At 40.8% G+C, this 288,358-nt stretch overlaps 2 protein-coding genes across 2 annotated transcripts; both read right to left on the bottom strand.

Annotated features, from left to right (window-relative positions):
- Positions 1 to 83,437: 83,437 nt before the first annotated feature.
- On the bottom strand, positions 83,438 to 100,970 carry LOC134540088 (uncharacterized). The gene is made up of 4 exons (XM_063382604.1): positions 100,943 to 100,970; positions 99,723 to 100,050; positions 99,409 to 99,629; positions 83,438 to 83,742 (listed from the first exon to the last, which is right to left on the bottom strand). The coding sequence occupies exons 1-4, from the start codon at positions 100,968 to 100,970 to the stop codon at positions 83,438 to 83,440; spliced, it is 882 nt and encodes a 293-aa protein (XP_063238674.1).
- Positions 100,971 to 140,026: 39,056 nt separating this feature from the next.
- LOC134527121 (uncharacterized) lies at positions 140,027 to 270,313 on the bottom strand. Its single transcript, XM_063359491.1, has 9 exons — positions 270,125 to 270,313; positions 252,201 to 252,589; positions 250,551 to 250,884; positions 229,159 to 229,368; positions 227,563 to 227,702; positions 218,829 to 218,919; positions 189,928 to 190,108; positions 176,273 to 176,366; positions 140,027 to 140,251 (listed from the first exon to the last, which is right to left on the bottom strand). Exons 1-9 carry the CDS (start codon positions 270,128 to 270,130, stop codon positions 140,197 to 140,199), a joined length of 1,500 nt encoding a protein of 499 aa, XP_063215561.1. The 5' UTR covers positions 270,131 to 270,313; the 3' UTR covers positions 140,027 to 140,196.
- Positions 270,314 to 288,358: the final 18,045 nt, after the last annotated feature.

Genomic DNA, 288,358 nt, shown 5'->3' with positions numbered 1-288,358 from the left:
AAATGTCTGCCGAGTATTGAAAAGAAGGCCGCTTGGCTACTGACTGTATGTGCCTGGCCAACAATTGGATGAATCTGGCCACCTACTGGATGTACCTTGCCACCTACTTGATGTGCGTGTCTGGCCAACCGACTGATGTGCATGGACACCAACCTGACATGAATGGCTTACAACAATACATACCTGGCCACTTAAAAGACATGCCTGGCCAACAACTGGTTGTACCTTGTCACCAATTGGTCATGTTTTCTTGACCAACCGACTGATCAAGCCAGGCCAAATGATTTGACGTTCATGGCTGCTGACTGGACATGCCTGGCCACCATTGTCTGTGTGTGGCCATTGACTGTATGTGCCTGGTTAATCAACTATCATGTGAAACTGCCCTGAAAACACATGCCAATGCATGCAAATGACTCTCTTTACCTTCTAAGAAGACTGTAGAGATCGAGAAATACTAGTAATTCGTTTGATTTTGTACTTGTAGAATTTTTCATAATTTTTTGTTTGTAAAAAATGTGTTCTTTTATTTCTCAAACCTGCCACTTATATGTTATTTTTTTATTAAATAGATAAAAAAATTAACTAAAATGACAGTTTTGCATCGATCTAGTATCGAACCAAGACTGGATTCTAATAAATCAATCAATACATTAATACACAATTTTTTGATGATTTTGGGAAGTCTTCCCGAATTCATAGGTGAATAATTACAGGATTTCAAGATGGTAGCCAATATGGCCGACAAGCTGGCAGATTCCATGGTAATAAATTCTACTGCACAATAGCAGGTAAAAATTAAATAATATGGTGGCAGCAGCCTTTAGCAGATGATGTGTGCACTACGTGATACTAGCACTCCTAGTATCGAGTATTGAAAACAAATGGCGGCAGTGCCCTCTAGGAGACGACATGTGCATTATGTGACACTAGTGCTCGTAGTAGCGAGTATTAATTAATAAATTGTAGCAATGTCCCCTCCCAGGAAATGCTATTATTCCTTCAAATTAAAAAATATATATTACATGTCCGAATATGTGTGTTATTTTAATATGCCTTATTTAATTCTCTGTCTGATAAATGTCACAATGGCGATGTGGTCAAAGGAGTATGTTTTGCAATCCAGAGGTCCGAGCTGTAATGCATTGAATCACGTCGCTCCCAATGTATTTTATATGAAAAATTAAATTTAATAGGTCGATAAGAGTCATGGCATTGGTAGGGAATGGAACATTAACTTTGTGCGTGAGAGAGAGAGAGAGAGAGAGAGCGCACACTGCTGGAGCACTTTAAGAACAAATAGCAGAAACAAATTTTGTGGTATACAAGATGGATACCTCCAGCAGACTACAAGATGGCAGCTATGTTGTCAGAATAGGAAAAAGGATTTGTGATGTCATTCAAAATGGCGGAATTTCATAGATTTGAATATGGCAGCTGTGATGTCAAAATTTAAGATGGCTGACATGAGCCAAGGTCAATATGGTGACCATAATGAAAAGTGCAATATTCGTGAGTGGGCACTAGATTTAAAGATGGTGGAAAACAAAATTGTGGTCAAGGTCAAAGTTAACTGGTGATTGTAATGACAAGTGCAATGTTTGTAAGTGGAGCACTCGATTACTATATAGCAGAAACGAAGTGGTGGTCAAAATATAAAGTCAAGGTCAAATTAAAAGTCAAAATGGTGACCATAACGAAAAGTGCAAACGTGACACAATTCAAAATGGCCCCTGTGATGTCACAATTTAAAATAGTGTTTGGCATCTCAACACATCGACCCAGAACTCAGGGTTTGGACATACCTAAGCACACTACTGATGATGCATTGTAAAAATATTTTATAAATGGCTGGCATATAGGGGAGGGTGGGGCACACTGAAACAGAAATTATGTTTTTCATTACATTAATTTTTTATTGACGACTGTAAGTAACATGTATGTACAGATAATACCAGAGTAGTTTTCTCTTTCACATACTATAGGTACAAAATTTTTAAAATCAATTTGTATAGTACAAAATTTAATTTAAATTATCTTCCACGTTTGTTTCATTGTGCCCCAGGTATGGGGCACAGTGAAACACACCATGGGGCACACTGAAACATACTCTCTCTTTGCAGTGACATTTGACCAGCTAATGCTTTAAACTATTTCATTATGTTGTCCACAAATACTATGTTTTTGAAATAGGATAACATACCAATATTAATAAAACAGAGCTTCACTTGTAATCAAAACAGACAAAATGATTAATATAAAACGCGAATAAATGTACTATCTTCATAATTGACCACAACAATGATTTATTACTAACTTAGTCCATATTAAGTGAAGTAAAATCAATTCCGAAAGTTATATAACCTTGCTGTCGCTTCGTTTTACCACCACAAATTGGTGCAGGGAGAAGCATCTTTATTTGCCTGTAATGCACTGTTGCCACATCTTCAACTTGTGGTTTCATGAATGTGTTGCCTTCTTAGAACTTGCTCTGAAGAAACTCACTTCGTATTCATTGTCACTGTCCTGGTGTTTGGTAACGATTCCTATGTATAACTTCTTTCTTCCTGAAGTGTCCAATTCCACTAAAACATAATCATCTGCTACTGCATCTCGCTCTAATTCTTCGAAAGCATCTGGCTTTAGTGATGATAACATATTCTCTACAAATTCTTTTTCATTGTCTGAATTAACTAGCACCATAGCTTCAGTAGCATCATCGCTAGATTCAGAATCCTCTTTTTTCTCCTTCGCAAATAATTTCCTCTTCGCTATTTTAGGCTTGGCAATGTTTTTTTTTTTTTTCATTATTGCCCGTGCCTTAAGTTCTGGTGTGCTAGTAGCAATAATACTTTTTCCTTTCTTGCGGCCCTTCTTCTCATTTTTCCTTTTACTAGCTTTAGGATAACCACGTACAAGCTCAGGGCTGAAGTTAAATGTTGTCCTCGTGTCTTGGATAGGATGTGATTCAGACGATGCTTCTTCATGTGCATTGATAGAGTGTGGTTCAGACAGGTCTTCAACTGCTTCGATAGGATTTGATTCATTGTAATGCCTACTAGTCGACTGCCCTTGTTCAACTGCTTGGATAAAATGTGATTCTTTATCATGCCTACTAGTCGACGCTCCTTGTCCTTCGATTGTTGGCTGTGGGTCTTGTTCCAGGGGTGCTTCACAAGGTCGGTCAGTAACAAAACTGCAAGCAAAGTCTGCTTCAGTAAATATGTCCCTGTTGTAAGGGAAAATGCCTGTTGTACGAAAAGCGGCAATTATATTTGCTGGCGTCATTGCCTTTTGATGAGCTACACTCACCGCACCAGCAACATTGTAGATGGAGAAGGTTTGGTCAGGGTGTTGCATTAGCCAGTTGTCAACAGCAACATTATAATATGATTTAAATGCTTTGAAAACCCCCACATATAGAGGTTGCAACTTGTTTCTGGAGTGTGGGGAGAATGTGAGCACTGTGACACCACTATTCTTTGCTAACTCTATAACTCCAATAGACAAGTGGCTCTCGTGGTTGTCATAGATTAGGAGTGTTGGAGCTTGTTTCGAGCTTTTAGTGTGCTGTATGAAGTGCTCCATAACTCGAAGAAAGAGTTCGGCAGTCATCCATCCCGAACTATTTGCCAGCCCTAGCGTCCCTGAAGGAGCTTCTTGAATCATGTGTGCTTTGAAGTGAACCCTAGGAAATATCATTGCTGGTGGAACTGTATTCCCTGTTGCAGAAATTACGCAGCATGTTGTCACAGATGTTCCTTTCTCGGCACTGGTACATTTACTGACTTGTTTCAGTCCTTTTCCAGCAATTACTTTAGGAGGTTTCTGGACGGTACTACTAGAAGTCTCATCTGAATTAAACACCCTTGTACCATCTGCAAACTTTGGACAAGTGCTGTAGACATCATGAAGGTTCTTATAGAATATATTTACATTTGATTTTTTTAAAAGAATTGGCGCGTGATAGACTGCACCCTTCTGGAGTTCGAATGCTAAGTCTACTATTTCTTGCCATGAATCCCCTAAACCATTCAATTCCAGCTAATCCCATATCATCCCATTTCGGAGGATGGGGAATCTGGTTAATAACCACCATCTCATAAGCCATCCGTCTGCACTGTTCTACTGAGAGCCCACAAAACATTTTTGAGCAGTTTAAAATGTACAATGTACTCGCCCAAAGTTTTCTCCTGCTCTATTGAAAATACCCGCCTGCATTCTTAATTGGATGGTGTTATGCAAAAAGGAGTTAACCCACAAAAGTGAAAAAAATGAGTTATTGACATAGCTGAGTTGAGAAAATGCCATTCTTTAAGAAGCAAAAATGATTGAAGCAACATTCTGTATTAATGTGCCATCTAGTGGCGCAAGTGTCAACCCACTCTCACGATACTGGCCATTGTGTATTAAGCAAAAACCAGTTAACCCTCTTACTCACGCTTGTGCAGGTGAAGTGTTGTTTGCTGATAAATGAGAATCATTCAACTCATTTACGCAAACGTTACAACACCATTATCGGATAACGGTGGTTGTAGTAATACCTAATACATCGCAGTGTTTAATTGTGTTGTGGTGATAGCTGATTAGTCAAAGGTGAGTACTTTCACAAAACGTACATGTGATGTTCTAGGTTAAGTCTTTATCATAAGCACTTGAAGACGTGAATGCTTAATGACTCAATGTGCATAATGTAGCTTTTCTGCGCTACCAGTAGTGCAATGTTTTATTATAAATTAAAAGTAAACTTTTGGTGTAATAAAAATAGATTGTAAGTGATAGTGGCTTAACTGGTTTTTACCTAATGTCGTATCCACTGTGTTTGTGGTTTAACTCATATTGGCATAATTATATTTACATACGTAATGACACGAGTCCATTTGTAAAACCACTATTGCTGCTTAAACTGAAAAATTGTTGCATAACAAAATCGTCACAAGATACATTCAGTTTACGGTTCTATTAACACCTCCCATCACTGCCTTCAAAAGACATATTTTGGAGTAATATACTACGTTTAACGGTTTACAAAATAATTCTATATTTCAGTCAAACTAAATATATACAGTACTTATAATAGTTTATGAAATAAAACATTTATCATTCTTATGTTGGGAATTCAAAACAACACATCTCCACAATGTAAAAACCTAATACAGGCAGTCCTCTACTTTCACACCTTTAACTTTAAGACTGCCTGTACTATATTACATATGCTATGCTCTCCAGATAAACCTATAAAAGAATAATATATTTACTATTGTGGTATGAACTGAATTGGTTGGTAATAATTGTAAAAATGATTTGTAATGGGAACTGTATTTTTCATTTCAGATGTCAAGGGGACAATACATGGTGGATCAGACTTTACAGCTTCTGGAAACAAGTGAACATCTGAAAGTGAAAATGAGAGATAAAGAACTTATGGTGCCAAAAGGTGGAACGTCAGTGTTAGATGCACAGGGACAACACACTTTAAAAGCTACTAATGAGCAGGTTAAAGGAATAGCAGTTGAGGAGACAGAGGATATGCTGATTATAGGAACTACAGGAAACGACAATGGGATAAACATTAGCAAGGATTTCAGTTCTGATACAGATCAACAGACATCGGACATGGTGGAGCAAGCATTACAGCTTCTGGAAACAAGTGAACATCCGAAAGTGAATGTGAGAGATGGAGAATTTATGGGACCAAACGTTGGACAGTCAGTGTTAGATGCACAGGGACAACATACAGTAGAAATAAATCCAGGTCCTGGTAATGAGCAGGATAAAGAAATAGTGGTTGAGGACATGGAGGATATGGTGATGATAGGAACTATAGGAAAAGACAATGGAGTAAAACACAGCAATAAATTTAGTTCTAATACAGAAGATCTTGAATCTTCAAGTTCTGGTTTTGGTCCAGCTGAATCAGATAGCAGTACCACAGATAATGAATCTCGGCTCTCGGAAGGCCGACCATCACGTGGAAGGAAACGAAAGCATCCCGACCAGTCAAGAAAAGACAGTAAAAAACGATCTAATAAGAACGAAAAACATTTCAATTGTAGAGATCAGGAAATTGCTCCTAAAGAATTTAATACTGCGTTTCACTGTTGTTGCAAAAGAAAATGCACACATATTGTATCTGTGGAAAAATGCAGAAGGGCCTTCAGTCAGTTCTGGAAAGCGGGGTCATTTTCTGGTCGATGTGGTATTATTAAACAAAACGTCAAAGAGGTCGAAAACAAGAAAATATATTTTTGGTAAAACTGAAGTGTGCAAAATGGCATTTCTAAAAACCCTACAAATAAACCAAAACAGTGTTGATGTAGCCTTGCAAAAAAGAAAAAAATATGGACGTTATTTCAGATTTAAGGGGTACAAAGAGTGGTGGTAAGAATAAGCATTCCAAAGAGAAAGTCAAGGAAGTTATACAGCATATTGATTCCTTTCCCAGATATGTTTCTCATTATTGTCGAGCTGACACTGATGCCAAGTTTCTTAATGAGGACTTAAATATGAGTACAATGTATGAATTGTACAAAAGTAAATGTAATGATCCAGTAAGTCTGTCATTATATAAATTCTTATTCTACAGCAAATTTAATTTAAGATTTAAATCACCGAAAAAAGATACATGTCTGATGTGCGATACATACTTGGCACTTAGTAAAACCTATGAAGGTGATGACTTACTTGAGCTGAATAGACTAAATGAAGCCCATTTACAAGCAGCAAAAGATTTAAAATGTGAAATGAACAAAAACTTGAAAGAAGCACAGACCAGTAAAGAAGTCGAAACCTTAACTTTCGACCTGCAGAAAACCCATCCACTCCCAAAGTTGCCAACAAATATTTTATATTACAATCGTCAGCTCAATGTATACAATCTTGGCATTCATGTAGGGAGCACAGAAAAGGAATATTAAATGTATGGTTGGAACATGAAGCTGGTCGTTGGACACAGGAGATAGGATCATGTCTTATGAAATACCTAAAAGAAAACATTCAGCCACCTACAAAGAAACTTATTCTATGGTGTGATTCGTGTGGGGGACAGAATCGTAGCATAAGGCTTGTACTTCTGCTTATCTATACACTACAGAATCATGTATCTTTGGAATCTATCACAATGCGATTCTTGCTGTTGGGCTATAGTTTCCTACCAAACCACTCAGAATTCGGAGATGTGGAATGTGCTCTTAAAATACAACGACTGTATACAGATACTGACTACATGAATGTCATGAAATCCTGTAGAAAAAAGAAAAAGTTCAGTCAACTGAGTGAGAACTGATGACATGTATTCAGTAAGCACTTTGGAAGCTGGCATCACTAATCATAAGATTTATGTAAATAGACAGAAAGTAAGTTAGCTTTCTACCCATGAAATCCATTTGAAGAAAGACGAACTAACTATGCTGTTCATGAAACAAAGCATAGCTCAGGAAGATTCACAAAAAGTAGATATCACGAACAATAAGAAAGGACGAAGGGCATCATTGAAGGATGTACAATTGCATCATTTGTGGCCAAATGGAAAGGAGTTGTCAAAAGAAAAGATTAAGGATTTGAAAGATGTTCTCAAATTAGTTCCAAAAGATACTCAGAGTTTTTATAACTTCTTGAAGAATGTACAACAAGGAAACTTTGTTGATAACATTGAAGGTTTTGGCAATGACATGAGCATTGGTTATGGTGATCATAGTGGGGATGCTGAAATGTCTACGTCTGCAGAGTAATTTCCAAGACTTCCTCATGATATACTTTTGACATGTAGCATATTTTCCTGTTTTGGTTAGGAGTTTTCATTTTCATTAAAATGTTTGCCTATAACAATCTTATGAACATTGGTGACTTTCCTTTGTTAATGTATGTGTTTGAAAGACTACGTAATTATCGTCATTATTACAAGATGTAACATGTATATTTTATTATTATAGTCAGTTATTTAATTTTTTATGGCATGCAAGTGTATTACATTTTAAGTTCTTCAATACATTATTATAATAAAACATGCAGTGGTGGCTTAACATATTTCCATAATTCATGATACCTATAATGATGTTAAGCAAAAACCAGTCAACCCTCTTTTTTTATGCCCTCTGTTTGTGACATATTGACATTCACATTGAAACCATGTGTAAGGTGTTGTACTATGTCCATACTTTGAGATAATGTAGTTAAAAATGTCTAGCCATGTGTTCATGATTTGAGAGATAGCGTTCAACTTTGAACTCAATTTACTCAAATCTACGTGTTGGTGGGTTGACCTGTTTTTGCATAACACCATCCAATTGGGCATGTACTTCATGGCTCCCTTTTCATTATCATGCAATTTTGATTTACGAACATACCTGAAGTGGGTTGGATATTTCACTCCTTTAATTTCTGCCAGCCTTTCTACAGCTCATTCCATTTCGAACAAGTTGAACAGCTTCTTGCATATTGTCCTCGGAAAATGTGCCTATCTTTGTGGTCCTCACATGATGGCGCACCATTTTACTCCTACGAAAATAAATGTTGGGAATTAATCGTCACTCCTACACAAACATGTAAGGTTTTATTTTAATTATGCTTTTAGCATAATTATTTTTGTCTGTTGAAGCTACCATCGAGTAAAATAGCGATGTTTCTGATAATTCAAGTTAATGTAGATACTATCTTCAGCTTGTGTAATGTCAATAAGGCAAAGGATTAGTTCATGTTAACAATTAGTTTTATAGAGGAATTTTTTTTATCTTACATAACATATTTCTAAGTGCTGATTATATGGGGCACACTGAAACGTTTCACTGTACCCCATCCAAGCATGTTTCAGTGTGCCCCATAGGTAGTGAAAGTGGAAACTAGGTAATGACAGAAAAAAAATCACAAGATATAAATTTAACTTATTTGTTTTGTAGACAGTACTTAGAAGATTCCGCTAAAATTAACAGATATTAAATATTTACTCACAATTATTTTTAATAACACACATAATGTAAACATTGTCAAAATTACTTTTACTGCAAAAATATGCTACAGAGAACGAACGAAGTATCCTCCTTATGCAGCCATGTTGAAACTAGTTTCACAGGTACAAGGCAACAACAGTACTTGCCACTAGGAGCATCAGATGTGTTAGTGCCAACTGTCCAAAATTATCGTGTTTGTTTCAGTCTGCCCCATGTTCCACTGTGCCCCACCCTCCCCTACACTAGTGGTGGTTGTAAATAAATATACTAATCAGCCCGGAACAATTTGAATCCAGGCTCGGGAAAAATATCACATGATGCTTTTGCATATTTAATATCGAAAATTAAAGTCTTTTCAGTGAAGTGAAATATGTGTCACAATCTTTTTGGCGTAATTACAGCTTTTTAAAATGTTATTTAACATGTTCAGTAGGCTTTATCGCATAGACATACTACCCAACTATATAATTAAATGCATACCTACATGGATTGTTTGCTATTAGACACTATTCGATAATGTCAGAGAACCATAGAAACTCTCGTTTGGTCTATACAGGATTAGCCCAGGGTATTAAACTGAGTCCACTGCTTTTCCTTTTGTATAAGTAATCAAGATCTCATATATCATATGAGGTATACCGCATATAATGTAACCTAGGCAGATGATGTATTAATATGGACCGTTAGCAAAACTTATCAGAAACCAAAAGAGCTGATCAGTGCTACAATATAAGTTATACAATTATTAATACTTGTACGACATATAACGGACTGGCAAATTCAATACAGAAAAGTAATGTAAGTTTGATATGTGAAAGTATACTAAACACAAAATTCAGCAATCCAGAATACAAGGATCCGCGGTAACAGTTGGGCAGGAAATTAATATCTAGGTGTAATATTAGATCATCGATTGACTGGTAAATGTCATCTTATTTATCTAAAACATAAATGTCAAAAATGCATTGATCTGCCTAAAGCTTTCACTCATTATCATTGGGGAGCAGAGATGAAAATATTAAAATTGTTCTATATAATTATATGCTCCGTACTAGACTCTGGCTTTAAATCTTTCACGATATTTCATATTCAAGGAGTGATGACCTATAAAAACTTCAAAATAATTCCATGCACATTATCGTGGGAGCATTTCCATCCACACCAGTGACATATCTGTAACTCAAATTACAACTTATTGCCGTACATCTACTCATAATTCAAATAATGGATACACCTGCATGGGTACATTGAAGGACCTAACACATTGTAGGTTATCGTAGGGCAGTGGACAAGATAAACTTGAACCTTGCAGAAAAATTAAAAATACATGCCCTAAATATAACTCCTATAGAATGTTCCTGTAGATACTTATTACTATACATCATGTAAGTAGTGTAATAATTAGAGTTCGACATCAGGTGCAGGAGTGAGGAGGCAAATGACATTAACCTCAGTGCCCTGACCTAAATCTTAACCTGAGTGATCTTAACGTCGGTTACTTTGACCTTTTAGCTAGGCACTACACATTTAATACACTCCTGTGTGTTACTGTTTCCATTATGGCCCTCGACATCGAGCGCCCCGACCACAATTTTGAAAAATTTCTCTTGTTCCCTCATTCCATGTATGCTATAAAAAAACAAGTGTATTATCAGGAGACTTCGTAGAGGTAAGTGTCATTATGGAGGCCATTTTTAAATTACTTTCAGATGTCAGTCTCGCATTTTGGACAGAGTGAGTGTAAAAGTACATAAACCGATAGGCTGCTCCCATCTCATGGTCGAAAGTGAAAATGTTTTTACGACTATAGCCACGTCACATATGTTAGATGTCACAGACATAGGCTGAACCCTCTTGCTACGCTCAATGTCTAGGTCAGACCCAGCACCAATCAGTACTCCCCACACAAATTTCGTAAAGCACACATTGAAATACACCCAGAGTAAACTAACATACATGTCCTAGGGGGCAGTTGCTGCTCATCAAGGTGCTCCCACATATCGATGTGGTCGTACGCGAAGACACATTTTATCATGACATGCCGTTCACATTCAGGCTCGTGGTGGTCGTGAAATGCAATGGAGGTAGATTCTTGGCGAGGGAGGCCAAACCACATGATATAAACCTGAATGTGTCCACGAACTGTACAAGAAACATGTTCCCCAGCTGTATTGAGAAAACTATTATCTTTCCCTGTGTGTGCAGAATGACAAAAATGATCTTGCTGCCATAATCCATCTGCTTGATGATGAAATGTTGGTTACACACTAGACCACAAGTTTCCTGGGTCATCGCAGCCACAAGTTGCATATATTACACACTAATACAATTAATTAACTCCCCAGAGAAGTGGTGGTCCCATACTTTGTAGTTAGAGTCCATGAAAGTCTTAGCACAGTAGAAGCACTATTTGCCACTCTGTAGCTGACACTCTTGGCAGTGGTCAGTGCCGCCATATCTATCGAGGTCTCATAAATTGCCTTGACCTTGCTACCGATGTCGACTATTGCCTCCATGAACTTTGCCGCAGCATTAACACCTTGGTAAATGATAAGCTCCTGTGGCAAGTTAAGTGTTAGTGTCACAGGAATGGTACTGATATCTACTTTGAGTAGATACCATAACTGTACAGCTATTGCTTCTGGTAGGCCTCTGTATAGATATTTGACTGATCGGGCTGCTACAAGCTGAATTTGGTCAACATAGCCTCGAAGTCACAGTAGGAAACTATTGTTAGCTTGGCCATGTGATGGTAGTTTTAGAAAACTCAAGGACTGGTGCCGTACTGTCCTTCCCACCGGGATGGAATTCCTCACATATTGGAGTATGTGGTACAAAATAACCCCCTATATTGCTCAAGGTATTCCGGTCCAATCAGACCAGATAAACGATCAATGTCGAGGAAGACCCTGAAGCACTGCTTCTTTATGTATTGTCAGCTGTGCACCCGCTAGCCGTGAAATGTTCGTATTTAGGCAACAGTGGAATGCAGTGCCACTAGTAAGCTGCAGGAGGTCAATGTGTTGCTGCATTTCCAGTTAGCCCACATGGAGGGGTATCACTTTGCATCCATCACCAAAAGAGTAAATGTTGATGGAGACAATTGGGTTGTGTCTCTCAAACAATCGTACATAACTGATATGTGTGTAGAAATCAATCCCAGCAAAGTCGAATTCCCCTGCAAGTGCAGTGTATCTTTCGTTAACACGATTTGGAAACCGTCCTTCCACAAATTAAGCAAGTATGGCCTACTTAAATCATTTCTCACCCAAATTCTAGTGGTTGATATTTGCTGCATATCTACTCACAATGGTCGCCCAAAGCGGTATGTAGGAGGAAGCACACAGCGGGTCGAGGTTACTGACTCTAACCTGGATGTGTTTCACTGAGTGTGGGACCAACCACAGCACTTACAGCCCTGCATATCTTCTGAATTCAGTTCCATACTGCCTCAGAAATACCATCTACACTTGACATCGTACCGACCATGGCCTCTAAGGCCGTGCTCTGCACCGCCAGTACCGGATACCATTTTCGGAGCGCACCCCTAGCCCAGCCGGAATAGGTCAAACGAGCGCCCCGGGCGTGACCTCAATAAACTCGAATAAACTTCAGGACATGAGACCCCGGGGACTCGATTTCATAAAACAATCAATGAATGAGACACTAGAACAATAGTAATTATTCATAAGCATTAAGCAAGTGCGTTGTAGGTAATCCGTGCGAGCACCGCACATACGGAGTGGGAAACGAACCTCATTACCAGTCGCCGTGGCCACTGGGCTTAATTACAGTGCCAGTAAACCTGATCAGGTCAGGTTAGGGGAAATCCAACCTAAACAATTTACACGTAGACAATTTGTCACTATTTTGAAAGTCGCCAACTTGGTGCGATATTTCCAATCATTAAATAATACTGCCGTCAACCGCGGTCTCGTGTTCGAGTCCGGGCGCGAGTTCTAGCGGGGTGGCTGGTCTGGTTAACGTTTTATGTTCCGGGAGGGCGCCAGGCTAGCTCGGTGTCTAACCAATGGGGGTTCGTGGTTCGTTGCCCCAGCGTGGTCCGCTAGAACCGTCGGCGGTCTTGCCTGGGAATTTACGTTAAAGAAGAATGCGTGGGATTGCCGTAGTAGCGACGTGCCTTTATTCAAGGGATTGACGTCACACCATACAATTACTGAGCACAGACATGCCCCTGAGGGCTACTTGTCCGTTGCGGGGTGCAGGCCGGTACATGTTCAATGTTTCGTGGCACTGGTTTCTCGGGTAACAGTATGCAGGCCAAGTACACTTGATGCAAGAGAGGCGCACACAGATGACGTGGCGCAAAGTTACATTAACAAAGTACACTTAATGAAAATTAGGCGCGCACAAATGACGTGGCGCAAAGTTACGTTAACAAGTACACTTAATGAAAATTAGGCGCGCACAAATGACGTGGCGCACAGAGTTTGTGGGTGACTGGAGTCGGCCAGTCCCGTAAGCGATTGTTTCTACGCTGGTGCCGTGCCCACTGGGGTGGTACACGCACCGCCACTAAACTTGGCGAAGTTTTCCTTGCGGGTTTGTGGTCAGCGCGAAGGCGCGTGGCCTTAAGAAAAGTTCTGTGGTTTGCGGGAGACGGCCCGTGCCGTATGCTGAAGAGCGACCCTGCGCACCAGGTGTGGTGCGGGGCGTCTTTACGTTTACGCGGTCGGATTAGGTCCTGAACCGTAAAAAACGGACCGGGCACGCACGGAGAGGTGAATAGAAAAAGGTTTGGTTTATGCTAAATGACTATATTTACCGGACGTTACTTGCGATGAAGACAATGGATGTGTTCTCTCCGTGGGACGTAGGTCCGTCCCGGTCCGCGAGTCGAGTTGAACTGCGGAACTGGCATGGCGTCCGGTGGCGCGTCGGCCCCTGCCGCGCCAAGCTTGACCTCATTACGTTAAAAACTAAATGACTGTGTCTGGAAAAGACTTTAAGGTCGCTAAATTCGTAATTAATTGTTTGAGGGGGAATGGGTGTGGTTCGTCTCTAGTCCACTCGGATTTAGTGTGCTTTATAATAATAATGTCTGGTTTGGCCGTTCGGCTCGGTGGCTCGCTCGACTCGGGTGGGCCACAGCCAGGGGTGCGTTCCGTTAGCGGGAGAGTATACTGGCGGGTGCAGGTCGGGCTTAGGGATGGTCGTCGGTCGGACGACGTCAAACGCCCCCCCCCCCCCTCGAGAAGCCCGACCTTGCGCCGCTTATGGTCCTGCCACGTGGTAGCACCCCTAGCTCCGGCAGCCCTGTCCAGTTGCGGTTCGCGGCTCTGCAGCTGATAGGCTCCGCGTACCGGACCCGGCGATCGTGGCTGACTGGGCCAGCGTGCGCGCCGCCCCGGTTGCCGTCGTGGCAGGCGTGCCGGGGGCGGCATCGTGGCGCCGGTGTGGGGTCAGCGGCTGGTAGGGCCAGCGCACTGACCTGGTGATCGTGGCCGACTGGGCCAGCGTGCGCGCCGCCCCGGTTGCCGTCGTGGCAGGCGTGCCGGGGGCGGCGTCGTGGCGCCGGTGTGGGGTCAGTGGCTGATAGGGCCAGCGCACTGGACCTGGTGATCGTGGCCGACTGGGCCAGCGTGCGCGCCGCCCCGGTTGCTGTCGTGGCAGGCGTGCCGGGGGCGACGTCGTGGCGCCGGTGTGGGGTCAGCGGCTGGTAGGGCCAGCGCACTGGACCTGGTGATCGTGGCCGAATGGGCCAGCGTGCACGCCGCCCCGGTTGCCGTCGTGGCAGGTGTGATGGGGGCGGCGTCGTGGCGCCTGTGGAGGCGGGAGTGTTGCCGCCTTAGGGGTGGCAGCACGTCCGAGCTGGCGGGGGCCGTGGCGGCCGCAGCTGGTACACCCTGTCCCTTGCGGATGGGTCGTCCTGGGTTGGCGGCTCGGAGTGATGGGTGGTGGTGTTTCGCTTTGTGGGTCTCCCGAGGTCGTACTCAGCCAGATACCCCGGGTGTCGCCGGTCTCTTTGGGGTCTCCCCGTCTGTGGGGTTGGTGGCGCGGGTTCTGTTCCGTGCGTTGAGTGTGTCCTTGAGTCTGCCGGCATGTTCGGTTGGTCAGGCCTCAGTTGTTGGTCCCTGACGTCACCCGCTTGCGACCCACTTGCGTAGGGTTGCCTCCTGCGCTCCGGGATACCTGGAGCTTCGCTCGTCTCCGTGTCGTTGGGGTCGAATAGCTGGCGTGGCTCCGGTCCTGGGCGCGGTGCAGGGTTTCCCTCATCGGGTTCGTCTACGAACATCCGGAATGTGGCGTCCGCGAGAGAGGCTGTGTGTCCCCATGCTCCGCGTGTCGGGCTTACTAACTGGTCCGCGTCAAGTTCCTCTGGTTCCACTGCGATTGCCGTCACGTCATCCGGTTGCGGTGTTAAGTCCCCAGTCGTCATTTCGGTGATCGTGGCATGTTCGTATTCTGTCGTTGCCTCATGCGGGACTTCTGGCGCGGGTGATAGTAGGTCTTCTGCGTTCTGTGCGTTCGCCTCTAGTATCGGTGGTGCGTCATCGCGGCCGTCACCTGCGGGTGGTGGACGGTGACCCTCCTCCGGTTCGTCGTGTCCTGGTGGTTCGTCAAAGTTCTGGTCTCCTGGCGGAGGTTCCCCGGGAATCGAGGCGAGGCGTAAGTCGTCGCGGTGGATTTTCCGCACTCGTCTGCCCCCGAGTCGGACCAGGTATGACGTCCTCCCTAGAGGTCTCTGCACGGTGTAGGGCCCCCCCCAGCGGGGTGCCAGCCCGGCGCAGTAGTTGCGAGGTGCTGCGGACAGTGGGTGTACGCGAACGTATACGCGATCACCTGCTCGCACCGCGGGGGGCTCCCGCGCGGTTTTGGGGGTGATTTCCTGCGTATAGTTCGTTTGGCGCTGTCTGGCGGCCTCGTGCATTGCTGTTAGGCGCCGTGCACGCTCCCTCTCTCCTTCCCCGGTGTGTGGGACGCCGTGAGTGGCCCACTCGCCTGGTAGTGGGAGGTTGTTCCCCTGTACCATTTCCGCCGGGGTTCGCCCGGTCGCGGCGTTTACGCGGCGGCGGGTACAAAACAACGCGTCGGCGACGTGCTGGTCCCACTGGGTGTGGTCGTCGCCGAGTCTGAGGCGGAGTTGGACCTTTAAGTCCTGGTTCCTGCGCTCCGTGGGGTTGGCCCGGGGGTGGTAGGCTGGGGTGGTGTGGTGCTGGATGCTCATCCCGTTACACCACTCCTGCCACTGTTTGCCAAGAAATTGGCTGCTGTTGTCCGTCAACGCTGATTGCGGATAGCCCCACCGAGGCAGGAACTCGTGAGTCATGAGGTGGATGATGGTGTTGGCCCTCGCGTTGCTACAGGGGTAGGCTTCCGTCCATCGCGTAAACATGTCGGTCACCACGAGCAAAAATCGCTTGCCTCTGGGTGACCTGGGGTAGGGCCCCATCACGTCTAGCATGATGGTCTGGAATGCCTGTGTTGGTTGGCGGGGTTGTTGTTGTTGTTCGCCGTCCCGTCGGCGTGCTTTACGCACTTGACATACTTCGCATTCGCGCACGTATTCCCTGACGTCCCTCGCCATCCCGGGCCAGTGGTGGTGTTGTGAGACTGCTCTCTGGGTTTGGTCTGTCCCCGGGTGGCCTGCAAGGTCGTGGTCGTGCACGAAGCGGAGTACCGCCTCGCGTGCTTCGGGTGGCACGTATGTCTTCCAGCCTCCCGCGCCCCCTGGGGCACGATTTAGGATGCGGTTAGCTTCGACCCTCCAATTTGCGTGGGGTTCCTCCCTTAGGCGATGTCGCCGTCGGTCGGCCTCGGGCGACTGTTGTTGGGCTGCTAGTACCCGGAGGTCCAGGTCAGCGGCAGTGTTAGGTGGTGTGTCAGCCCCTTCCTCATCCGTGATTATGCGTGTGCACGTGGCTGGTGAGTGGTGCCAGCTGTCCTTCGGGGAGGGGGGTAGCATCTCCTCCCACCCTTCGGCATCTGTTACTTCGTGCTGATCGCTAGGGTGTCTGGATAGCATGTCTGGCAGTTGGTTTTCCTCTCTGGGTACGTGTTCCACTACGAAATCGAACGATTGGAGAAGGAGGGCCCAACGTATCAGTTTCCCCTTACGCCCCTGCATGGTCTGGAGCCAGGTAAGGCAGCGGTTGTCCGTGCGGAGGGTGAATGTCCGCCCTTCGAGGTGGGGACGGTACTTTTTCATGGCCCATATCACGGCTAAGCATTCTTGTTCATTGCTATGATATTTCCGCTCAGCGGACCCGAATTTCGCGCTGGCGTACTCAATGACCTGCTTGTTCCCCTGGTCATCCGTTTGAAATAGTACCGCTCCTACCCCTAGCGCGCTTGCGTCGGTCTGGAGGATCAACGGGCGTTCGGGGTCAATGCATGCTAAAGTATGACACCTGGTGAACGCGCCCTTTACCTGTTCAAATGCCTGTTGGGCCCAGTTGTTCCAGCGGTAGCGGGACTGGGGGGACAGTAAATCTGTGAGTGGTGAAATAACGTGGGAGAAGTTTGGTATGTAGTTCCTTAACCAATTCACCAGGCCGATGAATCGCTGCAATTGTTTCCGTGTGCGCGGGGTCTCTGCCGCTGCGATTTTTTGCAGGTGGGATGGTTGCGGGTGGCTCCCTTCCGCATTAACCATGTGCCCTAGGAACTCTACTTCCCGCGTGCCTAGATGACATTTCGCCGGGTTGGCTGTTAGGTGGTGGGTGGCGAGCCGTTCGAGGACTAGGGCAAGATGGCGACAGTGGTCCTCCCACGTCTCCGAGAAGACGATGACGTCATCTAAATATGCGAGAGCGAACTGGCCAAGGTACCCCTCCAGCACTCGGGTCATCATGGCTTGAAAGGTTGCTGGCGCGCATTTTAGGCCAAACGGCATGGCTCGGAATTGGAAACGTCGGCCATCGGGGACTGTGAATGCCGTTTTCTCCCGGTCTTGCTGCCGTATGGGCACTTGCCAGTACCCCGACTTGAGGTCTAGGGTGCTGAATATCCGGGCTCTACCTAGACTGGCTACAGCGGTCTCGACGCTGATCCGTGGGGGTGGCGAACTGATTGTCACAGCATTTAGTGGGCGGAAATCCACGCAAAAACGTAATGTGCCGTCCTTCTTAGCGGCCAGTACTATGCATGCGTTATATGAGCTGTTGGAGGGCTCTATTACTCCGCTGTGTAGCATCTCCATCACCTGTTCGCGTATTACCCGCTGTTCGCGAAACCAGTACCCGCGAGGTGACTCGTAGATGGGTTGATCGGTGGTGGTGGGGATGGAATGTTCGGCTACCGTGGTGCGCCGTAGGGGCTCGGTGGTCGTGAACACGTCCCGTTGTTCGCGTAAGATCTTGTTCACCGCGGCTTCGTAGTCTGGGGGAACGTTATGACGCAAGTCGGCGAGAGTCACGCATCCATTTGCCGGTGTGGGGGCTCGTCCTATGGCGTAGACTACGAACCTTTCGGACTGACCGACATTCACTTTGGCGGGGCCTAGTTCCAGAACGGCGTCGTGTTTGGCCAACCAGGGCTGACCTAGCACGAGCTCTTCACTTAGGTCACTCACAACGATGGCGGTCACGTTAGTACATAGCTCTCTTAGGCTTACCTGGACGTCAGCGTACCCCACCATTAGGCCGGCGTGCGTGGCGGTGGCCAGGCGTAGCTCACCCCGGTGTGGGCGGAGGGAGCCGGGGGGTACCAGCGAGGGGTGGATGAACACGTGGCTCGCTCCCGTGTCCACGAGTGCAATGGCTGGTGTGTTGTTGACCTCTACCGGTATACGGAGCAAGTTGTCCGGTGGTTGGGTCTGCTGCCCGAGTCTTGGGGTTTTGTGCCCCCCGGGGGTCGTGTTGGTCATCGCGTTTGTTGGGTCGGCGCGGTGGTTCGTTACCAGTGCGTTCGTGTGTGCGGTAGTTCCCGCGGCCGTTGTTGTCGCTGGAAGGTGGGTGGTGGTCACTTGGGGGGTTGGGGGACTCTGTTTCAGTTCCCCCTTGGCCCGTTTCCCGCCGGTTGTGTGTCGCGCGGCCCTTGTTGGCGGCTCTCCCTCTGCGTATTCCCCTTCCGTGGGCACTCATTGTGCCAGTGGTAAGTGCCCCTTGGGCACCCCAGTTGGCAGTGAGGCGGTCGGGGGGCTGTGTTGGCGTCCGCTTGAGGCGCCTCCAGCGCGTAGGGCGGGCGTCGGTCGTCGGGGTGTGAGGGCCTGCGTTGTTGGGGCGGTGGTGCCCCTTGGATGGCTAGTGGGCGCTGGTCGTTCGGCGGGTTGGGGTCCTCCCGGTTTGTCCTGCGCGGGTTTCTCCACCAGGCTCTCTGGAAATTTTGTTCCGTGGCTACTGCCAGTTGGACGTAGTCCTCGACGGTGGTGGCGTGTCCTATGCGTAGGAAGGGCTGGAGTTCGTCTCTGAGGAGTAGTGTGATGGTGGGTAGTGCCCTGGCTGGTTCTACGAGTGGTGATATCCGGTGGAATAGTTGTAGTTTGTGGGCTATGAAATTTTCCACTGGTTCCCCCTCTCGCTGCGTGCTACTATAAAATTGTGAGGTGCATTGTACCAGTGTAGCCCCGGCGTTGAAACGGTGGTTGAGGGCCTCTGCGAACTCGGGCCACTCCATGTCGGCCCGTCCCCATAGTTGCCACCAGGCGAGGGCGGGTCCCCGCAACCATTCGCTGGTCCTCTCAGGCCACTCGTCGACGGTTATCCCGCTGCGTGCCAGGCGCACTTCGCATTGGTGTGTGTATGCTAGGGGGTCTTCGTGGGGTGCTCCGCTAAACTCTGGTAATTTCGCCATGTAGTTCGCTGTCCGCGTCGTGTAGGTACGTGTGGCCTCGGGTTGGGTGATGGCCCCGCCCTCGGCAGCGGTGTTGGTGCAGGTTGCGTGTCCGCACTCCTGGCGCGGTTGTGGTTTCGTATCGGTTGCGGCGGTTATTGGTACAGGTTGTAGTGGTATGGTTAACCCCGTCTCTATTTTTCCCTTCCAGATCTGATCCCAATTCACTTCCCATTGTTCGTGTTTTGGGTCGGTCTCCGGTGGTGTTCTGTTCAGTGATCGGCATTGGCAGGTGTTCTGCCAAGGTAATGGTCCCGTTAGTAGGTCCATTGTTCTCGGCCGTTGGCATTGCGCGCATGTCGCGTGGGCTCCGTGTGACAGCATGGTGCGTGGTTATTGACAGCTGAGCTCTGTTGACGGGCGGGCGCACGTGTTGTCTGTTCGCCAGCGGCGCAGTCTGTGCTGTTAGGCTGTTCCACGCGCGGGCCACGCTGGCCGGCTGGATGGGTGCCCGGACAGTCGCACAAAGCGGACGGGTGGAGGATTGAAAGGGGAGGGGAGCTGTCCGGATTGCCGCGCGAAGCGGAGAGTTGATAGGGGGTGGATGGGTGGGGGTTGAGCGCCCGGATGGCCGCACAAAGCGGAGAGTGAAAAACGAGGGTGGTTAGATGAGAGGGGGGGGAAGAGTACTCTGACCGCCGCGCGAAAGTGAAAGCGGGCGGGTGCGGGAGTGACGGGGGGTTGGGGGTGGTGCTGGGCTGTGATGTTCGCCTGCGTCGCACGCTCTGCTGGAATGTCAGCGCTGGGGGTGGGGGTTGATGGATCCTTTGTCCGCCGCTCTTGGTGCGTCCAAAATGGCAGTTTTCTTGCCGTTTACTCAATTTTCACGTTTTTTGCTTAAAATTTTGCCACACGCAGGGGCGCCATTTGCCGTCAACCGCGGTCTCGTGTTCGAGTCCGGGCGCGAGTTCTAGCGGGGTGGCTGGTCTGGTTAACATTTTATGTTCCGGGAGGGTGCCAGGCTAGCTCGGTGTCTAACAATGGGGGTTCGTGGTTCGTTGCCCCAGCGTGGTCCGCTAGAACCGTCGGCGGTCTTGCCTGGGAATTTACGTTAAAGAAGAATGCGTGGGATTGCCGTAGTAGCGACGTGCCTTTATTCAAGGGATTGACGTCACACCATACAATTACTGAGCACAAACATGCCCCTGAGGGCTACTTGTCCGTTGCGGGGTGCAGGCCGGTACATGTTCAATGTTTCGTGGCACTGGTTTCTCGGGTAACAGTATGCAGGCCAAGTACACTTGATGCAAGAGAGGCGCACACAGATGACGTGGCGCAAAGTTACATTAACAAAGTACACTTAATGAAAATTAGGCGCGCACAAATGACGTGGCGCAAAGTTACGTTAACAAGTACACTTAATGAAAATTAGGCGCGCACAAATGACGTGGCGTACAGAGTTTGTGGGTGACTGTAGTCGGCCAGTCCCGTAAGCGATTGTTTCTACGCTGGTGCCGTGCCCACTGGGGTGGTACACGCACCGCCACTAAACTTGGCGAAGTTTTCCTTGCGGGTTTGTGGTCAGCGCGAAGGCGCGTGGCCTTAAGAAAAGTTCTGTGGTTTGCGGGAGACGGCCCGTGCCGTATGCTGAAGAGCGACCCTGCGCACCAGGTGTGGTGCGGGGCGTCTTTACGTTTACGCGGTCGGATTAGGTCCTGAACCGTAAAAAACGGACCGGGCACGCACGGAGAGGTGAATAGAAAAAGGTTTGGTTTATGCTAAATGACTATATTTACCGGACGTTACTTGCGATGAAGACAATGGATGTGTTCTCTCCGTGGGACGTAGGTCCGTCCCGGTCCGCGAGTCGAGTTGAACTGCGGAACTGGCATGGCGTCCGGTGGCGCGTCGGCCCCTGCCGCGCCAAGCTTGACCTCATTACGTTAAAAACTAAATGACTGCGTCTGGAAGAGACTTTAAGGTCGCAAAATTCGTAATTAATTGTTTGAGGGGGAATGGGTGTGGTTTGTCTCTAGTCCACTCGGATTTAGTGTGCTTTATAATAATAATGTCTGGTTTGGCCGTTCGGCTCGGTGGCTTGCTCGACTCGGGTGAGCCACGGCCAGGGGTGTGTTCCGTTAGCGGGAGAGTATACTGGCGGGTGCAGGTCGGGCTTAGGGATGGTCGTCGGTCGGACGACGTCAATACAAAACAGCTGTTAAACCTTAAGCACCCAATTACCAGGTGCTAGATTTTATTTAAGCTCCTGGAGTGTGTTTTGTTATAATTAAACAAATTAATATAATGTAAGTTTTTGGCGCCGTCTCACAAGAGAAGTGAAAGTTCCCCCCCCCCCTCCATCCACCCCCTTGCGAGGCGGCCATGTTCGACAGTCTCGAACCACTCCGCGCCGGGTCAAGACGTGTTCGTCCGTGAGCAGCCTTCACTTTTGTGCTCACCGATCGCTCCTTCTGTAAGTAATGTAATCATGTAACCTTCTAATTCGCTGCTGCTCATGTCGACTCGGCGTGTATTCCACGGAACCGGGCCTATCCCGACCGTCTTTTTAGTGATTCCGCACCGTGTCGTGGATCACGCCACTTACGTACTGGCCGACTCCAGCCACAGTGTTTTTTTTTAGTTAATTCGCCGCGCATACGCCTGCCGGCTCCAACACCACATAAATGTTACAGTTAATTTAGGGTCACGCTCGTCGAGCCTTCCCAGACTCGTTAACTCTTGGCGCTGGCCGTTTCCAGCAAACATTAATCACGTTCCCTCGAGACTGGCGCGGTAAAATCTAAGGGTTGTTGTAGTGTTGTTTTGTTTTAAAGTGTAAATGTAATACGGCGTAGATACTGCACAGCACATTAGCGCGGTTTGTGTAGCGACTTTGTACCGCGTAGTGATCGTGTAGGGCGTACAAGGTACCCACGCCTACCACCGGAAAGTAGTGAATTAAACACTGTTTAATATAAACTGTGTTGTCTGCCGCCATTCTGCACCCTTCCGTCCTCCACACGGCCGAGCGCCGCAACTCATGATAGGTTTCAAGCCGTGTACCTCGCGGGGCATGCAGGGGCAGAGTACCCACGACCCACCATCAACGGCCTAGTAACGCACTAGCCTGGCGCCCCCGGACATCAGCAGCACCACGATGCCCGTAGCGCCCGTCAGGTACCTCCCAGGCCTTAATCAGAGGTCGGGTGACAGCACACTGTACAGCGAAACATTGGGCGTCTTGTATTCCCGTAGGTCCGTACTAGCATCGAATGGTGTCGGTTTAGTATAATCGCACTGAAATTATACATTGAACTTGATGGCACCTGGAGTCTCTATGACCTGAGTCACTTGTGCAACTATCCTCTCCTCCATTGCCTCCAGATACATGAATATGTCGAGTGATTGTTCAAAGGCATTCCTGGCAGCGATGATAACGCATGTTACCATTGAAGGCACGCACAACTTAAACAAAAACATCAACATTGTCTGGCTCTACAGCCCGAGATGCAGCAGACATGGTTGGAGGTAACACCATGGGTGCCATGGATGTCAAGGGCAGATGTCCATCACCATTCCCACCAACTACTGTGCAACGACATTTGGGTGTTTGTGGCATTGGGGTATATAATATATGTGCTGTCATGTTATCTGTTCCCTAAATTGTTTTGCCACATTCTCAGCACACTGTATGCGCTCAGTTCATGCCTACGAGCATCGAAAGCTCACACGAAATGGCAGTAACAGTACCGACAATGCAGGCTGACAGAACGAGTTCCAGCGCCATTGCAAGTCCGTAAATGACTCTGAAAATTATCCTTACGAGCAAATTTAGTCTTACATTTTTCGCGGGTATGTAAATCTCGGGTCGGGGCACTGTTACACTGCCGCTCGTTTCGCAAAATATTGTCCTGCCGAGCGAATTGTTTACTACAAAAACGATAGCAATTAGCCCCTGCGCTCTTACCCCTGAACTATTGGAAATGTTTGGCGAAGTAGATATCGCTCTCTTGGGAAGTGCCCTGTATGTGAGTCAAGAACTGTCTCTGGGCTGGACGTGAGCCCGAAATGCTATCTCGGATCCGTTGTGCTATAAGCTGTAAAGTTGGCGTCGTCCGGGGTCTCGGGCTCGAGTCCCGGTGTGGCTCCTAGTGGAAAAAGGCGGTTCTTGATCTGTGTTGTCCGGGTGGGCGCCAGACTAGCTCGTTTCTAGTCGTGAATTTGGGGTCGTGGATGTATGTGCCCCTGCGTGGCCCACTAGGGCCGGCGGCGGTGTTGCGTGAGATGATTTTAAATAAGAGACGTGGAGTTGAGGTGGCGGTGTCGTACCTTTTATTCAGAGGAGTGAGTCGTACACGATACAACACTCTACAGAGGTCCCCGGGGGGTTTTACTTGTTATTCCGTGGCGCCGTATTGTTTGTGTTCCGCGTTACGTGGCCTCGGATGCTGTTATGTCTCAGACGTCTCACTGGGTACGCAGGTAACGTAATTTCGTAACACAAAGGCGGGACACAAAATACACTGAATTAAGGGGGCGCGTGCAGGTTACGTGGCACTCGTTACTCGGGTAACGTAAGTTAGCAATACACAAAACAGGATACAATAATACACTGAATTAAGGGGGTGCGCACAAGTTCCGTGGCACTCGTTACTCGGGTAACGTAAGTTAGAAATACACAATACGGGATACAAAAATACACTGAATTAAGGGGGTGCGCACAAGTTCCGTGGCACTCGTTACTCGGGTAACGTAAGTTAGCAATACAAAATACGGGATACAAAAATACACTGAATGAAGGGGGTGCGCGATTGGAGATGGCCAATCCCGTATGCAAATGTCTCGGCGCGGGTGTTGTGCCCACTGTGGTGAAACACGCACCGCAATTAAGTTTGTCCAAGTTCCCTTGCGGGTTTGTGGTCAGCGCCGTGCGCGTGACCTTAAATAAAGTTCTGTACGTTGCGGGAGACGGCCCGTGCCGTATGCTGAAGAGCAGCCCTGCTGACCAAGTGTGGTGCGGGGTGTCCTTAAGTTGATGCGGCCGGATTAGGTCCGGGACCGAAAAAAGGGACCGGGTACTCACGGAGAGGTTAATTAATAAAAGGGGTTTGGTTAATTAGTGACTATATTTACCGGACGTTACTTTCGATGTAGACAAAGGATGTTGCCCCTCCGTGGGACGTAGGTCCGCCCCGGTCCGTGAGCTGCGCTGAACTCCCGAACTGGCATGGCGTCCGAGGGAGGCTCGGCCTCTCTCGCGCCAGGCGTGACCTCATTACGCTAGACTCCAAACAGGTGTGTCTGGAAGAGATTTTATTGTCGCTAAAATCCTCATTTAATGTTTCAGGAGGAATGGGTACGGTTCTTCTCTTGTCTACTCAGGTTTCCGCGGCTTTGTCTTTAATTGCTGTTCGGGTCGCCTGACTCGGGTGGGCCATGGCCAGGGGTGTGTTCCGTTAGCGGGAGCGTATACTGGCGGGTGCAGGTCGGGCTCTGGGGTGGTCGTCGGCCAGACGACGTCAAACGCCCCCCCCCCCCCTGTGAAGCCCGACCTTGCGCCGCTTATGGTCCCGCTAACATGGGGCCACCCCTAGCTCCGGCCGCTCCATCCCGGCGTGGTTCGCGGCTCAGCAGCTGGTTGGCTCCGCGTACTGGACCTGGTGATCAAGGCCGACTGGGCCAACGTGCGGGCCGCCCCGGTTGCCGTCGTGGCAGGCGTGCCGGGGGCGGCGTCGTGGTGCCGGTGTGTGGTCAGCGGCTGGTAGGGCCAGCGCACTGGACCTGGTGATCGTGGCCGACTGGGCCAACGTGCGCGCCGCCCCGGTTGCCGTCGTGGCAGGCGTGCCGGGGGCGGCGTCGCAGCGCCTGTGCGGGGTCTGCGGCTGATAGGGTCAGCGCACTGGTCCTGGTGATCGTGGCCGACTGGGCCAACGTGCGCGCCGCCCCGGTTGCCGTCGTGGCAGACGTGCCGGGGGCGGCGTCGTGGCGCCTGGGGGGGTTCAGCGGCTGATAGGGTCAGCGCACTGGACCTGGTGATCGTGGCCTACTGGGCCAGCGTGCGCGCCGCCCCGGTTGCCGCCGTGGCAGGCGTGCCGGGGGCGGCGTCGCGGCGCCTGTGCGGGTTCAGCGGCTGATAGGGTCAGCGCACTGGATCTGGTGAACGTGGCCGACTGGGCCAACGTGCCCGCCGCCCCGGTTGCCGTCGTGGCAGGCGTACCGGGGGCGGCGTCGTGGCGCCTGGGCGGGGTCAGCGGCTGATAGGGTCAGCGCACTGGACCTGGTGATCGTGGCCGACTGGGCAGACGTGCGCGCCGCCCCGGTTGCCGTCGTGGCAGGCGTGCCGGGGGCAGCGTCGCGGCGCCTGGGGCGGGGTCAGCGGCTGATAGGGTCAGCGCACTGGACCTGGTGATCGTGGCCGACTGGGCCAACGTGCGCGCCGCCCCGGTTGCCGTCGTGGCAGGCGTGCCGGGGGCGGCGTCGTGGCGCCTCCTAGCTCCGGCAACAGCTCCACCCGGGTGGCGCTCGCGGTGGCCGCAGTTGGTAGGGCCCGAGCACCTGCCCCGGGTCGTCCCACGCCGAACATCCGGGGGTCGAGTCGTCGAGGTGGCCTTGCGGCTGACAGGCTCTGCGCCCCGTTCCCAGGTCGTAGTCGGCCAGGCGAACTGGAGGTCTGTGGGCCCGTCGGGGTCGTTCCGCGGGCTCGCTGGCGGGTTCGCTTGTCCCCAGTCGATGTCCCGGTCCGCGGAGGTCCTCCTTCGGCGGCGGTTGACAGTTCGTGGACTGGTACGGAGTCCGTTCCCGTTCGGGTATGGCGGCTGATGCTGAGGCGGCGATCTCCGGGTCGGTCTCTCCGGGTTGCGTGACGATCGGCGTTGGCCCGTCGTCGTTGCACGCATCGGATTGACCTATGCTGTGCGACAGCTCGGCGATCTCCACGGCCTCTTCGTCATCGCCCCGTGGGTAGTATTGCGGTGGGGGGCTCTCGTACACCCCGCTCCCCTCCCAGGGTACCACTGCCGTCTCCGGTGCGTCCTCGTGGACCTCTTCCGGCTCGTCTGGCACGTCGTGGGCGGGGTCGCCCCCTGTGTCCCCTGTGGCCGTGCTAAGTGCGTAATCGTCGAGGTACGTGGGCGGGCGCCGCCACCGCCGTGGTTGTGGCCTCGCCTCGTCGTCTGACGCGGCCTCTGCGGGTGATGTCCCGGGCGTGTCCGCGGGTTCGTCGCGGGGCCTGTTGGACGTGGTGTTCGTGAACACCAGGGTGCGGTATGGGCGCGGTTCGGGTCGGCTCCTAGCGGGGGTCGCTTCCGGCGAGTCGTCCTCTTCCTGGACTGCGTCGCTCTCCGGCGTACGGCGTCCGTTTTCGTCCGGAGTGGGGGGTCCTGCGTCTCCGTCTGGGTTCCTCTCCCCAGGTAGGGCGGTGAGCCGGATGTCGTCCCTGTGCACCTTCTTCAGGCGCCGTCCCTCTGTGCGGACTAAATACGTCGTCCTGCAGAGTCGTCGCCGTACCGTGTATGGCCCGCCCCAGCGCGGGGCCAGTCCCGCGCAATAGTTGCGGGGTGCGGCTGAAAGTGGGTGTAGTCGCGCGAACACCTGATCGCCGACTTGCATGGCGGGTGGAGGATGATCTGTGATTGGGGTGATTCGGTTGGCGTACCTCTCCTGCCTATGTCTTGCCTCGTCGTGCAGAGTCACCCGTCGTTGATCGCGTTCCTCCGTCGTCTCGTCGGGGTGTGGAGTGCCGTGTGTGGCCCATTCTCCCGGTAAGGGCAGGTTGTGGCCCTGTATTATTTCGGCCGGTGTGCGGCCGGTTGCGGCGTTGGTGCGGCGTCGTACACAGAAGAGGGCGTCAGCCACGTGCAGGTCCCACTGCGTGTGGTCCGCCCCCAGCCGGATCCGGAGCTGTGCCTTCAGTTCCTGGTTCCGGCGCTCTGTCGGGTTCGCTCTCGGGTGGTAGGCGGGCGTCGTGTGGTGTTCGATCTGGTGTTCGTCGCACCAGCCCTTCCAATGTCGCCCCAGGAACTGACTGGCGTTGTCCGTCAACACCGACTGGGGGTATCCCCAACGGGACAGGAATTCCCTGGTCAGCAGGCTGATGATGGTAGGTGTGCGCACGTTCCCGCATGGATACGCCTCCGTCTACCGCGTGAAGAGGTCCGTCACGACGAGGAGGAAGCGTTTGCCGCGCGGCGTGCGGGGGTAGGGGCCCATTACGTCTAAGGCTATCGTTTGGAAGGCGGTGGTGGGTTCCCTGGGTCGTTGTTGCTCCTCGCCGTCACGCCGCCTCGCTTTCCTCGCCTGACAGACCTCGCACTCGCGCACGTACGTACGTACGTCGTACGTGACGCGGGGCCAGTGGTAGTGCCGGGTGACTTCTCGTCGTGTCTGATCGGTCCCCGGGTGTCCAGCGAGGTCGTGGTCGTGGAAGAACCGAAGGACCGCTTCTCGGGCTTCCGTCGGGACGTAGGTCCTCCAGTCTTCCTGGTGTCCGGGTGTGTGAGTCTGAATCAGGCCATCTTGCACGCGCCACGCCTCGTGTCTGGCGGTCGCTTGCTGGCGGCGTCTTGCCGCGTCTATTGACGTTTCCTGTGCTCGACGTACCCGGTCCTGGACGTCGGCCACGGTGTTGGGTGGGTCTTCGTCCCCGTCCGCGTCGGCCGTGATTCGCGCGCATGCCGAGTCGTGCGATGCGTGTCCGTGTGGTGTGTCCGGGGGTAGAATCTCCTCCCAGTCGTCCTCGTCCGTCAGCTCTGTTCGGTCGTCGGGTTCCCGCGACAGTAAGTCGGGGAGCTGGTTCTCCGTGCCGGGAACGTGCTCGACGTCGAAGTCGAACGACTGGAGGAATAGCGCCCATCGTATGAGTTTGCCTTTCCGCCCCTGCATCGTACGCAGCCAGGTGAGGCAGCTGTTGTCCGTCCTCAGTGTGAAGCACTTCCCCTCCAGGTGGGGCCGGTACTTTTTCATGGCCCAGACTACGGCTAGGCACTCTTGCTCGTTGCTGTGATACCGGCGTTCGGCCGGTCCGAGCTTCGCGCTAGCGTAGTCGATGACCTCGCGGACCCCGTTCGGGTCCGTGTGAAAAAGCACCGCGCCCACACCGAGTGCGCTGGCGTCGGTCTGAAGGTAGAGGCGGCGTCCGGGGTCTACTCGTGTGAGGGTGTGACAGCGAGTGAAGGCGGCTTTTATTTCTTCGAAGGCGCGTTGCGCGGGTTCGCCCCAATGGTACCGTGCCCGTGGTGACAGGAGGTCGGTCAGTGGTGCGATGGTACGGGAGAAGTCGGGGATGTACCCCCTGAGCCAGTTCACCAGGCCGATAAACCGTTGGAGTTGCTTCCTCGTCCGCGGTGGTGCCGCTTCAGCGATCTTGCGCAAGTGAACGGGTTGGGGTCGGTTGCCAGCCGCGCTTACTAGGTGGCCCAGGAATTCGACCTCCTGGGTCCCGATATGACACTTGTGGTGTGCGGCCGTGAGATGGTGTGTGGCCAAGCGTTCTAGGACCAGCGCCAGGTGTCTGGCGTGGTCCTCCCACGTCTCGGAGAAGACGATCACGTCGTCGAGGTACGCGATCGCAAACCGGCCCAGGTACCCCTCCAACACTCGGGTCATCATTCCCTGGAACGTGGCCGGTGCGCACTTTAGCCCAAAAGGCATGGCGCGAAATTGAAACTTCCGCCCGTCTGGTATCGTGAACGCGGTTTTCCCCCTGTCTTCCGCCCGTATGGGCACTTGCCAATACCCAGCCTTCAGGTCGAGCGTACTGAAGACTTTCGCGCGGCCGAGTCCGGCTACGGCGGCGTCGACGCTGATTTGAGGTGGGGGTGAGCTAATCGTGATCGCGTTTAGCGGCCGAAAATCGACGCAGAAGCGTAGCGAACCGTCTTTCTTTGGGGCTAATACGACGCAAGCATTGTAATGACTGTTGGACGGCTCGACTACCCCGTCGCGAAGCATGTCCGCCACTTGCTCCCGGATGGCCCTCTGCTCCCGGAACCCGTAGCCTCTCGGGGCCTCGTGTACTGGGTTGTCGTGGGTGGTCGGGATGTGGTGTTCGGTGATGGTGGTGCGCTTCAGTGGGTCGGCTACCGCGAAGACGTCCTGCCTTTCTGCCAACACGCGTTCCACTGCTGCTCGGTACTCGTGGGGGACGTTGTGGCGGAACTGGTCTAAGGTTACTTTCTCCCCCTGACTCTCGGGGGTAGTGCCTATGGCGTACACCGTGAGCCGCTCGCGGGTGCCAATGTAAACTCGTCTGGGTTTCATTTCGATCACCGCATCTTGTCTCGCTAACCATGGTTGGCCTAGTACTATCCCTTCGTGTAAGTCCTCTACCACTAGGGCGGTTACCGTGGTGACATCGTCCCGAATGCGTACCTCGAGTTCGGCTTGCCCCACTGTCCTTCCCGGTTGCGTGCTGGTTGCTAACCGTAACTCGGCTTGGTGGGGCTGCAGCGCGCCGGGGGGTACCAGGTGGGGGGCCACAAACACGTGGCTCGCGCCCGTGTCTACCAGGGCCGCCGTGGGTTGTCCGTTGACTTCCACGGGGATGCGGAGTAAGCCGTCGCGGGGACGGACTAGCTGGTTTAGTTGCGGTGTGGCTATTTCCGCGGCGGGTGTGGGTTGGCTCGGTTTGCTCGGAGGCGCGGGTTTTACCACCGTGCCCCCGGGTGGGCGTTTCCCGATGTGTTGGTGACGTGTGGTGTTTGCCGGCGTGGGCAGTCGACATGCCAGTGGCGGGTACCTGCGGGGCAGCCCAACTGGCATCGCGGTAGTGGGGGTTCCTGCTGTGTCGATGACCCATCGGGCCTACCAGGTGGTGGTGCGTCCTCGATGGCTCGTCGCGGGCGGTCGGGTGGGTAGCCCCCTGCTTCCCGGTTCTGGACGCTGGCTATTCTCTGACCCATTGGGCGTCTGGCCAGGTCCCGGTCGGTGTTCAGGGGGTCGTAGTGTCGCAGTCCCCGGATGTTCCGTTCCGTGTCTATGGCTTGTCGGACATAGTCCTCAACTTCCTCTGCGCGGTAACACCGCATGAACGGTTGCAGTTCATTGTGTAGGAGGGTGGTAATTGTTGCGAGCGCGGTGGCTGGCGCGGCGCCGGGTGCTACTCGATTGAACAGTTTCGTTTTCTTGGCCAGAAACTGCTCGACGGGTTCGCCGTCGCGTTGGCGTTCGCCATAGAACTGTGTCGTGCATTGGACCAGTGCGTGTTCCGTGTCAAATCGGCGGTTGAACGACATGGCAAACTCCTCCCAGGGCATGCCGAAGCGTCCCCAGGTGTTCCACCATTGGCGGGCGGTCCCCTTCAGCTGTTCGCTCGCTCGCCCCGACCACTCATCGGTCGGTATTCCGGACCGTGCCAGTCTGACCTCGCAGTGTGTTAGGAAGTCTCTGGGTACTTCGTGCCCTATTCCGCTGAACTCGGGTAGTGCTAACTTCCCTGTGTAGCACGGGTTGCGTGTATGCATCCCCGTGTTTGGTCCGGTGATTGCGCTTGGTGGTGGGATGTATTTGGGTGCCGGATTGGTCCGCGCACTCGTGAGGCCCATAGTCGGTAGTATGCCTCCCAGTGTGACGTTAGCTTGTGCCTCCGTCTTAAGCGGTGCCCATGACCACGGTAATTGGGTGTGCGGCTCGCCGAGTAACGTCTCGCTCCAGGGCTTGCCCCAGGTCTGGTCGGTGACGTTGTCCCGGGTGTTCGCGCATTGGCATGTCCTGTACCATGGCAGTGATCCCGTCAATAGGTCTATTTCCCTTGGTAATAGGCAACGCGTGCACACGAGGTCTGTAGGTGGTGCCTGCATGTTGAGCTGTGTGTTGTACGTTCAAGTTCGCCGTTTGTGACGGGCTGTTTGTAGTCTGGGTGCGTGTTGTAGCGCGCGGGCTTGAATCGGCGGCGGGCAGGTGCCCGGACAGCCGCACAAAGAGGAGGCGAAAACGGTCCGCGCGGAGTGGGGGTATCAGGATGGTTGCCCGAAGCGGAGAGCGTGAAGAGGGGTGACGAGGTGGGGGTAGGTGCCCGGACAGCCGCACAAAGAGGAGGCGAAAACGGTCCGCGCGGGGTGGGGGTGGTGACGTCGCTCCGTTGCTCGCCTCGCCGTGATGACGTGCGGGGGTGGGGGTGGTTGGAGTGTCCTTTGTCCGCTCGCCTCGTCGCGCCGGTCTGTCTGGCCTTCGACCCTTCCTGTGTCCAAAATGGCCGTTTCGTGTCTCCGCTGTCGCCTGTTGGTGAATTTATCTCGAAAATGTCCAGGAGGGAAAAAAAAAAATTTTTCACGTTATTTTCTGCCCCACGCAGCGGGCGCCAAATGCCGTCGTCCGGGGTCTCTGGCTCGAGTCCCGGTGTGGCTCCTAGTGGGAAAAGGCGGTTCTTGATCTGTGTTGTCCGGGTGGGCGCCAGACTAGCTCGTTTCTAGTCGTGAATTTGGGGTCGTGGATGTATGTGCCCCTGCGTGGCCCACTAGGGCCGGCGGCGGTGTTGCGTGAGATGATTTTAAATAAGAGACATGGAGTTGAGGTGGCGGTGTCGTACCTTTTATTCAGAGGAGCGAGTCGTACACGATACAACACTCTACAGAGGTCCCCGGGGGGTTTTACTTGTTATTCCGTGGCGCCGTATTGTTTGTGTTCCGCGTTACGTGGCCTCGGATGCTGTTATGTCTCAGACGTCTCTCTGGGTACGCAGGTAACGTAATTTCGTAACACAAAGGCGGGACACAAAATACACTGAATTAAGGGGGCGCGTGCAGGTTACGTGGCACTCGTTACTCGGGTAACGTAAGTTAGCAATACACAATACGGGATACAAAAATACACTGAATTAAGGGGGTGCGCACAAGTTCCGTGGCACTCGTTACTCGGGTAACGTAAGTTAGAAATACACAATACGGGATACAAAAATACACTGAATTAAGGGGGTGCGCACAAGTTCCGTGGCACTCGTTACTCGGGTAACGTAAGTTAGCAATACAAAATACGGGATACAAAAATACACTGAATGAAGGGGGTGCGCGATTGGAGACGGCCAATCCCGTATGCAAATGTCTCGGCGCGGGTGTTGTGCCCACTGTGGTGAAACACGCACCGCAATTAAGTTTGTCCAAGTTCCCTTGCGGGTTTGTGGTCAGCGCCGTGCGCGTGACCTTAAATAAAGTTCTGTACGTTGCGGGAGACGGCCCGTGCCGTATGCTGAAGAGCAGCCCCGCTGACCAAGTGTGGTGCGGGGTGTCCTTAAGTTGATGCGGCCGGATTAGGTCCGGGACCGAAAAAAGGGACCGGGTACTCACGGAGAGGTTAATTAATAAAAGGGGTTTGGTTAATTAGTGACTATATTTACCGGACGTTACTTTCGATGTAGACAAAGGATGTTGCCCCTCCGTGGGACGTAGGTCTGCCCCGGTCCGTGAGCTGCGCTGAACTCCCGAACTGGCATGGCGTCCGAGGGAGGCTCGGCCTCTCTCGCGCCAGGCGTGACCTCATTACGCTAGACTCCAAACGGGTGTGTCTGGAAGAGATTTTATTGTCGCTAAAATCCTCATTTAATGTTTCAGGAGGAATGGGTACGGTTCTTCTCTTGTCTACTCAGGTTTCCGCGGCTTTGTCTTTAATTGCTGTTCGGGTCGCCTGACTCGGGTGGGCCATGGCCAGGGGTGTGTTCCGTTAGCGGGAGCGTATACTGGCGGGTGCAGGTCGGGCTCTGGGGTGGTCGTCGGCCAGACGACGTCAAAGTGTTTGTGTCTAGTAACTAGCACCATTGCTTACTATTTAAAGTTAATTTATTTAAAAAGAAAGGTCATGAAATATGCACCAGCTGAGATTCTGAAATGAAAAAGTTCGTAAAAACATGTCAAGTTGTATATTCTGGATATACTACATATTTTAAAGTGTAAGAAATAAATATTGAACTGAAAAAAAAAACATGAATACAAACTGGGGGAAAAAACCAAACTATAAGTTCAACTGACCGACTAGAACACAACAGCTGACAAAATTGTTGTGTTAGGTCACAACTGCATACATACCCGGGGGGACGCGGATTTGTGTCGAAAAGAATAGTGACTATTCCGCCTAAGCAATGGCAAAAAACGGATTTGTGTCGAATCGGAATAGTCACTATTCCATACAAGATTTAAATCTCACAAGTTGACACGGACTTGTGCCGACCCGGAATAGTCACTATTTCGGTTCGACACATTTCCGTGTAGTGAAGATTCCGGGTATGGTGGAAGTCGGTTTAGTTGTATGCGGAAAAGTTTCGAATTTTTTTTCGATGGAATTCACGTAGTTTGGTCAAACATGGTCCGATCCGGATTTTATTCGAATATGATTTTTTCAAGTAGTACCTACATAACGACGATAGAGTGCAGTGTTCGCGTGGTTTAGCAACGCCATCTGTCAATTTACTCATAACTAATTGTTGAAGCTCATTGCGAATTATCACTGAGCAGGGTGCGCCAGTATACCCTTTTCCATTTATAATTTTATAATTTATTGTGTATCTCGGTTTCTATTTGCACACATGATTTATTTTATGCCTGTACTTTTTAAGTGCATAAGTTGTCAATTCATACACTGACTATATTTCTTTATTTTCTGTGCAATACAGAATAAATTTTTACTTTTAAATATAAAAATAAATGTCTCTGAAACATCAAAACTGCCAATCTCCTGTTCCACAATACCAGACCAAAAACTTGAATTATAATCGGTTGACACAGCTCGACAGGAGTTCTAGATCACGTACGGCATATATTATGTTGTACATATTTGTAGTGTCCCGCACATGGTGATGTGATAATTATAAAACTGACTTAGTGGTAGACGCGTGAGCCCTGTTTCATTAAATATATTGTAATATATTTACTAACAAGTTGAGTAGAATTCATACAGTAATGCTATTATTGTAACATTGAGCCGATTGCAGGTTCAGCTTTTTTGAATTCTGCAAAAAAAATTATAAAACGTGTTACCACATCATTACTGAAATTTTAACGAATTCAAATGTTAGCTAACTTATGTGAAATTTATGTTGATAGATTTATATTTAAAATTTAAATTAATTTGCCGATTCTCTTGCATCTTATATAGCATAAATATTTTATAATTCAACTTATTTTTAAACAATTTTAAGAAAGATATTTAAATGTATGCAATTTTGATGTTGCCACACATTTATTTAATTAATTTTTTAAGTACGATTTTAAAATAATTGTGTAATTTTGAATTCTGACAATATATATCTACTTTTTGGTTGAAAAACGCAGATTTTAAAACTAATTAGCAAGAGTAGGCAGCAAGTTTTGTTAATCTTTTTCGTTCGTTTCTTGATATTTTAATGAGTTGAAAATAAGGCGGAAAGTCGGTTTTTTAGGAGAAATTTTTATTGTTATTTGTTTGATGCTTACTTAATTACTATCAATTCAAAACATTATTTTTGCAACACGATAAAATTATAGTTAGGTATATGTGTGTTTATAGTTATTTATTTTCTGTCTAATATATAAAGCGAGTTTTTTTTTTTTTACAAAGACCATCGTTGGAAGAGAAGATTTTCTCAATTTTGGGGGACTCGAAAATAGTACAAACAAATAGCCTACTATGTTAATATGATGAAAACATTTGTTTCAGTTGCGGTGTCTAACATTTGGGTTTCTCCTGATGTATAGGCCTATTTGATGGTTTTGTGTGGGGTAGGCTCAATGTGTGTTAACTGCCTTTATCTAAAGTTATTTGCAAAAAAAAAAAAATCTTAAAAAACTCTAATAATTTCGTAAATTCTTAAGCTACAACAAATACAAATACACCATCTCAGAAAAAAAATTGGTTGTCTTTAAGGTCGGTTTACGGACGAGAGTTTAACGTGGCAACGTCATAACAAGACATTGATGAAATGATTGCATACTTTTATAAATAAAATTGAATCATTTTTATTGAATTATCACTATTTTGTATGGATACAAAGAAGGAGTGAAATGAAATCTACAATTTAATTGATAAATTTACTTTCATTTGCACTCATTAATTCAAATATGTTTATTACTTTAGCGAAGAGATTATTTTAACTATAACTTTTATACATGTTTGCTATTTAACTTCTTCCAATCTGTGTTATTCTGTTAAGGATACGACGGTGATAGGAAAAGTAGGAAACGAATGGGAGTGTTTCAAGTTTAATGTGCCTCGAAAAAGTCAAATCGATGGTTGTTCCAATCGAGTGGAAGCGTACAATGAGCGTAAAGGGACACAGCGTAACGGGACACAGCGTAACGGGACAATGTGCGTTATGGGACACTTTTGACGTGACAACATCTAATAAATCGATGAACGCCGGCTGCACGGACAGTATATATATTCAAAGATGAGAGCGAGAGATCGCAGACAGAGATATGACCGTGGCAGCGAGTAGTCTGAAGGGTGGAAGGGGTGCGCTGGCGGGATCACGTGTTCATCCGGTGTTGCCAGTTCTGTGTCCCACTGAGAACAGCCGCGTGCCTAGCTAGGGGCGGACTTTCGGCGAGGCACACCCACTCAGCAGTGTTTCAGCACTATAAGCCCGGGACAGCAGGAATCTGCATTGGGCATCGTATAGAGCAGGGTTTTTTGGAGATGAATTCAGATACTAAATTTATAACGTATTTTTAATATATTTTTTTAGTTATAATTCTACAACCAATGGTCAGTTAAACTGGACTCTATCACATGTCATGTTCAAGGATTACGTGCACTTACACGTCCCGTAACACCGTAACATAAGCCCCGACACTCTGGTGGGTTTTCCTAGAAACACACATTTAATTTTATGAGCAAAACTATTTTTTTTTAATTTAGAATATTTTAACTTCTCCACATAATGTATGCGAATATTATCTATGCTTGTGACCAAATGTTTGAATTATGTTATATTTATATACATCTCGGATATATATGTATATATATATATACATATATATACATACATATATATATATATATATATATATATATATTTATTCGAGTTATAGGGCAGGACTATTTTTGAAATATTGAACAATTTGTAAAATACTGAATAATTTAACAGTAGTCGAGATGAGTCAAGACACAAATATTTCGTAAGAAATAAAACACCATGTACATACATATACTTGCTACACATTGACAATTTAACGAAATGTAAAAAAGAGGACATAATACATTGACGTATTAAAACTTAAGTTTATAAAACAATTGCCAAGTGCAAGTACAATAGGCAAACCAAGAGCCCCGTATCGTTCATGGATATTTGTTCTTAACTTGCAAACTTATAAACTGAAGTAATATATATGTATATCTATATATAGCCTATATATATATTTCCTTTTTGTTTCCTATTACCAAGGAAATAATGATATATCAGCATTTATTTATACATACAGAGATTTTCAATTGAGTAAAATTGTGCTTAATGCATGAAAATAATTATATATATGTGTATATATATGTGTATATATATATATATATATATATATATATATATATATATATATACAAGCTGCAGTGCCCGGCGTTGCCTGGGCTGAACACAGGGTGAATGGGACCTTTTTCGAAATAAGATGTACTATGCCCGGCAGATATCTTGGCGTCTGAGCTCCCTAGTCCTGTCTGCGGGGGAGGGGAGGGCGAAGAGGAAGCGATACCCTATTGTCAAGGTCAGCGGCCAGGTTTGTACTAGCAGAACAGAATAGATTCGGCGCGTGACTTCCTACACTACGTAAGTCTGTATCCACGTCCGTGGGGGCCCCAGGGCGGTAAGGCCTTTTGGCTAAGAGCGCTGGGTTACCAAACCAAAAGTGAGAAATCCTATGAATTGTACTTGTATTACATAAGTGTAACATTGTGTAAAGTTGCAGTGGTTGTGCTCGAATATTTGTACTCATCTGTCAGGAAAAGTAACAAACTATTATCTAAACCTGCAACGTTTTACTTTGTCCCATTAAATATACTTACGGTGTCTGCTAATTATTATGCTAACCAAAATTAATTGAAATGTTAACTCAGTAACTAGCGAAAACCAGACACGATTTATTTTGGGGAACTAAGTCACTTAGTATGTAAAATAAATTTAAAACTATGCTTCTCAATTCATTGTGTTCTCAAAGTTAATTAAAACAAAAGTCTTACAAGAAAAAGCAAACGACCAAAACATTACGCAATTGTAGCTCTCCGCGCGAAAGCTATCTCACAGTTGATGACGCAGGAGCCAGTCTAGCCCTTATCGTTCTCCGGTTTCCGTACCTAAAACGTTCCATTTAGCGCTGGATGTACATTTAAGTAAACATGGAGCTTGTTATGTTATATTTGCTGCTTTAACTTCATGTCAGTCGTTTAGGAAACACCTGACTACCAATGTTTATGGCATTTAAAAAATGCTGGTGTATGTGTGGCTTATATTTTAATGCACCTATAATCGATTATTTATTATAAATGTAAATACAATTTTCATTGTACTTCCACTTTAGAATGCATATTATAACCTTCAAAACCTCATATATATTATATGATTAATTAAATGTTAGTATGAAGTTCTCTTTCCATGATAATTGATTGTATTAGGTGACGAAAAACAAAATTAAGTTAAAATTAATTACTATTATTACTACTCTTATTACTTTCTCTAGGTACTCCCGTTTTCCCCGTTCTGTCATTTCGTCAACGCTTCATACTCATCATTTCTCCACAATAGGCTATTAAGACCTTACTTGTTAATAGCCGCCCAACTCACACACACCCTAACTGCCCAAATATTTTACTCCACTGTACACTACGTAACAGTAACGTAGTAAAGATATATTTCCATTGTTTATTAAATACTTAAAATATCTGTTTTTTCCTGGCGTAGTATGTGGGCCATGGGGTTGTTCTTTGCTGACTTTACAAATCCTGACTATGGACCGTTCACTCACACCCGTGTACTTCGCTGCTCTTGCCGTCTGTCTCTGTAAAGGCTCGAGCAGACATTTATTTTTCGCTTCTTCATCACAAAACTTCATCACGGTTTTTATTATTTCCCGCTCTCCGCTATGTATCACTTTACCGCGCCTGTGCGAGCTGCCACCTTCGCCTTCCATTTTCGGGTATACACTGAAGGGCGATATTTTCCTAACAGCCACTACACGGCTCTCGGCTACGTGTCGCCTGCTTACCCCCTCTTCTTTCTCCGGTCCCGCTGTCCCCGCACCACCGCGCTGAGAGACGCCAAGATAACTGCCGGCCACAGTAGATAGTAATTGTCTTCTTAATTTGAATGTCAAGTGTGCAAAATAATTTATATCACTTTCAGATCCCGACAGACGTTTTGCCAGTGCATAGTTATTTACCTGTATATATCTCAAAATTGGTAGTCTGTATGTAATCTAGACTCTATAAAGCACTATAGAAAAAAGCTGAAAAATAAGAAACATACTAATATTGAAAAGAAAAACCATATCACTGATAGTAGAAACGCAGTTTACATCAACATAGAGACCAAAAGACATGTATATTACTAGAACATCCATTTCAATAAATAAATCAATTTTCGTTTTTTTTTTTACATCATAGTATACAAAAAATAAACAACTACATATAACAGTTATTCGGTATTCACTGTAATCAATATTTTAAAAGGTATGTCTCCACAGAACATAAAATATAAACTTCAAATAAAATTAGAACCTTATATAAAACTCATGAACAGTTACTTCCAAAAATAATTTTTTCTCTCGTTTAACTTAATGTTTTCGATGTTAGAACAAATTTGAACACAACAGAACATTTTATGGCTGATCGTCCAGAGTTTCAAAGAACAAAAATATCTTACTTCAATTATATTTACATTCATTTATCCCTTGCTGTTTCCAGCTCAGTTTTTAACGTCTTGATTGCTGTTTCTCTACCAAGCTTTTTCAGCTTCCAAAATGTAGTCTGGTTCTCTAATGGCTCTGCCTATGCTTTGATTTGGCACCACTACCTCAGGCAGTAAACACCTACGATAAAATCTAGTCAGTTTCGGCAACATTTCTGTTTTCCACATGAGCTTATCTCTTTCTGCTCTTTCTACGTGTAAATTCTGACGAACGCCAGACATTACTATGAAGTAACAATATTCGCGTTTTGTTAAAGTCCTTTGCAGCTGATAAAATTAAAGGTGTGAACGTTTAAGAATTAAACTTCCATCGTCATTCACACGTAGAAAAAAACTTTCTTTTTCTTATTGCAGATTCTTGGAGCCCTTGGTCAACTACAGAAGGCACACACTTGATTTCAACAATCGCATTTTCTTCGACCACAAGTCCGTCGGGGCTAGCACTCAAATATCCGTATTATAGATCAAAAAATAAATCACATTTCTGTACAACTAATCCGGTTTGTGCTTGAAACCTCTGAATGGCAATATGCTCATTGCGACGACCGTATTCCATTGCCAGTGTCGAAAACGGGGGGCTTGTTAAGTAGGTAACTGTTTAAAAAGATTTGAACAGGACGTAGATTCTTTCCGGCGACAAACAACGCCAAAATGACTGGCTTTTAACCGCACACGTCTCATTTTGTGCCATAGCTCACAATCAGCTTGCATTTTTGTTCGTTCTACGATATTATTTCTTTCTTCCAAAGTGACTTGCAGTGATGGGATGCAATCAACATTAATTACATAAGTTGTTTTGTCACAGAAATGATACTCCTAAATATACTAACATTGTGCACCTGTTAGATGTTAGACATGCAATTATAACATGACATTAATAATATACATTTTGATACTATTCATTACTGTTAAATAAAACTGTATGAACGTTAATTATATAACGTTTTTCAGTCACATTGTAGCAAATATAAGACGTGTTTATAATCACAATGGCAGTCCATCGGTGAGTGGGCAAAGGCGTCACCAAAACTCAGAAAATCTAATTTAGTACTACTTTTAACATAAATAGATTCTTACATTAAGTGAATTTTTAATAAAAAATTTGTTTTACGTATACGTCTAAAAAAATATATACACATGGTAAAATTTTAAAATGGAATAACATAAAGAATATTTTACAGAAATATTTCTGGATTGTTTTCTCAGTTTCTGTTTTATTATCTATTGTCGCTGGCAAATAAGTGCCAGCACGTGAACTTGACAGTAAAGATTACAAAAAAATTTATAGACATAAAATTGCATCCTAATAAAAATGGTATTTATAGCTGCATATAAAAATCAAAATTGTCCCGTATGCATCCGCACTTTTACGGTTAACATTGTCACTAGCACACAAGTGTAATGTATCATTAATAAATTTTCAATATATAGGCATATAGAAATTATTTTTAAGCATAAAAGAAAACCTTAAATCCGTTTGAAATGTGTTTAGAGCAAATATATTTTTTTCAACTGTTAATAATGTTAAAAATGAATTTCCAGGACAGTCAGTTTTCAACCTTATTTTAAAAGTTTTACAGTAGGTCACACATAAATGTCTCATATCCGTGTATGCATAATAAATATAACACTCAATGTACATAGGTACCTTTTTTATTTTTAGCATACGTGCCAGAAGCATTTTCATTTTTGCGGATTTCTTTCGCTTTGACAATTTATTGTGGCCGTTTCTTGAGGAATTTTGTGCTGCCCATAATCGCACACTGCGTACCAAGACTTGATAAAACTTCGTTGAATAAGTCACACGTAGTCGAGCGTTTCGAACACTAATACTACACAAGAGAGAATGAGTGACCTCGGTGAGACCTTTGAATATATATACTGTACTGTACAGTCAGTGGCGTCTCGTCAGGGCAAGCAAGGCAAGCAGTGCTTGCCCAGGCAGTTTCCAGACATTGTATTTTTTAAATAAATATTTTATTCAGAATAGTATTTTACTTTGGCTCGTGCAGTTAGGTGTATGTATTTTTTACACTATCTTCTTGGGACCCAATACTGTGCGCTGTGCGCTATAAAAAAAGAACTCGTTGACACAAAAACATGCTGTTTTAGAAGCGTTGCTAGGTTTAGAAGCGCTGGTAGGATCGCTTTCAGCAGGAAGGCTGCCGCAGTAGTTTCCTTTCGGAAGGGGGGTGGCATGGTACAAAGGTTCAGGGAGGGGATTGGCTGGAAATTTTATTTTTTTTTTTTTTTCTAACCTAACTAAAACTAAGTGTATTTTGGAGGGGTCCGGGTTAGGGAGGGACCTAGGTGCGTCTCAGGCCGAAGCCTATACGCCTAGTCATGCTGGGATTAGCCATGCAAGGAGAGGGTCGCATGCATCATGTGCTAGGAGGGGATTGGCCAGCCATGGCAGCGATTGGCGCCATGACTAACTCCCCTCACTCTTAAATCTAGACTATAACTAGAGATAGGTTGGGCCCAGGTAAAACCTGCATAGACACAGGGAAAACCCTGGGCACATTCATGCGGGATGCAAATTGGCATGCATTACGTGTAGGAGTTTACAGGAGACAGAGGATGGTCTGGATGAAGTGTTGGACAGAGTAGAGAAGAGTCTACCATGCGGGGGTTGGGAACTTGGACTCGTAGTCCGCTTTGCTTTTTATCCAGGACTGGATTTAGTGACCAGGGACGCAAGCGCCCCTGGTGGTGAGTGGTTGCACTGACCACTCACTCCGCCGCCAGTCAGCACCTAAAAAACTAAGAAACTAAAACAGAAAAAAGATAAATGACTTACAAACTAGGCATTTCGTTACGAAATATGCAAACACCCAACTCAGGGATGGACGTGCAGTGCTTAAGATAAAACTAAAATAAGAACTAAAAAAAAATATATATATTTTTTTAATTTTTTTTTAATTTTTAATTTTTTTAGATTTTTTATTATTATTTTAGAAATATATATTTTTGATGACTATTACTTAGTATCTAGGGCTTATTACTAATTTACAAATCTCTAATATCTACTACTATACTACTAGTTATATATAGAGGAACTGTCGGTGTATAAAGTTACAGGTGAATTAAGTCAAGACCTATTCGCATTCTGGCATGGTTGAAAGCTTGTAATTCAAAATCCCATGTCTTTCAGAAACACAACCGGCACTGGAGGTGAAGCCTGCCAGGCGGGCCATGCCCATCGTACATAGGGAGTCAGCCCTAACACAACAGGCAGTGAACTCCCGGGAGCCGAACCTACACCTGCGTGCTTCGGACCATTTTGAATAAGCAAATTTTTCGTTAATGTCTATAATTTAAGTTTCAACTCGCGGGAGACTGATTGGCCGATCGCTCAGCCAGCCACAGCACACTACGGAGGTCTGTGAGCCAAGATTGAATTTGGCATTTTATATTTTCCATGCAACTCTGGATCTTGTTCGCCCAGTGATGAAATATATGGGTTTCTGCTTATGGCACATTTATCATAGAATTTTTGCGCAGTTCGGAAATAATAATGTTTTAAAAGTTCGAGTTTGAGCTCTCTGTGCATAGCCCTTACGGGGCAATACACAGGCGCATCTGTCGCAATACGAATACTCTTATTCTGAATTCTCTGTAGCTTGATTAAGTGAGATTCCGCTGCTGTTGCCCACACCGGCGCTGCATACGTGATTATTGGTTTTATTAGTGCGTTATAAATTATTATTCCGTTTTTAACAGAGCTACCTAAACGTCTGCTCATGACGGGGTAGAGGGTCATGAGCCTAGTGAAAGCTGTTTTTCTTTTCGCCTCTATGTGATCGCGCCATAGTAGTTTCCTATCCATGTGTACGCCTAAATATTTAACCACATTTTTGTGAGGAATTTGCTCATTGAAAAGTGTTAGTCGTGGTCTATCTTCAAGTGGCGGGAGATGTTTACGCGTAAAAACTATAGCTTCTGATTTAGTAGGGTTTACCTTAATTCGCCATAGTAGTATATGATAGCCGGTCCGACGGCAGGATGCAGGATGTGGATGGTGCGGATTGTGATTGTCGGTCCGCCATCTTGGATTGTGACGTCACGGCGGCCATCTTGGACGAGCGTAACGGGACACAGCATAACGGGACATAACGTAACGGGACAAGTAGATCACGGCAGCCATCTTGGATCCGCCATCTTGGATCCGCCATCTTGGATCCGCCATTTTGGATGACGTCATTTTGTTTTCTAGAAAATTCCGGCATTGTGTTGTCCGCCATATTGGATGATGACGTCACCGTTGCAATTTCCGTTACGGCCGCCATCTTTAACTTTTTTATTTATTATCCGATTTTAACGAAATTTTTTTTAAAAATTATAAAAAAATTCAATTAATAAAATTTTTATATATTTTTTTTTTAAAATTGTACTTTTTAGACACGGAGTTCGGAGTCCTCGGTTCGAACCTGACGGGTGCAAAAAAAAATTTAAAAATGGCGACCGATCCTTCCCCCTGTGGTGGCTGCTGACAGACTGCCCCCCACCACTTTTTTCAAAGCATATATATCGACAGTGAGCATGACGTCATGTCCGCCATCTTGAAATCTGGACGCCATCTTGAAAATCTTTATTTATTATCCGATTTTAATGAAAAAAATTCCAAAATTCATCAAAAAATTAATGTATTTGAATTCTGTTTGATTATATCGATGTACGTCCTTGGCTCGATTCCCGACGAGAGTAAACGGTCGATCCTTCCTCCATGAAAGCTACCTAGACTGATCTACCACCACCAGTACCAAGGTTTATATCATCAACTGGTATGACATCATGTCCGCCATCTTGTCTTCATCCGCTGGAGTCCACCATCTTGTTTTCGTCTGCTAGAGTGTGCCGATACCATGTAGTATAATTATCTGGTCACCATACTTTTGTCCTCAACTGTTGACATTGATCATTGACCTTGGCCTTTGACCTTGACCTTGAACTTTGACTTTGACCTTGAAATTTGACCTTGACCTTCAACTTTGACCTTGACCTTGAAATTTGACCTTGACCTTGAAATTTGACCTTGACCTTGAAATTTGACCTTGACATTGAAATTTGACCTTGACCTTGAAATTTGACCTTGACATTGAAATTTGACTTTGTCCTCGAAATTTGACTTTGTCCTTGTCGACCATCATGGATCCAACATTTTATGTTCAGTAGATGCTACCAGGAGCTACCACCTGCTGGAGTATGCCATCTTGTGTGTGTGTACTCGTATTATAGAGTACATTTCCATCTGGATAAATTTATTCTAACCCGCTACAGTGCAGTAATCATTTATTACTGTGACACCCGCCATCTTGAAATTTGGACGCCATCTTGAAAATCCGTAATTTTAATGCTAGAGATTCGGGGAAAAGTTCAAAATCCATGAAATAAATTTGTAATCTATATACTGATTGATTGGATCGACTAAGGTCCTTGGTTCGATCACTGACCGATAAAAAAAAACTCTAATATTTTAAAAAGATCCACTAAAGTGACAGGTTTGAGAAAATAAAAAACACCACAAGTTCTATAAAAAAAAATTTATTACATAAATTCAATACACTACTACAAGTACATAAAAAAACACTGACAAATTACTAAAGCCTTTTTGGATTCCTCGATTCAAACAGTCTTCTTATTGTACGGACTAAGCCTTTTACATGTCTTTAAATGTCTATCCGATCAGGTCATCACCGCAGCCAGAGACGGACTGAAGTTCATATCACTTATATTATCTCATTAGACGGTACAACACATGAGTCAAATCAATAACCATGTTCATTATATGTCTCGGAGCATTTTTTATAATGACGATGTAAGCTATCGAGACGCGAAATTAGTTTATTGCACTTATTGCACTGAAATTGTATTCTTTGATCATTATTAGAACAACCGCTTCTTTCATGTCTGCGAGCATTTGAGGTGATAGTAAATGATGCTCCACAGTATTTGCACTGATGCGAAGTACGCTCTTCATTAATTGAAGAATCCATTGCTGATGATGAAACTTCAGCTGATGGTGGAACAGCACATATCGGTTCGCAAGAACAGGTAATTACGCGACTTATGCACCAGAAGAAACAAACTAGGCGATCCTTACACCACCGACGTCAGTAACAAACCGAGCGTCCTGCTGTCTAGGACTCGCTTATATACATGCACCGTATGGAATAATACGATAGTCAAATCAATATCAATTTACTAAAATACTAGAGTCAAAACAACATTAAAAAATAGAAGCACCATCAACAAAAAAGGAAGCAAATTTGGACGCACCTACAAAAAAGGAAAAACAAAAGGAAGCACCGACAACGAAAAGGAAGCACCGCCAACGAAAAGGAAGCACATTTGGAAGCACCGACAACGAAAAGACAGCACCGACATCGAAATGGAAGCACATTTGGAAGCACCGACAACGAAAAGGCAGCACCGACAACGAAAAGGAAGCACATTTGGAAGCACCGACAACGAAAAGACAGCACCGACATCGAAAAGGCAGCACATTTGGAAGCACCGACAACGAAAAGGCAGCACCGACAACGAAAAGGAAGCACATTTGGAAGCACCGACAACGAAAAGACAGCACCGACATCGAAAAGGCAGCACATTTGGAAGCACCGACAACGAAAAGGCAGCACCGACAACGAAAAGGCAGCACCGGCATCGAAAAGGAAGCACATTTGGAAGCACCGACAACGAAAAGGCAGCACCGGCATCGAAAAGGAAGCACATTTGGAAGCACCGACAACGAAAAGGCAGCACCGGCATCGAAAAGGAAGCACATTTGGAAGCACCGACAACGAAAAGGCAGCACCGGCATCGAAAAGGAAGCACATTTGGAAGCACCGACAAAGAAAAGGCAGCACCGACAACGAAAAAGAAGCACATTTGGAAGCACTGACAACGAAAAGACAGCACCGCCATCGAAAAGGAAGCACATTTGGAAGCACTGACAACGAAAAGGTAGCACCGACAACGAAAAGGAAGCACATTTGGAAGTACTGACAACGAAAAGGCAGCACATTTGGAAGCACTGACAACGAAAAGGTAGCACCGACAACAAAAAGGAAGCACATTTGGAAGCACTGACAACGAAAAGGCAGCACCGACAACGAAAAGGAAGCACATTTGGAAGTACTGACAACGAAAAGGCAGCACATTTGGAAGCACTGACAACGAAAAGACAGCACCGACAACGAAAAGGAAGCACATTTGGAAGCACTGACAACGAAAAGGCAGCACCGACAACGAAAAGGAAGCACATTTGGAAGCACTGACAACGAAAAGGCAGCACCGTCAACGAAAAGGAAGCACATTTGGAAGCACTGACAACGAAAAGACAGCACCGACAACGAAAAGGAAGCACATTTGGAAGCACTGACAACGAAAAGGCAGCACCGCCAACGAAAATGCAGCTCATTTGGAAGCACCGACATCGAAAAGGAAGCACCATCAACGAAAAGGCCGCACCATCAACGAAAAGGAAGCACATTTGGAAGCACAAGTTACGAGAACTTAGTCTTAGTTAGAAATCTGAATACAAGAAAAAAAAAAACATTAAATTTTTATAATTGCAATTATTTATTTCTTTACATTATACAAATACAAGTAAAACAAGCCATTATTATATGTAGCCAGCTTTCCTCAGTTCTTTGAGTATGATTGATATTTCTTTGATGCACGAATAGTTTCCTGCACAAAGCGAGTCATGTAGAAGTCTTAGCCGGTCAACCAATATGTTTGGATCGTTCCATGAAGTGTAATCAGTCTCTTCTACCACCATCTTCATTGCTTGATTATTATAAATATTATTTTCTCTGGTGTCTTCCGTTTTAACACCATCCTCAGGGTTACTTTCATCATCTAGCCAGCGATCATCACAAGCTTGATCCGATTTATTTAATATATCACGTTGTTTCCATCGTTTCGGTCTCAGGACACCACCACAGTCTTCGATCTTGCCTGCTTTAGTTGCTTCATCACAGTCTATACCTTTGTCAACAGCCGCAGAGTCGCTGTAGCAATCACCGTAGAAGGCATCATCTTCACCTAGATTACCGTAAGAATTCGATGTCGATGATGTCGAAGCGTCTTCATCGTCTTCATGCTTCCTTTTTAGGAGTCCATCATTTTTACAAAGTAGGAAAGATCTACTTGAATTCGGCTGGAATGTATTCTCACTTTTTACGTTAAAGATTCTTCCATTGTCTTCATTCTTCCATAAATCATAATTGTCCTTCAATTTAAGTTCTTTGTCGAGATCGGAAGAACCGCGATCATAATCTCTCCCAAGACAAGGAAAATTATTGTCGTAATGCAGATCACTCTTCCTTAGTCTAGTAGAGCCATCGTTGTCCTCTAGCTTGTACACAGGCTTGACGTTACAAGTTCTGTCATGTCTTTTTAAGCTCTCTCTCCGCGTAAACGACTTGCTACATCGAACACAACTTATCATATTACGTAGTGGATTTTTATCACAGTCATTCTTCTCGTGTTGTCTTCCATTCTTTCTCAAGATAAATTCTTTGCTGCAAAACTTACACCTGTGTCCTTTCGTTACAGCAACAGTCACCGAATCAGGATTCATATTAGTTACTGAGACTATGGTCAGATGCAAACTGAATTAATTAAATTAGATACATTACTTAAATATAATTTTTAATATTTCATCTGCAAGAATTAAGTTACATCATACAAAAGAAATTGTTACATGTGGTCTCGATTATTAGCATGTGATGTCGCCACGTGTTGTGTTGAGTCATAATTTATTTAGTTGTTTTATGTGGTATGCGGGAAGCTCACTAACGATCGCAAAACAAGGATGGCTTCGCTAGACATCAAGGAGAAGGAAGTTCGTCTTACATGTTAGTGCTCCACGGATGTCTCATGACATATTATTTGACTGAGTAATGGTTGCTTAATTTTTATTCCACCTGGTAAAAAAATTACAAGTGCTGATTTAGTAACAGATATTCTCGAATTAAATGTAACTCTAAATAACACGTCATGACTCATTAGGTAAAAAATCCGTCATGCAGAGAGCGGTTTCTCATAATAGACAGAAACACTTGAAGAAACCACAGGAATAATCAGGAGTTCATGGAGAAATCCATCATAATATTGAAAAAATAATAGGGATCACACGGAGAAAACCATCTCACGTTTCTTTGTTATCATATAAATACAGAAAAAATATTTAATATTAAAATAAATTAATAAAAAAATTTAAATTGAAAACAAATTAAATTGAAAGCAGGAAATAATCAGGAGCACACGGAGAAAACCATCATATTATTGACATGGATAATCAGATGCACTCGGCGAAAACCACCACACGTTTTCTTTGAAATCATAAAATTACAGGGAAATTTTTTTTTAAAAATAAATAAAAAAAATTCAAAAAAGGAAAAAATTACCAAAATACATAAAATTCTGGCTTGTACTAGAACTCTATCTTTGTTACACAATGAGAAGTTCACAAGCTAGCAGAATCTATTTATGTATTTTGGTAATTTTTTCCTTTTTTGAATTTTTTTTATTTATTTTTAAAAAAAATTTTCCCTGTAATTTTATGATTTCAAAGAAAACGTGTGGTGGTTTTCTCCGAGTGCATCTGATTATCCATGTCAATAATATGATGGTTTTCTCCGTGTGCTCCTGATTATTTCCTGCTTTCAATTTAATTTGTTTTCAATTTAAATTTTTTTATTAATTTATTTTAATATTAAATATTTTTTCTGTATTTATATGATAACAAAGAAACGTGAGATGGTTTTCTCCGTGTGCTCCCTATTATTTTTTCAATATTATGATGGATTTCTCCATGAACTCCTGATTATTCCTGTGGTTTCTTCAAGTGTTTCTGTCTATTATGAGAAACCGCTCTCTGCATGACGGATTTTTTACCTAATGAGTCATGACGTGTTATTTAGAGTTACATTTAATTCGAGAATATCTGTTACTAAATCAGCACTTGTAATTTTTTTACCAGGTGGAAATAAAAATTAAGCAACCATTACTCAGTCAAATAATATGTCATGAGACATCCGTGGAGCACTAACATGTAAGACGAACTTCCTTCTCCTTGATGTCTAGCGAAGCCATCCTTGTTTTGCGATCGTTAGTGAGCTTTCCGCATACCACATAAAACAACTAAATAAATTATGACTCAACACAACACGTGGCGACATCACATGCTAATAATCGAGACCACATGTAACAATTTCTTTTGTATGATGTAACTTAATTCTTGCAGATGAAATATTAAAAATTATATTTAAGTAATGTATCTAATTTAATTAATTCAGTTTGCATCTGACCATAGTCTCAGTAACTAATATGAATCCTGATTCGGTGACTGTTGCTGTAACGAAAGGACACAGGTGTAAGTTTTGCAGCAAAGAATTTATCTTGAGAAAGAATGGAAGACAACACGAGAAGAATGACTGTGATAAAAATCCACTACGTAATATGATAAGTTGTGTTCGATGTAGCAAGTCGTTTACGCGGAGAGAGAGCTTAAAAAGACATGACAGAACTTGTAACGTCAAGCCTGTGTACAAGCTAGAGGACAACGATGGCTCTACTAGACTAAGGAAGAGTGATCTGCATTACGACAATAATTTTCCTTGTCTTGGGAGAGATTATGATCGCGGTTCTTCCGATCTCGACAAAGAACTTAAATTGAAGGACAATTATGATTTATGGAAGAATGAAGACAATGGAAGAATCTTTAACGTAAAAAGTGAGAATACATTCCAGCCGAATTCAAGTAGATCTTTCCTACTTTGTAAAAATGATGGACTCCTAAAAAGGAAGCATGAAGACGATGAAGACGCTTCGACATCATCGACATCGAATTCTTACGGTAATCTAGGTGAAGATGATGCCTTCTACGGTGATTGCTACAGCGACTCTGCGGCTGTTGACAAAGGTATAGACTGTGATGAAGCAACTAAAGCAGGCAAGATCGAAGACTGTGGTGGTGTCCTGAGACCGAAACGATGGAAACAACGTGATATATTAAATAAATCGGATCAAGCTTGTGATGATCGCTGGCTAGATGATGAAAGTAACCCTGAGGATGGTGTTAAAACGGAAGACACCAGAGAAAATAATATTTATAATAATCAAGCAATGAAGATGGTGGTAGAAGAGACTGATTACACTTCATGGAACGATCCAAACATATTGGTTGACCGGCTAAGACTTCTACATGACTCGCTTTGTGCAGGAAACTATTCGTGCATCAAAGAAATATCAATCATACTCAAAGAACTGAGGAAAGCTGGCTACATATAATAATGGCTTGTTTTACTTGTATTTGTATAATGTAAAGAAATAAATAATTGCAATTATAAAAATTTAATGTTTTTTTTTTTCTTGTATTCAGATTTCTAACTAAGACTAAGTTCTCGTAACTTGTGCTTCCAAATGTGCTTCCTTTTCGTTGATGGTGCGGCCTTTTCGTTGATGGTGCTTCCTTTTCGATGTCGGTGCTTCCAAATGAGCTGCATTTTCGTTGGCGGTGCTGCCTTTTCGTTGTCAGTGCTTCCAAATGTGCTTCCTTTTCGTTGTCGGTGCTGTCTTTTCGTTGTCAGTGCTTCCAAATGTGCTTCCTTTTCGTTGACGGTGCTGCCTTTTCGTTGTCAGTGCTTCCAAATGTGCTTCCTTTTCGTTGTCGGTGCTGCCTTTTCGTTGTCAGTGCTTCCAAATGTGCTTCCTTTTCGTTGTCGGTGCTGTCTTTTCGTTGTCAGTGCTTCCAAATGTGCTGCCTTTTCGTTGTCAGTACTTCCAAATGTGCTTCCTTTTCGTTGTCGGTGCTGCCTTTTCGTTGTCAGTGCTTCCAAATGTGCTTCCTTTTTGTTGTCGGTGCTACCTTTTCGTTGTCAGTGCTTCCAAATGTGCTGCCTTTTCGTTGTCAGTACTTCCAAATGTGCTTCCTTTTCGTTGTCGGTGCTACCTTTTCGTTGTCAGTGCTTCCAAATGTGCTTCCTTTTCGATGGCGGTGCTGTCTTTTCGTTGTCAGTGCTTCCAAATGTGCTTCTTTTTCGTTGTCGGTGCTGCCTTTTCTTTGTCGGTGCTTCCAAATGTGCTTCCTTTTCGATGCCGGTGCTGCCTTTTCGTTGTCGGTGCTTCCAAATGTGCTTCCTTTTCGATGCCGGTGCTGCCTTTTCGTTGTCGGTGCTTCCAAATGTGCTTCCTTTTCGATGCCGGTGCTGCCTTTTCGTTGTCGGTGCTTCCAAATGTGCTTCCTTTTCGATGCCGGTGCTGCCTTTTCGTTGTCGGTGCTGCCTTTTCGTTGTCGGTGCTTCCAAATGTGCTGCCTTTTCGATGTCGGTGCTGTCTTTTCGTTGTCGGTGCTTCCAAATGTGCTTCCTTTTCGTTGTCGGTGCTGCCTTTTCGTTGTCGGTGCTTCCAAATGTGCTGCCTTTTCGATGTCGGTGCTGTCTTTTCGTTGTCGGTGCTTCCAAATGTGCTTCCTTTTCGTTGTCGGTGCTGCCTTTTCGTTGTCGGTGCTTCCAAATGTGCTTCCATTTCGATGTCGGTGCTGTCTTTTCGTTGTCGGTGCTTCCAAATGTGCTTCCTTTTCGTTGGCGGTGCTTCCTTTTCGTTGTCGGTGCTTCCTTTTGTTTTTCCTTTTTTGTAGGTGCGTCCAAATTTGCTTCCTTTTTTGTTGATGGTGCTTCTATTTTTTAATGTTGTTTTGACTCTAGTATTTTAGTAAATTGATATTGATTTGACTATCGTATTATTCCATACGGTGCATGTATATAAGCGAGTCCTAGACAGCAGGACGCTAGGTTTGTTACTGACATCGGTGGTGTAAGGATCGCCTAGTTTGTTTCTTCTGGTGCATAAGTCGCGTAATTACCTGTTCTTGCGAACCGATATGTGCTGTTCCACCATCAGCTGAAGTTTTATCATCAGCAATGGATTCTTCAATTAATGAAGAGCGTACTTCGCATCAGTGCAAATACTGTGGAGCATCATTTACTATCACCTCAAATGCTCGCAGACATGAAAGAAGCGGTTGTTCTAATAATGATCAAAGAATACAATTTCAGTGCAATAAGTGCAATAAACTAATTTCGCGTCTCGATAGCTTACATCGTCATTATAAAAAATGCTCCGAGACATATAATGAACATGGTTATTGATTTGACTCATGTGTTGTACCGTCTAATGAGATAATATAAGTGATATGAACTTCAGTCCGTCTCTGGCTGCGGTGATGACCTGATCGGATAGACATTTAAAGACATGTAAAAGGCTTAGTCCGTACAATAAGAAGACTGTTTGAATCGAGGAATCCAAAAAGGCTTTAGTAATTTGTCAGTGTTTTTTTATGTACTTGTAGTAGTGTATTGAATTTATGTAATAAATTTTTTTAATAGAACTTGTGGTGTTTTTTATTTTCTCAAACCTGTCACTTTAGTGGATCTTTTTAAAATATTAGAGTTTTTTTTTTATCGGTCAGTGATCGAACCAAGGACCTTAGTCGATCCAATCAATCAGTATATAGATTACAAATTTATTTCATGGATTTTGAACTTTTCCCCGAATCTCTAGCATTAAAATTACGGATTTTCAAGATGGCGTCCAAATTTCAAGATGGCGGGTGTCACAGTAATAAATGATTACTGCACTGTAGCGGGTTAGAATAAATTTATCCAGATGGAAATGTACTCTATAATACGAGTACACACACACAAGATGGCATACTCCAGCAGGTGGTAGCTCCTGGTAGCATCTACTGAACATAAAATGTTGGATCCATGATGGTCGACAAGGACAAAGTCAAATTTCGAGGACAAAGTCAAATTTCAATGTCAAGGTCAAATTTCAAGGTCAAGGTCAAATTTCAATGTCAAGGTCAAATTTCAAGGTCAAGTTCAAATTTCAAGGTCAAGGTCAAATTTCAAGGTCAAGGTCAAAGTTGAAGGTCAAGGTCAAATTTCAAGGTCAAAGTCAAAGTTCAAGGTCAAGGTCAAAGGCCAAGGTCAATGATCAATGTCAACAGTTGAGGACAAAAGTATGGTGACCAGATAATTATACTACATGGTATCGGCACACTCTAGCAGACGAAAACAAGATGGTGGACTCCAGCGGATGAAGACAAGATGGCGGACATGATGTCATACCAGTTGATGATATAAACCTTGGTACTGGTGGTGGTAGATCAGTCTAGGTAGCTTTCATGGAGGAAGGATCGACCGTTTACTCTCGTCGGGAATCGAGCCAAGGACGTACATCGATATAATCAAACAGAATTCAAATACATTAATTTTTTGATGAATTTTGGAATTTTTTTCATTAAAATCGGATAATAAATAAAGATTTTCAAGATGGCGTCCAGATTTCAAGATGGCGGACATGACGTCATGCTCACTGTCGATATATATGCTTTGAAAAAAGTGGTGGGGGGCAGTCTGTCAGCAGCCACCACAGGGGGAAGGATCGGTCGCCATTTTTAAATTTTTTTTTGCACCCGTCAGGTTCGAACCGAGGACTCCGAACTCCGTGTCTAAAAAGTACAATTTTTTAAAAAAAATATATAAAAATTTTATTAATTGAATTTTTTTATAATTTTTAAAAAAAATTTCGTTAAAATCGGATAATAAATAAAAAAGTTAAAGATGGCGGCCGTAACGGAAATTGCAACGGTGACGTCATCATCCAATATGGCGGACAACACAATGCCGGAATTTTCTAGAAAACAAAATGACGTCATCCAAAATGGCGGATCCAAGATGGCGGATCCAAGATGGCGGATCCAAGATGGCTGCCGTGATCTACTTGTCCCGTTACGTTATGTCCCGTTATGCTGTGTCCCGTTACGCTCGTCCAAGATGGCCGCCGTGACGTCACAATCCAAGATGGCGGACCGACAATCACAATCCGCACCATCCACATCCTGCATCCTGCCGTCGGACCGGCTATCATATACTACTCGCCATTTTGTGCACCACTGCTCTATTGAATTTAACGCGGTTTGTAATCTGTCTGCTGCGAGTTCTAGAATACTAGATCTGCTAAACAATACCGTATCGTCCGCGTAGCAGCCAAACTGAACTGATCGGTGTGCGGGCTTAGGCATATCGTGGATATAAATATTGAATAAAACCGGCCCCAAGATGCTGCCTTGTGGGACTCCTGCTTTAATTATTTTTAAATCGGACTGTGCTCCTTCTGTCGTGACTCTAAACGATCTATTTTCTAAATACGAGGCCAGTAATTTAATATAACAATCGGGGAAGCCAGTTTTATATAATTTATAAATTAAGCCTTCATGAAGTACTCTATCAAAGGCTTTTTCTATGTCCAAAAACGCTGCGAGATTATAGCTATTCTGATTGAACGCAGTTATTATTTGTTCTGTCATACGGACCAGTTGATGCGTTGTTGAATGCGCGCTGCGAAAACCAAATTGTTCGTCCGGCAGTACGTCATTTTCTTTAATGTGAGTATTTAGTCGCTGTAGAATTATGCATTCAGCTACTTTTGACAATGTACTCAGCAGACTAATGGGCCTATAATTTTGGGGCAGTGTCTTATCTTTTCCGGATTTATGAAAAACTATCACATTCGCTTCTTTCCACTGCGATGGAAAATACTGTAGTTTAAGTATTCCATTTATTAATTGAGCTAGGTATTCCAAAATTTCATCGGGCAGTTTCTTAAGGACTACTGCCTGAATGCCATCGTTTCCCGGTGCCTTACGTGGTTTCATACGCCTGATAGCCTGTTTAACTTCCTGAGATTGAGTTAAGTAAGGTTTTGAGGTTAAAGGCTGATTAAGTTTAATTGTAAGGTCTCTGTATATTCTGGCATTAAATTGCGGGTCACAGGGTTCGATATTAGGTTGAAAGGCTAATTCAAGGGTATTCGCGAAGGCTTGTGCTTTGTCTGTCGGTGTAAAAGCGAACCCAGTGCGTGTTTTTAGCGGAGGTATTTTATCTATCTTATGAAGGAATCGCTTTGTCATACTCCAGGTGCTACCATCTTGCACCTGTAGCTGAGAGACTTTCGTCTCCCATTGGCTGCTCCTCCATAGAGTTATTTCATCGGAAATTATTTTCTGTAATTCATTAATTCTCGCTTTAATGTCGCGCTGCCTACGTCGAGTATATTCGCGCCTTAATCTATTTTTCTGAGAAATTAAATCCCTAATATACACCGGCAGTTCATCTTGCTTAAATCTAACCACCTTTTCTGGGATGCACGAGTTAATTGCAGTTTGAATTTTAACTGTAAGTTCAGTGACTGCTGATTCGATGTTATCTTTTGTTTTGAAGTTGGCAGCATCGGCTGCAGGCAAATTATCGACTAAATACGTCTGAAAGCCTCTCCAGTCGGCTTTCTTGTAGTCTTTAATTTTTCTCGGAGGACTGATGTCAGTGTCCACGTCATCGAATAGTAGATGTACTGGAAAGTGGTCAGACGACATTTCGTGAAAGACTCTGAGTTCGAATCCCGTTTGAACTCTCTTATTTAATGCAATATCTAAAATATCGGGGTTGTGCCTTAGTACTCCGCTATCGTGAGTGGGCTCTGAGGGAGCATGTACTTGATAATTTTTGTTAGACTCGTGTCTTTGCAGCAGTAGGCCATTGGCTGTATTGCTCCGACAGTTCCAGTCTTTATGTTTGGCATTAATATCGCCGACTGCTAGGAATGTGGGAGCTGAGCCATATAAGATGTCCAGCTCGTTTTCAGTTAGTGACCTGCCCGGTGGTGCATACATCGAAATAAGCACAATTTGTTGTTTATTGACTTTAAAAGTAATTGCCACAGCTTCTAATTTATTAAATTCAGGTAAATGAAATTCACTATGTTGTATACTTCTGTGGATTAGTAGGGCAACCCCTCCACTTCTGGTATCGCGGTCGCGCCTATAAATAGTGTAATTTAAGATAGTTAGACGATCTGTTGGAATTAAGTGTGTTTCGTTTATCGCCGCGATTCTAATATTATGTTTAATTAAATGATCGGTAAATTCGATTATTTTATTTCTAATTCCTCGTGCATTCCAGTAAAGGATGGTACTTAATCTACTGTCTACGGGGGTAGTATTAATGGCAGAACCTAAATTAAGGGTGTGCGGCATTAAAGCTGGCCGCTAATGCTGTCACGAAGCCCGTGGTGGCTTTTATTTTGTCCTCTATTGACTTGGACGGATTACACCAAATAGCCATTAAAATGCACATTGGTTCCAGGACGTGTGCAAGGTTAGGGTCCTGTGTAATGGCATCCGATTGGCCTACGAGCTTCAGAAAGTCGCTCGCGTCCATCGCTGGCTTCTCCGCGGGATTTAGCTGCGGTGAAGCAGTTGGCATTACTGTTGGTGAGTCAGTCTGCAATGGGCTGGCTTGTTGTTGCCCAGGCGCGACTTTCTTGGAATCACTGGGGGGAGTGGTGGAGTTGGGTGGCGCCTTAGTACCTGGCTGATCCATCACTTGACCTTGCGCCCGGCCTTTACCGTTTTTGTGCCCCGAATGGAGTTTCTTCGGGGGCCTCTGGGGCAGGGGCTGGCCTCTAGACCTGGGTGGGTTTGCCAAGACAGGGTACTCCAGTTCATGTCTATCGCTCAACACTGAATATTGATTAGGGCTCTGCCATTGCGGGGGGGGGGGGGGGCGGGGTAGCTCGGGGCTCGCCACGGCTGCCTTGGGGGCTGGGGGCAGTAGCCTGAGGGGCCGGCTTGTTGTGGGGGCGGGCGGACTTGAGCCGCGGCTGTTGCTCGCTTGTTTTCGCGCAATGCGCGTTTGGATTGCAGCTCTCTGTCTTTCCGCTCCTGTTGCGGGAGGTGACGCCAGTTCTCCCTCTTGTAGGCCATGCAGCCTCTGTAATTGGCGCAATGCGGGCCTTCACATCGCGCGCACTTTGCCTTCGTCCTGTCACCTCCCTGGGGGCAAACCTCGGTTTTGTGCCCTTGGCTGCACCATCGGCACACAGGGGAGGCTCTGCAGCCTTTTGCGGGGTGGCCAAACCTCTGACAGTTGCCACATTGGAGGGGGCCTTTGGGGTGTCGATAGTCCTCAACACGAATGCTGAGGCCTCCGAATGACTTCAGGCCGTAAATCCTTTCTGGATTTACGGCCTTCGGGAGCTCTACGACTAACTTATTTATAGGCTGCCTTGTCTGCCTGTTGTACAGAAACCAGAAGTTCTGCACTGGAAGACCCATTGCGGCGAACTCGGCCTGAATGAATTGTTTGTCGGTGCTGCTATGCACTCGACAAAACACAAACTTGTTCGGGATCTCGTCCCGTTGCAGCAGCACAGAGTGTTGCACTCCGGCCTGCTCCAGTGCACGCACTGCCCTGTGGTACTCCTCCACGGTGGCAGTGTGAATCATGAGCTGGTCATGGCCGCGACTGACGCACGACCAGCGCTCCTGCAGTGCTGCATCCAGCACTGTTTTAATGGCCGGGTAGCTGTGGCCAGAATCAACAAATACATACAGGGGTTTCACCTGCATTTTCTTTGCCTGAGAGGCATGGTTTGGCGGGGCAGGGCTCGAACCTGCGGGCGTGTTGGCGGCCGTTTGATTGGCCGAGTTGTTTGCCCTTCTGACGGGCTGCTTGCGAAGTCGCTCGGCCTGCTGCCTGGCGATCGCGGGGTTCGTTAGTGGGGGGCGCAGTCTTTCGTCCTTTCCTCCCGTTTTTTGTTTTTTTGAGACGACTGTTGTAAAGCCGTCGTCGCTAGACATTTCTTGTTCGTCGTCGCTCGGCAGGGGCACATCGATGCACTCCTGCATCGCCTGCTCGTCACTTAACTGGTCAGTCATGTCGCTAGTTACACCCTACAACGCACTAACACCCACTGACCACGCACCCGGTATTAAGCCGGGTTGTGGCTAGGCTATAGGGTTAGCTACAACCCGGGTTGTTTTGCACGCTTACACTTCTTAGAAAAAACCTGGGAATACCACCTGGCCTGTGCGCGAGTAAACAGGCTGTTCCTGGAATCTCGCAGCTCCGCTTGACGCGTCCGTCCTCGGCCAAGGCTCGAAGCGAACTCTTGGCTGGAAAAATACGCGGTAGAAGCTACGAAGGTAACGCTTTCTTGCCGAACTGGAGCGAACATGGTCGAAGCAGACGGTGGAATTTTTCCGCCGACTGCTTCGGCTATGTCCGGTACAGTTCGGCACGGCAGGTGGCGATGTCGCGTTTCAGTCGGCGGTCGTCTCTCGGGGCGCGCGCATCTCTCCCGCGGGCTGTTGGCTGGCAGTGCGTGGGGGATTTGTGGGCGTACGATGATACTACACTCCCACTTAGTATATAAGTAATGTAGAGTAGGTATTTTACTATCAGAATAATGTAAGTCAATCATTATTTTTCAAAAATAATGTATTTTAAAAAAAATGTCAATTTTTCTACCTGTGGAATAGTCAATGTTCAGTTAAGAAAACTACTTAAATAGCACCATTTTGTACCTTGAAATCCATATTTTCCTGGCGGAGGGCCCCCAGACACCCCCCCCCCCAACCTCATCATGTTTTGGTGTGAACGGAGTTATTGCTTCCCCTCATGTAAACCTCACGCCTCGCCACTGTGTACAGTATATATATTCAAAGGTGAGACGCTGGCGTCACACACCTTTCCCCATCCCTTCCCAACATGATCGGTAGCCAAGGGCGCAGCTAGCCACGGACCTCGACGCCATAAAATCTTTTTCTTAAAAAAAAAGTCTAATTGACAGAATGTGAGTGTCGCTAGATTTTTTTATCTACACGGCTCTACCAAAAATATCAAAGTTTGAAACAAATGTAATCGTTTGTGCGTCTTCAGAAACATTTGAATTTTCAGGAGCAGCCTAAATCTAAAGATAGCAAAAACTATTCTGTGTTATTTTTAAAACTGGCTATTAAAATAAAATTTTATCAAGTCTGTGTAGATATTCAGATAGGAATTTGAGATCTCTTGTCATAATAAATGTGAAGTTAAAAAAATTAATAAGCACTTGGTTTAGACAGGATTGTTTCGAAGAAGCCTCGGTGTGCATAACAGTGTGACATAAAATCCTCCTAAATTATATATAAAAAACGACCACAGAAAAAACTATTTAAAGTAATGTACAAATTTAATTTGTGAAGACGAACTGCGTAAGCACAATTTTTATTATTTTTAATGCATGACCATCATGCTATCAGTTTTTGTTTTTATTTGCTGTCCTGTAAAGAGTTAAACACTAACCACTGAAGTTGTAAATGCAGAACTGTCACTACCCCGCGAGCAAGGCGTGTCCGTCTCCCTGGCTCACAGTCGCGAGGGGTGGGTGACCTTCCAGGAAGGAGCTGGCAACACGGCAGCCTGTCTCCGCCACCTCGCGCGTCATCCTCTCCCCCCTGCCACCCCTCGTCTACAACCATGTGCTGGGCCAACACCCTCTGGATACAAGCGGGCTGATTACGAACACCATCGACGACTAGCGTTATTCTTCACGCGGTAACGAAACACGTATCGCATTTGGTGATTACGACCCACCATGCGATATGCGTTTCGTTATTTTCCACGGTAACGCTAACCTGCGATACGAATCCATGACGTCAGAGGACAAGCAACAATTGAACAATTAATATGTTCGTCGAACAGACTATTTTGTAAGTGAATCATGAATACTTAGTGTTACTGAGAACAAAATAATCTTTTTTAATGCACTAATTTCTTAAATAAAGTATTTAAAGCTTTTTTGCTGCCTTTTTCGTAGAAGTTTAAATTAAAAATGCAGTTAAAGATTTCGCATCGTCATTGTGGCTAACTGCGTCTTGCCATGTAAACATAAACATCGAACGAGAAGCATGTTTAAACTTCAATAGAATGAAAATGAGGCCACTCTACAGGTTACAAAATTAAAGGAACAACTAATTACCACGAACCCGTGTCTGTTTTTATTTTACCTATTATTGATATGATATGAAGAATGGAATTTAACAAATATTTAGTCAAGTTTGGTGTGCTTGTGTAAAATCATAACCTTATACTTCAAAGTTATACATATATGTGGTTATTAGCATACCTAATAAAAACAACACTTTTTAACATATTTCCAGCGGTGAGCTTTCTAGTTTATGTAATCTAATCAGTTAAAATTTTATAAATATATTTTAATACTCATGAGCTTTCGTGGATTTTATATACAAGTGTTTTGAAACAATGTTTCCAAGATTATAGTACCATTCGTAAATAAAAATAATTTTGCTAATATTTATATCATAGGTCACTCAAACATTTTTTACTCCCTTCGTACACTTGGTAAAGTTTAATTACAGTAAATTATTTAAATTTGTGGTTTTCTTGATTAGAGTGCACATGCCGCTATTAAAGAGGACACTGTGTTGAATATTTGTGTTCTCAGTTAAAATAAGCCTTAGAGTGGCACTGGTAAAGTTACTGCTGCCCAACAGAAATCATGGTGTGGTTTATTAAGAGCCACATAGAGTTTGCAGCCAATTTTTCTTCAAATAATGAATGTGAAGCTTGCATGTATCTGTGGATTTAACTGGCAAAGAGGCTTAACAAACGTTTAGGGACATTAAAAACCATTACCATTGGCAAAATATTAGTTTTCTTATTATTTTTTTCTTTAGTGAATATAGCGTTACAATTTTTATGTAAGCAGCAGCCTTCAATTACAATGGAGAAGATATGGGCTACTTTTTGTATTTTCATTTTTTGAAGTCTGTTTTAAACTCTTCAGTGTGTTAGGTTGCATATTCTAAGGATAAAATTAGGCCCATAATGTTTCAATTTAAAAAGATTGACATTTTAAACAGTTATTATGGAACAGTTCTTGAAAATTTTCAGTGTAAGAACAGTATTTTTTTTATAATCTGAGGATATGAAAGTTCATTGCTATGTTTTTTTAATTGCTGTTTAATTTAATCTCACCAATGACTTAAACAAGTGAAACTAAGTACTGAGTAATTAGAGTAAGTACTGAATAAGTACTGAGTAAACAACTTTGTTTTCAAGATGGCATTCAAGTTGGTTAATGATCCAACATGTATGTAAATTATTAATATGCTGCAATTATTTTAAAAACTGTCTTGAAATATTCAATAATTTTAATTCTCCGCCCCCCCTTTTTCCCATTAAGATAAATTAATAGATTACTTTTTCTCAGCAAGTTTAGAAATTGATGGTTTAATATGTAAAATAATATTCAGTTTGAACAATTTCTGATGTACATGCATACCAATTATTTAATCCATTTTTTTTTAAATTCAGTAATGGATCAACATGATATATGCTGTAATAAAAAGAGCAGCTTAAGCAATAGCTGCTAAGATAACAGCTGGCAATATTATCCAAGTTATATTTCTGAGCAGCCTTGACCAGAGAATCATCCAAATCTTCGGTACAGCATCATCATTGGGAATGATGTAGATTCTAGAAGGTGGTTTTGTCCCTCAACCTCTGGTAGACATTATATTGTGGTAGTCATGCATTTTGTTTATCCTATACTTTTCCAAATATTTATTTGAAAATTAAATATATATTTTTTTCAATACTGGTATGCTTCCAATTTGGTTTGAGATTGGTGTAGTGGGTTTAAAATAAGAGTGGTGAAAATTAAGTAGTTAAGATACCTGAAAGTTGACAGAGAGAAATTGGAGGTGTGCTACATTTAAAATGAAACACAAAAAAATGACTTGCATGAACATGGAAGTGTTAATAGTTCATATTAAAAAAAATTAAAATTGAAGTTGTTCTACTCAGAAGTGTATGCAGAATTTTGTTATGAGGGAGGAAGGGGGATGGGGAGGAGGAAAGTGGTATAGAAGCACTTAGCCTGCTGTTGGCTTTATTTTTTTTTTTTGGGGGGGGGGGGAATATTGATTTTTCTTTTAGGATTTTGGGGGAGGCATATATTCCTCTTGCCCCTACATATACCCCTGGTAGGTTCATTATTAAAACAAGACCTCTTACAATCCTTGTGTTTTCATAAGATAGCCAAGAAACCTAAGAGTTTTTTTATGCATATTTGTTATAATAGCCATCAGTCACAATCAGTTACATATTAATTTACTGTATTAGTCTTTTATTTAAGTTAAATTTTACTTAATATAGTTAAATAAGCTGTTCAAAGGCTTCATCACATATTTTAAGAAACATTTGATTTGATCTCTAAATACTAGCTCAAAAATTGCTTATTTTAATATTCACACACATCTAAGCACAGATTTAATGGTTATTGGTTATTCTGATGATAAATAGAAAGATAAGAACAGTGAGTGATGATAACAATTCATAAGATGCAGAGTGTTGACTGGGGAGGTGCAAGGAATGGAGCTGTACCAAACTTTATCGCAAGATGAATCATACTAAGTCAATATTTGTTCCTGAATTATCTAACTAAATGCAATGTGTGCCATTTAATTTGTTTGTACTTGTCTCGGTCTCAATAAACATACCTACATTGATTCTAAACTTACAATAATAAAAATTAGTTCAAAATATTTTTTTTATATTCATCCACATGAAACAATGTCTATACTGTATACAAATGGGCTCACTGGCAACAACTAGCATTTGTACCTGCTGGAACTTGCATTGATAGTCAGCTAGCCTAATGAAATTCTTCCATGTTATATCTTGTTTACACAAAAAAAAAAAAGTAAAGAATGGTTATATACAAGCATTGTGAAATCTTTGACTGGAAAAACCTTGATAATACTTTTAGTCAGCATACTTTATAGAATGTGTGCTTTGTTATTAACACCTCCTTTATTATAACTCTGCCTCTATAATACCTAGTGTAACCTATACAATTCATACTGGTAATGATTAAAAGTACAATTTAAAAATAATAAAAAAAAAGAGCAGCATTCAAGAAAGATAGCTTGCAGCTGATAAACAACATTCAAGAAAGACAGCTGGCAGCTGATGAGAAGCATTGGGAATATGTGCTTCTGAAATGGTAACAAGCAATTTTATTAAAAATGCATCAAAGAACTTAAAGAAAAGTTAAAAGGCATGCTGGAAGCATGTGCTAAAATTGCCAATTATGAGAAAATATTGTGTTAAGAAATCATTTTTTGTATCCTTACAGACATGTGCATTGATTTTTTTTATTGGACAGGCTATTAATAGTTAATATTAATAATTGTTTAATTATAACCATCCATGGAAATAATTGAGCTATTAAATAATACACTCTTTGTAAATATTTTTCGTTTAAAACAAAAACAAAGTCTGAAATTGCAAAATTTTTAAATAAAAAACCTGTAAACATGAAGATTTACTTTAAATAACAACCTATCATTAAATGATTCATAGTATCTATTTTTTACACACAAAAAAAAAACAATGGTTCAAAAAAGCCACTGCCAACTCTCTCAGGACAATGAGATCTGCTGAAACCAGAAAACAAAAATTTAACATGTGTTTAATATAATATCCAAGTTATACTCAAAAGTAACATGGAAATGAGTGAACACTATTTTCATTTCACAATTTCTTTAATAAATGCAACAAACTTGATAACAAAGTATTTATTAAATTGCATAGCTTGTTTCTTCATGTTTCTAAGGTTTTCCAACTGCTATGAGGGTGCAATCTGGCAATTCGAAGGGATTTTGATGGTTTCTTAACAATCTTCTCTGCCTTCTCCTCCAGTTCGATATTTAGCAGAAAGGCAGCAAAGGCCATTGTGTAGAACCTGAAATATTTTCAAACATTAACTAAATTAGTGTAATATAGTTTGGTAGGCTACTAATTGTTAACAAGAGGGCCTGATTAATAGAAATAATTTTTAATATGGTATTATTGAGCTAATATTCCTCGATGTAATGCATAACTGCATTCATTTTTCTTTAATTTCTAAAAACAATTTTAACTTTTTTACTTCTTTTCCAACAATTCTCCATGAGTGTGTTGTAATTCTTCAAGCAGTTAAACTAGAAATATGCCATTTTAATAGCTTGTTAGGTTAGGTAAATCAAAAAATTTAATACATGAGAATGATTGGTTGGCTTAAGTAAACTACATTAAAAATACTGTGTGATTTTGTGAACTGTTTCTTAAGTTATGTTACCAACAAAAATAATAGGTATAAACTGTAGTGTGGTTGGTTAGGTTAGAGTTAGCTGTGTTACAATATATAATTCTTAAAAACTGTTAAAATGAGTTCACAGTATATTTAATATAACTACCATAACCTAATAAACTGTCTACACTACTTTCAAGTACTGTATTTGTAGTTAACCTAATCAAACCAGCCATTCCCACCATTAAGTTAGATGAATTAAAAATAACAAAAAAATAGTGTGGATCTGTGTGAATGGTTAGTTAAGATAGGTTAGTTACATTAATTGTACTACAAAATATGTGTGGATGGTTGGTTAGGTGAGGTAAGCTTAATTTTCTATTAGTAAAACAATGTTACAGTATTGATAGCCTATGTTAATTATTGGAATCAATGTCTGAAAACTAATAAATAAATTTAAAAAAAAACATATGGAAAAGTAGCTTTTCACCAGATTTACCTCATTATACAATATTTAAAATGCAGCTAACCTAACCAAATGTAGACATGAATAGATTTGCAGTATTTGAAGTGTAGCTAACCACACATAACCAACAATTTAAACAGTAAACAACTTGAAATATCTCAACAGAAATAAGTATCAAGGTTAATAATAGGAACTCAAAATTACCGTTTTCATAAACTTATTTTTATAATAAAGCCTCGCCTCCCCTACATAAAAGCTCGAAATGTTATTTAATAGAATCATCCTGCTTAAGGAGGGGAATTCCTAAATAAATTATTCATCAAGTTATTTGTTTTATGATCAGCCCCACTTGTTAACAATTACCTATGTTAACACACTTAGGTAATAGAGCCAATATGTAAATGAATGAGCACAAATTAAAAATTTCTTGCACAAATGAACACACAAGGAGGCCGGAAATAGCTTTCTGAAACTAAATAGAGAAATATACCATTTACTGTCTGAAGTCTACAAGCGCACAGATTAAACAAAAATGCATGTTGAGCCGTTCGTAGGCAACGGTTGAGCAAATACTCAAACACAAAATATGCATAAGAAGCCTATTTGAACTATTTATAGCTATGTTATGTTCATAATGTGCGTGTAAATAATATCGCTCTTTAGGTTAGGATTAATTTGATAAGCTATGACACGGCATTTATTTATTCTTCTTACCTACTTTGATCGTATTTAAACCACTTCATAATTATTCCACACAAACTATGCATTGAAAACAATGATTTCATGGTACAATTAATAAACATAAATAGCATGTTAAAAATAATGTTCGCGTGTTAAATATACACACGCTAACCTAAAACAATTGTTTTCGTTTAACTTCATCGCTTTACATCGTACTCGACTATATTTAAAACAATAATGTGCGATTATAATGCCGTTTTTAGGACGGAAGGACATTATTTTTAAGTGTAATTATATCACTTACCTCACAATCGCTTCGTATCACCACTTGAAATGCCCGTGATATATAACGTAGCTCCGGTGCGATAAATATCACTTGAAAAGTGTGCTCGTAATCAAAGTTTGCGATATATACCGCCACAACGTCATCAATATTCGAAGTTTAACGAAACACGATGTGTTCGTAATCACGTTGCTGGTTCCTGCGATATTCTTCGCAAACCTTCGTTATTTATCGCAACTTATAACGCAAAGTGTGTGCTCGTAATCAGCCCGAAGGCCGGCTTTCGAAACGGAGGGAGGCGTGTGACGTCAGAAGGAGTGGTCCTAGCCTGCCCCGGCCGGCAAGGGTCGAGCCTAGCGCGCGCACGTGTTCCTTCCCTTCTGTAGCTTGCCAGAGGTCAGTTTTTGAACAGATTTCGTGCTGAGCGGTCAGTTCACATGCTGGTTCACTGCTTTGTTACTCGATGTCGGATTTTGCTGCAATTCGAACCGAGCTATCACTTAACATTCCGTATAGTCGTTGTGTCGGGATGTGGGTTTCTTATGTGATTTGGAACTGAGAGATCAGTTAACATGCCGTATCGCTGTTGTGTTACCGAATGTAACGAACTATAAAACAAAAGCATTTATAACCAAAGAGAAAAAATAAATATAATACAGTAAAGCAAAGGCCTATTAGAATTATATTTGAAATTTCCTGCAAGAAGCATTAAATTTACAAGTCACTAATACTCACGCTATATATAAACATGTATGTATACTTACATACATACATATACATCCACTTTCAAATTTATAATGCTATTGATATTTAAACTACCATATGTCATATCTTCTGTATGGGCCTTTTTGTAGATAAACATGAGAATTCTGATGCATAGTGTAAGAGAAAACGATTTTTTATTTGTTTGTTAACTTTACAAATTAATACAGGTTAACATAAATTGCATTTAAATTTACATTTTTCCGGTAACTCTGATAACTAAAGCTCATTTTGGTTCAAAATTAATATGTCTATTTATTCGTGAGACCATGAACTAATTACGTTGGTACATAATTTTTAGTTATAGCTTTATAAACATTACTAAAAGTTTCGTAGTATTATTTTTTCGTATTATTTTGAAACAAAATTAACGAATATTAATTCTCATTACTAAAATTATATGCCCAGAAATTGTTTTGATTTCCTAATAACATTGGATTTAAGTGGTTTCAAATGCATAAAACTATCGCTAACTCTCAAATTTAACTTGCTCTTTCCCCACAATGCCAGTAAAATAAACGAGCATGCTTAGTCAATGATACCACTGTTTGGTATCAAATAAAAATTTATAGTATTTTATACTTACTGATTAATAGGTTTCTCGGATGTATATTTTAATTGCGTGGTTTAATACTGAATAATCTTATAAAACACTATTCAAACGTCAGAAAATTACTTACACTTCCTCTTTATATTGGCAGAAAAATGTTTACTGTTAAACTTCATAATAAACGTAGGATAAGAAAGATTGCTAAATAACTATATTTTCTATGTAAACGCAATTAACTGACCCTGAAAACTTAATAAAGGTCAAACCTACACCAATAAATGAAAAATATTATACACTATAAACCAAATTTGTATTTGCTCAACTGGACTTGTTGAAATGAATGCATTGTTTCAAATAATTATTTTCTTTATTTTAAGGTGTGCGAGTTGCATTTCTAGTCAGACTACATACTGAAGAAAACAAGCTGTTATGATTCTAGAACTGGCAAACATCTGACTGCTCCACTGGCACACCCAAGATTATGTAATGATGCCGTTCCAGAAATATTTCCCAACTGCCCTTCTTATTTGTCAGCACCTAGTCATAGTCGAGAAAGCCCTGAAATAAAAATAATTTTTTGCAACAGGAGTTAGCACATGTTCAATTAAACTCAAATTTTTGTTATTTCATTTTTTTAACAGTCTGTCCACCTGGAATTTGAAAACATACATTTTAATTATTTCCCTGTAACTTGAAATTCTCAATTTGTGTATTCCATTACACCTCATGCCCATAAGATTATTTTAGGAACCCAGGAAGAAATAATTTTGCCTCATTTTTACACAAAAAAATTGCCCGTTCAACAATAATAACAAATAAAATTTTAATTTCTTGAAACACTACAAAGTAAGTATCAGTTACATACGAGAGAAGAGTACTTTTTCTCTGGTTGACTAAATTCACTTGAAACCGTATTATGACTACAAAGTGCACTTGTTTTTACGGTCATTATAGCCTTTTATCGTCGGATGAAGATGATGTTTAAATTTAACCATTAAAACCAATTACTGCTAAAATATAAGTACTAATCACTATATACTCTGCTGGTATTGTAACAATATACTGTGAATGATGTTCAAAGTTTGTTCTGTAACAGCAAAACTGTCTTCAGCAATTATGAAATGTAATAAAGTTACGTCTTGTTATAATATCGTTTATTATGTGTAGGTATGTTTTTATGTTATGTAGCTATATTCAGGCATAAACTGAAAGTCCATTTGGATCTTTTTTCGTAACCTAACTAAAACTAAGCGTATTTGTTTGGGAGGCGTCTGGGTTAGGTAAGACTATAAGTGCGTTCTAAAATAATTCCAGTGGTAATTATTTTGCTTTATAAACATATTGTCAACATAAGTTTAAAAACAGCCAAAACAGTTTATGTATAATAAATGGAATGACAGAATTTTTTTTAATTACTTCAGCAGAGTTCGTTTGTTTCGATGAGCTTAGTCAAACTGAACTAGCTTCTTGACAAGCAACCTAAAATTCATTGAAATAAAGAAAATATAGTTTGCTTCGGTGGCCTGCTGTCGTGATAAAACAGTCTATAACTGTATTTATTAACGAAACTAGCACTGCTGTGAGTATAAACGTTTTTACAAAACATCCAAAGTATATTTTAAAAGCGCACGTTAGAAAATGTAATAAATAAAAAAAATGACTATGTCTATAAACTTTAAGTCAATTTCTTAAAACCGTATTATAACACTCTGATACGTTTTTGTAATGGTTATCTTAGCCACGCATTTTCATTCTTAAAAATATCATTTTTAATAACATTATACGATTAAATTTTAAATGATTGACGAATACGCTTTAATGAAATGTGTCTAATACCATATTAGACAAGCTAAGATTATGTGTGTCGAAGATTTCCTCTTCGAGAAATTACTGATTTTGTACTCCGGATTTAAATCGCATGACTTAACTAGTTAAATTTTAATCCACAATTACTTTTAAGTAATGTTATATGTGATGTCCATACAGTGAGACAGAATTATAAGAATATAAAAGTAATAAAATAACAGCGAAAAGCAGCTAAAACGCTGTGAAACAGGCACGCCGTGGAGCGGAGTGAGGGACCACTCTTGATGACGTCACGCGCTTGAAAGCAGGCCTTGTGTCCAGAGGGTGTTGGCTGGGCCTCTCGGCCTCAATGTTTCCATTACAAATAACCATGCTGTCAGGGGCGCAACAACAGGGGGGAGAAGGGCTATTTGCCCCCTCCCCCTCTGAAATCTTGAAGTGGGGGCAAATGGGGGCAAAGAAAGTGCTGTGTAATCAATTTTTAGATGATAAAAGTAGTATATAATAGGGCATCCTGCGCCAGGCGTCAGGCTGTGGTGCCTGTGGTGCCGACCGCCATTTTGGATTTGTGACGTCACGGCAGCAAAAATTCCTCAAAATTCCTCAAAAATGACTCAAAATGACTCAAAATTTCCCGTTTTAAGAAAAAAATTTCCCTTTTTCAAAGGAAAAATTCCCGTTTCGAGGGAAAATTTCCCATTTTAGTCCTCAAAAATCCCAGCGGCTAAAATTCCTAAAACTGGCTTAAAACTCCTAAAAGATAGCCGCTTATAAGCCATTTCTAGGAATAAGGATACCATGACCGCCATATTGAATTATGTCGTCACCATTGCAATTTTCGTTACGGTCGCCATCTTGAAAATCTTTATTTATTATCCGATTTTAATGAAAAAAAAATTCAAAATTCATCAAAAAATCAACTTATTTGAATTATGTTTGATTATATCGATGTACGTCCTTGGTTCGATTCCCAGCGAGAGTAAACGGTCGATCCTTCCTCCATGAAAGCTACCTAGACTGATCTACCACCAACAATACCAAGGTATATATCGTCAACCGGTATGACGTCATGTCCGACATCTTGTCTTCATCCGCTGGAGACCACCATATTGTTTTCGTCTGCTACAGTGTGCCGATACCATGTTAGTATAATTATCTGGTCACCATACTTTTGTCCTTAACTGTTGACATTGAACATTGACCTTAGCCTTTGACCTTGACCTAGAAATTTGACCTTGACCTAGAAATTTGACCTTGATCTTGAAATTTGACCTTGACCTTGAAATTTGACCTTGACCTTGAAATTTGACCTTGTTCTTGTCGAACATCATGGATCCAACATTGTATGTTCAGTACATGCTACCAGGAGCTACCGCCTGCTAGTGGTCTTAGACACCATCTTGTTTTCGTCTGCTGGAGGACACCATCTTGTGTGTACTCGTCTTACCATCTGGATGATTTTATTCTAACCTGCTACAGTGCAGTAATCATTTATTACCGAGGTGCCCCCGCCATCTTGAAATTCGGCCGCCATCTTGAAATCATGTAATAATGTGGCTAGAAAAGCGGGAAAATCCAAAATTCATCAAAAAATCACTCATTAACTTACATATCGATTCGATCCGCTCCAGTCCTTGGTTCGATAATCGATCGATGCAATAATGTTTAATTTTATGTAAAAAATAATAACTTCAATAAACCATGTTCATCGTTCTTAAAGAGACTTTAAATCCTCTACTACATTCATCCTATCAGACATCAAGACCAACATATTGGTAATTCATAATTTTAATGCTAGAGATTCGGGAAAAAGTTAAAAATTCATTAAATAAATTTGTAATCTATATACTGATTGATTAGATCGACTAAGGTCCTTGGTTCGATCCCTGGCCGATACAAAACCACTTTAATTTTAAAAAAGTACCAGAAAAGTGTAAGGTTCGAGAAATAAAACACCACAAAGTCTTTTACAAACATAATATTCATTACACAATTTATATCCTACTACAGAATCACTTGCGAAAGCCAGCAATCTTATAAACATTTAGCCTTGCATAGACGTGCAACGACTACTTCTTAGCTCCAACAGCTCCAATTGCTCCAACAGCTCCAACAGCTCCAACAGCTCCAAATGCTCCAAACGGCCTCCAAATGCTTGTCAGCTCCAAATGGCTCCAACAGCTCCAAATGCTCCAAATGGCTCCAACAGCTCCAAATGGCTCCAAATGCTCCAAACGGCCTCCAAATGCTTGACAGCTCCAATTGACTCCAACAGCTCCAAATGCTCCAAATGCTCCAAATGGCTCCATCAGCTCCAAATGTTCAATATTCATTGTCTCCAATATTCGTTGGCTACAATTTTCGTAGGCTCCAATATTCGTTGGCTCCAATATTCGTTGTTTCCAATATTCATTGGCTCCAATTTTTGTTGGCTCCAATATTCTTTGACTCCAATATTCGTTGGCTCCAATAATCATTGGCTCCAATATTCATGGGCACCAATATCAATTGGCTCCAATTGCTCCAAATGCTCCAACAGGCTCCAAAAGTATCCATCATTCTTTTGGCTCCAACAGTCTTTTGGCTCCAATATTCGTTGGCACCAATATTCATTGGCTCCATTATTCATTGACTCCAATATTCATTGGCTCCAATATTCATTGACTCCAATATTCATTGACTCCAATATCCATTGACTCCAATATTCATTGGCTCCAATAGTCATTGGTTCCAATAGACAATGGCTCCAATAGACATTGACTCCAATAGTCATTGACTCCAATATTCATTGGCTCCAACAGTCTTTTGGCTCCAAAAGTCATTGGCTCCAATAGTATTTTGGCTCCAAAAGACATTGGCTTCTAAAGTCATAGGCTCCAACTGCTTTTTGTCTCATCAGCGCCAAATATATTTGACTATAATGCTACGAGGTCCCAAGACATCATGTCTACGCGACTACGAACCATGTGGTTACAAGACTACGTGACTACGTGACTACGAATCTTCACGTTTACGAGTCTGTGAGGCTACAGAGCTACGAAGCTTCTAGTACACAAGTTTACGTGACTGCGAGGATAGAGGTCTACAAGTCTGCATGAGTACTTGTCTACGAAGCTACTCGTCTACAAGGCTCCAGTTGCCGCATCTGTCTTCGAAGGAATTTTCTCTTTTGCTCCAACTGCTCCATCAGCATTATGTTATAAGATTACAAGGCTGCTTGCTTACGTAGCTTCAAGTCTACGAGACTACGACCCATGAGGTTACGAGACTATGCGATAACATGTCTTCAAGGTTACGTGATCGCGAGGCTATAGGACTACGAAGCTTCCAGAACGCATGGTCACGAGACTGCATGACTGATTGACCGCGTGGCTACGAAACGTCATGTCTCTAACTGACTACAATAGCACTGTTCAGTGGTGAGAGTTAATTTATCTCATGCAAAGGTACTTGGTGCAAGTAGTTCAGCTTTTCAACACCAGATGACTTCACGTGTTGCTTGCAGGTAAATAATATTTATTTCCTTTATGCGGGATGCGGGATACTCACTATCAATCGCATAAGAAGGATGGCTTCGATAGTCTCCAAGGAGAAGGAAGTTCATCGTTCCTGCTAGTGCTTCTCAGATTTCTCACGGCCCGCCATCTTGGAATGCAGCGTCACGGCGGACATCTTGGATGGGTGTGACCTTGAACTTTGACCGAAACCGCAGGATTGATCGCAAGCATACGGATTAACCATTAAATATTGATAAGAATAATCAGGAGCACACGGAGAAATCCACCATAATATTTACAATAATAATCGGAAGCACACGGAGAAAACCACCACAAGTTTTCTTTGATATCATAAAAATACAGAAAAAATATTTAATAAATAACAAATAAATTAATAAAAAATTTAAAATCGCAAAACAAAATACAAAAAATACATAAACAGATTGTTGAGCAAAGATATAGTTCTAGTACAAGCCAGAATCTGTTTATGTATTTTTTGTATTTTGTTTTGCGATTTTAAATTTTTTATTAATTTATTTGTTATTTATTAAATATTTTTTCTGTATTTTTATGATATCAAAGAAAACTTGTGGTGGTTTTCTCCGTGTGCTTCCGATTATTCTTGACAATATTATGGTGGTTTTCTCCGTGTGCTTCCGATTATTATTGTAAATATTATGGTGGATTTCTCCGTGTGCTCCTGATTATTCTTATCAATATTTAATGGTTAATCCGTATGCTTGCGATCAATCCTGCGGTTTCGGTCAAAGTTCAAGGTCACACCCATCCAAGATGTCCGCCGTGACGCTGCATTCCAAGATGGCGGGCCGTGAGAAATCTGAGAAGCACTAGCAGGAACGATGAACTTCCTTCTCCTTGGAGACTATCGAAGCCATCCTTCTTATGCGATTGATAGTGAGTATCCCGCATCCCGCATAAAGGAAATAAATATTATTTACCTGCAAGCAACACGTGAAGTCATCTGGTGTTGAAAAGCTGAACTACTTGCACCAAGTACCTTTGCATGAGATAAATTAACTCTCACCACTGAACAGTGCTATTGTAGTCAGTTAGAGACATGACGTTTCGTAGCCACGCGGTCAATCAGTCATGCAGTCTCGTGACCATGCGTTCTGGAAGCTTCGTAGTCCTATAGCCTCGCGATCACGTAACCTTGAAGACATGTTATCGCATAGTCTCGTAACCTCATGGGTCGTAGTCTCGTAGACTTGAAGCTACGTAAGCAAGCAGCCTTGTAATCTTATAACATAATGCTGATGGAGCAGTTGGAGCAAAAGAGAAAATTCCTTCGAAGACAGATGCGGCAACTGGAGCCTTGTAGACGAGTAGCTTCGTAGACAAGTACTCATGCAGACTTGTAGACCTCTATCCTCGCAGTCACGTAAACTTGTGTACTAGAAGCTTCGTAGCTCTGTAGCCTCACAGACTCGTAAACGTGAAGATTCGTAGTCACGTAGTCACGTAGTCTTGTAACCACATGGTTCGTAGTCGCGTAGACATGATGTCTTGGGACCTCGTAGCATTATAGTCAAATATATTTGGCGCTGATGAGACAAAAAGCAGTTGGAGCCTATGACTTTAGAAGCCAATGTCTTTTGGAGCCAAAATACTGTTGGAGCCAATGACTTTTGGAGCCAAAAGACTGTTGGAGCCAATGAATATTGGAGTCAATGACTATTGGAGTCAATGTCTATTGGAGCCATTGTCTATTGGAACCAATGACTATTGGAGCCAATGAATATTGGAGTCAATGGATATTGGAGTCAATGAATATTGGAGTCAATGAATATTGGAGCCAATGAATATTGGAGTCAATGAATAATGGAGCCAATGAATATTGGTGCCAACGAATATTGGAGCCAAAAGACTGTTGGAGCCAAAAGAATGATGGATACTTTTGGAGCCTGTTGGAGCATTTGGAGCAATTGGAGCCAATTGATATTGGTGCCCATGAATATTGGAGCCAATGATTATTGGAGCCAACGAATATTGGAGTCAACGAATATTGGAGCCAACAAAAATTGGAGCCAATGAATATTGGAAACAACGAATATTGGAGCCAACGAATATTGGAGCCTACGAAAATTGTAGCCAACGAATATTGGAGACAATGAATATTGAACATTTGGAGCTGATGGAGCCATTTGGAGCATTTGGAGCATTTGGAGCTGTTGGAGTCAATTGGAGCTGTCAAGCATTTGGAGGCCGTTTGGAGCATTTGGAGCCATTTGGAGCTGTTGGAGCCATTTGGAGCATTTGGAGCTGTTGGAGCCATTTGGAGCTGACAAGCATTTGGAGGCCGTTTGGAGCATTTGGAGCTGTTGGAGCTGTTGGAGCTGTTGGAGCAATTGGAGCTGTTGGAGCTAAGAAGTAGTCGTTGCACGTCTATGCAAGGCTAAATGTTTATAAGATTGCTGGCTTTCGCAAGTGATTCTGTAGTAGGATATAAATTGTGTAATGAATATTATGTTTGTAAAAGACTTTGTGGTGTTTTATTTCTCGAACCTTACACTTTTCTGGTACTTTTTTAAAATTAAAGTGGTTTTGTATCGGCCAGGGATCGAACCAAGGATCTTAGTCGATCTAATCAATCAGTATATAGATTACAAATTTATTTAATGAATTTTGAACTTTTTCCCGAATCTCTAGCATTAAAATTATGAATTACCAATATGTTGGTCTTGATGTCTGATAGGATGAATGTAGTAGAGGATTTAAAGTCTCTTTAAGAACGATGAACATGGTTTATTGAAGTTATTATTTTTTTACATAAAATTAAACATTATTGCATCGATCGATTATCGAACCAAGGACTGGAGCGGATCGAATCGATATGTAAGTTAATGAGTGATTTTTTGATGAATTTTGGATTTTCCCGCTTTTCTAGCCACATTATTACATGATTTCAAGATGGCGGCCGAATTTCAAGATGGCGGGGGCACCTCGGTAATAAATGATTACTGCACTGTAGCAGGTTAGAATAAAATCATCCAGATGGTAAGACGAGTACACACAAGATGGTGTCCTCCAGCAGACGAAAACAAGATGGTGTCTAAGACCACTAGCAGGCGGTAGCTCCTGGTAGCATGTACTGAACATACAATGTTGGATCCATGATGGTCGACAAGAACAAGGTCAAATTTCAAGGTCAATGTCAAATTTCAAGGTCAAAATCAAATTTCAAGTTCAAGGTCAAATTTCAAGGTCAAGGTCAAATTACAAGGTCAAGGTCAAATTTCAATGTCAAGGTCAAATTTCAAGATCAAGGTCAAATTTCAAGATCAAGGTCATATTTCAAGGTCAAGGTCAAATTTCAAGGCCAAGGTCAAATTTTTAGGTCAAGGTCTAATTTAAAGGACAAGGTCAAAGGCTAAGGTCAATGTTCAATGTCAACAGTTGAGGACAAAAGTATGGTGACCAGTTAATTACACTAACATGGTATCGGCACACTGTAGCAGACGAAAACAAGATGGTGGTCTCCAGCGGATGAAGACAAGATGTCGGACATGACGTCATACCGGTTGACGATATATACCTTGGTATTGTTGGTGGTAGATCAGTCTAGGTAGCTTTCATGGAGGAAGGATCGACCGTTTACTCTCGCCGGGAATCGAACCAAGGACGTACATCGTTATAATCAAACAGAATTCAAATAAGTTGATTTTTTGATGAATTATGAATTTTTTTTCATTAAAATCGGATAATAAATAAAGATTTTCAAGATGGCGACCGTAACGAAAATTGCAACGGTGACGACATAATCCAAGATGGCGGTCATGGTATCCTTATTCCTAGAAATGGCTTATAAGCGGCTATCTCTTAGGAGTTTTAAGCCAGTTTTAGGAATTTTCAGCCGCTGGGATTTTTGAGGACTAAAACGGGAAATTTTCCCTCGAAACGGGAATATTTCCCTCGAAAACGGGAATTTTTTTCTTAAAACGTGAAATTTTGAGTCTTTTAGAGTCATTTTTGAGGAATTTTGAGGAATTTTTGCCGCCATGATGTCACAAATCCAAGATGGCGGTCGGCACCACAGGCACCACAGCCTGACGCCTGGCGCAGGATGCCCTTTTATATACTACTAATAAAACTGCTTAAATAGCACCATTTTCCACCTTTAAATAAAAAAAATTCCGGGGGAGGACCCCCCCCGACCCCCCCCCCCCCCACTGCTTCAATAGTGGTGATAGATGATTCTTTATAAAAAGGTATATTGCACACCCTTTGGAAATTTAGTTGTTGCGCCCCTGCATGAATTGTCTTTGTTTTTAGAGATAGAGTATCAGTCCCGTTGACTTTTTTTTAAAGAATTCAACTCAGTCAAGGGTGCAGTACAGCTGTTTAAGCGATTTAATTAATAGCCTGAAAACTATGATACTTTGAATATTATATCACATGATATCACCATCTTAAAATAAAAAATTAAAACTTTTGAAGCCATAGCACTGTTAAAGGTCTTCAAAATCTACAACAATGTTTTTGTTTGACGCTATTATCACAAAAATTGTGGAAATCGCGCAATAATTTGTTTTGCATGTAAATGCCTATCCCGCGGCCGGAGTGAATTTGGTTGAAGCCCGGCCTTACTCGCGGACAATATATCACCCTGGGTTCAGCCTGGCAAACGTTGGGTACTGCAGCTAGTATTATATATAAACCATATGGACATGAATTATATTATATTTAAACTCCATTTAAAAATAGTTACAGGTAAAGGTGTATGTGACTGCGTACAGTGAAGTTTGCGTAAGAATTGGCGTGTAGTTTATTTTTAAAAGTTGTAATGTGTTCACATTTCCCGTAATAGACGCTTGGGCACGAGTTTTAGGCCCTTGACAACGTTAATTTGACCGCTGGGCGGAAGGATACTAAACAAGATAAATAATATGATAGCACAGTGGTAGAGTCGACTATGCTTAATAACATACCGAAAGTTTGCCGCTGTAGACCTTGTGCGTATCACCGAAAATTTGCAGTTAAGCCCTAGATGACAGCGACTGACAGCAGTTCATTAAAATGCTTTCCATTTACGCACTCTTTACCGTAGACTCTCGATAGCTTTATGAAAATAATCTTAAAACACTTCTACACACATTTATAATGAATAAAGTTCTAAGTGTTAATATAAAAGGTAAGAAAAAAATTGTTTCATTAATGAAATAAGTTTTTTTACATCAGTCAAGGAAATAAAAATATTATTCACTTAAAAATAAAGGGTTTTACGAAAATATTTCTTGAACAAAAGTTGTATAATTCTTAAGCTTAACAGCAACATATCTCTTAAAGGTCTAGCTTAATTTATTGGATCACTAGAGCCTTCCGAGCGTATCAATGTCGTCTACGCACTGCGACAGAGCCACATCCGCAAGCGCTGGGGCCACTTCCACTCCCACGAAATAGAAGAGTTTTAATCTTTGTAAAATTTGCTCCAAACTGAAATTTGAAACAGTAGTAACATACACGTTTTCTAGCAACATGTGAAATGTTTACCTCCGCAAACCTTGCGCGTAACACCGAAAACATGTAATTAAGTACTAAATAATACTTTATTGGCAATTTAACAATATAGCACTCCTTAAACGTAATTACTATAGTAGACATTCATAATAGCAAACCAAAACTAACTCAAAACATTAATCTCTATGATTAAATTTAAAAACCTTCCACTACGTTTGACCAAATATGCTATGTATTCAATAATATTAGGAGAGAGGTGTTATGCAAAAAAAATGGCACAAATGGAAATACGCATGAAAAGCCCGATGTGAAAACATTAAATAAAAGTAGTTGCAAAGTTCTTAAGCTTTACATTAGTTTATTTGTTGAGAGTCTGGTACAATTTGTCTGACCGCCGAAGCGATCCGAGCCGCGTAGTGTGTACTACTGCGAGGTTGCCGAAGTTGGCTCGGGTCGGGACGAATTTCGCTGTTTAGAAACAAAGGTTTTTAATACATGGAAAATTATCCCAAAGATGAAACTTTGTACAGTTGTAGAATGACCGTTTCTTAGTAACATGTAAAAGTTTTACCGATGTAACCCCTGTGATCACACCAATAACGAGCATTTAAGTCCTAAATGATAATTTCCCAAACGATCCACAAATTTGTGTTTCGTAAATAATTTAATAACTCCATAAATACTTTTTTTAAGTAGGCTCTCAGTATACAGCAAACTTGGTTTTTCTTCAAACGCCATACTGCTACGGTAATAGGAATATGAAATCACTACAGACAAGATTTTGTTCCGTTTACTGTGGTGAAACCAGAGCTAACCGAGAAATGACCGAGCGTCCCGGAAAGTTGTGATATTTGACGATATTTGACGATATTGCGCGAGTAGCACACCCGTACGTGACTACAGAGAATGACTAGTTTCCTTAACCGTTAGGATTTCTGGGACGAACACCCTCTCACAGCTAGGGTCATAAAATACGGTCAAACTCTTGCAAAAACATCCACCACCGCTCTTTGCCACTAGCAATCCAACGACGTCAGCTAGGCGCAGCACTCAAATACATTAACTTATAAAAAAAAACTAAATATGTAATGCTACCTATACATTTTACAACACAACTCGGGTTTTATTTATTTTCTGAAAAAAAAAAGTAATACCTATTATTATAGGAATTATGTTATAAAAACAAAAAAAAAAGAAACTCAGAGTACATTTACAATGTATCGTTTTATTAAATTTTTATGTAGTAAACTGATTTTAAAGAAGTAAATATATAATTTTTAATATTTTCGAATACAGGCTACATTAAAATTTTGCATTGTTCTGATCGAAAATAAAACGATATATCAGAAATAAAAAAATAAAAAAAATAGTTGCTACAAAAATATTTTTTAATAATAAAATTGTTTTAACAGAATAAATCCATGCATATATAAAACCAGAGGTCCTCTAGAGTTTTTCATTTACAAGTTCCAAGCAGAAATCGTTTATTGTTAATTTTATTGTATCAAAAAAATTCATATAAGAAAAAAATGCATAATCTCAATACATGTAACACAAATACACTCTATCATATGAATTAGCTATGTTTAAAGTAATCCCTAAGTAAGACCAAGTTGAATGAGTGTCGCAGTACGCAGTGTGTCGCAATGCCGCGCCGGCGCGGCGGTGGCCGTGAGAGATCAGTACGGCCGCAGTACACTGCAACGCTCGGGCCGCTTTAATAAGCTTACTAATTACGTTAGACTCTTTATAAATATACTGTCTTAAAGCTAAAGGTATAACCATACACATTTATTTGGACATTTTTCGCATTGGGCTCTTCAAATTGGTGTATATCGTATTTTTATCTGGGTGGCAAAGATAAAAAAAAAGTCATGAATTAATCGCTTAATATCATATCTTTAATATTAATAATTTATGCTTTTTACAACATTAATTGCTGCATTAGAGTATCAAGATTATTTTGGTAATCTTATGGACAGTCTAAATTAAAAACTGTACAAATGGGTAGCATTTTAATGGACTGATGTAAGTCGCTGTCATCTAGGACTTAAATGCAAATTTTCGGTGATACGCACAAGATATACAGCGGTAAACTTTCGGTATGTTATTTTATTAAGCATAGTCAACTCTACCTACTTGCAGCTGGCTTTTTGTAAAATGATGTACAATAATCATTATTGAGAGAACAATATAAGCATTACGTGTTCTTCCGCCTGTATCAGCAGCAGTGTTGCACTGATTGTACAAAATTTATTTTACTCTTCAGAAAACTAATGGCAGTCTTGAAATTTTCTGCAAATTTGCAGCAAAACCAATTTGATAGTATAATAATTTCAATCAGACTTACTACAAGCATATGAAAGCACACTTGTTATAAGCTTGTTGCAAGCACTTCACTACTAGCTTGCTGCATAGCAAGCATCTCATGACATCTAGTGGCAAGCCACTGACAGCTTGGCATGGTAAGTTTGCTGCAAGCTGGTCATGGCAAACCAGCTGCGAGCTTGTCAAGGCAATAAGCCTGCTGCAAGCTTGTCATGGCAAACCAGCTGCAAGCTTGTCAAGGCAAGCCTGCTGCAAGCTTGTCACGGCAAACCAGCTGCAAGCTTGTCACGGCAAACCAGCTGCAAGCTTTTCATGGCAAACCAGCAGCAAACATGTCATGGCAAACCAGCTGCAAGCTTGTCACGGCAAGCCTGCTGCAAGCTTGTCGCGGCAAGCCAGCTGCAAGCTTGTAGCGGCAAGCCTGCTGCAAGCTTGTCATGGCAAACCTAATGCAAGCTTGTCACGGCAAACCAGCTGCAAGCTTGTCATGGCAAACCTAATGCAAGCTTGTCACGGCAAACCAGCTGCAAGCTTGTCATGGCAAACCAGCTGCAAGCTTGTCATGGCAAACCAGCACCAAAAATGTAATGGCAAACCAGCTACAAGCTTGTCGCGGCAAGCTTGCTGCAAGCTTGTCACGATAAGCCAGCTACAATTTTGTCAAGGCAAGCCTGCTGCAAGCTTGTCATGGCAACCAGCTGCAAGCTTGTCGCGGCAAGCCTGCTGCAAGCTTGATTCAATCACATTATGGCAAGCTTGCTGCAAGCTTATCATGGCAGGCTTGCTGCTACAAGCTTGTCAAGTGTAAACTAGTTAGCTTGAATCAAGCTTGATTCAAGCTAACACACTTGCCATGGCAAGCTTGATTCAAGCTTGTAGGCTTGTTATGACTCATGGCAAGCTTGATTCAAGCTCGATTCAAGTCTATTTTACTATCTGGGTAGTTAGTGGCTTGACCTCATCATCACCTCTAATTCTAACAAAGTTGTGTGCCATGGGTATCTCCCTGCACCGGGTCTATCACGCCACAATTTATTTACCATGCTTTTCCATTCGCGCACCTAAGTTTCTAGCTACAGAAATATCAAAATTTTTTCAAACTGATTTGCTTAACAAAGTGGTCTAGTTATTCTTATAAACCCGGCGTGTGGTGCGTCCTCCGTCTGCACAGATGACACCGGCATCTTGTTATTGATGGCTCGAGGGGATACTTGCTTTCAGAAAATATAAGGGAGCTATTAAACGCGACGATGAAGTGTCAAATACAGTTTTTGAATCCTAGCATGTTCTAAGAAACAGTTGTATCCAAGATGTACGCAAGGCTAAATTGCTTACACCAGCCGGCTCACGGCTCAAATAAGGCGTGATTTAAGAAATAATGTTAATGCAAACAAAGCTCCAACTGCGAAAAATGTATTAACTCTAACGATTGCAATTCTCATTTCCTAATAAATTTCATTCCTGTGGCACCTGACATCCAAAATAAGGCTAAAAAAGTCATGTTCATAATTCAGAAAGTCAGTTGTAAAAAACATAATGATACGGTTCTTTTTAAGGCCCGTTCTACAATGGCACGGAAACGGAGACGGATCACGTAAACGGAGACGGATCTCACGGAACAGAGTTTCCATAATGGCACGCAGATGGAGACGGACCCGCACGGATTAGCTCGGCAATGCTGAGCTCTTCCGTTTACGTTGCTCCGTGCGACCAATAGACGCCGAGTATTTGGATTTGGTGGTAGTCATGTTTGTTTATGTTAGGGTTACCAACTATTTCACCCTGACCATAAGGGACACTGAACCCCGCCTAATAGAGCCCCGGGGGGGGGGGGGGGGGGAGATATGCAAATTGGTGCTATTTTTAGCAGTTTTTGTATCTGAAAATAAATTATTTATTGGTTGGTTATATTATTGGTTGAAATATTAAAATTTGTTGTATTGGCCTAATAATTTTTTGAGTGATGAATTTAATACATAAAGATATGATAATAAAGATAACTTTATCCGTTTTCAACTCAACACAATATCAACATAAACATAACAGACTAAGCGCGGATGAGTGATGCCACCTGTCGGCGTCAACATGAACTATTTGGTGGCCAGTGAACTGCGGAGTAAACGGAGCCTCGCAATGTCGCAATACATATAACAGGTGGTGCGGCGCAGGCGGAAAAATACTTTTTCAATTTTATGCAGGTGTGTGAATTGAACTTTAAACATGATACGGGAAATATCACGTCCCGTCCTGCCTACGTACGGGATAATTCTTTTAGTCACAGAATACGGGAAATCCCGTACAATACGGGACGGTTGGCAACCCTAGTTTATGTTCTAAATACGTTAACATTTGTTTGAAAAACTAACATTTTTAGTGTTCTTTATTAATTTGTCGTTAATTTTATATATTTTCAAATTCTGCCCGTAATTAGATTTTAAAAAATAATAATTTTTTATTATTATTTATTAATCTTGAAATGCACTCTCAGGCCCGTTCTACAATGGCACGGAAACGGAGACATCGAAAACGTAAACGGAGAAGGATCTCCCTGACATTTCATTGTCGCATCTGCTGCTTCCACAATGCACGGAAACGTTACAAATGGCAACCAATGAAAGTGCATTTCAAAATTAAAAAAATATTAATTTAACTAAAAAAAAATATATATATATGTTTTAAAATATAAGTACGGGTACAGGGACTATTTTAGATTTTTGTATACAACATGTACAGAACCATGATTTAAATAAAGTACAGTCAATATTTAAGCCCAATTTCTTTGCTGTAAGCGTACTTTTTGGATTTAATAATAGTTCAAATTTATATCCAGATTTGCTGATGTATAATTTGTCGCAGCCTCGTCTCTGGTGAAGCTGTGGAAACGGGGTGGACGTCGCTCGGTCGTTCAGTTGTTGTTGTTTGCCCGGCGCCAGCTCTTTGGTAGAGCAGCCTCACACTCTGAGGCGGGAGTGGACCGTTCGGCCCAGTGCAGCTGACCGAGGACGTGCTGACAATGAGGTGTAAAGGTGGGGGTGAAAACCCCCGGGGTTGCAGTGCGCCTAGGCGTCACTGCCGAAGAGTTCCTGCAGGCGGGCCGCCAGTCGGGCCGAGATGGGTTGCGGCCGCGGGTCCTGCGGCTGGCTCCCGGTGGTGCCGGTCGTCAAGGCCTTGCGTGGGGGTGGTGAGGGTAGGGTGAGGGGAATGAGGCGGGGGTAGGATGTCTTGATAGGAGAGAGTAACTCAGGGGGGTGAGGGAAGAGTTGCTCGGCAGTTGGGAATTGCTCTGGGGAGTAGGGGACAGGGGAGAACTGGTAGGAATGGAGGGGGCTGTAGGCAGGACTTGGTTCCCCCTGGCCTGTTGCTGCTGTGAAGTAGCCCCGCAGGTAGGTTGCCTGAGGCTCCCAGAGTAGTATAGGATAGGGCATCCGAGGACTGGGTTCTGGGTGAGGTGCCGAGGTGCCGACCGCCATCTTGGATTTGTGACGTCACGGCGGCAAAAATTCCTCAAAAATGCCTCAAAATGACTCAAAATTTCCCGTTTTAAGAAAAAATTTCCCGTTTCCGAGGGAAAAATTCCCGTTTCGAGGGAAAATTTCCCGTTTTATTCCTCAAAAATCCCAACGGCTAGAAATGTCCTGATAGAGGCTTAAGCATCCTTAACTCAAGCCTCAGTTAAGCCTCTATCAGGATGTGACCTTGACCTTTGACCTTGACCCCGGCGGCCATCTTGGATCCGCCATTTTGGATGACGTCATTTCGTTTTCTAGAAAATTCCGGCATTGTGTTATCCGACATATTGGACGATGACGTCACCGTTGCAATTTTCGTTACGGCCGCCATCTTTAACTTTTTTATTTATTATCCGATTTCAATGAAAAATTTTTTAAAATTTATTAAAAAATCCATTTAATAAAATTTTAATAAAAAAATATTTAAAAAATATACTTTTACGACACGGAGTTCGGAGTCCTCGGTTCGAACCCGGTGAGGCCAAAAAAAATTAAAAATGGCGACCGATCCTCCTCCCGTGGTGACTTTTGGCAGACTGACTCCCACCACTTTTCTTAAAGCATATATATCGTCACCTAGTATGACGTCATGTCCGCCATCTTGTCTTCGATGCTCTAAGCCATCATCATCATTGTATCGTCGACGAGAGTGCGCTGACACCATGTTAGTTTAGTTCGTATCCGCTAGAGTGCAGTAATAATTTATTACTGTGACACCCGCCATCTTGAAATATGGCCGCCATCTTGAAAATCCGTAATTATTTAGCTAGAAATTCGGGAAAAGTTCCAAAATTCATTAAATAAATCACTCATTAACATACATATTGATTCGATCCGCTCCAGTCCTTGGTTCGATCCCTGAATGATGCAAAACATTTAATTTTATATAAAAAATAATAATTTCAATAAACCATGTTCAAAATTCTTAAAGAGACTTTAAATCCTCTACTACCATCATCCTATCAGACACCAAGACCACCATATTGGAAATTCGTAATTGTAATGCTAGAGATTCGGGAAAAAGTTCAAAATTCATTAAATAAATTTGTAATCTATATACTGATTGATTAGATCGACTAAGGTCCTTGACACGATCCCTGGCCGATACAAAACAACTTTAATTTTAAAAAAGTACCAGAAAAGTGTAAGGTTCGAGAAATAAAACACCTCAAAGTCTTTTACAAACATAATATTTATTACACAATTTCTATCCTACTACAGAATCACTTGCGAAAGCCAACAACAATCTTATAAACATTTAGCCCTGCATAGACGTGCAACGACTACTTCTTAGCTCCAAATGGCTCCCAAAGCTCCAACAGCCTCCAAATGCTTAACACAGCTCCAAATGGCTCCAAATGCTCCAACAGCTCCAAAAAAAGGCTCCAAATGCTCCAATAGCCTCCAAATGCTTAACACAGCTCCTAATGGCTCCAAATGCTCCAAACGGCCTCCAAATGCTTGACAGCCTCCAAATGCTTAACACAGCTCTAAATGGCTCCAAATGCTCCAAACGGCCTCCAAATGCTTGACAGCTCCAAATGTCTCCAGCAGCTCCAAATGCTCCAACAGCTCCAAAAAAAAGGCTCCAAATGCTCCAACAGCCTCCAAATGCTTAACACAGCTCCAAATGGCTCCAAATGCTTGACAGCTCCAAATGCATAACACAGCTCCAAATGGCTCCAAATGCTCCAAACGGCCTCCAAATGCTTGACAGCTCCAAATGTCTCCAGCAGCTCCAAATGCTCCAACAGCTCTAAAAAAAGGCTCCAAAAGCTCCAACAGCCTCCAAATGCTTAACACAGTTCCAAATGGCTCCAAATGCTCCAAACGGCCTCCAAATGCTTGACAGCTCCAAATGTTTCCAGCAGCTCCAAATGCTCCAAATGCTTGACAGCTCCAAATGCTTCAAAAGGCTCCAAATGCTCCAAACGGCCTCCAAATGGCTCCAACAGCTCCAACAGCCTCCAAATGCTTGACAGCTCCAAATGTTTCCAGCAGCTCCAAATGCTCCAAATGGCTCCAACAGCCTCCAAATGCTTAACACAGCTCTAAATGGCTCCAACAGCTCCAAAAGACTCCAAATGCTTCAAAAGGCTCCAATTGCTCCAAGAGCTCCATCTTCAATTGGTTCCAACTGATTCCTATTACTTTTATCGAACTTGGCATGATTACTAACATGTCTTTATCAGTATACATTTTGACTGGCAGTGGTAACGTTTTTTTACACCTTTAAGTTATAAGTTTTATTTAGAAATCAGATTTCGATAAATGATAGCTTCCATCTGGAAAGAAAATATATTAATTTATCTTCAAGTTTATACACATACATTTAATTTAATCCATTATTGTATGTAGCCAGCTTCCCTCAGTTCTTTGAGTATGAAGGATATTTCTTTAATGTTCGAATAGTTTCCTGCACAAAGCGATCCATGTAGTAGTCGTAGCCTGTTAACCAATATGTTAGGATCTTCCCATGAGGTATAATCAATCTCTTCTGCTGCCTTCATCATCCTTGCATGTTTATAATAAATATTATCTCTGGTGTTTATCGTTTTAACACCAACCACAAGATCACTTTCGTCATCTTGCCAGTGATTATCACAAGCTTGATCAGGATAATTTATTTTATTACGCCGTTTCCATCGTTTTGGTCTCAAACCACCATCACAGTCTTCGCTCTTGCATGCTTTTGGTGCTTCAGTACAGTACTCAATCATGTCAGCCTCAGATGTGTCACCACAATCTTCAATCATGTCAGCACCACAAACTTGATCAGGATAATTTATTTTATTACGTCGTTTCCATCGTTTTGGTCTCAGACTGCCATCACAGTCTTCGATCTTGCCTGCTTTAGGTGTTTCAGTACAGTACTCAATCATGTCAGCCTCAGATGTGTCACCACAATCTTCAATCATGCCAGCCTCAGATGATTCATCAAAGTCTTCGACCTTGTAAGCTTCAGGTGGTTCTCCATCTTTCACATTTTCATGGAGACGACTAGATATTGGAGTAAATATATTTTCATTTCTAATGTGGTTACAACTTCCTTCGTTTGTTTTAAATTTTAAATTATTATCTTGATCTAGATCAGTAATTTTAGCATTAGCTTTTTCGCCTTCGTTCCTCTTCCGCGATGTTGTAGCCCAGTCTTCGTTATCTTTATTCATCTTAATTGTACAGGTCTTGTAATGTCTATCCAAGTAATATCTTCTACCAAAGGATTTCTGACACTGACTGCAATGAAATGGTTTTTGACAAGGACCCAAATTACACTCGCTTCTCTCATGTCGTTTAGCATTCTTTCTCAAGGTAAACACCTTGCTACAGTATCTACAGTGATGACGTTTTGATACAGCAACAAATCCCGTTTCAGGATTCATATTAGTTATTGAGACTAATGCCAGATGCAAACTAAGAGTTTTAAATTAGATATATTACTTAAATAGAATTTTTTAATTATTTCATCAGCGAGAATTAATTTATCTCATTCAAAGGTACTTGTTGCAAGTAGTTCTGCTTTTCAACAACAGATGTCGCCACATGTTACTTGCAGGTAAATAATATTTAGTTCTTTTATGCGGGATGCGGGATGCTCACTAACGATCGCAAAAGAAGGATGGCTTCGCTAGACTCCAAGGAGAAGGAAGTTCGTCCATCCTGTTAGTGCTTCTTAGATTTCTCAGAGATTATTTGACTGAGTAATGATATTTTTTTTAAATTTCCACCTGATAAAAATATTACAAGTGCTGATTTATTGGCAGAATTTCAATAATTAAATGCGACCTTGAATAAAAAATGACATGACTCATTAAGTAAAAAATTCTTCATGCAGAGATCAATTCCTCATCAGTAACCAGAAGCACTCGGAGAAAACCATCAGATGTCTAGTCAGGAATAATCAGAAGCACCCAGAGAAAACCATCAAAATATTGTCAAGAATAATCAGGAGCACACGGAGAAAACTACCATAATATTGTCAAGAATAAACGGGAGCACACGGAGAAATCCACCATAATATTGACAAGAATAATCAGGAGCACACGGAGAAAACCACCGCAAGTTTTCTTTGATATCATAAAATTTCAGGAAAAAAATAATACTAAAAATAAAAATAAATTAATAAAAAATTAAAAAAAATAAAATAAAAAAAATACATAAAATTCTGGCTTGTACTAGAACTCTATCTTTGTTCAACAATGAGAAGTTCACAAGCTAGCAGAATATATTTATGTATTTTTTTTATTTTATTTTTTTTAAATTTTTTTTTAATTTATTTTTATTTTTAGTATTATTTTTTTCCTGAAATTTTATGATATCAAAGAAAACTTGCGGTGGTTTTCTCCGTGTGCTCCTGATTATTCTTGTCAATATTATGGTGGATTTCTCCGTGTGCTCCCGTTTATTCTTGACAATAGTATGGTAGTTTTCTCCGTGTGCTCCTGATTATTCTTGACAATATTTTGATGGTTTTCTCTGGGTGCTTCTGATTATTCCTGACTAGACATCTGATGGTTTTCTCCGAGTGCTTCTGGTTACTGATGAGGAATTGATCTCTGCATGAAGAATTTTTTACTTAATGAGTCATGTCATTTTTTATTCAAGGTCGCATTTAATTATTGAAATTCTGCCAATAAATCAGCACTTGTAATATTTTTATCAGGTGGAAATTTAAAAAAAAATATCATTACTCAGTCAAATAATCTCTGAGAAATCTAAGAAGCACTAACAGGATGGACGAACTTCCTTCTCCTTGGAGTCTAGCGAAGCCATCCTTCTTTTGCGATCGTTAGTGAGCATCCCGCATCCCGCATAAAAGAACTAAATATTATTTACCTGCAAGTAACATGTGGCGACATCTGTTGTTGAAAAGCAGAACTACTTGCAACAAGTACCTTTGAATGAGATAAATTAATTCTCGCTGATGAAATAATTAAAAAATTCTATTTAAGTAATATATCTAATTTAAAACTCTTAGTTTGCATCTGGCATTAGTCTCAATAACTAATATGAATCCTGAAACGGGATTTGTTGCTGTATCAAAACGTCATCACTGTAGATACTGTAGCAAGGTGTTTACCTTGAGAAAGAATGCTAAACGACATGAGAGAAGCGAGTGTAATTTGGGTCCTTGTCAAAAACCATTTCATTGCAGTCAGTGTCAGAAATCCTTTGGTAGAAGATATTACTTGGATAGACATTACAAGACCTGTACAATTAAGATGAATAAAGATAACGAAGACTGGGCTACAACATCGCGGAAGAGGAACGAAGGCGAAAAAGCTAATGCTAAAATTACTGATCTAGATCAAGATAATAATTTAAAATTTAAAACAAACGAAGGAAGTTGTAACCACATTAGAAATGAAAATATATTTACTCCAATATCTAGTCGTCTCCATGAAAATGTGAAAGATGGAGAACCACCTGAAGCTTACAAGGTCGAAGACTTTGATGAATCATCTGAGGCTGGCATGATTGAAGATTGTGGTGACACATCTGAGGCTGACATGATTGAGTACTGTACTGAAACACCTAAAGCAGGCAAGATCGAAGACTGTGATGGCAGTCTGAGACCAAAACGATGGAAACGACGTAATAAAATAAATTATCCTGATCAAGTTTGTGGTGCTGACATGATTGAAGATTGTGGTGACACATCTGAGGCTGACATGATTGAGTACTGTACTGAAGCACCAAAAGCATGCAAGAGCGAAGACTGTGATGGTGGTTTGAGACCAAAACGATGGAAACGGCGTAATAAAATAAATTATCCTGATCAAGCTTGTGATAATCACTGGCAAGATGACGAAAGTGATCTTGTGGTTGGTATTAAAACGATAAACACCAGAGATAATATTTATTATAAACATGCAAGGATGATGAAGGCAGCAGAAGAGATTGATTATACCTCATGGGAAGATCCTAACATATTGGTTAACAGGCTACGACTACTACATGGATCGCTTTGTACAGGAAACTATTCGAACATTAAAGAAATATCCTTCATACTCAAAGAACTGAGGGAAGCTGGCTACATACAATAATGGATTAAATTAAATGTATGTGTATAAACTTGAAGATAAATTAATATATTTTCTTTCCAGATGGAAGCTATCATTTATCGAAATCTGATTTCTAAATAAAACTTATAACTTAAAGGTGTAAAAAAACGTTACCACTGCCAGTCAAAATGTATACTGATAAAGACATGTTAGTAATCATGCCAAGTTCGATAAAAGTAATAGGAATCAGTTGGAACCAATTGAAGATGGAGCTCTTGGAGCAATTGGAGCCTTTTGAAGCATTTGGAGTCTTTTGGAGCTGTTGGAGCCATTTAGAGCTGTGTTAAGCATTTGGAGGCTGTTGGAGCCATTTGGAGCATTTGGAGCTGCTGGAAACATTTGGAGCTGTCAAGCATTTGGAGGCTGTTGGAGCTGTTGGAGCCATTTGGAGGCCGTTTGGAGCATTTGGAGCCATTTGGAACTGTGTTAAGCATTTGGAGGCTGTTGGAGCTTTTGGAGCCTTTTTTTAGAGCTGTTGGAGCATTTGGAGCTGCTGGAGACATTTGGAGCTGTCAAGCATTTGGAGGCCGTTTGGAGCATTTGGAGCCATTTGGAGCTGTGTTATGCATTTGGAGCTGTCAAGCATTTGGAGCCATTTGGAGCTGTGTTAAGCATTTGGAGGCTGTTGGAGCATTTGGAGCCTTTTTTTGGAGCTGTTGGAGCATTTGGAGCTGCTGGAGACATTTGGAGCTGTCAAGCATTTGGAGGCCGTTTGGAGCATTTGGAGCCATTTAGAGCTGTGTTAAGCATTTGGAGGCTGTCAAGCATTTGGAGGCCGTTTGGAGCATTTGGAGTCATTTGGAGCTGTGTTAAGCATTTGGAAGCTATTGGAGCATTTGGAGCCTTTTTTTGGAGCTGTTGGAGGATTTGGAGCCATTTGGAGCTGTGTTAAGCATTTGGAGGCTGTTGGAGCTTTGGGAGCCATTTGGAGCTAAGAAGTAGTCGTTGCACGTCTATGCAGGGCTAAATGTTTATAAGATTGTTGTTGGCTTTCGCAAGTGATTCTGTAGTAGGATAGAAATTGTGTAATAAATATTATGTTTGTAAAAGACTTTGAGGTGTTTTATTTCTCGAACCTTACACTTTTCTGGTACTTTTTTAAAATTAAAGTTGTTTTGTATCGGCCAGGGATCGTGTCAAGGACCTTAGTCGATCTAATCAATCAGTATATAGATTACAAATTTATTTAATGAATTTTGAACTTTTTCCCGAATCTCTAGCATTACAATTACGAATTTCCAATATGGTGGTCTTGGTGTCTGATAGGATGATGGTAGTAGAGGATTTAAAGTCTCTTTAAGAATTTTGAACATGGTTTATTGAAATTATTATTTTTTATATAAAATTAAATGTTTTGCATCATTCAGGGATCGAACCAAGGACTGGAGCGGATCGAATCAATATGTATGTTAATGAGTGATTTATTTAATGAATTTTGGAACTTTTCCCGAATTTCTAGCTAAATAATTACGGATTTTCAAGATGGCGGCCATATTTCAAGATGGCGGGTGTCACAGTAATAAATTATTACTGCACTCTAGCGGATACGAACTAAACTAACATGGTGTCAGCGCACTCTCGTCGACGATACAATGATGATGATGGCTTCCAGCATCGAAGACAAGATGGCGGACATGACGTCATACTAGGTGACGATATATATGCTTTAAGAAAAGTGGTGGGAGTCAGTCTGCCAAAAGTCACCACGGGAGGAGGATCGGTCGCCATTTTTAATTTTTTTTGGCCTCACCGGGTTCGAACCGAGGACTCCGAACTCCGTGTCGTAAAAGTATATTTTTTAAATATTTTTTATTAAAATTTTATTAAATGGATTTTTTAATAAATTTTAAACATTTTTTCATTGTAATCGGATAATAAATAAAAAAGTTAAAGATGGCGGCCGTAACGAAAATTGCAACGGTGACGTCATCGTCCAATATGTCGGATAACACAATGCCGGAATTTTCTAGAAAACGAAATGACGTCATCCAAAATGGCGGATCCAAGATGGCCGCCGGGGTCAAGGTCAAAGGTCAAGGTCACATCCTGATAGAGGCTTAACTGAGGCTTGAGTTAAGGATGCTTAAGCCTCTATCAGGACATTTCTAGCCGTTGGGATTTTTGAGGAATAAAACGGGAAATTTTCCCTCGAAACGGGAATTTTTCCCTCGGAAACAGGAAATTTTTTCTTAAAACGGGAAATTTTGAGTCATTTTGAGGCATTTTTGAGGAATTTTTGCCGCCGTGACGTCACAAATCCAAGATGGCGGTCGGCACCTCGGCACCTCACCCAGAACCCAGTCCTCGGATGCCCTATCCTATACTACTTCCCAGGTAGGCTGGGTGGAGCCTGATGGCGGTACCTCGGAGAGAGTAGACTTCCGCCGGGTGCGGCGGCAGCCGGAACGCTTCCTCATTCAACTCAGGGGGTAGGAGGAGGGATGTGCCCGCGGTCTCGCAAGGAGTCGCTAGCAGAGAGGTTGGATGTAGGAGAGAGGGATGCCCGCGGTCTCACTAAGAGTCGCTAGCAGAGGATTGCCCGCGGTCTCACAAGGAGTCGCTAGCGGATGGGTGGGCGGAGAGAGGTAGAATGAGAGAGAGAGAGAGAAAGAAAGAAGCCCGCGGTCTCACTAATGTCGCTAGCTGAGGAAGGCAAGCCAATAATACCACTTTTGCTTGCGATAATATTTATTCTCCCAGATTGGCTGGGAGAGAGGAGAGCTCTCTAGGCCGTTACCTCATATGCTCGGCCGAGAGCGTGTGACAGCGATACCAGGAACTATTATGTTCCCATAACTCGCTATGTGGTTGCCAATATAAATATTGCGACCCCGTCACTTTGTTCGAATCATTGGAAACGACGGCGGGGCGCGAAGTGTGCGATTTTAAGATTAAAGGTGGCTCACGGTCCAGAAAGAAGTAAAATAGCTGTCGCTTGTTGCTTGGCTCTATTTTTATTAGTGTAGATGTCAGGCGGGGGGAGGTCACCCTTTCCCCTCAGTTAGTTGGCTAACTGATGCATGAGAGTGTCGTGATGTCTGTATTTAGAGGCGTGTGGAGTGTGCGCAAAAATGGCCTAATTAATCTCGTTGTGTGAGTGTAGTGTATAGTTCCAAGGCCGCACATACCCGGCTGACCAAGCAGGCATATCATCGTGTAGAGTGAGTCTGGTGAAGGAGAGAGCGCATAGAATTAGTAAACACTGCGATGATGCCTGCAATTTTTTTTTTTTTAATTTTTTTGGGGAAAACAACTAGCATGAACTATAGCCCCGCATGGGCTAATGAAGACCTAAAAGAACGAATGTATAATAATTTTAATTAAATTCGTGAAACGATTAAATGTAAAGTTTCCGTGAGTTGCTGCTTCGGGTCACGCTCAGGAGTGGACATAGCTTCATGTCGCCTGTCGCCAGCAAAAGGCAGTCGGTCAGTTAGAGAAATTGCCCAATCCTTCATCACAAGTCCCTGGCCACAACTCCTACGCTTAAGTTCTAACGGTGATGTACAGTTGACCGGGCTATACTGATAATAAATTTACACGGTAATATAGGGCCCCGCTGGGCCGCATTTCGGCTGTGTATACTCGTTTCGGTGCAGTGTGTACTGGGATGTATGTGGCCTTGGCTTAGGCAAGTCGCGGTTTTTTAAATTGTCGCTGGACAGCTGGGTCGTAGTCGGGGATAGTATGTATAAAAACATTAGGATGTGCCGGGAGTTGACCATAAAAAGACCTATTTTGGCGTTTTATATAGTCCGAGACATATTCTACTTTAAGGAGCTGGTGTACTTCTAGATTGCTAGTATACCAGGCGCAATCTGATATTACTCTTAGGAATCTATTTTGTGTTATTTGAAGCTTTTTTTATGTGCGACTTGGCTGCATAGCCATATATTTCGCAAGCATAAAGAAGTTGAGGGCGAACTATTTGTAGGTATAGTTGAAGTTTTTTCTTTCTGGGGAATTGAGGGGCCTTAAACATTGGGTATAGGGATCTTAAAGTGCCGATTGCAATCCATGAAACTTTATTAACCTGGTGTTTCCAGGTGAGACTTGAGTCGAGAGTTAGGCCTAAATATCTTACAGATTTTTCGTAGGGAATTTCTTGATTAAAGATTTTAAGTGCGCGATCAGGAGCTGTACATTTTTAGTTAAAATTATTGTGGTTGACTTGGCTCCATTAAAATTAATGGCTTGTTAGCCCGCACAATTTATACACGTTTCGTCTACAATCATTTGTGTTAAAGTTTTACATATTTCTATCTCTTTTGATCTTTTGCATTTTACAATAGTATTTACACGTCTACAAAACATACTTACAATATATCCTTAATAATCTACATAAATATTTACAATAATAACATATATAAAATAACTATAATACCTTGTCTCTTTATATTTACAACTGCCATCTAGTGACGAGTGGGGGCACTACCAGGGTCATGGCTGGAGTGTTGCGCCGCGGACAGGATTGTGACCCGGGTTTTTTGTTTAATAAAGAGGAGGTACGACGTCAAATTATATTTTAATATTATCATGTATAGCAGGTTTTCTTAACATTAACTGTCAATTTATTATTTATGAACCAATTATTATTTCATCTATAGGTATGTGACTTTTTTTGTATTTAAATTACGTGGAAATAAACCTGATACTAAGATTCTGTTAATGGCATTTATAATCCTACTATGAAAACGTTAATTTTGATGTTCTCTGCGACCCTTGCGAAACTCCGTGGATAGTATTTCAACTTCAAGTCAAACTCATAGCTTTTAGCTTCACTGCCAGGTGGCAGCATTGCTCAAACAGGATAAGCCTGCAGTCTACCGTCTTTTATATGAACTAGTTTTAAAATATCAGATTCGACAGAATTCCGGATCGGTATGGTTCTGGCGTACAGGTTAGTCACTGGAATTTCACCTAAAATATTTCGACACTTTTCCGTGTGCTATTTGTAGATGCTAATAACAAACAGAATAGTCACTACACCGTTTCGACACAATTCCGTCATTCCTACGATTGTGCGGAATATATACTATTCCGTGTCGGTAAAAATCCGGGCCACCTTTCAGAATTTATTTCGTAGACGGAATAGTCACTATTCCGTTCGATGAAAATCCGTCCTTTTACTTAGGGAATCCGGAATAGTCACTACGCCGGGTCGAAACGATGCAGTCGCCCCCATACCCGGGAAACTAAGCAACTTCCTCAATAACTTCAAAGAAGAATGTCTTCATGACGTGCCTTACATAACTCTTAAGGCATCCTAATACACCCAGCATTTAAATAAATTGCAACATTTATAAAAGCGAAACGAATTGTGTATTAGTAAAAATGATTCCAGACAGGATTATTATCTCATGAAATATGTAGCTATAAGGTTAACAACAACATAAATGATTATTGTGTGCAAACAGGTTATGTGAGTATGGTCTTAGGTGGGACTAGTCGGGTGCGCGACATAATCAAAATTGGGCGTTGCCTCTAGAAGCGTGTCTGCCAATATTTCAGCAAATATTGTAGTAGAACAATATAGGATAAAAATGGGAGACACATTATGCAGAGTATTCTAGCGGCAGGGCATGATCCTACGCCGTTAGCACAAATATGATAAGGGTATTTTGGCCATATAGAATGTACGTTTGTTCCAAGTTTTCTTTAGTTATGGTTATTTATTATGGTTGGAAAAGTTCCTGCTATGTTTGGTTACAACAATTACGACATAGCTAACTGCTCGAAGTAATTTTTTGAAGTTAAAATTCCTTAGGTGCGTTGGTGTCGAAGTCGTCTACGCTTTGTGGCATTAACCTATACATATTCGCTTATACGAACACTGGGAACATATGAAACTTAGCGGTGCCAAATAAATCTCTGTGGCAGCAAACATTTTCTGGAAAACATTTTATCAAACTTAAAGTGTGACTCAAGGAGATAGTCGTAACTTAAAAAATAAATTATAATTTTGGGACTATACAGTGAATACATACATAAAATTTTTCCTATATTCGCGATGGATGTATTTAGCACAGTGGCATTATTCATAATAGATGCACAAAAATACTTGGGGTCAAATCTCATCCATTTCAATTTTTAATCTTACAATTCCTATAGGACTCATTATTACATTTTAAAATCATAGGTTGTTAAAGAAAATTACTTGTTTAAGTAAGTGTTGTAATAACCTTAAATGCACAGCTCAGTACATTGGTAGGCATATAACATTTATTTTTTCTTACAATTAAAATAAATCTTATAAACATAATCGAAATGATTGTGTACACTGAAATATGTATATAAATATATACACAAATATAAAGAAGAATTTATGTTTGTTCGCATGTTTTTTTATACAAATGTATAGTTTTATTCCGAACTTTATGAAATGTTACAAACTCGACCTTCAAAATAAGTAAAATATTACTGTGTACATAAGATTCCTAAAAGCAATCCCAATTTCTCTTTCATAAAGCATAAAATGTGGTACTTCCTGGTCAAATTTTGAACAATTGCCATTTTAAAAAATAAATACATTACTCTTCATCTAATTTTGAAAAAAAGTGTGCCAAAAGTACTCAAAAATATAATTATTCGGAATTTTTTTCTTCATTCTGATGAGCACCTATTCTAGGACATAAACTGTTTCATCATGTTTAACGGAATTATTTATGAAATAAAATATTTACAAAAATTCAGTTATAAAGTTAATTATGTTTCATTGTTAAGGGCTGGTTTTATGACCTCCGACTAAAGTTCCAGCTAAAATTTAACCACAGGCTAGCTCTTATTTCGGTTTTATGACTACCTGTAGTTAACGTCTACCTTCCCGTTAAAGTTCCGGCTAACTTAGCGGGTGGATGAATCATTCGCTAGCTGCTTAACCGGAGGCTAAGCAACAGAAAATAAAATGGCGATGTACCAGGCGAGGTTAGTTGTTGATAGTGATGATTACTATTTGAGGAATTCTATTGAATATTTGCAGGATGCGATGGAATAATTTATTACTAAATATAAAATGCTTCGCCGTATTCGTCAAAGTTTTATTAAAAATTACACGACATGAAAGTGTAGTCACACTTTTCCATTCTCGTCGAGTCGTGTATTATTATTTTACTTTAATTGATCACGAAGTACATAAACATATGCAATTTATATAAACTTAAATGTTCCTGCGTAATAATATGTGTAAATAAGTTAATTTTAAAATTGCAAAACAGGGGTGTTATTACCTATAAAATGTGTGTTTTCGTGGAAGTTGGATCTGTGAATTTTTATTCGTAATACAGTGGACATATGCTGGGAATGAAATGCACTTCATACGACTTCAGACGTGGTTCTAATTCAATGAATAAAATTGAATGTGAAAATAAATGTTACCCAATTATCCCTTCCCTATCTTACAAACCTTTATGTACTTATTATCTACCTGCCACGCAAGTGCAAAACGAAAACAGCACTGGAATTATTCTGTTTCCGGTATCCAAGTTTATCCCTTGATCCTATCGGCATGACCCTTTATATGTTGGTCTTGTTTTACATTAGACTTGCTGTTTTAATTTAGAATGTTGAAAAATCCTGTACATAACTCAAAATACCTAACATATCACAATACAAACAAATTATGTCAGGTCTTGTAAAAATGTATTTCTTTCGTATACATTTTACAATCATAATTATTTCCCCAGTGAATATGTCTAGGATCTCTCGACTGCCGTCACCCGACCTCTGTGAAAGGCCCGGGGGGTACCTGACGGGCGCTACGGGCGTCGCGGTGCTCTTGTTGTCTGGAAGGGCGCCAGGCTAGCGGGCTGCTAGGCCGTTGGTGTTGGGTCGTGGGTACTCTGCCCCCGCGTGCCCCGCCAGGTACAAGGCTTGAATCTACCCTGAATGGCTCTCCCTTGACTGTGAAGGCCGCTCGGCCGTGTGGAGGACGGGAGACTCCGGAAAATTAGTGTACACGAGTTGGTGAGAATTACCTTTAATCTAGTCCCGCTACAAAACACTCTCACCAACACTTGGCGACGTCTAGCCGTTACACAATTAACACAGAAAAAACATAACACTACGCGACACTAATGGTTACCGCGGCAGTCTCGCGGGACGCGGGTCGATGCTCGCTGGAGACGGCCAGCGCCGAACATTAACGGGTGCAGGGGAGGCTCTATGAACGGGCTCCTAAATTCGGCGAAACACTTACGTGTGTGCAGCCGGCAGGCATATGCACGGCATCTTTAAGTAAAAACACTTTCGCTGGAGTCGGCCAATACCGTACGTTCTGTGCTACGATACGTATCGCGGTATCACACTGAAGACGGTCGGGATAGGCCCGGCTCCGCAAAATACGCGCCGAGTTGACGTGGGCAGCGGTGAATTAACAAAAGGTTTTTAAATTTAAAGATTTAGTACAGAATAAAAAACAATCAATGAAAGAAACTTGGATGCTGCCCACGGACACACGTCTGTTCCCGGCCTGGAGTGGTTCGAGACTGCCGAACATGGCCACCTCGCAAGGAAGAGAAACTTTCTCTTCTTTGTGAGTCGGCATCAAAAAACTTATATTAATTGAATTTACTCTATGACAAGTTCAAACATGTTCCAGGTGCCCAATTAAAATGTAGCACCTGGTAATTGGGTGCTTAAGGCTTAACAATGATTTAATGAATTTAATTATTTAAATTGTGACATCAAGTTGGCGACTGTAAATTTACTAACATATTGTCCCACTGTGAATTGTTTTAGAGGGATTTCTCCTATTCTTACTTGATCATAGTCACGGGCATTTTAATTAAGGCCAATGGCCACGGTGACAGTTAATGAGGTTTGTTGTCTATTGGGGTCACGCCCGAGGCGCTCGCCTGACTCAATCCGGCTGGGCAATGGGGCGCGCTCCGAAAACGGGATACGGTACTGGCGGTGCGGAGCACGGGCTTAAAGGCCATGGTCGGTACGACGTCAAATGCCCCCCCCAGTGGAAGCCCGTCTCCGCCCCGTGTTCCCGCTCCCGCGGTACAACGACCCCCTAGCTCAGCCAGCACACTTCGACACGCGATCCCATAGCGCGTGGCGCCTTAGCGCTGGCGGCGCGTGAGGTGCTGGCGCAGGCGGACGCCGCCTCGGTCGCTGCGTGGGCAGCTGGGCCGGGAGGCGGCACCGCGGCGCATGAGGTGCTGGCGCAGGCGGACGCCGCCTCGGTTGCTGCGTGGGCAGCTGGGCCGGGAGGCGGCGCCGCGGCGCATGGTGTGTCGGCGCAGGCGGACGCCGCCTCGGTCGCTGCATGGGCAGCTGGGCCAGAAGGCGGCGCCGCGGCGCATGAGGTGCTGGCGCAGGCGGACGCCGCCTCGGTCGCAGTGTGGACAGCTGGGCCGGGAGGCGGCGCTGCGGCGCATGGAGTGTCGGCGCAGGCGGACACCGCCTCGTTCGCTGCGTGGGCAGCTGGGCCGGGAGGCGGTGCCGCAGCACGTGATGGGTGGGGCGGTGTGACGAGACTGCCCAGGACGTACTCGGCCAGGTGGGCGGGGGGTTGGCGCTCCCGTCGGGGGCGCTCTCGCGGGCTCCTCCCCGCGGGGCTCGTCGGGCCTTGCCGTCCGTAGGGCTGGCGCTCCCGCTCGGGTATAAGCGCTGGGCTGGGTGAGCTCCGCCCCAGGGTGGTGTTCAGGACGAACTCCTGCAGCCTTGCTGGTCTGCGTCATGTCCGACGGGGACGTCCAGCCCCCTCCTCGCGTGGTTGTGTGACGGTGACGCGGAAAGTTGCGTCGGCAAGGGAGGCCGCGTGCCCCCAACCACCTCTGGTCGGGCTCGGGGGCGATTCCTCTTCGTCCTCGTCTGGGTCGGATATAATGGGTTCGGGGTCAGGGGTCGCTCTGGCGGGGTCTTCGGAGTCGTCCCCCGCGACTTCTGTCACCCGGCACCTGGCGTGGCGGGGCCGGCCTCGTCTCCGCCGGCGCGGCGTGGTGTGAGTCTCCGTAGGTTCCTCATGCCGCGGGGGCAGCTCGCTCTCGGGGGCCTCCCCTTGTGGCGCGGTTTCTGCTGGACAGGGTGCCTCGCCGGGGTCGTGGGGTGCGTCCGCGTCCAGTTCCCCGTCGTTGAGGTACTCGGGCTCGTCTGGAGCGGTGTCCTCGGCTTCCTCTCGCTGTTGCTCCAGTCCTCCAGGAGGGAGTGCATCAAGGGGGATGTCTGGTCCGTCTGCCGTGTCCCCATGTTCGGGTTCGCTCGGGAGTGGTTCCCCGGGGGTCGCCGCCACTCGCAGGTGGTCCCGGTGGATCTTCTGCACGCGGCGGTCGCCCAAGTCCACCATGTAGGACGTCGCCCCCAGGCGCTGCGTCACGGTGTAGGGCCCCTCCCAGCGGGGAGCGAGTCCAGCGCAGTAATTGCGCGGCGCTGCCGACAGTGGGTACGCTCGGGCGTACACCCGATCGCCAGCCCGCAGTTGTGCCGGGGGTCGCGCTGTCTGGGGCGTGATTCCCTGACTGTAGCGGGCTTGTCTTGAGCGTGCCGCATCGTGCTCCTGGGTTCGTCGTCCGTCGCGCTCGTCCGGTTACTCTCCTGGGTACGGTACGCCGTGTGTTGCCAGCTCGCCAGGAAGCGGCAGGTTACGCCCCTGGATCATCTCGGCGGGGGTCATCCCAGTGGCCGCGTTCACGCGCCGCCGGACGCAGAACAGTGCGTTGGCGACGTGGCGGTCCCACTGGTTGTGGTCCTCCCCTAGGCGCAGCCGCAGTTGAGTTTTCAGATCCTGATTCCTGCGCTCGGTCGGATTGGCCCTGGGGTGGTATGAGGGTGTGGTGGATGATGTGTGCCTCTTGGCACCACCCTCTCCACTGGGTCCCCAGGAACTGGCTGCCGTTGTCCGTCAAGACGGACTCCGGGTAGCCGAACCGAGTGAGGAACTCGCGCGTCAGGACTTCGATGATGGTGGCCGCCCGTGCGTTGCCGCAGGGGTAGGCTTCTGTCCAGCGGGTGAACATGTCGGTCACGACCATTAGGAAGAGCTTACCCCGTGCCGAGCGGGGGTACGGCCCCATTACGTCCAGCGCGAGCGTCTGGAACGGTGTTGACGGCTGGCGAGGCTGCTGTTGCTGCGTGCTGTCGTCTCTGTGGGCCTTGCGGCGCTGGCAGATCTCGCACTCCCGGACGTAGACCCGGACATCCCGGTTCACCCCCGGCCAGTGGTAGTACCGGCAGACGGCTCGCCGGGTCTGGTCAGAGCCTGGGTGTCCGGCGAGGTCATGATCGTGGTAGAATCGCAGTGTTGCCTCGCGCGCTTCGGGTGGGACGTAGGTCTTCCACTCGTCCTCTTCCCCCAGCGGTCTGTTCATGACCCGGTCGTCCCGGAGCTGCAGGCGGGGTGGTCTCCTCCGCGCGCTGTCTCGCGGCGCTGGTCGGCGTCTGGCGAGCGGCGCTGGGCCATGAGGACGCGCTGCTCCAGGTCGGCCTCGGTACTGGGAGGGTCTTCGGTCCCTTCTACGCCGAGCGTGAGGCGGGTGCAGGTAGGGTGTCCATCGGCAGTCGTGCTGGTGTGGGGTGGAGGCAGGATTTCGTCCCACTCCTCCTCGTCCAGCACCTCCTGTCTGCCATCTGGCTCGCGCGAGAGCAGGTCGGGAGCTGATTTTCCGCGCCTGGCACGTGCTCGACCGTAAAGTCGAACGACTGTAGGAGCAGCGCCTAGCGGATCAGCTTCCCCTTCCTCCCCTGCATGGTGTGGAGCCAGGTGAGGCAGCGGTTGTTGGTGCGGAGGGTGAAATGCCTGCCCTCCAGGTGTGGACGGTATTTCTTCACAGCCCACACCACCGCCATGCACTCCTGTTCGTTGCTGTGGTACCGCCTCTCCGCCGCGCCGAACTTCGCGCTGGCGTAGTCCACCACCTGCCGTTCTCCGTGGTCGTTCACCTGGTACAGCACGGTTCCGGTTCCCAGGGCGCTTGCGTCCGTCTGGAGGACGAGTGGGTGCTCGGGGTCGATGCGGGCCAGTGTGTGGCACCGGGTGAACGCGCTCTTGACGGCCTCGAATGCCGTCTGGGCGGGCGAGCCTCAGTGGTAGCGGACTTGGGGTGACAACAGGTCCATAGAGGCGCGATGACTTGTGAAAAATTCGGAATATAGTTACGGAGCCAGTTCAGCAGCCCGATGAAGCGCTGCAGTTGCTTCCGGGTGCGTGGGACTTCCGCCATCGCGATCTGCTGGAGGTGACCTAGTTGGGGGCGGTTTCCCTCCGCGTTGACCAGTGGCCCAGGAAGTCGACCTCGGCGGCTCCGAGATGGCATTTGGCTGGGTTGGCCGTCAGGTGGTTTGTGGCCAACCGCTCCATCACCAAGGCCAGATGGCGGCAGTGGTCCTCCCAGGTGTCTGAGTACACTATGATGTCGTCCAGGTATGCTAGGGCGAACTGCCCGATGTAGCCCTCCAGCACACGGGTCATCATGCACTGGAAGGTGGACGGGGCGCACTTTAGGCCGAACGGCATGGCTCTGAACTGGAACCTCCATCCGCCTGGCACCGTGTACGCCGTCTTCTCCCGGCCCCCGCATCGTATGGGCACTTGCCAGTACCCGGACTTCAGGTCCAAGGTGCTGAAGACCTGGGCCCTTCCCAAGCCGGCTACGGCGGCCTCGACGCTAATCTGGGGGGGCAGGGCGCTGACGGTCACGGCATTTAACGGCCGGAAGTCCACACAGAATCGGCTTGTCCCGTCTTTCTTGTTGGCCAGCACAATGCACGCATTGTACCGGTCGCTCCGCTCGCCAAGTTGGCGGCGCCTCGATGGCTCGTAGTCCTCGGTGTTGGTGTGAGGGTGAGTCCCGTAGTGCGGTGTTCCGCCGGGCTTTTGGTGGGCCGTCACCCCCTCGGGTGCTCGTGGTCGGGCCGCGCTTGCAGGCTCTCTGGAAGTTGCGTTCTGTCTCGCGTGCTTCCTGCACGTACTCCGCTACACAGCCGGTGTGGCAGCGATGCAGAAAGGGTACCTCACTAAGCCCGTGATGATGGGCAGTGCCCCAGACAGGGGGGTGCCGGGCGAGATGCGGCGAAACAATTGGAGTTTAGTGGCGATGAACGCCTCCACCGCCTCGCTGTCCTTCTGCCGAGCTTCATAGAATGAGGCGGAACACTCGACGAGGGGCTATCCTGTGTCGAACCAGTGTCGGAACGTGTCCGTGAACTCGCCCCATGGCATGGCAAACCGGCCCCACATGCTCCACCAGCTCCGAGCGGTCCCTCGCAGCTGCTCGCTGACCCGCTCGGCCCACTCCGATTGGTGCGTCCGGCACCTGGTCAGGCGCGCCTCGCACTGCGTCAGGAATTTCCCTGGGTCCTCGTGCGGGGCTCCGGCGAACTCTGGCAGAGTCACTCTGCGGGGCGGCAGGGCTCATGCCAGGTCTTCCAGGCCGGGCCACATGCACTTGGCCTCGGTGATGTCCAGCGCGTGCGTCGCACGGCCAGGGTGCGAGCTCCAGTCGCTGGCGTGGGTGGTTGGGGGGGCGGTGATGGCAGGGGTGGTATGGCTCGGTAGGGGTGTGTGGTCCACCGGTGGTGTTCGCGCCTGTAATTCCGTCTCTGTGCTGTCGTGCCACGGTTCTATGAGCGCTTCGATCTTGATTGCCGGCAAGTTGTAATCCGGTGCGCATTTACATGTCTGTAGAGGGTTCGCTTTCCCCGTTACCAGGTCCCTGCCCTGTGGCCAGTAGCAGACTCGACAGGTGTTCATCTTGAGTCTGTCTGCCATTGCGTCGCGCGGCGCGTCGTTGTTGAAAGTCGCTTCGTGCGCGCACGTGACTCTGTTTACAAACAGACTCCCGGAGAATGACGATAAGGTGAGGGGGGTTGGCGCGCGCGCTGATTCGGGCCGCTGGCCGAGAGGCGCCCGGACAGCCGCACAAAAGGGAGAGCCGAGACTGGCCACTGCAAAGGGGGGATGCGGATAGCCGTGTGTAGCGGCGGCACAGAGCGCCCGGACAGCCGCACAAAGAGGAGAGCGCGAGGATGTGTAGGTGGATGGGGGGGGGGGTGGTGTGCGGGCGAGGATGTTCGCTGAAGGCCCAAAGGGGAGGGGTGGGGGTGAAAGTGAAAGTTGGCTGGGGTCGGCGCGGGCGGTGACGCGCTCTTCCGGGTGGTCCCTTTGTCGCTGCCCCTCTGTGTGCCAAATTCCACTGCACGCATCCAAAATGGCCGTCTTCTGTCCTGTTTGTCTGATTTTGTGTGTTTTTTGTGATGTTTGGCTTTAGTTATGCCCAACGCAAGGGCGCCATTTGCCGTCACCCGACCTATGTTAAAGGCCCGGGGGGTACCTGACGGGCGCTACGGGCGTCGCGGTGCTCTTGTTGTCCGGAGGGGCGCCAGGCTAGCGGGCTGCTAGGCCGTTGGTGTTGGGTCCTGGGTACTCTGCTCCCGCGTGCCCCGCCAGGTACGCGGCTTGAATCTACGCTGAATGCCTCTCCCTTGACTGTGAAGGCCGCTCGGCCATGTGGAGGACGGGAGACTCCGGAAAATTAGTGTACACGAGTTGGTGAGAATTACCTTTAATCTAGTCCCGCTACAAAACACTCTCACCAACACTTGGCGACGTCTAGCCGTTACACAATTAACACAGAAAAAACATAACACTACGCGACACTAATGTTACCGCGGCATTCTCGCGGGACGCGGGTCGATGCTCGCTGGAGACGGCCAGCGCTGAACATTAACGGGTGCAGGGAGGGCTCTGTGAGCGGGCTCCTAAATTCGGCGAAACACTTACGTGTGTGCAGCCGGCAGGCATATGCACGGCGTCTTTAAGTAAAAACACTTTCGCTGGAGTCAGCCAGTACGGTACGTTCTGTGCTACGATACGTATCGCGGTATCACACTGAAGACGGTCGGGATAGGCCCGGCTCCGCAAAATACGCGCCGAGTAGACGTGGGCAGCGGTGAATTAACAAAAGGTTTTAAATTTAAAGATTTAGTACAGATGAAAAAACAATCAATGAAAGAAACTTGGATGCTGCCCACGGACAAACGTCTGTTCCCGGCGCGGAGTGGTTCGAGACTGCCGAACATGGCCGCCTGGCAAGGAAGAGAAACTTTCTGAGTCGGCGTCAAAAAACTTATATTAATTGAATTTACTCTATGACAAGTTAAAACATGTTCCAGGTGCCCAATTAAAATGTAGCACCTGGTAATTGGGTGCTTAAGGCTTAACAATGATTTAATGTATTTAATTATTTAAATTGTGACATCAAGTTGGCGACTGTAAATTTACTAACATATTGTCCCACTGTGAATTGTTTTAGAGGGATTTCTCCTATTCTTACTTGATCATAGTCACGGGCATTTTAATTAAGGCCAATGGCCGCGGTGACAGTTAATGAGGTTTTTTGTCTATTGGGGTCACACCCGAGGCGCTCGCTTGACTCAATCCGGCTGGGCAAGGGGCGCGCTCCGAAAACGGGATACGGTACTGGCGGTGCGGAGCACGGGCTTAAAGGCCATGGTCGGTACGACGTCACGACCTACTAAATCAAAACAGCAAGCATCCTATACCACAAACTAATTCCATTAGTATCGGAATAATTTGGATACGTATTACAAAACTATTAGTACAAAAATGAAACTTACACCAGTTGATGTCGTACCGACCGAAGGCCAAAAGCCCGGCCTCAGTCCGCAGTACTAGCTCCTGCTGGCGGAACACACCCCTCGCCAATTCTTCACCCAGATGAGACGATGGGCATAACCTTGGCGCATGGAGGGAGTGTTCCCCCCTCCGCACACCAACCCCTGAGGAGTTCTGATCAGCTCGCGGCCCGGAGCAGACGTGCGCGTACCATGGGGAGCCTTCAAGTTTTGTCTCTCTGATTCTTCACAACTGGTAACTATAGTCATCACCAAATACCTTTTTCAATGCAACTCCCTAAACGACTCCGGGTCGTTTTTTTTTCTATGGTGCAGGGATTAACCCGGCTGTCGCTACTTTCCAAGTCAAGCCACCGAGTCTAGGGGACACGCTGGGGCCGATTAACCCACTCACGGTTAGACGACAGAGCTAGCCTGGCGCCCTCCCGGAAAACACCCCAATTTTCACGTAAAGCTCCTTAGACTCGCCGCGGGAATCACACCCGAAATGCCGGCTGATGGCCAATGGCGCCCCTGCGTCTGGCAAATAGTGCAAAATAAATCAGCAAGAGAAACACCCGTCAAGCGAAACTGGACAGAAAACAAACCAGGAAAAATCTCAAAACATAATTCTTCAGCCATTCCCAACTTGGACGACAAAGCGGGCACGAAACGGCCATTTTGCGGGCGAGAACGGATCAGGTTCAGACAGACAGTGCGTCGAGGCGAGAGGACATAGGAGCTTCTCCCCACCCCTCCGCAGCAACCTGCTTCACGACCTTCGCGACGCGGGAGCGCGACGCCACAGCCCAACATGCCCTCCCCACAACTACCGTTTTCACCTCCGCTTTGTGCGGCTGTCCGGGCGCTCTCGGCCGTCGCTTCGCACGCCCATCCGCATCCCCTCCTTTGCCGCGTCCATCCTTGACCTCCGCTTTGTGCGGCTGTCCGGGCGCTCCTGGCCGCCTCTGCGCACGGCTATCCGCACTCCCCCTCCTCCACCCCGCACGTTCGGTCCTCCACTTTTTGCGGCAGTCCGGGCGCTCTCGGCCCCTACCTTCACACGGGTGTCCGCACCACCCCCTTCTCCCGAGCCACTGGAGCGGCGCGCGCAACCAATCCGCCCTCCCAATCGCGATCTCCGCTTTGTGTGGCTGTCCGGATGCCTAGCCCGCAGACCCGCTAAGGCGCGCGCGGAAAGTCAACGATAACAGCTGTCCAAAGCCCCAAGAGTCGCAACACAACTATGTTTCACCAAACATCCATCAGGACATGCGCACACTGCAAGCAACCGAGAACCACCGACTTGCTGACAGGCTCACTGCCTTGGCAAAGAACATGCCAATGCGCAGCGCAAACCAATACCACGTCACCAAACAACCATCGAACCAAGAATAGTGGAACATAGACTAGGAGAAGATTTGGAAGGAAAAATTAGAGACAGGGTATACAATACCATCACAACTCACACTGACAGTGCCAGTCACCGGGAACAAGCCAAACACATGTTACGGCATGCCCCCACACCAAACCACAGCACAACCGATTGGGCACGACATTGCAACGCGACCCACCAACATGAGCATGGAGTCGGTGCGAATCGCCCCATACTCATCGAGGTTACCCGAATTCAGTGGTGCACCTCATGAGGACCCTCGCGCATACCTCCACCAGTGCGAAATCCGACTCACGCGAAGCGGAACCCCAATCGACGAGTGGCCCGAGCGGACCAGCGAACAGCTGCGGGGAAGCGCCCTGACCTGGTGGCGCCTATGGGGCCGCTTCGATATGGAGTGGAGGGAGTTCACGGAGGCCTTCAGCCAACGGTTCGATGCAGGCGCGACAATGGTGCAATGCACCGTGCAATTATACGGGAACACACAGCGAGATGGCGAACCTGTTGAGAACTTCGTGGCACCCAAGCTACAGCTCTTCAAGCGCATAACACCACTCGCAGAGCCCACCAGAGCACTCCCCACCATCACCGTACTGTTGAGGGACGATATCCAGCTGTTCATGCACGTCACCCACGTAAACACCATCATGGAATTTGTGCAACTCGCTGTAGCGACAGAGCAAAATGTTCAGAGGATATAGGGAAGGAGCGCACGTGGCCCCGAGCGAGAACGGAGCAGCCCACCCAACCGCCGACACCTGCTAGCAATCCAGGCAACACCACCCCAACCACAACAGAGGGGCCCCAACCTCAGGGAGCCGAGAACGCTACGCACCGATGGCCTGACGTGGCCGGAAGCCAGCGGGAGTTATCAACCGCCGCAGTGCAGGTTAGGATGCTCCCAGGGCATGTACCACTGGCACAGCGACTGTCCTAGGGGGGCAAACGTCCGGCACACTACACAACCCGCCAACTGGCTATCCACCACCTCGCACTTCCAACAGCCGATGGGAAACGAGTAATGGGGGGACACAGATGGAGCCCCCCGCCCGCAATACCGACACACGAACCAGGTGATGCCATGACCCCGGCAAACCCACCGACGACAAGGGTAGCACGACGTGAACCACTCACCACGACACTCACAACAGGATGCGATGACCCCAGCGCCACACCACGCTCAACTGCCGAGTGCATCCACCATGCCAACATACGCCACATCAGCACCGGTGACAACAACAATGAGCCACGACAAGCGCTGCCCACCACAACACCTCACTACCGAAGACCACCAGGTATGCCAACTACGTCAGAACCCACCACGACACTCACGACAGGACCCGGCGACCCCAGCACCACACCATGCTCAACTGCCGTGTGCACCCACCGCGCCGACATACACCACGCCCAACAGCCTGGCCATGGCGGACCAATCCAGTTACAACAACCCCCTAGGATGGGACAACTCGTACAACCCAGCGACCACCACCTGTACCGCGTGCCCATCGAGGTGAATGGACGCCCGACCCTCGCCCTCATCGACACAGGGGTGAGCCAGGTGTTCATCCACCCCTCGCTGGTACCTCCCGGCACCTTCCGCCCACACCAGGGCGAGCTCCGGCTGGCAACCACTACCCACGCCGGCCGGATGATGGTACACGCGGATGTTAAGGTAAGCCTTCGAGAGCTAACTACACCAGTGACCGCTGTTGTTGTGGGGGACTTGGGGGAAGAGCTTGTGTTAGGGCAACACTGGCTGGCAGAACACGATGCCGTGTTGGAGATGGGGCCAGCTAAAATCAATGTTGGGCGAACTGAGAGGTTCGCTGTGTATGTGGTGGGTCGAACACCTAGACCATCAGGCCCGACCGTAACCCTAGACTACCTCCACCACGATGTACCACCAGAGTTCCGTAGCACCATCAACAAAGTCCTGCACGAACGACGAGGTGTGTTCGCGACCGCCGAGCCCTTACGGTGCACTACTGTAGCCGAGCACTCCATCCCGACCACCACCGACCAACCCATCTATGAAACACCCCGGGGTTATCGGTACAAGGAGCAGTGGATCATACAGGAGCAGGTCACTGAAATGCTGCACAGTGGGGTGATTGAACCCTCCAACAGCCCCTACAACACATGTATCGTTCTGGCCCCCGAAAGGAACGGTAGCCTGCGTTATTTTACTGATTTTTGCCCCCTCAATGCCGTAACCATCAGCGCACCACCCCCGCAGATCAGCGTCGAGACAGCGGTATCCGGCCTTGGGAAGGCCCGCGTGTTCAGCACGCTAGATCTGAAGTCGGGGTACTGGCAAGTACCAATCAAACACCAAGACCGGGAGAAAACTGCCTTTACCGTCCCTGATGGCAGGCGATTCCAGTACAGGGCCATGCCTTTCGGGCTCAAGAGTGCATCAGCGACATTCCAAGCAATGATGACGCAGGTGCTAGAAGGGTACCTCAGCCAGTTTGCCCTCGCGTATCTAGACGACGTTATCATCTTCTCGGAGACATGGGAGGACCACTGCCGCCACCTAGCACTCGTGCTCGAGAGACTCGCTACCCACCACCTGACCACGAACCCCGCTAAATGCCACCTGGGTACAGAGGAGGTGGAATTCCTGGGGCACCGCGTCAATGCGGAGGGGAGCCAGTCTCAGAGTGGCCATCTCCAGGAGATCGCGACCGCGGAGCCCCCATGTACGAGGAAACAGCGCCAAAGGTTTATCGGTCTGATCAATTGGCTGAGGGTATACATACCTGATTTCTCCCGGGTAATCGCACCCCTCACCGACCTGCTGTCACCGCAAAGGTGCTACCACTGGGGCAGCGATGCGCAACACGTGTTCGAGGAGGTGAAGAGCACGTTCACTCGCTGCCACACCCTTGCTCATATTGACCTTGAACTCCCACTCATTCTGCAGACAGATGCCAGCGCCTTAGGGGTAGGCGCCGTCCTGTTTCAAGTTGACCACCTAGGAGACAAGCATGTAGTGGAGTACGCCAGCGCAAAGTTCGGGCCTGCTGAGCGCTGATACTACAGCAATGAGCAGGAGTGTTTGGCGGTGATCTGGGCAGTAAAAAAGTACCTGCCACATCTCGAGGGCCGGACCTTTACTCTCCGTACCGACAACCGCTGCCTCACCTGGCTCCAGACAATGCAGGGCAGAAAAGGGAAACTCATACGGTGAGCATTACTCCTCCAGTCCTTCGACTTTGTGGTGGAGCACGTGCCAGGGCGAGAAAACCAGCTGCCAGATGCCCTGTCGCAGCAACCGAGCGACCAACATGAGGTCATCGACATGGAGGAGTGGGAGGACATGCTGCCACCCGGTCCCAACACCGAACACCTCTCGCCACTAAACACCTGTTTACAGATCATGACCGACGCCAACCAAACCGACCCACCACCTGACACCGCAACTGACGTCGACCAACGTGTCATGACCGCTCAACGTCAATTAACCGAAATGACCCGACGACGACAACAAGCCAGAGACGACCTACACCCGACGTGGAGAGACCAGGACGGCCGGATCATGCACCGAGCGCTTGGAGAGGCTGGGTCGTGGAAGACCTACGTGCCTCCCGAGGCGTGCGAAGCCATCTTGAGGTTCTACCACAACCACGACCTGGCAGGACACCCCATTATGGACCAGACACGACACACGTTCTTCCAACACTACCATTGGCCCGGCGTGGTGCGGGATGTAAGGGAGTACGTCCGGGAGTGCGAGGTCTGCCAGGTCCGCAAGGCACGCCGACGCGACGGGGAGCAGCAACAGCACCCATGACAACCGACCCACGCCCTCCAGACCATCGCACTCGACCTGATGGGGCCATACCCCAGGTCGCCCAGAGGGAAGAGGTTCATACTCGTCGTGACGGATATGTTCACAAGGTGGACTGAGGCATATCCATGCAGCATTGCCAGGGCATCCACCATCATCCACCTCATGACACAGGAGTTCCTGCCTCAGTAGGGCTACCCACAGTCGGCCTTGACCAATAATGGCAGCCAGTTCATCGGCAATCCATGGCTGGACTGGTGCGCGTGGGTGCATATCCAGCACCACACCACCCCAGCTTACCATCCCAGAGCCAACCCCACCGAGCGCAGGAACCAGGACTTGAAGATCCAACTCCAACTCCGACTAACTGACGACCACTCGAAGTGGGACCAACATTTCGCCGATGCCCTGTTCTGCATTCGCCATCATGTGAATGCAGCCACCGGCCACATGCCTTCCGAGATGGTGCAAGGAAGTAACCTGCACCTCCCAAGCGAATGGGCCACCCACGGGATGCCACACGACGGAGAAGGGTTGGAGGAACGCGACCAGCGCAGGACAGACATGTATGAACATGCACGACGACGACAAACGACCTACTCGCAGAATATCACTCCGAAGACCATGCGAGAGCCACCCCTAGTCCGAGCGGGAGACCAAGTCTACGCCCGGGTCCACCCGCTGTCAGCAGCCCTCCGCAACTACTGCGCTGGATTGACACCGCGCTGGAGCGGGCCTTACAAAATCCAGAGACGCGTGGGCAGGACCGCATATCTGGTCGGTCTCGGGGGCGGCGCATCCGGAAGATCCACCGCGACGATCTACGACTGGCCACGACACCGGGTGAGCTGATGCTGGAATAACCCGACCACGACGAGACACACGACGACATGCACGACGACGAACAACCGGTAGCAGATGAGCCCGAACCGGCTACCGGAGAGCATGACCACGACATCCGAACCAGGACACCAGAAGAGGTCCTCGATGACCTGAAAACACCAAGTGACACACAAGATCCCACGCACGAGACGACAACATCACGCCAACCGGGACAGATGACCCGCCACGGACAGGTGACCATCACCGACATCTCACTGAGTGACCTGGAAGGCCTATTGGGAGACACCGCCACTGTTGTCGACGAACCCGATGACGTGGTGCTCGTCGCCGACAGACAACCACTACAACTCTGTGCGGCTGGGCCAGTGATCGCCCACGCATCAGAGGAGGAGGCGGCAACCCTACCTAAGGGCACAACACCCATCGTGAAGGAACCCGAAGACGAAGCAAGAGAAACCCCGGGTATATCCGAACGAAGGAGGCAACCTTACTCTAGCGGGCCATCCAACAACCACGACGCGAACAACCGCCTTACAACCCCGATGGAAGACCACAACAACACCACCACGACCACCACTCGTACGCCTCACAACCCACCAAGAGTGCCCGACGAACTGCCCACACGCCAAGTGACGAGACCCGCCAGGGACAGGCGGCCCCCGGGGTACCTGGCCGAGTACGACCTCGGGAGGGCCCAGAGGGGCCACCGCGGCCCCCGCAACCCCGAGGGCACGACGGAGGAAACTCGACCACCGGTGGACACACACTACCACCTGCGACCGCCCAGAGCCCCAACCGCCTGGACATGCTGTGAAAACTAGGCCACCACACCACACCACCACACGACCACAACACTGCACACCACCACCTCATCACGCCTCCATGCGGCCCCACCAGCCGCAGCCACCAGCTCCAGAGCGCCGGCCTCACCAGCCGCAGCCACCCCAGGCGCCAGGAGGGGAGTCAACGACATGCTAGGGGTGCAAACCGCCGCAGAGCCTGATCGCGTGCAAGGCTGGGCTTCTTCAGGGGGGGGGGGGGCATTTGACATTGTACCGACCGAAGTTCATTAGCCCGGCCTCAGCCCTCAGTACTAGCTCCTGCTGGCAGAACGCACCCCTCACCAAGTCTTCACCCAGATGAGACGAGCGGCGTAACCTTGGCGCATGGAGGGAATGTCCCCCCCCTCCGCACGCCAACCCCTGAGGAGTTCTGATCAGCTGGCGGCCCGGAGTGGACGTGCGTGTACCGTGGGGAGCCTTCAAGTTTTGTCTCTCTGATTCTTCACGACTGGTAACTATAGTCATCACCAAATACCTTTTTCAATGCAACTCCCCACGCGACTCCGGGTCGTTTTTTTTCTACGGTGCAGGGATTAACCCGGCTGTCGCTACTTTCCAAGTCAAGCCACCGAGTCTAGGGGACACGCTGGGGCCGATTAACCCACTCACGGTTAGACGACAGAGCTAGCCTGGCGCCCTCCCGGAAAACACCCCAATTTTCACGTACAGCTCCTTAGACTCGCCGCGGGAATCGCACCCGAAATCCCGGCTGATGGCACAGTGAAATGAAAATCGACAAGTATTTTCCCGAAACAGGGTCTATATTATTTGATTATGAAAGAAATTTATGAAAGAAATAAGTGGTCTCTTGCCAAAATGTCATCCATATTAATTTGTTTGTATAAAATTTCTTCGTTAGTTTTGGCTTAATATATAACCTAACAATATCATGAGTTTCAATGTAAGAGTAAAGTTGAAAACAAACAGTTTTGAGTCGTAAATTGTAATTTTATGGTTTAATACAAAGCAGGTTTGACGTCGAAGTAGTTTTTGGTTGATTTAATTATATCTGTTGCAAGATAAAATTCGCGGCATATTTCTTTACTGCAGCTGTAAACATTCCGAATCACAATACAAACAAACAGCTGACTATTATTCTACCAGAAAAAAAACTGTCTTTCAACAAAAGTTACCAAATTCTGGTTTATTTCATTACCAACACACCCATTATTACACCACATGCTTCGTCAGGTTCCGGTTAGCCAACCGCAGGCTAAGTATGGGTCATAATACACCAATCGTTCATTAACCGGAGGCTAGCCTAACCTGAGGGCTAGCTAACCTGAAGATTTAGCCGGAGGTCATAATACCGGCCCTAAAAGTTGTATGATCATTGCCCTTTTGTCATGTTTAAAGTTAGGTCATTTTTCACAATCTTTAAGACAATATAATTTTTAGATTGCGAAAACTTGTTTCTATTATCAATACAATGTTTTTACACAAATGTATGGAGTATGAATTCATTACTCTGCGGCAACAATATTTCAAACGACGAGAGAAAATCTGTGCCGATATCGTCCATTGTAATACAAGAGAATTGGTTTTTCGCGGGCGTTCTTCAGCCAAGCCGCTAGGTTCGCTGCAGTCAGGTGTTGCAGCGTTCGCCATGTTAAAAGTCCTGAGTTTTCTATATTGTTCTACTAAAAGATTTGTTTCCAGACTTGGAAGCTTCCTCCACCCCCTCCAGGTAATCAGCACTGCACATGCCGGTTCCCCCCCTTTCCCTGGCAGGTCGACGGCACTCAGGCTGCGCGACACGAGATGTAGCTGCAAAGTTTCCTTAGCACCCTGCTGTAGGGTGCAAATCAATTATGTTAAATGAAAGGAAGCTAGTCCAACATTACAGAATACCGATGGAGATTATGTACCTACTGTAAATAGTTCATGTGTAAAAGATAAGGAACAAGTAAAACTATTAAAGTTAAAATATACCACAAATATTAAGTTTTTAACATTAGTTGTGTAATAAACAGTTTTTAGTTTTTATAATTGGATAAAGGCATTCCTCTCATAATAAAAAGTATTGAAAGATGTAAACAACAGCCGTAATGTTGCAAGTATTTAGCAACACCTATACGTCCTTTAAATGACTACTACTGTGACAGCTTGTCAGAAAATGGCTACAAATTACTACTGTGGCAGAACATAACCTATAAATCTGTTTCCACAGGTTTGAAACTAGTTATTGAAACGAATTTTGAAGTATTACCTCAAGAAGACTGAAGACGGAGCTGTTGAAGACAATCAAAAGAATTGAGTGACAGTTCGGCGAGCAGACGTATGCACTAGTCATCGTCATGTGAGCTAGTGTACTCGTCACTTCAGTGGGCATAGTATTTAAGCAGCCCAAAAAAAAAAAATGGTTACGAAAACAGGCGCAGCCTCGCTCAAGACCAAATATGGGCACTCAAGAGCACTGACATAACAAAACATGTTATTAACAACACTGCAACAAAATAAAGTATAATTATACTCGGATCAAAAAGCTTTAGGTACCGGTAGTCAAATAAAAACCTAGGAGATAATTACAATACAATTTTATTACACCGAAACACATTCGCGTGGGTAAATCTACATAACCTCTTATAAATATATAAATGTTTTACAGAACATATACAGTTAGTCAAATATGATTACATATTTCTATGTGGCAAACAACAAACATCTACGACCACTGAGACATTTGAAACTGTACACATTGCTAAATATATTTATGTTACAAGCACCAAGTTATTTATTCCAAATATGTATTTACATATTAAAAATTGGTATAATTTTATACGACCCAAGTTAAACATGCAAATAGTTATTTTAAAACATATGTTGTTAATGTTGCAAACAATTATAAATATATATTTAAAGTAATATATTTATTCTTTTGACAAAAATTCTAACAGTAATGAATGTACAACCACTCGGGAGATCTCAAGTGTTCTTTCATTGGAATCGCAGAGATTTGGTGGTGAATATTCTTAGCTTTGACATCTTGACTCACCACACCCAGATGACTGAGATCGGCTTGGTAGATGATGCTGGTGATGTGGAAACCATCTGGACACAGTTTCATGAACACTGGACAGGTGAACTCTGGACAGGTGATTTCTAAAAGCACTCCGGCGAGTAAATGGCCGGTAGGTTGGACGCTTGTACGCAGACATCTTCAAGCATTTCATATAAGACTGTACATTTTCTTAACCTATGTACTTACAGTACACTGTCTGAATCCAGGACATTCAATAACTTCTATAGGCATGTCTTATGGTCCCGGGTTTAGTGCCTGTTTTGAGTGAAACAAGCCATCACAACTTCCGGAAAAAAATATTTTAAAGCTCCGTCCGCCCATAAATTATACTCTACAGAGCTAAATTCTGGCGTCACAGACTGATATAGGTTATGTGGATGGAAGCTGGACATTCTTGCTTCGCTGTACGATGCTCACCCCCACACACAGCTCAGAGCACACTGATGGTTCTAGGTGCACCTCTTATGTTATCCTGTCGTCCCCTGAGTCTGAAGTAGGTATTCTTAAATATTGGAGTAAACAGTTTGTGAATTATGGTTGAAACCTAGTCACACAGTTGTGCCGACTTGAATACAGTGCAACACGTCCGCTTGTTGTTCCATAGTACTTTTGGAACATATATATGTATTTCACAACTGACACTACCTGTTAGGCCTTGTAAGTTGGTACTAAGGCTTGAAGCAATGCAGGTTAGACTGTAGATAACTGCATGAAGCTCACCATACTTGAATACTATCTTCTTCGATTGTATGGTGAACTCAGCCTTCACACTGTTCCATCCAATTGATGACCATGTCGGGTTTGGTGATGCTTGCCCTGGACACACACATATGGTTTCAGTCTCAGCTGCAGCCTTATGTGCTTCTAGGATTGTGGGGAATTTACTGTCAGGCTTTAGATGATAACAACACAATCGACCTTACTACAGGCTTGTTCATGTGTATCCGGATTGTCTTCCTAACAGTTCGATGTCCAATGTTGGTTAAAGTTACAAACCTCCAGCTGGGACTGTCCATTAGGTGATGTGTAGAACACTCGTCTGTAACCTGGAGTCACTTCCTTGTATTTTGCAGCCGTATCAAAAGTCATTTCAATTTGTGAATAACCTTATGACCATAGTACATGACATATGCGAGTTAATTTGCTTCCGTAGTGCTGCTGTACTCGGTTTTATACTATCATGCCATATTCCAATATGGCTGCTGGTCTAGAAATATTTGTTAACTCTTCTGCTGTTTCATCCTTTTTATCAACTTCTGGTGTCCCTCCATAGTGGTCTATCATTCACGCATACAGCAGTATCGCGCTGTGTTTCGAGCTGACTGGTAGTGGAGAGTGCTTTTCGCGAGTATATATTTTATTCAATGTTTTTAATGACAGACAGCCATACAGTGCTTGTACAGCCACTATTTACACACTTTTACGACAATGTTTAGTAAGCCATTTTCTCTGCTCTACTCCTGCGACCATTACAGGACCGGTTAGGCGCCTGCGGGCTGATTACGAACACCATCGACGACTAGCATTATTCTTCACGCGGTAACGAAACACGTATCGCATTTGGTGATTACGACCCACCTTGCGATATGCGTTTCGTTATTTTCCACGGTAACGCTAACCTGCGATACGAATCCATGACGTCAGAGGACAAGCAACAATTGAACAATTAATATGTTCGTCGAACAGACTATTTTGTAAGTGAATCATGAATACTTAATGTTACTGGGAACAAAGTAATCTTTTTTAAGGCACTAATTTCTTAAATAAAGTCTTTAAAGCTTTTTTGCTTCCTTTTTCGTAGAAGTTTAAATTAAAAATTCAGTTAAAGATTTCGCGTCGTCATTGTGGCTAACTGCGTCGTGCCATGTAAACATAAACATCGAACGAGAAGCATGTTTAAACTTCAATAGAATGAAAATGAGGCCACTTTACAGGTTAAAAAATTAAAGGAACAACTAATTACCACGAACCCGTGTCTGTTTTTATTTTACCTATTATTGATATGATATGAAGAATGGAATTTAAAAAATATTTAGTCAAGTTTGGTGTGCTTGTGTAAAAACATAACCTTATACTTCAAAGTTATACATATATGTGGTTAATGATATATTTCAGTGGTTATTAGCATACCTAATAAAAACAACACTTTTTAACATATTTCCAGCGGTGAGCTTTCTAGTTTATGTAATCTAATCAGTTAAAATGTTATAAATATATTTTAATACTCATGTGCTTTCGTGGATTTTATATACAAGTGTTTTGAAACAATGTTTCCAAGATGATAGTACCATTCATAAGTAAAAATAATTTTGCTAATATTTATATCATAGGTCACTCAAACATTTTTTACTCCCTTCGTACACTTGGTAAAGTTTAATTACAGTAAATTATTTAAATTTGTGGTTTTCTTGATTAGAGTGCACATGCCGCTATTAAACAGGACACTGTGTTGAATATTTGTGTTCTCAGTTAAAATAAGCCTTAGAGTGGCACTGATAAAGTTACTGCTGCCCAACAGAAATCATGGTGTGGTTTATTAAGAGCCACAGAGAGTTTTTAGCCAATTTTTCTTCAAATAATGAAAGTGAAGTTTGCATGTATCTGTGGATTTAACTGGCAAAGAGGCTTAACAAACATTTAGGGACATTAAAAACCATTGAACATTGGCAAAATATTAGTTTTCTTATTTTTTTTCTTTAGTGAATATAGCGTTACAATTTTTATGTAAGCAGCAGCCTTCAATTACAATGGAGAAGATATGGGCTACTCTTTGTATTTTCATTTTTTGAAGTCTGTTTTAAACTCTTCAGTGTGTTGGGTTGCATATTCTAAGGATAAAATTAGGCTCATAATGTTTCAATTTAAAAAGATTTACATTTTAAACAGTTATTATGGAACAGTTCTTGAAAATTTTCAGTGTAAGAACAGTTTTTTTTTTTAATAATCTGAGGATATAAAAGTTCATTGCTATGTTTTTTTTAATTGCTGTTTAATTTAATCTCACCAATGACTTAAACAAGTGAAACTAAGTACTGAGTAATTAGAGTAAGTACTGAATAAGTACTGAGTAAACAACTTTGTTTTCAAGATGGCATTCAAGTTGGTTAATAATCCAACATGTATGTAAATTATTAATATGCTGCAATTATTTTAAAACTGTCTTGAAATATTCAATAATTGTAATTCTCCCCCCCCTTTTTTCCATTAAGATAAATTAATAGATTCCTTTTTCTCAGCAAATTTAGAAATTAATGGTTTAATATGTAAAATAATATTCAGTTTGAACAATTTCTGATGTACATGCATACCAATTATTTAATCCATTTTTTTAAATTCAGTAATGGATCAACATGATATATGCTGCAATAAAAAGAGCAGCTTAAGCAATAGCTGCTAAGATAACAGCTGGCAATATTATCCAAGTTATATTTCTGAGCAGCCTTGACCAAAGAATTATCCAAATCTTCGGTACAGCATCATCATTGGGAATGATGTAGATTCTAGAAGGTGGTTTTGTCCCTCAACCTCTGGTAGACATTATATTGTGGTAGTCATGCATTTTGTTTATCCTATACTTTTCCAAATATTTATTTGAAAATTAAATATATATTTTTTTTCAATACTGGTATGCTTCCAATTTTGTTGTTTTAGATTGGTGTAGTGGGTTTAAAATAAGAGTGGTGAAAATTAAGTAGTTAAGATACCTTAAAGTTGACAGAGAGAAATTGGAGGTGTACTACATTTAAAATGAAACAAAAAAAATGACTTGCATGAACATGGAAGTGTTAATAGTTCATATTTAAAAAAAAAAAATTAAAGTTGTTCTACTCAGAAGTGTATGCAGAATTTTGTTATGAGGGAGGAAGGGGGATGGGGAGGAGGAAAGTGGTAAAGAAGCACTTAGCCTGCTGTTGGCTTTATTTTTTTTGGGGTGGTGGGGGGGGGGGGGGGAATATAGATTTTTCTTTTAGGATTTTGGGGGAGGCATATATTTTTCTTGCCTCTGCATATACCCCTGGTAGGTTCATTATTAAAACAAGACCGCTTACAATCCTTGTGTTTTCATAAGATAGCCAAGAAACCTAAGAGTTTTTTTATGCATATTTGTTATAATGGCCATCAGTCACAATCAGTTACATATTAATTTACTGTATTAGTCTTTTATTTAAGTTAAATTTCACTTAATATAGTAAAATTAGCTGTTCAAAGGCTTCATAAAATATTTTAAGAAACATTTGATTTGATCTCTAAATACTAGCTCAAAAATTGCTTCTGGTTAAACTTTTATAAAAATTGCTTATTTTAATATTCACACACATCTAAGCACAGATTTAATGGTTATTGGTTATTCTGATGATAAATAGAAATATAAGAACAGTGAGTGATGATAACAATTCATAAGATGCAGAGTGATGACTGGGGAGGTGCAAGGAATGGAGCTGTACCAAACTTTATCGCAAGATGAATCATACTAAGTCAATATTTGTTCCTGAATTATCTAGCTAAATGCAATGTGTGTCATTTAATTTGTTTGTACTTGTCTCAGTCTCAATAAACATAACTACATTGATTCTAAACTTACAATAATAAAAATTAGTTCAAAATATTTTTTTTTATATTCGTCCACATGAAACAAAGTCTATACTGTATACAAATGGGCTCACTGGCAACAACAAGCAGTTGTACCTGCTGGAACTTGCATTGATAGTCAGCTAGTCTAATGAAATTCTTCCATGTTATATCTTGTTTACACAAAAAAAAAGTAAAGAATGGTTATATACAAGCACTGTGAAATCTTTGACTGGAAAAACCTTGATAATACTTTTAGTCAGCATACTTTATAGAATGTGTACTTTGTTATTAGCACCTCCTTTATTATAACTCTGCCTCTATGATACCTAGTGTAACCTATACAATTCATACTGGTAATGATCAATAGTACAATTTAAAAATAATAAAAAAAAGGATCAGTTGAGCAGCATTCAAGAAAGATAGCTGGCAGCTGATAAACAACATTCAAGAAAGACAGCTGGCAGCTGATGAGAAGCATTGGGAATATGTGCTTCTGAAATGGCAACCAGCAATTTGATTAAAAAGGCATCAAAGAACTTAAAGAAAAGTTAAAAGGCATGCTGGAGGCATGTGCTAAAATTGCCAATTATGAGAAAATATTGTGTTAAGAAATCATTTTTTTTGTATACAAGATTCCTTACAGACATGTGCATTGGTTTTTTTTTATTCGACAGGCTATTAATAGTTAATATAAATAATTGTTTAATTATAACAATCCATGGGAAAAAATTGAGATATTAAATAATACACTCTTTGTAAATATTTTTCGTTTAAAACCAAAACAAAGTCTGAAATTGCAAAATTTTAAATTAAACTTGTAAACATGAAGCAGCACACAAGCAATCTCCCATGTATAAGATTTACTTGAAATAACAACCTATCATTGAATGATTCATAGTATCTATTTTTTTACACACAAAAAAAAACAATGGTTCAAAAAAGCAACTGCCAACTCTCTCAGGACAATGAGATCATCTGCTGAAACCAGAAAACAAAAAGTTAACATGTGTTTAGTGTAATATACAAGTTATACTCAAAAGTAACATGGAAATGAGTGAACACTTATTTTCACAATTTATTTAATAAATGCAACAAACTTGATAACAAAGTACTTATTAAATTGCATAGCTCGTTTCTTCATGTTTCTTCATTTTCTAAGGTTTTCCAACTGCTATGAGGGTGCAATCTGGCAATTCGAAGGGATTTTGGTGGTTTCTTAACAATCTTCTCTGCCTTCTCCTCCAGTTCGATGGCTAGCAGAAAGGCAGCAAAGGCCATTGTGTAGAACCTGAAATATTTTCAAACATTAACTAAATTAGTGGAATATAGTTTGGTAGGCTACTAATTGTTAACAAGAGGGCCTGATTAATAAAAATAATTTTTAAGATGATATTATTGAGCTAATATTCCTCGATGTAACGCATAACTGCATTCATTTTTCTTTTTTTTTTTTTAAAAAAACAATTTTAACTTTTTGACTTCTTTTCCAACAATTCTCCATGAGTGTGTTGTAATTCTTCAAGCAGTTAAACTAGAAATATGCCGTTTTAATAGCTTGTTAGGTTAGATAAATCAAAAAATTTAATACATGAGAATGATTGGTTGGCTTAAGTAAGCTACATTAAAAATACTGTGTGATTTTGTGAACTGTTTCTTAAGTTATGTTACCAACAAAAATAATAGGTATAAACTGTAGTGTGGTTGGTTAGGTTAGAGTTAGCTGTGTTACAATATATAATTCTTAAAAACTGTTAAAATGAGTTCACAGTATATTTAATATAACTACCATAACCTAATAAACTGTCTACACTACTTTCAAGTATTTGTAGTTAACCTAATCAAACCAGCCATTCCCATCATTAAGTTTGTTAGATGAATTAAAAATAACAAAAAAAATAGTGTGGATCTGTGTGAATGGTTATTTAAGTTAGGTTAGTTACATTAATTGTACTACAAAATATGTGTGGATGGTTGGTTAGGTGAGGTAAGCTTAATTTTCTATTAGTAAAACAATGTTACAGTATTGATAGCCTATGTTAATTATTGGAATTAATGTCTGAAAACTAATAACTAATTTTAAAAAACATGGACAAGTAGCTTTTCACCATATTTACATCATTATACAATATTTAAAATGTAGCTAACCTAACCAACTGTAGACATGAATAGGTTTGCAGTATTTGAAGTGTAGCTAACCACACATAACCAACAATTTAAACAGTAAACAACTTGAAATATCTCAACAGAAATAAGTATCAAGGTTAATAATAGGAACTCAAAATTACCGTTTTCATAAACTTATTTTTATAATAAAGCCTCGCCTCCCCTACATAAAAGCTCGAAATGTTATTTAATAGAATCATCCTTTTTAAGGAGGGGAATTCATAAATAAATTATTCATCAAGTTATTTGTTTTATGATCAGCCCCACTTGTTAACAATTACCAAAGTTAACACACTTAGGTAATAGAGCCAATATGTAAATGAATGAGCACAAATGAAAAATGTCTTGCACAATTGAACACACAAGGAGGCCGGAAATAGCTTTCTGAAACTAAATAGAGAAATATACAATTTACTGTCTGAAGTCTACAAGCGCACAGATTAAACAAAAATGCATGTTGAGCAAATACCCAAACACAAAATATACATAAGCAGCCTATTTGAAATATTTATAGCTAGGTTGAGTTCATAATGTGCGTGTAAATAATATCGCTCTTTAGGTTAGGATTAATTTGATAAGCTATGACAGCATTTATTAATATTCTTTTTACCTACTTTGATCGTATTTAAACCACTTCATAATTATTCCACACAAACTATGCATTGAAAACAATGATTTCATGGTACAATTAATAAACAGAAATAGCATGTTAAGAATAATGTTCGCGTGTTAAATATACACACGCTAACCTAAAACAATTGTTTACGTTTAACTTCATCGCTTTACATCGTACTCGACTATATTTAAAATAATAATGTGCGATTATAGTGACGTTTTTAGGACGGGAGGACATTATTTTTAAGAGTAATTATATCACCTCACATTCGCTTCGTATCACCACTTGAAATGCTCGTGATATATAACGTAGCTCCGGTGCGATAAATATCACTTGAAAAGTGTGCTCGTAATCAAAGTTTGCGATATATACCGCCACAACGTCATCAATATTCGAAGTTTAACGAAACAGGATGTGTTCGTAATCACGTTGCTGGTTCCTGCGATATTCTTCGCAAACCTTCGTTATTTATCGCAACTTATAACGCAAAGTGTGTGCTCGTAATCAGCCCGCTGGCTACGATGGTGATCACCGAAGAATAGGGAAAAGGCTATGTTCCCATTGTAAACAATGGTAATGCTTGGTAAACCAAGTATAGTCGCCGCACGGTAAGTTCGTACTTTTGGGAAGAACTGTTGAAAAATGGAACTAAGAATATTTGGTTTACTATTGTGCAATTTGTTTGACAAATAAATAAACAAAATAGGACGACATAATTTATCAAGCTATTACGTTTCCGTACGTGTATATGAATACTGAAATAATTTGTATTTGTTAATTTTATATGTAAGTTTTTAAACACGCGTGGCAACGATATTTATCGGTATGTTGGCTACACACTTGAAGAAATAGTTCCTTAGTATGTAATTTTGAACAGCTGAAATAACGATAAATATTGCTGAAAATGTTTCACATATGTTTACTTCCAGATCCTGGAGTAATATTGTTTAATATATACGAAAGTTAAGTTATTTTGTTTACAGATGACGTTGCAAGCTGTTGCGGATGAATCACCTACGTAACTGTGTGTCGGCCCGAGCCATGTTGAACGCTTGTTTTTGTTTGCTCAAAACGACTTCTGATTTTCCGAAAACATCCCGTGTATTTGTGTACTAATTAATTTTCTAATTTTAAAGGGTTGTCTTAATTGTAACTTGTAGTGAACTATTGCTTTTACAGTGTAACTTTGTGTTAGTTATTACGGTTTGTTAGGTTATTAAAATGAATGTAAAGAAGGAGACAGCACGATATTATCAACGTGGCACGAAGAGTTACGATGTTAATAAATACAGGTCAACTGGAACAGGGTGATGTCGCAGAAATGACAGCATTTCTTCTAGATCTGGGCGTCACGACCGTGAAAAAGTGAGTGACTAATTAACACGTTATGAAAGTATGTGCGTGAAAACGTTCCGTTAGGTTGGGGCGTGTTTGTAAAATAGTGTAAAAGTACCTTCCTCGCAGCTTTCTTGTTTTGAATGTCGGGCAAATTACAAACAGACACGTTCTTATATTTTCGTTTATATATTAGGTAATGTCCCACAAGCAAAACATATTAAATGTAAGGGCATGTACACAGATACTAACCTAACATAACCTATCCTCAACCAACATAATGTAACCTAACCCAACCCAAATGAGGTTTATTTACATGAAATTAGGTTTGGTAAATTTTGGTTAGGTTAGGAAACATAATTGTCAATAATTAGAATGCATTTTAAAAAACTTGAGTAGAAATTCAACTCTACGTAGGTTGTTGTCATGACTTTTTGTTAACACCTGTAACCATAAAAAAATACAGCATTTGAATATATGCTCAGGGTAAATGTGCTAATGTATGCTTTTTAATTACAGGTGTTTTGGATAACGTGTTTAGTGATATGCAATTTCTCTGCTGTGTTTATATGTGATTCTTAAACATTAGTTTCATTACAGGATATAACATAATATTGATGGTAGTGATAATTTATTGCTGAGTTTCGATTTATTTAATATATTTATTTTATTACAGATTCTTAAGTTAAGTTTTTTATGGCAACAATTTATTTTCTGCATTGTACATACTTAAGTGATATAGTTTTTATATGAGACAAACCACATAGACACATAAAAATACACACTTACAGAAATGTTTAATGTATAACTTAGAATTTGAATTTAAAATTTATTCTGCTTGATAGAAAATAATGCCTCTAATTACAAAACACATGTTGGTTAGCCATAACCTTTAACCGATACTTGACTCGGTTCGTAGTGCCAGAAAAGTGTTACTAACTTGGGTAAATATGTAGTTGGGCGGTATTTGCGAAAAAAAAATGTTAAAAATCCAAAAATACCTTTATTTTATGCTCTTCAACGTCCTCTTTTCATTAAAAGCGGCGGAGATAAGAAATTCCAAATACTTTAGGAGATATAGAATTTTTTAATTTTGTAATACAGGACCTGTGGAACCATTCGAGCGACGCCATTTTTGTTATTTTGCTGTGTGTTCGTGAATACGCGAATCGTCAATGCGTAATTAATAAAATGGTTGATTAGGTCAGGTCAGTTACATTACTAATACTTTCAAACTAAGCCGACATTAAAAATAATGTGAATTAATTTTAATTATTCTTTAGTTTTAAATTATTTATAATGTAACTGACCTTACCTAACAAACCCGTAACAAAGGATGCACAGTAATAACTCACGTATTTTTTTGTTACTTATTACTTGCGCAACAATATCAAAATAACAAATAAGACTTTAAAATTAGAAACGTTAAAAACTCACCTAAGTTGGAGGCGGTAATTAAACACCGTTTTAAACAATAAATGAACTAAATAATCACGTATTGGTTCGTTTGAATTCTGGCCTATCACAAACAATCACGTGACATCATTATCCAATTAAAAAAAGTAGATACTCGTACGTAAACAAGAAACAATGATAATCGCCACATTAGTGCACTGGTATTGTGATGAAATTTAAAAATTCGATATCTTCTAACGTATTTGGAATTTCTTACCTCCGCCGCTTTTAATGAAAAGAGGAAGTTGAAGAGCATACAATAAAGGTATTTTCGGATTTTTAACATTTTTTTTCGCAAATACCGCCCAACTACATATTTAACCTAACTTGTTATTTTCTATTCACAAATGACCTCTCGATGTAATGGCAGTGATGTGCCTGGCACTCACGGCTTTAGGAAAATAACAGTTTACATAACTACCTCATACTGAATAATTTCTTAAAGTTGAATTCTTCATAAATGATACTGACATAATTTTCATGCTTTCAACCATAGCACTTTGTGATATAGTAATCTCGAAGCAGCAAAATTTCTTTTGTAAAACTTAACATCAATTTTTATGGATATTATGTGAAGACACAGCACCACGCTGGGTTTAAACTCTAAACTATAAAAATTTGCTTAGATTTTTTTATATTTAATATTTGAATTATTAAACATGGTGTTATGACATTTTCTACTGACATTTAACCAATTATAAAAATTGCAGTGTAATTTTATTATCCATTAATTACATCCCTATTTGACAGTTACCCAAACAAAACATTGCCATGTGGTAGTCACATGGTTTTCCACATGGCAATGTTATTGTTGATATTTGGCGGAAGGATACATAGTCACCTTGAAAATAGATCCCAGCTTGAAGCAGGGCTTCCTAAAAGTATGAACTTACCGTGCGGCGACTATAGTATTAGTTCGCTGGTGTTTTATTTAAAGATTACACCAGTCATATGGTGGTCGAAACATCTTAGTGATCACATATCCATCATCCTCCACTAAGCTGATTTTCTTGAGAATGAAGTTATTTTGTTCTAAGAAGCCCTGGCGATTTGAATATAACATGACTTACCAAAGGAGACTGAGGGATCTTACTTAGTTTCGCAGGTATTGTAACGCTCATGTCGCACGGGTTGTAAGAAACTATATGGTCATGTAGAAATAAAGTATATATATATGTGTTAGTGCTGGTATGTTTCTAGTGGCTGTCACTTCGATACGACAATCGATGATGCCACCACTGGTTTTATCGCTTTGTTTACCAACCTCAAATACATAAAGTAGTGCATTCTAATTGAACTCGATATGATGCAGCAGGGTACATTGTTGCCTTTCGTAAAAGTCTTCTTGAAAGTCTGCATGCATCTGATAGGTGAACAAATAGTGTCCATTGGTAAAATCGGCACTGAAATTCGTATTCTGAGTTTTAAAAAAAACTTTATGTTTTTTATGCTACAGTGATCAAATAGGATCTGTCTGCACCCACATTATTTTGTTGTCTCGTTTGAAAGGCTACGATGAAGTAACATGGTCGTGCAGTGGTGAAAGTAGCCTTTACACTCCAATTAAAACTGTGGGTCTATGGAAGGCTAGTATATATTTCAAGGCTCCAGATGTACTCTCTGTGATATTGAGACAGATATATGTGGCATCAACCACTCGAATGTAGTCGAGGTCAATGTCACTGGTTATGGTTGGTTCGATGTGTCCGTAATATCATTAGTTATTGTTTTTATCAACAGTAGGTATGTCTAATTATTGCTTCGCACTAACAATAATATGCTTGTAATTTTTCGAAAAGCCGTGTAGTTGTTTTAGGTGCACATATACTTCGAACTGATCGTTAGTTGAGGTTATAGGTAATTTGTAGTCCTCTGACCAACCCAACCCGCCATGTTACTCAAAGCTTCTTCGTTAAGTGTGAGCGATAGTTAGTTTTTCATAGTTGCTGTTACACCAACATCTCTCGTTTCATCGAACTGTAACCCATTCATTTCATAGGCAATTCGAGTCATGTGTAGTATTCCATTGAAGACAATTTTAGCATGTTATGGCGCTTGCCCATTTACTTTGGTAAATGTACCATATATTCTCAAGTAACTCTTGAAGAATAGTCAGTAATTATCTTGGTTTTGAATTGTATTCTTACTTCTGATGTCAACTGGTATGGACTGTTGATGTATGGAATATAAGTTGTGGATTTCTATCTTGACTATTTCGTTTTCGAATTCAAGCGGTTGCACTATGTTGAGGATTAGGGCATCCATCTCCTTCAAGAAATTAATTTTTTTGGATGATAACATTTTGATTCTTTGCACTCGACTGGTCCTGTGTCGAGCCCTCACTGCGACTTTAAAAAAAATTTTCCCTTCTGTACTTCATTCCCAATGTTTTCTTTAAATGAAAAAAAGCTATTTCTTCGTTTTTATAGTTAATTAGGCGGCCATCTTGATCAATCACACGAATAGTAAGCCCGTGTATGCGTTTGATGATTATCGAAACGTAAATGAGAAGTTTTGGCAGTTCTGTCAGCTTATATCCTGGTGGTACTTGCAGTGAGAATTCATGAATGGTACTGTTTGCTTTACCCTTAGGTAGCTGTATCCTATGACTTTAGCCATAACTGTTACAATATTCATCGGAAATATTTTTATAGGTTTTTTCGATTCATGTACACAACCCGTTTCGAGGATCTTGGCATGGAACCCTAACATGTAATCTAAGGTGTCCCTGGCTGTGAACTATGTTACCACTGATCGTTAACATACATTGCAATGTGTTGGGATTACCTTGTAGTATGAAGGAGACATCTTCTGGCAGTTTCTGTTTCTTCTAGGTTGGACACTTCGTACATACCTACAGGCAGTGCTATTTCATGTCTGTTTCTCGGTTTTATTGCTTGCATCAACATTGGGTATCGCATGATATGTTTGGAAATCAATTTAGGTCATGGACCATGTTCCATCGGTTAGTTCGAGGGGAGGAGTGTGTAATGAATGCAGCTCGGAGCTACGTCCAGTCATTATAATTTTTATATATTTTTTATAAACAAGGTAGCTTTCACTGTACTGCAATATACTTCTCGACTTGACGTCGTACCGACCATGGCCTTTAAGCCCGTGCTCCGCACCGCCATTACCGTATCCCATTTTCGGAGCGCGCCCCTCGCCCAGCCGGATTGAGTCAGGCGAGCGCCTCGGGCGTGACCCCAATAGACATAATGAAATTTAAAGGTACGGAACCCCGGAGGCTCGAACCCATAATTCAATTAAGGGAAAAGCTATTAGTACGAAATTACTAATTACCCGACATGTAATAAGTGCGTCGTAGCCACTCCGGGCGAGTACACCACGCACGGAGCAGACAACAAACCTCATTAACAGTCACCGCGGCCACTGGCCTTAATTAAAATGCCTGTGACTATGATCAAGTAAGAATAGGAGAAATCCCTCTTAAACAATTCACAGTGGGACAATATGTTAGTAAATTTACAGTCGCCAACTTGATGTCACAATTTAAATAATTAAAAACATAAAAACCATTGTTAAGCCTTAAGCACCCAATTACCAGGTGCTACATTTTAATTGGGCACCTGGAACATGTTTTAACTGGTAATAGAGTAAATTCAATTAATATAAGTTTTTTGACGCCGACTCACAAAGAAGAGAAAGTTTCTCTTCCTTGCGAGGCGGCCATGTTCGGCAGTCTCCAACCACTCCGCGCCGGGAACAGACGTGTGTCCGTGGGCAGCATCCAAGTTTTCTTTCGTTGATTATTTTATTCTATACTAAATTTTTAAATTTAAAACCTCTTATTAATTCATCGCTGCCCACGTCGACTCGGCGCGTATTTTACGGAACGGGGCCTATCCCGACCGTCTTCATCGTGATACCGCGACGTATCGTATCACAGAACGTACAGTACTGGCCGACTCCAGCGAAAGTGTTTATACTTAAGGATGCTGTGCATATGCCTGCCGGCTGCACACACGTAAGTGTTTCGCCGAATTTAGGAGCCCGCTCATAGAGCCCCCCCCTGCACCCGTTAACTTTCGGCGCTGGCCGTCTCCAGCGAGCATCGGCCCACGGCCCGCGAGACTGCCGCGGTAACCATTGTCACGTAGTGTTGTGTTTAGTGTTGGTGAGAATTTTTGTAGCGGGAATGAACCGCGGAGCGGACTTGTAGAGTGTACTGTGTACCCACATGGACCCCCGGTGAAACTCCCAAATTAAATGTATTCTCGCCAACTCGTATATCATTTTCCGTAATCTCCCGTCCTCCACACAGCCGAGCGGCCTTCACAGTCAAGGTAGAACCATTCAGGTTACATCCAAGCCGTGTACCTGGCGGGGCACGCGGGGGCAGAGTACCCACGACCCCACACCAACGGCCTAGCAGCCCGCTAGCCTGGCGCCCCTCCGGACAACAAGAGCATCGCGACGCCCGTAGCGCCCGTCAGGTACCCCCCGGGCCTTTCACAGAGGTCGGGTGATGGCAGACTGTGCAGTTCAGCCTAGTACTTTCGTCTTTTATATACCGCAACTAGGAACCTGATGCATAAATGGCCACAGTTTCATAAATTTAATCTTTGTTTTTCATAGTTGTAAGTTATTTTACAACCCCTCAAATAATGTCTCACTACTGGCAGAGCTTCTAAGTCTCCAAAACTCTCATAGTACTGAGCTGTACGAACGAACTTGGCGTATGATACCATGTGCTTTCCAGGTCCATTAGATGGATATAATTAATAATACCACCCTCATTATGGTGTGGTTTTCTGGGTAATTCGTGCTTCATATACACATTTATAAAATGGGGTACTTGTAATTGTTTTACAACTTTAATTATATCCATGGTTGTTAGACTGCGATTAGGAAGGTTGTTTAACAATTCCTGCTGCTTTCTCTGCTCTTCTTTTTAATCTTTGGCTGCCTACCCACACCACCATGCGAGATGATCGCAGGAAGAGCCCCTCCCCATTTGTTTTTCATTTCTCATGCCAGTCCTTCCATTTCAGAATTGTGGGGATTGATATCAGCCAAGTGTTTGGCTTGTGCTTTGGCTGTGTTTACAGATGTAGACAGCTGCCGCTCCACCTATTTATGTGCCAAATGCTGCTAAAGCAAGGAAAACCATTTCTTTTTCCTCTTGTTGGTTTACTTCTTCTCTGACCTGTACTGTGTACCAGCACCGATCTCACCCTTTACTCTCATTATTTTATTTACACTCCCGGCTGCGACTTTTCCCCCGATTTGAGATCCTGGATCCTTTGCTATTTGTGCGTTTGTGTGCTAGTATACCATCGGCTATGTGCCTGTCACTTAGATTATTGCTTTGAGAATAGCTAGTATTGTACTACTTGCACATTTTGTCAAAATAATTCATGCCTTCGTCGCCAGGTGGCTAGTTTCATTCCCGGACCTCAGTATTGATATCCTGGCAGGTGTAACTAATAGAAGCTTGTTAGTAACATAATTGATTATACCTCTGCCTTTTTGTACCTTTCTTCTTGCTCGAGTCATAACAACGAACTGGTTGCCTCCTTTATAGGTATGCATGTTTTATATGTTTACATTTAGTTTCATGGCGCTCGTGCTATAGAGTGAGTCGCTACCTGTTCGCGTTTTGTTCGATGACAAAGCTGGTGCTCACGAAATATGGCACAGGACTTTATTACCATCTACCATACGATGCTAGCAACTAGGATATTTGAATGGAGGGATTTTGTACCCGATGAACATGAAAATTATCTTCTATAAACTTTGTATCGGACATAATCAGTCTTGCTTTAAATTTGTTGTGGTTTCACAAATAAAAAATTAAAAACATACTTATTAAAACCTTATTTCGCGTTGATAATTTTATACATTATATAGGATAAGAAATGTGCATAAACAGGTAATCCGAATGTGAGGAACAGTTCACAGGTCACATCACATCAATGTTCTTTTTTTTTTTTTATTGAAAGACAAGGGCAGGTAGGTTGTGGATTATTACTTGTGTATTTTCGTTTCACATTATTTATTAGTTAGATGTCATGTAAAAGAAATTGACGTGAATACGCAATGTAAGTCATAAACTATTTAATGTAAACTATCAAATTATGTTATCCTTTAGTTTGTTTTGTATTAAAAATCTCCACATTTTAATTTCTTTGAAAAATCATTTAGTTAGATTACAACAATCACATAATTTCAATTTCTTCGTTTTGATTAAAACCGAGTCAAACCCAAACCACTTTAACTGTGCGAACGCTAGTAAATTTTCAATGTAAATTTTAATAAAAGTGAAGTATTTCCCACTATGTCTGTTTCACATAGGTTACATTTGTTTGGTGTTTCAAACAAATCTAGGTATTGACCATTAAATGAGCTTAATAAATCAACTAATAATGATTGATTTGTGATTAGCTAGAATGGAGATACACGAGTATTTTTTACAATATTAAAATGTGTGCCGTGTATTAGGGATTTAGGCACGTTTTATTTAAAATTTTGTAATCTTAAATATTTTTGGAAATATTTTTTTTCTCTCTCATCCTATTTTCTTTACGGCCAGGCCCTCAGCCTCTGTTCTCAGAGGCGAGCTGATTTTCTTTCCCAGCCTCATGCTAGCTTAGCATTCTGGCTAATATTTCTCCCGCCTTCAGGCACGTCGGGGGCCGGTAACTTTATTTCTTCGCGGGTCTTCTTTTGCCTACAGCAGCTTGTGAAGCAGTGCTGAGCCCTGCTAAGCCTGTCACGAATCGGTATAAGGTTCACTAGCAGCAAGACACGACAGGAGGATCCCGTGGGCCTTGTGTCCCACAGACCATGCGTTTTTTGAAGCCATCCCCCTCCTGCTCACCCACCACTTTCTTCTCAGAAATGTGGCTAGGAGCGACGACCGCACGGGGACGTTAACCGGAGTTAAGGCCATCTCAGGCTTGACAGCCGCAGTTACGATCCTGGATTTTAGCGAATCCTAGCGACGGCTGTGGTAACTAACGCCACTCGTGGGCATCGGCGGCGCCGACACTACCGCGCTCGCGCGGAGTTAACGACAACCTTTCCCCTCCTTATGTCTCAGGCCGCTAGGTGGCACCGCTGGTTACTCCATTACCCCCTAGCTTGACACTCTCGTCGGTCACTAGTCGATTTATTAGTACTTCTTCTCGCCACCAAAAGATAGCGCCTCAGTCGCGCAGTCACTCCAGTAAGATCTATTTTTTTTATGCCGGACACCTTCGGGTGGGCTCGGTAATTTTCGGTTCAGAGCCTACCCCCCCTCCCATTCTCTAGAGATCCCGCGCTTATGATATTCTGGTGATATCCCGCTCTGAACTTACTTCGGTGCGCGCCTCCTGACTGACTGGTACCGTTTGTAACTGCGATCTTCGGCGAATCATCGACATCGCATCGTTTATTATGTAGTCTTCTCAGACTTGAGGGATGGAGTCCCTAGCTAAAATTATTAACCAGTCAGTAGTTTAGTTTAAAGTAGAGAAACTTAGTATTTTTTATATAAATTATTTTTTAATTAATCTTGATGACTTCCGTGGCTACCGCGAATCGTGGTTCGAGTTTGCGGAGACGAGACGCCCTCTCCTGAGCGCCAGGACCAACACCCTGTTTTGACAGGGTTCCAAGTTTGGGGCAGCCAAAATCCTCTGCCAGGACCCACTGGAGTCGGTTCCTGAGCAGAATCCAACATCTTTAGGCCTACTACCTCCATCACCGTCTACAGCCCCGGGTGATACCCGCATAATTCTATCTTTTTATTCACGAACTCAAAAATAGTGTAACCCAAGTAAGACAGCGGACAGTAAAAAGCAGTTCGAGGAGAAGTAGTTTATATTATGTTTTGCAAGGACTATATGTACAACCTTTAAAGTTACCAATGTCGATTTCATTCATGTTTTTAAGTATTGTTATTTTGTTAAACGTTCAGGGCCGGCCCGATAGTCAATAAGTTCAAAAAAATATATAATATAATAAGTGTAATGGTGAGGAATTTAAATAAGATCACTTATCAATAAAAAACCGATGTAACTAAGGAAAAGTCAATCTATAAAAAAAGAAAGAACAATGATTAATAAAATAAGGAAGTCTATAGACGTAACAGTTGTTTTTATTTATTTAATATATAATAACGATCCTTTTACTCCCAAGTATTCGTAGGGAGTCTCTAAATTTTCTTTGTTTGCTCCTAGTGTCGCCTCTGTTGTTGACTTTTATAGTTATATATTGAGGGCCTCAGTTATCAAAGTTTCCAAATCTTTTTACCTTATTATTTAATTATTCTTTAAGACACTTGGGGTATTACAAATGTCAATAGCTAATGGTCGCTGTCAAAAAAAGTCATTATCTTAAATAGAGTGCGTTTATTTACCAAACAGAGAATATACTTTGTAAGTGGATCAGTGTAATAAAAACAAGTTCATACTTTTGTTTTGTACAAAAATTAAAAATAAAAATAAAAACGTAGTGGAAAAAACTAAACCATACCACCACCTCAGTAAGAATTAACTTTTTTTCAAAAAAACTAACGTAGATAAACCTGTTTAAAATACAGTGAATACTACCTTTATTTACCTGTATTCATAAACAAATTTTCTTTATACCCAAAAATATTAAAATTTTAATCTAAAAAAAAGGAATAAACTTAGATATTCTAAAAATTAGTACGATTAAAAAAATATATTTTGATACTGAAAACATATTCGGCCATCGTACAGGTGTGAAAGCAACGCGGTACTCATTTAAACATGAGGTGTTAAAGACTTCCTTCAGTGGAATTATTGTTTGTTTGAAAGCTTTCAACAAATGTTTCTGGTAAATTAATTTAGTCCTGACATTTGACAGTCAATAATTCCTTTACGTTTTATACACGATCCTATTTTTATATATTTCACACATGCTAACACAACACTTACATTTTCGAACGAGTCACTGATTTGTGAACCTCTCTCTACATGTGTCAGTGAGTGCATATGTATCAGTCGTTTAAGTTTAACAATGTAAAATTATACAATTGTTAATGTTCAAAAAGAGCACCTAATAACAAATTGATTTCACTTTAAGTATAAAATACCTCAGTATAAATAATTATGTTTGCAATGCAGTATTCTAAAATTGTTGGTAATAATTTATATTTAATTTTATTACCAAAACATGTTGCAATGCAACAGTGTCCCTTGTGTTCAAAAGTTAAAATAAAAATTCTACATAGCACAAACAGAATACATTTTATGAAAATGGTTTTCTCCTTTTAGATGTCTCAAATGGATTTTGAGGAGTGTAAACTAAAAGCTTTTGGAACTTCCAAATAGTTCATTAATACATTATGTAATGTGTGCTGATCATTTTAATACCAAAAATTCGAAAATTTACTGAAGAACTCTTTGAACTATTTTGCAATTCCGAATATGCACAATCCTAGTATAGAATAAAACTTTGAAAATCAAGAAACAATCAAGATTACTGAATGTGACGACGCCACACACAAACTAGCTCTCTCAAAGGTCATAAGTCATAAATTGTCTGAATGATTTCGAAATACGTTATAAAGGTATTTTCTACACTTTATAGAAATCGGTTTATTTATTTTATTCACGCTTAACATTTTCATCAGTTTAAATTATGGTTCGCTTATTTTATGCGATTGTGTGTGATTTGAAAAGTATTTTGCTTTGTCTATGATTATGATTTTATCTTTGGTCATAAACCTTAAATTTTATTTTAATTCATTTTCTCTGCATTTGTAAAGAATAGGAGTTTTTATTACTTAATTTCTGGACAAACAGTTCATGTATTGTCAAAATTTAGAGAATCGCGTTGTTATTAACAAGATAGAGAAAAATGTTCTTTTAGAATGTTCGTCAGTAAGCACGTTTTTAAGTTAGATTCTCCAAAAATCTACTACAAGAAATATGACGATATTAAATAATTCAAGCTGGATTGCTGAAAATTGGAGAAGATTTTATAGATATTTGCAAGGAATTAAGTGGATTTATATAAAATTATTTACGAAGAATTACCAGATATTATCAACGAGACCTGAACCATTAGCTGCGGATATCGACGTGTATAAAAGAACTTACCAGGAATATATAATTTTGAGGATAATCTCAAATTGACCTGCTAAAGAATAATCGACAAATTCAATGAAGATTTGATTCCCGAGTCTACTTCTGTCCTGCCCAACCACGACTGACTGAAGGAAGGTGGAAGAACGTTTCAACGCGACGATGGAGTATCCAGAGAAGGACGATCCGTGAGCCAGTCCGACGACCAGCCCCAGGAGACCGTTCGAGAGGAGTGCGCGAAGGACTGCTTCTACCAGTAACGAGATTGATGGAGGTCGCTGTCCGTTGATCGCGCTGTGCAGTGGTCACCGAGGATTGCCTATTTTCCCTGGTGTGGTTTGCTGAAACCGAGGTTGGTTTGTCCCAGTCCCGTCCCGTCGCTGTATAAACTTTCGTCGTTACGTTCGAGATTTCTATCCACGCTAATCAACAATTATTCATTCAAAGAGACTTAAAGAATTGAATGTTTAACTAAAAATTGTAACTCCTATTCTGCATATATATTAATTTGGCTAATTTAAATTATCGTATATTATACCGGGATCCCAGTATTACATAGTTTTAGACGTAGTACATGATTGGAATTCATTTTGGAGTTAGTAACTATTTAGTAAGATGTTTATTCTGGTGTAGTATGTTTTCACTGAAACCCAGAGGTTTGCTCACCGACTGATTACTAAACGGCACACAATCATATATAATTAATTTTAGCTTGTTGTAACTTTCAACATGAACTAAACTTAAAAGTAGAGATAATTTTTAATTTATTTTAATCTGAAGTAACTGATTTACATCTTTGCCTAAATATTAATTTTACAAACTTTATTACGACTTTGTATTTAAATTGATGAGTAACTAAAATCCCTGAAAGAATTCCAATTATCTTAGATTAGCAAATCATTTACTTATATTATAGTGTGACTTATTAATTCTGTGAATCAAATATGTTGTATGATTGTTATGTCAACGATACAACAACACTTTGATAATACACTACCATATGTTACAGAGATCACATACTTTTTTTTACCACAGATAAAATAGTTACACAAAGAAATATTTTCAGTTTGGATTCTAGTAAGGTTAATTTACACTATTCAATTCATTCATTTTGGCAGAACACCACAGATGTTAGGAAATATACAATAAATAATTAATAATTTCTGTTTGACTCATTAGTGGGTTCCGTCCAACGTCATACTTATTTTAGTGACACGGAAATAGCAGCATCACTTAGTAGTAATGGTAGGACTAATGATCTTACCACACTGCCAAATACTGATGATACATTAAAGAAAATACGACTTAAGGCCAAGCTTCCTAAGAAAGTATTCTTGCTTAAAAGTAGTATATACATGTTCATCTGGAAACAGGTTCCAGGTTGTGGATGGTTGGATGGGTTCAATGACCAACCGCCTGACGGCATGGCAGCCATCTTGGTTGAACTTTACCTTGATATTTGACCTTAACCTTATACCTTGACCTTGATCTCAGTCGCCATCTTAAATTCTGCCATCTTGAAATCGAACGTCCCATTCCCCGAACATTGCAATTTTCGGTACGGCCGCTACATTAACACCGAGCGCCACAATCCCCTAACGTTGAACTTTTTGTTACCGCCAGCATCTTGAATTCTATTGTCACGCCCGCCATCTTGTATCTGACATCACAGCCCCTTTTTTCGATACTGACGAAACAGCTCCTGCTTTGTTGTCTGCTGGAGGCAGCCATCTTGGAACATGTCACGACCACCACCTTGGTTTTTTATGTTCTGCTGGAGGCTGCCATCTTGGATACCTACATCGTTGTTTCTGTTGTTTGTTACTAGTGAGTGCCAGCATAACACTGCCGTATGCACATTACCTGCGAATGCTGTTGTGGTCCTTATAGACATATTAATTTTTTTTATACAAAATACATTGGAACCGAGGTGATTCGGACCATGCCAGCTCGGACCTCAGGGTTGGAAAAATACGCCTTTGACCGCACGGCCATCAAGACATTTGCCTGCTGGAGTGCGCTGCCGTTATCACTATTAGTTAAATTTTATCCTCTAGAGTGCAGTATTATTTGTTACCTTTAAATTCATCATCTTATCGGCTATATTAGCTGCCATTATGAATTCTTTAATTATTAAAACAGTAATAACGGAAAAAATTACAAAATTCATCACTCATTAATTTAGTGATTGATTCAAATGATAACAGATCTTAGTTCTATCCTTGATCAGTACAAATAAAGATAATTTTATTAAAATTTTCATAAAAGTGACATGTTCGAGAAAAACCAACAAAATTACAAATATAAATTGTTATATAATTTCTACTCTACTACAAGAATAACAACAAATCACTAGTTTTTCTCGATTTATGCATCTGCTACCCACGAATTAAAGCGAGGTGGGAAGCCCCACCACTTGACGTAGGATCGTCCATTTCTTCGTTTTATAATCTTCTCCACCAAGTAGCCTACGTATCGGGATGCATCGTAGGCTGAATCTCTTCGGCATAGAAGCCGCCACGAATAGGCTTGTGGTCCAGCTCTTCGAGGTATTATGTCCTAGGCTCTGATTCGCGAACGTGGGTCACACCGAAACGTTTGGGACTCCAATTCGCAGTGAAACCTTTTTCGAAGACGCTTTCTGCTATGAGATTCGCACAATGTTACCGATGTTAGCTTTAGGCTTTCGTGGATCTTTCTTCTTCGTGTTGGAAATACTTTTTGAAGGAGGTGATCGTCCTTCACGTCTTAAGGATTCATTTTTGTGGTAGAATGCACCGTGGAATTGTATTCGCTTACTAGTTTCGGCAATACACCCAACATTTTTTAATTTCCGTTAAACACTGTAAGATTATGCAGTGTACATTTTAGCAGGGTAGGCCTACACAGCTAAAATGTGTTAAAAAAAATTCCGTTGCTCAACGTGTGATAAGGTGTTAACAGAAAATATAAAGGTAAGTCTAAAGAGGAAAGCCTTTAAATATTATACGAACTACATCTGTAAAAAAATTTCAACCACCTAACGCCGAAGAAAGACATTGAACTTTAGCACCCAGCATTCTCATATAAGTCAGGAGCTTTAAGCTAGAATATCTTTTGAAAATATTACGAAACATATTATTTTAAAAAATTCACCTGAATAATGAAGATTTTTATAAAAGAAGGTACCATTTCTACCTTAAATCGTGGTGTGACACTTGTGACAACAAAGAACTTCTATTGCGCTGTCGTATATTTAATCAAGTAATGTATCTTCAGACAAGAACGTTATACCAAACGAAAAATAAGCAGCATGAAAAAAACTCCAACCCTTCGGTAATTCAAAACGTCGCAGGGCACATCCCGGCCAACAGCCCGCAGGAGAGATGCGCGCGCCCCGAGAGACGACCGCCGACAAATACTGCGCCATTTTTTTCCTAACCTAAATTAAAGCTATGCGTGTGCGGGAGAGGTCTGGGTAGGGAAGACTCAAAGTGCGTCTCAGGCCAAGCCTATACGCTCTAATCATGTAGGTTGTTAACCATGCAGGAGAGGTAGCATGCATCATGTGCTAGGAGGGGATTGACCAGCCATGGCTGCGATTGGTGCCATGACTAACACCCCTCACTGATTATTCTAGACTAAAACTAGATAAGTTGGGCCCAGGAAAAACCTGCATAGACACAGGGAAAACCCTGGGCTCATTCATGCGGGATACAAAAATCATGGTGACCTTCGAGCATATATATATATATATATAATATATGATCGAAGAGTGCGACTATATATATGATCGAAGCGTGCGACCTTGAGACTAGAGATGCTACAGTGCTCTTGCGTGAGAGCTTGGAACCACGAGTACCTTCTTTTTGAAAGATGATCTGTCTAGCGGGGAAACTTGTAACTACATCAGTTTTGGATCCGAAAATTGGCCCGTTCAGAACCGAATATATTTGCTATACGACTGCCTAAAGCACTTATATGATTCTGCTGATGTCACATTAGAAATGCTGTTTATATTTTTAACACTTTATTAAGTGGCAGAATAGTATTTTTTTGACAAAGTTCTGTTATGAAGCTAGTATGGTGACAAGGGTATAGCTAGCTCAAAATGGTAAAAGGAAAAAAGAAAAGGGAGTTTTTTTTAATTTTACCTCTTTTAAGTTGTTGATAAAATTTTCCCTATTCAGCTACGTACTATAATACTTCTCACATACGACACAGTGTCTCTATTTTGTAGTTATTTTCTTTCACTGTGTTGAAATACTGACAACCAATCTGTTTATACATATTTTTTCTTCAGAAATTTGTTTATATATTGTTTTTCCGTTCTACTTCTCTTTCCACTTCGGAAAGGGGGAATCTTTCGGTCACCCCCCTTCTCTTTTTGAAGTATGAAGTAAATGTCATCTAAAAAATTTGGTGCTACAGTAGCAACATTTTATTAGATTATACATGTGAAAACAAAAATCAAACGTATTTACGGACAAATTTGTGAGATATGGTAACTAAAATAAAACGAAGCCAACAGATATTTTAAAGAATTGTGTGTGGTCCAAGAAAGTGAAGTCTTCCTCAAATTTATATATCACTCTTGAAATAAACTGGAAAGAGTGAACGCATGGCTATGGTCTTCCACATACCTGCAACAGAGACAGGAAGCACAACATTAAATCATTTCACATTGTGCCATGTCTGCAAGTATTTTTGTAATGTTCTTATGTTGCAGCTTATCTTGCCCAAGAAGTTCTTTAAATATTTCAAATGGGGCAAAGACTTGTAAAAAATTAGGTAGTAGACACTGGTTCAAATGTTATGCAAGGATCAAAACATAGGAGACTAGTGAGTTTATTGTTCTTAGTACATAGTAAGATGACTAAAATATTTGCAGTGCAAAGGATTCTCCTTTGTTAACAACAGCACATGGTCAGGGCCGCGGAGAGAGACTAGAGGCCTGGGGTCAAATAATTTGGTCGGGATCCGTCCCAATATTTTTTTGTACGAATTATGAAACACCACAGTATACAAAAATTTGAAGACTGCACTCGATGCCATGACCATAACTGTATACATGATCTGAACACATTGCGTTACTTTTAAGCTTTCAAGTTAATTATATCTGCAATGGGCATTTAATTTTCGTCGTGCTATCAGGGTAAACTCAGGCATCGAGAAATCTTGGAACCCAGCCAGGCCTCCCACGTGCCCGGGCATCTTGAACACCCATCCTCCTTCTTCAATTTTTCTCGACGCTCCTGCATATGAATCGGTTGAAGGGGTTAGGGGAGGTAATAACAGTGTGATTATTTTAGAAAAAGTTACAAATTAACACCTTTTTAAAAAGGAATGTAAGGAATATTCGTAAGTAGTATGTAAATGAGGCTCCGGGCCAGTGGCGGCTGGTGCCTTTTGAAAATGGAGGTTCACAGCATTAGGCTCTTTTTATAAAGAATCACCGAACACCCCCCCCCCTCCCTTTTGAAGCGGGTGGTCCGGACGTGATCAAAAAGGCATACCGCAGAATAATATGTTGTGAAATAAAACCTCTCCTTTACTTGATTAGTAATCACATCACATACTTCCTTGGTTGCAACAGTTCTATTTACATGAACATCTTCCACTTTCTTTTTTTAGAATGCTGCTCTGGCACCGACATTTCAGTTCGCATTCTCACTTTATCCATATTCTCTCTTTCTTTCTCAAATGAAAGTCGAAAACTGTCAACATGTTTCCTGACTTTATCGGCATCGATGCTCCTTTTTTGTAGCTGATTAAACAAAATGTCTACGTGCGGCATTATATTGTGAAAAACTGTCAGCCAAAATACAAACACTGGATCATTCAACATACGCCGAATAGCTCCCGACTGATTGATTGTTGTTGACTGCTTGCATGACGACTCAATTTTTTTCATGCATTCAATTAGTTGTTTTCTGTACTCGTACACCGTGTTAACAGCAAGACTCTTAAAATTCCATCTTGTAGAAGAAGCACGAGGAATTATCCTGCCAACAACGCCATCAAGAACAGTAATTCTCTGTGTGAGTGGCTAAATAAGTTCGTTATATTACTCAAATTGGAAAAGAATACATGGACTTGTTGGTTTTGGCTTGTAGATTGTGCCACAATTAAATTCAACTGATGCGCAGAACAATGAACGTAATGCGCATATATATAATTTTTTTGAATAATGGCCTGAACACCATTGTGATGCCCACTCATTACACTAGCCCCGTCATAACTCTGTGATATCAATTTCTCGGGTTTGTCAACAATACTTTCCAAAACAATGCGAATACATTCTGCGATTGACGCAGCATCATGTCCTGGAGGATTTACAAACTGCCAGAATCGTTATACTGCTTGCCCGTTAGGTAACACATAGCAAAAAACTATAACCAATTGGAATAAAGATGATATGTCTGTCGTTTCGTCTGCAATCATTGAAACAAAACTTGCACATGAAATTAATTTTTTGATGTATTCTTGGCAGACTTTAAGCATACAATCTAGCAAATCGTTTTGGATTTCTTTACAAGTTCCTTTGAAAACAGTTGCAATTGCAAGGTGTTCTTTCAAAGATTTGTCTAACTCTGCTGAAAGTTAATTAACCCTCTAAAAATTCCAGGATTAGCAGATTCTTGTGTCTCGTCGTGTCCTCGCAGCGCGAGTTCAAACGCCCCGCAAATGTTTATACAATCTATAATTTTAGACAAGACATAACGATTTTTTGTAACTTGCTCGTTATGTTGTTTAATGTTCAAGCGGTAGGCACACTCAAGTTGTTGGTGAATGTCTAATTTCCCCAAAAGATGAAACTCCCGAACGGAATTCAAATGTGTTTCTGCACTCTCATGCTTCTTTATTTTTTGACTTAAGTGAGACAAATCTGAGACGCCAAAACTTACAGAACTAGATTCACCACTTCTTTTCGCGAAGAGCAGGCAGGGAAAACAATAGAGCCGGTTGGTTTCTTCGCATCCACAGATCCACGAGTTTTTCTCGTAAATGTCCTGCTTAAATTCTCTCCTGAACTCCCTATTTATTGACTTAGTCACTTGCACTATAGTAAGTTTAGGCATTGGCCTGCCTGCTTGTTTTATTTAGATTTTCCTTTCCAATGACAAATTAGAGAAAAACAGTGTTTTTATGCCGAGACTGTTAACTTACTCAAGGCCATAACGAGTAACTTAACTTAGTAGTTAAAACAAACTTTTTAAACGTCGCACTAAACGCACTAAAGTAGAACAATAACACATGGCAAACAGCGCCGTCATCATTCTCGAAGAGCGAGAAAAAATGGGAGAAACAGGACAAGAAATGTCGCGCCGCGCACAGGATAGTGTTGCGCACGACTGGACTGTGCTCCTAGGCTGGCTTATGGGGAGCTACCCCCACCACGTCGCTCCGAGCCAAGCGACGCGCCGTCGCACAGTGGGAGATTTGCCCGAAAACGTGGTCAAAATGTAAATCGCGAACTTAAAATCCCGACGAAACTGGCGATGTGGTAGTAATGTTAGATCATCCCTGCATGGGAAACCGGATATGGCAATGAGAAATTCCCATATCCTGAGGTTTCACGGAAAATGACAAGTGAGGGTAGAGTGAGTTGGGTGTACCTAACTATGTTGAAGATAATTCCATGCTGTACTAAAGTGAATGTCGCGGCCGTAAAAATTGATATTTTTAAGTTCTGAAAAATGGATGCAATTCCTGGAGATATGGCGTCTATATCGCTGCCTTATGTTGTTATATATAAAGCTGTAATGTTTTTTGCTTTATTTTCTAAAGCTACTTTGTGAACATAATGAAAATTTAGTTTTATCATATTACATCGAGGATTTTAGTTGGGTATGCCACATTATGCACCTTTCTTTCGAAATAGAGTGTTTAGTTTATTGTTTTAGTAATACGAATTTACAATAACTAGCTGCTAATATGTGCTACCCTTTGTGTAAGATATTTTTTCCTTCATTGCTGCACTGGTGGCGACTCCCTGAGGCTATGGCGGGTCTAAGCCGACCCATCATTGTCGACAATGTGCATAGCCCGTTCAATACCAGATGCCTTTTTTCTTATTTTTTCATAAGTTTCACTAATTGTCAGTTCATTCTCGACATCGTCATCGATGTATGTTAAAGTCTGGAGAAGTTTACTAGTGGTGGTCTAGCCTTTCAGAAATCTTTGATGAAAACCACATGTAGTGTTGGTATAGTGCGATTTTTTATTGATACGGAATTTTTTACTACTGGTAAGAAACAAATTTAAAGTCCTTCAAAGTTGTTCACTAAGAAGGACAATTCTTTTAGATTTTCCAGCTGTAAAATAACCATTTAATGATGGGTGGGTACACACAAACCCATAAGGAATTTATTAAGTTTATGTCTTGTGTTGTTTTACAATTCAATTTTTGTTATCTAATGAGATGAAGAAACTTCCTAAATTAGTTCACGAGACTGTATGGAATGATGGGATGGAAGAAATGGCAACAATTGAGAAATTTGAGCGAAGTTTAACAGCCTAGGTCTTCAGTGCCAGTGACCATGATTTGGGGTAGAATCGAAGCATGAATGGAATACAACAGTGAAATGGGAAGCACTCCGAGAAAACTAGCTTTTCTAGGGCCAAGTCAGTTACATTTCCCCCTTAAGAAATTCCGGATCGACCATAACCAAGAATGAATCCCGCGAATAAGACATTATTCCTAAGGGTCTACTGTTGCGAACGCAAATTAGCACTGAACAAAGAACTTGTAAACGAATTCACCAAAAACAGCACAATGTAATGAACAATTTTTGACATCTTAATTATGGTAGAATTTTGTTGACTATTTCTTTGGTATTTTATTTTTTCACTATAACAGAATGGCATAAAAATATCAGTGCATTTTATTACACTATTGTAATTATATTCAACAAAATGGTATTAATAATTTGTGAATATTATGTTTTTAATATTCCAAATTGTTTTTCATCTATGTTACTCTATTCATACAAAAAATAATCCAAGAAAGGACTCCATTACTGCAAACCAATTTCCCTCTTTCCCTGATCTGAACATTTTTACCCGCCCAATGATTTTAATAAGTGCCATTGCATTTCAGTCAGGCAAAATTTTCATTTTAGGATCAGGAGAAGAAGAACTGGCATATACTAGGAGGGAGCTATTCTTAATGCTGAAGGGCTTTTTAACTTCAGATATAAGAACTAGTCTGGAACACCTACAGAAAGTGTTGTCTGAGAAACGGGGTTGCATTATAACAATACCTGCGAGTGCAAGGCCTGCTTTGTCCACGTTTTTTTCTAAGCTAAACACTAAATGTAAAGAATATTCAAGAAACATTGACTATTTTCTGAATAAAAATCAAGCATGGCTCAGCAAGAACATTTGTATTCCGGTAAGTAATCCCAGTTCTGGAGAGTCGGCAAAGAAACGTGGATGCCCTTCCGTGAAATTTTGTTCAAGTAGTGAACGAACGAAACGAAGGAGAACAGAGCAACTACGTACAAATGTAGACATGTCGATGTTGTCTTATGCCACTCAGATGAGCCTTCGTTCATCTGGTAATATAGATACTGCCAACATAGTAAAAGACATAACCACAACTACCCCAACAAGAGCTTCGAAATATCGGAAGCGTTATATAGTATGCAAGTCAAGAAGACAATATCTGCAGATGAGGCTTTGTCTATAATAACTGAAGCTAAATTGAGTAGGCATCAGTACAGTGTAATTAGATCAACAGCGCGAAAACACAACTGCAAATTGTATCCCAGTTATGAAGCAGTAAGGGAAGCGAAATCGAGGTGTTGTGCACCGCGTACGAGTATCACAGTTACTGAGAAAAGTGCAGAAGTGAAGTTTCAAAGTCTGTTAGATCACACCTGTCAACGTATTTTACTAGTCAAAGAAGAAGTGATACAAAGTTTACATCCCGACGATGTGCGTGCATTAAGTTTAATTTGTAAATGGGAATGTGATGGGAGCTCGGAACACAATGAGTACAAGCAAAGATTCAACAACGATTCTGATTCGGATGAAAATGTGTTCTTAACATCTTTTGTACCATTGCAACTTGTTTCTTCTGAACTGAAATCTCGGGACGAAATTGTTATATGGAAGAATCCGAGGCCTTCATCTCCCAGGTTTTGTAGGCCAATCAGACTGCAGATTCTCCATGAAAACACTGAATGCATTATAAGAGAAAAAAAACTATATCGAGCAGCAAATTGAATCACTTGTTCCACTGACTGTAACAATAAATGGGAATGAGATATCTGTTACATACAAAATGTTATTTACAATGATGAGCAATTTTCAATAAAATTACAAACATTTAATATGCATATTATAGACTACAAATTATATGTATTTTTTGTTATTTTAGCCTCTATAAGATGAATCGCCATTAACTAATTGATTTTAACATTAAATTCGTAATCAGCGACCTCGAAAACCCCTATAATGAAGTTTGTATGAAAAAACATTGGTTTTTGTATTTTTGACCACATTTTCGGGCAAATCTCCCACTGTGCGTCGCCCGCCTAGCAACCATCGCACGTGCGATCCCAGCAAGCTGCGCTTACTCTATAGCGGCGGTTTTGGAAAATATTGCTAATGGTTATAAGACTAAATGGGTTGTATTTATTTATTATTCGATGTGTATGATATTTAAGTATTACAGTAGGCGCCTATTTAAATGAGGCGAGGGGGTTCACGTGCGAGTGTGCTCTAATGCAATAACCGCCACTGCTCCGGGCACAGGGTTCAGGGTGTGGATTGTGTGGATTGTGATTGTCGGTCCGCCATCTTGGATTGTGACGTCACGGTGGCCATCTTGGATGACCGTGACCTTGAACTTGACCTTGAACTTTGACCTTCAAAATTAGCCAAAATTAGCCAAAATTAAGCCAAAATTTCCCCAAAATTCCTCAAAATTCACCAAAATTTCCATTTTTGTGGAAAACATTCCGCCAAAAAATCTCAAAAATTAGGATTTCGAAAAACCTCAAAAGTTATTTTGCCTTAGAAAAAACACATGGTCCATATAGAGGCTTAAGCATCCATGTCTACAGCCTCCGATAAGCCACTGACGTCATCATGGATTATGTCATTTTGGATTATGACGTCACCGTTGCAATTTATGTTACGGCCGCCATCTTGAAAATCTTTATTTATTATCCGATTTTAATGAAAAAAAATTTAAATTTATAAAAAAATTCAATTAATAAAATTTTATTAAAAAAACAAAAAAAAACATACATTTACGGCATGGAGCTAGGAGTCCTCGGTTCGAACCCGGTAAGGCCAAAAAAAAAATAAAAATGGCGAATGATCCCTCCCTCATGGTGGCTTCAGGCAGACTGACCCCCACCACTTATGTCAAAGTATATATATCATCAGGTAGTATGATTCCATGTCCGCCATCTTGAAAATCCGTAATTTTAATGATAGAGATTCGGAAAAAAATCTAAAATTCATCAAATAAATTGACAATAAATGTACTGATTGATTCAATTGATTCATGTCCGTGGTTCGATCCCTGGGCGATGCAAAAAAATGTAATTTTATGAAAAAATATCAATTTCAATAAATAATGATCAAAGTCCTAAAAGAAGCATAGTTTCCAAATCAAAAATCATCCTATAGGCCATTACAGCCACCATCTTGGATATTTGTATGTATTGACCTAGACATTCGGGAAAGATTCCAAAATTCATCTTAAAAAATCACACATTACTTTACATATTAAATCGATACTTGGTTAGATCTATGGACAAAAAAAATTAATTTAAATACCAGAAAAGTGTCAGGTTCGAGAAATAAAACACCGCAAGTTCTTTTACAAACAATTTTTATTACATAATTTCTATTCTACTACAGGATCACTTGCGAAAGCTAGCACTCTTATAATCATTTAGCCCTGCATAGGCACGAAATGACTAATTCTTAGCTCAAATCGTTTTATACTAGACAGAGACCAACCAGATCCTTTACAGACATAGACCTCCTCTTCTTGATAGAGTTTCTGGATACCGTGTTTAACAGTTTGCTTCACATCGTTAGAACTGTAAATTACTGCAGCCGATGCCTTGAATGCACACTTCTTCACTTTATCATCGAACGGATATAGCTTTCCATATATACAGTCCAACCACAAGTTATATTTCAAAGGTACGTTTGTTGCTACATCATCAGTAAGCTGAATAATTATGTTCTGTCTGATATCGTCAAGAAAATTACAAATGTCTTTCTACTCACTAAACGTATTTAGATAATAGTAGTCTTTCAATGTTCCACGAAATGCAGACTGCGCCAAGTAGAAACCATTATCATCACATGTAGAGCACTGATCACAGTCTTAGGTTTAGTTCCATGTCCAGATGCCATAGCAATCGGTTGCTGCGCATCTGTTTTTTTGCTTGTACGCTTTCGAGTCGCCAATCTAAAGCGAGGAGTCGAAATTTCTGCAGGTAGTTCAGCAGTAGACGCACGGACTTCACCTTTACAGTTTTTCGCATGTCGGCGCAAATTATCAATTCGAGTAAACCATTTATGGCACTTATCACAGCTAAACTTCATGCGAGAAGGATTCTTCGTACATTTACTCCTCTCATGTCTCCGTACATCATGAGCAAATGCAAACGTCATATCGCAGTAGCCACAAGGATACCGCGGTGATGAAGACGAGCCTTTCAGACTCGATCCAGATACTGACGTTACTGCAGTTGTACCATTTCCAGGCATACTCTTATGCACATCAATCATTCGCTGTTGTATAGAAACCTTTACTTTCTGCCGCGCAACAGGTCCTTTGCATGTCTCCAAGTGTTGCTGCAAATTAGCATTTCTTGTAAATTGCTTGCGACATATTTCACAAACAAACATTTTTCGATAACGGTTCTTAGCACATTCTCTCTTCTCGTGTCGTCGAGCATTGCTGTTGTTTGAGAAAATCTTGTCGCAGTAACGGCATCGATGTTCGTTGTTTGTTGTCGAATCACCAGACATTGAAGTCTCCATCGAGGTCGTAACGGCGTTCATCATGGTTTCCTGCGCAGCCAGCTCTGTAGTCATTAAGCTCTCTTCTGCTGGTGGTACCGCGACTGTTGAAATCTCCTCCAATGTTTACGTCGTCGTTGCCAACGGGATATGCTCCACCACCGTCGTCGCTGACGTCAAGGTTGCCATAGACGATGGTACAACCTCCATCGAGTTCAACGTTAAAGTCGGTAAAGATGCCATCGAGTTCACAGGAACAGGTAATCACGCGACTTATGCACCAGAATATACAAACTAGGTGATCCTTACACCATCGACGACAGTAACAATCTGAGCGAACTGCTGTCTAGGACTCGCTTATATACATGCATCGGATGGAATAATACGCTAATCAAATCACGAACCATTTAATATAATACTAGAGTCCAAAAAAAAAAAAGAGAAGCCCATTCAACGAAAAAGGTAGCACATTTTGGAAGCACCATCAACAAAAAGGCAGCACATTTTGGAGGCACAATTAAAAAAAAGGCAGCACATTATGGAAGCACCATAAACTAAAAGGCAACACATTTTGGAAGCACCATCAACTAAAAGGAAGCACATTCTACAAAACGAAAGCTCATTTAACGAAAAGGAGGTACATTCTCACGTACATTCAACTCGGTAGGATGCGATCGCCAATGTTAAGTTGTTAGGATATAATGTCTTCATCAGTATATGAATCCATCAGTTTTTAGTTCCATGTATATCATTGGCTCCATCAGTCATTGACTCCAACAGTCTTTTGGCTCCAAAAGTCATTGGCTCCAACAGTCATTGGCTCCAACTGCCTTTTGCTTCAACAGCTCCAATGATATTTGGCTAGAATGCTACGAGTCTAAGAGACTATGAGGGTACAAGGCTACGTGTCTTCAAGTTTACGAAACTGCGAGGCTACAGAGCTACGAAGCTTCTAGAACACAAGTTTACGAGACTGCGAGGATACAGGACTACAAGTCTACATGAGTACTTGACTACGGAGCTACAAGTCTACTTGGCTCCAATTGCGACATCTATCTTCGGCTGAATTTTCTCTTTGGCTCTAACTGCTCCAGCAGCATTATGTTATAACATTACAAGGCTACTTTGTTACATAGCAACAAGTCTGCAAGGCTCCAATTGCCGCATCTGTCTTCGAAGGAATTTTCTATTTTGCTCCAAATGCTCCAACAGCATTAAGTTATAAGATTACAAGGCTACTTGATTATGTAGCTACAAGTCTACGAGGCTCCAAGGCATCATGACTACGCGACTACGAGTCATGTGGTTACGAGACTATGCGATTGCAAGTCTACATGGTTATGTGATCGCGAGGCTACAAGATTACGAAGCTTCCAGAACACAATTGCAATGATGACGTCAGAGGCTTATTGGAGGCTGTAGATATGGATGCTTAAACCTCTTTTAGGATTTTGTGTTATTTCTAAGTCTTTTGAGGTGTTTTGAAATCCTAATTTATGAATTTTTGTGTAAGAAAACGAGTATTTTCCCCTCAAAATGGGAATATTTTTGGAATTTTGAGTAATTTTGAGTCACTTTTGAGGAATGTTTGAGTCTAAGATGGCCACCATGACGTCAGAATCAAAGATGGCGGACCGGCTCCCGGCTCCAGCACCTGGCGTCTGGCGCAGGACCGTCATTTACATACTACTCCAATCTATACATAAATATAAGTATATTATTACTAGGTAACTGCCTATCGTAATATGCTTCGACCATGCCACGCATTGCCACACTGCAGACCGCCTCCCTACGCAGATGGAGTATGTTTAGCCTGTTAACCAGGGACTCTGCGCAGAATGGTATCTAGCTAGGTGCATTACTTATTGTAACATTCTTATTCTAATATGCCACGCATTGCCACACTGAGACCGCCTCCCTACGTAGATGGAGTATGACTTGTCTGTTAACCAGGGACTCTGCGCAGCGTGGTATCTATGCTAGTAACAATGCTTACTCTAATGTGTGTGTTCTAAATTACCATGCTACGACGAACTGCCAGCAATACGAGTGTTATGGGCGGAATTCTCTCGCCAGGCAGCTCGGCTGTGATTGGCCGGCTGCTCGGCCAATCTCGCGCCACTACGGTGGGCGGTGCGCGAGAAACGATTTTGGACGTTTGTATTTCTGTGTCACGTCTGGATCATAATTCCCGAGCGAAGAAACATGTGGGTTCGAACTATTTACGCACTTTTCATAAAAGGTTTGTGTGGTTCTAATGTAAAAATCTTGCAAAGTTTCCGACTCGGTTGCACGATGCAAAGCTTCTACAGGACAGCATACTACTGGAGCGTCTGTAGCGATTCGAATACACTTATTCTGAATTCGCTGTATTTTAAGTAAGTGTGTAGGGGCTGCTGTTGCCCAGACAGGGGCGGCATAGGTGATGATAGGGCTAATGAGATCTTTGTAGAGCAGTAGGCAGGTTTTAACCTTGCTGCCACGTCGCCTACTCATAACTGGGTATAGTGAGCTTATTCTAGTCTGTGCTTGCGCTCGCTTGGTGTCTATGTGGTGGCGCCAGAGTAGTTTTCTATCCATGTGGACGCGTAGGTATTTAACTACGTCTTTGTGGGGAATGTTTTCGTTGAACAAACTAATGTGTGGCCTGTTGTCAACGGGTGTAATGCGTTTGCGAGTAAACACAATAGCTTCGGACTTAGTTGTATTAACTTTGATTCGCCAGGTCGTGCACCAGTGTTGGAACTCGGTGAGCGCGACTTGTAATCTGTTTGTAGCTAGCTGGATGTTGTGAGACCTGCTATACGGCATAGTAGCCCAGCTTCACTAGGCGGTGTGCGGTAAGTGGCATGTCACTGACATATAGATTAAAGAGTACAGGGCCTAATATACTTCCCTGTGGTACACCTGCTCTTTTTTGTTTTAGGTCTGATAGAGCTCCTTCAGTAAACACTCTAAACATTCTGTCTGCTAAGTATGACGCGACTAGCTTGATATAGCAGTCCGGGAATCCTGTTTGGTAGAGTTTGTAGATTAGCCCCGCACGAAATACTCTGTCGAAGGCTTTTTCTACGTCTATAAACGTAGCAACTACGTAGTCTTGTACGTTAAATGCGCTTGTAATTTCTTCTGTTAGGCGCACTAGCTGATGCACTGTCGAATGCGTACTGCGAAAGCCGAACGGTTCTTTTGGCAGTTTGTTATTATTTAAATGTGTCGGTTAAGTCGGTGTAGTATAATACTCTTCACGACTTTAGACACAGTACTAGGTAGACCGATTGGCAGGTAGTTCTGGGGCAGCGTTTTGTTTTTACCCGGTTTGTGGAAGACTATAACTTTAGCTTCTTTCCACTGGGAGGGAAAAAATATTTAGCCTAAATGTTGCATTTATGCATTCCGCTAGATATTCGAGTGTTTCATTCGGGAGTTGTTTGAGAACAACAGCCTGTATGCCGTCGTTCCCGGGAGCTTTTCGCGGCTTAATTTTTTTGATACCTCGCTTTATTTCTTGCGCCTGAGTTAGCATAGGCGCAAAGACTGTAGGCAGTCACAATTTAACGCGGAGTTCATGGTAAATGTGTTGGCGAATGCTTGGGCCTTGTGCCGGGGTTGGAAAGCTACGCCATTGTTTGTTTCAAGGTGCGGGATTTTATCCGATTTGTTTAAAATTCGCTTCGTTTTTGTCCAGGCGCTTCCGTCCTGGGTTTCAAGTCTCGCGATTTTTGTTTCCCACTGGCTACTTCGCCAGAGTGAAATTTCGTCGGATATGACTGTTTGTAACTCGTTTATTCGGCGTTTCGTCTGTTGTGTACGGCGCCGTGTGTATTCACACCGCAGTCGATTTTTTTTGTGAAATCAAGCTGCGGATGTACTTTGGCAGCTCGTCGTGCGCTAGCCTAACCTCCTTTTATGGGATGCACTGGCTGATACCATCCTGGATTTTCTCAGTTAAATTTTAGTATCACGGAATTTTAGCTATCGCCATTTTCAATGTTAATTTCGGCCGCGTCAGGGAGATTTATTGTTAAGTAATTTTTAAAGCGTTGCCAGTCCACATTTCTATAGTCCTTGATTTTACGTGGTGGGTTTGAGTCTATGTTTGCATCATCGAAGATCAAATGGACTGGGGAATGGTCCGATGACATGTCGTGTACAACCTCGAGTTCGAATCCCGTGTTGACACGCTTGTTAAGGGCGAAATCTAAAATATCGGGCAAGTTATTTAGTCTACAGAAGTCATGTGTGGGCTCGGAAGGAGTATTTACATGATAGTCTCTGTTAAGTTTGTGAGTATAGAGTAGCCTGTCGTTCGCTGTAGTGCGCCTGCAGTTCCACTCTAAGTGCTTGGCATTTATGTCGCCTACAGCGAGGAAGCTCGGGGCCGCCCCATACAGGGCGTCCAGATCCGCCACACTGAGGGACCTACCAGGGACAGCGTACATAGAGATCAGTTAAATCTGTTGGCGGTTTATGGTTAAATTAATTCCAATTGCCTCTAGATTTTGAAAATCAGGGAGCTGTCAATCAGAGTGTTTGACACTGTTATGGACTGCAAGGGCTACTTCGCCGCCTCTAGCATCTCGGTCGCGCCTATAAATGAAATAATTAAGAATAGTCAGTCTGTCGGTCGGTGTTAAATATGTTTCGTTTATGGCAACTATTTTTATTTTACATTTATTCAGATGGTTTATTAATTCCGGTAACTTAAGACTACTGGCCAGGGGTGTGACGCAACTCGGGACCAGATTAGTCGCTGTTATGGATGGTGTCGGCAAGCGCGCATATACAATCCATGGTGGCACGGATTTTGTCAGCTATGGGTTTAGCTGGGTTTAGCCAAATTACCAGTAGCTGGCACAGAGGGCCGATGGCAATCTGCAAGGGGCGTTGCCCCTAATGGCTTCATTTGCCTGCAGGGCTTCTTGAATGTCCACGAGAGCTGGTGTCTGGGCGCTAGTGGATGGTGTCGGTTGGGCAGTCGGCAGCGCAGGTGCTGTGTCAACTGCCATGGTGGCCTCAGGTGCGGCCTGCGGCTGGGTGGGCGGGGTTAGGGCAAGCCTGGTTGCAACCAGCTTGTCCTGGGCAGGCTTGTTGGGGCCTGTCCTGGGTGGGGCGTGAGGGCTTGCCTTGGCCATTCTTGTGGCCCGTGCGGTTCTTCTTGAACCCCCTCCTCTTCTGCCATGGGTTGTTGGCTAATACTGGGTCGTCCAGCTCATTGTGGCTGGGCTCCCAGCGCTGCTGAAGAGGCGTGAACCGGCTCCCGCTGGCCTGTGCCAGGTACTGGCTGAAGCTCGGTGGCGGAGGGCCCCAGGGGTTGGGTCTCGGGGGTCCGTGGTGGCCCTGTGGGGCTCGCTGCTGGGGCGGTGGCTGTTCTGCTGCTCGCCTGTTGTCGCGCAAGTCACGGCAAGACTGCTGCTCCCGTTTCTTGCGCTCTTGAGGGGGAATGTGTCTGCGGTTCTCCTTCTTGTAGGCACTGCACCCTTTGTAATTGACGCAGTGCTGTTCGTTGCAGTGATCACATTTCTTGTGCTCCTGCTGGCCTCCGTGCGGGCAGTCTGTGGCACTGTGTGGGCCGCTGCACCATCTGCAGACTACTGCCGCACAGCATCCCTTGCCAAAATTATTAAAAAGCTGGCATTTGCTGCATTGGGAGGGTCCCTTAGGTCTTCGGTAATCATCCACGCGGATCCGCATTCCAGAAAATTCGCGCAGCGACTGGATCCTTTCGCTGTCCCACGATTGCGACACCTCGATGACGAGAGCATCGCACTTAACTCGCTTTTGCCTGTTTTCCAGGAACCAGTGGTTCTGGACAGGCATATTCATTGCTGCGAACTCCTCCTGGAGAAAGTCCGACGGAGTGTGGCGATGCACGCCACGCAAAACGAATTTCTTGGGAACTTCGTGTTGTTGCAGAAGCACTGAGCGTTCTGCCCCAATGGTCTGAAGAGCCTTAGTCGCGCGCTGGTAGTCTTGGATACTGGCGGTGTGCACCATTATCTCGTCCCTGCCGCGGTTGACGCACGAGAAACGCTCTGTCAGTGCGTGTTTCAGCGCATGCTACACACACGGATACTGATGTTCCTGGTCAAGGAACACGAAGAATGGCTTGACGCTAGGGGCCTTGGTAGCTGCCGCAGTCGGCTGCAATGAGGGGAGGTGGGTGGCTGGAGGGGGGGGGGTGCCCGTCTGCTCGGCGGAGGTAGAGGCCGCCATCTCGTGGTGTGACCTCTTCGCTTTCTTTGTGGCGACTGTCTTCCAGTAGCCTTGATTGTATTTCTCCTGAAGAGAGAACGCAGTTTCGTCCATGTCAGTCATGTTTGTTCACGTCACTGCCTTACACTCGCGAGCACCCACTGACCGTCCCCCGGGGCTAAGTTAGCCGGGTTCAGGCTAGGCTACAGGGGATCTAACTCCCCGGGTGTCTCAGAGCTCGTCGGTCGTTAATAATACCGTTACTTACTAGCTGCCTGCACACACTGGATGCACAGGCTACCTTTCTGTATCGCAGCTGGGTAGCACTGATAAGTGCTACACACATCTTAGATTTAAGATCTCGAAGAGTGGCTCCGGGACACGTCCGTCCTCCTCCGAAGCGCAGCTGGAACTCTCCTCTTCAATAATGACTTGGTTACAGAACCTTATATCGTCTGGGGTATTTATTTTTGTAGTTGGAACAAACATTTACATAAACTTTTCAGGTGCAATTATTAAAATTATATGCATTTTAATTTTACATTTAAGATTGACCGTTTACTTTTTAACTGCGTATGTTTTTAATACATACTTTTCTTTTACATTTGTTTTTAATATGATTTATGAATATGTCTTTGAAGTGAAGATGTCAACTAGACAGCTGAAAGAGTAATAGTTCTAAAAAACAACGGGAGAAATTATGACTTATCTTTTTTAATTTTGTTTGGTATGAAGAATTTTGTCTCTTGTCTCTACTGTTTAGATCTATATTGAACTTAAATGGACAAATCTGTTTTCACAGTTAAAATATATTTTGTACTTGAAGTCGTACTCTTCTATACATATATCGTACAAAATAAACTTAATTTTAACAAACATAGTAAGTAAGACCACTAATAATTGTAGTGAAAGAATTCTCAATTTAAATAGGCTATATCCACCTCAGCATAGACAACTGGTTGGGCGAGAAAGGAAAAAATAACTTTTTCTCTGTTTGGCCGCAAATCTTTTCTATCTGTTCAAATAAACCAGTTGCTGAAACATTAAACATTTTCTGTATATTATAAATTGAAAATAAGAAAAAGGGAGGTATAAATCAAGTAGGCCCATATCACGTAATTTATTTTGTCTCTTTGTGATCGTAACGGGAGGCCACTTTTTTTTATGCCAGTCAGGTGCAGTTATACGCGCAAGGAGGGTGAGGGTAGCTGTGCATCTCATCTGTCGCTGTATATTATATACCCGAAAACATGTATAGCCTGTCAGGGTAGCCGAGTCTTATTCCTTAGGTTTGTGGCTAAATTTTTGTTACTCTTTCAAATGCTGAGCAAAAAAAAAAGTGCTTATAACTCAGTACACGTGATATATGTGAACCACTTTTGGCAATTCAAACCTCGACTGGTAAGTATATCGTAAGTAGTAAAATGGCAGAGAGAGAGAGAGAGAGAAAGTAAGACAATTTTATGAAAATAACTATGCGTGGGTTTCTTTTTCAAGTATTTAATAATCCTAACCTTGCTTAAATTTAAGAGTATTTTGATTTAAAAAAATTTATTAATGAACATGAGATACAATTTTTATTCGCTTAAAAATAACTGTTTAGGATATCAATAATTATTGATGAACTAATAATAATTAATTATTAATAAATATTACTCACTTTTGAAACTCACACCATAAAGAAAAACTGTGCATGTTAGTGTTTCTTCAAATAATTCTTCTATTTGGAAAACGCCAATTCTCTGAATGAAATATGAAATTCATAACAGGTAGCATGCATGAAATTCAGGGACTGTCTGAAAAGCGCCCTCTACGCTGCTGCTCGAACAAGGAGGTACGCGAGCGTGCTGGTAGCAAATATACAATTCAAGGCATTCACAGCTGACTGTATAGGATACCTATATATATATATATTTTTTTTTTCTGAAATAAGAGTATGCACACACTCTCTGTCTTATTCTTTATTAATCTATTTCGCTCATTTCTATTTTTTATTTTTACGGACGACGAATCATCGCACTATGAGGAGAACATAACTGAACCCAGAAACGTATATATTATAGTGCTCTCTCCATATCACTTTGACCAAGTACCTATTCTTCGGCATTTTCGCGTCAAAAACGTTTAACAACAATGTTTCACGTAAATTTTGCATTCAATTTGGCCTTTGAAATTATACTCTCATCGTGCCAAAAGAAGTTTAACTTCTAAAATAGATATTTTGACTAAACAATATGTTAAAAATAAATTACATAGAATATGTGCGCTAAAGTGCTAATATATTTTAACGTTATGACTGATTATGACCCCATAAATCGCATAAGTGTTTAACGATAATATGTCCCGGGAAAATCGCAAAAAATTAAGATTTTTATAGTGTTATAGCTGTACCCTGCCACGCTTCGCGGTGGCACATTGTGGTTGCAAGGATGAGAAATAATGGACAAAACAAAGCATACGTTTCACAGAAGTTTAATTTTGCAATACTTGAGAAAAACAATATTTTTTTTTCCATTGTCTGCGTAAATATAAAGACTATCTGGTTTGCTGACACGGGAACACGCAACATACAGTTGTCCATGCGAGAAGCAATCAGCATCTAAATCTAAACCACATAACTCTAGAGATTGCACTTGAGCTTTATTGACTGTGAATGCGAACGCCAATTGAATTGGAAATTGCAATCTTTTCAATTAAAATGGTGTATCAGTAGGGATCATGGGAATTCGAGGGATGAGGACATCTTCACCTTTGAAAAGCCCCATGAAATCGTTGCTTCCACTACATTGTTTATTAATTTTTTAACCGCGATTCGCGTGCCGTTGCAGAAATTTGGCTGATTAATACTACGCACCATGATAATTGGCACACATATTTTAAATTTTAATATAAGTTATGTGGTGGCATACCTGGTAGATCAAATGAGTACAAAAATTCCGTTTGATAATTAACTACTTTATCTGATACCACAACGGTGTCTATCAACTTTATGTAATTTCCTCACTTTGAAAGCTAGATTGAATAACATTATTAATTTGATAGACATCTTTATTCTTCGCGTTCAGGATAGCTCGTTTACTGAGCCAATCATTATTCCCATAGTAAAATTGAATATCAGGAAAATATTTTTCGATCAGTTCTTATTTGGATATTACCAAATTACAAAAATTACCAGGAAATTATATTTGTCTTGACTTCTCATAGACTGAAGCTGCCCGTTTCCAATGTCCGGTAACTGTCGTGAGAATACCTCGGCTGATTGACCGTTCTGCTGCTGGACACGAATATCCGTAGTCAACTGCAATGTACGTACGTGTCGCCACAATGTTGAATATTTCAGGCAATTTTATTTCGTCCGATTGTGTCGATCGAGAAATTACAGGCAATGTTTGAATAAACTCTCCTGCGAGCAATATCAATGCATTCCCGATTGTTTAATCATCTCCACGAAAATCTCGCAACGATCGATATAGAGCTTCAAGCGATATTTTATGTGCCATCGTTCATTTATCCCAAACAATGAGCTTACATTCTTGTAATACTTTTCCCATACTGGATGCTATGGAAATAATTCATGTGGGAGTCTCGATGATATGCATGTTTAATGGCAACTTCAGAGTTGAATGAGCAGCCCTTCCACCTTGTAACAATGTCACAACTATTCCAGACGAAGCGAAAGCTAAGGCTATGTCATTTTTTGTTCGAACCATTGCCAGAATCAATCTGATAAGAAATGTTTTCCCAGTCCTCCTGGCGCATCCACCATTTATCATTTGCATTATGTGATCATAAATGTCCTTCTGTTCACGCGTTCATTTGGAATGTTTGATTGGACATATGACTGTAGATCACCTGTGTTGTAACTCTGTTCACGGCGCAAATCCACATCGAATTGAAGAAGTCGCAATTCGGGTGGGTTTTGGCATTCCCAATTGTCTAATAACTTTATTTGCAGTAGCTAAGCCCTTGTATTAATAATTATCAATGTTTCGCCTTCTGTAAATTCCATGGACAAATTGGCATTTCCTAGGCATACTCTATGCAAAATGTCCTCAGCCATTTGCGATCGATATCTTTCACATAACTCTGTGGGAGGTGAAGAAAAACAAGCGGTCAATATAATTGCGAATTATGCGTGAATTTGGTTTGTATGTGCCCTGTTGCATGCGTCATTAATACATATATCCCACCTGTCGTTTTCTAATAAATTCAGAGCTTGACACGCACTGCGAAAAGTGGCATGTGTGACGCCGTAAACAATTTTAAATTTCTCGAAAGATCTAGGACCAGGCACATTTACCAACAACAGGCGAAAGAAAAAAAAACAACATTTATCTTGATTAGGATGCACTGTATAAAGTCTTCTAATTGTATTTTCTCTGAAAATATCAGGTTGACCGTCGACTGGCTTCCCTCGTCTGCGTCGTACGAATGCTCTTTTAGTTACATTCCATGTGAAATAAGAGGGCACTTCTGAGTACCTACACCAGAGTTCTGGCGAAAGCGTCTTCCTGACATAAGGTGAAGAAATCAGTCAGAGTTGTACCAGGTGGATTAAGGTTTCTTTTCTGCACATTTGCATCTGTGAAATAAACATGCTGTCCATTAACTAAAGGTACTGATAAGTGAACCACAGCTGGGTGGCATTTATGAATGGGAAACGAAAAAATTCGCCATGCAGCTTCATTGCTGCTTATGTATCTTCTAGCCTGATATTGTGCTATTTCATCGATAACTCGTACTGTATTTCAGTCACTATTTTCTTGTTGCGCACCAAAAACTGCCATATCGCTGCCTTTGTTCACATACTTACAAATGTATTTAATCGATTTGACAGAATTACATTATTCTACGTTTATGAGCGTTTTTAATGTTTTTGACAACAGAGGCGAATATGGGACCACCCAACGGTTGTCTACATCAATATCACCATTTGGCATGTGTATAGTTGCCGAATTCCCGCCATCTTCAGTTTACTGTCTACTATATCGAGGGTATCCATCGTCTTCTGATACTGTGTTGGCTGTGAATGCTCGAGTATATTGCTTAGGCCATTTCCCATCTACCATGCATGGTGAATTCGGATTTAGTGTATTGCATGGTCTGTGTATCATGTTTTGACGTGACAACGTCTAATAAATAGATGGACGCCGGCTGCACGCACGAAATGTGTCCCGTAACGCACATTGTCCCACTACGGATGTCCCACTACGGATGTGTCCTGTTATGCTCATTGTACGCATGCGTGGCATCTCTCTTGCACTCGATTGGAACAACCATCGATTTGACTTTTCAATCATATTTTCTTCGTTTGAATTATTAATATTATGTAATTTAACGTTTGTCCACTGATTTTCAGCACACTTGGTAGGACGGTTATTTAAAAGTAATGTTGAATATTCAAATGCGTTTTTAACGAACAATGGTGTTTTACAGTTACATATATTAATAATTCAAATTACACCCGGGATCTTTTGCACAATGTTTAAAAAAAATATTGTAACACATTATAAATAAGTTTGGTGTATTTGGGATGCGTATGTTGTAAAATCGTGTTATAAAAACGAAATAATATTATTCCCCAACCGTGAACAAAAGTTTTATAAATATATATACAACATCTGAAATTATTGTTTCTAATATGGCCTCGTGGCCATGCGGTTAGCATCGCTGACTATCAATCCAAAGGTTGACGGACCGAATCCCCGCCACCGCTATACTTTCATTTTTGTACTTGTAAAAATTAATACGGCGCATGCGACACTACAAAAGTAATAAACATATTTGAATTAATGAGTACAAATAAAAATAAATTTATCAATTAAATTGTAGATTTCATTTCACTCCTTCTTTGTGTCCATACAAAATAGTGATAATTCAATAAAAATGATTAAATTTTATTCATAAAAGTATGCAGAGGTAGATTTTATCATACAAAAGATAGAAAAATTAAAAAAAATACTTCCTCAAAGAATAACATATTTTTAACGAACAAAGGTGTTTTACAGTTACACATAATAATTCAAATTACACCCGGGATCTTTTGCACAATGTTTTAAAAAAAATATTGTAACACATTAAAAATAAGTTTGGTGTATTTGGGATGCGTATTTATTATAAAATCGTGTTATAAAAACGAAATAATATTATTCCCCTACCGTGCTACTATCTACGGTGACGGACGCGAACCGAATGAAACGCGATATCTATCCGCTATTGCGGGAACCAGATATGGCGAGTGCAATAATAGTAGGTTATGTTACAATTGACTAAAGAATTATGGTGATTCATATAATTAATGATAGATATTTGATTACAGTTTATTTATATGAAAACTTGTTCATAATTATATTTAAACTTTATAGCCAAACACCAGTTGTTAAAATTAATTACAAGTCATCTAGACGTAAACTGTTTCGTCGACTGTTTATAATGTGAAGTGAAAAGTTAATGTGGTTTTCATTGCTTATTACAACAATTTCGGCAATAAAGGTTAATTGTTATTGCATTTTAAAAATCTGAATACTAGTATAATTTCAAGTATTTATTCTTTTATTATTAAAAAAAGTAGCATCTGTCGGCGAGTGCAGTAATAATAGGTTATATTAGATATTTGATTATAGTTTATATATATGGAAACTTGTTCATAATTATATTAAAACTGTATAGCCAAACGCCAGTTTTTTAAATTAATTACAAGTCATCTACACGTGAACTGTTTCGTCGACTGTTTATAAAGTGAAGTGAAAAAAATATGGTTTTCATTACTTATTACAACAAGAATTTCGGCAATAAAGGTTAATTATTCTTGCATTTTAAAAATCTGATTACTAGTATAATTTCTAGTATTTTTTCCTTTATTATGAAAATAAAAATGATTCAATTTTATTCATAAAAGCATGCAATCATTTAATCAATGTTTTGTTATGACGTTGTCACGTTAAGCTATCGTCCGTAAACCGACTTTACTAACAACCAATTTTTTAATAATAAAAGAATAAATACTTGAAATTATACTAGTAATCAGATTTTTAAAATGCAAGAATAATAAACCTTTATTGCCGAAATTGTTTTTGATAAAAAACTGCATGTAAATCCTTATCGACCTCAGCCCGTGAAATATCAGCGCATATCACATCGTCGATTTCGTCTGAAGTTATTTATCGTAAAGCCAGATTAGTATATGGGCATGAGGCAATCCTCTCTTTTGCCATTCTACTTCATACATCCACCAACGCACAGATCCAAATACTAAATTTTTCACAATGAAACCATTAGCACTTAAGCTTTTGTCTGAAAACACATGCTGTGATGTCATGCCTATCCACGGGTGATAGACTAAGAAGTGTGCCGGAAATTAGGTATTTCGGCACTTTTTTTTTATTTTATCATAATTTTAAAATTATTTTTAGAAATAAATTTATTTTCCATAAGTCGACTGTACCGCGACTCGCCCCTAGTCGACCTTAGTGCGTGCAAACTCCGACAGAGCGAAGTCTTTTACGATAGTTCACTTCGGTTCGGACGACGAGAGTTGCCGAAGGTTTCCGACGCCCCTCCACCCTCCAGGGCGAGGTCCTTGTTTGAATTAGCGACGCGGCGCGGATGTGAGGGGACTCTTGCTCTGCACTCTGGAACGACCGCGTCGGTAGTCCGCTGATCGCGTTTCGGGCTCCATCCAGTTAAATCAAAGCTGACGCCGAGCAACAGTACTAAGATGTAGCCTGATCAGAAAAGGGATTTTTCCCTATTTACCTTTTGGTTTTTTATTTTCGTCATCTCAGCATAGCCTCTACGTAGTTATCCAAGTTTCTCCGCGAACCAAAGTTCCGGTCTGGTGCCGCATTTTTTTTTCTTTTAACCGCGACGTCGGCCGCGCATCGCCCTCCATCTTCCTACCAGGCAACATGGCTGTGCCTAACAACTACTACCCTGTTTTGGTAAGTTCTCTCTTCGATCCTTTGAACTTTGTATCTCTAGCGGTCGTTTTCTGACCCGACCTTGTTCTGTCTGTGGTGCAGATCTAATTTTTTTTGGTTTGGTCTGTCCACAGACAAGGTCCTAGTCCCCCCCCCCCCCCCTTCCAAAGAGAAAGAAACCATCATGGGGAACTAAGGTAGCCCGGCGACCTCCAATTTTGAATTGGTTGTTTCGCCAGTGGAAGCCCTCACTCCCAGCCTTTTCGCCATCAGCTACGAACCGCCAGAAAATCTTCAGTTCGTGAGAGCGAGTGCCAGTGAAAGTTTTTTTTTGTTAATTTCCAAATGTAATTTCAGATATCAGATTCGAACCAGTTTAACAGTTTTGGTCTCTTGAGCCATCTCGAAATTGTATATGTGAAATGGTTTTAATTAACCAATGATAAGTTAATATGGTGATTACAGATTATTGTAAAATGTTAAAACTTTACGGTTTCTTTAAGAATGATGGGTTGGAAAAATAATTTTCTATTCGCGGCCCGGGTCGGCAAATGATTAGGTAAATTGAGCTCTCTTTAATAATGGTTAAATGATAGAAGTGTTTTCTCTTTATAGCTTGTAACAGAAAATCTTGAAAACAAACCTTGATCTTAAATAAATGGATGTCTATAAACGTAACTGTTTGTTTTTATTACTTAAGGCAATAACGATCCACACTATGCTCCCAGGTCTTGAAAGGGAGTTTACAAATTTTCGTTGGACCCACCCCGTGTCCGCCTCTGATGTTTAAATTTTGTTCTTAATTATTTCTTTTCTGCCCGCCAGTTCCAAGGCCTGTTTTGTCGACATCTTGTCAATATTAATAACAAGGACACGAGGGACGTTTCAATTGGTAGCAGAGCGTGGTTTGGTCTATAGGCATACCTGAATAGGCATACGTAGAAAAAAAGAAAAAAAGAATTTTTTTTGAAAAGGTTTAAATTTTTTTTGGTACTTATACCTGTTTTGTATGATATATTGTAAGCTGGAGCTGGCACCAAACAAGTTTCTTGTCCTTCTTTAAATGTTTTAAATTAATTTTTCTCGTAGTTTTTCACGTGCGGTGAACGTCGTAACATCAAACGCCCACGCAAGCTTGCGCGAGGTCCCGCGCGACGCCGGGCGAGCAAGCGCCTGCCTTATCCCTTGTAACTCTACTGGCGGTCGATGCCTGTTTCCCCCCCCCCCCCCCTTCCCTCACCATCAACGGTCCCTGCAGACGCCCAGGGCCGCGTTAGCTTATTCGTACCCTCTTCAGGGGTACCCAAAGTCCCTCTCCCCGGACCCTTTCGTCTCTTTAGCGCAAGGCGATCGCCCGCGACATGATTTTAAATTTTATGCCTTGAGAGTAAATTTTCACGTGAGCCACTGTTTAGTTCACGTTTTTTTCTGATAGCCAGGTGGTTGCTGCCATGTTGTTACATCCCCTCCTCGTTCCACGCCATGCGGACTGTGTCGCCCACCGGCGTCTTATCTTCTAGGGCTGACCAAAGCTGACGTCTCTGTAGTGACGCCGGGTTTTGTTTATCTCCGCCCGCCGTAGTTTCTTTACGACGGAGAATTATCTAAATTATCGTTTACTACTGTTGTCTCACAGAAGTTAACTAAAGGATTTAAATTTAAGGATTAAGTTTAGTGTTAAACAAAGAACTATACGTTATGAGTATCTTTTTTTATCTGGTACCAATGTCCTTACTAGTTAACACGCAAGTAATAGTTAAACATAGATTTTAAATATACCTACGTTTCAAGGGCTTCCCTCCCCATCATAATAATTATTTCAACCTATACTTAAAGACAGTTGATTTATAAAAATTCCACTTCTTACATTGTTAAAGTAGTAATACTTGAATACATAATATAGTAATAAAATAATAATATAATCAAGCGTATTAAAAAAAAGTTTTTCTCCGAAATTAAGCACCTACGAGGTGACTAGCCTCATTTTATATCTATACTAATCACCGAGAGTGGTGAAATCCTTTTCAACCTCCAACGAGAGGTCCCCTAAATTAATTTGTGTATGTTTAAGCATCATGTTTATAGGCTAGCACACTATAGGTAATTTAAGATACTTTAATTATTAATTTTACATACGTAAGTTCAGTCTTTAGCAAACTGATTAACGTAAATAGTTTTAATTTTTGTTCAATTTTTTTTTTACTCTGTAATATTTTTCTGATGCCTGTTGAATTTTCATGAATTTTGTCCGGCGATTTTTTTATCTAGTGAATTTTTGATTACATTCAATTTTTTTAATAAATAATAATGATAATAATAATAATAATAATAATAATAATAATCTGTAAAGTAAGCAGGAATAATTTTTTGTAGTAATTTTGTTTAACTGACTTTTGATTTAACAAAGTTTATATATTTTTTTATTTTCCTTGTACGTAAATGTGATGTACAGCGACGTATATAAAGTCTAAGCACAGAAGCTGTCACATCTAGACATTTTTTATTTTATCTTTTGCATTCGACCCCCAAAGTCGTATTTGTTCTACACTGTTAATGATCACATTGTTTATTTAAGTAAGAGCTACGTGACTTCCAGACGGCAAACTGGTTTCTTTTATATGTGTTTTCAAAAGTAGGACTTAGGTCAAGCTAGCCACAGTGCAGCACAAAAATCAGTCCTCTGAGCCAACGAGCCAAGACTGGGTCCTCTGGGTGAAATATCCCATGACCACTGGAGTGAACCCTGGGTCAAATCCCCAGCACTCTACTTTGGACGACCTGTCCAACCCTCCCTTACTGGCAGTGTGAAATCTATCAGCAGTCATGGAAGGTCGAACCGCTCAATTGTAATTCACCCCCTTTTAGATTTTTTTAAATATATTTTTATTGCGATTTATATATATATTTTTAGATAATTTAAATTCGAGTGCGAAGCGTAGTTAATTTATTTTTTTGTTTGCAGAAAACTTTTAAATAATATATATTGAATTAATAATATTAAAAACATCAGAGTTGTTGAGACTGAAATCCCTAAAAGCTAAATATACAAGGCAGTCATCACTCTATAAGATTAAATATTTAAAACGTACATTATATTTCTTACTCATTACATTAACTTTAATTAAAGGTATAATCCAAGCTATAATTAATAATATTCCTAAATTCATTCAAAGTATTTTTACCCTTTTCAAATTTATTAATGTGGTTGATCGTTTCGGGTCTCGAACCCAGTATAGCTTGGGGAAAAAAAAAACCTCGTAGGTCTCTCTGCTCCGGCCTGTTGGTCTGATCAACCATCAGTGCACGGACATACGGAGCCTACGTTAGCTAAGATCCCTAGATTCCGGGACCGAGGTGTTGCTTCGCTTTTAGCAAGCATCAAGTCTTCTCCATAGCCTGATTGAGCAGGGCTGAGTCCCAATGCCTTCGGATTCTTGTGGAAAGATGTTTTGTACAGGGGTTTTAATTCCCGTTCTAGTTTTAAGTTACAAGGAGTGTATAGTCTCCATTTTATACTGAGTGCAAGGACGCAGGTACCTTTTTCGCCTCAGTGGCCTTATGGCCTCCCTCACAGTGCCCAACAGATGGAATCTACAGCTTGTCCAATCATCTAGATCAACCACGTCTAAATTTCACGTCATTAATTTAGTACCTACTAAAGTTTAAATTATTAACAGAATTTCAAGTTCACAGAGCCATGTTTTATATCATGGTACCCTACGAGGTCCAAATACCTCGCAAGGCTGACTTTGAGACGCGACAGCGCCGTGCGCGCGCGATAAAAGTTAGTAGTAGGATACAGGCGAACCTGGTTACTCGCCTAACTATAAGTGTTGTTTTTGTCTATGCTCCGCATTAAGCGGGGGAGTATGTGCCGGAAATTAGGTATTTCGGCACGTTTTTTTAATTTTATCATAATTTTAAAATTATTTTTAGAAATAAATTTATTTTCCATAAGTCGACTGTACCGCGACTCGCCCCTAGTCGACCTTAGTGCGTGCAAACTCCGACAGAGGGAAGTCTTTTACGATAGTTCACTTCGGGTCGGACGACGAGAGTTGCCGAAGGTTTCCGACGCCCCTCCACCCTCCAGGGCGAGGTCCTTGTTTGAATTAGCGACGCGGCGCGGATGTGAGGGGACTCTTGCTCTGCACTCTGGAACGACCGCGTCGGTAGTCCGCTGATCGCGTTTCGGGCTCCATCCAGTTAAATCAAAGCTGACGTTGAGCAACAGTACTAAGATGTAGTCTGATCAGAAAAGGGATGTTTCCCTATTTACCTTTTGGTTTTTTATTTTCGTCATCTCAGCATAGCCTCTACGTAGTTATCCAAGTTTCTCCGCGAACCAAAGTTCCGGTCTGGTGCCGCATTTTTTTTTCTTTTAACCGCGACGTCGGCCGCGCATCGCCCTCCATCTTCCTACCAGGCAACATGGCTGTGCCTAACAACTACTACCCTGTTTTGGTAAGTTCTCTCTTCGATCCTTTGAACTTTGTATCTCTAGCGGTCGTTTTCTGACCCGACCTTGTTCTGTCTGTGGTGCAGATCTAATTTTTTTTGGTTTGGTCTGTCCACAGACAAGGTCCTAGTCCCCCCCTCCCGATCCAAAGAGAAAGAAACCATCATGGGGAACTAAGGTAGCCCGGCGACCTCCAATTTTGAATTGGTTGTTTCGCCAGTGGAAGCCCTCACTCCCAGCCTTTTCGCCATCAGCTACGAACCGCCAGAAAATCTTCAGTTCGTGAGAGCGAGTGCCAGTGAAAGTTTCTTTTGTTAATTTCCAAATGTAATTTCAGATATCAGATTCGAACCAGTTTAACAGTTTTGGTCTCTTGAGCCATCTCGAAATTGTATATGTGAAATGGTTTTAATTAACCAATGATAAGCTAATATGGTGATTACAGATTATTGTAAAATGTTAAAACTTTACGGTTTCTTTAAGAATGATGGGTTGGAAAAATAATTTTCTATTCGCGGCCCGGGTCGGCAAATGATTAGGTAAATTGAGCTCTCTTTAATAATGGTTAAATGATAGAAGTGTTTTCTCTTTATAGCTTGTAACAGAAAATCTTGAAAACAAACCTTGATCTTAAATAAATGGATGTCTATAAACGTAACTGTTTGTTTTTATTACTTAAGGCAATAAGATCCACACTATGCTCCCAGGTCTTGAAAGGGAGTTTACAAATTTTCGTTGGACCCACCCCGTGTCCGCCTCTGATGTTTAAATTTTGTTCTTAATTATTTCTTTTCTGCCCGCCAGTTCCAAGGCCTGTTTTGTCGACATCTTGTCAATATTAATAACAAGGACACGAGGGACGTTTCAGAAGTAACAGCTGCTGTATCTCGTCCCAAGCTGAATTGCATGTGAAGGTAATAAATAAGTTGGACGCCTGTAATGGCGAAAATATGCCATTGCATCTTGAGCACATTCCTGCATGTGAGGTGGAACGCCTATGTATGAAGATGGCAAAATAGTTAGATTTCCAACGTTGGTTGTATTACCGTCATTCACAACTGCATCTCGCAAATGAATTTATTCTTCGGAGCAAGGTTTGGTCTGATTCAAAGGAAGGAACAGCAAACGTTCCGTTTCAATTTTTGCATTTATATCCACAATGTACTGGTGAAAGAACTGACGGCATTTCAAAATATAATTCTCCTCGTTTCTCCGAATCATTAAGCAAAAGGCGTAAAAGATCATTGCGCTGCCCTTTTTATTGATATCTGCACCATTCATTGGGTTTATCATTTTCAAATTGGAATAATATCATTCGGAACCATCCCGGTAGATAACTGGATATTACAAAGCTTCGTAAAAACGGTGAAATTCTTCAACGTTTATCAATTGATTGTTTCTTAGATGGAGAACAAGATCTCTAGGTTGGAACTGATCTCCAACTAAGACAATTTCTACTTCGTCTATATTTGGAGCATTATATTTCCGGACATGTTCTCCTGCGGGCGTTTTGTCAGCGTGAATGACGATCTTGTGGGTATAGGATGGCATCATATCCATTGCGTTTTGAACAAACGCACCTAATTGTTCTTTTCGTGAAGGAGCTCCTGTAGTTGCGAAATGATGGATCTTCTTAGCAAGGTATGTATTCCACAATGTGCATCGACTTCATCTCTATTATCACTGATGACATGCATTTGAAGGAATTTTTGGCAACCACCTGAGAACGGGAGCAGGGAGCCAACTTTGTGATATATTTGTGCTTTGATTTTAAAAGTTGGCATGAATTGAGCTGTCACTATTTCCGCACCAAACTATGTCATTTAGAAGCAAGAGTTATATTTCCTGATGTTCTATAGGAAATGCTTCGATTCAGCGGTGGATCCAGCAAGTAGAGTTTTCAACGGTTCTGGTGGTGCTTCAAGTTGAGGCAATTTGATTTTTCTGGCAGTGCAACACATCTTTTGTTTCATTATTGAACTTTAGAGCATGGCAGTAGGTACAGATATGACTTATCTGGCCAATGACAACGTGCAGACTTGAAATATAATCAACAGCTGGATTTTACCCAAATGCAAGACGATTGTATTGTAGATTCAGATCTGCTGTTCTTTGGGTACGTGATTCGTTTATCCTCGACGCCTCGCGTTCATTCCCCTCAGAACGAACCAAATACGTTGCTGTAGAACGCGACTGCCGTGCTCGCAATCATGCATCCTCAAGCCTGGTTGCTGGTCTCTCTGCTAGTTCCGTTTAAAGTTTAATAAAGAAAATTTTTTATTTTGGAAAGGTCCATAAAATTTAATTAAACTTTTTTCACCTAATTCTCGTGGTTTTTATAGCTTAAGCTCGACAACGATGAGACACAGGACAAAACTTATTGGCAAGTAGCAAAAATTTTGATACAAAGTACACAAAGCTTAAACTGTACTTGAATTTGGGCGAACAGCACAGTGGAATCCCAATGCGACCACAAAAAAGCACTTCTTTCAAAACGTTGCCTGGTGTAGGGACAAAAAAATATTTTAATAATGATTTTGCAATTCCAAGAGTGGAAAAACGTTTAGTAATATTTTTTTCTGCCCATCCCTCATCGTATTAACAACTCTATGTCGACAACAATGAGACACAGGACAGCCAGTATTGAAAGGTTGTTAAAGGTTAATAGTATTAGTTAAATACATAAATTTAAAATATAAGTAACTTATATATGTTAAATAATAGTATTGTTAAATAATAATTATAAAAAATTAATATTTTTTCTGTCAATTTCTCACACAAAACATAACCTCTCCTTACGATTTGTGGGTACTTTTTTTTGTCAATAATTATAATAAAGATTCTGCAATTCTCAGAAGACAAAAACTTTTATTAATATTTTTTTCTGGCCGTCCGTCATCGTTTTTACAACTCCATGTCGACAACTAAGAGACACATGACAGACAGTATTGAAGTGTTATTTAAAATAATAGTGTTAGTTAAATAGATGAATTAAAATAAATAAGTAAAATATTCGTTAAATAAAATAGTTAAATAATAATTATAAAAAAAATATTATTTTTCAGGTCCATATATCATACAAAACTAGCCTCTACTTACGATTTGTGGATACGTTTTTTGTCAATAAACACTGTAATTGTAAACAGGTTATGTTTCACACGTGACAGTGGTTCTCGTTAGTTAGTTTAGAGTCTGTCCTTTTGCTTCCGGCAGATGGAGCGGTTGCTGGTACACAGCTGACCGTTAAAAAAAACTGTTTTCTCGCGGTTGCGGTTATGTTACTGACGCGAAAAATAGATAAAAACCATCTTTGAAGCGGGTTGTATATCGTGTCAAAATTTGAGCTCAATTGATGCAGAACTTTTGAGTTTTTGAAGCGCACACAAAGCAACTTAACATATATATATATATCTTTATATATATATTTCTTGTGTGCGTGTGTATGTCACTGAACTCCTCCTAGACGGCTGGACCGATTTTGATGAAATTTTGTCTGTGAGTTCACGGGGATTCGAGGATGGTTTAGATTCACAATAGGATATTTTATCTCGATTCTGAGTTAAGAAAAACTAAAAAAAAAACACGCTTTAAAAGCAAAAATTGCAACGCATTATTAGAAGCCATTAAGTTTTGCTATTGTAAGGAACTAAGTAGAGAGTAAGAAAAAAATAAAGATCCTGACAGTTTATAGCGTCGCCATATTTGTTTCAATTTTCAATACCTTTTTTGTATATTACAATTTAAATTGCAGAAAAAAAATCATGTTTCATAGCCACACAAATAGTGAGGATGGTTTAGATTCACAATTGGATATTTTATCTCGATTCTGAGTTAATAAAAACTAAAAAAAACACGCTTTAAAAGCAAAAATTGCAACGCATTATTAGAAGCCATTAAGTTTTGCTATTGTAAGGAACTAAGTAGAGAGTAAGAAAAAAATAAAGATCCTGACAGTTTATAGTGTCGCCATATTTGTTTCAATTTTCAATACCCTTTTTGTATATTACAATTTAAATTGCAGAAAAAAAATCATGTTTCATAGCCACACAAATAGTGAGTGTGTGTCATTTCTCTATGTCCACGAGGTCTCACCGCGTCAATTTTCTCCTTGGAGCGAACCCGTCCGCTTAATTAAATAAACAGCTTTTATCGTTGAATGATTTCATGATTTATTTAATGAAAATCTGCTCTCATAAAAAAATTAGTTAGATAGACATTCAATAGGTGTCTTTCTCTCACACTCTCTCTCTCTCTGAAATGTATGTAGCTTGCTCGCGGGTCAGTAATGCAGACAATCTTTACATTCTAGCTCGAGACGGAAAAAACAGTAAATGTGGTTTACAAAGACATTTTATGAAGTGTCTTCCCGTCATTACATTTGAAAGTAGAAACATATTTACTCAAAATTTAGGTAGTAACATATTTTGATTGCAAAGACTGAAATAGAGGTGAGAAAAATTATCATTTGTGAACATAAGAAAACTACTACAACTGTATCAACTGTTATGTTATAATGTTTAAATTTCTAAATGGTGCAAGATAATACAAAATTCCATGCGGAAAAAGTCGTGGGCAGCAGATACGTATAGTTATAGGTGTGGGGCTATGCATGCTGATTTTTCATATACTGCATGGATGCGAACATGTAAGAATAATCTATCTATCTTACTATAATAAAACAGTACTTTTTCTGTCTGTCTGTTTGTACGCGATTTTGATAAAATTTTGTGTGTGAGTTCACGGGGATTCGAGGATGGTTTAGATTCACAATTGGATATTTTATCTCGATTCTGAGTTAAGAAAAACTAAAAATACACGATTTAAAAGCAAAAAACTAAGCATTGTTGATAATTAGCCTCCATGGAAACGGGCTTTTGCATTGTTGTTGCCTTCTGCGTAACCATGGGAAAGGTTTTTGGTAACGGCAGTGGCGTGCCCAAGAGGAGGGGTATGTATAATGAGAAGATACAAAATGTCCAGCGTATAAATACTTACCGCCATATCCATATCTCACAAAAAGTACATTTGGGCAGGACAATGTCTGTCGGGTCCGCTAGAAAGATATATAGAGAGATAGAGATATAAATAGAAAGATAGAGAGAGTTATAGAGATATACATAGAGAGATAGAGAATTAGAGAGATAAAGAGAGATGCTTAGTATACGTTTAAAAAATTACAAAAAAAAAATTGATTGAGGCATTGCAACGCATGCCGGGCATTATCTAGTATATATATATATATATATATATATATATATATATATATATATATATATATTTTACGTCGACCCAAGTGTCTCCCCGGCTCCTTCAGGCCGTTATGCCTCGTCAGCATCCTCTCTTGCTTTAAGTGAAGTGCAGTGTGGTGGTTACGATCAGGGACGCACCCGCGTGCGCCCTGGAACGTCCTTAACCAAATACGTGTTTTGTAAATAATTCCTTTTATCCCAATTACCGTGTTAGTGTATTTCCTGTTGTCAATTACGTTTTGTATAATACTTTGTAATAATTCTTAACTTGTGTTTACGTATTTTAAAGTACTTTATAATGTGTCGTAATTCTTAAATAATTTTGCATTTAAATATTCTTGTATATATTTTGCAGTGCCGATGTTATCATGTAGAACCGCAAGCCTGGCCCGCACGCGATTCGCGCGTCTCCCACGCTGCGCCGGCCCGTTTCCCCTTCCACCCATCCTCAGGCCTCGCGGGCGGGCGGCGGAGTGTCAGCAAATACTGTAGAGGAGAATACAGGACAGCTCTATACTAATAGCACAGCCGCGCGGGCGAAGAGCGTCAGCGCTGCTACCTAGCGGCTCGGCGTGATAACAGTACCCACGGCCATGCATTCCAAGCCTAAAATGTATTATATTCAACTCGTCATTGCACCTAGACTAATCAACAGATTCCTTTGAAAAAAATTGTGTTGACCCTCGTATTCTTTGCGGCCATGCAGATGTAAATTTATTTGCTGAAAAGTTAGTTGCTTTCGATGTAAAAAATAGTTAATAATGAACAGCATATTTTCAAGGAAAATTGAAGTAAAAATTTTCAAAGCATTCTATTGCTAATCATTGTTCATTTAGGGAATTATCTAATGAATTAATTAAATTATCCAAATTTTTTAGCCACTAAATACTATTGATTTGCTATCGTTCAACAGCCTATTGGTTAAAATAAGTTTTTTTATGAATATGTGCAATATAATGAGTACAGTTGTTCATATATATAGTGTATAATACGTATATAATAATTATATGTACAGTTAACAGAGATTTGAGCACGATATTATGAAATTAAATAGAGCTGTAGCAAACTGTATGTATGTATTCGTTACTGAGTCACGGGTGCGCCGTCTATATACGAGTAACGAAACGTTATTATACACACGGCTGCATTTCGTTACTCGCATTTTTCGTATGTTTCACGCATGCGCGCGCATATTCGATGAATTTACGTTACAAAGAACGATGTTTGTTTATTAAGTAAAGTATAATTTGGAAATTCGTCCAAGTTTTTTTACTGTTTATTAAAGGTATTGTGTGTGTAGACAAAGTTTGAGATAGGAACAAAAACAACGTAAGAAAGTATTTTTTACAAATAAGAAATATGTATGTTTTTGTTTTTTATTATCGCGAATTTTCACGGTTTTTTTATTATCTTAAAAGAGATAATATAATAAAGCCGCTCTAATGAGATTTAATTGTTTCTTGGTTAACAAAAACGGTTAATTATCAAATATTGTTAATGATTTATATTCTATTTATTATTATTTACGCGACGTCATACTGTACGCGTACGCAATACGACTCGATTTGTTGCTGCAACATAACATAGCATGTTATGCGGTATCAGAAGTAACGAGTAACGATACGATAGTAACGAGTACTAATTGTTATAGTAACGAATACATACGGGTACGCTTTTTTCGTTACTTTTACACCTCTAAAATTAAATAACATGGACATTTAAATAATATTGAAAATTAAAGGGAAATGAAAAAATACATAATTTCAGTATGACATAAATATGTAGAAGTACATAGCGTTTGACACAATGTAAATAAACAATATAATCCTTAAATTAGAACTTACAATTGCACCATCTTAAGCTACCATAAATATTAAATATGTATTAATACCGCGTTACTTTAAAATAATAATATTTAAATAAATGCATTATTACAATGGTACCAGAGCTAGAACACTTCCATTGTAAATGAAAAAGGCAAATGATATACAAAAGACGAATATGCTTGTAAAATTTTATCCAGCTGTACCTAAATAGGTAGCAAGAAGTTTATTTTCCCCGATCATACCTTATAACCACTGCTATGCTAGATATTCCATACAATTTACATGTGCATGACTTTTTTGCTTTTTTTGTTTTCTTTACTCCGGGTTCTCCCACATTCATCGTAAAACAAATATTTTAATGTCATAATCAATTGTTTTATAAAAGAGGTGTGTACGATGCTATTGCGATGAAATACATTATCTGAAAAGGAATTGTGTGAAAATAAGAAGAAAAAAACAATGCATAAAATCACTATAATATCAACAAACCAAGAAATAAGGCATATTTAGTTAACAATGAAAGCGGGAAGTGGGAAATATTACAACTCACGATAGTATGTTTTTCTAAAAGAAATATTTTGACTTGGGGAAAATTTTTACGTTCAATAAGGCAATAGAATTTTAAAAAAAATATTTAATAATAATTCCTTTCAATTCTGACGGTTACTCTTTGTAATTCAGCGAGTTTAGTTTAGAGGTTTTCGTATGGCGCGGCCGTGGTCGCGGCAGCTAGGGCTAGTCATCACGCCGAGCCGCGAGAGCGCAGCACCGTCGGTTTCTCGCGAAAACGAGCGAGCTGTCCTGTATTCTCCCTCTACTGTATTTGGTGTCAGTCAGTCGCCTGCAAGCAGCCGCACGGAGCAGACCTGCATCGCTCCGCTCCGGGAGAAGTAGCGCGTTACGGAGTCCGGGTCGCAGCGTGGATGAAACGTCCGTCATCCGACGTGGTCGTCCAGGCTGTGACAGGATTTCCAGTGGTAAATCTCGTTAACAAGATCGCGTTTTCTTCACTTCGCAATTCGCTCCGCTCGAGACGCACGCTGTGCACATCTGAACTTTCATAACCATACGTTTCGTCACGGGACAGCCTCCGCAGTCACATCGAGTCGCGTTCAAGTTGTTACCAGTGTATTTCCGGGAGTCCGGGTCGCGGCGAGGGAGGACGCTCGTCCCGCAACACGCCGGCCAGGCTGCGATAGGGCTTTCAACGGAATAAAGGAGCTCGTGAAAACGGACAGCAACATCTTCTTTTTGCAACCTTCTACATTTACTTCTACCTGTACAAATCTCCCTCCCGGTCCCATGTTTCACGGTCCCGGCCACGTTGGCCTGAACTCCACTTTCTCTCCGACTGGAGCTACGCGGGCAAATCAGGGTGAGTCTCAGGACAATTCGCAGCAGGGACTTAGGGACAGCAGGCCGAGGGACGTCTATATATATAGATGAACACAAAGATGAGAGGTTGCCACCGAAAGACGCCGTCTTGAATTCAATAGTTTTTATATATATCTATATTTTTTTTATTTATAAAATCTTGTTTCGTTAAAGCGTATTATTTAATTTAGTCGATTGCCTGAAATAATAAAGTTACTGTTTATTTACTATGTTTAGTTAGATTTTTCTGCAGCCATTGATTTTTATGTAATTCATCTTTGAGTACGACTACAACTGTAATAATACTTTCAATATACACTATCTTATGGACTTTGGATAAGTTTAATGCGTGATCTATTCTAAAACAAAGAAGAATTTTAAATGTTAAACATTAAAGAATTTGTATGCCATATAAAATATTAAAACCAATTTGGCATTATTTTGGTTCATGACAACACAATATGGCCGCCCGGAGATACTTTGGTGTCGTGCGCTGCTAATTTTCACCAACTGTCGGGTTAATTTAAATTTTTCCGTCGTCACGAAATATTTTAACAAATGTTTTACCAAAGTCGAGGAAAATTATTATTATATTCGACATTAAAGACTTACCAAAACTTATTGCGCCCCTAATACTTACTTGTAAAGTTCCAGCAGCCCCTTTATTTCTCGTTGAATGTGCTTCAGGTGAACTTTCTGGAGTTGTTTCAGAGTCGTGATGTATTTTGGTTCATCTGTGGAAACATCAGGAACCGTTATAAATTACCTGTGTGTGTGATGGAAAATTTAGAGTAACAGCTTTGTGTCTGCCTTTCTTTGTTAACCATGTTAAAACCATCTTGCAAATTTGTCAACCCAAAATATATTCATGACATAAATTTGTATTTAAATATAGACATATATTTTGTACAAATAGCAATATTATTTTATGCGGACAAAATTTTAATTTGTTTTTATTTTTATATTTTTTAGACTGATATTATGCTATATACATTATGTGATTGATGCAATTAACATACTTGGATTGTGCAGAAAGTGGAGTTAGTTATTTGGTATCGCAGAATTTTTCTTTGGTATTTAAGATTTATCTTTTGAATAACTGATTCCAATTTTTTTGTGGTGAGTACACTCTTAGCTTTAATAAAATAAAATATTAAGTATAAGAAACTCAAATACAAACTTTAAAATAATAATCTTCAAATAACTTACCATTTTAAAATAAATATAACACAAGTATAAATTTACAAAAATTATTTACAACAAGATAAATAAAATTAGTAGTACGTTTTGGGGCTACTGGAACAGGGTTCAGGGTGTGATGCTTGATGCCGGGTCAATAACCGACCTCTTTGACGCCACGGCGGCCATCTTGGACTCAAAAATTCCTCAAAATTCCTCAAAAATGACTCAAAATGACTCAAAAAATCCCGTTTCGAGGGAAAATTTTCCGTTTAAGTCCAGGAAAATACCTGTGGATCAAAAAGTCTTAAAAGCGGCTTAAATGTCCTTATCTCAAGCAGCCATTAAGCTGCTATCAGGTCTAGATCTTGAAAATTAGGATTCAATGGCAGCCATTTTGAATTATGACGTTACCGTTGCAATTATCGTTACGTCCGCCATCTTGAAAGTCCGTAATTTTTATGTTATAAAAACGGGAAAATTAAAAAAAAACATTAAAACAATTATTTAATCGAATTGAATAATATAAATTAAATAAAATATTACTTAAAAACCACTGTTGCACTTATCGTTACAGTCGCCATATTGGATCCTATTAATGATGCATGTTTCGATACGTCCCACCATCTTGGTTGAGTAAGATGCCATCCTTACACTTTACGTTACGACCGCCATCTTGAAAATCCGTAATTTTAATGCTACAGAAACGAGACAAATTACAAACTTCATCAAAAAATTTACTTATTAGAAAACTGATTGATTAGTTCGATTCCTGTCCTTCGTTCGAAACCGCTAAGAGAAAAAAAAGAACAAATCATTCCATCACAGAAGCCACCTACAGACTGATCTACCGACACCAATACCAAGGTATATATAGTCAACTGGTATGATGACATTTCCGCCATCTTGTCTTCATCCGCTGGAGACCACCATCTTGTCTTCGTCTGCTAGAGTGTGCGGATAGCATGTTAGTATAATTTTCTATTCACCATACCTTTGTCCTCAACTGTTGGCATTGAACTTTGACCTTGACCTTGAAATTTGATCTTGACCTTGAAATTTAACCTTTACTTTGAAATTTGACCTTGACCTTGAAATTTGACCTTGACCTGGAAATTTGACTTTTACCTTGACGACCATCATGGATCTGGCATTTTGCGTTCAGTACATGCTACCAGGAGATACCACCTGCTAGAGGTCATTGAAACCATCTTGTTTTCGTCTGCTGGAGGACACCATCTTGTGCATGTACTCATCTTATAGAGTGCATTACCATCAAACTGGTCTAAGTTTTACCCGCTAGAGTGCAGTAATCATTTATTATTACTGAGTATTATTACTGAGCCATCTTGAAATTTGGGCGCCATCTTGGAATCGTGTAATTATTTAGCTAGAAATTCGGGATAAAATCCAAAATTCATCAAAAAATTTACTCATTAAAGTAATGAATAATTAGATCGGCTAAGGTCCTTGGTACGGTCCTGGATGATGCAAAAAAATTAAATAGAACAACAATTTAACATAATAGTGACAGGTTCCAGAATTAAAACACCACAAGTTCTTTCACAAACATAATATTTATTACATAATATATATTTTACTACATGAATATTTTCGAAAGCCAGCAATATTATAAACATTTAGGTCCGCATAGGCATGAAATGACTAATACCTAGCTACACATGGTTTGTACTAGACAGAGACCAACCAGATCCTTTACAGACATAGTCCTCCTCTTCTTAAAAGAGTTTCTGGATACCGTGTTTAACAGTTTGCTTCACATCATTAGAACTGTAAATTACTGCAGCCGATGTCTTGAATGCACACTTCTTCACTTTATCATCGAACGGATATGGCTTTCCATATATACAGTCCTACCACAAGTTATACTTCAAAGGTCCGTTTGTTGCTACATCATCAGTAATCTGATTGACTATGTACTGTCTGATATCATCAAGAAAATTACAAATGTCCTTTGACTCACTAAACGTATTTAGACAATAGTAGTCCTTCAACGTTCCACGAAATACAGACTGCACCAAGTAGAAGGCATTATCGTTTACTTCTAATGCACCGAACACAGTCTTAGGTTTATATTCATGTTAGATGTCATAGCAATCGGTTGCTGCATATCTGTTTTTTTGCTTGTACGCTCTCGAGTCACCAATCTAAAGCGAGGAGTCGAACTTTCTACAGGTAGTTCAACAGGAGGCGCACGGACTTCACCTTTACAGTTTTTCGCATGTCGGCGCAAACTGTCAATTCGAGTAAACCATTTAGGACACTCATCAGATCGAAACTGCATGCGAGAAGGATTATTCTTACATTTTCTCCGCTCATGTCTTCGTGCATCATGGTAAAATGCGAACGACGTATCACAGTAGCTGCAAGGATACTGTAGTGATTAAGACGAGCCTTTCAGACCTGAGCCTGAAACTGACGTTGCAACAGTTGTACCATTTCCAGACATACTCTTATGAACATCAATGCATCGTTGTTGTATAGAAACCTTTACTTTCTGCCGCACAGCAGGACCTTTACATGTCTTCATGTGCGTTTTCATATTATCTTTTCTGGCAAACTGCTTATGACATTTCTCACAAACAATCATATTACGATATAGGTTCTTGGTACATTCGCTCTTCTCGTGTCTTCGAGCATTTCTGTTGTTTGAGAAAATCTTGACGCAGTAACAGCACCGATGTTCGTTAGTTGTTGTCAAACCAGCAACCATTGAAGTCTTCATCGAGGTCGAAACGGCGTTCGTCGAGTTTTCCTGTACAGCCAGCACTACCGGCATTAAGGTCTCTTCTGCTGGTGGTACCGTGACTGTTGAAGTCTCCTCCAGAGTTGAAGTCGTCGTTGCCAATGGGATCTTCTCCACCACCGTCGTCGCTGACGTCATGGTTCCCGTAGTCGATGGTACAACCTCCATCGAGTTCGTCGTTAAAGTCGGTAAAGATGCCATTGAGTTCGCAAGAACAGGTAATTGACACAACTTATGCATCTGATGAATCAAACTAGGTGATCCTTACACCGTCGTCGACGGTAACAAACTGAGCGACCTGCTGTCTAGGACTCGCTTATATACATGCACCGGATGGAATAATACGCTAGTCAAATCAAGAACAATTTACTATACTACTAGAGTCAAAACAACATTAATAATAGAAGTACCCTACCATCATCAAAAAGGCAACACATTTTGGACGCACCATCAACAAAAAGGCAACGCACTTGGAAGCAAATTTAAATGCCAGCACATTTTGGACGCACCATCAGTAATAAAAGGAAGCACATTTTTCAAAACGAAAGCACATTTAACAAAAAGGAGGTACATTCTCACTTACTTTCAACTCGGTAGGATGCGATCGTCAATGTTAAGTTAGGATATAATATCTCCATCAGTCTATGAATCCATCAGTTTGTAGTTCCATAAGTCATTGGCTCTAATATTCATTGGCTCCAATATTCATTGGCTCCAATATTCATTGGCTCCAATATTCATTGGCTGCAATATTCATTGGCTCCAATATTCATTGGCTCCAATATTCATTGGCTCCAACAGTCTTTTGGCTCCGAAAGTCATTGGCTCCAAAAGTCATTGGCTCCAAAATTTATTGGCTCCTACAGTCATTGGCTCCAAATTCCTTTTGTTTCAACAGCGCCAATGATATTTGGCTAGAATGCTACGAGTCTAAGAGACTATGAGGCCACAAGGCTACGTGTCTAAAAGGATATAGCTGGTTACATGTTATACATGGCTGCGAGACTGCATGGCTAAAAGACAGCGTGGCTACGAAACTACATGCCTATGAAGCTTCACCACCGTCGTCGCTGACATCATGGTTCCTGTAGTATGAAAAAATTTACAAAAATTCATAAAATTCTGGCTTGTACTAGAACTCTATCTTTGCTCAACAATTACTTTAGAATTTCAAAAGCTAGCAGAATCTATTTATGTATTTTTGTAATTTTTTTTACATTTAAAATTTGTTATTATTTATTTTTATTAAATATTTTTTCCCTGTAATTTTATGATATCAAAGAAAACGTGTGGTGGTTTTCTCTGAGTGCTTCTGATTATCCTTGTCAATATTATGGTGGTTTTCTCCGTGTGCTCTCGATTATTCTTGTTAATATTTTGATGGTTTTCTCCAAATGCTTCTGATTATTCCTGGCTAGACATCTTATGGTTTTCTCCGAGTGCTCCTGATTATTTGTGAAAAATCGATCTCAGCATGAAGGATTTTTTACTTAATGAAACGTGTCATTTTATTTAGAGTTACATTTAATAAGTGAAATTCTGCTAATAAATTGACACTCACAATATATTTTTATTAGGTGCAATCAAAAAAACAAAACAACCATTACTTAGTCAAATAATATGCTTTGAGACAAACTGCATTGAACTTGGTGGCTAAGACAGGTAATTTTATTCAGATACTCAGTCAAATAATATACCATGAGACATCTGTGAAGCACAAACATGCAAGACGAACTTCCTTCTCCTTGGTGTCTAGCGAAGCCATCCTTATATTGCGATCGTTAGTGAGCATCCCGCATCCCGCATAAAAGAAATAAATAATATTTACCTGTAAGCAACATGTGGTGTCATCTGTTGACAATAATCGACACTACTTTAAACAGGTTATTTTGCATGAGATAAATTAACTTTCACCACTGAATTGTGCTATTTTAGTCAGTTAGAGTCATGTAGTTTCGTAGCCACGCAGTCTTTTAGCCATGCAACTCGTAACCATGTGATCGGGAAGCTTCATAGTCCTATAGCCTAGCGATCACATAACCTTGAAGACTCGCAATCGCGTAGTCTCGTAACCTCATGGCTCGTAGTCTCGCAGTCATGATGCATTGGAGCCTCGTAGACTTGAAGCTATGTAAACAAGTAGCATTGTAATCTTATAACATAATGTTGTTTGAGCAGTTGGAGCAAAAGAGAAAATTCCGTCGAAGACAGATGCGACAATTAGAGCCTTGTAGACGTGTAGCTTCGTAGTCAAGTACTCATGCATACTTGTAGTCCTGTATCCTCGCAGTCACGTAACCTTGTGTTCTAGAAGCTTCGTTTCTGTGTAGCCTCGCAGTCTCGTAAACTTGAAGATTCGTAGTCATGTAGTCTCGTGACCTCATGGCTCGTAGTCGCGTAGTAATGATGTCTTGGGACCTCGTAGAATTGAAGCTATGTAGCCAAGTAGCCTCGTAGACTTGTAGCTACATAAACAAGTAGTCATGTAATCTTATAACATAATGCTGCTGGAGTAGTTTGAGCTTTATGCAGTCGAAGGTAGTTGGTGGAGTCTTGTAGACTCGTAGAATTGAAGCTTAGTATCGAAGTGGTCTTGTAGCCATGTCGTCTTGCAGTCATTTGGAGCCGAGAAGACTTGGATCCTTGTAGCTTCATAGACATGTAGTTTCGTAGCCACGCGGTCTTTAAGCAATGCAGTCTCGCAGCAATGTATAACTCGTAACCAGCTATATCCTTTTAGACTCGTAGCCTTGTGGCCTCATAGTCTCTTAGACTCGTAGCATTCTAGCCAAATATCATTGGCGCTGTTGAAACAAAAGGCATTTTGAGCCAAATACTGTAGGAGGCAATGACTTTTGGAGCCGAAAGACTGTTGGAGTCAATGAATGATGGAACCAATGACTATTGGAGCCAATGAATATTGGAGCCAATGACTTATGGAACTACAAACTGATGGATTCATAGACTGATGGAGACATTATATCCTAACTTAACATTGACGATCGCATCCTACCGAGTTGAATGTAAGTGAGAATGTACCTCCTTTTCGTTAAATGTGCTTTTGTTTTGAAAAATGTGCTTCCTTTTTTTTATTGATGGTGCGTCCCAAATGTGCTGGCATTTAATTGTGCTTCCAAGTGCGTTGCCTTTTTGTTGATGGTGCTTCCAAAATATTTGCCTTTTTGATGATGGTACTTCTATTTTTAATGTCATTTTGACTCTAGTATTATAGTAAATTGTTCTTGATTTGACTAGCGTATTATTCCATCCGGTGCATGTATATAAGCGAGTCCTAGACAGCAGGTCGCTCAGTTTGTTACTGTCGACGACGGTGTAAGGATCACCTAGTTTGTTTCATCTGATGCATAAGTCGTGTCAATTACCTGTTCTTGCGAACTCGATGGCATCTTTACCGACTTTAACGACAAACTCGATGGAGGTTGTACCATCGACTACGGGAACCATGACGTCAGCGACGACGGTGGTGGAGAAGATCCCATTGGCAACGACGACTTCAACTCTGGAGGAGACTTCAACAGTCACGGTACCACCAGCAGAAGAGACCTTAATGCCGGTAGTGCTGGCTGTACAGGAAACTTCGACGAACGCCGTTTCGACCTCGATGGAGACTTCAATGGTTGCTGATTTGACAACAACTAACGAACATCGGTGCTGTTACTGCGACAAGATTTTCTCAAACAACAGCAATGCTCGACGACACGAGAAGAGCGAATGTACCAAGAACTTATATCGTAAGATGATTGTTTGTGAGAAATGCCATAAGCAGTTTGCCAGAAAAGATAATATGAAAACGCACATGAAGACATGTAAAGGTCCTGCTGTGCGGCAGAAAGTAAAGGTTTCTATACAACAACGATGCATTGATGTTCATAAGAGTATGTCTGGAAATGGTACAACTGTTGCAACGTCAGTTTCAGGCTCAGGTCTGAAAGGCTCGTCTTAATCACTACAGTATCCTTGCAGCTACTGTGATACGTCGTTCGCATTTTACCATGATGCACGAAGACATGAGCGGAGAAAATGTAAGAATAATCCTTCTCGCATGCAGTTTCGATCTGATGAGTGTCCTAAATGGTTTACTCGAATTGACAGTTTGCGCCGACATGCGAAAAACTGTAAAGGTGAAGTCCGTGCGCCTCCTGTTGAACTACCTGTAGAAAGTTCGACTCCTCGCTTTAGATTGGTGACTCGAGAGCGTACAAGCAAAAAAAAACAGATATGCAGCAACCTATTGCTATGACGTCTAACATGAAAATAAACCTAAGACTGTGTTCGGTGCATTAGAAGTAAACGATAATGGCTTCTACTTGGCGCAGTCTGCATTTCGTGGAACGTTGAAAGACTACTATTGTTTTAAATACGTAGTGAGTCAAAGGACATTTGTAATTTTCTTGATGATATCAGACAGTACATAGTCAATCAGATTACTGATGATGTAGCAACAAACGGACCTTTGAAGTATAACTTGTGGTAGGACTGTATATATGGAAAGCCATATCCGTTCGATGATAAAGTGAAGAAGTGTGCATTCAAGACATCGGCTGCAGTAATTTACAGTTCTAACGATGTGAAGCAAACTGTTAAACACGGTATCCAGAAACTCTGTTAAGAAGAGGAGGACTATGTCTGTAAAGGATCTGGTTGGTCTCTGTCTAGTATAAACCGTGTGTAGCTAAGAATTAGTCATTTCACGCCTATGCGGACCTAAATTTTATAATATTGCTGGCTTTCGCAAGTGTTCGTGTAGTGAAATATAAATTATTTAATAAATATTATGTTTGTGAAAGAACTTGTGGTGTTTTATTTCTCGAACCTGTCACTATTATGTTAAATTGTTGTTCTATTTAATTTTTTGCATCATCCAGGACCGTTCCAAGGACCTTAGTCGATCTAATTATTCATTACTTTAATGAGTAAATTTTTTGATGAATTTTGGATTTTATCCCGAATTTCTAGCTAAATAATTACACGATTCCAAGATGGCGCCCAAATTTCAAGATGGCTCAGTAATAATACTCAGTAATAATAAATTATTACTGCACTCTAGCGGGTAAAACTTAGACAAGTTTGATGGTAATGCACTCTATAAGATGAGTACACGCACAAGATGGTGTCCTCCAGCAGACGAAAACAAGATGGTTTCAATGACCTCTAGCAGGTGGTAGCTCCTGGTAGCATGTACTGAACGCAAAATGCCGGATCCATGATGGTCGTCAAGGTAAAAGTCAAATTTCAAGGTCAAGGTCAAATTTCAAGTTCAAGATCAAATTTTAAGGTCAAGGTCAAAGTTCAATGCCAACAGTTGAGGACAAAGGTATGGTGAATAGAAAATTATACTAACATGCTATCCGCACACTCTAGCAGACGAAGACAAGATGGTGGTCTCCAGCGGATGAAGACAATATGACGGAAATGTCATCATACCAGTTGACTATATATACCTTGGTATTGGTGTCGGTAGATCAGTCTGTAGGTGGCTTCTGTGAAGGAAGGATTAGTTTTTTTTGCTCTTAGCGGTTTCGAACCAAGGACAGGAATCGAACTAATCAATCAGTTTTCTAATAAGTAAATTTTTTGATGAAGTTTGTAATTTGTCTCGTTTCTGTAGCATTAAAATTACGGATTTTCAAGATGGCGGTCGTAACGTAAAGTGTAAGGATGGCATCTTACTCAACCAAGATGGTGGGACGTATCGAAACATGCAACATTAATAGGATCCAATATGGCGACTGTAACGATAAGTGCAACAGTGGTTCTTAAGTAATATTTTATTTAATTTTTATTATTCAATTCGATTAAATAATTTTTTTAATGTTTTTTAAAATTTTCCCGTTTTTATAACATAAAAATTACGGATTTTCAAGATGGCGGACGTAACGATAATTGCAACGGTGACGTCATAATTCAAAATGGCTGCCATTGCATTCTAATTTTCAAGATCTAGACCTTATGGCAGCTTAACGGCGGCTTGAGTTTAGTACATTTAAGCTGCTTTTAGGACTTTTTGATCCACAGGTATTATCCTGGACTTAAACGGGAAATTTTCCCTCGAAACGGGAATTTTTCCCTCGAAACGGGAATTTTTGAGGAATTTTGAGTAATTTTTGAGGAATTTTGAGGAATTTTTGATTCCAAGATGGCCGCCGTGACGTCAAAGATGTCAGTCATTGACCCGGCACTAAGCACCACACCCTGATCCCTGTCCCAGTAGCCCCCAATACATACTACTAAAATTTAATCACTAAATTTTGTAGCCCCCAAATGCATGCTAAAATATCTGCAATGTGAATGTTCATTTCTGGTTTTCAGTTTTTATTTTAACTGTCAAATGCTTGAATAACCAAGCCATATTGTCGAAAACCAATGTGAAATAGCTAACTATTGCCTGTTTCAATCTCAATGACACCTGTAACTAACCCATTGCTGACATATATAATCTAAAATCTATCACTTGAACCTCCTCCAGAAACAGCTCACAGCATTTCAAGAAATTATCGCAGGAGCATATTATTATATATTAAATACATAGTTATTTTAATGAGTCAGCTGCAGTACATATTTAAATATCTGTGAATGAACTAAGTTGATTTTAATAGATACGGTTTTATTAAATTCAAGAACGCACTATATTTAAGAAAGTGCTATATATAAAATAATATTTTATTCGAGGTAACCTTGTATAATAAATTAATAGTGTGAATATTTTTTTTATAAAATACACTGTTGCACTCTATGTTGAATAGAAACCTTTTTAATATTGTTTTAACAATAAATATGTATTTTCAGTAAAAAAAAAAAAAAAAAACATTAAAACCAGCAGCTATCACAAGGGGAGTGGGGATAGAGGTGAATAACTCCCCCCCCCCCCCTTTTCACTAGATATCAAATATTTTGCTTTATTTCGGTGCAGTCAGTATGTTGCTTTAGTGATGCATGGTGAGCAGTTACAACACCTGCAACTTTAAAATACACAGAAAGCGCATTTTGAGAATGATAACACTGGCCAACAATGAATATGTTTCGGGCTTAAAAATACCCAATTATTAAGTATTTTCACGCCCTGAGTTCAAAAATCACCTCGAAAATGACCAACTAGCTCTTTTTTTTTTCAAGATACAGTAACATGTCACTTTTTACATTCTCAACATTCACATTGTTGAGAAATTTAGTTTTTGTATGTTGGTACACCTGTTAACTGACAAAACCAAACGTACAGCTATTTTGAGGTTATATACGTGATTTCTGTTCTTCAGATAGTGCTTGATGTGGTTTCTGTTGTTTTCTTATTCGAATTTAATGTTTTGGAGTGATATTTAAGTGTACTAAACCAAAATGCCACGAAGTTGTGTGAATTCAGTGAATAACTTTTGTTATATTTGTGGTGAAGTAACATTTTCGTCACAGAAACGCAATCTTACTCTTGCTGTTAAGATTGCTTATCAGCATTATTTTGGAGTTACGGTAGGTGACCAAGATAAGTCGTGGGCTCCACATATATGTTGTAACTCTTGTTCAGTTACTTTAAGAGAATGGCTGAAAAATAAAAAAAAACCATCAATGCCTTTTGCTGTGCCCATGGTTTGGTGGGAGCCTACAAACCACATAAATGACTGCTATTTCTGCTTGACTCCACCAATAAAGTCGGGATTGTCAACAAAGAAAAAAAGAACAGTTCAATACCCAAATATTCCTTCGGCTATTCGACCAATTCCACATTAAGATGGTTTACCAATACCTACCCCACCCCACAGTTATGAACTTGAAGTGGAAAATGAATATAGTGCAGAAGAACTCAGCCAGCCTAGCACATCTCACGACCCTGATTTTAAGGAAACAGATGATAAACCGCACAGACTGAGTCAAGCGGAATTAAGTGATCTCATTCGAGACCTTGATTTGTCAAAGGATAAGGCAGAACTTCTAGGCTCAAGACTACAGCAGTGGAATCCTCTTCAGCATGATGTCAGGGTATCACAGTATAGACAGCGTTCGAAGGATCTCCTTCCTTTTTTTGAAAAGAAAAACAACCTTGTAGTATGCTGCGACATTAATGGCTTGATGAAATGTTTGAATTTGAACCATGATCCTACTGAATGGAGGCTATTCATAGATTCGTCGAAGCTTAGTTTGAAAGCTGTATTACTTCACAACGGTAACCGTCTTCCTTCTATTCGTGTTGGACATGCAGTTCACATGATAGAGACTTATGAAAACATGAAAGCCCTCCTCCACTCAATCAAATATGCTGAACACAAGTGGAAAATCCGTGGTGATCTAAAGGTCATCGCTATACTTTTAGGAATGCAACTGGGGTATACTAAATACTGCTGCTTTTTATGTATGTGGGACAGTAGGGATAGGAAATCACCTTACATTCAAACAGACTGGCCTGCAAGAAATCTTGGCCCTAGTGAAAAAAAAGGTTGTTGTTGTGCCTCTCGTCGACCCGAAAGATATATTTCTTCCACCACTACATATAAAACTCGGTTTGATGAAAAATTTTGTCAAAGGCATGAACAAAAAAGGAGAGGCCTTTAGATATTTGAGGGAAAAATTTGCTTTCTTAAGTGATGCAAAAGTTAACGAAGGTGTTTTTGTTGGGCCACAAATTCGGGAGCTTGTGAAGGATCCTGCGTTTGACAGAGTTTTGGAGGGGAAAGAAAAGGAAGCTTGGAATGCGTTCAAGGGAGTTATTAAAGGTTTTTGGGGAACAAAAGAGAAGATAACTATGTTCAGTTGGTGAGGATACATCTACAAAAATATCATGAACTTGGATGCAACATGTCTCTCAAAATTCATTTTCTCCACTCTCATCTAGACTTTTTCCCTCCTAGTTGTGGTGCGGTCAGTAATGAACACGGTGAGAGATTCCATGAGGATATTTCTGTTATGGAACAAAGATATCAGGGCCGTTGGAATGAATAAATGCTTGCAGATTACTGTTGGTGCGTGTGTAGGGATGCTCCAGAACTCACCTACAAGAGACAGGCCAAAAGAAAAATGAAATCCACATGATGGTAATAATATCCAACCTGCCAAGTTTCTGACATTAATTTTCAACTCTTAAAAATATTTAACTACTATTTAATAAATCCAAATTAATTTATAATGTTGATAAACTTATGGTTTAAAATTTACAGTTTTGCCACAATTTGTTAACGTTATATATTTTGACCCATGGTGTACCACAGAAACTAGAGCTAATAAAATCTTTTCATTGTCATTTTCGTTTTTTTCAACCCAAAATTAGTAATATTTGACTCATGAGGTGAAGGAAACATAACAAAAATATTTTTTTGTTGGCCAGTGTAATGTGACAGCCTAAACCCTAGTTTAGGTGAGATCTTTTAACTCAAAAATTCTAAAATAATACTTCATGTTCTTTTAAATCTCCTCCACCTCCACCCCAACATTAAAAAAAATTATTCGCTAAGGTGAAAACCATAATCTTAATCAGAATAATGGGATATGTGCTGCTCTCCTTTTAACTGTTCCTATAGCGCCTTTAATACAGTATGCAGTGTATATTTAATTGGGAATTTTCACCTCTATCTTTCCAATGCACAATTTTCTGCCATTAGCGCGGTCCTTTTTTCGTTGTGTTCTATTGCCAGATAACTACCATCGAGCACAATATTTTTAGACACAATTGTTTAGTGTAATAACATAGTTTTTTCCAAATGTTTCAGAAACACTATATATTCGCAAAGTAAAATTTGGAATGCGAATTTTCGGAATACATTTTCCTGTTATATTTTTTCAAGAGCATCATCTGATAAAACTATTTTTTTATAATAAATCGTTAATAAAAGATGCCATCATAGTTATTACTTTTTGTTTGTAATTTTTTTAATAACTTCAAAATTAAAATGTTTTGCTCTTTAAAGCATAGCAAATACTTTAATGGAATGCCTAATTATTTATAGTGACCGACTGCTACAAATAATTTCTCTTATGAAATAATAATTAAATTTTAGCATTTAATTATTTTTTAGAAGAATGGTCATAACTGTGATAGACATTATTTTATTGTCTTAGATATATCAATATATAAGATTTAAAAAAAAATATTTAAACTCATTATAATTAAAGATAGTATACACAAAATATTTTTAATTTCAATAATATGGTTGGTATGAATCTCTGTACCGCAGTGTTGAGTGTGAGACTATAGAATGCTGCAGCAGTTCGACAAGGTAGAAGCGGTGCCGTGCGGACGTCTCAAGGGAGTTGTTCCAGAACTTGGAGGGAGCTGTCCATAGTTGCCGACGCACTAGATTACACCTCTCGACCTAGCTGCAGCCCCGGGGTCCAGGTCGCAGACTCACCTGGGATAATGACGCAGCCCTGGCAGGCCGGCGCATCCAGGGTCACCAGCTTGTCGGTGAGGGTTCGGGTCAGCTTCATGCACAGCCCCGGGTCTAGGTTGGTGCTAGAGCTGCTGCTCATCGCATCGATGAGCTGCCTCACGTCCAGCTGCACGTAGCTCGAGCTCCGCGAGGCCGACCCCTGCCGCAGTCGCGAGCAAACCAGCTCACTGCCCTGTATTGTATTAGCACCTCGCCTTCTTGTTTTTTTTCTTTCATCTTTTTGCTTTAATTCTAAATTTTAACTATTTATCCCAATTATGGGCATGTCAAGACATAAATCATATCTCCCAGAACTTATACAACTTGTTGCAACCGCATATTAACAAAAAGGCCCTCGTATTTAAGCGTCGCAAGGAAATAATTAATTAACGTGGGTGACTATAACTATCCATTTAATTTTACCTGTTTACAAGTGTTGGTTTTAACAGGAGTAGTATAGGAATGTTCCTCCGGAAACAGGATTCAGGTTGTGGATTGTGTGGATTGTGATTGTCGGCCCGCCATCTTGGATTGTGATGTCACGGCGGCCATCTTGGATGACCTTGACCTTTGACCTTGACCCCGGCAGCCATTTTGGATCCGCCATCTTGGATGCAGCGTAACGGGACACGCCGTAACGGGACACAGCGTAACAGGACAAGTAGGTCTCGGTCGCCATCTTTAAAATCCGCCATTTTTAAATCGAGCACCCCACTCATGATGAAATTTTCGTCTCTGTCGTCATATTGATTTTTTCTGTTCCACTGGAGGCCACCATCTTGGATACCGTCGACTCTGTTTCTGTTGTTTGTTCCTAGATAGCGCCAGCGTCGCTCTTGATTTTTTTTCTGTTCCACTGGAGGCCGCCATCTTGGATACCGTTGACTTTGTTTCTGTTGTTTGTTCCTAGATAGTGCCAGCGTCGCTCTGTCTCAACACATAAGGTCGATGTTCCATTACCTACCAGAGCTAGTATGGTCCTTATCGACATATCAAATTTATTTTTTTAAACAAAATACATTGGAAGCGCTGTGATTCGAACCAGCGCAGCTCTGATCTCTAGGTTGGAAAACATACGCCTTTAACCGCTTGGCTATCGAGACATTTACCAGACTGATAATAAAATAAGGTATATAAAAAAATATTATGCATATCGGGACTTGATTTTTTTTTTTAATTTTAAGTAATAATAGCACTACATGTTCGAGACAGATCCGCCATCTTGTAATAAGTCGTAACTGTTGCAATTATCGTTACGCCCGCAATCATTAAAATCCGCAATTTTTATGTTAGAAAATCAGGAAAAATTTTAAAAATCATTAAAAAAATTATTTAATTGAATAAATAATAAAAATTTAAAAACCACTGTTGCAGTTATCGTTACGGCCGCCATCTTGGATTATATAAATGTTGCATATTTCGTTACACCCGCCATATGGTTGAGTACTATGTCATCGTTACACTTTATGTTGCGTCCGTCATATTGGATCCTATTAATGTTGCAATTACCATTATGGTCGACATTTTGAAATTTAGTCGTCATCTTGGAAATCCGTAATTTTTATGTTAGAAAATCGGGAAAAATCCCAATATTCGTCAAAAAAATAACTTATTAGAATTCTGATTGATTATATCGATTCCCGTCCTTGGTTCGAAACCGTTAAGAGCATACAACCGATCCTTCCTACACGGAAGCTACCTGGACCGACCTCACACCACCAATACCAAGGTATACATCGTCAACTGGTATGACATCATGTCCGCCATCTTGGCTTAGTCCGCTGGAGACCGTCATCTTGTTTTCGTCTGCTAGAGTGTGCAGGCATCATGTTAGTATAATTTTATGTTCACCATACCTTTAACCTCGACTGTAGGCATTGAACTTTGTCATTGACCTTGTACTTTGACCTTGACCTTGAACTTTGACCTTGACCTTGAACTTTGACCTTGACCTTCAAATTTAACCTTGACCTTGACATTTGACCCTAACCTTTAAAATTGTCCTTGACCTTGATCTTTGACTTTGACCTTGACGACCATCATGGATCCGACAGTTTATGTTTAGTACATGCTACCAGGAGTACCTACCACCTGCTAGTGGTCATTGCCACCATCTCTTTTTTGTCTGATGGAGGACACCATCTTGTGTGTACTCGTCTTTCCATTCTAACCCGCTGCAGTGCAGTAATAATTTATTATTACCGAGGTTCCCCCGCCATCTTGAAATTCGGTCGCCATCTTGAAATCATGTAATTATTTAGCTAGAAAAGCGGGAAAAAATTCCAATAGTCACCGAAAAAATAAACTATTAATTTACAAATTGATTAGAGCAGTTCCTGTCCACGGTTCGATTCTTGAACAGTGACAGTTGTAACTAAATATTAAATAAATTTTAGATTCTGTTTTCCATTACCTTTCGCGGAGTTTATTAATCATTCACTCTACGAAAATCAGCTCAAGACAATATACCGGACGAACGAATTAAATACAGCGTCGCAATGCTTTACATGAAAGTCTAGTTTTTTGATATTTAGATTATCCTTTAAAATGTTCATGTACAAAGTCATCCATACATATAGCCCAAGTGTCTCAGGACCATGAGATCGAGTCATGAACAGTCAGTCATATAGTCCATGAACACAGTACACACAGGAAAACGGAATGTACACACAGTACACACAGGAAACGGGTCGTACACACAGGAAAACGGAATGTACACACAGTACACACCGAAACGGAATGTACACACAGGAAAACGGAATTTACACGCAGGAAAACGAAATGTACACACAGTACACACAGTACACACAGGAAAACGGAATTTACACGCAGGAAAACGAAATGTACACACAGTACACACAGGAAATCGAAATGTACACACAGTACACACAATACACACAGGAAAACTGAATGTACACACAGTACACACAGGAAACGTGACGTACGCACAGGAAAACGGAACGTACACACAGGAAAACGAAATGTACAAACAGGAAAACGAAATGTACACACAGGAAAACGAAATGTACAAACAGGAAAACGAAATGTACAAACAGGAAAACGAAATGTACAAAAAGGAAAACGAAATGTACACACAGGAAAACGAAATGTACACACAGGAAAACGAAAAGTACACACAGGAAAACGAAATGTACAAACAGGAAAACGAAATGTACAAACAGGAAAACGAAATGTACACACAGGAAAACGAAATGTATACACAGGAAAACGGAATGTACACACAGGAAATCGGAATGTACACACAGGAAACGGAATGATCACACATACAGTAGCGGAAACACAGGCTTATTTGGAAATCAGAATACAAGAAATAAATCATACTTTTTTAAAATATAAATAATTCATTTTAATTTTCATTAGTACACACATGTCAGTTAATCAAATGATTATTGTATGTAGCCAGCGTTCCGAAGTTCTTTAAGTATGGTCGATACTTCCACGATATGCGAGTAGTTCCCTCTACGAACAGATGCCACCATCAGTCTTAGCCAGTCAACCAATATGTTTGGATCTTTCCATGATGTGGAATCAATCTCTTCTGCCACCATCTTCATTGCTTGTTTATTATAAATATTATGATCTCTGGTGTCTTCCGTTTTAACACCAACCTCAGGGTTACTTTCATCATCTATCCAGCGATCATCACAAGCTTGATCAGATTTATTATAACACGACGTTTCCATTGCTTCGGTCTCAGGACACCAACACATTCTTCGATCTTGTCAGCTTTAGGTTCTGCATCACAGTCTATGTCTTTGTAAACAGCCTCAGAGTCACTGTAGCAATCACCGTAGAAGGAATCGTCTTCACCCAGATTACTGCAAGAACTCGATATCGTTGATGTCGAAGGGTCTTCAGCGCCTGTATGCTTCCTTTTCAGGAGTCCACAATTTATACAAAGTATGGAGGATCTGCTAAATATAGGCTTGAATGTATTCTCACTTTTCACGGTGTTGATACCTTCATTAGTTTCAGTCTTCCCGATACCATCAACATCATTCAATATTTGTTTCTCGTCACGATCGGCGTGCTACAGCTTCCATCTTTTCTATATTAATAATATTATTTGTCTTAAAATCTCCGCGTCCATGTCACTATCACAGATGTAAATCATCATCATAGCTGTCAACAATATTATCATGAGCTGCATCAATATCACTCATTTTATGATATCGTTTCCACATTTCAGTTGTCAGTGATTAACCACAATCTATGATCTTGTGAGCTCCATTCTCATTTTCTTTAAAAGCCTAAGTGTCCAGTTTTATTATTTAATCTGTCAACCCATCATCACAAACTCAATTAAATCATCTTAGTATATAGAAGAAAAAAATCATCAAAGTTCCTTTCATATAATCATAGGAACCGCATCATCCTTTCCACCTATAGTGTAGTTTCTTGAGCCCAAGAGTCTTTCATTATATATACCATGCAGTGTTCTTCAAGAGATGTAGTATACTAACAGTTCTACATACAAATCCATCCTATCAATAATTTGTTTACACATAAAAAAACCTTCACGCTATTTTTTCGTGTTTTACTAAATTATCTCTTCGTCTAAAATAATTACCACACATAGTAATTTCTACAAAGGACACTTTGTCCAAGACATTTTAACCATCATCTGTCTGAAAACAACCATGTCCCATCTATATCACAAAGTAAACGAGGGTTAGTGGAGATAGGTCAAACAAGTGCTAGTCACTCATAGGGTAAGAACCATGTGTTCGATACCTATCTCAGTCAATGTAGCATCTATGTATTTTTCTTACCTCATGTAGAAAAATATCTTACAATGTATACGAATTTAAACTTATTCATGTACGACCAGGCAAAGAATTTAAATTCAAGCACGTCAACCGCAAAATAAAAATTCTCAAGGATAGAGACAGAGACTACACGATCGAGACACGCATACCGTCGCCCACAAATGTACATTGACCCCTCGCGCGGGAGTTGCAAGCTAGCAGAATGCTGCGACAGTCATATGTTTGCTCGAGACATGCATACATCACGTCGCTAGCCTTCCAACCCATTTCACGTAAAACTCCAGTGAAATCGTAATCCAGCATACGTAAATTACTTGCTGGAACCACTTCAAAGTATACATCACTGAACCAGAGCAGAAAATTAGCTTACACATGTATAACTCGCTACCAACAAAAAAAAATTTGTAGCACATATACGAGAGGAGTCGAACCCTACGTACCGTACTGTGAAAGTCGATACTCCGATAATTATAAGCGGCAAAATATTTTAAATCAAGACCCCGGCTAGTATATATTATTTTTTTCATGTTTTAAAAATTCATGTTAGTAATCAGCAACGAAGGAGTGAGTAACTTGGACGAAGAATCGTTTACCAAGTATCCGGAATCTTACTGATACAACCCATCCAGTGCACCAGCTTACTCCGAAGTATGCGCAATTGATTAACATTATTAAATTTTTTAATATCACGTCCGTAGTGTACACCAATATAAGACAGGTTACGATTTAAGACCATAAATTTCCCACAAGTCTGTTAGTTTTATTTCGGGGAGTAATAAATTATTTCTCAGAAAAAATAAATCAAGTTCCTATCAGATTTTCTCTAATGTTACGGTATTACCTGTACCTGCACATTACCAAAACATCTCCCATAAAAAATCTTAAGAATGCAGATAGCATACTCAGACAAAAATAATTTTAACAAAAAAAACAGTCTTCAGCATTATTAATAAAAAAATAATACACACAAACAAGACAAAACGCGCATTACAAATTCGACCTAAATTTCGTGTCAAATTTAGTTTATTACATTAAGATAAACGTTGTAGGTTAGGGAAAAATATATACAAAATTCTTTAATTCTATAATTTATTTAAAATTGAACATTTATACACAATAAAATCTGACTTGGTATATATATCGTATACATTTCTCAGTTCATGCGACATTCATTTTTATTAAAATAAATTATTATAGTTCGTTTTTAGAGTGACAAAATAAAAATAATTCATACAGATCTCGAGACATCAGTTCAGGAGTGTAACACATTAGAGGGCCAGAAATTATGCTAGAAACCCGTCTTTACAAAATTTATAATGTTTTTTCAAGTAAAATTTTCGTGTAACCTGTATTCCGCACTTCTCACACAGAAATTTTACACGGTCAAGATTTCTTCTGCAGCCATGCTTTTCATGGATGCGTGTACTTCGTAGTCGTTTAAGTCGTTTACCACAGTAGCAGCACTGATACAGATATTCATCGCAATTACCATCACTTCCCCGCTGTACAACCTGCAAATGAACTTTGCTTTTACAATGCCTAATCAAATTACTTTTGTTTGTGAAATGTACACCACACGGGTCACACGGAAATGTCACACGATCAGCGTTTCTTCTACAGACATGATTTTCATGTCTTCTTGCATGTTGTCGGTATTTAAAACTTTTGTCACAGTACGTACACAGATGTCTTGTCGTTAGACCTTGAGTCACCGACGGCTCGGAAAGTATCTTACTTTCAATGCACACTGCTGTTGTAGACGACGAAGTCCCGTATGTTGCATGAGCTGGAGATTTCCCAGTCGACATTGACAGATCATCTGTACTGGATGCCAAAGAATCTGAAGTATACACGACTGATGCAGAAGCTGGGAATTGCTCACAAAATGTTTTATTTACGAAATGCGGTGTATTTGCAGGTATCGGAGTCTCCTCTGCGTTCGATAATGAACACATTGAAGTCTCTTGGAGTGAAGAGACAGTAGATACAGCCATATATCGGGATCTCTGGAGATAGTAGCTTCGTTACCATCGGAATCTCTGGAGCTTCCCTCATCGTTGTCATAGGGATCTGCTTCGTCATCATCGCCTCCGTCGTCAGGGACCCCGGTGAAGACGTGAGACCCTCCGTCAAGATCTCTGCAGTCGTTGACCCCGCCACCATTGGTATTTGTACCGATTTCAACGTTTCTACCATTGAGTTCGGATACACATCAATATTCATATACCAGACTTATATGCAGCCAAAGACTCGCTTAAATAACAGTGTCCGCTTGTATAATACACAAGGCAATACATCATCCATTGTTATTACTTAAAAAAAATTAGGAATTTCAAGGAATAAGAATTTAAATTATATATTCAATCAACTAATCACACATCATACATACAAGGTTCATTTAGACCTACAAAAGGAGCAAGAGTCTGTAATCAATGGAACTTTCAGAATCCAAACAAAATTTAAACTACTCAAATGTAAATTTTATTATGTACTTACAGCTACACATAACCTCCAACTGACTACAAATTTCTACAACACATGACTAAATTATTTTATCCGATACCAGGCTAGGTCCAAAGTCAATTATTTTTTGTACCTCTCATCTACAGTTCAGGGGAGCTTCAGTGCTGATATAGCTACAGCCAAGACATGCTCAGTACCACACATCTTCAAAATCCTAACCCTTCAAAGTCGATCCTTGTTAAGCCTTACGACAAAAGTCTCCGAAACAAGAGACCTACTCTATAATTTTACTAGACATTTTTAAGCTTTTCATAGCACACATCGATAAATATCGTCGTAAATAACCCAAAATATTATCAGACCACTTGCATTCGATTTATGCACATACAGTAGGTCACCAGCGTATTCATCAACACATGACCATTCTACATTAAGCTCCCCACTTACTTCCATCAGTCTACTAGGCTCCACGCAGCACACATAAACTAAAAGAAGTCAATTAACAACCTATTATTTATTTACATTCGAATATTTAACAGCATACCGTCGACTAGTAAAATAATCCTGTCAGTGAACATGTTAGCAAAGTCTACATTTATATAGAACCAGGAATCCATTGAACATTCAGAACCTAGCTACACATACTCAGTGCTGGATGCAAGTTAATTCTACACTTATTTATCATCACTGTCACTCATATTACATCATAGGCACTTGAATCAACACTCATTTTACATAGTCGACACTCAATGCAACCATCCACTTTCCATAATCTAATCTCATTTCGGCACTCATTTTCCAACATCGACATTCAATTCAACACTCACTTTCCATCATGGACACTCAATTCAACACTCACTTTCCATCATCAGCACTCAGTTTCCATCATCGACACTCAATTCAACACTCATTTTCCATAGTCGACACTCAATTCGACACTCATTTTCCTTAATCGACACTCAATTCATCACTCATTTTACATAATGGACACTCGATTTCCATCATCGTCACCCAATTCGACACTCATTTTCCATCATCGACACTCAATTCAACACTCATTTTCCAACAACTACACTCAATTCAACACTCATTTTCCATCATAGACACTCAATTCGACACTCAATTTCCATCATCGACACTCAATTCGACACTCATTTTCCATCGATGACACTCAATTCAACACTCATTTTCCGTCATCGATACTTAATTCTACATACTCCTTCCTTCTTCGACACTCATTTTCCTTCATCTACATACAGTAAAATGGTAACTTTACACACACACACACACACACACACACAGATATATATAAATATATTCGTACTCAACTCAATTCTTTAAAGTAGCATACACATGAACTTTATTAGGGCATGAATAACGACACATTTTAATAACAATTTTTAAAATTATATTTATATCAAAAATACAAAAGCATAAAAATTCATCAGTCAATAAACATTACTAACTTATTATATATATATCCTGAAATTCTAAGTTCAAGAATAGTCCACGTTTCTTTGATAACTGATACAATTTCGTCATTTTGCGAAACAAGTAAAAGTCGCAACCTGTTCACCAACACGTTCGGGTCTTTCAACGATATATAATCAATTTCACTTGATGACACCATCTTCTTCGAATGTTTGCTGAACATATTCTGAAAATCGTTGTAATAATGATTATGATAATTTGTATCATCATCATCATCGATGCTGTCCACATCTTTATCAAACACACTGACATCTTCATCTTGCATATCCCAGTATTTCGAATTTTTTGACATTGGAGTACCATCATTGGCAACAAGCTTACTTGCTAATTTTCCAAAAAAAATATTCCAAAGTCCGTGGAAGTCTACTATAAGACGCCTTGTCACTTTTTCTGGAGATGTTACTTTCATTATCTTCTACCTTACTTATATCTCCAACACCATTTAAGCTATATCCTTTCTCAAGACCTGGAGAGATTTTAACACAATCGCTTTTAAGACTAGGTCGATCAATTTCATTGTAAGACATACTGTCCCAGAGCATATCGTCTCCATCTTCGTACTTTATCTCCTGAACGAGCTTGGCTTTACAAGTTTTATAGTGTCTTTTTAAATTCTCTCTTCGTTTCATCCGCCTACCACACTTGTCACAACTTAGTATTTGACGGAATGGACTTTTAACACAATCGGTCTTTTCATGTCTACGAGCATTATAGCTTTTATCAAAGTTTTTGCTACAGTATGTACAATGTCCTTCAGATCGAGATCGATATTTGAGTATCGTACCTTCACTAGACTGTATGTACTCCATAATGGTTGAATAGCCACTAAAAGTATTATTTAGGTACTTCGTATTTTTATGTATGAACATTCATCAATTATTTACGAAAAAAGATTTTTTTTTTCTCTCATTTTGACTAAAAAACTCATGTTCCACGTAGTTTTACTACCCACCTTCAAATTTTCTCATATGTTATGTTGTAAAAGCATCCAAAGTTGGTTGTAGGTTACGGAATTCTCACTCACGATCTCTTGAAAAAGGTGTGCCTCCCTAGATCTCAAGAGGAAGAACATTGACCTTATTTAAAAATTAGTGAATAATATCATGGCCTAGCAAGAATCACAAGATAATCTATTCACATATTAGCAACCATCATGTATCAGTTGTCTGTATATGCAGTCTCTGTTGTCTGTATAAGTAGTCAATGTTTTGTGTGGGATGCGGGATGCTCCCTAACGATCGCAACAGAAGGAGGGCTTCGCTAGAACTCAAGGGGAAGGGAAATCTTCGTGTGTGATAGCTTTTTCCATTTGTTTCAAGGCATAGTAATCGTCTGATTAATGAACTTTGGTTTTTGTGTGATTTCCACCTGTTAAAATTATTTTTTATGTGTTGATTTGATAATATGACTTCGGAAATTTATACGAAACTCTGAATAAAATTACCTGTCTTAGACACCAAGGACAATACAGTTTGTCTTTCATGTTAATGCTTCTCAGATGTCTCAAAGCATATTATTTGTCTGAGTAAAGTTATTATTTTTTTAAATCCACCTGATAACAATATTGTAAGTGCTGATTTATTGACAGAATTTCACTGATTAAATGTAACTCTGAATAGAAATAACATGACTCAGTAAGTAAAAAATTCTTCATGCAGAGATAGATCTCTCACAAATAATCAGGAGCACTCGGCGAAAACCATCAGATGTCTAGCCAGGAATAATCAGAAACACTTGGAGAAAGCCATCAATATAATATCAAGATTAATCAGAAGCACTCGGAGAAATCCATCTGATGTCTTGTTAGGTATTATCAGAAGCACACGGAGAAAACAACCATAATATTGTCAAGAATAATCGGAAGCTCACGGAGAAAACCACCAGGGAGGATGTCGTTTATAAACATCATAAATTACCAATTTTTTTAAAAAAGTCCAAATTTAATCCTGCTTAAGCAAAGAGTTAACAAGCGGGCTTGTGCTAGAACTCTCATGTTGCTTAAGCAAAGAGTTCACAAGCCCGCTTGTGAACTCTTTGCTTAAGCAACATGAGAGTTCTAGCACAAGTCTGCTTGTGAACTCTTTGCTTAAGCAACATGAGAGTTCTAGCACAAGCCCGCTTGTTAACTCTTTGCTTAAGCAGGATTAAATTTGGACTTTTTTAAAAAAATTGGTAATTTATGATGTTTATAAACGACATCCTCCCTGGTGGTTTTCTCCGTGAGCTTCCGATTATTCTTGACAATATTATGGTTGTTTTCTCCGTGTGCTTCTGATAATACCTAAAAAGACATCAGATGGATTTCTCCGAGTGCTTCTGATTAATCTTGATATTATATTGATGGCTTTCTCCAAGTGTTTCTGATTATTCCTGGCTAGACATCTGATGGTTTTCGCCGAGTGCTCCTGATTATTTGTGAGAGATCTATCTCTGCATGAAGAATTTTTTACTTACTGAGTCATGTTATTTCTATTCAGAGTTACATTTAATCAGTGAAATTCTGTCAATAAATCAGCACTTACAATATTGTTATCAGGTGGATTTAAAAAAATAATAACTTTACTCAGACAAATAATATGCTTTGAGACATCTGAGAAGCATTAACATGAAAGACAAACTGTATTGTCCTTGGTGTCTAAGACAGGTAATTTTATTCAGAGTTTCGTATAAATTTCCGAAGTCATATTATCAAATCAACACATAAAAAATAATTTTAACAGGTGGAAATCACACAAAAACCAAAGTTCATTAATCAGACGATTACTATGCCTTGAAACAAATGGAAAAAGCTATCACACACGAAGATTTCCCTTCCCCTTGAGTTCTAGCGAAGCCCTCCTTCTGTTGCGATCGTTAGGGAGCATCCCGCATCCCACACAAAACATTGACTACTTATACAGACAACAGAGACTGCATATACAGACAACTGATACATGATGGTTGCTAATATGTGAATAGATTATCTTGTGATTCTTGCTAGGCCATGATATTATTCACTAATTTTTAAATAAGGTCAATGTTCTTCCTCTTGAGATCTAGGGAGGCACACCTTTTTCAAGAGATCGTGAGTGAGAATTCCGTAACCTACAACCAACTTTGGATGCTTTTACAACATAACATATGAGAAAATTTGAAGGTGGGTAGTAAAACTACGTGGAACATGAGTTTTTTAGTCAAAATGAGAGAAAAAAAAAATCTTTTTTCGTAAATAATTGATGAATGTTCATACATAAAAATACGAAGTACCTAAATAATACTTTTAGTGGCTATTCAACCATTATGGAGTACATACAGTCTAGTGAAGGTACGATACTCAAATATCGATCTCGATCTGAAGGACATTGTACATACTGTAGCAAAAACTTTGATAAAAGCTATAATGCTCGTAGACATGAAAAGACCGATTGTGTTAAAAGTCCATTCCGTCAAATACTAAGTTGTGACAAGTGTGGTAGGCGGATGAAACGAAGAGAGAATTTAAAAAGACACTATAAAACTTGTAAAGCCAAGCTCGTTCAGGAGATAAAGTACGAAGATGGAGACGATATGCTCTGGGACAGTATGTCTTACAATGAAATTGATCGACCTAGTCTTAAAAGCGATTGTGTTAAAATCTCTCCAGGTCTTGAGAAAGGATATAGCTTAAATGGTGTTGGAGATATAAGTAAGGTAGAAGATAATGAAAGTAACATCTCCAGAAAAAGTGACAAGGCGTCTTATAGTAGACTTCCACGGACTTTGGAATATTTTTTTTGGAAAATTAGCAAGTAAGCTTGTTGCCAATGATGGTACTCCAATGTCAAAAAATTCGAAATACTGGGATATGCAAGATGAAGATGTCAGTGTGTTTGATAAAGATGTGAACAGCATCGATGATGATGATGATACAAATTATCATAATCATTATTACAACGATTTTCAGAATATGTTCAGCAAACATTCGAAGAAGATGATGTCATCAAGTGAAATTGATTATATATCGTTGAAAGACCCGAACGTGTTGGTGAACAGGTTGCGACTTTTACTTGTTTCGCAAAATGACGAAATTGTATCAGTTATCAAAGAAACGTGGACTATTCTTGAACTTAGAATTTCAGGATATATATATAATAAGTTAGTAATGTTTATTGACTGATGAATTTTTATGCTTTTGTATTTTTGATATAAATATAATTTTAAAAATTGTTATTAAAATGTGTCGTTATTCATGCCCTAATAAAGTTCATGTGTATGCTACTTTAAAGAATTGAGTTGAGTACGAATATATTTATATATATCTGTGTGTGTGTGTGTGTGTGTGTGTGTAAAGTTACCATTTTACTGTATGTAGATGAAGGAAAATGAGTGTCGAAGAAGGAAGGAGTATGTAGAATTAAGTATCGATGACGGAAAATGAGTGTTGAATTGAGTGTCATCGATGGAAAATGAGTGTCGAATTGAGTGTCGATGATGGAAATTGAGTGTCGAATTGAGTGTCTATGATGGAAAATGAGTGTTGAATTGAGTGTAGTTGTTGGAAAATGAGTGTTGAATTGAGTGTCGATGATGGAAAATGAGTGTCGAATTGGGTGACGATGATGGAAATCGAGTGTCCATTATGTAAAATGAGTGATGAATTGAGTGTCGATTAAGGAAAATGAGTGTCGAATTGAGTGTCGACTATGGAAAATGAGTGTTGAATTGAGTGTCGATGATGGAAACTGAGTGCTGATGATGGAAAGTGAGTGTTGAATTGAGTGTCCATGATGGAAAGTGAGTGTTGAATTGAATGTCGATGTTGGAAAATGAGTGCCGAAATGAGATTAGATTATGGAAAGTGGATGGTTGCATTGAGTGTCGACTATGTAAAATGAGTGTTGATTCAAGTGCCTATGATGTAATATGAGTGACAGTGATGATAAATAAGTGTAGAATTAACTTGCATCCAGCACTGAGTATGTGTAGCTAGGTTCTGAATGTTCAATGGATTCCTGGTTCTATATAAATGTAGACTTTGCTAACATGTTCACTGACAGGATTATTTTACTAGTCGACGGTATGCTGTTAAATATTCGAATGTAAATAAATAATAGGTTGTTAATTGACTTCTTTTAGTTTATGTGTGCTGCGTGGAGCCTAGTAGACTGATGGAAGTAAGTGGGGAGCTTAATGTAGAATGGTCATGTGTTAATGAATACGCTGGTGACCTACTGTATGTGCATAAATCGAATGCAAGTGGTCTGATAATATTTTGGGTTATTTACGACGATATTTATCGATGTGTGCTATGAAAAGCTTAAAAATGTCTAGTAAAATTATAGAGTAGGTCTCTTGTTTCGGAGACTTTTGTCGTAAGGCTTAACAAGGATCGACTTTGAAGGGTTAGGATTTTGAAGATGTGTGGTACTGAGCATGTCTTGGCTGTAGCTATATCAGCACTGAAGCTCCCCTGAACTGTAGATGAGAGGTACAAAAAATAATTGACTTTGGACCTAGCCTGGTATCGGATAAAATAATTTAGTCATGTGTTGTAGAAATTTGTAGTCAGTTGGAGGTTATGTGTAGCTGTAAGTACATAATAAAATTTACATTTGAGTAGTTTAAATTTTGTTTGGATTCTGAAAGTTCCATTGATTACAGACTCTTGCTCCTTTTGTAGGTCTAAATGAACCTTGTATGTATGATGTGTGATTAGTTGATTGAATATATAATTTAAATTCTTATTCCTTGAAATTCCTAATTTTTTTAAAGTAATAACAATGGATGATGTATTGCCTTGTGTATTATACAAGCGGACACTGTTATTTAAGCGAGTCTTTGGCTGCATATAAGTCTGGTATATGAATATTGATGTGTATCCGAACTCAATGGTAGAAACGTTGAAATCGGTACAAATACCAATGGTGGCGGGGTCAACGACTGCAGAGATCTTGACGGAGGGTCTCACGTCTTCACCGGGGTCCCTGACGACGGAGGCGATGATGACGAAGCAGATCCCTATGACAACGATGAGGGAAACACCAGAGATTCCGATGGTAACGAAACTACCATCTCCAGAGATCCCGATATATGGCTGTATCTACTGTCTCTTCACTCCAAGAGACTTCAATGTGTTCATTATCGAACGCAGAGGAGACTCCGATACCTGCAAATACACCGCATTTCGTAAATAAAACATTTTGTGAGCAATTCCCAGCTTCTGCATTAGTCGTGTATACTTCAGATTCTTTGGCATCCAGTACAGATGATCTGTCAATGTCGACTGGGAAATCTCCAGCTCATGCAACATACGGGACTTCGTCGTCTACAACAGCAGTGTGCATTGAAAGTAAGATACTTTCCGAGCCGTCGGTGACTCAAGGTCTAACGACAAGACATCTGTGTACGTACTGTGACAAAAGTTTTAAATACTGACAACATGCAAGAAGACATGAAAATCATGTCTGTAGAAGAAACGCTGATCGTGTGACATTTCCGTGTGATCCGTGTGGTGTACATTTCACAAACAAAAGTAATTTGATTAGGCATTGTAAAAGCAAAGTTCATTTGCAGGTTGTACAGCGGGTAAGTGATGGTAATTGCGATGAATATCTGTATCAGTGCTGCTACTGTGGTAAACGATTTGAACGACTACGAAGTACACGCATCCATGAAAAGCATGGCTGCAGAAGAAATCTTGACCGTGTAAAATTTCTGTGTGAGAAGTGCGGAATACAGGTTACACGAAAATTTTACTTGAAAAAACATTATAAATTTTGTAAAGACGGGTTTCTAGCATAATTTCTGGCCCTCTAATGTGTTACACTCCTGAACTGATGTATCGAGATCTGTATGAATTATTTTTATTTTGTCACTCTAAAAACGAACTATAATAATTTATTTTAATAAAAATGAATGTCGCATGAAATGAGAAATGTATACGATATATATACCAAGTCAGATTTTATTGTGTATAAATGTTCAATTTTAAATAAATTATAGAATTAAAGAATTTTTTATATATTTTTCCCTAACCTACATCGTTTATCTTAATGTAATAAACTAAATTTGACACGAAATTTAGGTCGAATTTGTAATGCGCGTTTTGTCTTGTTTGTGTGTATTATTTTTTTATTAATAATGCTGAAGACTGTTTTTTTTGTTAAAATTATTTTTGTCTGAGTATGCCATCTGCATTCTTAAGATTTTTTATGGGAGATGTTTTGGTAATGAGCAGGTAAAGGTAATACCGTAACATTAGAGAAAATCTGATAGGAACTTGATTTATTTTTTCTGAGAAATAATTTATTACTCCCCGAAATAAAACTAACAGACTTGTGGGAAATTTATGGTCTTAAATCGTAACCTGTCTTATATTGGTGTACACTACGGACGTGATATTAAAAAATTGAAAAATGTTAATCAATTGCGCATACTTCGGAGTAAGCTGGTGCACTGGATGGGTTGTATCAGTAAGATTCCGGATACTTGGTAAACGATTCTTCGTCCAAGTTACTCACTCCTTCGTTGCTGATTACTAACATGAATTTTTAAAACATGAAAAAAATAATATATACTGGCCGGGGTCTTGATTTAAAATATTTTGCCGCTTATAACTATCGGAGTATCGACTTTCACAGTATGGTACGTAGGGTTCGACTCCTCTCGTATATGTGCTACAAATTTTTTTTTGTTGGTAGCGAGTTATACATGTGTAAGCTAATTTTCTGCTCTGGTTCAGTGATGTATACTTTGAAGTGGTTCCAGCAATTAATTTACGTATGCTGGATTACGATTTCACTGGAGTTTTACGTGAAATGGGTTGGAAGGCTAGCGACGTGATGTATGCATGTCTCGAGCAAACATATGACTGTCGCAGCATTCTGCTAGCTTGCAACTTCCGCGCGAGGGGTCAATGTACATTTGTGGGCGACGGTATGCGTGTCTCGATCGTGTAGTCTCTGTCTCTATCCTTGAGAATTTTTATTTTGCGGTTGACGTGCTTGAATTTAAATTCTTTGCCTGGTCGTACATGAATAAGTTTAAATTCGTATGCATTGTAAGATATTTTTCTACATGAGGTAAGAAAAATACATAAATGCTACATTGACTGAGATAGGTATCGAACACATGGTTCTTACCCTATGAGTGACTAGCACTTGTTTGACCTATCTCCACTAACCCTCGTTTACTTTGTGATATAGATGGGACATGGTTGTTTTCAGACAGATGATGGTTAAAATGTCTTGGACAAAGTGTCCTTTGTAGAAATTACTATGTGTGGTAATTATTTTAGACGAAGAGATAATTTAGTAAAACACGAAAAAATAGCGTGAAGGTTTTTTTATGTGTAAACAAATTATTGATAGGATGGATTTGTATGTAGAACTGTTAGTATACCACATCTCTTGAAGAACACTGCATGGTATATATAATGAAAGACTCATGGGCTCAAGAAACTACACTATAGGTGGAAAGGATGATGCGGTTCCTATGATTAAATGAAAGGAACTTTGATGATTTTTTTCTTCTATATACTAAGATGATTTAATTGAGTTTGTGATGATGGGTTGACAGATTAAATAATAAAACTGGACACTTAGGCTTTTAAAGAAAATGAGAATGGAGCTCACAAGATCATAGATTGTGGTTAATCACTGACAACTGAAATGTGGAAACGATATCATAAAATGAGTGATATTGATGCAGCTCATGATAATATTGATGACAGCTATGATGATGATTTACATCTGTGATAGTGACATGGACGCGGAGATTTTAAGACAAATAATATTATTAATATAGAAAAGATGGAAGCCGTAGCACGCCGATCGTGACGAGAAACAAATATTGAATGATGTTGATGGTATCGGGAAGACTGAAACTAATGAAGGTATCAACACCGTGAAAAGTGAGAATACATTCAAGCCTATATTTAGCAGATCCTCCATACTTTGTATAAATTGTGGACTCCTGAAAAGGAAGCATACAGGCGCTGAAGACCCTTCGACATCAACGATATCGAGTTCTTGCAGTAATCTGGGTGAAGACGATTCCTTCTACGGTGATTGCTACAGTGACTCTGAGGCTGTTTACAAAGACATAGACTGTGATGCAGAACCTAAAGCTGACAAGATCGAAGAATGTGTTGGTGTCCTGAGACCGAAGCGATGGAAACGTCGTGTTATAATAAATCTGATCAAGCTTGTGATGATCGCTGGATAGATGATGAAAGTAACCCTGAGGTTGGTGTTAAAACGGAAGACACCAGAGATCATAATATTTATAATAAACAAGCAATGAAGATGGTGGCAGAAGAGATTGATTCCACATCATGGAAAGATCCAAACATATTGGTTGACTGGCTAAGACTGATGGTGGCATCTGTTCGTAGAGGGAACTACTCGCATATCGTGGAAGTATCGACCATACTTAAAGAACTTCGGAACGCTGGCTACATACAATAATCATTTGATTAACTGACATGTGTGTACTAATGAAAATTAAAATGAATTATTTATATTTTAAAAAAGTATGATTTATTTCTTGTATTCTGATTTCCAAATAAGCCTGTGTTTCCGCTACTGTATGTGTGATCATTCCGTTTCCTGTGTGTACATTCCGATTTCCTGTGTGTACATTCCGTTTTCCTGTGTATACATTTCGTTTTCCTGTGTGTACATTTCGTTTTCCTGTTTGTACATTTCGTTTTCCTGTTTGTACATTTCGTTTTCCTGTGTGTACTTTTCGTTTTCCTGTGTGTACATTTCGTTTTCCTGTGTGTACATTTCGTTTTCCTTTTTGTACATTTCGTTTTCCTGTTTGTACATTTCGTTTTCCTGTTTGTACATTTCGTTTTCCTGTGTGTACATTTCGTTTTCCTGTTTGTACATTTCGTTTTCCTGTGTGTACGTTCCGTTTTCCTGTGCGTACGTCACGTTTCCTGTGTGTACTGTGTGTACATTCAGTTTTCCTGTGTGTATTGTGTGTACTGTGTGTACATTTCGATTTCCTGTGTGTACTGTGTGTACATTTCGTTTTCCTGCGTGTAAATTCCGTTTTCCTGTGTGTACTGTGTGTACTGTGTGTACATTTCGTTTTCCTGCGTGTAAATTCCGTTTTCCTGTGTGTACATTCCGTTTCGGTGTGTACTGTGTGTACATTCCGTTTTCCTGTGTGTACGACCCGTTTCCTGTGTGTACTGTGTGTACATTCCGTTTTCCTGTGTGTACTGTGTTCATGGACTATATGACTGACTGTTCATGACTCGATCTCATGGTCCTGAGACACTTGGGCTATATGTATGGATGACTTTGTACATGAACATTTTAAAGGATAATCTAAATATCAAAAAACTAGACTTTCATGTAAAGCATTGCGACGCTGTATTTAATTCGTTCGTCCGGTATATTGTCTTGAGCTGATTTTCGTAGAGTGAATGATTAATAAACTCCGCGAAAGGTAATGGAAAACAGAATCTAAAATTTATTTAATATTTAGTTACAACTGTCACTGTTCAAGAATCGAACCGTGGACAGGAACTGCTCTAATCAATTTGTAAATTAATAGTTTATTTTTTCGGTGACTATTGGAATTTTTTCCCGCTTTTCTAGCTAAATAATTACATGATTTCAAGATGGCGACCGAATTTCAAGATGGCGGGGGAACCTCGGTAATAATAAATTATTACTGCACTGCAGCGGGTTAGAATGGAAAGACGAGTACACACAAGATGGTGTCCTCCATCAGACAAAAAAGAGATGGTGGCAATGACCACTAGCAGGTGGTAGGTACTCCTGGTAGCATGTACTAAACATAAACTGTCGGATCCATGATGGTCGTCAAGGTCAAAGTCAAAGATCAAGGTCAAGGACAATTTTAAAGGTTAGGGTCAAATGTCAAGGTCAAGGTTAAATTTGAAGGTCAAGGTCAAAGTTCAAGGTCAAGGTCAAAGTTCAAGGTCAAGGTCAAAGTACAAGGTCAATGACAAAGTTCAATGCCTACAGTCGAGGTTAAAGGTATGGTGAACATAAAATTATACTAACATGATGCCTGCACACTCTAGCAGACGAAAACAAGATGACGGTCTCCAGCGGACTAAGCCAAGATGGCGGACATGATGTCATACCAGCTGACGATGTATACCTTGGTATTGGTGGTGTGAGGTCGGTCCAGGTAGCTTCCGTGTAGTAAGGATCGGTTGTATGCTCTTAACGGTTTCGAACCAAGGACGGGAATCGATATAATCAATCAGAATTCTAATAAGTTATTTTTTTGACGAATATTGGGATTTTTCCCGATTTTCTAACATAAAAATTACGGATTTCCAAGATGACGACTAAATTTCAAAATGTCGACCATAACGGTAATTGCAACATTAATAGGATCCAATATGACGAACGCAACATAAAGTGTAACGATGACATAGTACTCCACCAAGATGTTGGGTGTAACGAAATATGCAACATTTATATAATCCAAGATGGCGGCCGTAACGATAACTGCAACAGTGGTTTTTAAATTTTTATTATTTATTTGATTAAATAATTTTTTTAATGATTTTTAAAATTTTTCCCGATTTTCTAACATAAAAATTGCGGATTTTAATGATTGCGGGCGTAACGTTAATCGCAACAGTTACGACTTATTACAAGATGGCGGATCTGTCTCGAACATGTAGTGCTATTATTACTTAAAATTAAAAAAAAAATCAAGTCCCGATATGCATAATATTTTTTATATACCTTATTTTATTCTCAGTCTGGTAAATGTCTCGATAGCTGAGCGGTTAAAGGCGTATGTTTTCCAACCTAAAGATCAGAGCTGCGCTGGTTCGAATCACAGCGCTTCCAATGTATTTTGCATAAAAAAATAAATTTGATATGTCGATAAGGACGATACTAGCTCTGGTAGGTAATGGAACATCGACCTTATGTGTTGAGACAGAGCAACGCTGGCGCTATCTAGGAAAAAACAACATTAACAAAGTCGACGGTATCCAAGATGGCGGCCTCCAGTGGAACAGAAAAAAAAAATCAAGAGCGCTGCTGGCGCTATCTAGGAACAAACAACAGAAACAAAGTCAACGGTATCCAAGATGGCGGCCTCCAGTGGAACAGAAAAAAAATCAAGAGCGACGCTGGCGCTATCTAGGAACAAACAACAGAAACAGAGTCGACGGTACCCAAGATGGCGGCCTCCAGTGAAACAGAAAAAATCAATATGACGACAGAGACGAAAATTTCATCATGAGTGGGGTGCTCGATTTAAAAATGGTGGATTTTAAAGATGGCGACCGAGACCTACTTGTCCCGTTACGCTGTGTCCCGTTACGGCGTGTCCCGTTACGCTGCATCCAAGATGGCGGATCCAAAATGGCTTCCGGGGTCAAGGTCAAGGTCAAAGGTCAAGGTCAAGGTCATCCAAGATGGCCGCCGTGACGTCACAATCCAAGATGGCGGGCCGACAATCACAATCCACACAATCCACAACCTGAATCCTGTTTCCGGAGGAACATTCCTATACTACTAACAAGTAGCCAAAGCTAAGTCCTATGCCATGTAAAACCAAAACATTTATCCCGGAAGCTTTAATGTATGTGGTATCAAAATATTTGCAATTGCAAAATGGTGAGGCTTAATCCCTCTTAAACTAGAAAACACGTACCTCATTATCAGTAAACTAAATTTTGTGTACGTCCAGTACAACGCATCCTGTGAGTAGTATGTAAATGGCGGACCTGGGACAGGGTTCAGGGTGTGGAGCTGTGTGTATAGGTTTTTTTTTAGGTGGAGCCGGGTCAATGACTGATTGCTCTGACGTCACGGCGGCCATCTTGGACTCAAAAATTCCTCAAAATTCCTCAAAAATGACTCAAAATTTCTCGTTTTTAGACAAAATTTCTCGTTATCTTTCTCAAAAATTCAAAAATTAGGATTTCGAAAAACCTCAAAAGTCTTTTTCCTTAGAAAGAACACGTATTCCTAAAAGAGGCTTAAGTATCCATGCCTACAGCCTCCGATAAGCTTCTGACGTCATTTAGAATTATGACGTTACGACTGCCATCTTGAAAATCTTTATTTATTATACGATTTTAATGAAAATATTTTAAAATTTATAAAAAAATCAATTAAAAAATTAAAAAAAATTTAAAAACATACTTTTTCGACATGGAACTCGGAGTCCTCGGTTCGAAACCGGTGAGGTCAAAAACAAAATGGCGTCCAATCCTTCTCTCATGGTGGCTCCAGGCAGACTGACCCCCACCAATTTTTTTTCATAGCATATATCATCAGTTAGTATGACATCATGTCCTCCATCTTGAAAATCCGTAATTTTAAAGCTAGAAATACAGGTAAATATTTAAAAATGATTAAAAAACTAATCAAACCAATTAACTAATAAAAATTTAATAAAATATTACATAAAACCCACTGTTGCACTTATCGCTACGGTCACCATCTTGGATTTTATAAACGTTGCATGTTTCGTTACGCCCGCCATCTTGGTTGAGTAGGATGTCATCGTTACACTTTACGTTACGACCACCATATTGGAACCTATTTAAGTTGTATGTTTTGTTACGGCTGCCATCTTGAAAATTTCAATGCTAGAAATTCCGAAAAAATTCCAAAAATATTTTAAAAAATTACCTAGGTACTTGAAATATTTAGTTACTTAATTCTTTTTGGTCCTCGTTTAGATTTACGGCGAGAGTAAACCAGTAATTTATTAATATATTTAAAAAAATCTCAATAAAAAGTAATAAAAACATCTTACACCACACTCGAATTTTTGAATTGTCACCACGGTATCAATTATCGTTACGGACGCCACCTTGAAAATCTTTATTTATTACCCGATTTTAATGAAAAAAGTTTAAAATTCATCAAAAAAATAACTTATCAGAATACTAATTGATTAGATATATTATCGTCCTTGGTTCGATCCCTGGACGATGCAAAACACCTTAAATTTATGTAAAAAATTATTTCAATAAATAATGATTAAAATCCTTAAAGAAGCATAGTTTCCAAATCAATCATAATCCTATAAGCCATTACGACCACCATCTTGGATATATGTATTTATTGACCTATAAATTCGGGAAAGATTCCAAAATTCACCGAAAAAATCCCACATTACTTTAATTATTGAATCGATACTTGGTTCAATCTATGGACGAAGCTAAAAATAAATTTAATTTAAACACCAAAAGTGTCTGGTTCAAGAAATAAAACACCGCAAGTTCTTTTACAAACATAATATTTATAACATAATTTCTATTCTACTACAGGATCACGTGCGAAAGCTAGCAATCTTATAAACATTTAGCCCTGCATAGGCGCGAAATGACTAATTCTTAGCTCCTATCGGTTTATACTAGACAGAGACCAACCAGAACCCTTACGGACATAGTCCTCCTCTTATTGACAGAGTTTCTGGATAACGTGTTTAACAGTTTCCTTCACATCGTCAGAACTGTAAATTACTGCAGCTGATGTCTTGAATGCACACTTCTTAACTCTTTCATCGAACGGATATGGCTTTCCATATATATAGTCCAACCACAAGTTATATTTCAAAGTTCCGTTTGTTGCTACGTCATCAGTAAGCTGATTGATTACCTATGTTCTGTCTGATATCGTCAAGAAAATTACAAATGTATTTCGACTCACTAAGCGTATTTAAATAATAGTAGTCTTTCAATGTTCCACGAGATGCAGACTACGCCAAGTAGAAGCCATTATCATTCACCTGTAGAGCACCGATCACTGCCTTAGGTTTAGTTCCATGTCCAGTTGCCATAGCAATCAGTTGCTGCGCATCTGTTTTTTTGCTTGTACGTTTTCGAGTCTTCAATCTAAAGCGAGGAGTCAAAATTTCTGTAGGTAGTTCAGCAGTAGGCACACGGACTTCACCTTTACAGTTTTTCACATGTCGACGTGATACGTCCCTCGTGCCCTGAAAGTATATTATTTTAATTTAATAAAAAGGCCTAGGAAACAGCTGAGCAAAATTATAAGGAAAAAAACTAGTATTGCCAGAGGTGGCACGAGGTGGAGAACAAGGCAATTTTATACTCCCTGCACACAGGCAACTTGGGAGCTAGTGGATCGTTTAAATATATATAGGTAAAAGATAAATAAATAAACACTACCTAAGTAGATTGGTCTATAGGTTTCCTGGTTTATTTAAAAAGGTAAATTAAATCTGTTTTTCCTTTGTTTTGGTTTCACAATAAAATGGTATTAATAAGTTACAAAAAGGAGGGCCAGCCCGATGTTATGAAAACACGTTATATTATACTGTTAACAACAAAACAAGCACAGAAAAACAATTTAAAATATGTCCTTCCTGACGTATTATATCAGGTTAGGTTCATCCACTCATTACTGTAACAATTTCACATATTCTAATTTGATAATTACTCTATGGCATTGCTCGCTGGTATTCATTAAGGAAAGTTCTTTCGTTGGTGGTAGGGAGAAGTTTTATTTTAAATATCACCTGGGGCTTCAAAGTTGCACGTCAGGCTGGGAGGAAGCTCTTCTTAGAGAGAAATGAAGCTGGAGGTCCTGGACAACATGTTGGATGCAATTTCGGCTCCAAAATGTTGGACCCTGTCTGAAACACAAGTCAAATTCCAATGAATTAGACCTGCTTCCAGACAGTCAAACACAGTCGGCGCGAAAAGGCCAACAAATGGGAATTCGGGGAGGAAAAATAGATCGAAGTAACTCACCAAACAGGGTGTAGCTCCTGGGCTCAGGAAATGTCTCGTGCCAATATCCGAAAGGCGCCGACCGAGAATTGCGCGGATGACGCGGCAGAAATCATCATTTAGTAAGATAAAAAAATATTAATAAACTTTCAACAAAACAAGACTTGTTTTCTAATTACTACGACTGACTGGCTACTACTGAATTTGAACCTGGGATCACATCCCTTAGCACAGCTGACTACATTCCTTATTCAAACGAGTTCGTTGTTGCCGCGAAAAAGCCTCTTAACAGAGGTGACGCCGAGATGACGCGGTAAGTAGCCGAAGTCAGACTGCCGGCGATGACGGACAAAGTTCCTAATTAAAACGGGCGCTCGGACCTAGGGAAAAGAGGGGGAAGGTTCGGCTCTGGACCGAAAACTTCCGGAGGAGACCGAGGTGGTCGTAACCATGACTTCAGTTGTTTGCGCCGAAGGGTGACTGCTGTCTCTACCGGCAGGCACAGAAAGCAACATACAATCAATTTTTACAGGACGCGAGGAGGAAGCATAGGGCCTTATGGAGCAGCCGGTACTGCACTCTCGCGGCCTAAAGGGGTCAGAAGGGGAGGTTAGCATGATAGCCAACAGGTGTCGCGGGCGTCAGCTCCACTCGCTGACGACCAGAGCAGATGTTACTGTTTCTGCTGCTAGATGTCGTGGGTGGTCCATCTTTGCACATATTTTTTCTATGGCAAATCGTCTTTGAAGTCGGCCACCGCCTGGCAGGTTCAGGTCAGGTCAATGGTCCTGGGCATAATTCTGAGAACTAGGATGGTGGACTGGGAGGGGGAGATTGGACAAAAATCGCAACGGAGCTGGGAACGAGCGTCCACAGGATCCTCGTTCGTGCCGAGACTAGCTAGTCTCAGTGGGTCTCTAAGAAATAGAGCTTGCAGGCCAGAAGCTGCTCTATGCAATTCTATTCATGTAGGGAATTAATATTACAAACCCGGGACGTGACTGCAAGCGGGAGAAATGTCAAACGGGCTGCCAACGACGTCTTAGACTTTCAAAAGATCAGATTGGTCCCTGAGAAAAGGTGCCTCGGTCCACTGGCACAAATTTTAACTAAGTAGAGTACACCAGCCTAACAAAGTGTAAATCACCCTTTTGTAACAAAATAAAATAGAAAATAAAATTTCCAAAAATAATTTAAAATTATAATTACAATTTAAAAAAAAAGTGCCGAAATACCTTAATTTCCGGCACAGATGCAAATTATCAATTCGAGTAAATCATTCATGACAGTCATCACAGCGAAACTTCATGCGAGAAGGATTCTTTGAATATTTACTCCTCTCATATCTCCGTACATCATGAGCATATGCGAACGACATATCACATAGCTGCAAGGATACCGGGGTGATGTAGACAAGCCTTTCAGACCCGATCCAGATTCTAATGTTGCCGCAGTTGCACCATCTCCAGGTATACTCTTATGAACATCAATTCATCGTTGTTGTATAGAAACCATTACTTTCTGCCAAACAGCAGGACCTTTGCATATCTTTATGTGCGTTTTCATAAATTATCTTGTCTTACAATATGCTTGTGACTATTCTCACAGCCAAACATTATACGAGGAGGGTTCTTAGCACATTCTCTCTTCTTGTGCCGACGAGCATTGCTGTTGTTTGAGAAATCTTGTCGCAGTAACAGCACCGATGTTCGTTACTTGTTGACGAATCACCACCCATTGAAGTCTTCATCGATGGCGGACCAGCGTTCGCCGAATTTTCCTGTGCAGCCAGCACTACCGGAATTAAAGTCTCTTATGCTGGTGGTACCACGACTGTTGAAGTCTCCTCCAATGTTTACATCGTCGTAGCCAACGGGATATGCTGCTTCTTCGTCGTCGCTGACGTTAGGGTTCCCGTGGACGATGGTACAACCTCCATCGAGTTCGACGTTAAAGCCAGTGAAGATGCCATCGAGTTCACAAAAACAGGTAATTACGCGACTTATGCACCAGAAGAAACAAACTAGGTGATCCTTACATCTACGACGTCAGTAACAAACTGAGTGACTTGCTCTCTAGGACTCGTTTATATACATGCACAGGTTGGAATAATACGCTAGTCAAATCAAAACCATTTACTATAATACTATAGTCAAAATAACATTAAAAATAGAAGCCCACTCAACTGCCTACGAGTCTACAAATCTCCAACTACTCCAGAAGCATTATGTTATAAGATTACAAGAATAATTGTTTATGTAGCTACAAGTCTACGAGGCTACTTGGCTACGTAGCTACAAGTATACGAGGCTCCAAGACATCATGACTACGCGACTACGAGCCATGAGGTTACGAGACTACATTACTACGAGTCTTCAAGTTTACGAGACTGCGAGGCTACAGAGCTACGAAGCTTCTAGAACACAAGTTTACGAGACTGCGAGGATACAGGACTACAAGTCTACATGAGTACTTGACTACGAAGCTATAAGTCTACATGGCTCCAATTGCAGCATCTGTCTTCGGCTTAATTTTCTGTTTGGATCCAAATGCTCCAGCAGTATTATGTTATAACATTACAAGGCTACTTGGTTACGTAACTACAAGTCTACAAGGTTCCAATTGCAATATCTGTCTTAGACAGAATTTTCTCTTTTTCTCCAACTGCTCCAACAGCATTATGTTATAAGATTACAAGGCAACTTGATTACGTATCTACAAGTCTACGAGGCTCCAAGGCATCATGACTACATGACTACGAGTCATGTGGTTATGTGACTATGCGATTGCAAGTCTATATGGTTACGTGATCACGAGGCTACAAGACTACGAAGCTTCCAGAACACAAGGTTACGTGATTACGAGGTTACAGGACTACAAAGCTTCCCGAACACACGGTTACATGATTTCAAGGCTACTTGGTTACGTAGCTACAAGTCTACGAGGCTCCAAGGCATCATGACTACGAAGCTTCCAGAACACAAGGTTACGTGACTGCGTGGCTACAGGACTACGAAGCTTCCAGGACACAAGGCTACATGGCTACGAGACTACATGACTCTAACTGACTACAATAGCACCATTCAGTGGCGAGAGTTAATTTATCACATGCAAAATAACCTGTTTAAAGTAGTGTCGATTATTGTCAACAGATGACAACACATGTTGCTTACAGGTAAATTTTATTTAGTTATTTTATGTGGGATGCGGGATGCTCACTAACGATCGCAAAAGAAGGAGGGTTTTGCTAGACATCAAGGAGAAGTAAGTTTGTCTTGGGATATCATTTTTATTTTCCACATACTTTTGTGACTTTTACTACTTCAAATTATTTCAATGAAATTATTTTGCAACAGCGACAAAATTCGCCGTGATTGTAGAACTTAATTCAATTAATTATAAAATATAATAAAGATGCTCAGTTTTCCAAAGAAACATTTTCTCTAATAATTATTTACAATAATAATGTTGTTCAGCTATTACTTCAAAGGCATATATATATATATATATATATATATATATATATATATATATATATATATATATATATATACCAGCCGAATGCAGAATCATTCTTTATATTGTTATTGCCCCATATATCTGGGCACGACAGGGAGTTTAAGGGGTCTTTAATGTACTGTAGAACTTGGTTATAGCATATAATTTTCCAAAGAGATGGGATTTTTCAACTTCATATGAGTGAAAACTTTATAAAAAATAAAGTAGTGTTGAATGTAATGTTTTGAGACCAACGATAGGAATATCACGCTGATGGCCATAAAAATGTAATGGTAGGAAATATTATAGCATGTCTCAGGGAATTTTCTCCAATAACACAATTTTTTTTAATCTGGTAAAAAAAATTCCTTTTCGCAACTGCATATAATTGAACTCAAACACAGAGTGGGTTGAACACAACCACTTTGCAGTAAATCATAAGATTTTTTAAAAAAAGTGTAAGAGTACTACTTTTCTCACTGAAAGTGGTTTCCGTATGTTACAATCCCTTCCTTTTACCAAACAATTATATGACTCATGGCAATGCATTGAGCTTCAATGATAGTTCTTTCGAGATTCAATTACATGCATTCTAAATTTTCGTGCTCGTGTTGGATGGATTTTAACCTATGGCCCTTGCTACAGTAGAGTTAATATAACTGATGATATCTCCGTTCTTTACTACGCGGAAATTTTATAGTAAGGTTTGGGATGGGAGACATGGATGTTTTGCATAGGACTGCAGCGAGGGGCGTGGTCCCTGGTCGATGTTAAACCAACAGCATATTTAATACTAAACTTACTCTAGCCCTTTCTTAAATACTGTACACACACAACTGATCTGAGATTGAAAATTGAGATAGGGTACTTTGTGTTCATACAATTAAGTTTTTCGCGTGCAACAATGTGTCCATAATTAAGAGATATATTGTGAACATGCACATTGCACATATTACCTTGTCTTCCTGTCCAAAACTTAAAATCTGGTCAGCAATAGTGTCCACAAACGAACCAATGCTCTGTAAGTCTCCAGCTTCGCTGTCAGTCCTGTGAAGTAAATGGATAATACAGCATTCTTTTACACAGAGCAGAAACTGTCCAACAGCTGGTGTAATGTTGATGCCGACCCTCTGTATTCCCTCAGGTCTACTAACACCATTTATCGGTGTTCATCTGTGCCACCGATGTTTGTGAAACATCAAGTGCTAACGGGACAAAGTGCATCGAGGGAATGTATCTGGGCGTATATGACAATGAATCAAAGAACAATCGAGAAGTTTCAAGGACGATTAGTCAACCCGCTTTCAGCAGTGACTTCAGAGACATCAGCAGTGTGTTCTCAACTCTAGACAGGGATGGCTGCATCTGTGTTCCCACGATGCACATTGTCTATATGCTAGGTAACAACAATCCAGCTCGTGTTTGCGTCTTCTTTGTTCAGTTAGCTGCTTCCTGGGGGCCATCTCTCAGGGTATTCTCATCAGGCATCGACTCTGCTGCCTACGCCACTGTCACTGGTAATGTCAGGTTTCTAAGGGCATTCGCTCCCTCATGTTCACTGTGGGTTAGCGGACGGCTCCTAGCCTATTATATACTAGCCGGCACCGTTAATGAGTCATCCCAAACACTTCAGTCACTACAGTCTAGCAAGACAGTAGTACACTTAAATATGTGTCGAGCATGGCGGTCCTGTAGTGAGATGATAATTTTTTGTATTTTTGATGACAAGTAGTATTTATGATATTTTATTAATATATGTATAGCCTTTAAAACATAAAAAATACATTTAATAGCTATATTTTGAAATACATGATTATTTATGTCTTAATTAAGCACAATTAAATTTTTTTTAACTTGGTGGTAAGTAAGAGAACTTTAAATCTGGAATAACATATTAAGCTAAGTCTCAAGTCTCTCTACCGATTAACTGCTATCATGTTCAAATAGTGCGAACTAAATATCATTGAGTTTAACTCTCAATATATTTTTCTTTTATGATTATAATATTAAATCATGACCCATTTATGTTTGCTGATAATGAATGCACAGATGTACTATATGAAGTAAAAACATTGGAACTGAATTAAGTACTTAGATAAGTTTATATCCAATGCATTTACTGCATTACGTTCATAGTCTAAGAGCCCGTGGGCGGCTACCTATATGTATTTGACCAGACTTGAGTTTTTGTACATAGAAGCCCTTATACCTACCATACATGAGGTGGGGACTCACTATGCCTAAAGTGGTGGACGTGACGCGACGCTCAGGTAAGACAGATATCAATATTTGGTGAATTTTAAATCCATTTGACCACGTCTGCCGCTTTAAAATTTGAAAATATATTACTATTACTATCAGAAAATAACAATGGCAGACCATTATCGCGCGGTTAACATTAAAGCAGACAATTTTGAAAATGCTGAAAAAAATAAAATTTTGAAAGTAATTGACCAGATCTGCCATTGATATATTTTATTCCTTATACTCTTAAGAACTTATATTTATCACGGCAGACGTCTACATGGCGGACACAGATCAACAGATAAAAAAGTCTTAGCTATTATCCGGCCAGGTGGATATGTATTAAGTTCGCTGTTTTAAATTAATATAACTTAATTGTGATTTACTTTATCACTGTGTTTATATAAATTAATATAGTTTTGTAATCTATATACTGAACTTCATAAGTTAGATGATGAAAATGTAGATTTATTACGAAAAATCATAGATATTAAGGTATTCAGCTAATAACAAAAATAATTCAAATCATTATAGTTCATCATCATCATAGTTTGATAGTATATTTCACAAGAAAGAACACTTTGTTTTTTTGTCAAAGTTTCGTTATAAATATCTGTATCTGGCTTAAAGTTTGATAAAATATATTTTTCAAATATATTTTTTGCTGAAGTACGTAATGGCTCATTCTTAGACCGATATTGTTTCTTTTTTTATTACAAAAAAAAAAACACAATTTCAGGTTAGCTGCAGCCACGGTATCAGAAGACTGAACAGTTGATGATTCTGCAGGATTCTCCAATGACTGATCTACTTCAGCTTCGATATCTTTTTCTACGACTTCTGTCTCAAGAACGTTCACATCTTCTACAAGGGAATCATTTATTATTATTTCATCAACTATAGAGCTATTAGTTGATGTCGATGGTTGTTCAATCGTTGACGAAGAAGTACTAGATTGTTATGAAATTTTTTTGGGGACATCTGTAGAATTTTTTTTTTTCAGAGCTGTAAACGCCTTGTAACAAGAACTATGATAAACACAATCGAAAATTTCGTTCGGTAAAATAATATCTTTATATTTTAGGTTATGAATTTTCCTTAACCTTAAAATATTTCGACATTTTGCCATAGTCTCTTCCGAAAACATAAGTAATTTCTCAGTTTTTATCGTAGAACAAAAAAAAAAAACAGATTTCACTTTTTCGTTTTCACCCGACATAATGTTAATAATATTATATAAATAATGGACAAATTAGTAAAATAAAATAAAGCAACACTACGTAAATATTTTAATACATTCACGAAACACGAGGTATCTGTATGAACTTTCACAAGTATACTGAAAACATCTGACAAAAACCGTTACGTTGGAATTATAACAGGGACCTTTCAGGCACAGACCCTACAACTATAAGGGAACATACTATTGGCTAGAATGAGTACAATAGATATACCAACGAGAAAGAAGAGAGATAGCTATATGAAATCTATGTATACCCCTCTACCGGATAATAGCTAAGACTTTTTTATCTGTTGATCTGTGTCCGCCATGTAGACGTCTGCCGTAATAAATATAAGTTCTTAAGAGTATAAGGAATAAAATATATCAATGGCAGATCTGGTCAATTACTTTCAAAATTTTATTTTTTTCAGCATTTTCAAAATTGTCTGCTTTAATGTTAACCGTGCGATAATGGTCTGCCATTGTTATTTTCTGATAGTAATAGTAATATATTTTCAAATTTGAAAGCGGCAGACGTGGTCAAATGGATTTAAAATTCACCAAATATTGATACCTGTCTTACCTGAGCGCCCGTCGCGTCCACCACTTTAGGCTTAGTGAGTCCCCACCTCATGTATGGTAGGTATAAGGGCTTCTATGTACAAAAACTCAAGTCTGGTCAAATACATATAGGTAGCCGCCCACGGGCTCTTAGACTATCACTATTTTTATTTACAATAATGCCATAAGATTTTGTGCCAGAATTGTTCATTACTTTATCCAGTAGATTCTTTTGCATCGTATATATAGTCTGATGGAATTAATAATTAATGTCTCACTCTTTTATTTTGAAATGTAAAGGTATAAATGTAAGTATTTTTATATGTCACTTATTCAAAGGCTCAAAAATACAAGACATTTGATATTATGGGGGGATCCAAACCACTCACAACACCAAATAGGTAGTCTTAACAGAGCTTTTTTTTGGCTGGGTTTGAAACCACCATCACCCTTATCACGAGAATGTAATGCAATTTTATGCACCGTGAACCTCAAGGAGCTACGAATTGTCAGCCGATGGCTTGCTGTGACGCAGTTGCAGTAACTTTATGCCACACCCCATTCATACTGCAATACCAAGAACATTGAGGAAATTATGCTTTGACCATAACTGTTGATGGTTGACAAATATAAATTAGAATTGATATATTTAAACCTAGTCATTTAGATATAATAAAGCCCCTCAAAACTATTTACACTATGCAAATACTATACTGCAACCAATGTGGTAGGTGTCCCGAAAACATGGCACAGACCATCGGCTGGTCAACAAGTGACTTCATGCAGTATCCATGTAGTAATTCATTCATGCAAACGCTCCCATCCCTCCCCCAACTAAGGTGATTCAAAAAAACATATGATTAAAGCACTTAAAAATATCGTAAAAATTTTATATAACATTTTTGTTTTGATTTTGTAAATTATTTATGTATGAATACTAATTGTGAAAGAAACTTAAAAAATAAAACCAAGCCTGAACTTTGATATGCTATTTAAAATGTCATATGGTAAGTTATGCAGTTTTGTATTCCTTATAAATTGGTTTTATATAGTTATAACCCTGTCTCAGCAAGTACTGTCGATACAGTTTCACATTCTCACTTTCCCAAACACAAATATGTATTCACAATATAATTATGTAACATTTCTTAAATACTAAATGAAAGTGGATATCACTAAAAAAAATACACATCGCACTTTGCCAAAAAATATACTAGTTAAAACTTATTTTGCGTATGAAGGTACTCAAAAATCTTCTTGTCTTCTTGTAATGAATGCACAAGTTGTCTTATTTAATGTTTTCTTTTCTTTGTATATAAACACTTTGTACCATCTTGTAATTTTTTGCCGACCTAACAGCAACTCCACTGCTTCCTGCTGCCATTACATCCTGACCAAAGCCCAGTCCCTATCAACCGCCGCACGCGGTAGGACGCAGCAAGTGCACCTCGAGTACTTCATCAATGGTAAACCTAATGTTTAATGTCTTTTAATAATAAAAAACATAAAAATAGTATATGATTGGGGCTCTGGAGACACGGAGTCTGGACGTGGTGGTGGTTGCTTCTGCTGCCTTGGAACCTACATCTCCGATGACGTCACGGCGGCATCTTGAATGATGACGTCACTGTTACAATTTTTACGCCGCCATCTTTGATTGTGATGTCACGGTGACAATATTGGATGACCTAGACCTTTGACATTACCTTTGACATTGACCTTGAACTAGGACCTTGAACTTGGACCTCAAACTTGAAATTTAACCTTGATCTTGAACTTTACCTTGAACTTGAACTTTTATCTTGAGTGTTGACCTTGACCTTCGACATTGACCTTCGACCTTGAATTTCGCCATCTTGCCATCGATTGCCACAATCCATGAATGTTTCAATTTTCGTTACGACTTCCATATTGAATTATAATTACATGTCCGGCATCTTGGATCTGATAACTCAGTCACTTTTTTTTTAGATTAAGACGGCACAACCACCATCTTGTCGTCTGCTGGAGGCCGCCACCTTGTATACCGACATCTTTGTTTCTGCTGTTTGTTCCTAGAGACCACCAGAATCGCTCTGCCTCAAGCACATAAGACCGATGTTCCATTACCTGCTAATGTTGTTGTCGTCCTCATCGACATATTAAAATTTTTTTTTTACAAAATACGTTGCAACACTGTGATTCGAACCATGACAGCTCAAATCTCTGGGTTAGAAAACATATGCCTTTGACCGCACGGCCATCGAGACATTTACCAAACCAGGCATTAATAAAGGCATGTAAAAATAAACACAAATTCGGACTTGTAATTTGCTTGAATTTGAAGGAATAATAGAATAATATGTTCGAGACCAAACCACCATATTTAATTTTTTCAATACTTGCTACCAGTTAACACACTTCGCCTGCCAGAGGGCTTCGCCGCCGTCTTGTTTTCAGTCATCTATACTTGGAGCGCTAGCATACACAAGTGCATTGCCGCCATATTAGTTTATTTTTGCCCACTAGAGTACAGTAATAAATTATTATTGTGGGGACCACCATCTAATAAGTCATCATAACTGCCATCTTGAAATTTTATAATTATTAAGCTAAAATGCGTAAACAAATTCCCAATTTAATAAAAACGTTACTTGATAATTTAAGCAGTGAACCGATCGATATCCATCCTTGGTTAGATCCTTACTCAATACAAAAAGGTAATTTAATTAAAATTACCAAAAAAATGTGAGGTTCAAGAAAAAATAAATAAATAAAAATAAAAAATTACTACAGAAAAATTTCAAGTACAAAACAACAAGCCAATTACAACCGTTTCTCAATGTCTACAGTCGTCTTAGAAGGCGAAGCGAGTCCTTTGCGTGCCTTGACATGTGTTTTGAGGACATCTTCACATGGCAGTCGATTAACCAGACACATCCAGTCTGCAACTAGCCACGTCTTGATGTAAGCTATTCATTTCAAGATGGTAACCCGGCACATAAGTCGGTTGGTCAGACACGCACGACCATTCGGTTGGAAGGTCTATAACATCCAGTTGGTAGCCAAGCGCATCCTGTAGGTGGTCAGACACATCCAATCAGTAGCCAAGAGGCATTTTTCGTCTAAACTTGGAAATTTTAAACAGAACATGTACAAAATCATGCAAATAGATCAAGCGTCTCGAACCAAGAGGTGCTATTCGCCGAAACACGACAAACATTTGAAACAGGCCATGTTCAATGTCAGGTGTGTAAACCAGTCGTCTCCAAACCACGAGGCCAACCATGACTTGAGTACAGACTTGTCGATGAACAATCGTCAAAAAGGATGAACATTAAAAAAGAAAGCCCATTTGTAAGCACAATCAAGAAAGGAAGCACATTTTTACGGAAATTCAACATGGTAGGATACGATCTCATCACAGGGATATGATCTCATCGCAGTGATACGATCTCGTCACATTGATACAATCTCGCCTCAAGGATATGATATTATCATTAGGATACATTAAACAAAGATGTCGGTATACAAGATGGCGGCCTCCAGCAGACGACAACAAGATGGTGGTTGTGCCATCGTAATATTAAAAAAGGATCTGAGTCCTCAGATCCAAGATGGCGGACATATAATTAGAATTCAATATGGAAGTCGTAACGAAAATTGAAACATTCATGGATTGTGGCAATCGATGGCAAGATGGCGAAATTCAAGGTCGAAGGTCAATGTCGAAGGTCAAGGTCAACACTCAAGATAAAAGTTCAAGTTCAAGGTAAAGTTCAAGATCAAGGTTAAAGTTCAAGTTTGAGGTCCAAGTTCAAGGTCCTAGTTCAAGGTCAATGTCAAAGGTAATGTCAAAGGTCTAGGTCAACCAATATTGTCACCGTGACATCACAATTAAAGATGGCGGCGTAAAAATTGCAACAGTGACGTCATCATTCAAGATGCCGCCGTGACGTCATCGGAGATGTAGGTTCCAAGGCAGCAGAAGCCACCACCACCACGTCCAGACTCCGTGTCTCCAGACCCCCATTCATATACAACTATTAAATTTTGGTTATACATGAGCAAATACATTGAAATAATTTACTTTTTTTTTAATTTTGTTGATTACAAATATAATATGAATTAATAACTCTTAACGGTTTATTGTTAGTTTAGTATTTCGAAAGCAAAGTAAAAATATAGTCATCATATTTCAAAAAAAAAAAAAATTAATGCTTGAACAGTTCTCAGGCTGGGCTATTGAGAGAAACTTACTGCTGGGGGGGAAAATAATTTTATTGGGGCTCCTCCCCAATACCTCACAATTAAAATCAAATATAGTGGCTGTAAACGTTACCTGATGTACCTGTAAATGTGACCTGAGGCCTTATTATCGACTCTGTCGTAATAATTCGGCTAGTAGAATGAACGATTCAACAGAGAATTGCTAAATTCTGTTCTCGAACACTCGCTAGATCGGAATGATGTTACAAACTGTCGAAATTTTTCCACTACCTCCTTTGCTGCCGAAATCTCAGATCCTCTAGAGAGTGTGGAGCTTATCGATCTTGGGAATTTCGAGTTCCTGAAAATATATTCTCAATTGTGGTTCCAAAATACTTTAAAATCGTGTGAACTGTAGGTTAGGTTAAGTTACCTACATTTGAAATACTTGAAATCGTGTTGATAATTGGTTATGTTAAATTAGTTGCATTACAAACACTTTAAAGTTGTTTGAATGGTTGGTTGGATTAGTTTCGCGAAATTTAATGCAATTTTACGTGACAAGAAAGGAATATAAACTAAAACTACCATTATTTTTTTTCCTTTGCCACAAACTATCTGCACAGTTTATTTTTTTTACCAAATTAAGGATCAAATTTTTTATTTCAAAAACATAATTTTCTTCTTAAAAGTCAATGGAATTTGCCATTTTTCGGGCGTAACCATACAGCTAATTATTAATTTTTTTCATACATTTTACATTTTTACACATAGCTTCTACATACACCAACAAGATAATAGAAAGTAAGAGAATGAAAGAAATTAACACAACTTTCGTGAGCAATACGCTTTCTTTTTATAGCGATCCTTCTGCCAGTGAAGTAAACACTAAAAACAACGATGCCACAACTTCCAAAGAGACTTTTCGTTTACCTGGCATTGTTGGTTCTGATGTCCACTATATAAGTTTATATAATAGTAATTTGAACTCTCTACCGGAATGAAACTATCGGCTTATTCCTTTAGAGAAATTATTCCAACATAAATATTAGGTCCCCTGCAATTATAGTACAACTTGTAAGGTTTTTAATGCATTATTTTATCAATAGACAAGGGTAAACTCATGAATTAAAAATATCTCGAGACTCAACAGGGCCCTGGGGAATTTATTCCCCTCCCCTAACTTGTTAATTGTCTCTTTAATTTTTTTTACTATAACTAGTCAACATTAATATCAATACTTTTTTGACATTCTAATTTAATCGACACCAATCTATAACTAAATGGTATTGTTTCTCAAGTGGAATACAAGCTCATGCACTGAATTCAAATTGGAATTTCTGCTATGTCTGGTAGCAACTTGATATCTTAGTGTTAGGTGAAACTATCAGAGTGCCTTGGCATTTTTGAGTTTTTTATGACCATGAAGTCAGTGGTTAGTCTCATACAGACATACTCTTATACAAGTAACTTACACCAACTCTTGCTGTTGTGTTCCCTCTTGCTCCAAGATGTGATCATGTGCAAGGTCCCCCTTGTCAAGGTCTTTGGGCAACCCATGCTTTACTTCTGACTCTGTTCTGTTCACGTCTGATTTCCTCGGTGACTTGGGTTCCTGCAGTAAAACTCAACATTTAAAATCTGCTTCTTCACGATCATAGTGAACCAGAATTCATTAATAGGTGAAACAAACAACTCAAAAAAACAACGTTTTTGTGACAGTTTTTACTAGCATTACTTAAATAAAATGACTGGGTCCCCTCTGTTTGGAAGTGGAATGTTAATCAGAAGAGATAGAGACTGAAAAATGCCTTCTTGATTTCAACAGCTTTAAGGTTTCGATTTTCTATCATTTGATACTCTTAATTCAAACTTCATTCAAGTATATTATTAAATACAAATTAAAGGAATTCCTGATGTTGAGTTAAATGTAAAAATGTAATTTATCACAGTCAAAATTACTTCGATTTCGAGAAATAACCACGCATAAAGAAATATTTTGTGTCATATTTAAATAAACAGAATATATAAAAATAATAAAATAACACAAAAAGATCCTGCTTTAAAAAGGAAATTAGCCTGAAGATAGCACCATCAAATTTTGTCTCTTCTTGTACTTGAAAGTTATTGCTTTACACACGGGTGTACTGTTATTGAAATTCTGTTCAGATGTCGTGGAAAAATCATTTCTTTTTAAATATTTATTTACTAGCGCTATCAACAGAGGTTATTGCCCTTGTGGAATTTCTTTGGCTAAAATTAACACACATTAATTCAATTGTGGACCGATTTCGCACAAGATATGTGCACAGTAGTGTGCATAGAAGTGTGCATGTAATATAATAGGCATGCAGCACTCCCTTGGCGCTATATCCACAAACAGCAAATATTATAACTGACTTAAACCATAAAAATATATATTTCAAAACTATTTAGGAAGTATATGTCAAACAGCATCTTACAGCTGATATTTATTTAAGTAATTCGTGAGCAAACATGACACTAGCAAACAACAGTCTTCTCTAGACGCTACGTTAGAGATATCACACACCTAGTCGTGTGAAGCTTTCCGCAGCTGATCTGTTTCATCTCGGGACGGGTTAAGGAGCTGCGGGGTCGGAAGATGTCTGCGGAAAGTTATCTTTAAAGGTTGTATTTTGGTGGGGGAACGCCATTATAGGAATGTGTTAAAACTTTTTTTGCAACAACATAAACCAGATTTATCAATAATGTGCAAAAGTTAAAACAAATTTGTGGGTTTAATCATTTTAATGGCCTGCTGAAGAAAAATTTCTACAATTGAAATATGCAGTTAACTTTGAGTTTATTTCATTATTTATAACTTATAAGTTTGAGTTCTTGCTTTATGAAACGGAGAAAATCGTGAAATAACTAATTTACATAGTAAAATTCCATTACACTTTTTCTCAATTTTAATTATTATTACATGTTTTATAAAATATTGAATTCATTTTTTGTTATTATAAAATACTTGAAATCTTTGCGTATAATATTATAATAAGTTTATTTAATATTTGGCCATGCATACTATTGTGTGAATGAATACATACTCTCTTGCTACGTCTAGGTCTGGGCAGCCACTGCGCAATGAGAGCGGGATTGGAGCGTCTTATCGCACGTTTGGAGTGTTTCAGAATCCTGCTTGGAATCAAAGGCATCATTTCATCGACAGACACATTGCTGGCGATACTATGTGCCAACTGTTGAGAGTCCTCATTTTCTGCCGCTTCAGCCGAATATTTCAAATAGTCGCAGCGGCCCTGTAAATCAGTGTATGCAACTCACTGCAGAAAAATTCTGAATTATTATCATACTCAATACAGTAAAATAAATAACAAACAGTATATTAGTCACTGGCGACACTGCTCGAGCGGCCAAGCTTGCGCCTGGGAGCCTGTAATACAAGCGTACACACACCAGGCTGGGAACTCACAATACAACTGGTGTGGTGGTAATCACACTGTCGAGCAAACATCGTTGACGATGGAAGAACTGATGGTTATTGCTACCTCAAATATTATAGTTTCGCTGATAAAATGAAAGAATAAAGGTTAAACATTCACATTAAATATAGATGCTAAACCGTCGGTGCTCACCCGGCTCGCACAGGCTCTTATGACCCATTGCTGTTCCTTCAGGGCATGTGCGTGGAGGGATGGGGGTGGCCAATTGGTCGAGTGCAGCAAAGTGCAGCGAAGTGAACGACCCCCGCTCCGACGTATCGATAGCCGCCCGCGCAGCTATCGACTAGTGTGTAAATGTATCCTTCCGCTAGTTACTTATGTGTAGGGTAAGGTAATGTGTTATCGTAATATAGTTATTATCGTGACAAATATTCAGGCAGCCACCGTGCATTTACCTGCCCACCGAACGTTGTGGTGTTTTCAGCCGATAGATAGCACAAGCAATCTCTGTAACTGAAATATAAACTGCAACAATGGAACACTTTGGAAAGTTATGAAACAACAGTTTAAAAGCAAAAGTGTTTATGTGGCATTTCTACAGCTCCCAACTATAAGTTGTGAGAATTTTACTAGTTTCAAATAATTTCATTCCATTTAAAACATGCATGATAAAACATTAGCATTTTCGACAAAAATTAGTGGTTTTGAGAGCATTTTCAAGTTAAATATATCAAAAACTCTTTCTTTAGTCATATATTTGTATATATTGTAAACTATAGTTACCCTAGTTTAAAAACAGTATAGCTAAAATGTTTGCTTTGTACACAATTATACTATTAAAAAAATATTTTAAACTAGCTGTATCCTGTCACATTTCACGGTGGCACATTGTGGTTGCATGGATGAGAAATAAGGGACAAAACAAAGCATACATAGAAGTATAATTTTGCAATACTTGAGAGTATACAATATTTCTTGTTTTTCCATTGTCTGAATAGATATAAAGGCTATCTGGTTTGCTTACACGGGAACACGCAACATACAGTTGTCCATGCGAGAAGCAATCAGCATCTAAATCTAAACCACATAACTCTAGAGATTGACCTTGAGCTTTATTGATTGTGAATGCGAACGCCAATTGAATTGGAAATTGCAATCTTTTCAATTAAAGTGGTGTATCAGTAGGGATCATGGGAATTCGAAAGATGAGGACATCTTCACCTTTGAAAAGCCCCATGAAATCGTTGCTTCCACTACATTGTTTATTAATTTTTTAACCGCTATTCGCGTGCCGTTGCAGAAATTTGGCTGATTAATATTACGCACCATGATAATTGGCACACATATTTTAAATTTTAATATATGTGGTGGCATCCCTGGTAGATCAAATGAGTTCAAAAGTTCCGTTTGATGATTAACTACTTTATCTGCTACCACAACTGTGTCTATAGACTTATATGTAATTTACTCACTTTGAAAGCTAGATTGAATAACATTATTAATTTGATAGACATCTTTATTATTCGAGTCCAGGATAGCTCGTTCACTGAGCCAATCATTATTCCCATAGTAAAATTGAATATTAGGAAAATATTTTTCGATCAGTTATTATTTGGATGTTACCAAATTACAAAAATTATCAGGAAATTATATTTGTCTTGACTTCTCATCGACTGGAAGCTGTCCGTTCCCAATGTCCAGTAACTGTCGTGAGAATACCTCGGCTGATTGACCATTCTACTGCTTGACACGCATATCCGTAGTCAACTGCTATGTAAGTACGTGTGTCGCCACAATGTTGAATATTTCAGGCAATCATTTATTTCGTCCGATTGTGTCGATCGAGAAATTACAGGCAATGTTTGACTAAAATCTTTTGCGAGCAATATCAATGCATTCCCGAATGGTTAATCATCTCCACGAAAATCTCGTAACGATCGATATAGAGCTTCAAGCGATATTTTATGTCCCATCGTTCATTTATCCCAAACAATGAGCTTACATTCTTGTAATACTTTTCCCATACTGGATGCTATGTAAATATTTCATGTGGGAGTCTCGATGATATGCATGTTTAATGGCAACTTCAGAGTTGAATGAGCAGCCCTTCCACCTTGTAACAATGTCACAACTATTCCAGACGAAGCGAAAGCTAAGGCTATGTCATTTTTTGATCGAACCATTGCCAGAATCAATCTGATAAGGAATGTTTTCCCAGTCCTCCTGGCGCATCCACCATTTATCATTTGCATTATGTGATCATAAATGTCCTTCTGTTCACGCGTTCATTTGGAATGTTTGATTGGACATATGACTAGATCACCTGTGTTGTAACTCTGTTCACGGCGCAAATCCACATCGAATTGAAGAAGTCGCAATTCGGGTGGGTTTTGGCATTCCCAATTGTCTAATAACTTTATTTGCAGTAGCTAAGCCCTTGTATTAATAATTATCAATGTTTCGCCTTCTGTAAATTCCATGGACATATTGGCATTTCCTAGGCATACTCTATGCAAAATATCCTCAGCCATTTGCGATCGATATCTTTCACATAACTCTGTGGGAGGTGAAGAAAAACAAGCGGTCAATATAATTGCGAATTATGCGCGAATTTGGTTTGTATGTGCCCTGTTGCATGCGTCATTAATACATATATCCCACCTGCCATTTTCTAATAAATTCAGAGCTTGACACGCACTGCGAAAAGTGGCATGTGTGACGCCGTAAACAATTTTAAATTTCTCGAAAGATCACCAGGCACATTTACCAACAACAGGCGAAGGAAAAAAATCATTTATCTTGTGTAATAAGAGGGCACCTCTGAGTACATCAGAGTTCTGGCGAAAGCATCTTCCTGCCATAAGGTGAAGAAAGCAGTCAGAGTTGTACCAGGCGGATTAAGGGGTCTTTGCTGCACATTTTCATCTGTGAAATAAACATGCTGTCCATTATCTAAATGTACTGATAAGTGAACCACAGATGGATGGCGTTCATGCATGGGAAATGAAAAAATTCGCCATTCAACCTCATTGCTGCGTATGTATCTTCCAGCCCGGTATTGTGCAATTTCATCGATAACTCGTACTGTATTTCTGTCACTATTTTCTGGTTGCACACCAAAAACTGCCATATCGCTGTCTTTATTCACATACTTACATATGTATTTAATCGATTTGACAGAATTACAATATTCTTAGTGCATGTGCCCTTTGAATGTTTTGACAACAGAGGCGAACATGGGATTACCCAAAGGTTGTCTACATCAATATCACCACTTACAATGTGTATAGTTGCCGAATTTCCGCCATCTTCAGTTTATTGTCTACTATATCGAGGATATCTATCGTCTTCTGATACTGTGTTGGCTGTGAATGTTCGAGTATATTGCTTAGGCCTTTTCCCGTCTAATATGCAAGGTGAATTCGGATTTAGTGTACCGCATGGTCTGTGTATCATGATTTTGATAACAACTGCATGTAAATCCTTATAGACATCACCCTGTGGAATATCAGCGCATATCACATCGTCGATTTCATCGGAAGGTATTTTATCGTAGCACCAGATTAGTATATGCCCATGAGGCATTCCTCTCATTTGCCATTCTACATCATACATCCAGCAGCGCAGCGATCCGAACACTAAATGTTTCACAATGAATCCATTAGCAATTTGCTTTTGTCTGAAAACACATGCTGTGATGTCATGCCTATCCACGGGTGATTGACCAAGAAGTAAGAGCTGCTGTATCTCGTCCCAAGCTGAATTTCATGGGAAGGTGATAAATAAGTCTGGACGCCTGTAATTACGAACATATGCAATTGCATCTTGAGCATATTCCTGCATGTGAGGTGGACTGCCTATGTATGAAGATGGCAAAATAGTTAGCTTTCCAACGTTGGTTGTATTACCGTCATTCACAACTGCATCTCGCAAATGAATGTATTCTTCGGAGCAAGGTTTGGTCTGATTCAAACGAAGGAACGGCAAATGTTCAGTTTCAATTTTTGTATTTATATCCACAATTTACTGGTGAAAGAACTGACGGCATTTCAAAATATAATTCTCCTCGTTTCTCCTAATCATTAAGCAATATGCATAAAATATCATTGCGCTGCACTTTTTATTGATATCTGCACCATTCACTGGGTTTATCAATTTCAAATTGGAATGATATCCATCGGCACCATTACAGTAGATAACTGGATATTGCAAAGCATCGTAAAAACGGTGAGATTCTTCAACGTTTATCAATTGATTGTTTCTTCGATGGAGAACAATATCTCTAGGTTGGAACTGATCTCCAACTATGACAATTGCTACTTCTTCTATATTTGGAGTATTATATCTCCGGACATGTTCTCCTGCGGGCGTTTTGTCAGCGTGAATGACGATCTTGTGGGTATAGGATGGCATCATATCCATTGCCGTTTTGAACAAACACACCTAATTGTTCTTTTCGTGAAGGAGCTCCTGATGTTGCGAAATGATGGATCTTCTTAGCGAGGTATGTATTCCACAATGTGCATCGACTTCATCTCTATTATCAATGATGAAATACATTTGAAGGAATTTTTGGCAACTACCTGAGAACGGGAGCAGGGAGCCAACTTTGTGATATATTTGTGCTTTGGTTTTAAAAGTTGGCATGAATTGAGTAGTCACAATTTCCGCACCAAACTATGTCATTTGGAAGCCAGAGTTATATTTCCTGATGTTTTATAGGAAATGCTTCGATTCAGCGATGGATCCAGCAAGTAGAGTTTTCAGCGGTTCTGGTGGTGCTTCAAGTTGAGGCAATTTGATTTTTCTGCCAGTGCAACACACCTTTTGTTTCATTATTGAACTTTATAGCATGGCAGTAGGTACAGATATGACTGATTTGGCCAATGACAACGTGCGGACTTGGACTATAATCAACAGCTGGATTATACCGGAATGCAAGACGATTGTATTGTAGATTCAGATCAGCTTTTCTTTGGGTACGTGTTTCAGTTATCATTGACGCCTCGCGTTCATTCAGTTGAGAACGAACCAAATCTGTTGCTGCAGAACGTGACTTCCGTGCTCGCAATCGTGCATCCTCAAGCCTGGCTGCTCGTTTCTCTGCTGGTTCCGTGTTGGTGCTTAGTCAGTTCGTCTCTCTTACGGATGCCCGCTCTTCCTCAGTCATATTCTAAAGCCGCCTTCTCGATCCTTCTGTGTGGCGCTTGCGATGTCCCAAATTCGTTTTTCTGCGAGGTATTATTTCGGTTTTCACTGGAATAGAAAGAAGGGATCAGATTATAACCTCTTATGGCTCTCACATCTCTAGGTTTAAAACAATGAGAGAGAGGACAAAAAGTTGAATTGAAAAAAATTTAAATAATTATTTGAACATTTTTCACCTATCTCTCATATTTTTTATAGCTGCAACTCAACCAGGATGAGACAATGGACAAAACTTATTTGCAAGTTGCAAAAATTTCGATACAAAGTACACATAGCTTAAACTGTGCATTACATTTTGGTGAACAGCACAGTGAAATTCCAATACGACCACGGAAAAGCACTTCAATCAAGATGTTGCCTGTTGTAGGGACAAAAAAACTATAATAAAGAATCTGCAGTTCTAAGAAGGCAAAAACTTTTATTAACATTTTTTCTGGCCGTCCGTCATCGTTTTTACAAAAGAGATGAATTGAAATAAATAAGTAAAATATTTGTTAAATAATATAGTTAAATAATAATTATAAAAAAATAATATTTTTTGTCTATCTCTCATACCTAACACAACCTCTACTTACGATTTGTGGATACGTTTTTTGTCAATAAACACTGTAATTGGGAACAGATAATGTTTCACATGTGACTGTGGTTCTCGTTAGCTAGTATAGAGTGTTCCCCTCGCTTCCGGTAGATATCGCGGTTGCTGGTAGACAGCTGACTTAAAAAACCTGTTTTCTCTCTGTTGCGGGTATTTTACTGACGCGAAAAATAGATAAAAATCATCTTTGAAGCGGGTTGTATATAATGTCAATTTTGAGCTCAATCGATGCAGAACTTTTGAGTTTTTGAAGCGTACGCATATCATTTTTATATATATACATACATATATAATTACAACATTCCCTTACCTTTTTTTTCAAATTCTCATTCTCACCTATTCAAAGCTTTGCAAAACGTAATTAGCTGCAAACGTGACTTACTGGTGTATAATAATATGTATGAATATGCCACTTTTTCTGTCTATGCTGTACGTATGTGCTGTCAATTTCCCTAGGTGTGTAGTATACCTGATGAAAATAGTATTGTAGTGAATTGGGCGCCGTTGTTATACTAAACCAAGGTCTATTATAGGAGTTGCGGGGAATTGAATAATTACATAAAAATATGAATTATTATACTAATAGTTAAGTGTAATGATCAGAAGGTATGTGTCTTGCAATCGAAATACAACACAGTTTAATAAACAAAGAAAATATACACAACGATAACAAATGCACTTAACAATACTAACTCTAAACAAATAAATACACAACACAATAACACTTCAATTGCAATAATCCGTGATTAACTGTTTTGTTATGAGTAGGGATATATTTTGCCGGTTGATAGTGACAAAATTCTGAATTGATATTGTTTATTGTGGCTTTCCTGGTTATGTTTAACTGGTTAAAAATTCCGGATATATGTAGGCACAGATTTATAGTCAAAACAAAAGTTCGTTAAATTAAAAATATCCTTTACCAAAAGTTCGTGTATGAGAGACAATTTAGTGGTCAAATTCTTCCAATTACGTAAATTACCGTAACTCAGTTTTGGTAAAATATACGTGAAATAAATAGTATTTCTTCAAAAAATAATGTTTTTACCTCGGCTATAGCTCAGGGTTTGCAAGAGTTCTGCATTAGGACCACTGAGTAGAATTACACTGTAATAACGCTGAAATAATAATTTTAATTTGCAATAATGTTCAATCATATGTTTAAAATGTCCAAAATAAGGGTGACTGACTTTGAAATAATTATAATATTCAAACTTACAATCGCGTCAAAGTCCGCACTAGGAACGCTACCCAGCTCAAAATGGCTACTTTTTGCTTAGAGCATAAGCCTCAATTTAATTTGTAGATAACTTATCTCTTTGCCGCCGGATCTCGTTGCAAACGCTCATGGTCGTAGTTACAACAATACAAATTAGTTTCAAGACACTGAATTTACAGTATTTTACAAGATTATGTAAAATATAGCAATTTATATAAGGCCGGCGTCGGGATAGGCCCTGACGAAGAGACGCCTTTTCTTACTTTCTTTTTTTACATGACATAATTCACGGATGCATTTCCGCCCACGGCGGTATGCTATTATGCAAGATAGCCTGCGGCTGTAAACACTTCAGCCAAGAACAGGTAAAATAATGTAGGTGATTAACAATCACATGTAAACAAAGTGTAAAACTATTAAACATAAAATATCTGTGGTGAGAAAAATACAAGAGGTAACAGAAGTGAAGTAACAACAATTATATAAATATTAAATCAGGTTAGGTTTGATGGTATTATGGTCAGTTCAATGTTTATAGATACTAAGCTGTAGCATCACAATTCCGTAGTTTGATGGTCACAGTATCTTATATAGAAGTGTTAAACAACATCGTAACATTAATAATAATAAAGAAGACATAAATAATAATAACACAATTAATACATATTTTATATGTTTCTGTACGCGGTACCATGTAACCGTACATTACATTGAAATATATAATTTTTTTTCAGTTTTATTTTGAAGTATGGCTCCCCTAAGGAGAGACAAAAGAATTTGGGAATGAAACAACTTGGTATCAAAGGCCAGAAATCTACTGAAAAGACATAAACCAAATGTTGTCGCCAGTATGAATATAAAACTTTAATTGCTGCTGCAAGTAAAGCAAGGGAGGAGCAAAAGACTACTTTCTATAAAGCTTCCAAAGGATTTGGGGGCCCTTAGCCAATTGTGAATTATTTTCTGGCCCAAAATGATGATCTGCTGCATTCTCATACATCTAAATTGAGGCATCCTTTTACCCCGACTGCTGAAGTAGAGCAACATATTTACTGCTATTTAATTGAGATGCAGGAATTAGGGTTCTGTCTTACAGTTTTCTAAGTAAGAAAATTTTCATATGACTTAGCCAAAGCCACTTGAATTCAGAAAAAGGAGCTGCTAGCAAATGTTGGTGGTCTCGATTTAAGAAGCATTCAAAAAAGCTGGAGCGCAAACCCTTAAATATAAGGCTTTTTCAAAAGATGCTTATGCGCCCTCTAAATTAACAGACACAATACTGGAGGTGGAATAATCTTCATCTCAAGAACTTATCATGTCTTATCCACCTCCAAAACAAGTCTCTGTTCAGGAAAGAGTTGACAGGCTTCTGAAGACCCCGAAAACTCAGAGAACAAGCCCAGCAGGGAATAGGAAAGGTGATTCTCCAGCAAAATGTCAAATACCATCTGAAGAGCCAGTAGCTGGGCCCTAAACAACAAATAAAGACAATGATATTGAATACTGGGTGTGTGGACATGGCCTTTGGAAAGTACTCTGCAGATGTCCACATATTTAGAGATGCTGCTTGGATTGTGTTCTTTTTGTGTCGCCCTATACCATTTAAAATGTCAGAATGGTTTCTCTGATGATCATGTATATATGTGTGATAATTGTGCAGAAGAGGAATCAGTCTGTAAAAGTGATTATTCTGGTCAATCTTGAGAAGTGGTAGGGGAAGGTCGGGTAATACCGGACAGCGGGTGATACCGGACAGTACCAGTTTCCAGAGGTGCGCGCTAGGGGCAGCACCAGTCGGTCGTTTGTCTCGTAGGTCTCTGTGAAGGACACGCAGTGTCGCCATTATGAGTTCGTGCGTTGTCTGCTTGTTGAGTAGTGCTACGTTTTATTGATTTTAGGCCAAGATCTTCTGCACGAAGATAACTTTGCCGGGTTGTTACAACATAACAAGTAAGATATTTATAAGTTTAAGTATAGTAACTTGTGTACTAACCATTTATATATTACCATACAGTGTAACATCTGTGTGCGACAAATACTAAATATTTTATGACGTAATTTCGATGGCATGTCCGTCGGGTAATATCGGACAACCTGCTGGAGGGTTATATCGGACGGTTGCGGGTGGTATCGGACACAATGGTAGAGTAATTTCCCGTCTATTCTGATTCAAGTATTCTTTCTATTTGCAGAAAATGGAGAAAAGAAGGGGAAGGTGGAAAGAAGAAGATATGAAATTAGCAGTAGAGCATGTTATAAATAAAGAAATGAGCATTAGAGAAGCAAGTGAACAATTTTCTGTTCCGAAGAGTACACTAGGTGATCGACTCATTAAACTTGGTTCGGGAAATGAGGCAATTATGAAACCACACATGGGTACTTTCAGTAATACATTCAGTGATGCACACGAGGAGCAGTTATACAACCATGTTAAAGCTTTAGATAGACAACTCATGCCATTAACTCGAGATGAATTTCTTAAATTATCTTTTGACTTGGCAGAACACCTAAATATTGATCATCGCTTCAATAAGCAAAAAGAGAGGGCTGGAAAAGACTTCTATTATGAGTTCATGAAGAGGCACCCCGATTTGAGCCTAAGGTCTGCAGAATCCACAAGTTTGCAGCGAGCTGCAGGGTTTAATAAAGAACAAGTTGATCGGTTTTATGAAAAGCTGACTGAATTAATGGACAAATATTCATTTAGTCCATCGCGGATCTTTAATGCAGATGAAACTGGGGTATCCTGTGTTCACAACAATCAACTGAAAGTCATGACAATAAAGGGAAAGAAACAAGTGGGGAAATTAACATCAGGCGAAAGAGGAAGAAATGTAACTGTTCTCTTATGCATCAATGCTTCTGGAGACATGTTTGTTCCCCCACTCTTTGTTTTCCCCAGAGTTCGCATCGATAAGGATCTCACTAAAGATGCTCCTGTTGGAAGTGTGTTTGACGGACAACAAAGTGGTTGGATAACCAAAGATGGATTCCTAAAATGGTTCAAATTATTTGTTGAACGAGTTGTGCCAAGTGAAAAGAACCCTACACTGTTAATTGTTGATGGTCATTCAAGTCACAAGGACTTAGAAGTGATTCTGTTTGCTCGTTCCCACCACGTCCATATCCTGAGTTTACCACCTCATACAACTCACAAAATGCAACCACTGGACAGAGTAGTTATGAAGCCATTTAAGAATGCTTTCAATGAAGCATGTTCTTTGTGGATGCGAAAATATCCAAAGCTGAAAATTGCTCTCAAGGACATAGCTGGACTGGTTAACTATGCATTAGCAAAAGTCTGCAGAATGGAACTCGCTCAATCAGCATTCATGTGCACTGGAATTTACCCACTCAACCGTAGCATATTCACAGACTTGGATTTCCATACTAGTTTGAATGACTTACCAATCACTGTTCAAGAAGAATCTCCACCGTGTGTTCGAAGACAGAGTTCACCAGAGCCTTCAACTTCAGATCAAGCAGTAGGTCTAACAACACAGCAAATGTCAACTCCATCATGCTCCAGAATGGAAGGTTCTGAAAGCACTGTACTGCACACTTCAGCCTTCAATGTAGTAGAACAAATTTCTCCACTTCCTAGCAGTGCAGTTGCCAAGTTGGCCTCACGAAAACGACGGGGAGACAGAAGTGAAGTTCTAACATCTAGCCCATACAAAAATGAGCTTGAAGCAAAAAGATGCAAGTTGAATGTGAATCAAAAGTCGCAAACCACTAAGAAACTAAAAGGGAAACATCTCAGAAAAACATCAATGCATAGAACACCCCAACCAAAAGTTCCATGTGCAACAAACGAAGAGACTACTGACTGTATCATTTGCGGTGAAAATTTCAGTGAGGATTGGATACAATGTACCATATGTAAAGGATGGGCACATGAAAACTGTGCTGACCTTGAAGGGGATGCTGTATTTTATAAGTGTGATGTTTGTAAGAAAACCTAAATGTTATTTACAGGCGGTATTTTGTAAAAATCTGAAGGGGAAATGACTGTCCGATATAACCCTCCAGTTTACTGAAACTTCCAAATACCACTGTTTGTTCAAATGTAAAATACTAATATTTCTAAATGTTTTGGCCCATTTTCTTTATTAGGCATTATAAATAATTAAAGTACAATTCCAGAGACATATGTACATTTCATTTTTTGCAGTAAGTTATATTTTTATTAAAAGAAAACCTAAGGTGTCCGGTACTGCCCGACCTTCCCCTATACAATTTAATCACTTTTTTTGTCACGATATTAACTACCTACAATCACAATATTAACTACCGTATCATGGAATTACCTGTCTGTGTTGTAGTGTTTTAAATCCTTTTTCATTATTACTCCAATCACCATAAAAAAGTGTTATTAGCTGTAGACTGTTAAAAAAGGATCAAATATTGGTCTCCATTACAGAACGTTTTATTTATCTTCATAATCATTGTAATAAATATTTTTGTAAAAAACATCACGATATTAGCTTACCCTATTTAATAAAAAAACTGATTATAAGACATTTTAAAATCATGGTTAAATGTATTATAAGAAAGTGACCTCTGTTCATCTTATGATTAGCCTACGTCTTTAAACCTAGCCTGACTTGTCTCCCGATCTCTCCGCACTTCTGGGGCCCCATCAGTCGTCTCTCACCCAGCAAAGAGGCCGGACGCGTCACGTTGGGGCCTCTCGCTGAGCCTCGGAAGTGTGATGTCTCAGCCAGCGCCGCCTCTAACCACCAGTCATCGCCTATTACTCTTGTAAGCGTATCAACCTCAACACCGGCTCCGCGATCAAAACCTCCACCACCAACATTGTTTATCGTGTATTACGTACTTGTTCCTCAATCGTTCTCCTGACCACGAGGTGTGGTGTAGTAGCTAAATCTCGGACTTTGCGGCGGGGTGTGTAGTGCCCACGAGGCGGTCCAACTACAGGGGTCCTATGGCTAGGCATCACGCTGGAGACGGTGGTCTATCGAGTGGATTGTTATGTCCAACTTTGTTCGTGTACCTTTTATGTAACTGTTTTGATATGAAACTATTTAAAATCACACCGAAACATACGGGTACCAGAACAGTAATGTGTGAAGGGGGGGGGGGGGGGGTACTTAATGAAAAGGCTATATTGTCTTGCATTAATAATTAATTATTGGTATTAGAGACATAAGCACAGTGTCATTATTAATGAACATACTAAAGGAATTTACGAATTTATTACCAAGATCTCATCCCTACTTGTATTCAACTACTTCCGAATATATATTTATATCATTTTTATAACATTCGAGGAAATATGTGCTTGTTATTATATATTTACATATATAAATCAATTGCCGCATGTATGAAAGATAACCACTTGAGACCTGCTTAACCATTATGGTTGCTTTTTTTTTTGAGTTCGTAGTTGTCGAGACAAGATTTGTTTGAAAAAGTTTTTGAAAATCCACAGGAAAATTCTGAAAACTTCGTTCAGTTTGAGAGTTCTGCTGACACAGGTTTTCATAACAATAGCAAATTTCACATTAAATATTTCAGTGTTTAATAGGGGTTATATATTTGGTACATTCAAAACCGTCAAATGTTTTTATAACATAACCTTAAAAATCATAAAATATTACAGTAACTTATTTTATCAGTGGTTTTCATATCTATGGTAAATTCAAAACCGTAACAAGTTTTAATAGCACAAAATAACCGTTAAAATTATCAAATTTGAATATTCAATTGATTTCAGTTCGTAGTTTATTAGGGGAACTGTGCCTAATACCGCACCGCTTCCTAATTCCTCACCCCATGGTATCTCGGCCGGTATGTGCTGCAACATAGCGGCAATAAGCACAACTTGTTGCTGCGTGCAAAGTATCGTATTGGTGGGAGAGTATAAGCGTCCTCACAAAGATTTGCGTGTGCTAGGAGAGAATGAATTTTTTACTGTGAGCTATATATTTGTAAGGGGCCACTTCTTCGATTTGTTTCAACAACAAAGATATGTGTTTTTTACAATTTGACTGTATAAATAGCGTGTCATAATACCAAAGTGTTGCTAGTAAGAGTGGTTATTTTAATTGAAGTTACGTTTTTTGTAACAATGGCCGCCTTTTGTTTTGCTTGCATTTGCCGAATACCGCACATTGAAGTAGTCCTAATATCGCATGGTGCGATATTAGGAATATCTTAAAATTTCTATGACTAGCAGCTTAATACAATACAATGCAACCTACATTACATTATTATCTAGTCAGATATTATACATTATTGTATGTGGCATGTTACTTACATAGTATATAAAACAAAATATGTCATAAGTAGAAAAATACCTAACTATTGAAATTACTTTTGCGTAGTTTGAAAATAGCAAGCGATACATTGGTTAAAGCAAACACAGTTTAAAATTGTCACATGCACACACATGCAAGCACGCTGCCTGTAATGCTATCTGAGTGAATGATTTGTGATGTGTAGCTTACAGTTTTGTTTTGGGGAATGTCATGCATATGCATTTAAGAATTTATTTCAAAAGAATTTTGTATATTTGGCATTTTTCTTTACAGATGGCGCCAAAAAAGCGCAAACAGTGGTCACAAGAAAACATGAGAGATGCTATATTAACAGTTAGAGGAAAAGAAATGGGATTGTCACGAGCATCGAAACTGTTTGATGTTCCTAAATTTACATTGAAAGACAAAGTTAATAGTCGTGAGGAAGATGTAGATAAACTAGTTGCTACAAAACTTGGAAGGAAGCCAGCACTTGATGATGAAATAGAGGAGGCATTGGTAAGGTACGCATTGGAAATGGAGGCTAGGTTTTATGGCTTAACAGCTAAAGACATTAAACGAATGTCTTTTGAACTGGCAGAAAATAATGGTAAATGCCATATTTTTTCTAAGGGAGAATAAGCAGTGGGATGGAAATGGCTACGTTCATTCATGAAGAGAAATTCACAACTTAGCCTCAGAAAACCCCAAGCAACATCACTGGGAAGAATAAGAGGGTTCACACAAGAAAATGTCAAGCTATTTTTTGACATCTTTGAGCCATTTATGGATGTTATTAAACATTCCCCAAATAATCTCTACAACTGTGATGAAACAGGTCTCACTGTCGTGCAGCACAAAGTTAGTAGGGTGGTTTCAGTAGAGGGGAAACGTCAGGTCGGAGCAGTATCTTCTGCCGAAAGAGGTTTCTTGGTGACTAGTTACGTGTATGAATGCCTCGGGTCACTATGTCCCACCACTTATAGTCTTTCCTAGAGTCAACATGAAACCAGAACTGCTTGATGGCACTCCAAATGATTCTATAGCTGTGTGTCATAAATCTGGTTGGATACAAATGGACAGTTTCCTTCAGTGGTTCCAACATCAGTTCTTGGCCATTGTGAAGCCTAAAAAAGAAGTTCCTGTCATATTCCCATACCAGAAATCTTCAACTTCTGGAGCTTGCTCGTGAAAATGGTGTGCACATTGTGTTTTTCCCCCCCTCCCCCCACTGCACACACAAAATGCAGCCCCTTGATGCTGCATTTATGTTGCCCCTGAAAACTTACTATGCTCAAGCAATGTAAACTTGGCTCAAGCAAAATGAAGGCAGAGTGGTAACTCACTATCAAGTTGGAAGACTTCTGGGAGAAGCTTACAACAAGGCAGTTACTGTTGCAACAGCTACAACTGGTTTCAAGAAAACTGGTTTGTTCCCCTGCAACCGCAACATTTTCGGTCAACATGAGTTTGTTAGCGAGCTTAACAGTAGCCCTCTATACAACGATAAAGTAAACAAACCTCATACGACACAGCTCTACAAAACAAAGGAAATCGGTCGTTAGGCATATCAACAGCAAGTAGGCCTATCCAACAAGAGCTTCATAAAAGTCCTAGTGACATCTGTTCATCATCTCAGCCAAGCACAATCATGGCGTCAGGGATTCTAGTAGGTCCTGCTGACATTTCACCTGTGCCTTCTCTGAAATCCAACCAAACAAAACCATCAAGAGGGAGAGGTCGACCAACCTGCCCTGCTGCCGCACTGACAAGTTCGCTTTACAAAAACAAGCGATCCGATTATGTGAAAAACATATCTATAAAGGGTAGGACAAAACAGCTACAGATGGGCTACAAGAAGAATACTGCACGAGGGAAAAAAGAAGTTGTGAGATAGGTAAACCTCTAAGCAAGAAGGAATCTGTTATGGACAAGAGCAACAAACAAAAGAAACGGAAGACGAAGATATCACTGTCTTCAGAATCAAGTAAAGAAGAGATGGCTGAACCTCTGACAGTTTCCACAGATGAAGAAAATAGTGACGATGAAGATTGTGTGTGTCCTTACTGCAACCAGTTGTATTCACAAGACAGGCAGATGGAAAAATGGGTTCTCTGTACAAAGTGTCACATTTGGTGCCATGAAGAGTGTTCAGGAACAGATGATTACACTTCATTCATATGTGATTTTTGTTTAGAAGGGTAATGCTACAAATATTTTGAAGATTTACGAGACTCGTATTGATTTCATTGTTCTAGTTTGAAAATGCACATTTAAAATTTAGTTTTAATTAGAAACTCTTCTTTTACAATATACTAGTATAAGAACGATGTAAACTGAACCATGTGTTAGTTATTCTTTTTAATGGAAGATGTGCCAGATATATTAGTTTAAAAAAAATGGTGTCCCAAATATCGCACACTAGTGCGATATTAGGAACACTGTTTTTCAAATGACGAAAGTGCATCAAATTCCTTTCTTTGTAATAAATTGCAAAATAATAAAAATTAAATCATGTCCAACATAACATGTTTTGCAGTAATAACCCTAATGTGCTAAACAGCTGTTACTTATTTTTTTAGGAAATTTGTCTCCACATAAATTAGCATTTTCAAAATGGGTGCGATATTAGGCACAGTTCCCCTAATATAAATGCCGCCAGTGAGGCATCGAAATATCGGTCGGTTTATGCGCAATGCAAGCCAACTACACGATCGTAGAATAAACGAGACTGACGAAGAGTGAGGACACAATTTGAAAGAGAATCAAATAAGAATTTCTCAGGTGCGATCCATTATTACTCCAGAACAAAGGATACATTCGAGTTCGACTCGCTCAGTTGGAGCCTACAAACAAAATAATTTGGAACGGCGACAAAACAGAGTCCCAAGCGTGACGTTATGACATAAACATTTTGTATTCAGATATGGTCCAACAGTCAATTACGCCGCGATGTATCGGGCGTCTTCGGAACACAGTTTGTCAAAATTACAATGCTTTGAGATTTCTACATTAAACATGTGCGAGTGGAAAGGTAAAATTACCACGATTAATACACACCACCAGAGCCACTGGAATCATTGGTTCCTGCCCAAGAACCTTAATCGAATCATTTCTTGCAGTATATACAAAAGTAAAACAATTCCTATCAAATGACATCGTTTGGAGCGAACATTATCGAAGAACGAGGTGTCAACCCAACTTTTAAGGTAAATTATTTTTTGACTGCATCACACATCACATAAACAAACACATCACAACGTTTTGCCGAGGCATTATTTGTTTTATATTTTACAGATTCAAGGACAAATTCACCAGCGTGCAGGAGCATTGTTGCCATCGGTGAATGAATTTCTTCAGATTTATTTCCTTGGAAATTCTAATGATGAAATCAATCATCGTTTTGCCATAAGTCATGCCCTAAATCGAGAGATTATTTTGCAACTGAAAGAATTATTGCATGAACACAATCAATTGGTCAAATTATTCAAGTTTGCACTAGAAATGATGGCTTCAGAAAATCACAAATTATTGATCAAAGTAGATAAAAGACCAGCAGGAAAACATGAAAGACACTTCAATGCACCGACGCAAAATAAAGTTACCATTGTGGTTGATGGCGAGAATTTGGTGTCTCGCGACATTGTGATTCGACGGCGTGACTGCGAAACCCATCGTTCGTATGATGCATTACAATACCCGCTGATATTTTTCCGAGGAGAGGATGGATACAATTTTTTGAAATTTTTTTGGTATGTATGTATAAAATTGATAAACTCCGACACCGTTTAACCTATCGCCATGAAAGTTGTCACATCGAAGCGTTTTTCCATGGAGAAAGTTGTTTTTTGCTATCCATTCTTTTGTAACTTGCTGCTACATGGCGCTGCAGTGTATTAATTTATACACCGTTCAACCGATCTCCACAAAAATTAGTATACATAGATATTTGAACGTGGAGAATATTTTTGCAATATCCAGTTTGCAATAACTCGCCAATAGATAGCGCTGCAGCTTATCGACTTCTAAACCATTCAACCAAACAAAACCAAACAAAAAATCGTAGGTCATAGACATACAAACAGTATTTGTGTGTCATTTCTCTATATTCACCACACTGTCATATAGTACTATCCATTTTGCTTTAACTCGCAGATAATATATCACCCTGTGTTCAGCCCAGACAACGCCAGATAGTGCAGCTAGTCCACGAATAAATAACTAAATTATTTAGAACACCTCAGATATGTTAGTAATGAAATTGACAACTACCGACAATTATTAAGGTCAGCAAATTTTGGATTGTCAAACCGGAAGGAGAAATGAACTAATAGTAAATAACAGCCAGGTATCTCATGGTACGTCTGTTACATTTTAATAAGTTAATTTTTGAAACATTTAATTCATGTTCCTTGAGGTATAGCAATCATGTTGAAGTAAATTCCATAAAATAGATAATATATAATGGTACTCATTAATTATCATATCTGACCAGTTACAGTAAAGATTAAATTTAAAACAGGACTTAAAAACTTCCTTGCTTAATATCCTTACACTATATTTTTTTGTAAGTAAGAGAATCCGAGAATTTAAAAATGTTCCTAAAGATTATACAGAAATCACATTTCTTTAGGACATAACTTCTGCGCGCTAGCCGATATGAGGGCTTCATCTGCGGGGATCTCCCGTATCGAGAAAACGCCACAGTCAATAACCATACCGATCAGTGATAGTAAACAATGAAATTTTTATGAATAAACTGGAGAAGCAAAAGGAATAGAACAATCTAGAAATTTAAGGTTTAGGTTTGAGAGTCAAGTTCCACTTACCACTGTTGAAAAAATCCAGAAGCTACTTCCCAGGTGGGCCGAGAAAGCACTGTATCTAAGGAAACAAGGTGAAAGACAGAACTACAGAAAATGACTGTAAAATACTTACTACATGTTGATATGGAATAAAGTAAATCGGGAAATCAGCTACGCTTTATTTTTCTCAGGACTATATGCCTTGATCTCTTCAAAGAGACTTCCGAACTCCTCCGCCCACCAAAAAAACTGCAAACATGAAATGCAGATTCGACCTTCCGTGAGGTTACCCAGATACTCCCTGGAAGGAGGTGGTGGTTCGCATAGTTAAAGATGGTCCCTGAGCCAGGAAGAGGGTGTGGCTTAATAGATCAAGAGATGCTTTGCATTGGAGAGCGGCGCAACGCGATCTACGGGGGGAACCACGAGGAGGGAAGGGGTTAGAGTAGAGTTGGAGGAGGTGCCGAGAGGTGATTCTCCCTGGTGGCAGAAACCAGGACTGCCAAAGGCCTTAATTTAGTTCGTGAACAGTCTGACAAGTGTCGCACCTGGTCCACGGTAGGAGTAGTGTTAGCTGAGTCCTGTCAGTAAGAAAAAAAATTGTGCTGGCGACAAAATGGCAGGTGACACCAAGGCGCGGGGAGAGGAGACGGAAATCATACGTATGTCGTGACGAGAAAAGATAGGCGGATGGGGAGGAGCATAAAATGTCAGAGTTGCTGGGAAACATGCTTGCACAGGCCGGATGCGCGGCGCCATGTGTGTCTGGAGTGACGGGAACGGGAGGCCGGATGTAACGAAAGATGCAGCGCCTGCGCCGGGCGCTTGAGGTCTTATATTATGGAAGATGGGGAAAATCGTACATGCTGTTAACGAGAAGTGGGACTGTATGACACATCCGGGCACAGCAGTCGGACCGACTGGTTAAAGTTTAAATTGTTAGAGCTCCATGGGGTACATAAATCAAAGAAAATTAAATATGATAATTTTGATGCTTAAAAATATGAATATATAAAAAATGTAAAACCGTGCAAAGGAAATCCATAATTTTCGACACACTTAGAGGCTCCGATCATTCTATTTAAAGGCTTAAATAACGATCAACGACACAGAACCTACAACATTAGGCAATACTACTATATATTTTATGTTCAACAGACATATTAATGTTGATATTATGCCGTATGTATCTTATTTCTCATATTACAGGGTAATGTTCAAAAACGTTGTCGTCGAATATTAATCTGAATAAATAATTATGTACAATTCAGTGTCTGTTTTGTGTTGAAAGTTTAAGTATGCAGTCAATGTCTCGTTTTCATTTCAATCCATGACACTAAGAGCGAATTACTGACATAGACCTTTCACTTTAAACCAACACAGCCCCACCCAATTAATTTTATTGCACGTGTAACAGACTCTTGGGGTACTCACCTCAGACACCATACCAGCGACCACATTCCATTCTGTTCAACTACGCGCCGAGCTTTCCACGAGTAGGCTCTTATTGTAATTGTGCCAATCGCATTAGTGGCAGTGCTTACGCGCAACGCAACCAGCTGTGAGTGTAACCGCCAGTTTCGACTCGTCATATGAACAATCTATGACAGTGCGTTGGGACGAGCTCCAGCTCTCACACAAGACAGGCTGGGCGCAGAGATAGCACCGTGTAAAGATCTGTGTTACTAGTATTAAACACGAGTCCAGAACCTCCGGCTTTAATTTCTCAACTAACGGTGTCCCGAGGGGAACACCTTCCCTGTTGAGAAGTACGTCCGCCGCCTGCCACGCAGCCAGTCACCCACGCCTTGAGATCTCACGTGCACTAGCGCACGGTAATCCGATAGTTGGCGCTCCGGGCACAACGCAGCATCACGACACCGTCGGAGGCAGGTGAGATCACAATATTGTTGAAGTTATGTGCTATAAGACAGCCCTTTGCACGAAATTTTAGACTCTAAAAAAAACTCTAAAATATTTAAATTCGAATTAATTTTAAATAACCTCTATTTCAAACTGTGGGGGAACGATGTATGTAAGTATGTAAATACCATCCTTGAAATTAAGACACCTTTTATTCCAATATATATATATATATATATAAATATATATATATATAATTCTTACGTTTCCTAAAAAGAAAAGTTTACTTAATATGTAGTTTTAAGACAATTAATTTATTAATTTTGAATGTTAGTACCCCTCATAAGACCACTTAATAGTTTAATAATTTTTTTGTATACTGGTTCACCTTGCATTTAATAGGCTGTTTCAATCTTAAATATTGAGTTGTTTTTTGATATGTCAAAAGCTCTGTGTGTTATTAAAATAAATAGGAGTATTGCAGTGGTGTATTTTTGACTACCAGCATTTTAATATTAATGCGACAGTTGATTAGCTGCCACAGTTTATTGTGCAAATCCATTAGGTAACTTATTAGATAACAACCTCTTGTACATTTATCTACTTATTTCAAATTTTGATTAGTTTTCCTGTAAGCATTGGAAGTCATCAAATTTTTAAAACGCACACAATTTTAATATTTAAACAATTCATCCAACTCTTACACAAATAAATTTAGCGAACGTAAGTCCTTATATCTATTGTAAGATGCACACCTTTTTCTGAGTTTAAAATATCAAAAAAATGTATGTTATATGGTCAAGTAGCGGTAGTTGTAATTTTCACATATAATTAATTCATTTGTAATAAATATATTTTGAATAAATGAGTTCCTTACGACAATTTTCTCAGCGATAGTTTTGGTGGATGTGCCTGACCCAAGCAGATATTCAGTTGTTTCATCTCTCATTTTATAGTTAATACCTTTAGTAATTCCTTCTTAGACTTTTCCAACATCCTAAAACACTAAAGAATTGGATATTTTATTTTTAGAATGTATTTTTGATCTTTAGGTATTTAGTGACCATTCGCTAGGCTGTGTTTACCTCCCGACCTCCAGCGCCAGGAGCACTCTCCTCCATTTCCTGGTCCGCAGCCTGCAAGAACACCGGCCGGCCTCGCCTCAGAGGTATCTCCGAGCGGCGCGCGAGCTTCCTCGGGAGTCGAGGCAGGGGGATGCCGGTCGGGACGGTGAGTGGCGCCGAGAAGCCCCGCCTCCTAGGCCTCGCGGGGTGCCTTGGCACGAACTGCTGGAGGGAGGCGTACGGCACGCGGGCTTGATCCTGTCCGCGGTGTTTTGCTTCGTCGTCGTACAGGCTGAGGAAGCTGTCGAGGTCTTCAGAGAGATCAATGAGGGGAAGTGGCTTAGAATGCCTGCGCCTGGAAACAAATCATGCACAATGTTACTGTAAGTATGCAAAACAGGTCTTGACCGACAGTCGCGGTGAGGTTATTTGTTTTATTTATTTTGGGGTGTATAATTATGTTTGCTTGAACGATTGAATTCATATGTTAAAGGTTCCTTCATCAAAAGTTGATTGATACTATTAATGTTCAGTATTTTAGAATATATATATATGTAAATATTCAGAGGCCAACCTCCAATTTTACATGTAAAGTATGTTTAGTTAAAACATAGAAAAAATGTTCGATGATATAAAATAGCCTAACTGTATATATTTATATTTAGTAAGATATACGTTTTTACTAGTAATTACCACTGGCATGTATCACCCTTCATTTTGGTCCAAATGTGGCCATCTGTATTGCATGGGCCTTACTCCGTCTCTCTTAGATTTTTGGTATTGTTTTATAAAAGGAATCAGGAATTGTCAAGAAATGGATATGTTGTGACGTTGTTGAAGTCACTTTCTTCCTCGTCACCTTCATACAGCAATAACCAAAACATTGTGAAAATTGAGCTTAGTCTAACCATGGCCAATGATGTTAATAAATATAAGTTAAAATTTTCATTGTCACACACAGTCACTTCCATAAAATAGGTATAGTCCTTTGAACCTGTTTCGTCAATGCAAACACTTCATTTCATAAAATATTTTGGGTGGCACACAAACATGGCTGAACTATGATATATTATATAGACTATAATGATATAGAATATATATGATATAGAGTATGACTATGATATAGAAAAAATCATATGAACATGGGAGATTATTTTATCACCACGGCTAAAAAAAAGCAAACTGTTCCATTTCTGTCTAGGGTAGCATTGTTAAAACAGTCGTGAAGCGATTGCAATGAACAATGAATTGTATTCTAACCCATCTCTTCAATCAGTTAACATAACTGCAAAATAGAGTACTGCATCAGTACAACCGACACACATGTATCACCCACTGGTTGTTTGTTACACAAATTTGTAACCAAATTCAAAATAAATGCTCATGAACAAACTTGTAGAAATCCAAAAGTAGATATAGAATTTGAGCCTCGTTTATTTTTTGCATGTGCGTTCCGAATAAGGAATTTATAAAGAGATGCTAACTCTACGAGCTCCATTATTATACTGCGATGTAAGTGATGCTCATGTGCAAAGGTAACTGTCACCTACAGCCACGATTTACTCTCACTTAGTCACACAAACAGAAAGTCGCTGTCTGTGCGATTCAAGCTGATGCATTGGGATCTAAAATGCGACCTTCTATCTATCAGTTGCAGCGGTTTAACCTTACCTCTGAGCCTTGGAGTGCCATTCTGGTCTCCTGGACTTGGCTGCACTGGAGTGTCTGTATTGTATCAAGGGCTCGATCAAACTTGAGTGTCTGTCTGGTCTCTTGGGCTCGGCAACACTGAAAAGTCCTCCTGGTCTCATGGGTTCAATGGCACTGGAGTGTCTGTATTGTCTCAAGGGCTCGGCCACACTGAAGTGTCTGTCTGATCTCCTGGGCTCGGCCACACTGGAGTGTATGTCTGGTCTCCTAGGCTCCACCATACTAGAATGTTTGACTGGTATCCTGGACTCGGGCAAAAAGTAGTATTGCGGAGCATCACCGTGTCCATCAACATTGTCCTCTGCAGCATGTGGGTGGAGCAACATGTGATCTGGTATCTTCACGTGTGTCTGCAAACGAACAAACGAGCCCATTGGTACACGCACACAGCCAATCACAAGAACATCATATTCACCCTGCTTCAAGCTGCTACATTATTGGATTCAGTGGTGTGTATCAGACTCTAATAACCAGCTCTGGGCCAAGGTGGTTCAATAGTGTGATCAATCGCTTTCCATCAAGGCGGAATTGGAAAACGTTTAAGATATTGCCATAAGCCTGTGGGTTTCATCAGAGCATTCCAGTTTCTTCCTTATCTATTTATTAAATCTGTGGTCCAGACTCATAAGTAGTATGATTTGGATCCTTATGGCACAATGTATTTCTTATGGGACTGTGGCTTGGTGGCTTACTCAGTAGTGGATTACCAATCGAAAGTAATCGGCCATGTACGGACGAGTCCGCTGCTATTTTCTTATTATCAGGACCTCGTCGGCCATTTTAGTTGACTCTACATTCGCCACATTGGAATCCACAAATATTTAATGCAGTAATTATTTAGCTAGAAATTCGAAAAAATAATTCAAAAATCATCCAAATATTCACTTATTAATAATAAAATTTGATTCGCTTCGTTAATGTCATTGGGGCGATTTTTGTAAGATGCAAAATTAATTAAAGGCAAATAATTTTTATTTAATAAAATATCTTAAACACTGCTAACATTTCCCATCCACCAGAGAACATTAAGCTAACAAATCCATCTTGGCTGGCATCTTGAAAACTCGTATTTATTTACATACTAGCGACCCGCCCCGACTTTGCACAGGTGCAATGCTGATACTAAATATACTACAGAATGTCTTTATATACAACGTTCACAGCTTTTTGACATTAGAGAATACAAACATAACAATATCAATTAAATGCACAATGTATTTAAGGTACTTAATTGGATAAGGATTAATGCCGTATTGCTTAAAATCGCTTCGTAAATAAGCCATTATTTCTCGTAAAAAGTAAAGGATAAAAAATGGTTATAGTGGGTTATCCCTAAGAGATAGACATCGCGAACTTTTTTTTGTAGACCTTTTTAAGGTGTACAATACTGTCGTACATTATTTTGATCTATCTCGTAGGGTTCAGCCAGCGTTTGCAATGTAAGCGCAAAAAAAAATGTGTTTATTTACATCACATTAGAAACCTCTAACATTATCAGTGTTTCTCTACTATATTATGCATATATTATACATATAAACCTTCCTCTTGAATCACTCTGTCTACTAAAAAAATCGCATCAAAATCCGTTGAGTAGTTTTAAAGATCTGAGCATACATAGGGACAGACAGACAGCGGGAAGCGACTTTGTTTTATACTATGTAGTGATAAATTCAGGAAAAATTCCAAAAATTATCAAAAAAATCACTTATTAAAATAATCGTTATTCCATCGATTCCTGTCGGTTTTATCCTTGATCAGTGCAAAATTATATAAATTCAAGTCACTAATATTTATTTAATTTCAATTTCACATTGAAGTTACAGGTCCAAGAAGCAAACACAACAAAATTACAAAAAAAATATTTCCATAAATTCTGCAAGTAAAAACAAGGAAATTAACAGCGTTTCACGATTTGTACAGTCTTCTTAGAAGGCGAAGCGAGTCCATTGCATGGCTTTATATGTGTTTTCAAGGCAGCTCTACATGCCAGACTATTGACCAGGCATTTCTGATAGGTTGGACAGACACATCTAGCAGATTGGCAATGTACACCCAGTCGAAGGGCAGTCATATCTATTCAGTGGTCAGGAATGTACGTCCAGTAGGTGGCAAGGCGTATCCAGTTGGTGGCTAGGCATGCCAATTCAGTAGTCAGACACGTAATCGGCGGCCAGGTACAATCTGTTTGTGACCAACATGTCCAGTTATCAGCTAGACATTGCCAGTCAGTGACCAGGCATGTCCTGTTGTTGGCTAGACTCATCAAGTTGGTGGCAAGTTCGTCCAGTCGGTGGCCAGGCACAGCTGTTCAGTGACCAGGAACGCATGTCCAGTAGGTGGCAAGACACACTGAGTTGGTAGCTACGCACATATTCGATGTTCAGGAATCTAGTAGGTGGCAAGGTGCGTCCAGTCAGTGTCCAGTCATGTGTATTCAGCAGTTAGGCATGTATTTTGCAGACTGACACATTCAGTTTGTTGGATAGACACGTCCAGTTGTTGGTTAACACTTCCAGTTTGAGGTCAACCTAATACTATCTGTTGGTGACCTACCATGTCAATTCAGTAGCCAGGCACGTAATTGGCGGCCAGATACATTCAGTCCGACATGTCCAGTTATCACCTAGGCATGTCCAGTCAACGAACAGACACATCCAGTTGTTGGTGACAAGGTACATCATGTTGGGGACAAGGTACATCCAGTTGGTGGCCAGGTGCGTCTACTCAGTAACCAGGAAAGAACATCAGTTGGTGGCAACACACATTCAGTTGTTAGGTAGCCACATATTCGATGGTCATTAACATCCAGTTGGTGACAAAGCTCATTCAGTCAGTGGCCAGGCATGTCTGTTCAGCAGTCAGGCATGAATTTAGTGGACAGGCAATTATATTTTGTTGACTAGACACATCCAGTTGGTGGTAAGGTACTTCAATTTTGTGGTGTGGCTAATACAATCAGTTGGTGGCCAGGTACAAATAGTTGGACGTCAGACACATTACATAGGTTGTACAGAGACATGTAGCAGGTTGGCAAGGAGGTACGCCCAGTCGATGGCCAGAAACATCTATTCAGAGACCAGGAACGAACATCCAATATGATGCAAGAGACATCCAGTTGAGAGCTAGCCACATATTAGATGGTCAGGTACTTAAGTAGGTGGCAAGGCGCGTCTTGTTGAAGTCCAGGAACATCTATTCAGTAGCCAGGAATGCACGTCCGAAATGTGAAAAGGCAATTCTAGTTGGTGGTCAGGCATGTATATTCAGTGGCCAGGCACGTTGTTGGTGACCAGCCACATTTTGATGTTAAGCTATGCATGTCAGTCGGTTCGCCAGTCACGCATGTCCAGTCGGTTGGTTAGACTAACAGGCCCAGTTGGTGGCAAGGCACGCCAAGTCGGAGGCCAGACACATCTATGCAGAAGCCAGGAAGTGGCCAGAGACATCCAGTCAGTTCCCAAGAGGTATTTTTCGTTGATAATTTGGTGAACATTTTGAACAGGTCATGTACAAAGTCATACGCACTAACCCAGCGTCCACGAAACAAGATATATTTTTCGTCGATACTCTGTGAACATTATAATTTGGTTATGTTCAATGTCTGGCATATAGACCAAGAGTCTCCAAACCACAAGGCTAAACATTTCTTGAGTACAGGCATGTGTCAACACTCATTCGTCATAAAAGTTAAAAAAGAAACCATTTTCGGCCAAACGAAGATAACGAACAAAAGGAAGCACGACAGTTAAAGAAATAGAACATTTTACAGAAAGGAAGCACACTGAAAAAAAGGAAGCACATAAAAAACGAGAACATTTAAAGAAAAAGATGCACTTTTGGACAAAAATTCGACAAAAAGGAAGCCAATTTAACGAAAAGGACATACATGCACGAACATTCAAATCAGTGGAGATACATTCTCGGCACAGGGATACGATCTCGGCACAGGGATTGGATCTAGCTATAGGGAATTTATCAGTCACAGGATACGGTAGGATACAGTTCCAATGGCTCCAGTGACATTTAGCGAGTGCTGGCACGCACCTGATGTCATTGGTGACCCCGGCAGCAGTTGAGAGTGCCAGTGACATGCCATCCCACCAACCTGACATTGGCAGGGCTGGCCTGCGTCAATACGAGCCGCTGCACCCCATGTAATTGGCGAGTGCCGGCATGCACCTAACATCATCGGCGACCCCGGCAGCAGTTGACGAACCTGATGACGTGTCACCATGACTCGGGCAGATGGGACCAGAGGAGGGCAGGCTTTTCAGGATCCCCGTCCGGGTGAACGGGCAAGACTTAGAGGCATTGGTGGATACCACGACATCTCACACTTATGTCATGGCCCACCTCATCCAAGTGGCCGAGATGAAAGCATGCACCCAGACATTACAGTTGTCCACCAGCAAAGCCAACATGTCCATGACTGGGCACATTAAGGTAAAGATCAACATAAGGGATCATGTAAGCCAAAAAAACACGCTAGTTGTGCACGACCTGTGAGAGATCATCCTGGGTGCTCCCTGGCTGGTGCAGATGGATGCCATGATCGAGGTCTGTGCGGGGTGGATGCACTAGAGTACTCAAGGGCGTTGGATAGTCTATGGATTCACCCATCCAAGGCCCCAGTCCTGCCATGTCACCCACCTGGCCAACGTCCAACACAATGTCCCCATTGAGTATGTCTTCCTAATGGTTAAAACTCGGACCAACATTCCCAAGTGTTTGCAGCTGCAGACCGGTTCCACAGGACCACCATCACTGATCATTGCAGTCCCCTGATACCACATAAACCCCCATTTGAAAAAAAGTGCATGGTTTTGGGCCCAGAGAACAGGTAGCAATCGAGGAGCAGATCGGAGAGATACTGGCCAGCGGAGTGATCGAGCCCAGTACTTCACCCTACAACTGCCGTATTGTCCTGGCCAGTAAGAAAGACAGGACCCTTAGATTCTGCATGAATTTTAAGCCAGTTAACCATCTCGCCATCCCCACCCCTCCAAATATCATCAACATTGCCGAGGCCATAGCAGGGCTAGGGGAGGCCACGATTTTCACGTCACTTGATCTGAAGTCCATGTACTGGTAGGTGCCAGTACACCTGCCTGACTGTTCCAAAACTGCCATTACCACCCCAGATGGCAGACCTACCTGTTATGTGCGATGCTGTTCAGGCTGATGGATTTCCCCGCGACCTTCCAGACCATGATGGTCCGCATCCTGGATGGCTACATTGGCAAGTTCGCCATAGCCTACCTGAACAACGTGATCATATGGTCACAGTCGTGGGAGGACCATGGTCATCACCTCGCACTGGTCCTCAAACAGCTCACCCGACACAGCCTGACCTGCGCCCTGCAGAATTGCCACATTGGGGTGGAAGAGATAAAGTTCAGGGCCACATTGTCAATGCCGAGAGCTACCATTCCTTGCCCGACCAGTTATCCCTGATTGAGGACAAACAGACACCCAGGACACAGAAGCAGCTGCAGAAACTTATGGGGCTGCCGAACTGGTTGCAGTCTTTCGTGCCCCATTTTGACACATTCACAACACCCATGACTAATCTTCTCTCGTCCAAGAGTAAATTCAGGTGGTCACAGGCCACTGAGAAGGCCCTTTTCCTCGTGAAGCAGTGATTCAGGTACTGCCACACTTTGTCATGCCTGTCCCCTGACAAATCCCTGTTCATACATACCGATGCAAGCCAAGACGGCATGGGAGCCATCATCTATCAGCTGAGTGAGGAAGGCCACAAACATGTGATAGAGTATGCGAGTGCCAAATTTTGTCCTGCTGAGAGATTTTACCACATCAATGAACAGGAGTGTCTGGCAGTGGTGTGAGCCCTGAAACAGTACCAACATTATCTAGAGAGTTATCCTTTCACACTCAGAACTGACAGCCAGGGTCTCCTCTGGCTAGAGTCCGCATAGGGGAGGAAATCCAAATTCATCTGGTGGGCCCTCATGATCCAGTCTTTCTCGTTCACCGTAGAACACATACTGGGACGAGAAATCCAATTGGCAGATGAACATTCTCGACATTACGATCTGCAGAACATCGTCAGTGATAACCAGGAATGGGATGATCTCCTGCCCCATTCACCCCCATCACCTCGCCCCGATCTGAGCCCGCCAGCCACCTAGCTGTATGCGCTACATGGACCGGACATGCCGGCACAACCCCCCTCACCCATGACCATGGCCGAGCTGGTTGCACAAGTGTGTGAGGCCCAACAACACGAGCAGCACACCCAAGCCCGACTTGCTGAGTGTGGGAGGTGTATAGTCCCAAACCAACAGAGCTGGGAAGGACTATATTATTTTTGAAAGATTTCTGCAATGGGAGTGCATGACTTGATGTAAGCAATGGCGTATGTCCAAAAGCTTACATCAAGGGAAGGACTATTTCCAACCCAGGCCCCCAGCAGGGAGCACCGGTGGCAGATCCACACGGATCCAGCCACACATCCGGCCATTTTGCACTTCCTGCACACTCACAAGCTCGCAGGACACCCTGGTGCCGACCAGACAGTGTGGGAGGTCCGTCGCACATTCTACTGACCAGGGGTAGTCGCTGAGGTACAGAGCTATGTTCGCCAGTGCCAGCGCTGTCAGCAGCGCAAGGCGCACAGGCCCGATGGGGTCGAAAAACAGGTGCCAAGGCACCCTGTCCATGGTGGCAGTAGACATAATGGATCCCTACCCCCGCACATCGCGGGGAAGCATCTCCTGGTAGTGGTAACTGACGTTTTCACCAGGTGGTAGAGACATTTGCGGTAGCATATGTCAAAGCCAGAACCATGGTCACTCTAATGGACCGGGAGGGTTCTCATGTTCCCGTTTCCCCACGGAACTCATTACCGACAAAAGCATCCAGTTCTTGGGCTGCCAATGGCGAGTGTCCAACCAGAAGTGGGGGGTTGATCATCTCCCTACCCCCTACCTACCCCGTGCGAATCTGACATAGGACTGTAATCAGGACATAAAGACACAGATACGCCTCCGATTGGACTAGAACCACACCAAATGTGATCTCCACCTACCCACCCTATTGTACTGCCTCCGGCGTCGGACCAATGGGGTCACTGACCACTCCCCGGCCAAGCTCCTGCATGGACACAACCTGGCATTACCCAGAGAGATTGGGGCTGCTGGGGCGGCGAACCTGGTACCATTCGAAGAGCAGCAGGATGAGGCACTGCGATATCAGGCCCTGTTCCAGGAAGAGTGGACCTCCTCTATTCCACCAAACCGCCAGCTCCATTGTCCCCTGGGAAGCTGGTACATGCCAGAGGTCACCACCTATCAGCCAGCAGCCGAAACTTATGCCCAGGCTTGGCCCCGAAATGGTCCCTCCTGTGAGAATGGTAGCACGACTCGGAACTGCCACCTGCTGTCCAACGGCATGATGACCAAGGTACACTGGGAAAACATACGTGGTGCCAGGGAAACGGCCGCCTCACCTACTCCGCCCCCAAAAAACCCGCCGTTAACGAAGCCCGTAGGGGACCGAGCAGGTCCCAAACCAGGGCCAACAGCGAGATGCGAACCCACTCTGCAGGGGACTAATGAGCTGCCTGACCTGCCGGGTACAACTCCCAATATCTTACCGCCGAAACCAGCAAAAGCACCGACCAGGTTGCGGCCCTAGATGTTAAATCCCTACCTACAACTTTACTTATTCATTGCTAACTCTTTTCCCCGCCACCTATGAGACAGAATCTGTAGGCGCGTTTTTTAACTTTCCACTAAGAAAATTGAAAATTTTCAAAAATCGGGAAGTTATTGGTTTTACCCAGTTTTTCGAAAATCGAGTTGTTATCAGATCTCGACGTTTTGAGGCCATAGGAAGCTTCCCTGAATATTTTACCTCGTTTCCCTGTATGTAACCCTCTTATAACTTTTGAACGGCTTGACCCATTGGAATGAACTAAGTGGGGTTCCAAAGAATTCTACTGAATTTTGATTTCATAAAAATTTGAACCGATTCGGACCAGTAGATTTTGAGAAATCTCAAAAATAGAAATGTTGAATTTTTTTTTTTTTGGAATAACTTTTTAACTGCTTAACTAATCAGCTCTAAAGCTTAAAAAACTACGTCGATCGCTGCAAACCGGGTCAAAATCGGTTAATTCGTTTGTGAGTTATCGTCGTTAAAAGAATTCGAAAAAACTGATTTTTTGGAATAACTTTTAAACAGCTTTACCGATCGACTCCAAAAACTAATCAACTCTTAACTTTAAAAAACAACGTCAATCGCCGCTAATACTGTCGAAATTGGTTGATTCGTTCGAGAGATATCGTTGTCGGAAGAAAATAAAAAAAAAGTGTTTTTTCGGAATTGCTTTTTTCGGAAAGTAGTACAGATTTAACAAAAAATTTTAAAAAATGTATTTACAATAAAAAAAAGATCATCAAACTAAGTTAAACATTTCGTTTTGACCGGATTCTCATGAGCATTGACGATCCCGATCAACTTTGGAGCGCTGTAACAGCTTTATAAATGAATGAAATTAAAAAAAATTATTGACAAAAATTTTTCTCAAAAGACTATCTACAAGATTGGTCTGGGGTAATTTTTTTGTAAAATGTATGAAAAAAGAGTTATAGAGCAAAAAAGAAAACCTTTATAGAAATTTTCTTACTTTTTTGCTTATAACTTCTTTAATTTAAAATTTAGGGAAAAAAGTTATATAAACATATTTGTAGGCAAAGAAATATTCTACAAATTATGTCTTTACAAATTTTTTGTAGGACGCATAGTTTCCGAGATATCGCGAAAAAGGTGTTTGCACCACTTTTTCAAAGATGGCGGCCGGGGGACAAGGGTGGCGACCCCACAAACTTGAGGACAAGCTTCTATTGACCCCCCCAAACATGTCCCAAAAATAAAATTGCGTCCTATAAAAAATGCAATATTCGGTCCTTAAATTGTAACATTTCAATGGACTTCATGAGGGAAAAGCTTTTGAACTACTCTCCGGTGTCAGTAAGAAAACTTAGGAAAGATGCCGTTCCTACACTGCATATCCCGGATTTTGCAACTCGTACTGACACTGACAGAATGGAGAGAGAGAGAAAACGAGTTCGAAGGAACCTCGTTCGAGTTATACTGCTTGAAGACAAAGCACAGTGAGTGTTCGTTTCAGTTTACGTTAGTTTGTTACATGTATTTTAGTCTGTCACCATAACTTAAAATCTTTGGAACCTAAACGAAACCATTACTATAATGGAAATAAATATTTTGAGGAAAACGATAGATTGAAGATAATTACGAGTAGTGAACATATGTTTTTGATGTTGCTGAAAGAAAATATTTAACCAATGACAGTGTTTTGTGAATAAAAGTGTAACATAAACGTAATTTGTTTTAGGTGTAGGGCATACTGATTCTAAGTTTATTATTTATAGTCGGCGATTTGCAATAACTAATCATTGTGGAAAGAAAACCGCCTACTAACTACAAAATATGGAAGTACAATTTTTTTATTAACAACTTTATTCTAACTTAATAAAACATCACGAGAAATAGTAAGAGTACAGTGAATGGCATAAGGCTGTTGGATTTCATATTCTTCATGCAGATGTTACAATTCCCACAATATTTTTTTCAACACCGATCAGTGTGCAGGGAGCTAGAGATGGGGCAACAACCGAATGTGATTTCGTGGAAGGAAAAGAAGGGGAGGGGCAAAATAAATAAGGAAAAAAATCTCTCAACAGTCAATGATTAACTGGAGTTAATTTCAATTTTTAAATAGTTGTCAAAACCTGTAAAATTCGGTTAAGATCTTATTTGACAATTTGAAACCTGACTATACACAAGCTGTTAAGCTGTACGTACTTAACAATCCTCTCCGACAGGGCTTTATATATATATATATATATATATTAAAAATAACAAGTTTTGAAACGACTTCTTAAATTCTGCTGGGCACTTCGTAAGCTTATACTTCGCCAATTTTATCTTTCACTGCGAGATCTAACACGAATAAATAAAGAAAAGCAGGGATGGTCTTATTACCATCGTTTCATGTGTTTCTAAATTATTAAGTTACTAGCGTTTATATAGGTCTATGTATTTTATGTACACCTGGGATGTGTACAATTAATGTAATTTCCTAGCAATATTGGTTTCATAATCATCATTTATTTTATTGCAGGGAGTCACCAAAGAAACAGTGTCCTCCAACAGCCCCAAATCTTCCAAGTGATGTTGCAAACGAAGGAGGCGATTTTTTTCGGGAGCGCATACTTGCTCTAGAATCGGAGATAGCAGACCTTACCGGAAAAAATCAAGAATTTGAATCGAATGTGGCTGCAGGATGCCACCGAAGACGTTAACGTGGCTTTCGAACCAGAACTGGAACTAAAATATTTCAGTAATGCACCTTGAGACTTTTTCGCATATGCTTCTTTCTTAGCCCTTTCGCGGACAAATACGCTGCGTTTTACGACGACAGAAGAAAATCCACTGGGCGGCAGAAGACATAGCTGCAACTATTTCTCTTAAAAGTGTCAGTGCTAAGGCCTTTCGCGGACCGCTTTCTTTGACTCTTTTCATTTTCAAAAACTAGTTCAAATATTGGGTAAAGTTCTAAATGTTTAGTTTTAGAATATTCAACAGTATTTAAAAGATCGAAACACAATCAAAATTACTTTCGTTCCGTATCCGAAACTCTCGCGAAACAAACATACGAGTAAAGCGTGATTGCGTAACGGTACTTCACGATTTTCTTGATTTTTTTCCGGTAAGGTCTGCTATCTCCGATTCTAGAGCAAGTATGCGCTCCCGAAAAAAATCGCCTCCTTCGTTTGCAACATCACTTGGAAGATTTGGGGCTGTTGGAGGACACTGTTTCTTTGGTGACTCCCTGCAATAAAATAAATGATGATTATGAAACCAATATTGCTAGGAAATTACATTAATTGTACACATCCCAGGTGTACATAAAATACATAGACCTATATAAACGCTAGTGTGTGCTACAGCTGCTACCTTTGATAATGTTTATGTTGGCAGAAATGGTTAACGTATTTTATTAATCTTTCGGATGCCCTGGTAATACGAGTTATTTTGGATTTAAGTTTGTTATATGTTGTTTTAAAAAAGAAATTTGTAATTCTTGTTTAGTCTTATTATTTTTAAGTTTAAGATTTTAAGCTATTAAATTGGTCTGGAAAGTTCGAGGACACTACCGAATATGTTAGTAATCGTTGCGCTAGATGGCGCGCGAGCAGAACAGCTGATTGTATGACGTCAGGTGAGACGGGCGAGCGGAGTCGCCTGGTAGGCGCGCACGTGAAGTAAAACGCGGGTTGGCCATGGTGACGGTTCCACATTGAAGTAACTGTATACGAGTGTTCCTTTTTGAATATGAACGGGGTTCATTTATATAATTTAGAACGCTTTGGTACGATGAACGCGAGTGGTTGGTGAGGCGTGTGTGAATATCGCGAGGATTTTCCAAGGATGAATTATGTGCGCCGAAATAAACTCCAAGACGTATGGCGAAGGATTCGTCATATCCGTACAATTACCTGCAGCTACGGTAACGTATAATGGCAAGGGTTTGCCATTAAAATCACTCGTGAGCAAACGAGTGTATTTGGTGACCGGACATCACGACGTCAAAAAGCAAGTAAGTGCCAGCCGTGCCACTGCCCCGTTGACCCCTTTGACTCCTGGTGCGAAACTATAATTTTTGGATTTTTGGGATTTAAATTAACGGACTAATAAAACTGAAACTGGGATTTTACGTTCAGCGTGTTTCACCCAATCCCTGCCAGACCTAGAAGAAAAAAGGCGTCGACCGTTAGAAAATGATTTAACTGAGAAGGGCTTGTAAACCCATAATTTGTAATTTGCTAAATTTTTGGTATATTTATTTGCATGTTAAGGTGTGTCAATTTTTTGCTAGATTTCGCCTATGTTAATTGGTATTTACAGCGGTGATACGCCCGGTGCGTATCTATATTTGTATTTGTATTTGTATTACTATGTTCTTATATATTTTTAATGCCTTTTTGGTAATTATATTTAATTTTCGGAGCTCCGAAGTATATGATCAAATTATAATTTTTGGGGGGAATTGTTAAAGTATTTTTTTAGTATTATTATATAGCTATTTTTTTATAAGTAGAAATAGGGTATGTATTTTATGATGGATGCGCCGATTTGTGATGAAACGATTTTATGATATATATACTTATTAAATGCTGTCATATAAATTTTGCGTCTTTTTAACTTCCTGCCTCCTCTCACTGTTCGCAACCTTATTAGTATTTTTTAAGCCTGCTATTAGTTTGGGTTTTAATATTTTTTTGGGTTTACCTGCGCTCGCGGTACGGGGCAATATAGGAGTTTTACTGTGTCCCGGTTTGCGGAAGTTGTTTGGTTTGCCCTGGGTTAAGGTCAAACTTTACAGTACAATGCGTAGTACTAAATTCAATGAGTGCGAAAGAGAGGCATCGACACGGGCCGACGCGTGAAACAAAAGATTTTGTATGAGTAATTAACATAATAAGGAGTGCCGCTCAACTCGGCTCGCTCGCGCCGGGCGGCGCGGCGTGATGCGATGTTACCGTTCGTATGTAGTAAACAAACAAACGTTATAAAGAGCTCTGTCAGTGATTTCGCAGTTTTTCTTTTAAATAAATATTAAAAAATAGTTGGTGCGCAAAATTTTAGATAAAAATGTAACATTATAGTGTGTCTGACACATGTAATGAATGAATCATAGATCATATCTCAACCCGCTTCACCGGCGACCCGCCCCCGCGGGCTGCCGCCCGGGGCGGGCCGCCCCCTCCGCCCCACCCACGCTACGCCACTGGAAGGATTTACTGTGGAAGGAAACGATATAAACAAGGAGTATGTACAACGGTTAATTAACAACTCAATGCATGCATTAAAAATAGCTCCTAAACTAACTCAGCGTCACTTGGATGTTGTAGGCTGTGCAAGACAAAAAGTCAAACCAGCAGTACAGCTTTTTTTCTAATTCAGTTTCTACAGCTTTGCTCTTCTTACAAGAAAATAAATTAATAACTGGATATGCTACACCTACAGCAAATTTCATAAAATCTTTTAATGACTGGTTTGATGTTATCAATTCATCACGTCTTTCTGATGCCCACGGCATGAACAAAGCACATCAAGATGCAATATTAAAAAAAAATGACATAGCTCAGGGAAATAGCAAGAGCAGGAGGACTCAAACGCAAACTGCCTTTTCAAGAAGGTATCCAGATCAGCAACAAATCATTACAAGATTTGTTTTCGTATCTGCAAACTTCGTTAGGTTGTGAGCTATATAACAACAGCAAAACTAAATCAGGATATTTTGGAGTTTTTTTTTTCGTACATACGGGCAATGGGTCGTGAAAACAGTCACCGAACGGCCGTAGATTTCAAGTATCGCATTCGAAATTACATTTTGGGAAAGCAGTCCGCAGCAATTTTCTCTGAAAAACAGAACACTGAGGACAGAGAAGACGAAACGTGGTTGACATCTAGCACAGCTGGTACTTCCCAAGAAAACGCTATTGTTGCTTCCAGAAAAGAGAGAAATTAAATATTACTTCACAAGGAGAGGTAAATCACAACAACCTTACAGGATTTAAGGGAATCTGTCGACTATTGCGATGAATACTGCGCATAAGATATGGAGACTTCCATTATTCCTAGAGAAGAAGTAGTGTCTTACGAAGTATTAAAGTATATAGCTGGATACGTTGCCCACAGATTTAGAAACCAATATCCCGAACTGGGAGGGACAAATTTGGCATTTCAGTACGCCAACTGGATACAGTACGTATACCGTGGGGGGGGGGGGGGGGGGGTTGGTAACCCCCACAGAAGAATTTATGAGCAACATTGTCATAGCTGAAGGATGCTTCCTTATTATTCATGGGAAGCACATTTGTAAAGACAAAAACATATTCAGGAAAGTTACAGACGCAATTGTACACAAGATTGGGAACAGCATGCCATACGATGTTGTGCAATGTTTCGTTCGAACCCGTACGTTTATTAGAATTAAGGAACTTAACACTGCTGCAGAAAACACGTTGAATGAAAATAGAAGAAAACCAATAAAAATGAAGAAAGTAGCAAACTAATGGTGCCTACAACAACTATAAGATATTGTAGATGGCGGCAGAAACTTTATTGTAAATTACTATTTATTTGAAGACAACTTTATTTGTTGTACAGCCCTGTATTTGATAATAACTTATTATGTGCAATTAACATCATATGATAAAATGTTATCGCCTTATTTTTAAATGGTTATAAGTTAACTTGTGCACAGATTTGAAAATAATGTGGAACTGAGTGTTTCTTATACAATAGGAATTTAAATTTGATTTTTCGAGCTACGATAAATTAAAGGAGCTACGCAATAGCCTACATATATCAAATTGTAATAGGTATTGTCTACTTTAAATAATGTCACGTTCAAAGCCTTAAACATTGAGTCATGTGTAGCTATTATATTGTGTGTCTTGTCTGAATATAGTTTATTAATATATTTTACTTACATTTTTGCCAAACTATACAACTTTTATTAAATTAAGAACTCACAGAAATTAAGCTTGTCCAATGCAATACCATACTTGATAGCTTAATATAACAAAATTTTCGATTTATAAATATTGCATATGTGTTATTATAACAATGTGTAAATATTTTTGTAACTATAGGTAATGTATAGCTATCTATTTCTATTGCTTTCTGTATAAATGTAACAACATCTACAATTGCAAGTGTTGTGTGTATTATATATTTCATACTGTTGCTAAAATGTGTCGTACTTTTGCAACAAATTATTATAAACCAAACCTAGAGTCATTGTTATATTAAATGAAATTGTATTAAATGCATACATTATGTGCATACATTATGTGCTTGAGTACTATGTTGTCAATTATCAGAGTCTGCTGTACAAATATAAAATTTTAAAATTTAAATAACCATATATAAAAGTTTTGTGGCTAAACCTACAGAGATGTTTGTACTTGTCACTGTACCGCACGCCACCGAAATGTTCTGGGTGTTTTATTTACTGCTAATATAACATCGATTCACATTAGTATTTTACAGGTGCACGAAAATAAGATGTTTATACGTTGATGCCCTCCATTTGTTGCATACTACATTTTGGTCTGCATTTTCCGCTTGGCTGTCTACAGGACATTATTAAAAAAATATTTTTTACATTAAATTACTTACGTAAATAACATTAACTGATATAGTCATTGAAAGAACAATTCATAGTTTTGTTGTAAAAATTTTGACGTCTTTTCATTGAATGGTTTTCGTTTGGTGACGAGTTTAGTTAAACATATTCGTCGCGCCGTATAGGCTAGGCTGCTGGCGTGGGTCGGATTGAATGCCGCGTGAAGTACTGCGCAGTAGCATTCCAAACCTGTACTCGCTGCGCCCCCCCCCCCCCCCCCCCCTGGTCTGGAGCAATGGCCTCTTTAATTCTGTTCTCTTCAATTCTCAACACTGGCAAATCATTATTTATTGGCGAAACGTAGAACCGATCTTTTATAAAGCCCAAAGGAAAAAAAAAATCCCATGGTGTTTTATAAGGTGAACGTGAGCTCTTTCATTTCGACCATTACGACCAATACAACTATCAGGAACATCGTCGTTCAACAACTCTCGTTCAAATAGATTCCAATGAGGAGGGGGTCCATCCTGTTGTTAAATAAAGTTTACCGGTTCACCCTCTACTAATTGGGGAAAGAGCCATTCTTTCGCGCTGCAAGCGAGAAAACAACAATACAATACTCACTTATGTGCGTATCTAAAACTGTTTGAGATACTCTTTGATTGTGACCTTGAACCAACAAATTACAGCGATTACAAATGATGCTATTATTAAGTGGGACATTATTTATGCACACCCAGTATATTATTCAAATCGGAAGATGGAAGCAACAATCCGTAGTCCTGCGACTGTGCGCAGGCCCGTGGGTCGGAGCTCTGCAAGGCTACAGCAATAATGGCAATACTGTTTTGCTGCACACTCTGCTCTCTCTCTCTCTCTCTCACTCCATAAGCTACCAGTCCAGGCCTTGGTGATCTGTTTGCGAGCAGATATTTAGGGAACAATTTAAAGCCTGGTAGGTATGCAGCCACGGTACGCCGAGACACGCGGACGCTGACTTTTAAGGCTCAACTTCGTACACCATTTTAATTTATCGTATTCGTGCTGATATTTAGGAACCAATTTTTCGTAAATGGAACTGTACAGGCAAAGTTATATGAAATGCCCATCTGTGGAAATCCAGAATACAAACCTGTAGTGATTGGCCAAAAATTAGTCAAGCAAGTATTTTAATGTGAATATTTGCCTGAAAACTTAAAGTGGCAGATGACGTGTAGAAAATATCTGGCGCAAATTAGACAAGAGGTGATATATAATTGTTTAATGATGAAACTTCCCCAGGTGTCGCAAGAAAACCAAAGTAACCAATAATAGCTTGTCGCACGTCATCTGAACCCGTGTTCTCTGGTGCTCGTGGCTGCCAAAATTTAAAAGAAGAAAACACGGTGTAATTCAAGACTAAATAATTTTACATATACTTGTTGGGATTGCCGCAATGTGCGAGTCGTAGTTAGCAGCAACACAGCATTTATTGACAAATAAAATTTAAAAAAACACGAAATATAGTATTCACTACTCGCCAGAGAAGAGTAACAACAAACCCCGGTAACGAGCAAAATCATGCGTTCTTATGTTGTAATTACACTTATACGAAATATAACGTAGAATCCTTAAAAATAATTCTGATAGTGATAAATATACGCAAATCGTGTTTTCAACTATATTTTTGACGCAAATCACACGTAGTTTCCGCACCTGCTACTGGAATTCATTGCCGGATCAGCTACGTCGACTATCAAATAATTTGATTAGCAGACCAAAATTTGAAAGTATATAATGAAACGACTCCGATAAAAGCGAAAAAACACGAAAAAATACCAAACCCCCTTTTGGTCCTGATTTTTGACAAAGAATTTTATTAAAACACTGCCCATCTGGTCAAAATTCATTTAATAGTAAATAATATAACGTTTTCCTTTGGCTTTGTGAACTTTGATTTGCGCTGTCCGTCACAGATGGCAACACCGTGGTTACACATTTCCTTTTTTGACTTCCGTCGCATTCACGAAATTACTGCTACCAATTGCTGTATACCGAAAGCTAAGATGCTACACAGAAAAAAACATGTAACTTGTGTCTAATCGTACTAACGACGGCTGCTACGATTAGTTAGTTGATGATTTTTCCAGGCTTCCAAACGCCCCCTGAATATCAGTGTGGTTTCGAGGGGTCCAGCCAAGGTGAACCATTTTTTCAAACGGCAATTAAAATTGACGAATAGCAATAATAATAATAATTCATTCATTTGGATCAACACCCATATCACAAAGTTTAATATGGCAGCTTATATATATATATATATATATATATATATATTCAATGATATGGGTCATTATGGTTAACACCTGTTTATCAATTGTAAATTTTATCAATTACATGTGAATTCAGTGAGATGAATTTCCATGTAGCTTATTAATTCTGAGGGACTATAAATGACTAATTTTACATACTAGCATATATATCTAATATTAATTTAAACATTTCTCACGTATTTTTGTTTCAAGAACAACCTCATGAGGTAGTCGTCTGGTTAAAATAACCAGTTACTGAATAACTATCTTAAAATAATTCTGAATGTGGACTCATATGCATTAAGATGTATCTCTGTGTTAAAAAAATATTATTTTTCTGTAGTTAACTTCAGAGCATTTGACAGACTTTATAAGTTTTAACAATGTTAAATCTGAAGTCTTACCTTCATTACAATAATTCTTGAATAATTTTTCTTTAAATATTAATTGTAACTGTATATATTTGTACTAATATTTGGAAAAACATTAACTGTTGTTAATAAAGTCGATAAAATATAATAAAACACACAAATTAATCAATTGTTTAAATTCACTTTAAATAGTTCCATAGCTACACATGTATCATAATCAGTAACACTGCAAAGAGAATTTCGTTTGTACAATTCCAAAGTAATGTGACGTGACAATACCATCCACGGCAAAGGTTAGCCACGTCCGCATGATAGCATAGTAAGTGTGTGAAGCAGTTTTTTTTCTTTCAGTTAATTGTTGCGCCATATTGGTTAGACGCCCAAAACATTGGATGAAGTGTATTGTTTTCCGTGTGGAAATAGTTTTAAATAATTGCTTTGATGAAAGAGACTGTTTTAACGACGGAGTTTCTATTTCATACTTACTTACCGTCATCAAAAGTTGTGAAACACCATTTACGTAATCTTTTGGGTGGGGTCAATATGGCATTGTTGAGGTTAAAACGTGACTTAAACTACGTCACGGAACAAGGTTAAATGTGACTTCAACTACGTCACTGCATGCCGTGACGATTCCTTACTCCATGGTCCACGGTCATATAGACCGTGATTACTGTCATATAGACAGGTCTGACAACTTAACTTTATTCTCCGTCCGCTTAGTGAAGCTCGTGGCGGTCTGCGAACTAACGGGCCTAGCAGAAAGCGAGACCATCATTAACAGTGTGTTAAATGGGAGTTTCGTATAAAAGTGGGAATATTTTTTTTAGAACTCTCGTTTTAAACTTCAGTTAAAGTTTAGGTTTTTAAAATTTATTTGGGAGCTTTATAGGGGTTAATGCATAGCAATATTTTGTAACTTTTCCACAATTGTCAGTTAAACGGTGGAGTGTTAAGAATCTAGATTCCAAACGAACTGGAATCTCCCATAAGAAAAAGCATTATAATTGTTAAAAACTTACATAAATAAAAAATATTCGTTTCCTTGCATCTTAATCTTCAAGAGAGTGCAATTTTTTTTTTCAAAATATTTTAAATCTAGTAATAGTTTCTAATCTAACAAAGGGAGGGTCCGAGTCGGGGGTCAACAACTTGGCTTAAACTGTGTGGGTATAAGCAGGTAGGTAGGTGCCCCTTTCAACTTCCTGAAGTATCTCTCCTGAGTGGGCCCTAGAAAACGAGAAAAAATGTTTAACCTTCATTACAACCAGGTGTAATACAAGAGAGAGGCATTCTCTCTCACAACTTCAACTTAACTAACAAATGTGGAAAAGTGTTAGGCCATTGGTACATATGAGGCATTTACCAAGCACATAAAAGAATGAAAAAATAGTAATCTGAGAAAAATTTCAAAAAGAAGGTGCCAGACCTATCTACATGACAGTGTCCGTGATATAGTATAATGCAAGGAGGTAAATAAGTAAATTGAAAACAAAAGTAGCAGGAACATGAGTACTAACCAAAATGAGGAAAAGGGAATTTAAACATAAATAACTTTTTAAAATGTGTTATTTCAAAATAAAAACCACAGAGGATTAAAATTGGGATATAATCGAGGGAAATGTTGAAACTAAATACCAATACAGATATTACTAATAAATAACTTATTTGTAGTAAACAGCTATACAAATATTTGGAAAGGGTTGAGAAAATAGTAGAACCTAGAATACTAGAACCTATAATAATACTGTAAAAAAAGAGCATGAGTTTGTAAGAAATAAACATTCAAATAACTAGACCGATTTCAAAACTTCTTTCACTGGAGATTTGCGCGTGGGCTTTAACTGACACAAGTCAGCTCTGTATAAAGTGATTGTGTGTTATATACAGCCCATATGTTGGCCTAAGGCATACATTAATCAGAAAACTTTAAAATAAATTAAAAGTTTTCCATAAAACAGTTTTGACGTTTACATTTTTGAACCTCTTTTTACAGCCATGATTTTGCAAGCGCAAGCGGGCAAACTCAGTGAGGGGCATCTTAAATCCAGGGGGCCCGCCCTCGCCCGCCCCCCCCCCCCCGTCAACACTAGATCTATGCCCATGCGTCTGTTATGAAGCTTATTTAGTTATTCTAGGCGGACATAAGCTAGATTGTATTTCAAAAATATTTTTGTCCCTTCACATATAACAATATTTCTAACTATTACCAAATAGTTCGACCAAATTGACTGCATTCTCGGTCCACGCTGATTAACCAGTTACATATGTCACACAATAACCATGTCACGTCAGCACGTGGTTCACACGTGCGTTGGAAATATGCTTGTATATCCGCAGGTCCACGTTTGACTCACTCACTGATCGATATCAATTATAACACACTTATAGTTGAGCTATAAACTTGAAATTTTGTAATGTTCATAGATCGGTCCGTAACCCAAGGAAAAATTCTCAAGATCTGTAATTTTATATATTTGACACCTGAAAATTATTTAATATTGCAATTTTTAAAGTCAGTGGATTTTTTTTCAGAGATATACTGTAGCTAAACGGTGAGAAATATCGAAATACTGTTTGAACCATTGTACTGGATTTGGCTAGGTGTACAATTTTTGTCATGTGACATTTTATCGTGTCTCCACCGGTTTTGATTTATAATAGGGCTTGAAACTTTGATAATCTATGGTATATATATAGTTTTTGGATACTATTAACGCAGCTAAAATTATCAAAATTTACATGCTAATGGCTTTTGAATGTGAGAATATGCCTGCTAAATTTTATGACATTAGATGTCATGGAAAATTGTGAAAATATGACTTTTCAGTGAATATAATTAACAGACTATAATAAATAAAACACACGTTTCATATTTTATACACAGATAAAGTCTTCCAACGTAGTAGGCCAAAGAATTTGAAAATATCTACAATTTAGGACCTATGATATTTCGTCGTATCTCCTTCGGTTATTCTTTAAAATGATTTTGAATCTCAAATTTGTGTGCTTTAACACAAATTTATTTTTGACTTTTAATATTGGTGGGTCAGCTAGAAATTGATGAATATAGCTATCAGTTAAGAAAGTAAAAATTATTTGTTTATTCAGCACTATATACACACATATAAACCAAACTCTACGTGATAATTTGGAGATGAATTTCTTTCGAGGTTGGAGTTGGAGTTGCAGCCTCCAACTTACGTCGAAGAACCCAATTTGATCTGTGGAAGTTTGGGTGCGAAACCCCCAACGTGGAATATTGCGCCCCCAAAGAGAAGGTTGGGGCCAAGACCCTAGTAAATGTCTAAAGTTGAGGACACAAATAGTATCCTCATTTGGAGGTGAAGCCTTCAAGGAATAAGAAGATATTTATTGTTTGAGGCGGAGAGATAAGCAAGTATTTTTTATATTTTTTAATTTAATAAATATTCTATATAGGCCTATATATTGCAAGTGAAGATAAATTTGGATCCTAATTTAGTTTTCCTATAATTATTTTTACCATCACTTGACATTATTTGTTACAACAACCTATATGTGAATTTAATTACATAGATGTAAATTTTTATAACCAAACTTAGAGAAAACTTGATTGTTAAAAACCTTGACATAAAGATGCGAAGTCGTGTATAATATGTAGAGGGTAATATAAAATATATTTCTCCTTAGGGAACAGGGCATATATTAATTATATTCTTAAGACTGACATAAATTGTTTTTACTGGCACTGTGCCGTTGCACTCCGTAACGTTGCATGTACTCAACCGGTTGTCGTGATTTTTTTATTTTTTGCAAACTGGACATCATGTAGGCTCAATTTTGTGAATTTTGAAAATAATTAATTTGTTATGTGAGTTTTTGTATTTTAATCATATCTAAATGTAAATTGTGAGAAATGTGAAACTTATTTATAATCTAGAGTGAAGTGCTTCAAGATATTTATATACCATAAGGAAAAACATTAATTTAAAGGACTTTATAAAATATCAACATTTTTTCAAAACACTAATAGGTATTTAATTACCTTAAACTTTTTTATTTACTTTAGTTGAGATGTATTAGTGATAAATTTGGAACTAAACCTGTATTGCTTTAATTTTTGCTCACCACGTTTAACATCTTGTGTCAACATCTATGGTGTAGCTTCTTAGAGATATGATCTGTGTTCCTCATTTTTCTTCCTAATCGGTCAGCCATCATGTTAACTCGTAATTCAAGTATCTGTGTTAATCCGCTGGATAGACCTCGCCCTTTCCTCAGCTCTCCCCCTCATCAAAGACCTCCACACCATCACCACCGGCACCTCAGACCACATCCCCGTCATCGGCTCACTCTATTACCTCCCCCACACCAACCCCCACCTCCCCCGCTTCGACTTCCCGAAGGCGAACTGGTTCGCTTTCCAGAACTCCCTCTCCGACTCCCTCGATCTCACGACCCCCTTCAACTCCCCAGCCGATATTGACACCAACACCCTCACCCTCACCCGTGCAATATCGGATGCGGCTCACGATCATGTCCCCCTCGCCCCCCACCGCTCCCGCCTCATCCCATTCCCGCAGACCATCAGAGACGCTCTGTCCCTCCGGAACCACTGTCGTGCTCGCTGGCAGGCCAACCGGTCCCCGCTCAGCAGGAGAATCTTCCTCCTGCTGCGGGGCTGGTGCCGCCGGCTGACGACAGAGTGGAAGGCCCGGCAGGAAACACAGCATCTCGCCTCCCTCTCCACAACCACCGGCTCCCTCTGGTCCTACCTCAGGCGACTCAAAGCCACCCCATCCACCATCCCACCCATCACCACTCCCACAGGAGTTGCGGAAACTGCCAAGGAGAGATCCGAGGCAGTGGCCGCCTACCTGCAAACCACCTTCGCCTAAGCCACTAACACCTCCCTTTCATCAGACTCCTCCGATGACGAGGCTTCCCCCCTCTCTCACCACGTAACCTTCCCCCTACTCCCCGACACCCCCAACTTCCCCCTGGTCACCCCCAGGGAACTCCAAAAAGTAATCTCTCAATTCCGCCTCTCTGCGGCCCCCGGCTCAGACTCAATACCCACCCCAATCCTACGCCACCTACCCCGGAAAGCCATTGTCTTCCTCACCAAGCTCATCAATGCCATGTTCATCCACTGCCATTTCCCCTCCTCTTGGAAGACAGCCATCGTCTGCCCCATCCCCAAACCTGGCAAACCACCGACCCTCCCCTCATCCTACCGACCAATCTCTCTCCTTCCAATCCTATCAAAGGTCACGGAGAGGACCATCCTGCAACGCCTCCTCCTTGTCATCACTGACCACAACCTTCTCCCCAATCACCAGTTCGGCTTCCGTCCCCACCACTCCACATCCCACGCCATCGCCCGGGTGGAACTGCTGGTGGTACAGGGCTTCTCCTGGCGGCAACACACGGGTATGGTGCTCCTCGACCTCGCACGAGCCTTTGACTCTGTCCCACACGCTCAACTCATCCGCCGCCTATCCGCCACCGCAATCCCTCCGCACCTGACCCGCCTTCTCTGCTATTTCCTGGAGGACAGATCTTTCCAGGTGAACATCCTCTCTGACCCCCGACCCATCCAGGCTGGTGTCCCCCAAGGAGCCATCCTGAGCCCCATCCTGTTCATCCTCCACATTGCAGACCTCACCCCTCTACCTAGCACCTACCTTGTCCAATACGCTGACGACACATGCCTCTTCACCTCCTCTGTCTCTGAGCCGTTGCTCAGGGATCGCCTCAGTCGCGGACTCACTTCCCTGAACACCCAATTCCTAGCGCACGGCATCGGGATCAGCCACGCCAAAACCAACGCCATCCTGTTCTCCAGATACCACCCATGCCATGACCATCCCCCCAGAATCACCCAACACACCATCCCTTGGTCACCAACCATTCGCTACCTGGGAGTCACACTGGACGCATCATTCACATTCCTCCCGCATCTCAACAGTATCTGTGCCAAAACCAGAGCAGTCATGGGACAACTAGCCCCAGTCCTACACCCCACCTCCGGCACTTCCCTCCAGAACAGAATCACTGTCTATCGCACCCACGTTATCTCCCACCTCATGTACGCCTGTCCGACCTGGTCTCACTCATCCCTCTACAACCTAAGACCTATCACCAGGACGTACTTCCTTGACACCCGTCTGATCCTGGGGCTTCCCCGCGCCAGCCCCCGGCAAGAACTCTTACATGAAACCAGTCTTCCCCACATCCACGACACCATCTCCAAAACCACCAATAAATTCATCAACAAATGCTCCCACAACCTCAACCCCCTCATCAGACAGATCGCTGACCCTCCCCCCAACTCACCTCACCACAGAAGACCGCTCTTCACGACGGATCATCTCCAGGCAGAGGACTCCACCGACGAGGATGACATCGACCCAGCGGGAGGGGCCGATGGCTAACCCTGGGGACCAGCACAGCTACGATAAGACACTGCGGAACCAATCACACCACGGTACTGCACCACTCTCTACCTGACCACCCCACCGAAACGCAGATCCCGATGTCGGCCGCAAGGACCGGGCCCGAGCCAACGGACCCGGCCACACCATCACATCATCACCACCCTCACCAACAAATGTTAATAGACACTTCACCTCACACAAATCACCTGCCCCCAAGAACTTGAATGTTGGAAGGGACAATTTATGTATGTATCTATAATTTATTGTAATTCTTTTTGATATAAATGTACCAAATGTTCCCCTTCATGTAATCATTTGTTTTATCTTTTTAAAATAAAGAGTCTTTTTTTTTGGCGGTAAATTGATTGCCGCTTTCCGCCTTTTGGGTGAGTTTTCTTTCTTGATTCCTCCGGAATCATGTTAGTTATTTATTTTTGGCCGATGTCTTAATATTGGTGATTTTTGTTAATTTCTTTTAAAAAAAAAATTCAAACATTCTGGCTTGTACCAGAACTCTATCTTTGCTCAACAATGAGAAGTTCACAAGCTAGCAGAATGTTTGAATTTTTTTTGTTTTTTTATTTTTTATTAATTTTTATTTTTTTGTATTTTAATGATATCAAAGAAAACTTGTGGCGGTTTTCTCCGTGTGCTCCTGATTATTCTTATCAATATTTTGATGGTTTTCTCTGTGTGCTCCTGATTATTCTTATCAATATTTTAATGGTTAATCCGTGTGCTTGCGATCATTCCTGCGGTTTCGGTCAAAGGTCAAAGTCAAAGGTCAAGGTCACAACCATCCAAGATGGCCGCCGTGACGTCACAATCCAAGATTGCAGACCGTGAGAAATCTGAGAAGCACTAGCAGGAAGGACGAACTTTTTTCTCCTTGGATACTATCGAAGCCAACCTTCCTTTGCGATCGATAGTGAGCGTTCCGCATCCCACATTAATGAAATATATATATTATTTACCTGCAAGCAACACGTGGCGCCATCTGTTGACGACAGCCGGAACTACTTGCATCAATTTGCTTTGCATTAGATAACTTAACTCTCGCTGATGAAATATTTCAAAAACTCTATTTAAGAAATGGTTCCAATTGGAGAAAACTGACAGTTTGTATCTAACATTAGTCACAGAAGCTACCATGGATCGTGGTTTGTTATCTATAGCTGAATCGGAAGGAAGCCGCTGTAGATACTGTGGCAAGGATTTTGTCATGAGAAGGAATGCTAGACGTCATGAGAAGAATGATTGTGCTAGAAACCCACTACGCAACATATTAAGCTGTAATCGTTGTAGCAGGTTGTTAACACGAATTGACAGCTTAAAAAGACATGGTAGAACATGTAAAGTCAAGACTACTTACGGCATAGAGGACACCGAGGGATCCACTAGACTAAAAAAGAGTGATCTGCATTATGACAATAATTTTCCTTGTCCTGAGCGTGATGGTATTAGCTCACCCGATCGTGAGGAAGAACATAAATTGAAGGATGCTAATGGCTTCAGGAAGACTGAAACTAATGGAAGTATCAACACCGTGAAAAGTGAGAATACATTCAAGCCTATATTCAGTAGATCCTCCATTCTTTGTAAAAATGATGGACTCCTTAAAAGGAAGCATAAAGACGATGAAGACACTTCGACATCATCGATAGCGAATTCATACGGTAATCTGGGTGAAGAGGATGTCTTCTACAGTGATTGTTACAGTGACTCTGAGGCTGTTGACAAAGGCATGGACTGTGATGAAGCACCTAGAGCTGACAAGATCGAAGGATGTGTCGATGTCCTGAGACCTAAACGATGGAAACGTCGTGTTATAATAAATAAATCTGATAATGCTTATTATGATCACTGGGATGATTGTGATATTAAAAGTATTTATAATAAACAAGCAAGTAAGATGGTGGTAGAAGAGATTGATTACACATCATGGAAAGATCCAAACATATTGGTTGACCGGCTAAGACTTCTACATGGCTCGCTTTGTGCAGGAAACTATCCGTGCATCAAAGAAATATCCTTCATACTCAAAGAACTGAGGAAAGCTGGCTACATACAATAATGGCTTCTTTTACTTGTATTTGTGTAATGTTGAGAAGTAATAAAATATTGAAAGTAAAAATTTAATGTTTTTATTTCTTGTATTCTGATTTCCAACTAAGCCTGTGTGTGTTTCCGCTACTGTATGTGTGATCATTACGTTTCCTGTGTGTACTGTGTGTACGTTCCGTTTCCTGTGTGTACTGTGTGTACGTTCCGTTTCCTGTGTGTACTGTGTGTATGTTCCGTTTCCTGTGTGTACTGTGTGTACGTTCCGTTTCCTGTGTGTACTGTGTGTACGTTCCGTTTCCTGTGTGTACTGTGTGTACGTTCAGTTTCCTGTGTGCACTGTGTGTACGTTCCGTTTTCTGTGTGCACTGTGTGTACGTTCCGTTCTCTGTGTGTACTGTGTGTACGTTCCGTTTACTGTGTGTACTGTGTGTACGTTCCGTTTCCTGTGTGTACTGTGTGTACGTTTAGTTTCCTGTGTGTACTGTGTGTACGTTTAGTTTCCTGTGTGTACGTTCAGTTTCCTGTGTGTACTGTGTGTACGTTCCGTTTCCTGTGTGTACATTCAGTTTCCTGTGTGTACTGTGTGTACGTTCCGTTTCCTGTGTGTACTGTGTGTACGTTCCGTTTCCTGTGTGTGTACTGTGTGTACGTTCCGTTTCCTGTGTGTACTGTGTGTACGTTCCGTTTCCTGTGTGTGTACTGTGTGTACGTTCCGTTTCCTGTGTGTACTGTGTGTACGTTCCGTTTCCTGTGTGTACTGTGTGTACGTTCCGTTTCCTGTGTGTACTGTGTGTACGTTCCGTTTCCTGTGTGTACTGTGTAATCATTACATTTATTGCGTGTAAATTGCATGTATTGCGCGTACATTGCGTACATTACGTGTTGAAGCTGATGGAGCTGTTGGAGCACTTGCAGCTAATGGTCAATTGAAGCATACGAGCAAAATGTAGATGGATCTGATGACGTGAATTGTAACTCTTGGAGCCTGGCGTATATTGGAGAGATCGATATTTTTTTCGATCAAATGATCCTCTTTTTTAATTTGTAGATTTGACTTTAGTATTATTGTAAATGGTTCTTGATTTGACTAGCGTATTATTCCATACGGTGCATGTATATAAGCGAGTCCTAGACAGCAGGACGCTCAGTTTGTTACTGACGTCGGCGGTGTAAGGATCACCTAGTTTGTTTCTTCTGGTGCATAAGTCGTGTCAATTAGCTGTTCTTGAGACCTCGATGGCATCTTTACCGTCTTTAACGTCGAACTCGGAGGTTGTACCATCGTCTACGGGAACCTTGATGACAGCTACGATGGAGAAGGTGCAGATCCCGTTGGCAACGACGGCGTCAACATTGGAAGAGATTTCAACAGATGTGATACCACCATCATCCGAAGTTTCATCGTCGGCAATGGATTCTTCAACTAATGAAGAGCATACATTGCGTCAGTGCAAATACTGTGACGCATCATTTACTATCACCTCAAATGCTCGCAGACATGAAAGAAGCAGTTGTTCTAATAATGTTAAAAGAATACAATTTGAGTGCAATAAGTGCAAAAAACTAATTTCACGTCTTGATAGCTTACATCTTCATTATAAAAAATGCTTCGAGAAAGTTAAGTGTGAGTATAATGAACATGGATCTTGTTTTGACTCATGTGTTGTACCGACTGATGAGTCTATATAAGTGAGACCCTGGTGATATGGACTTCAGTCCGTCTCTGGCTGCGGTAATGAACGGATTGGATAGTTAGACTTGTATAACATAATAGACCGGTATCTAGCTATTCTTGAGAACTCGATGGCATCATTACCACTATATATACCAACCTGGATCGAAGGTCTACCATCATCAGTGCAGAGCACGATGACAACGGTGTCTACAGCTACACCTGCTCTCTCAGCACAGTAGGAGATTTCGACGTGTGCAACATCTTCTGCAGAGCAGACCTCAAAGGCTTCAGAAGTTAGCATGTCAGCAGTGTTACAATGGTTGTCAACAGTTCCAGTGGCATTGATGAAGGAAGGAGCATCCAGTGGTGTTCCATCACCCGACTGCACGTACTGTGAGAAGATCAAAAACTTGAAATTACGGGATTATGTAATACCCAATTGTAGTACCATACAACAAGAAGACTGTTTGAATCGAGGTATCCAAAAGGCTTTGGTAATTTGTCAGTGTTTTTTTGTACTTGTAGTAGTGTATTGAATTTATGTAATAAAATTTTTTTTAAAAGAACTTGTGGTGTTTTTAGTTTCTCAAACCTAACACTTTTTTTAGTATTTTTTTAATTAAAGTTGTTTTGTATCGATCGGGTGTCGAACCAAGGACAGGAGCGGATCGAATCGATATGTAAGTTAATGAGTGATTTATTTAATGAATTTTGGAACTTTTCCCGAATTTCTAGCTAAATAATTACGGATTTTCAAGATGGCGGCCGAATTTCAAGATGGCGAGTGTCATAGTAATAAATGATTACTGTACTCTAGCGGATAAGAACTAAACTAACATGACGTCAGCGCACTCTCGCCGACGATACAATGATGATGGCTTCCAGCATCGAAGACAAGATGGCGGACATGACGTCATACTAGGTGACGATATATATGCTTTGAAAAAAAGTGGTGGGAGTCAGTCTGCTAGCACCCACCACGGGGGAAGGATCGGTCGCCATTTTTAATTTTTTTTGCACTCGTCGGGTTCGAACCGAGGACTTCGAACTCCGTGTCGTAAATGTTTGTTTTTTTAAATATTTTTTATTAAAAATTTATTAAGTTATTTTTTTATTAATTTAAATTTTTTTTATTAAAATCGGATAATAAATAAAAAAGTTAAAGATGGCGGCCGTAACGAAAATTGCAACGGTGACGTCATAATCCATGATGACGTCGGAGGCTTATCGTAGGCTGTAGACATGGATGCTTAAGCCTACATATGGACATTTCTAGCCGCTGGGATTTTTAAGGACTAAAAACGGGAAATTTTCCCTCGAAACGGGAATTTTTCTCTCGAAAACGGGAATTTTTGAATTGTGGAATTTTTTGAGATTTTTTGGAGGAATTTTTTTCCACAGAAATGTACATTTTGGCGAATTTTGAGGAATTTTGGGCAATTTTTGCCCAATTTTGGCGAATTTTGAGGGTCAAAGGTCAAGGTCAAACTTGTCCCGTTACGCTATGTCCCGTTACACTCATCCAAGATGGCCGCCGTGACGTCACAGATAGTCATGATGTCATGGGTGTGGCTCGGCTCTCGGCTCCACACCCAGAACCCGTGCGCCCGGATGCCCTATCCTATACTACTGTTCTTCAAGTTTATAAACATGCATTTAATTTAAGCCATTACTGTATGTAACCAGCTTCCCTCAGTTCTTTGAGTATGAAGGATATTTCTTTGATGCTCGAATAGTTTCCTGTACAAAGCAAACCATGTAGAAGTCATAGCCTGTCAATCAATATGTTAGGATCTTCCCATCTTCTTCTGCTTCGTTAATCTTCCTTGCATGTTTATAATAAATGTTATTATCTCTGGTGTATTCCGTTTTAACATCAACCACAAGGTCACTTTCATATATCGAGCCAGAGATTATCAGAAGCTTGATCAGGATAATTTATTTTATTACGAAGTTTCCATAGTTTTGGTCTCAGACCACAAGCACAGTCATCGTTCTTGCCTGCTTTAGGTGCTACAGCACAGTACTCAATCATGTCAGCATCACAAGCCTGATCAGGATAATTTATTTTTTTACGACGTTTCCATCGTTTTGGTCTCAGGCCGCCATCACAGTCTTCGCTCTTGCATGCTTTAGGTGCTTCAGCACAGTACACAATCATGTCAGCCTTAGATGTGTCAGCACAGTCATGGATCATGTCAGCCTCAGATGTGTCACCACAATCTTCAATCATGTCATCTTCAGATGATTCATCACAGTCTTCGGCCTTGTCAACTTCAGATGGTTCTCCATCTTTCACATTTTCATGGAGACGACTAGATATTGGTGTAAATATATTTTCATTTCTAATGAGGTTGCTACTTCTTTCGTTTGTTTTAAATGTTAAATTATTATCTTGATCTCGATCAGTATTTTTAGCATTAGCTTTTTTACATTATTCATAATCATTATTGTCGTCTAATATTTCGTCTTCGTTCCTCTTCCGCGATGTTGTAGCCCAGTCTTCGTTATCTTTATTTATCTTAGTAGTACAGGTCTTGCAATGTCTATCCAAGTAATATCTTCTACAAAAGGATTTCTGACACTGACTGCAATTAAATGGTTTTTGACAAGGACCCAAATTACACTCGCTTCTCTCATGTCGTTTAGCATTCTTTCTCAAGGTAAACACCTTGCTGCAATATCTACAGTGATGTCGTTTTGATACAGCTACAGACAACGGACCAGGGTACATGTTAGCTTCTGCGACTAATGACAGATGCAAACTAAGAGTTTTAAATTAAAACCATTACTTAAATAGAATTTTTTAAATATTTTTTCAGCGAGAGTTCAGTTATCTCATGCAAAGGTACTTGTTGTAAGTAGTTCTGCTTTTCAACAACAGATGACGCCACATGTTGCTTGCAGGTAAATAATATTTATTTTTTTTTTATGCGGGATGCGGGATGCTCACTAACGATCGCAAAAGAAGAATGGAAGAATAGGGAAGTATGTTCTTCCAGTTAGTGTTTCTCAGATATCTCAGAGCTTATTATTATTTGACTGAGTAATGACATTTTTTTTTTTTAAATTCCACATGATAAAAAATATTGCAAGTGATGATTTAGTAGCAGAAATTCACTAATTAAATGTAACCTTGAATAAAATGACATGTCTCATTTATAGTAAAACTCCTTCATGGAGAGATCGATTTCTCGGAAATAACCAGAAGCACTTGGAGAAAGCACAGGAATAATCGCAAGCACACGGAAAAAACCATCATAATATTGACAAGAATAATTAGGAGCACACGGAGAAAACCGCCACACGTTCAAGAATAATCGGGAGCACACGGAGAAAACCGCCACACGTTTTTTATATCATAAAATTACAAAAAAAAAAAAAAAAAATTAAAAAAAAAATTAAAATAAAAAAAATTACCAAAAAAATACAAAAAAAAAACTGTTTCTGCTAGCTTGTGAACTTCTCATTGTTGAGCAAAGATAGAGTTCTAGTCCAAGCCACTCCACTTGATCACCACACCTCCCACGAACAATGCTGGCGGCAGACGGGGGCGTCGTCTCGTGAAAAATATGGCTTCGGTTTTGGTGGATGCCCCAGAAGGTAAAATATGCTGTGATAATGCGGATGGCCGAGGTCAGCCTGGCGTTTATTTGAAGGGGATCATGATGTTTTACCATCAGCGCGGTATGGTCTGCGTACATGACAATCGTGAATTCGGCGGGGGGGGGGGGGGGGGGGGGGCTGGGGGGGGGGGCTCTTGGGAATGTAGTAAGTATATAAGGAGAATAGCAGGGGTGAGAGCGTAGACCCTTGAGGGACTCCTGCGGTGATCTCTCTCGAGGATAAGGTGGACCTTTCCACCCGCACATGGAATGTGCGGGCATCCAGGAAAGAGTGAAGTATGTGGCGAAGTGCAGAGTTGAATCCCAGAAAAGCTAGCTAGAGGATGAGGGCTTGGTGGTGGACAGTATCGAATGCATGACTCAGGTCTAGCAACACCATGCCTGTATGAGTCCTTTGGGTGAAGTTGAGGGCGATTTGGTCAGTGACATGAGCCAGTGCGTGTTTAGTTGACAGTTGCCGCCTGAAAACAAACTGGAATTCCAGCAGAGGTTGTAGACGTGCTACTTCCGCCTCCAGCCTGGCCAGGACTATGCGCTCCGCTACTTTGTAAATCACAGATAGCAGTGATATAAGACGGTAAGATGCCGGTCGGTTGGGTGCACCTTTCCCCTTGAATATGGGTACCACTGTGGCCTCGCGCCATGGGAGTGGATAGTGACCTGAGATGAGGATAATGTTGATTATGTTGGTGAGGTATATGAGCGCTTTGCGTGAAATGGATTTGAGAAGGCGTGGGGTGACTTCATCCGGGCCTGGGGCGGCATTGTTGCGCACCCAGCATATTGACCGCACAGTATAACCACTGCTCTGACAGAAGGTTACGAGGAAAATGTGTATTATATTTGATGTAATACCAAAATAATGTTTTTTTTAACCTTGGAATTTACTCTTTACTATGACTATTTTAGATTACCAAAATAAATTCCATGGTAATTTCACTATCATAAAGTTTCATTTGGCACACCAATACGTTTGGTATGTCCCCAAATGTAGGTTTATGTTCATACACATGGGTCCGCCATCTTCCAATGAAAATGTCGTCACATGGTGCGCGCGCAGCTTCAACCTGTTAATTTTTGGTTACAGTGATGCGCTTGCATTTTAAAATTTCACTCTCGTTATTTTTTCATAACGCGCCTAAAGAAGTATAACTTCAAAAATATAAAATAAATGGCCTGAACCGAAATATATGTATTTCTTCATATAAAATCAGTTCCTTTCGTAAGTTAATTTAATATATATTGGTTGAGTTCTGTTGCTTGTATGAGCCACATGATGAGCCAGTCGGCGTATTCTCTCTACTTGTATACCTCTAAACATACAAAGCAGCGCCATTGAGCCTAAGATCCTGGAGCTTCCCTGTTGTCTTCCCCCCCCCCCCCCAAGATGTTAACCTAACCGACTGAGGTGGATACAGCAGAACAGCAATCGCCTTTTTCGATTTGCAATCATCATATCATATATTTAATAAATTTAATTATAATTCATTAAATTTTTATATGTATGTATATTGAAGAGCAGTTAAATTCTAGCAGTCTAGGGAAACTCACAAAACTATCCTCATATTTGTTACAAAGATGGAAATTACATTTGGTAAATAAGAAATCAACCAACAATGATGTCTGTTCGTCGAGAGCTTCTAGGGGAAATGCCTGGTTGTCCAAATGTCCGTCGTCTTATGTCGGTAGCAATCCGTTTTAAGGCTAGGTCTCACAACGTAATTTTGGATATTTAATTTATTTTCATTACGTATATTTTGAAGAGGCTGCGCCGTCTTCTTGAGGTCGTGTGCACCGATTTCCCTCCCCTTTCCACTTCCCCCCCCCAGATTTCCCCTCCTCCAGGTTGTGTGGCGTCGGCGCTCTCCCACCTGCATTCACAGAGCCGCGACTGAAGCGCCATCTATGTTTTTTATATAAGGGTGCGAGGCACTAGGCCTCGGGTCTGTCGCTTCGCTGTCGCCTGCCCTGTCTGTGGGTGCTGGTCGTCTGGGCTCCGTCATGGTCGGTAATTGACTTCTCGTTGCTTCTTTGCATGTTGTAGCCATGTTTGGCGAACGTAACGTAACGGGCTCTGTTCCCAGTAAATTTCAGTCCATTTATAGAGCTAACGATTAATACTTTACATAGCCTTACAGTAGTACAGTATAGCCGGAACTGGGACAGGATGCAGGATGTGGAGTCGAGAGCCGAGCCACATATCTGATTCTGACGTCACAGCGGCCATCTTGGATGGTTGTGACCTTGACCTTTGACCTTGACCTTGAAATTAGACCCTCAAAAATCGTCAAAATCAGCCAAAATTGGGCAAAAATTGCCCAAAATTCCTCAAAAATTGCCAAAAATTACATTTTTTAGGAAAAAAATTACGCCAAAAATTCTCAAAAAATTCTACAAACCAAAAATTAAGATTTCGAAAATCCTCAAAAGCTGTTTTGTCTTAGAAAGAATCCCAAATGCCTAAAAGCGGTTTAAAACTCCTAAGAGCTAGCCGCTTTTATGCCGCCGACCTTGAAAATAAGGATGTCATGGCAGCCATTTTGAATTATGACGTCACCGTTGCAATTTCCGTTACGGCCGCCATCTTTAAAATCTTTATTTATTATTCGATTTTAATGAAAATTTTTTAAAATTTATAAAAAAAATCAATTAATAAAATTTTAATAAAAATTTAAAAAACAAACATTAACGACACGGAGCTTGGAGTCCTCGGTTCGAACCCGACGAGGGAAGAATAATAAAAATGGGACCAATCCTTCCCCCGTGGTGGGTGCTGACAGACTGACTCCCACCACTTTTTGTCATTCATATATACCTATCATCAGGAAGTATTATGTCATGTTCGCCATCTTGAAATTTGGACGCCATTTTGAAAATCTTTATTTATTATCCGATTTTAATGAAAAAATTCCAAAAATTCATTATAAATTTAACTTATTTGAATTCTGTTTGATTAGATCGATTTATGTCCTTGGTTCGATTTCCGACGAGAGTAAATGGTCGATCCTTCCTCCATGAAAGCTACCTAGACTGATCTACCACCAACAATACCAAGGTACATATACCATCAGCTGGTATGACGACATGTCCACCATCTTGTCTTCATCCGCTGGAGACCACCGTCATGTTTTCGTCTGCTAGAGTGTGCCGATACCACGTTAGTATAATTATCTGGACACCATACCTTTGTCCTCAACTGTTGACATTGAACCTTGATCTTGAACTTTGACCTTGAACCTTGACCTTTAAATTTGACCTTGACCTTGAAATTTGACCTTGACCTTGAAATTTGACTTTGTCCTTTAAATTTGACTTAGTCCTTGTCGACCATCACGGATCCGACATTTTATGTTCAGTAAATGCTAACAGGAGCTACCACCTGCTGGAGTACACCATCTTGTGTGTGTACTCGTATTATAGAGTACATTTCCATCTGGATAATTTTATTCTAGCCCGCTACAGTGCAGTAATCATTTATTACCGAGGTGCCCCACGCTATCTTGAAATTCAGCCGCCATCTTCAAATCATGTAATAATGTAGCTAGAAAAGCGGGAAAAAATCCAAAATTCATCAAATAAAATCACTTATTAACTTACATATCGATTCGATCCGCTCCAGTCCTTGGTTCGATACTCGATCGATGCAATAATGTTTAATTTTATGAAAAAAAAAATAATTTCAATAAACCGCATTTAACATTCTTAAAGAGACTTTAAATCCTCTACTACCATCATCCTATCAGACATCAAGACTACCATATTGGAAATTCGTAATTGTAATGCTAGAGATTCGGGAAAAAGTTCAAAATTCATTAAATAAATTTGTAATCTATATACTGATTGATTAGCTCGACTAAGTTCCTTTGTTCGATCCCTGGCCGATACAAAACAACTTTAATTTTAAAAAAGTACCAGAAAAGTGTAAGGTTCGAGAAATAAAACACCACAAAGTCTTTTACAAACATAATATTTATTACCTAATTTCTATCCTACTACAGAATCACTTGCGAAAGCCAGAAATCTTATAAACATTTAGCCCTGCATAGACGTGCAACGACTACTTCTTAGCTCCAAATGGCCTCCAAATGGCTCCAACAGCTCCAAATGGCTACAAATGCTTCACACGGCCTCCAAATGCTTGACAGCTCCAAATGTCTCCAGCAGCTCCAAATGCTCCAAATGGCTCCAACAGCTCCAAATGCTACAAAAGGCTCCAAATCCTACAACAGCCTCCAAAGTCTCCAAAAGGCTGCAAATGCTTCAAACGGCTCAAAATGGCTCCAACAGCTCCAATAGCTCCAAAAAAGGCTCCAAATGCTTAACACAGCTCCAAATGCTTCAAAAGGCTCCAAATGCTACAACAGCCTCCAAATGCTCCAACAGCTCCAAAAAAGACTCCAAATGCTTAACACAGCTCCAAATGCTTCAAAAGGCTCCAAATGCTCCAACAGCCTCCAAATGCTCCAAAGGCTCCAAATGC

Source organism: Bacillus rossius, chromosome 1 (assembly GCF_032445375.1).
Source record: "Bacillus rossius redtenbacheri isolate Brsri chromosome 1, Brsri_v3, whole genome shotgun sequence".
Lineage (NCBI taxonomy): Eukaryota > Metazoa > Arthropoda > Insecta > Phasmatodea > Bacillidae > Bacillus > Bacillus rossius.
This window is presented reverse-complemented; position numbering and strand designations above follow the sequence as displayed.

Excerpts from the sequence above, each read along its gene's own strand:
- LOC134527121 (XM_063359491.1), bottom strand. Across the intron at positions 227,703-229,158 it reads GACCTAGACGTAGCAAGAGA|GAACCCAAGTCACCGAGGAA; the intron begins GTATGTATTCAT and ends GTTTTACTGCAG. Across the intron at positions 190,109-218,828 it reads GTTTTGGACAGGAAGACAAG|GGGTCGGCCTCGCGGAGCTC; the intron begins GTAATATGTGCA and ends CGACTGCGGCAG.
- LOC134540088 (XM_063382604.1), bottom strand. The coding sequence starts at position 100,970 with ATGGGGCCGTACCCCCGCTCGGCACGGG. Across the intron at positions 99,630-99,722 it reads CCGACCAGAGGTGGTTGGGG|ACCAGCAAGGCTGCAGGAGT; the intron begins GCACGCGGCCTC and ends GACATGACGCAG. Across the intron at positions 83,743-99,408 it reads CACACCGCCCCACCCATCAC|CAGCAACAGGCCAGGGGGAA; the intron begins GTGCTGCGGCAC and ends GCTACTTCACAG.